The sequence below is a fragment of the Megascapheus bottae genome, chromosome 34 (assembly GCF_031878675.1).
Source record: "Megascapheus bottae isolate mThoBot1 chromosome 34, mThoBot2.hap1, whole genome shotgun sequence".
Taxonomy (NCBI): Eukaryota; Metazoa; Chordata; class Mammalia; order Rodentia; family Geomyidae; genus Megascapheus; species Megascapheus bottae.
Genome location: NC_143542.1, coordinates 2,221,548 through 2,446,818, shown reverse-complemented (window position 1 = coordinate 2,446,818; position 225,271 = coordinate 2,221,548). Strand labels below are relative to the sequence as shown.

The 225,271-nt window shown below is 43.8% G+C and overlaps 1 protein-coding gene across 1 annotated transcript; it reads left to right on the top strand.

Moving 5' to 3' along the window:
* The first annotated feature begins 35,732 nt into the window (after positions 1-35,732).
* Positions 35,733-188,552, top strand: Ror2 (ROR family WNT receptor 2). Its single transcript, XM_090324388.1, has 9 exons — positions 35,733-35,823; positions 153,215-153,292; positions 166,412-166,699; positions 167,935-167,965; positions 178,169-178,296; positions 180,902-181,216; positions 182,422-182,667; positions 184,417-184,619; positions 186,053-188,552. Exons 1-9 carry the CDS (start codon positions 35,736-35,738, stop codon positions 187,502-187,504), a joined length of 2,829 nt encoding a protein of 942 aa, XP_090180514.1. The 5' UTR covers positions 35,733-35,735; the 3' UTR covers positions 187,505-188,552.
* Positions 188,553-225,271: the final 36,719 nt, after the last annotated feature.

Sequence of the window (225,271 nt, the reverse complement as noted above, 5' to 3'; positions counted from 1 at the left end):
GTTGTAAATTTCATTATAATGTATCTGAATCACAGCGTTTTATATGCATTAATAATGGTGTTCTATCCTTCGTAATCAAATCACCTCTACCCAGAGGATACTCACTCCACTGAATATCCTATTCAGTGAGCGCTAATTTGAATCAAACACTATTTTATTTGAATAGAATTGACCTTTGCGTCGATCATGTGTTAATCTGTTTTAGGAAGAGGGCTATGGCACTGATCCCAAAATCTAAATTGTGCTCTTGATATTTTAGGATATCTTGAATCTACTGCTCGTTTTTTGCCTGGGGACAAAGCTTAGCTTTTTCACTAAGCTAAGAATGAGAACTCTTTTTCTTTTTATCTCATGAATCCAGATACCTATGATGGGAAAGCTCTTAAAGTAGTTTGTGACTGTTTATCTTTACTAGGTAAAAGCTGAGGTGTGTTCCACAGGCGGAATATCAATGTAACACCATCACTCTCTCGTACTAAAGAGGAAAAGAGTAATGCCACTTTATAATCTATGTTCATATTAACAAATGGTCTTCAACATCTTTTTAAATGACACATAGTTTTTTACCGTTCAGTTTCTATTTTGCTTGAGGTCTCTCGTACATATGTGCCTTGTGATTGCTGCTGCTTTGAAGTATACAGTACTGTTTGGGGGGTGAGTCTGTTTGATTGGTTTTATTTTTTAATGAAATAAACCTACATTCCTGGTGCTCAGTGTGTTTGTTTATATCATGAAATCAGCAGAATGATCTTGTAAGTTTAAACCTGGCAAACCCAGGGTAATATTCTTTCTGCATGGATGTTTCTGGTTTTGTTTTATTTTGTTTAAGAAAATAACTCTCACTCCTTTTATATCCAAAGAATGTGTATTAGCTCAGATTTTCTAGTTGCCAAGAACTTTGGGCTTTGACTCTGTAGAACTAGAAAAATCTCCAGAGCTATTAATTTTATGAACAGGTAAAGACCAAAGATAGTTTCTTATTTTGGGTTCTGTTTTTTCCTTTTTTCCTTTCTAAGTAAATATAGCAGCTAGATGTTTATTGTTACTTTTTTTTTAACATTCAAATGTTTCTGGGAAAGATGATAGAGTCTGCACACATTACTTAACTTCAGTCTTGGAAACAGAAATATTTCCACAAAAAGAACTAATGGTAGTATCTACATTAGAACTATAGAATGTCTACAGTATAATGGTTCATTCTCCACAAAATAGGCACTTGCTTGAAATAATATTATTTGTGTTAAATTGAGGCAAAATGCTGAGAAAGGAAGCCATCTCAAATATGAAACCAAGATTTGACATTGCTTTACAAAAAGTAAACTCTGAAGTACTATTACTGACCCTTACTTTTAAAGATTTTCCACTCAGCAATTGGCTTAGGAGAGAGGGGGCCCGCATGGCTGTCCCCGTTTTATCATCTGCAGCAAGAGGCCACTCAGGAAAGGGAGCTAGCTGTAAAACAAGTTGGGCCTGAGGAGATACCGGCATTTGATACAGTTCAAGACTCCATTCACTGTAATATGCACTTGTTTTACATTCTAAACAAAGGAAACATCTTTGCTTTCTATAACCTGCCACTCTTTGTAAAATATACTCCCATATCAGATACTGTCATTAGGAAGAAAAAGTGTATTTTTTAAAAATTGTCGGGATAGAGGGGTTGCAGTTACTTTTGTCAGGTAGTAGGTGCATTACTTCTTGCACATTCATACCCCTTCTCATGTTTTTGTCCCCATTTCTCTCCCCCACGCCCTCCCAATCATCCTGTTTCTTCCCCTTCCCTGTTTCACATAAACCAATATACATATATACAATGTATCAGGTAACAAAGTCAGATACAATAACGACATGAGATTAACCATAAGGGCAAAAAAAATAAAGAGAAGAGAAATAACCTAGAACAACAATCACACAAGATAAACCTCTTGTTTCCATTGAAAAGGTGTATTTTTAAGCCACCTAACTTCCTGACATGATGTGAATATCACCATTTTCATAGTGAACATAAAACTTGATCCTAAAAGACTAGAGGCATCCAAGGATAATTATGGCCACATAAATCTGAATATCTCCTTGCATCTGTCCCCTAAAGACTATCTTCATGATGACAGCCAATAAGAAAACCTTCAGCCCACAACTCCAGTGTGGACTAGTCTATGTAGAAAACACAGCAGCCTCACCACCCACTCACAGGCAAAAAGGGGAATGGTCTGGGGACACTTGGGGTGACAATGCAGGTAAGTCATCTCAGCCAAGAAATCAGAAGTGGGCCACTTTCCAGAGCTTCAAAGGAGAAGTAACTGAAATTCATTGCTGTTAAGCAATGCATGTATTTAATTAGATAAAACCTTAATGGAAGACAAGGGTATGTGTACTGATAATATGTAAATGTGATGTACTCTGACAAAATATCAAGAATAATAACAGTGGGAGGAGAGGGAAGGGAAAGCAATGCAAAGTAGATTCACCTGCTAGTGCCACAAAAGGAGCAAAGGGACATCAGTCAAAACCCAGAGAAAACTGGGCCCCGGTAGCTGATGCCTGTAATCATAGCTGCTCAGGAAATTGAGATCTAAGGATGGTGGTTTAAAGCTAGCCCAGGCTGGAAAGTCTGTAAGACTCTTATCTCCAATTAACCACCAGAAAATTGGAAATGGAGCTGTGGCTCAAAGTGGTAGAGTGTTAGCCCTGAATGAAAAAGCTCAGGAACAAGGCCCAGGCCCTGAGTTCAAGCCTCAGGACAAACAAACAAACAAACAAAAACTGAGCATAGTGGTTTACACGTGTAATCCCAGCTACTGGTATGAGACCTATCTGAAAAAGAAACTTAGAACTAGACGCCTGTGGCTCACATCTGTAATCCTAGCTACTCAGGAGGCTTCATGGTTTGAAGTTATTCCAGGCAGGAAAACCCATGAGACTCTTATCTCCAATTTTAAAAACACAGCCAAAAAGCTAGAAGTGGAGCTGTGGCTCGCATGATGGAGCACTAGCCTTGATGGGGAAAAAAAAAAGCTAAGGAACAGCTCTTAGGCCTCATGACTAGTACCAAAAAAGAAAGCAAAAAGCTGAGGCATGGTTCAAGCAATATAACCCTCAACTAGAAAGCATGAGGCAAAATATAAATACTGCAATTATAAAAATTTAAAAAACAGATTTTAACCAGAACAAAAGTGAAAATAACCTAAAAACATAATAGAAAATATAACAAGATATTAGGGAAGTGATGATTATTAATTAGCTTGGTTGAATTTCTAATAACATTTATAAAGATAAAAATATCACATTGCATAGCAAAATGCACAATTTTATCAGTTAAAAAGGTAAACTTGGAAGTAGTGCTATGGTTCGAGGGGTAGGGTGGTAGCATTGAGCTCAAGAGCTCAGGGACAATGCCCAGGTCAAGAGTTTAAGTCCCATGACCGACAATAATAATAATAATAAAATAGTAAAAGTAAACATAAGGGGAATTGAAATAGTAAACTGGAAATACTTAATGCAAAGAAAGTAAAGCTGGAAGAGAAGTACAATAAGAGAAATCAAAAGTCCAACTATATAAAAATTTTCATTAAAATTTGAATGTAATAAACACTAAAATGTGACTAGCTGGATATCGTGGTTCAAGCCTTTAATTCCAGCACTTCAGCAGCTAAGGCAGATCAATCTCAAATTCAAGGCCAGGTTGAGCTATAGAGTGAGATCTTGTCTCAAAAGAAAGAGAAAGAGGGAGTAAAGAAAAGAGAAACGAAGGTAGGAAGGAGGTCAAGTCCAGCCTAGACAAAAAAGCAATATCCTTAGACAAGTCAAGCATTTTGCTACACATCTGAAATCCCAGATATTCAGAAGGTAGAGATAGGAGGACCACAGAAAACAAAAGTGGATGATCCTATCTGAAAAATAATGAAAGCAAAAGGGACTGGAGGTATAGAACAAATAGTAGATCACCTGCCTAGCAAGTACAAGCATGCTGAGTTCAAATCCCATCATTGCTAAGAAAAACAAAACATGGAGTAGTTTTGAGATTGATAGGTTGGATTCAAGAAGAATAAAACGACTATGATGTTATGATACCTTTTAAAAGATACATTGAGACTCAAAGACACAAATCAGAATACATTAAATAAGTAAAAAATGGTAAGCCACACCAGTGGTCTCCATGAGAAAGCTGCAAGGGCCCATACTAAGGTAGGGAAAAAAATGTACTCAAAGATAAATACTGCTACAGATGCATACAAATAGGAATAGATGCCTAAAAAAATTTAAAGCAAAGCTGACATAATTGAAATGAGTAGACGAGGCACTAATATCTTATGCCTGTAATTAAAGCTATGGAGGAAGCTAAGACCTGAAAACTAACCCAAGCAGAAAAGTCCTCATGACTCTGGCCGGCATCTCCTATTAACAAGCAAAATGCCAGACTGGAGAGATGGCTTAAGTAGTAGAGCCCTATCCATGGGCAAGAAAACCAAACAAGAGAACATGAGGCCTGGAATTCACATCCTGATACAGTTCATGCACATGCACGCTCATGCTCATGCATGCACACACAGAGCTAATAATAGCGAGATGTGACTAGCTCATTCTAAATAGTTTCTAGGACAACAAGAAAGAAGATTGTTAGAGATGTAGAAGACTCGAGCAACTCTGTGAACCAGCTTGGACAAACTTGCCTTTATAGAATACCACACAGAGATTCCAGAATAGTCTTTTCAAGTGCATATGAAACAGTTTCCAAGTTAGACTGCATGCTGCCATAAAACAAGTCTCAATAAATCTTAAATGAGTTGAAATCATAAAACATGTTCTCTGGCCACAACACAATAAAATCAGAGATACACAATAGAAAGAAAACTGGAAAAGCCCCAAGTATCTGCTAAATTGCCCATAGATGAAAAGAAAGTGCATACAGGAAGTAGTTTCTAATGTTATGAACTGAATGAGATTAAATAGAGGATGTCAAAATCAACACGAGACAGCTAAAGCAGTGGGTAAGAGCAGATGCCTGGATAAGAAAAGAAGAAAGGTTTCATATCAGTGACTGAAGCTTGCACCTTAAGAAGCTAGAAAAAGAAGAGCAAATTAAACCCATAGCAAGAAGAAAAAATAGTCACAGGGGGTATCAGAAAAATAGAGAAAATTAATGAAACCAAAGTCTTCAAAAAGATTAGCAATTTTAGCTGGGTGCTGGTGGTTCATTCCTATAGCCCTAGCTACTCAAGAAGTAGAAATCTGAGGTCACAGTTCAAAGGCAGCCAAGACAGAAAAGTCAGACAGACTCTATCTCCAGTTAACCAGCAAAAAGCCTTGGTTCAAGTGGGAAAGTGCCAGCTGTGAGGGAAAAAGCTAGACAAGAGCTCAAGGCCCTGAGTTCAAGCCCTAGTACTGGCACAAAATAAGATTAACAACATGGGCAAACACTTTCTTGGCCAAGAAAATAACAGAGAAAACACTTATTAAAATCAAACCCTGAAGAGGCAATTTCACTACCCATTTTATAGAAATTAAAAAATAGAGAATTGGTTTTTGGTGACTTGGATCTGTTATACTAGACAACTCAGAGAGATTGGGCATATTTGTAATTCAAAGACAGCCCAGGTAAAAGTTTGCAAGACGCCATCTCATTCAATAGTTGAGTGAAGTTGAAGGTGGGGAGCATAGATTTATCTACAATACACATTTGTTATCTACCATTCACCCCCAGGGTGATACTGTGACCCTGGACCTGCCCAAGGTTGACCAGATGATGGTTAATGGAACATGCGCCCTGTTTTATGAAATAGGCCTGGTAGGAAGCCAGGTGCTAGTAATTCATGTCTGTCATCCTAGCTACTCAGGAGGCTGAGACCCAGAGGATTATGATTTTAAGCCAGCTCAAGGAGGGAAAATCAGTGAGATTCTATCTTCAAAATAGCAAAATAAACAGGCTGGAAATGTGGCTCGTGTGGTAGAGTACATCTGAGTAAACGAGCAAGCAATCATGAGATGTCCAGGGAGAGTCCCACCAATGATGTCCTTGTTAGACCCCACATCTGCTGGCACTTTGATCACAAATCTCTCCACTTCCTCAACTGTTGTTGGTTTAAGTCTGTTCATTTTGTTAAGGCAGCCCAAACAAACTAAAGCAAAAGAGCCCTCCCCACCCCACCTCCAATGCCCCCAACAGGTAATCAGTCAATGATAATGCCACATTTACCTACAGAACTTCCGAAAAACCTGATATCTATGCAAAAACTGATAGACACATGTTAATAGCAGTATTGCAAAGGCTCAATGCAAACATCTACTAGCTCTGTGGCTGAATAGACGAAATGTGGCAGAGACTTTTAGTGAAATACAACCTAGCAATCAAATTAATGAACTAGTGACAAAATGTTATAACGCGGATGAGTCTAGAAACCATTCTAATTAAAGAAACCAAGTGGAATAGGCCAGATATGTGGCGTGTGCAGAAAAAAACCACAAATAAAACAAGAGCATAGTTAGACTAGAATTTCCTGTGACTGGTAATTATCTGAACACTGGAGACGATGGGGCAGGGAGTGATGGAGATATGCAAAAGCTGGATTTGATGGTGCCTGCACAGCTGTGTGGGTTTGTTGTTGTTTTTTAATTGTATAGATAGTGGCGGTGTCTAACACTGGGACTTGAAATTGGTATCTGATGCTTTTGCTCATTGGCTGGCTCTCTACCATTTGAGCACACACCTCCAACCCCGACACAGCTGTGCTTAAAGCTCCCTGAACATCTGAAAGAGAAAATGGCCCAAATAGCAACACTTTTAGAGTACTAACGTACCACATGTGCAAAATTATGCACTGTATTTTTTTTCTTCCATGCATAAAATTGTTTCAAATATTGTACAAAATTAGCTTCAGGCTATATTATGTGAAACAAATGAATTTCATGTTTAGACATTGTAGACCTTCAAGGTATCTGATTATGCATATGGAAATATTCCAAAATCTGAAATAATCCAGAACTGGAAATGCTTCTTGTCCTAAGCATTTCAGATATGAAATTCTCCAACCTATACCTTAAAAACAAGTGAATCCAAAGGGTGACAGATCAAGATGCATTGTACTCAACCCGATATGTGCAACAGAAATCCTTTGAATACTACTTAAAGATATATATATACATATATATTATTTATTTATTTATTTTTAATTAATTTTTTTTTTGCCAGTCGTGGGCTTGAGCTCAGGGCCTGAGCACTGTCCTTGGACTTTCTCAAGACTAGAGCTCTACTACTTGAGCCTCAGCACCACTTCTGGCTTTTTTCTATGTATGTGGTACCGAGGAATCGAACCCGGGTCTTTGTGCATGCCAGGCAAGCACTCTACCACTAGGCCAAACTCCTGGCCCTGCTTAAAGACAATTTTTAAAATGCAGGTGATTCAAGTACAAATATGAACCTTGGATAACTAATGCACATATTAGTGAACTGACTTCCTGCCGTGATAGCAACATTTTTTTCTCTGTGTTGCCCATGTAAGCACGTGGCGTGAAGCTATGAGCTGGTAGCTCAAGCCTGTAATCCTAGCTACTTAATCTGAGGATTCAAATTTGAAGCCAGTCTTAGAAGAGTTTGTGAGACTCTTATTTCCAAGTGACCACCCAAAAATTGAAAGTGGAGCTGTTGTTCAAGTGGTAGAGGTCCAACCTTGAGCAGAAAATAAAAATCCAAGGGACAGTGCCCAGTGCCCAAAATTGGCACCAATCAAACAACAACAGCAACAAAAACAGTGTAGCAAGAAACCTATGGTTCAGGCAAAGTGACTCAGCTACACCTGAGAAAGATGTCAGGATAGACTAGGAGAAGGAAAACAATGGTCAGTTTTAAAGTAGGAAACTCCAGAGGCCTGAGCCTGGTTCTAGCCAAGAATCACTGGACCAGGCTCTAGGCCTCATTCAGCAAGTCTTATCTGTGAAATGGGGTTGTGGGGGAGAGGAAATCTACCTTATAGAGAATTATCCTGAACCCTCTTCTCAGAGTGTTTTCCCTGGGACAAGATGGAACATTCTAGTTGGCTCCAGTCCAGATATGACCTCAGTCCTGGAGAAATAAACTATTCACACCTTGCTCAAGGAAAAGGGAGAGGCCCTTTTGTTCTTACTTACATGGATCAATGTCCTGTTTGATGAAAATGCGTGAGTCAGAAAGCTTGACACTGGATCGCATTCACCAGGACTCTTGCTCTTTTTCCTTACAGTGTCTCTCCTGTGGTTTAGATGCAGTTCTTGTGTGTCCCTTGAAGGGTCATGTGTTTGGAATCCTGGTTCCCTGTGTGGTGAAGTAAGAGGTGGTAGAACCTTTACCAGGTGAGACCTTCAAAAGGTGGAGGCTTTTAGGTCAATGGAGACCTTTACTTCTGAAGGGCCTGGATTCCTGCTTGGGAATATTACTCCATTTCTCTCACCAGGATGTTTGTATCCAAAGCTATGTAGGAGTCAAGTAATTTTTTTTTTATAAAATTAGCCTGACTCAGGCATTGCTTCTTTTCCAGTCTTTTAAGCTAGAAACTTAGCTTGTTAATGATTATTTTCTCATTTCTCATGTTAAATACTAAAGATTTTCCCCTCAACACACATTAGCTGAAATACACAGATTTATTTTTACCTTTTACTTAAGTTTTGTTGTTTTGCTTAGACAGAGTCCCACTTTGTAGTCCAGGTTAGCCTTAGAAATGAATCCCCCAGATTTGGCAGGGTTTGCACGCATGTGCCATCACTCTCATCTACTAAAGCCCATAGATTCTGACAGGTTGCATGCAGTTTTCCTTTCAATCATATTAAATTTATTCTTATATTTGAATGTTCATTGGCCCTTTCTTTGACTTACAGATGTAGTAGAAAGAAGTTTACTATTTCATTTCCAAGTGTTGGGAAATTTTTCGGTTGACTTTCAGTGATGGATTTCTAATTAGATTGCATTATAGTCAGAGAACATATTCTGTATGGTTTCAATCTGTTTAAATTGTTGACCTGAGCTTGAAGGCCTTATGGTGAATGTTTCATGTGCACTTGAATGGAATGTGTGTTGTGCTGGCTCTAAGTAATCTACATGTCTCAGTGAGACTCCACTGTTTGGTGTGTGTGTGGGGGGGGGGGTTGTTCTTTTGTATTCCTCCCGTGTGTATTCCAGGCATCCTTTCAATGGTTGCAAGTAGGAGTTTCCAAACTATAATTCTAACTTTGTGTTTTACATTTTTTGCCTTATGTATTTTGTGATTCTGTTACATGGTATATAGTATTGTGATTGTTGTATCTTGGGGGAATTGACCTTTTATCATTATTCAATACCCCCTTTTTGTTCTTTGCTTTGAAGTTTGCTTTGATCTAAGATCAGTGTGGTCAGTCCTGTATTTTTTCTAATTCCTGTTTGTGTGATATAGCTCTTTTGTTTTTCATTGCTTTATTTTCTGCCTATATTATCTTTTGAAGTGATCATCTTATAGACTCCATCTAATTAAGTTATGTTACTCTGACAATATCTTTTAATTGGTATATTTATATCATTTAAATTAAAATTAAGAGTTTGTGGATATAGCTCAGTGGTAAAATACTTGCTGAGCTCTGTTGGCTCGCATCTGTAATCCTAGCTACTCAGGATTCTCTGGTGTCCAGTCTGAGTTACAGAAGAAAAAAAAGAAGCTTCAAAAATGCCACCATCCTTGGGCGGGAGGAAAGAGGACAAAAACATGAGGAGGGGTATCAAGGTTTGAGAAATAATGTACCCACTACCTGATGAATGTAACTGCAACCCCTCTACAGATTATCCCGAGAATAAAATACAATTTAAAAAATGCCACCATCTTATTGCTCTTGATGTCAGTCTTGAGATCTTCAACCTGTCTGCTTTCTTTTAAGCATTTAAGCACTAAGATTATTTTTTTAGGAGGGAGTCTAGGAAGGGCTGGGTTTAACTCAGAGAGAGCCTTGTGCTTTGCTAGGCAGGCACTTTATATTATTTGAGCCAAGTCTCCAGCCTTTTTTTTTTTGCTTTGGTTATTTTTTTTTAAAGAGTCTTGCCTTTAAAAAAAAATCAAGATCAGCAATGGTTCATAATCTCCTTATTCACCCTTCCCACCAGAACTATGATAGCAGGCATTCCCAACAACCAGATTTCACTGCTGAGAAAGTGGCTGGTGAACTTTTGGACCGGAAACTACAATCTCCTAATCTTCACCTCCCAAGTAGTAGGGATTGTAGACATAATCACGAGGCCCCCACTTGGTATTTTTTTTTTGAATTCATGTCAGATTATTTCTAGGACGTTTAGTTATTTTTAGGAGGAAGAAAGAAGAAAATGAGCCTAGGCTTTCTTGTTCTGTGGTTAGAAGGGCTGAACAACGTTTTGCAAATAGAAATGAGGAGGAAAATACTTCAATTTCATGAATGCATTGGAGTTGCCATTGGATCTTGGTACTGAGTAAATGCTATATACTATACAGTTTCAGTATTTCAAATGTCTATTTCAGACAAGAATCCGATTCCTTAAATTCTGTAAAATTATGTGCGTGTGTGTGTGTGTGTGTGTGTGTGTGTGTGTGTGTGTTGGTACAGAGGCTTGAACCCAGAGGCTGAGTGCTACTTCTGAGCATTTGTGTTCAAGGCTAGTATGCTAGTACTTGAACCACAGTTCTACTTCCAGCTTTTTGGTGGTTAATTGGAGATCATGTATAAAGGTTTCCTGCCCTGGCTGTCTTCAAACCTTGATCCTCAGATCTCAGCCTCCTGAGCAACTAGAATGAACCACCAGCGCCCAACTCAGGGTTGTAAATTTGCATGAGGAAAAAATGTAAAATGGGAATTTGTATGCCAGAGAAAAATTCTGAAGTGGATGACCTAAAGGTAGGAAATTACCATCTCCTGAATGCTGGCAACGCTACTCTCCATGTGTGTGTCCTCCAACCCATCTGCCCGTGCGCCTGCCTGTCTCAATGTGTCTATGAGATCATCTTGAAGGAAGAACACTTGGTAGCACATACATACTTAGCATAATAGATTACGATTGGAAAACACCTCCTTACCTAGGGTCCCAGGGGAAAATGTCTATGTCTGTATTTAACATATGGAAATGACAAAAGCTGTTAACACTCTCTCTCTTCTTCCTCTTCTTCTTCTTCTTCTTCTTCTTCTTCTTCTTCTTCTTCTTCTTCTTCTTCTTCTTCTTCTTCTTCTCTCTCTCTCTCTCTCTCTCTCTCTCTCTCTCTCTCTCTCTCTCTCTCTCTCTCTCTCTCTCTCTCTCTCTCTCTCTCTCTCTCTCTCTCTCTCTCTCTCTCTCTCTCTCTCTCTCTCTCTCTCTCTCTCTCTCTCTCTCTCTCTCTCTCTCTCTCTCTCTCTCTCTCTCCAGTATTGGGGCTTAAACTCAAGGACTGAGCACTGTCCCTTACCTTTTTCTACCACTTGAGTCACGTTTTCACTTCCAACGATTTCCTCATTAGTCAGAGATAAGAATCTCATAGACTTTCTTCCTACGCTGGCTTTGAACCACTACCCTCAGTTCTCTGGCTCCTGAGTAGCAAGGATTACAGGTGCCACCAATGCCTCGCCACTTTTGCTCTTAACATGACAGAAGTTCAGCATTTTTTAAAGACTTAATTGTCCAGATTTCCATTTGATTTCCTTGTGCCCACATTGCCTTTCCTCCGCTAAGTATTATGACTCTGGGATGGTTTTCCAAGGGAAAACATCTTAATGAAGCAGTAAATAACTTCCCAGTGAAAGACTGACTGCTGAGCTTTCAAAGAAGATCACACCAGCTAGGTTTTGTTTTCTTAAGCCTGAACTTTACTGCCCAACAGATACCCCATTTTTTTGTGTGTTCAAGACATGAAACACATAAGGACTTCATTAAGAAATCAGGCTTGGTGGGACAGCTTTGATTTGACACTTTTGAAATATGATCTTGGTCACAGCCATAAGTGGTGCAGACCTCTTTGGGGGCCACCACATCTGGACTTGATTGATTTAAGTCAGGTTGTGGGGTGCTGGCCTCCTCCTGTCTACGAATCTGATCCCGAAGTAGACCTGGTTGTCCTGAGGTGATTTGGGAAGTTCACATGAGGTCTATATAGTTAGAAATAAATTTCATGCTAATTATTCTTGGAGTTGTGTTTGTGTGTGTGTGTGTGTGTGTGTGTGTGTGTGTGTGTGTGTGTGTGTGCATATGCAGGTTGTGGGGCTTGAACTCACACTCTTGTTTGGATTTCTCCCTCAAGGCTGAAGTTCTACCATTTGAGCCATACTTCTACTTCTGGATTTTTGCTGATTAATTGGAGATAAAGAGTCTCTCAGATTTGTTTGCCTAGGCTAGATTCTAACTGTGATCCTCAGATCTCAGCCTCCCGAGTAGCTAAGTACGGGGGTGAGCCACTAGCTCACTCTGGTTATTTTTGAGATACATCTTGCTTTTTGCCTAAAATATTCCTGGACTTTGATCCTCCTATTGATACTTATCACCTTTTTTTTTCTAAAATGACAGGTTCATGTCATTAAGCCCTCCTTTGTCTATTGAGATGAGGTTTCTCAAACATTTACCTGGGCTGGCCTGGAACCAGCATCTTAGCTACCTGACTAGCTGGGCTAAGTGGTATGAGCTACCATACTCAGCTCCTATGAATTCTTAACTTCATTATTTCATTACCTTATTATTATAGATCTGTGGGAAACCAACTTCTATGTCCTGGTGGTAAAGATAGCCTGCTGGCTACATATTAAACCTCTAGCATTTTTATCAGTATTTACATTTCTTCTTTCACAATCATATGTCATACTAGGTAGATTATCCAATGAATATTTATTCATGAGTGAAAAATAACTTTCCCTGAAACCATACAAATGTATTACGGGTAGCAGGAGGCATTCTGCTTATGTCGTGTTCTGTAGCTTCTCTGCCCTTCATACCTTCCTCCAGGGGCCAGGGGCCTCGTAGAAAACTTCCCCTTTTCTCTGTCCTTAGTTGACATCAAACAAGTGGGAATAAGGATGAGTTTCATTCTAATTTTCCTCAGCTAAAATGCGCTGTGCCCTGAATTAGAAATCTCCCCCCTTTCTCTCTGTCTCTGTCTCTGTATCTGTCTCTGTCTCTGTCCCTGTGTCTGTCTCTGTCTCTGTCCTCTGTGTCTCTCTCTCTCTCTCTCTCTCTCTCTCTCTCTCTCTCTCTCTCTCTCTCTCTCTCTCTCTCTCAGTATCAGAGTCTGCTTTTGAAAAGAGGGGAAAAAAAGAAATAAACGAAAATGGCTTTTCTAAAGAATTGACAGACTGACTGGGTCCCTTCTTTTGTGTCCTTTCAGAAATGAAGGCTCTAGATAATTCATGGAAACACATCCCAAGGGCATTGACGTCTGGAAGATGGTGGGCATCTGGAGATGTCCTCCTGGAGCAGGGATGTTTTGGGGAAGTGATTCTATTCCAAGCAGGAGTATGCACCAGCTAGCTCTGTGGATCTGAAAGGCAGCAGGTTCTCATTTATGCACAGCTTAGAGGAAACAGTTGATTACGTTCTCCTCAACTCTATCACCAAAGATGTATCTTAAAAGTACCCGAGAGCATAGCATGTTTGCATATGTAGTATTGCGTCTCGAAGCCCTCTAATACATTTAATCCACTTCGAGGTGAGAAAACAGACTAGGCGCAGGTCCCACAGCCAGGAGAGAACCCAGGTCTGGATCTGGCTTCCTTCTTGCTCCATCTCCTCAGCCATGCCACAACCCCAAAACGAGCATTTCCTTCCTTCCTTCCTTCCTTCCTTCCTTCCTTCCTTCCTTCCTTCCTTCCTTCCTTCCTTCCTTCCTTCCCTCTTCTCCCTCCCTTCCTTTCTTTTTGTCAGTCATGGGGCTTGAACTCTGGGCCTGGATGTTGTCACTGAGCTTTTCAGCTCAGGGCTACCGCCCTACCCCTTGAGCCTCAGCACCACTTCTGGACTTTTATGGTAATTAATCAGAGATAAGAGTCTCACAGGCTTTCCTGCTTGGGCTGTCTTTGAACTAGGATCCTCAGCCTTCTGAGTAGCTAGGGTTACAGGCATATATATGTCACCTTAACTTTCCTTGGTCAGGATTGTGCCAAGCCACCCCACTTCAATAGGGGTCATGGATAAACACAACTGGCTCGGCTATAATTTCTTCCTTCAGAGGAGCCAGGCTATAGGCTCCAAATCTAGGCTCAGCATTCTCTTACAGGTGGGGGGGTGGGGGAGGGAGGGAGGGAGGGAGAAGATTAAAGGGTAAGAAAGTAAGAAAGAGGAAATGTAAGCGAATCATACAGTTGCTTGTCAAGAATTGCTTGCCACGGCTAAGCAGTATTGTGCCAGCCTAACAAGTGAGAAGTCCTAAGTTCAAATCCTAGTGTCACCAAAAATCCAGGGAAGCCCACAGGGCATCTGCAAGTCTGACCCAGTCCCGGAAGAGACAGAACAATTCAACTTCCCTTTATCTTCTTGTTTTACAGCCTGGACATCAACAGACCAGGTGCCATCTGCCCCACAGTGGGTGAGGCTGTCTGCCATACTTAGTCCATACTTCTGGACTTTTTGCTGTCTAATTGGAGGTAAGAGTCTCACAGACTTTTCTGCCTAGACAGGGTTTGAACCAGGAGCCTCAGATCTCATACTCCTGAGAAGCTAAGATAACAAGAGTGAATCACTGAAGCCCAGTTATCACCACTCTACATCTTCAATTAGGGCTGAGTTGGAGTTCAATGGTAAAACATTGTTCTAGCATCACAAGCTCTGTTTGATTTTCAGAACTACACACACGCGCGCACGCGCACACACACACATGAATGAACAAATGAAAAAACAGACTTCAAATTCTACTCAAAATTTTACAGCCACAAGGGCCGGGAGTTTGGCCTAGTGGTAGAGTGCTTGCCTAGCATGCATGAAGACCCGGGTTCAATTCCTCGGTACCCCACATACATAGCAAAAAGCCGGAAGTGGTGCTGAGGCTCAAGTGGTAGAGGTCTAGCCTTGAGAAAGCCCAAGGACAGTGCTCAAGCCCTGAGCTCAAGACCAGGACTGGCAAAAAAAAAAATTACAGCCATAAGCACCTTTGAACTCTTACAGAGACCCTGAAATGCAGGAACTCTGAGGAGGAGTTTTGCTTTGCAGACAAAGCAGAGTCTCATCTGCGCCACTTTCCCACCATCCCGCCAGTTTTCTAGGCTGAAAGTAAGAAATCAGACTGGAGCTAGGGCAGTAGCTCATGCCTCTGTCCTAGCTACTCAGAGATCTATAGGGCCACCGTTCATAGCCCACAGGGGCACAAAAGTCCACAAGTCTCCATCAAAAAGAAAAAATACAGCAAAAAGCAAGAGTAGGGCTGGGAGTTTGGCCTAGTGGTTGAGTGCTTGCCTAGCATGCACGAACACCGGGTTCAATTCCTCGGTACCACATACATAGAAAAAAGCCAGAAGTGGTGCTGAGGCTCAAGTGGTAGAGCTCTAGCCTTGAGAAAATCCAAGGACAGTGCTCAGGCCCTGAGCTCAAGCCCAGGACTGGCAAAAAAAAAAAAAAAAGCAGGAGTAGAGGCATGATTCAAGTGATAGATAAACAAGACTCTGCATTCAAACCTGAATCCAAGAAGAAAAAGGAGGTGTGGGGAAGGGAGGAAGTGGAAATGGAAGAGGAAGAGGAAGGAGAAAAAGGAGGAGGAGGAGGTGGAAGAAGAAGAAGAAGAAGAAGAAGAAGAAGAAGAAGAAGAAGAAGAAGAAGAAGAAATAATAATAAGGTGCCTCTTGCAGGAGGAAGAGACCAGCCTAGACATTTTAACTAGAATGAGCGTTCTAAACAAACTGATGCTTGGCCCGAGGTGCCCTGAGGAGAGTGAGAACCAGGCCTTGAGCCCTTGTGAGAATCTTCCCATGGCAGCCTCTTCCCCTGCACCCTGGAAGATGCTTTGCCTCAGTCATCCCTTTTGTCTGAAGAACTTCAGGAACAGGAAGCATACCGTCCCTCAGGTCATTTCATCTTAATGAGAATTAAGGCTGTGTGGCTTCATTACCAATGTTTTCTCAAATAACAATGCTTCCAAGGTTTACTTCTGTCCAGAGTTTTCTGAATTAAGTGATTTAAGTTAATGCTCCCTTCAAAGTTTTAATAAAGTATGGCGAACAAATGTGGTTTTAATGTATTGCTAATAGTCCCATAGAGTTACACTTAGGTAAAGAAATGGGACTTGGTTAATCTAATCCAGTCCTTGGCCCACGAGATCTTGAGCGTGTTTGTTTAAGTAATCTTGTTTCTCAAAGCCAAAACATAAGTAAATTAAAATTCTTTACTGTAGTGGGGGAACTTTTAACAGATCACGGTTTCCTGGTGGTACTATTTTCAAAAGGAGAGCTATGAATAAAATTTGTATATTTTACAAGCTAACAAAATAATCTACCTAACACCATTCTCATGTATAAACAAATACATGTGTGTCTAGGGAAAAGGACGGGAAATTTCAGCCGGTGGAATGAGAAAAGTGTTCCACCACTCTCACAAACTGAGGTTCTCCCTGTTCTAAGCAAGGTCTAAGTGTTCCATTTCAAAATATTTTACATGCTCCTTCACTGTGATAAAAGAAATGCAAGTGATTGGAAGTCTGAAAATTCAGCAAAGTGTCATGTACCAAAACCTCACTCTTCAAATGACCTCACAAAGATAACCAAAAATTTGGAAAAAAATAGCTAGTGACAGCTTGGTATGTAGAAAAAGAGTAGTTTACGAAGTTTGAAGAAGTTACGCTTAATACTTGACAACCTTAATAAATACCTAGCTAGACAGATTTAGAGATACACATAGATATTCCTATATTTTAAATATATATTTAAATTCTATGGGATAAGTAATATTCCAATCCCATGAATAAGAATTTTTAAATGGATATCTGATGGTGTCTTTATGTTACTTTATATACAGTTATGTTGCATACCAGTGAGAACAATAATAATTATCAGCACTGACTCAATCACAATTTGGGATGCTCCTGACCCAATAAAAGACATGGGAGGTGTAATACCTGCCATGGGTACCAAACTACTTAGAACTAATGAATATAATCACTAGCTACTTTTTTCCTAGCTGAATTAGAATTCTTCAACCAAAGCCCCATGAAAGCTGAATGCAGTGACTCATTTTTTTAAGGCTGAGTCAGGAAGATCACAAGTTTATGGCTAGCTTGGCTTCAAACCAAGACATTGTCTCAAAAAAAATAAACAAATAAGCAAACAAAAGATCAGAGAATCCATATGGGTATAAATTAAAGTTTGAATAAACAAATGAGGAAGAAGGAATAACTCATCAGTAGGCAACAACCATGATAATGATTGTCATAGGCAGATCTCATGGATGAATGGTAAAAATTGGAGGGAAAATGTTTGAGAAAGGATAAGACATTTCAAAATGACTCCTCTCCCTGAAAATGATAGTGCATAGTGAGAAATGAGCACACATTTATTATGTGCACTGTATACATTTATGCTACCGGTTTGCCTCAGTTTATATTAATCTACCATTAATCTACCTTCTGAGGACAAATAGGGAGCTAAGATCTGAGGGTCACAACTCAAAATAAGGCTCTTATTAATTGGAGAATTAACCAGCAAAAAGCCAGAAATTAGGCGATGTAGCTCAGGTGGTAGAGTGCCAACCTGGAGTGCCTCTGAGCTCAAGCCCCAGTACTGGCACACACAACACACACACACACACACACACACACACACACACACACACACACACACACGACAAGGACGACGACAACGATAAAGATGACAAAGGGATTTTCCCCCCTGTAGTTTCTAATGTTCACTTTTCCTTTTCAGATCCTCTCCCAGCTTAATCTAACAGCTGTGACCCACCACAGCTCCAGAGAAGGGTGGAAGAACACACTGATTGTGTGTTGGGAGATTTGTTACTTTTAAATATGGAGGAGTGGGCCGCTATCACGGGACGTTTCCCTCTCCCCTTACATAGGCTGCGATGCAGGGAGAAATTCCTCATTCTCAGAGGAAATGGGACAGCACATGCCACCCCATCATGAGCCCCTTGGCACAAAGGTGATTTGGAAATGAAGACAACTGGGGGGAGGCAGATATAGGATAGGTGTTTGCTCTCTTCTACTAGCAGAGCAGGGGTGTCCCCTCTCCTCTTACCAGGAAGGGCAGAGGTAACTGTTAAACCTTGAGATTCATTAGCTCCCTATCAGACTGAGAAGCCTATAGAGGGCCCTATACCGCTGACCCCACAAGTAGCCTTTGCTTCCACTTTCCATCTGTCCAACTTCCATGTCTGCTGTCCCTCGGTGCTCTGGCCTTGGTGTCTTTTTTCTCTACAAAGGTACTGTTCTTTGTGAGATGCTGCAAAACGCACGTCCATCAGCCACTCAGCTTTGAGTTTCCCGTGTCTTTGCCCTGTTGTACCTGTTAGTAAACTGTGCCTCTTGGGACTATACATTGAATATACAGACATCCAACCAATCAACATAAGGTGGACAAAGGAAACAAATGTTTCAACCCTTCATGGGCTCAGCTCAGTGCTAAGAGATGAGGGAAAATAATGTCTTGCTATTCCACACCTAAAAATCTAGATTCCTGGCTTAGTGTGTGTGTGTGTGTGTGTGTGTGTGTGTGTGTGTGTGTGTGTGTGTGAAAAAGAACAGCCAGGCATTAATGGCTCACACTTGTAATCCTAGCTACTCAGGAGGCTGAGATCTGAGAATCATTTTTCAAAGCCAGGCCAGGCAGGAAAGTCCATGAGACTCTTATCTCCAAATAACCACCAGAAAACCAGAAGTGGAGCTGTGGCTCAAAGGATAGAGTGCTAGCCTTGAGTAAGAAAAAGCTCAGGGACAACACCCAGGCCCTGAGTTCAAGCCCCATGACTTGGTAAAAAGAAAAAGAAACTAGTTTCAGAATCCTTCCTGTTGATTATTCCATCTCCAAGGCCTTCTGAATAGGGATGGCCCATAAATAGAATCATTCCTACTGGCTTCAGGAGTAAGTCAGTGAGAGAGGCGAGACCAGATTCTAATCATGAGCCAGGAAGAGCTGCTTCCAGGATAATTCATGGAGGCACAGATGGTGGAAAACAGTTCTGAGTCACAGCAATATCTCCTCACACTCTTGTGAAAGAGCAAGGTGGGCAGACTGAGACAGCAGCATCCGTGCTGCAGGTGGCTACATTTTCTGCCCAGGCACCCACCTTTCTTCCCCAGATATAAAAGGGCTCTGAGACTCTTCCAGATGGAACCTGAACCCCTGACCTTCCCACATAAAGACATCCGTGACACCACCGCACCATCTGGGCCTCATAAAACCACATTCTATCTTTTCTTGGCTCTGGGGCTGTTCAAAAGCTTCAGGGCAGTATTTGGGACTGCTCTGGCTTCCTCGTGGACCTTAATTCAGAACACATTTCCCCAAAGAGGAGCTGAACAAAGCACAATAGCACTAAAGTTCAATTTACATTCTCAGTCAGTGAAACAAAATGGAAATAAAAGCCAGTCGTGGCAGAGTCATTTATAACTAAACTACAGCTCTGAAAGTGCCTTTCCTATCATGTCATGGAAGAAAAGACATTTTTAAAGACACCAACAAAAAATCTGAAGAGACCAAAAAAGGAGAGGTGAAGAATTTCTATTTTTTTTAAATGGCTGAAGTGTTGATGAAATTATGTAAATTTGTCTTTCTTTTGATCTGGCAGACACAAGGTTATTTCAGTATTTCCTGATTAGGTCGTCTTCTGATTTAATATTTTATTTCCCTGCTGCCAGTCAATGGGAAGAGAGGGGGAGACCCCTGGGAAGCCCCGCATAAGAAATTCAATTGCCTTTTAATTTGGCCAGACTTCCCAAGGAACTGCAGAACTTCTGTGCCATTCCTGAACCAGGATTTCCAGGTACAAATCTACCGTAGTAAGTTATGTCTGGCTTGTTGTTCTGCTATACATGTACACACACACACACACACACACACACACACACACAAACTACTAGCAGATGTCTGCAACTGGAGCCACTGTGAGCTATGCAGTCAAGAAACAGCTTAGCAAGCACACACCATGCTTACATGGTTAGAAATGTTGTAAGATTGCAATATAAGCACAAGGGCTCCCTGAGTTCAATTTCCAGTTGATCTCACACAATGCATCTGCATCAGGAAGAAGACTTTTCTCCAAGTCTGACATATTTTCTGCACCCACCTCCCCCCAAAATGTGAACATTCTCCTAGGAATGCATGCAGCTCCATCGCCTTGCACATGACTCTGTTGTTTTTATCTCTTCTCTGAGTCATTTTTGAGTTCCCAGGCTAGGCTGCCATTACCTATTGAAAATTCTTTTGGATCTTTCTCTATTTTTTTTTGTACAAGCCTGTTTACTATTGTCCCATAAACTTCCTGAGGTCACGGAACAGCCTTTACTCGTCTTTGTGGACTGGGCTTTTAGCCCAATATTTGGTAAGGCACTGTGAACTTGGTGATTTGCTCAGTATTTAGGGAAGGCTTTGAATGGGCTAACCCACACTAAATTTGGTGATTTTTCAATTAGAAAATTTTCAATTTTTTTTATTTTAGACATTTTAAACATAGCTTTATTCAAGTGTAACATCTACAGAGGAAGTTAATCTATTTTAGGCTATAATTCAATGAGTTTGAGTTATGGTCTGCCCCTGTGGGCATTGCTTTACTAGAAAGTAAACTTGTTAAATGGTAAAACACTTCACTTTGTCTTTCTGCCTCCCTTCTTTTCTTCTGCAGTAGGTCCAGGGATTTGAAATCAAGGTCTTTCGCTTTACTTGCTTTGCTTACTTGGCTTGTCCAGCTGGTGTTCTTAGCCATACCTCCAGCACAGCTTTTTGCTTGTATTGGACATGATGTCTCAGATTTTTCTGCCCAAGCTGGCTTCAAACAATGACCCACTGGATTCACCTAATGTTTTCAGAATTCACCTCCATGATTTCTTTTGTCATGAAAAGGTCCCATGAAATACAGCTCAATGTTGTCTATCATCCTTAATTGGAGATTTGGGTTATTTCTCCTTTATGGTTATTTTATATAAAGCTACAGTAGTGTACCTGTTACCTCAGATGAGGCAAGAAAACTCAGGTCTTGAAGGTAAGCAACAGCCACAGGATAACAACTTCAGCTTTTTTTCTGAGGAGACCCCTCTAGCTGCCATGGGGAAACATTTCCATATCACAAAAGAAGAGGGGGGGATGGGCCCTACAGCAATGCCAATTGCTCTTTAGGTCTTCTACTACTGGATGGCAGTAGGAGAAATAAAAATAGGAATAGACATCATACACAGTGAGACCAAAGGAGAACATTCTTAGGAGAATGCCTTTGTGCCTCTGATCATATAATATTTACCAAAATGAACTATGGGAAATGAAATGTAAACAAGGGGTGGGTTTATTATTATTTTTTGGGCTGTTTTTTGTTGTTGTTGCTTTCTCTTTTTCTTTTCTTGCTTGTTCATCCTAGAGGAGGGTGGAAGAACTGAGGCTAGCATCCAGAAGCCCTTGTTGCTCTAGTTGCCATGGGACTCCATTACAGAGTCTTTGGTTGTGTCCTGACAGTGTGATGGATGTTCCTCAGTTTCACGTCTGTATCTGTAGCCATTAACCCTAGATGTAATGAACTCTGCCACACCCAGTACGGAGGAAAGAAACAGGGAGGCAGGGCGGGCTGTGGAGCAGCTGAACAGATCCTAACAGCTGCTGCTTCCAAACATGTCCTAGAAGAGAATAAACCTTCCTGATGCAAGCCAGTAGCCAGGAAGCTGAAGGCCTGAACACATCCCATTCGTGTATGAAGCAATTGCTCCAGATCCGTGTTGTGGTAGCATGAGAAGAAACAGGGAACTTGACATCAGTCAGAACAAACCAAGACCACATTCTGTAGAAGAGCAGATGGGTGCTGGTGGCTCATGCCTGTAATCAAACTACTCAGGAAGCTAAAATCTGAGGATCACGGTTTTACTCCAGCCTGGGCAGAAAAGTTCATGAGACTCTTATCATCAATTAACCAGCAAAAAACCAGGAACGGAGCTGAGTGCCAGCTTTGAGGGGAAAAGGCTAAGGAGCAGCACACAGGACCTGAGTTCAAGCCCCAGTTTTCAGAATTTCCATGAAAAAAAAAAAACCTGCTTGAAAGTTTTGTCATGTTCGTAGGTTCTGGTATATTTTGTCTTCCCTGATATGGCTAGATACATGTTCTTCTGAACCATTATACAATGGCTTACATTCTGCAAGTCATTTTACCCCTGTGTATGTCATCCTACACTTCCAGAAGCTAAGAAATTGTTGTCCCACGATACCCACAGGGGATTAGTTCCACAATCTCCCTGTAGATAACTTAAATCCACGATACTCCCCAAATTACTGCGGTATGATGGGCATATCACCAACACATCCTCCTCTCCCTATATCTCTAATAATGCCAAATAAAGTGAGATATTACATAGATAATTGATTCACTGCCTTGTTTAGGGAACTGAACTCACCCTCATGCTTTCTAGACAAGAACTCTGCTACTGAACCACTGCTACCACTCCTTTTTGCTTTGGTGATTTTCAGGGAGTGTCTTGCTTGATGCTGGGGTCAGACGCAAGGGATAGAATTCTACTTGTGTTCCTTCTCCTCCCTAGCCTGGCAGGAGTTCACCACTGTGTCCTCCACAGCTAGGATGACAAATGTGTACCTTTATGGTCCAGCCATTGGGTGAGATTGGAATCTTGTGAACTTGGATGGCTTTGAGCTATAATCCCTGCTGTCTGCAGAGGAGTCAAACGCAGGGCTTCATGCATGCTAGTCAAGCACACTACCACTAGGCCATGTTCCTGGTCCCCAACTGATCAGGACAACTGTCATGAAAAACGTCTGACTTTTTGAACTTTTGTTGACTGTTTTCCTTCTGGGTTACCGTTACCTGTAACCTGGGTCTAAAGAATGGGTGAAAGTTGAGTTATTTTGGAGCACAGCAGATGTATCTACAAATACAGTTTTGTTTGTTTGTTTTATTCATCTTCTCATACAGAATTCCTTGGCCATTGGACGTGTGTGTGTGTGTGTGTGTGTGTGTGTGTGTGTGTGTGTGTGTGTGTGCCAGTATTGGAACTTGTGCTCAAGGCCTCATGCTCTTGCTCAACTTTTCCACCCAAGGCTAAACACTTGACCAAATGAGGCACATCTCTACTTCCGATATCGGTTTTTTTTGGTGACTTTTTTTTTTTTGCCAGTCCTGGGGCTTGAGCTCAGCGCCTGAGCATTATCCTTGGGCTTTCTGAAGGCTAGAGCTCTACCACTTGAGCTACAGCATCACTTCTGGTTTTTCCTGTGTATGTGGTACCGAGGAATCGGACCCGGGTCTTTGTGCATGCTGGGAAAGCACTCTACCACCAGGCCAAACTCCCGGCCCTTTGGAGACTTTTTAAATTGGACCTAAGCGTCTCTTAGATTTGATTGCCCAGGCTGGCTTCTAACATTGCTCCTCAGATCTCAGTCTCCTGAGGAGCTAGGATAACAGATGTGAGCCACTGGTGTCTCTGGCTTGGCCATTCATGTGTGCCTCTACTCATTATTCAGCTCTGCTCTGCTTCCCCAGCACAAAACATGTGTGCTTGTCTTGACTTCACTCAGGTCTCACAGACTTTCCTGCCCGGGCTGGCTTTGAGTTGTGACAGTCAGACCTCAGCCTCTTGAACAGCTAGAGTCCCAGGCATGAGTCACTGGCCCTCGAACTACCCTCTTGGTGATTTTGATGAAAAATCTTGCTAATGTGTCAGTACACTAATGTGGCCATCACCTCAGAGTTTTGAGGCTGTCAACTCTCCCGACTTTGAAGCTGTAAAGCCTATCAAGAACCATGTACAGGCTGGGAGTCTGGTCTTGTAGTAGAGTGCTTACCTAGCATGTGCAAAGCTTTGTTTCCTTGGCTACCACATACACAGAAAAAGCCAGAAGTGGTGCTGTGGCTCAAGTGGTTGAGTGCTAGCCCTCAAAAAGTTCAGGGACAGTGCCCAGGCCCTGAGTTCAAGCATCAGGACTGACAAAAAAGTAAAAAAGGACCATGTGTTTGCAATTGTGCCAGCGGCTCACCCCTGTAATACTAGCTGCTCAGGTGGCTGAGATCTGTGGGTTGAAGTTCTAAGCTAGCCTGGAGAAGAAAAGTCCATGAAACCCCATCTCTAATTAACCAGCAGAGAGCTGATAGTGTTGCTGTGGCTTCAGTGATAAAGCACTAGTCTTGAACAAAATAAATGAGGGCACAGTGCCCAGTCCCTGAGTTCAAGACCCAGTACTGGCAAAAACAAAAAGAAAAAGAAGAAAAAGTCACTATGTGCATAAGCATAGAAGTTGATTCTTCTTCCATTGGAACCTTCAGCTAAAACCCCAGCCATGCTGAAACTTTAATTATGCCTCTTGAGAGACCCTGATTACACAGTTAAGATGAGCTTGAATTCTCAGTCCCCAGAAACTGTCGGATGATGTGCGTTTTGGTTTAACCTATGCAGTTTGGAGTGCTCATCTAATGCACTTCTTATCTCCCAGTTCCATGTTTTCAACCACATTGATCTTGAAGGAGCAGACTAAGAAAGTTAGTGCACTTAGTACCCGAAGGCTCTAAGTCTTCCCCGGTGCCAAGCAACGCATTGTATTCTTTCCATCTAGCCTAGACTATTAATGCCATCTCTCCAAGCAGGTCATGTGCTCTCTGCAGCAGGAGCTGCATTTCAGTGTTGTACTGTCTGAATGATGAAACATCATATTTCGTACATGCGAGGTACTCACTGAACATCTGCTACTAGCAAAAGTCATAACTATCACTCAACAACCTGTCATGATGTACTCACTCCAGTCCTCACTTACTCAATGTTAAGAGCTTTATCAATATCTATCATTAAATATGTCTATGATAAGGAGAGATATTTGGCCCCCACCAAAGGAAGCCTTATTATTTGGTATTTCCTTCCTATTCTATTTTCTTTATTTCTTAGGAAAACAATACAAATGAAGTGAGTAAGTAACAATACTTTCCAGATGTTCCCAGATAAGACAATAAAACATACAAACAAGAGACTTGCCTTATTTTATTCCTGAGAAAATTCTACTAATAAGTTCAGCCTTGAACCAACTGGCTTTGCTCCAAACTCATATACTTCCCAAGCTTATTATGGTCAATACAAGACAGACTTGAAGAAATCTATGTAGTACTAAATACACATGAGGGTCCCGTGTAAGAAAGTTTCTGGAGGAGCAGATCATAGGGTGAATGGATTCACACACACACACACACACACACACACACACACACACACACACACACACACTATACTCCCTTCCTTCCATCCTTCCTTCCTTGCTTCCTTCCTTCCCTCCTTCCTTCCTTCCCTCCTTCCTTCCCTCCTTCCTTCCCTCCTTCCTTCCTTCCCTTCTCTCCCTCCCTTTGTTTCTGTCTATGTCTCCGTGTCTTTCTCTCTGTGTCTCTGTATCTGTGTCTCTCTTATATCAAGTCATTTGAATATAGAGTCAGTAAGTCCAGTGACCAGCTGTCTATAAGCTAGCATGGAGTTAGTTAAAGGACTGGATCTAAGAACTGGGAAGGTAATAGCATCCAATCCAAGTCTGGAGGTCTAGAAACCAGAAGAATGGAGAGCACAACATAAATGTTCTAGTTCAGACAGAGCATACAGGCAACCTTCTCACTTTTTTTTTTTGTTCTTTACCTGACAGATGTAACTGTAATCCCTCTGTGCATCACTTTTACAATAACAATAAAAAAGAATAAAAGATTTTCGATCTTCATTGACGTTATTAAAAAATTAAATACTATGGATCCCCACTTCAATATGTAGCTTGGGCAAGATATTTCTCTACCTACAGATTCCCAAGAAATAAGAGAATCTTATTTCTTTTGGCTTGCTAAAAAGCAGCAATAGACTGAGGAGAGAATCAAACATTTGGATTGTTTTCAAAGAAGGTAGCTGCTGAAAAAGAGATATTTCTTTCAAAAGCTAAACTGGTCTCTATTATGTAAACAGAGCATACTTTTGACTTTGTGAGCATTTCCCTCCTGAGACTTAGGAGAGAATAAGCAAACTTGGCTCTAACAGGAAGTTGAGCCAAAGATCCTAAAAAAAAAATAGAGTTGATTTTCTGTGTCGGCCAATTCTCTATCATTGGCTTCATCCAGGTGCCAGTGTCTCACTCCTCCAATGCTAGCTATTCAGGAGGCTGAGACCTGAGGACCCTGGTACAAAACAAACCTGGGCAGGAAAGTCTGTGAGAATCTTACCTCCAAAATCATGGGAGGTGGAGGTATGGCTCAAGTGGTAGAGAACCAGCCTGGAGCAAAAAAGCTCAGGGACAGCATCCAGGTCCTGAGTTTAAGTACCAGTGCTAGCACACAAATGAAAGGAAGGAAAGAAAGAAGGAAAGAGAGAGAAAGAAGAGAGATAAGAAGGGAGGAGAGGAAAGGATAAAAAGAAAATGCTTGTGAGAAGGACTGCATCTGTGCAGAACATGTGCAGATATAGATATTTTCCTTGTAGTTATTCCCCAAAGAGTACAATATAGAAAGTATTTGCATACCATTTTGAATTACTAGATGTTACAAAAAAATCAAGAGATGATTTAAGTTATGGGATATGTGTGTTATATGCCAATATTGTGATGTTTCATATCTAAGACTTGAGCATCCATAGAGGGTCCTGGAAGCAATACCCTTGAAATCCCTAGGGACAGCTCTGTATGAACTTGTGCCTTCAGCTCTCCGGCTCCCCAGTCACACCTTCTGGAAAGAGTATTGCTGAGAAATGTGCAGAGAATAAAACAATAACTCTCCCAGAACCATTTAAGTCCCATTAAATCACATTGAATGTGCAGGAAAGAGAAGGACCAAGATGAACCAGACTTGGAAAAGAAATGAGGTAACAAAGGCAGACTGAGGGTTGGACTGTCTTGTCAGTCCATCCATGGTCCCCACATTGCAAAAGAGCCAGGAACCACAGACCCCAGGAGGATCCAATGGTTGGTTCTGGGACAGTGTCTGCTCTGAAGACACTCGTAAGAGATTAGAAAGACAAAGGAGGAGAGGCATTATTCAGAGGTGACAGGAACACAGGGCCAATGTCAGCTTCCTGCTATCTTCCCAGGCTGTGTGGACCTCCCATGCACATATGCTGAGCAAATGTTTGCAACAATTCATGAGAATTTGTAGCAATTTTCTGGGGATCTTCTAAAAATCACTCACTACAGAACATCCGGCTGAAATTTTCAGTGGGTACATAATTTCACCTAATATTATTCCCTGTCATTCAAGGATTACAGAAATCCATAATTCTTTGTACTAAAATCCTTAATATAAGCAAACAATGGCAAGTGGAAAACAGAAAGTAACTTTTATCTGAAGAGAGAGAGAGAGAGAGAGAGAGAGAGAGAGAGAGAGAGAGAGAGAGAGAGAGAGAGAGAGAGAGAGAGAGGGAGAGAGAGAAAATAACCAAACCTGGCCACTAGGAATCAATAATGATCCTTGGAGAGATTCAAGTGCACACTGCATAAATATAAAAAGGATAAGTTACTGATAAAGAAGAAGCAAAAACAGAAGCAGAAGAAGCAGCAGAAGCAGAAGAGAAGAAGAAGAAGAAGAAGAAGAAGAAGAAGAAGAAGAAGAAGAAGAAGAAGAAGAAGAGGATCTTTCTGTATCTCAAGTACCTTGGATGACAAGCGGGAACCATAATTTTCACTTCTTATGATCAAAGTTGAAATCATTGACTCCTATGTTACTATACTAATTTCTCTGTAAGTATTTCTTCAGCAGCAGTAACACGAACTTTTGCGTGTGATGTTTTCATTTACATTCCATTCAAAGTACTTTATTTTTGTTATTCCTTCTCTTTCTGAAATTCCTTAGCATTTATAGACTTACAGAGTAATGTTACTATAAACTATTTTATGTGGAAAATAAAATGTGTAAGGTAATGCCTTAGTTAATAAGTGCTTCTCCATATGGTATTTACAGCTTAATAAGTCATCATTCCATTCATTGCACAGATATTGATTCATTCGAAGTTACTTCACTATGCAGTAGTACATTCAAAAAGGACAGTGAGAATGGCTGTATGTTAAGTCAGAAGTATCTCATGTGAGAGAATAATCCACTCTGAGGATGGCACAAATCTTGTAATACTACTTTGCTACATTAGCCAGCTCGGAATTCACCAAAGAGAATTTCATTGCTACCCCATGTGAATACTAAATTTTTCTCTCTCCTTCAAAAGAAAAACATCTAGGCTTTACTATTTCAACAAGTTCTCAATCTTATTTTCCACCTAGTCCTCATAAATTTCTGCTGTTTCTCTTCATCTCATTTTTATGACATGGCATCCGACTGTCAAATAAACCCTGCGGGTGCAAGGTTGGAATCCATGGCATAATATATCGTTTGTATAATCTACATCTCCTCAGAGATACGTAAATCATGCATTCCTGTGTAGCAGAACAGAGGAGTTCCCACGTGCTCAGGAGAAGGAACTCGCTGCACATCTGTGGAATGTTAGCACTCTGCTTCAGGAGGAAAAGACCACTTGAGCTGGCCGACCCATGACTGGAAATACAGACACCAAACGAAGGTAATTGCACATTACTCCGAAAGGCCAACTAGTTACAGAGCGTGAACCACCTCACGCTTGTACCCAGTGAAGTTTCTTTCTCTGCACGGACCTGATGACTCTTCAGACAAGGCCTAGCAGAAGAAAAAGAAGGAGGAAAGAGAAATCTGAAAAACTGGGACCTGCACATAGAGGAAGTTGAATAGTAAATAAGGACTCACTGGAAAGAAATGAACTGAAGTCCTATAGAGTTATGCACACTAAGGGAAGACATAGTAGTTGCTGGGGCGTGGCTACTGCTAAAAAATGGGGATAGGGAGGTGGAGAGAAAAGAAAACATAGTAGCCAGGGAGGGGAGCAGGATAAGATTAGGCGAGTTAGGGAAAGGATGCACTGAAGAGCTGAAACAGGCTATGACGATGTCTGTCAGAATGTTCTAGACAGCCGGGACAGTATGCACCCTAGTATGAAGACCAAGGAAGCCATTGTAGAAGAGGTGAGTGAATGAGGGTCAGGCTGGATCACGGGACCTAAAGTCCATGAGGGCAGAGAGGTTGTTGTGATGTTGCCACCCAGACTTTGGGAGGAAAATTTACTTTTTCTATAATGCCTTGGGACTGCTGTGGGGGGGGGGGAGCGGGAGGGAGAGAAGGAGAAGATGTGAACTGCCATGATGAAATTTGATTTTGCACAGGAAGTACAGCAGCAGAGGGAGCATTGTGTTCATTCACGGTGAGGTAATGGAGATCTGGACCAGCGCCAGCATCATAAAATCGATCCAGGAATATACTCTGAAAGGAGAGGCACCATTTTCGATGTGGTGTGTAATGACACAGAGTCTCCAGCCTGGGTGATACTTTCACTGACAGCAGGAAGTTTACTGGAGGAATATGTCCATAGAAAAAGATAGCAGTGATTTTTGTTGTTGTTGTTGTTGTTATAGACATTCACAGTCTGACATGGTTCTCAAAATTCAAGTGGAAAGGTGGAGTGTGTCATTGGATATAGGCTGTTAGTGTTCAGGACAGAGGTCCAAATTCCATAGAGATTGTTAAAATATAGTTAGTATGAGACAACCTACCATCACCAGGTGAATGAAACATTTCCATATTAAAAAAGATGTTGGTGCCAAGAGAAGTGGTATGCACCTGTTATCTTAACACTTGGGAAACTGAGGCAGGAGGATCATAAGTTTAAGGTCAGGCTGGCCTATGGAATGAGACTCTGCCTCTGAAACAAAATATATGTCAGTGGCAAGAGCACCTTGGTAGAGAAGCAGGGGTGAAATCCTGGTTGAAATGAATTCAAGGTCAATGAAAATGATGAAATCATGAGCTCTCCAAACTTCTCTGCAATGGGAAAACTGACAGTTTTGTCAGAGTCAAATTTCTAAGAGCTCTGAAAATTATCCAGAGTAATTCAGGGAGTCAGGATCAGTAATTCAGGATCAGAGTCAACTGCTGGTATTTGAGGTATTTGCCACAAGGCCCAGACTTTTGTTTTCTGAGTTTTGTTTTGGTTTAGATGGAGACTGGCTTTGAAGTCTCAATCCTGTGTCTCCCTCCGAAGTGCGGAGAGAACAAGCATTTGCAACCATGCCCAGCTTTCAGATTTAACAGACCAATTTTATTCATAGGTGTTTATATATAGTTGAACTGAGTGTTTAAAATATAGTAATAATAGGCAGTGGTGGCTCACACCTGCAATCCTAGCTATACAGCAGGTTAAGATCTAAGGATTTTAATTTGAAGCAAACAAATCTAAGAAACTCATCTCTTCAATGAACCAGCAAAAAAGTTTTTTTTTAAAAAAGGAAGTATGACACAAGTAGCAGAGTACTGGTTTTGAGCTCAAGGAGTGTGAGGCCTAGAGTTCAAGCCCCATTACCAAAACAAAAATGTAATATTTATATTACATAAAATTAAATTACAGAGAACCAAGAAGATATTTAGAGCAAATTAAAAAGATGAAAGATAAAGAAAAGGGCACATGCCAAACAAATATTATACAAATAAAGCTGGCATAGCAATAGTGAAACCTATTAGTCACAATTTAAGGAATAGAGTATCAAAATGGACAGTGGAATCACTTTTTTACAAGTTCAACCAGGATTTTATGTGAGTAACAAAATCCTACAATAGTGATTTCGGTAAGAATGTATTTCAATAATATAAACAAATCCAGTGGCTGGTTGGGTTTAGAGCTGCCTTCCTTCACTCTTCTACTCTTGAAAGGATGAAGACAAAGGAAATGCCAAAAAGAAATAGGCTTAAATTCAGGCCTTGTACTCTTTTTTTTTTTTTTTTTGCCAGTCCTGGGCTTGAGCTCAGGGCCTGAGCACTGTCCTTGGACTTTCTCAAGGCTAGAGCTCTACCACTTGAGCCTCAGCACCACTTCCGGCTTTTTTCTATGTATGTGGTACCGAGGACTCGAACCCGGGTCTTCATGCATGCTAGGCAAGCACTTTAACCACTAGGCCAAACTCCCGACCCCTCAGGCCTTGTACTCTTATTTGGCCTTTTCACTCATAGTTGGCACATTAGCATCTTGAGCCATGACTCCATCCAGACTCTTTGGGTGTTCACAGGAGATAAGGGTCTCACAGATTTTTCTATCCAGACTGGTTTTGAACCTTAATTCTCAGAGCTCAGTCTCCTAAGTAGCTAGAATTACAGATATGAGCTACTGGCATTAGGTGAAGGGTTTTATTTTTCTTTCTTTTTCTTTTTTGCCAGTTCTGGGGCTTGAACTTAGGGCCTGAACACTGTCCTTGGACTTTCTCAAGGCTAGAGCTCTACCACTTGAGCCATAGCCCCACTTGCAGTTTTTTCTATGTATGTGTTACTGAGGAGTAGAGCCTGGGTTTTTATGTATGCTAGGCAAGCATTCTACCACTAGGACACACGCCCAGCCCAAAGGATGGTTCTTAGATCAGAAGTTCTGCACATCTGTGTTAGGATGTTTTTGTGGCAGAATACCTGCCTAAAAACCATCACAGTGTCAGAAGTAAACGTCTTTTGAAGATCATATGTGTGAGAGGAAGATGCCAGGGCATGGAGATAAAGAGTGCCAGATGTGAGCAAGAAAGCTGAGAAAAGTGTGAGGCCCTGAGTTCAAGCTCCAAAACAGAATACACACACACACAAAAAACCCCCAAAACCCAGAAGAGCCAGAGTTCTTTGCAAGTTGATATCCAGAACTTACAAAGAACTCTTAAAACCCAAAACCCAGAGAACAGAAAATAAGAAAGAAACCAAAGATTTGTAGAAATATTTCATAAAAAGCCATATAAATAGCCAACGGACATAAGAAATATGTTTCCAGAATAAAGCAAAAAAAAATACAACATTCATTGAGAAAATACAAACTAAACTATACACAGTTACCATCCTGGTCTGGGTGGTTGTGCAAATAGCCCAGGACCCTTCTCTCCTAAAAGCTTTGACTCTGGCTCTTCCCTCTCCTTGGAACGCCTTCCTGAAAAGGAAATCTACTTCCCCCCCCCCCCGGCTCCTTTTCTTGTTCCTTCCTAGGTGCATACGAAGTATGCACATTTTTCTCTCTTTCTTGCTACATGTTGTGAGGGTCCATGTAACTGTCAGCCACTAGCATTTTCTAGCTCCTGGTGTGAATGCTCCAGTCTGATCTCTCCTAGGCTAAAGAAGGCCCATTGTGTAACCAATAAAACGTGGCAGAAGTAATGCTGTGTTTTCAAGGCTCAAATTGTTAAGAGATGTTACAGCTTCTGTCTGGTTCTATTTGGAGTTGGCCAGCTGCCATATTGTAAGGAGGGGATCTACTATCCACGTGGCTGGACACTGATGTTTTCTGTTTTTACTCAGAGCCATTCACCCAGCAAGCGAACCTTCTAGATTACATGCAAGAACTCTCCAGTTTGACAGGTCTTCATGTGACTGTAGCACTGATTGACATCTTACTGGAACCCCCAAGAGACCAGGACTATTACTGCCTAGCTAAGTCTCTTCTGAATTCTTGCCCTACAGAAATTATTTGAAAGGAGAATGTTTTGCTACTTGGATCTATTATGTTTGAGAGACAATTTAGTATGCAGCAATTGGTAAGCAGGACATTATATGGCCACATCCTGCTGCCTACTGAAAAAACTTTCCTAGACTCATTCAGTTTTGCCTGAGTTTATCCTTCAGTTTGAAACCAACAGAAAGGCAAAGGAGAAAGGGAAAAGTGGGAGGAGGCAGGTAGGAGCTGTTGATAGACAAACTCTGGAAAATATGCAAACATTTAAAAAAATGCTTTAATGGTTAGGCACTGGTGGCTCATGCCTGTAATCCTAGCTACGGAGGAAGCTGAGATCTGAAGATTGTAGTTCAAAGCCAGCCAAGGCAGGGAAGTCCATGAGACTCTTACCTCCAAAAATGAACAAAATATCTGGAATTGTGGCTCACATGGCAGAGCACACGCCTTGAAAAAGCTCAGGGATAGCACCCCAGGCCCGGAGTTCAAGCTCCAGGACCAGTGCCAATGATAATAGTAGTAGTAATAATAATAATAGCATCGTCTACATTTCTGACCGCATCTGACAAGCTATTGGCAAAAATGTATATTATTATTTAAAGTCTTAGACCCAATGCTGGGTATGGGTCAATCAGTGGCACAGCATTTGCCTAACATGTACAATGCCCTGGGGTCGCTATAGAGCACCACAAAGAAAGAGAGGGGAGGGAGGGAGGAAGGGAGGGAGAAAGAAAAATGAAAGCTGGGAGCCAGTGGCTCACAACTGCAATCCTGAGAGGAAGATCTGAAGATTGCGGCTGGAAGCCAGCCTAGGCAGGAAAGTTCATTAGACTTTTGAACAGTGTTACTCCCTCCCTCATTTTCTCCCTTGTCCCCTCCCCATGACTCCCCTTCCCCCAAATTGTAAATTTCATTTCCAACATACTGTCTTGTGTATATCACTGTTGCAGTGGACTCTTAATTCCACCACCAAAAGCCAGTCAGAAATGGAGCTGTGGCTCAAATGGTAGAGCACTAGCCCCGAGTGAAAAAAAATTAAGGGATAATGTCCATGTACTTAAGCCCAAATAACACTCCTACTTATTCACACACACACACACACACACACACACACACGTGCAAGCACACACACATATACCCACACACACAGATCCTCCATACTGGGTTTGTAGGGATCCAGTCATATGAAGGTAGCTTGGAGATAAAGGGAAAAGCACTACTGAGTTATTTTCCTGAATTTTTCACTCACAGCTGATATTCTATCATTTGAACCAAGTATCTAGTTCTGGATTTTCACTGGTTTGTCTTCCTAGGATGGCCCCAAACATGATTCTCAGACCTCAGCTTCCTGAGTAGCTAGAATTATAGACTCGAGCCACTGATAACCAGCTTCAAGACCCACTCTTAAACCCTTACTTACTCTAAAAACATCCTTCAGGGATCCCAATGGAAAGAAAGGGGAGCAAAACCTCAAACACTCGATAGACCTTCAATAATGCCCCAGAGAGCAGTCCCCAGGTCAGACATACCAGACTGGCCTGAAGGACAGAGTGACCAGAGCTATGGAGAATGATTTACCACTCTGCTAGGAGGGGCCATGCTGATGTGCCCCTGGCCAGGCATTTCCTTGGCCAGGTACAATGTATGTTCCAATCGGTGTTAGGAATGAATGTGTGAGATATTCCCTGAACAAATTAGGCAGAAGCAGCTCCGGTTTGACTAATTTGAACAGTGGTGGGGCCAGGACGGGTTTAGCCACACAGCAAAACACATCGATGGCTTTGAGGGACATCTTTGGCCAGCTCAGGCGTTTTTTCTAGGTTGGGGCTGTCCCTCAATTAACAGGGAATAGTTCTCTGGCAATAACACTAAACAAACTGCCTGGTAATCCGGTTAAAAGATAAACCTAGCAAAACAAACAACATAGTGGCAAGGAGAATCCAAATCCATTCTCCAAGAGAAGAAAAACAAAGAAAATTCCTCAGCTACAAACAAGAGGATGGGGCCTTCCCAATCCAGACCTTTGCCTGTGCTTAAAGCAAAACCCAAGAATAAGCAAGAAAATATGCTGTTTGAATCGCGTTCAAAATGTCTTTTACAAGTGAAGCAAATTACTTCTGCATGTTCTGAGGCTCTGCAGAGAACAAATAACGTTCTGCCTTTAATGGGTCAAATGACACAATTTGCTTTTAACAGTAAACCTAAAGCCGTGGTGGCTTCAGATAGCATCTCCCGAGGGCGGCCTCTTCTCGGCTCCATCCTCGCCACTTTCTGATCGGTTTGGATGAGCTTGCTTGTCCCCACGGGCCTTGGCAGGAAGCCAGGATCAGCGGTGGCCAGTTTATTTACTCCAACGTTTCCCTTGCCAAAACCACACTTCTCCTCTTCCTCGGACGCGGAGGATTTCTGGGACCCGGTAGGTTTAATTCCCCGGGATAGAGGATGGCTGAGGGACGTGTGAACTTCCATTTCTTTTTTTCCTTTTAAAAAAAAACCAAAAACCATTTGTGGCCCCAGGTCCCCAGATTTCCAGTTCCCAGAAAGTGGGTGATCACTGAGCCAGGCGCCTGTGCGGTGTGGACAGTCTCGGCGAAGTCCCATCGGGCGACCCCCGAGGTGCTAAGGTGGTGACCCAGGGCCTCCCCGCGCAGGCCGGAGGGCGCGCGCCCCCGAAGGTGACTCCCCGGACGCAGGGCGGTCCCCGGGCTCCGCGCTTCCCGCGCGCCCGGCCCGCCGCCCGCGAGTGCCACCGGCAGGGGGCGCCGCCGCCAGCCTCGCTCTGCCCATCGGGGCGGGTGAGCCCGGGACCCTGCCTCCTGCGCGCTCGCCCCGCGGTCCGCCCCTCGCGCTCGTCCCGGCGGCCGGCGGGACGCCCGAGCCCGCGCCCCGGAGTCTCCGCAGCCAGCCTGGGCCGTGGCGGGAACCGGTCGGTGCATCCCAGCAGGGAGAAGGGACGGCGAACCAGGTCCTTCAAGGAGACCCGCTTGTGAAACGGCGACGGGGAGAAAGACAAGAGAGAAGCGGCAGCGAAGGGGTGGAGGCGCCTGGCCCCGCGCCCCAGCCCCAAATCCGAAGGCCGAGCGCTCCGGGCGACCCGGCTTTCCCCCGCCCCCCGCCCCGCCCGCGCCCCGCTCCCCGGCCCGCAGCATGGCCCGGGGCCCCGCGCGGCCGCCGCCGTGCGCCTCGGCCGTCTGGGCGGCCGCCGCGCTCCTGCTCTGGGCGCCGTGGAGCTCAGGTAGGACGGTGCGCGCCCGCTGGGGAGCAGGCTACGGGCTCGCGGCTCATCCTTTCCTCCGCCACTTGGCCCCTGGCCGCCGCGCTGGCGCCCGGGCTCCTGAGCGAGGGGCGCGGGGCTGGGCCATCCACCCCACCTCTCGGCGCCTGTCTGGGCCCTGCGCCCCGGCCCGTGCCCCCGGCCGCCCGGGGCTGGTTCCAATAAGCCGCGCTCTGGGGACCGCTAAGTGTTTCCAGAGGCCGGGGAGGGCGGCGGCGGCGGCGGGAGCCCCTCGCCGGGACTTTCCGAGGGTCGCAGGCGGGCGGGTACGCAGCTCTGAGCGCCCGCAGCCCAGACCTGCGTCTGGGTCCTCTTGGGGTCCCGGGACCCCAACCGCATCCTTGCTCCTCGAGGTTACCGTTCGAGGGCACACGGACTCCAGTCTTGGTCTGCCCCGCCATGCCAGGGTGGGGTCCCCAGGCGGCCGTGGGGGCGCCCGCAGCTTTGCCATCCGGATCGCCTCAATCCTTTTGGTCGAACCGCTTGGCGTTGCTTTTGTGGGCCCTGCTCGTAGTAGAGGCGTTCCCCGCGATGGGGTACGGGACCCTGGGCCATGGTGTGTGTGTGTGGGGGGGGAGCCCAGGGCCTGGGAGGCCTGGCTTTCTGGTGATAGTTCCTCGAGGGTGTCCCCGGCCTCGGGGGGCTGGGGGACCCGCGCGCGCGCGCACGCGTGGTGCGTGGATCGAGGACCCAGGGGATTCCCCCGGGGGTGACGCTGATCCTCGCCGGGTAGATCCCAGTGCATTCCTGGCGTCCTGCCCACGTCGGACCGTGGGGAGGAACCTCGAAGCGCCAGAGACTTGAGAGGCAGATGAGGCTTACGTGCCCAAAAGGCGTGAGTTTCCATTCTGGTAAAGGGTTATCTGTACCCGCTTCCGATTGCGGCAGGCAGGCGAGAATGAGGGAGCCGTCGCCGGGGGTGGGGGGGTGCAGCTGGGTAGGAGGGGTGCTCGTGGCTCCGCGCACTCTAGGTGTCCAGGCCCAGCTGCCTGGGCGAGCCGGATGGGTGAGAGTCAGAAATGCAGAGCAGCCTTCCCTTGGGGGAAGAAGGGGGTGGTTGTATTTAATCAGATGCCGATTAAGTCAAACATTCCTGATTACTTGACCGTTTGCATTTAGATTGGTGTCCACGAAAGCCTTGGCTGCTCCGAGCTCCGAGCGCCGGAGAAGCAGTGGCACTTTCGGAGGTGAAGTGGAGCCTCGCCTCCTCCTGCGCTGGAGTCTTTTCCGGGGCCGGCTGCACAGCCTGTGGCCGGGGGAGGGGCCTCGGGCCGGGGCTTCGCCTTGCGGTTGCGCGCTGCTCTTGCTGGCGGCCACGCGGTGGTTAATTGCCCAGCAAATACAACAAAGTCTTGGCAACTTTGTGGCTTGCGCGAGGGGTGGTGGAGAAGGGTGTGTGTGTGTGTGTTGCTGTGGTGAAGGGTTTGACCAATCCAGAGCTTAAATCCAGTTTGTAATAAGATCGAGGAAGTCGATTGCGTTTTTGGTGTAGTTTAGATAAGTAAATGCAAAGGGAAAAAAAAAAAAGGAGAGAGGGTGTTCTTTCACTTTTGAACCCTCTCTGGAGATAATTTTCCTTTTCTAGTGAAATAATGCTATTGAAAGGGAAAGAGTAGGCATGTACATTTCGCTTCTTGCTGGATTGCCAGGTTCACTGAGACTCTCACGGAGATAATTCCCTTTTTCAAAATAAAGTTATGCATGCAGGAGACATGGGTGTTTGAGATCTTTTCTGCTGCCAACAGATGCCTCTGACATTTGAATGGTTTATACATGAAATAATTTACTATGAAAAATAAAACACCGACAAGTTAATTTAAAAGGAATTGTACGTTTTCATTCCATATTTTTATAGGAAGACTTTATTAAGGACACAGGTTCCTAAGAAGACAGGTTTAATTTCAGACCACCATACTTCTAGGTAAGAAAGGCTGGGAGCAGTCAGAACCTTCTCTCCCATGTGTGTGCCTGTTGCTTTTTCTAGTCTAGGCTTGTGCTCTACCACTTGAGCCACTCTTCCACTTTCTGACCTGTTGCTTGTAAGAGTCTCATGGCTTTTTTTTTTGCCAGGGCTGGCTTCGAACTTGAATCCTCAGTGTCTCTAGGATTACAGTCCAGAGCCACTAATCTCCTGGCTCTTCTCTCCGTTTTGACAGCGTGTCTATACTTCTGGCCCAGGTCCTTTGAGGGATAATCATAATCTGTTGGGCTAGTGACCCATCTAGAAGAAAATAAATGGAAACATCTTGCTCAAAAACACTTGGTGGAAACAGAGAAGTGTTCATGTATATAGTAAGGCAACACATTTTTCTTATTATAGTTGGGTACTGAGCAAAGAAAAACTATACATTTCTAGAATTTAATCACGAGATCCAGTGTAGCCCTGCTAGTCACTTGAGAAGAATGCCACCCAAAGAATCTGCACCCTGTGAACTGTTTTGTACACTTGGTGTCATCTAGTGGGGGGCTCTAGTCAACAGGGCTGCACTTTAAAAAATATTCTTTTTGTGGGGGATTGTACTCATGACTTTTCACATACCACCACAATTATAGCCCTAGCCCCGAGACTACAGTCTGATTACTAAACAACTTGTAGTTATAAAACTGACTTAATATTTTGCATAACCCACCCCCCAAACACTTTAAAAACTTGCAGTTTGTAAGGACAATTTTTGATGACAGCAGTCTGCAGATTTTGCGGCAATATGCAAACGACAGTTCTATTTTTATTGTTAAACATATTCCAACAGTAATTAGTATTTGTGTGTTCCCTCTCTATTACCATGACTTACAATGAAGTCACTTGTTGCTACTTGAAAACATCTAGCCTAGACTTAACCTCAGAGACTTTGTAACCCTAGCAGAGATGACATTTTATGATACCCTTCCCGTCGGAATATTTTATCCTGAGATATGCAGGGGTTAGGAGCTGTGGCCCCCCCCCCCCCCCCAGAACAAGAGGGAAAATGAATGTCTTTTAGAAACATTTCTGTGGCCTAAGAACTGGTACTCTGTTAAAATGCATTCCTGGGGCTGTGGGTATGTGTGTGTGTGTGTGTGGGGGAGACGAGAAGAGTCATCATTATCATTGAAATGAGAGCTGGCTGTGAAGACTGCGAACCCTATTGAGCTGGACTCCTATTGGGCAGGACACTGCTCATCCTCTCTAATGCAGGAAACCATAGGCTCCTTTGGAATTGTTTTAATTCTGTAATCACAGGTTGTATTTCAGGGACAGGAAAGTTTTAGCTCTACCTAAGGATTGTGACCATCCTCTAAGATGACAAAGGCCTTGTGGTGTCTATCTACATCCTGAAAATGAGCTCCCTACGTGGCCACGATCTTGGCTATACCCTGGTGGGTCCACATGGCCGGTCCTTACCAGGGGCTTTTCCAGGGCCGGTTCTTCCTTGTATTGGTCCACTGGCCATGGCCCTTGATCTCTGTAAAGAAAACTATCAATTCAATATTTCTCTCTGTTTCCTTCCTCCCTCCCTCCCTCCCGTCTTTTTATTTCTTTCTCTTGAGTGACTGCCAAATGGATCCCACACATGCTGAGAGATTCAAAGCAATGGTGCCTTGGAACTGGGCATTGGCAGAGGGGACTTTGCTGGTCAGTTCTTTATTTTTATTGGTTGTACCCCAGATGTGTGGCCAATAGCAATTTTGTGACAAGGTAGTTGGCTAAAGGGGCTGGTTTGGAAAGCCTTGCTTCAGTTAATTGGTTTTGTACTGGTCCCCTGCAGCACAGGGTCCAAGTGAGGAGTTGTGTGGATGATGGGAGCTTCTTGAGTTATAGAGTAGAACCTAAGTAAGAAGAGGAGCTGACTCCCATTAATTACAGCTCAAACTGGCTGGGGTTTTGTACCGTCTCCTTTTCCTAACATGTATTTATTTGGTTTTGTTGAGAAGCTTGCCAAGTTGGAAACAAGGGTGGGACTGCCCGGCTTGTATGTGCACTTGTAAAAACTGGGTTGTCATGGTTTGAAATCATCTTAACAGAGTGGCGCAGGAATTGTTGGATAATGTCGGGAATTTTCATAAAACTTCTTGAAAACAGGGAATTTGGGTTGGTGTGGTTTGCATCACTTGTGAGAGTTTTGAGGGTGTGCTCTTTGAAGTTGTAATTCTGAAAACAACAACAACAAATCAAAAGTCAAAGGGAAGGAAATAATTACAGAAAAATGTAGCCTAATTCCCCTAAGTAGCTGTCCTCTAGAAGGTCTAAGTTTCTGTGGGAAGTGGGTGTGTGTGTCTTTAATTGTGTTGGAATGAGCCCCAGTGAGTGCTCTGTCACTTGTGAGATGTTATCAGGAAAATGTGGCTGCAGCCCAGGCCCAGAGTGGGGGAGGGTCTCCTTAAACCCCCGTGGCCCTCCCCCCCCACAATTGTTTCCACACTAAAGGGACACTTTAATCACAGGAACAGTTTGTCCTGTCCTCCTTGTAGAATTGTGCTGTGGAATATTGTTGCTGATAGGTCCCTGCAGCCATTTATGTTAAAATTATTTAAGATAATGACATTGTTCAAGACGCACTGCATTATTTCTAAATTGATATGTTGAATTGAACACTTTTTTTCCTGAATTGCCAGAGCTATTGGCTTTCTTTCCCAAAATTTAAAAAAAAATATCTGTCACCTCCACCCCTCCCCCCACCTGAAAATTTATCACCTCCAATATACTTACAATTAGACTGCTGTAGTGAACCTACTATATGGTTCATATGCTGAAACCAGTTACCCAGTGTGGTGGTATCAAGATCTTCTGGTAAGTCTTAGGACTTCTGACCTGAGTGGAGTTCATACATTTAGGAATGAGATTCAAGGAAATATCCTGGGCCATTTTGCCCTCTGCCTTCTACTGTGGGATGACACAGACCTTGTCTCTTGTGCAGTACACAGCCATAAGTACTACCTACCATCATGAGTGTGCTAGTGCCTTGATTTCAGACATCAGCCTTCAGAACTGTGAGGAGTACATTTCCATTACGTTGAAAATGACCCACTCTGTGGCATTTTGTTATTGTAGTAGAAACAGACTTAAGATAGAACCCCTATATCTTTTTCACCCAGATTCAACAGTGACCGTGTTTTATTGTTTGGTCTGATTTTCCTAGACAAATTAAACAAAAAAAGGCTGAATACATTAGGATGAATTTTGGTTAAAAACATTTTTGTTTGGTATAATCTCACTATCACTGTCACAAGTAATTATTAGCTGGAGTTCTTGGAGCTCTTCCTGTTACCTGATGCTCTAGCCTTCCTCAGATTCTTTCTCCCCTACTCCACCCCCATTGTGGGGCTTGAACTCTGGGCACTGTCCCTGAGCTCTTCAGTTTAAGACTATCACCTTACTTCTTGAGCCACAGGGCCACTTTCAGTTTTCCAGTGGTTGATTGGAGACAAGAGTCTCAGAGACTTTAGTGCCTGGGCTGGCTTTGAACCTCTATCCTCAGATCTCAGCCTCTCGAGTAGCTAGGATTACAGACATGAGCCACCTCACCCAGCTTCCTCAGTTTCTTAAGAGTCTTACAATGGCCATTCATACTGCATTTACACAATAAGGTTTTTCAAGTCCTTGCTTCCTGGTCCTACCCTCATTTAGATTGCCTTATAGCCAAACCTCAGGATTCCAGGGAGCTTGATAGCTCTGAATTCAAGAAGTGCTGCATTTCTGTGTTTGTCTGGAGCTGGGTCCTGCCTGGCCCAGAGGTCAGTGAGACTGTCCTGGAGGACGTGCAGTGGTTGATTCCATACTCCACATCTTAAAGCACGTGGCTACAGGTATGGCTCCCTCCCCCAGGCCAAGCTGAGGTGGAGTCTGCTGAGTGTGTGCCAGTTGTGGGGCTTGACCTCAGAGCCTTATACTTTCCTTAAGCTTTTTTGTTCCAGACTGGCATGCTATCATTTGAGCCACACCTGGCTTTTTTGATGCTCAAGCTGGCATCAAACCTCAGTCCTCAGATCTCATCCTCCTGAGTATTTAGAATTACAGTTATGAGCCACTGGTGTCCCAATGCTGAGCTTTTTTCTCGTCCTGGGGCTTGAACTCAGGGCCTACGTGTGGGCCCTGAGCTTCTTTTGCTCAAGGCTAACCCTCTACCACTCCAGCCACAGCTCTACTTCCAGCTTCTTTGGTAATTTATTGTAGATAAGAGTGTCATGGACTTTTCTGCCTGCTGAGGTTGGCTTTGAACCACAATCCTCAGATCTCAGCCTCCTGCGAAGCAATGGTTACAGGCATACTGTATACTGTATACAGGCATACTACTGGCACCCAGCTTGCTGAACTTTAAATTTTTTTTTTTCTTTTGCTAGTCTTGGGGCTTGAACTCAGGCCTAGGGCATTGTCCCTGAACTTCTTTTGCTTAAGGCTAGCACTCTGTCATCTGAGCCACAGCACTACTTCTGGATTTTTTTGGTGTTTATGTGGTACTGAGAAATTGAACCTAGGACTTCATGCATGTTGGACAAGCGCTCTACCACTAAGCCACATTCTCAGCCTTTGCTGAGCGTTTTTTTTTTTTTTTAAAGACCTGGTTTCCCATCCCTGTTAGCATCTCCCATCCCTTCTCATTCCTTCCAAGCTCCTACTTAGTGGTTCACTTCCTGTGGTAATACCTTGAAGGACACTGGGGAATGGGCCACCATTCTCAGAACCCTGGATTTATTTTTTTAACACTGCTGGAGACAGACCCCAGGGGCTCTCCCATGTTAGCTACTGAGCTACACCACCAGTTTTTCTCTTCTCTCTGTCTCTGTCTTATGCTGGTACTGGGCTTGGACTCAGGGGATGGCCACTATTCCTTAACCTTTTTGCCCAGCGCTAGTGCTCTACCACTTGAACCACAGCTCTGTTTCTGACTTTTTGGTGGTTAGTTGGAGATAAAAGTCTCATAGACTTTCCTGCCCAGTATGGCTTTGAACTGTGATCCTCAACTATCGGACCTCTTAAGTAGCTAAGATTACAGGCTTGAGCCCCAGGTACTTAGTTCTTCTCTTTCTTTTTTGAGCCTTGGGCTTATGAACTTGGTATTAAGGTGGCAGAATGAGGTGAAAGCAGTTTAGCTCTCCGGTGGGTACTGCCCCTCTTTCTTTTCAGTCGCAAAAAAAATGCTCACTTCTCTGTCAGGATGAAGCTTTTGAAAATTCAAGTCAAAAATTCGGAGTGTGGCTAAGAGAGTGTCAGCAGTGAGAAAGAATGAAAGAATGAACATCCTGAACACATTAATGACTCAGATTGGCTGGGAGCATGGCCCAGTGGTAGCACAGTCGAGTACCCAGCAAAGGAGATAGATGCCTGGAGGGTGGGGGAGAGAGGAAGAAAGGGAAATGGAATGAGAAAATTACTCCAGTGGAAAAGGAACAAAGGGTGGCTGGAGGTGTATTTAGCTCAGTGGTAAAAATGGTCACCAGTCTTGTGCCCTGGGATCCATTCTCAGCACAGATAAAAGAAAGGAAAAGAAGAGAAGGAAAAGGGGCCAAGTTATAGCCTGCAGAAGAATAACGTACAAAAAGCTCCACCGGAATAGGAATTTGACTTTGTAATCAAGACAAAGACAAATAGGAAAGCAGTTATCCTCCGTTCTTCTGACCCTCTCAGTTGCCTGAAATTAGAGCAAGTATTCCGTGTGTATCAGCGGTGTGAGTGTGGCACTGTGGAGTGTTACTTCTCACTTTGATTGGTCTTACCTGTCAGTGTTTAAAACGCACAGATCCCCGAGTCTGCTAAACAATAGGCGCACTGTTCACAGAGAGCCATTTAGAGAAGGTTGGAAACATCTGCATGTCTTTTAAGTGAAATCAACAGTTCTTTCTCCACTGTGAGTGATTAGGCAGCAGACAGAATGAACATATGAATAGGAGACCTGTAGATGCTAGTGGGAGAATTTTCAAAGAATCTTTTCTAGGTGGAGAAGTGGGTTGCAGGACAGATGTGTCCTGTATGTGGTACATCTAAAAACTCTCCCTCCCTCCCTTTCAACCCTTCTTCCCCCTTCTCTCTTTTCCTTCCTCCCCTCTACCCATTTCTGCAGCGATGGCCATTTCTAGTGTGAGACCTTTGAACAGAAACCTCCTTTGACTCAGGGATTGCTTGGGGAGATGAGAAATTGGCTCCTGTCTTACCTGTTGCTGTTCATTTACTTCTATATTTAACAAGCAGACACCTTCCAGCGTGCTTTAAAAAACAAACAAACAAACAAACAAACAAACAAACAGATCGGGAGTCTTTGGCACCTGTGCATCTCTTCTGCTAGTTACCTGGTACCTTCCAAGGAATGTGTCCATGGATCAAAATGCAGCGGACCCTCTCATTTGTGGATTCAACCAAGCTCAGATGGAAAACATTGGAAAAAGGGAATTCTAGAACATTTCAAAAGCAAAACTTGGACCTGTCATGCAGAGTGTTATGTAGAATCCATGCAAATGAAGACGTGCACACACACTGGATTAGGTGACATAAGTCATCTAGAGATTATCTCCTATCTACACCCCTCATAGGCACTGAACATTTTATGTGTATATCTATTGGTTTGGGTGTCTCAGGGGTCCCAGAGCCTGGACAATTAAATGACACAAAGAGCCTCTCAACCTATGATCTTCCACCTTGCTTTGTCAAAAGTCTTCAGCTGGTTCTGACTCCAGGGGTGAGGAAGTCCAAGGGAAGTGGGTTGAGGGAGAAGCTCTGGCGGTCCATACGTGGTCAGGTGTGTAGCCCAGCACTTTAGCCACCCTGTGAGGAGTTGGGGGTCTTCAGTGTGGCTGCTGCTCTGAAGTTTCTGACTGCTCATGAGGAGCATCTCCAGGCTTTCCAAAGTATGGGATGCATATTCCCTGTTAGACATAGTTGAAGTTGTTGTGAAACAAGTCTGTTGGCAAGTTGGTAACCACTTGGATCCACCATCAGTCCAAGGGTGTCTCCCAACTGGCTTGTTTTGATGTAGAACAAAGTGGCCATGTCTGCTCAGTTCCAGAATTCTGGAGTTTACACCAAGAACTGTGGAAACTCATTGCCTTGTGTAAATGGTTGCCAGAGCCAGCATCTTGTTGATATTCTGAAACAAGAGCAGAATAACAAAAAATGTAAAGAGATGCAGATGTGGAAATGAGATTATAGCCCTTCTGCTAGCCAACTTTCTAATTTTTATCCCTGTTGAGTGGAGGCTCATTTTGGCTTTTTCATCAAGAGAATAATATATACTGTTACGAGTTGAGTTCTCTCTCCCAAATGAAAGATCAGTTTAAGTCCGAACTGAAAGTTAGGAATTTAGACTATATGCAGAGAAGGGATTTTATAGAAGTGATAAAGTGAGGTCACTGGGGGTGGCTCTTAATCCAATGTAACAATTTTCCTATAAAAAGAGAATTTGAACATAGACTTTCCTCCCCCACAATACGGGAGAGTAAGAAGGAAAGTGTTGAAGATTAAGAGATTAGGGAACAGAAAGATTGTCTGTGTATAAAACAAGTGGTCTGGGGCCCAGAAGAAAGCCTACCCTGTCAAGTCCATGACCTCAGACTTCCAGCCTCCAAAATGGTGACATAGAAAATTCGGGTTGTTTAAGCTGTCCAGTCTTTGGTAGTTTGTTATGCCACCCGTCTTAGTCTGTTATATAGCAAAGTACCCAAGATGTAATAATTTATAAGAAAAGGGCTGAGAGCATAGTTGGGTGGTAGAATATGAATGCCCAATAAAACAACAACAAGAAAAAGAATGAAGACTGCAGCTCATGGTTCTGGAAATTGGAGGCTCAAGAGCTTGCCACTGCTACCTGCTTTAGATGGTGAGGTTCTCACCAATCATAAAGCCACTACAGGCACTCCATCTAATCCTAACTGCTCCCCCAAAGCTGCACCTCCAGACCATCAAAATGTATGTTCCTCGGAGGATTCACGTTCTGTCCAGAACTTCTAGAGGACACACTCCAATGAATACAGGCACATGTAACTTAAGTGGGTGCTCAGCACATACTGATTTTGTCTTTTGAGTTCCTACGTAAGAATTAACTTGACACGAAGAAAGTGAAACTGGATACTGGGCCCAAACTACCAGGATTCTCTTATATGTCAGATGTAGCCACTCGGATCTCTGCACCAGATAAATAGATGATAATTGTGAAGGGCAGGGAAAGGAGATTTTTTAAGTGGTCCACGTTTCCGAGTGTAGACATGAGCTATATGTTCAAATAGATGTGGAGCAGGAGCCAAATTAGAGGTACGTGTAAGGTTAAAGGTGTGTCAGAGGTGCTGGTGAGTGGTTTAGGCAGATTCACTGCCTCAAAATTGACCAGACCCAAGGAAGTAGTCGGTGCTTTTCATACACAGTAGCTGAAAAACACACCTGTTGCAAGCCCACCACTGTGAGTGGGTGCTGAGCTGACCAGCACTGGTCAGCAGGGGAAGACACCATCTCCCCAGGGCCGGCCTGGCCAGAGGTGGGATGTGTCACATCATACAGCATGGGTTGCAGGCAGGTGCCCCCGTGTGCCCTCTACTCAGTCAGGTGAAGCACTTGGCACCAGGGCACCTTTGCCCCTTTGGAGATCCTGTCATCTCTGTGTTCCTACAGCCAGGGCACAGAGGCCACCTCTGTGCAGGCCTGGCCTTGTGTGCAGAGCTTGTCCTCCTCATGGCATTGCTCAACAGCCATCTGTCCCTCTCTCCTCCACAGTCTGTCTGTCTGGATCTAGGAACCTTGATTTGATTTGGAGGCTTGATTTGGGTGATTTCAAAGTGATGGAGCCTTCCAGGTGTCACAATCCAACAGGCAGCTCCAAAGGGATGGAAGACAGCTGCCCATAGCCTCCAGGGTGCTCCCTGCTACAGCTTGGGATTCCCCATCTTCTGCTGTCCTCTGGCCTTTGTTTCTCTCACCAGGGCCTCAGCAAAAGCCCCAACAAAAGCCAACAGAAGCAAACATCTTCCTGCTGCTGAGATGTGGAGCTGTCAGCCAGGGTGATATATGGGGAAGGCCTTTGAAGTGGGAGGCGCCGACTCCTGGGAGGGGAGCCCCGGGAAGGCTCGCAGCCCTGCATGGAGCCAGAGGCCTTGTGAGGAAGGGTTGTTGTTGTTTTTTTCTTCTTCTTCTTTGTGTTGGGACTCCAGTAGGAGTTACTTCTATCTTGTCCTCACAGCCAAGGGAAGAAAGGAGGCTCTTGTGGCCATGCTAGCTCTCTCTCTCTCTCTCTCTCTCTCTCTCTCTCTCTCTGAGTGTGTGTGTGTGTGTGTGTGTGTGCACTTTCAAGACAGGATACAGGGGGTACCGGTGTCCCCAGAAGAGGCAGCAATGCAAGCAAGGGGCATTTAGGGGCTGTAGGTTGGCACTCTAATGGCAGGACAAGGAAGAGCTGTGGCTGCTGGGGATTGAGAATGGAAGGTTGCTTTTTCATTTTCATTTATTTATTTATTATTTATTATTTTTAATATTTGTGGCTCTAGTACTAGAGCTTTTACTGAGGACCTGGGTATAGTCCTTTTGGTTTTCACTCCACTTCCAGCTTTTTGCTGATTAATTGGGAGATGAGCGTTATGGGTTTTTCTTTCTGGGATGGCTTTGAACTTTCATCTTCAGATCTCATAGCCTTCTTGGGTATTAGGATTACAGGTGTGAGCCATCAGACCAGGAGTTTTGGAAGGTATCTTTTATAAGATGGAACCTAGTGACCTGTCCCGTGGAAGGGATTTATCTTCTGATGGTATTAAAACCTAATTATTTGGTATTATATGGTATTAAAACATAATTATTTCTTGAGAGTTAACCAAGTTTTAGGACATATTCCATGTTTCCTTCACTATTAGCAAAATTTAGTGTGTTATCATTTTCATTAGGAAATAAAATATCTTCTCTTTTGGGAGAAGGAAACTCCATTGTTACGCAAGTCAGAAGGCCAGTCTCCATTACCTCTCATTAGCAAAGCATTGCATATGATTTCAGAGTTCAAATAAGGTTCACTTTTAATGTGTTAGTTTTTGCTATTACTCTCAACTTTGAGCTTAGCTATTTTTCTTTCATTTAAGAGGATTATAAGGAAGAATCAGTATAGTCAGATTTCTTCTATTTGCCTGGCCATATATTTCTATGGCTTCTAATAGTTGAAGTTAATTAAAACCAAAACAAAACACAGAAGAAAGACCAAAAGCCAACAGTGGGTTGCCAGCTGCTTAGGATTAAGTTTTTAAAAATGTTCTTTATACGTTATTTTGAGTCCTGCTGTGAATTTGAGGTATGTATTAGAGGCAACAGAGTCCTTGTGAGTGTGATAGAGCTTTGGCTTGGACCAACTGATTATTCTGCTCTTTTTACAATTAATTATAATTAAGTAGTGTGTGTGTGTGTGTGTGTGTGTGTGTTTATGTGTGTGTTAGTATTAGGTATTGAATTCAGAACCTTGAGCTCTTGCTTAACTTTTTCACTCAAGGCTGAATCACTTGAACTAGACCTCCACTTCTGGCCTTTGCTCATTAATTGGAGATAAAGAGTCTTAGATTTATCTGCCTGCACTGGCTTTGAACCAGGATCCTCAAATCTCAGTCTCCTAAGCAGCTAGAATTATAGGAATGAACCACCAATGTCCAGCTGCAACTACGATTTTTTTTTTCCTTAAGCATTGATTAAGAAAACAACAACTCTGTGGAAGCCTCCATAAAATAACAGTTTCTGCATTTTATGGAGACAAGTACTCTAGGCCCCTAGTTGAGGACACGTGTGATCAAAAAGTTTCATTTAGCTTTTCCTTAATTTTATACCAGTATAATGTATTTCTACTTACATGAAAAAAATCAATAAAAATTAAAACAAAGCAAAAAAAAAAAAAAACCTTAGTGCAAATGCCAGGACAATGCAGGATGTATGTAAAATGAAGACCCCCGCTTGCTTTTCCCCTTTCTCATGCCCCTGCCCTCCTCTCTCATGAGATCCTTGTGGTGTTTTCTTCTAGAATGTTCATGGGCTTATCTACCTGCCTGTACACCTCTTTGACTGGTTTGTTATTATCTTTTAAATCGTGGTAAAACTCACATACCTTAAAACTAATTATTTAAAAATAAACAGTCAGTGGTATGTAGTATGTTTAGTTAGGGGCAGCCATAAATACTGTGCAGTTCCAATCTGTGTGTGTGTGTGTGTGTGTGTGTGTGTGTGTGTGTGTATGTGTGTGTGCCAATATAGGAGCTTGAATTCAGGGCCTGGGTGCTGTCCCTTAGCTTTTTTACTCAAGGCTAGCATTCTATCACTTGAGCCACAGCTCTACTTCCAGCTTCTTGGTGGTTAATTGGAGATGAGTCTCATGAACTTTCCTGTGTACCCAGGCTGGCCATCAAGTAGAAGCACCAGATCTCTAGTAGCTTGGATAATAGGCACAAACCATCTGCTCCTGGCTTGAGAATTTTTCTTTTTTGTCAGTCCTGGGCCTTGAACTCTGGGCCTAAGCATTGTTCTTAGACTTTCTCAAGGCCACTTGAGCTGCAGCACAGTTTCTGGCTTTTTTTCTATGTATGTGTTACCGAGAAATCGAACCCGGGTCTTTGTGCATGCTAGGCAAGCAGGCAAGCACTCTACCACTAGGCTTAACTCTCGCCCCCTGTTTTTTTTTTTTAACACTTCTAAAGGAAACCTTCTACCCACTAATGATCACACTCCCATTACCCCCTGTTGGTTCCCAGTCACTCGTGAGCAGTCTGTCTCTGTAAATTTGCCTGTTTTAGAAATTTCATCTGAATGGAATCATGCCCTGTATGTCTGATTGGACCTGGCTTCTTTTACTTAGCATGTTTTCCAGTTTCATGTTTATAGCTTTCTGTGCTTTTATATACAATGAGATCATACCATACATACTGGGCTGAAGTTTATAGCTCATAAATGTTTCCATATTAGTGCATTTCAAGCTACATTGTTCAAAAAGTCATGGCTAATATCTGTCATTTGCATATGCATAATTTAGTTCACTCATCTCCTGTGGACGGCTACTGCGGATTTTTAGGTTATTATATGAGACAGTTCTGCTGTGGGCATCTATAGACTTTTCTTCTTCTGCTTGTCTGGGTAGCTATAGAGCCAGTTTTTACAAATGAAATGTCGTCTTGCAGATTACTGTAAGCTGAGTATTCTTTATCTGAGATACTTGGGATCAGAAGTATTTCAGATTTTTTTTTCAGATTTTGGAGTATTTGCATGTACATACACATAATGAGATGGCTCAGGGATGGAATCCATATTTACCTTGCCTCTCCATAGTGCCTGACTTCACTTAGTGTTTTTGAGCTGTATTTGGAGTCAGTCAGCTAAATCTTGACAGGGTCTGTGTTGTGCTGGGAAGAGTACACAATCTCCTCAAAGGGAAATGCAATTGTGAGTCCTTTTCATCTGAAATTTTGCTTTTTCATGATCTCTGTTACCTAAAATCAGGCCTGGCCCAAAAGAATAAAATGAAAAATTATAGAAGTGATTGATTTGAAGGTTTTTACATTGTGTGCCTTTCTTGGTATTGTGATAAAATCGAAGGCTGTCTCACTCCATCCTGGGATATAGACCATCCCTGCAGATCCACCCTGTGTATTACTCCATTTATTAGTAGCTCTCTTAGTTATTAGCTCAACTGCCTCTTTTGTGTACAAATAACCCTTATTTTACTTAATTATGTCCCCAAAGCACAGGAGCATTACTGATAATTCTATTACAGTATTGTGATTTTTTTTTCTTTTTGCCAGTCCTGGGCTTTGAGCTCAGGGCCTGAGCACTGTCCTTGGACTTTCTCAAGGCCAGAACTCTACCACTTGAGCCTCAGCACCACTTCTGGCTTTTTTCTATGTATGTGGTACTGAGGAATCGAACCCGGGTCTTTGTGTATGCTAGGCAAGCACTCTACCACTAGGCCAAACTCCTGGCCTGTGATTTTTATTTTTTTGCAACTCTTAGGGCTTGAACTCAGGGCCTGGGCACTGTCCTTGAGCTTTCTCAAGGCTAGTGCTCTACCATTTGAACCATAGAACCATTTCCAGCTTTTTCTGTGTATTTAGTACCCAGGAATTGAACCCAGGGTTTCATGTATGCTAGGCAAGCACTCTACCACTAGCTATACTCCTGGCCCCTTGACTTTAATCTAATCCTGACTGATTTATAAATTAAGGTAGGTATGTGTAGGGAAAATGTAGTATCTGTAGGGTTTGGTCCTATCCATGGCTGCAGGCATCCATGTGGAGCCTTGGAATAGATTCACATGTTAAGAGGGATGGGTGTGGCTGATCTTTAAGGAGCATTAGCAGACTTGGAGAAAGAGGACATCTCTGTTACTGCTTCCTGTGCCCTGTCCTGTGCTGCTTGGTGCTGTGTGTGTGTGTGTGTCCCATATGTGGGTTTGATCAGGAAATGGTTGGAAATAGGGCTTTGCCTTAGTTGGTTTGCTTCTGAAAGGCAGTCCCTTGAGTCCTTTGCTGTCACTAGGTTTTGGGAGGGGTGAGTGGGGCTGCCTCTACCAGGTATGGAGGGTGAAGATGCCACGGCATCAGGAATCCAGAACAAAAACCATCATCAGTGCCACTGGCTCTCAAATCTCCACCTCCTGAATAGCTAGAATTACAGGCATGAGCTGGTGTGTGCCCAGTGTATACCATCCATTCTTTCTGACTCTGTATTTCTCTGCTCATGAATGGAGTAATAGTTTGTCAGTTGGGTCCTGGCCTGATTTATTGAGTCCCTAGAGTTTACCTAGGTATCTCATACTTGGTCTTTTATGAAAGGTACACAGGTTTCCGTATTTGGCAATAGTTATTAGAGTCTGAACATTAATATCGCCATTCTTCAAGTGTAATTAGAAGGACAACTGACACGTCTTCCTAAGCATGTGTACACGTCACATGCAGAAGTGGAGATGAGTGCATGGCGGCTAGGTTCCTGTTTCTCACCAAGAGAAACACCTTGTCTCCCAGGCTCTCTGAGTGACTTCTCTGCCAGGAGTTTGTCACTGCTGAATTCCACAGTCCTGTCACATCTCAGGGCTAGCCTCTGAGAGTGCAGTGAACGTCTTTAGAAAGGAAGGGTTCCTGTTTGAGAAGTTCTCCTCACTATGTTAATACTAATTAACAGGTTGATTACTAAGAAAGATTATAATATTGTTCTTTTAGCGTAACAATTACTTCCCCCCTTCCTTTCCTCCCTTCCTTCTTTCCTTCCTTTCCTGGTACCAGTATTTTGATCCACAGCCTCACAGCTTTTTGCTGGCTGGAGTTTTTGACCTTCCTCTAGCGCTAGCTTTGAACTGTGGTCTTCCTGATCTCAACCTCCAGAGTAGCTACTATTATAGATGGGATGTTGGCAGAGTTTTACAGATTTCTTTAGTCTCAGTCTCCAAAACTTTGTTTTGATTGCCATGTATTTATTTACCCAGTTTCCACTTCTCTTGTCACTCATGTTTCTAGATGATAATATCAGGATACCAGGGGCATGGTTATTTTTATAGTCTAATATGGACTCATTAAAAAAATTAAATGAAATAGAGTGTTCCAATTATAACTAGCCAAACTTTGGTGCTCAGTAGCCAAGTGTATTAGGCACTGTGGCTCACAGTCAAGGCCATTATCGCAATGGCTCTGGTAGATAGCTCTGCTTTCTACTATGTGGCCTACATTCCTCAGCCAGTCATAAATGGTTACTGGGCACCTGCTCTAGGCCTAGGGGCTACAACTTTATTGATTTACTCAATTTGATAAGTTAAGCACCTACTGTTGCTGGGGAATCACAGAATTCCTTGGAACTCTTTAGCAGAGTACTTTACTTGCTCTAAGTGTGTGTGTGTGTGTGTGTGTGTGTGTGTGTGTGTGTGTGTGTGTACTTGGATTTGGGGCCTGGGCCATTGTCACTTAGCTTTTCCACTCAAGGCTAGTGCTCTACCACTTGAGCCACTCTTCTACTTCTGGCTTTTTTTTTTTCCTTTTTTTGCCAGTTCATTGAAGTTAAGAGTCTTTCTGCTTCCTGAGTAGTTGGGATTACAGATATGAGCTACTAGTTGCTGGGTAGTAGTAAAAAAAAATGATGAATGAAAAACTATGTGTTGGCAGAGATAGAGCTCGTGCTTACCTGGGGTTACAGGTGTGAGCTACTGGCGCCTGGCAACACAGAGTATTTTTGAGGGCAATCAAAGTGCCCTGTAATGCAGTTAGGGTAGAGAATCAAAAGCTAGAGATAATCCAGACAAAATGTGGACCCTAATGTAAAGTAAGGACTTCAGTTAATACCGAGTTGGATGGGCATCAGTGGTGCACACCTGTAATCCTAGCTACTTAGGAGACTGAGATTTGAGGATTGTAGTTCCGAGCCAGACCAGGAAGGAATGTATTTGAGATTCTTACCTTCAGTTAATCACCAAAAAGCCAGAAGTGGAAATGTGATTCCACTGGTAGAGGGCCAACCTCAAGTGAGCCTTAAATTCAATTCCTAATACTGGCACAAAACAACAACAAACAATAAAAAAAAATCCCAACAAAAACAACCAAATATGTCAACAGTGGCTCATCAGTGTAGTGTAATAAATGTGTCATGCACACTGAATATAGCCACACTATACTTGATGTTCACTTTTTCTGTAAACCCAAAACTGCTCTAGAAAACTGATCTATTAATTAAAAAAATGCTTGAATGAAAGTAATTTTGTATGATTCAACTTTCCTTCTGTTAAGGTCTTTTATTTTAATAACAGTTTTATATGATTCATATACCAGGACATTCACCACTTCAAAGTAAATAACTCTGTGGTTTTTAGGGTACTCACATAGTTGCGCAATAAACGCCACAGTCAAATTTAGAACATTGCCCTTGCCTCAGTAAAGAAACGCAAAATGCACCAAACAGCCACTGGGCTTTCTCTGGCCCTGGCATCTGACAGTCTTCCCTTTGGCTGTGTGGATTTACTTTTCTCTTTTCTCTCTCTCTCTCTCTCTCTCTCTCTCTCTCTCTCTCTCTCTCTCTCTCTCTCTCTCTTTTTCTCTCTCTCTTATTTATTTATTTCCTTCTTTCTTTTTCTTTCTGTGCTGGATCTTGAACTCAAGGGCTGGACACTGTCCCTGAGATTTTTTTTTTTTTTTTGTAGTTCAAGGCTAGCACTCTGTTACTGGAGCCACAGCTCCACTTCTGGCTTTTTCTGTTTATATGGTGCTGAGGAATTGAACCCAGGGTTTCATGCATGCTAGGCAAGCACTCTACCACTAAACCACATTCCTAGTCCTTGGATTATTTTTTTTCTGTGTATTTCCAAACAAAAACATTATAATGTGGGGCCTTTAATAATTGGCATTTTTTCATCTAGCATTCATACCCTGTCAGCACTTTATTCCTCTCTAACATGAATATAAAAGTTTGGCCTTAGGACATTTTAAGATGTACAGAAAGTTGGGAGCAGGTAACTCATGCCTATAATTCTAGGTATTCAGGATGCTGAGATCTGAGGATCAGTTTGAAAATCCAGCTCAGACAGGAACAGTCCGTGAGACTTTGATATCTAATTAATTACCAAGAAGTCAGAAATGGAAGTGTGACTCAAGTACTAGAGCCAGGAACCTGGAGTGAAAAAGCTAAGGGACAAGCACCCAGGCCTTAAGTTCAAATCCCCGCACGGCCACCAAAAATAAAAAAAGGAAAGAAAATGTACTTTTCAGAATCGATGAATCCAGTTTAGCCTCATTGTATCAACTGAAGCTCATAATTTATTTGAGTGCTCTTGTTTTGCCATCCATTTCCCATTTTGAGGTCTCATTCAGTACACAGCAGTCCACTTAGTTGCTCTGACTCTTTAGGACTCTCCTTCCTGTGACAGTGACAAACAAATGACTTGCTTGATGACCTTGGTTCAGGAGTGCCGATCAGGTTTTCACGGAATGTTCCACAGTGTGGGTTTGTCAGATGTGTTTTTCTCTTGGGGCTGTGGCTTTTGGGGGAACCTGTAAAGGTGAAGTAACCCTCTCAATCTGTTCCAGCAACAGTTTCTGTTGGTACTGGGGCTTGAACTTTGGGAACTTGTCTTTTTTGCTCAAGGCTGGCTTTCTACCACTTGAATTGTACCTCTACTTCTCTTTTTGATTGTTAATTGGAGAGTTAAGAGTCCCACAGACTTTCCTGCCTAGGCTGGCTCTGAACCTCCATCCTCAGATCTCAACCTCCTGAGTAGCTAGGGTTATAGATAGGAGCAAGCCACCAGTGCCAGGCTATTGTGTGTCTTTTAAGTGTGTGTGTGTGTGTGTGTGTGTGTGTGTGTGTGTTAGGTGATTCAAGTTTACTCTGTGAAATGACTCCTAATACTTTGTCGGTTCTAGGAGTCCCGAGGCTGCTTCCATGTAGATGGACTCTGCCTTCTTCAAGGAGCCACAGTGAGACTGTGGGGAGTGGTGGCCAGTGCACAGTGACTGGGTCTTGAAGGCAGTCTTGTTGGGGTTTCTATTAACCTGTAACTGTGACCAAAGGCCAAAGGTGCTCTCCTGAAGAGGAAAGCTTTGTTCTGGCTCCTAGCGTCTGAGGTTTCACTCCCTCATCAGTTGGCTTTGTTGTTGTGTTGAGATAGTTTGTCATTGCATGGAACATGTGGTAAAGCAACCGGGTCCCCAAATTGTCTTCAAGGGCATGTACCCCATGACCGGTTTCTTCCCTCCAGACCTCACCTCCTAACAACAGTCAATACTGACACGGACTGGTGACTGGACCTTTAGGGGATGATACACTCCAGATCCAAACTATTTGTGCTGGGCATAGTGGAACACACCTGTAATCCCAGCGCTACATAGGAGGATTGCAGCTTGAGGAGAACCCTGTGCAAAACGTATGAGACTGTCTTTGAAAAATAACAAGCTTTTAGAAAATGACTAGAGGTTTGGCTCATGAGGTAGAGTGCCTGTCTAGCAAGTATAAGACCCTGAGTTCAAACCTCATTATTACAAAGAAACAAACAACACACACACACACACACACACACACACACACACCACGCAAGTCATATCATTACCCACTGATTATCCACAGAACAGAGAACTCTTCTGATGTAGAGAGCTCTCTGGGTACTTCCTGCATAATGTGTCAGGACCCCAGCTTCAGGCTGTGACATTAATTATGCCTCTTCTACATCTTTCTTGGCATTGCTTCTTTGCAAATAACTTTCCCTCCCATCTCTGGGATCTGGATTTTTTTTTTAAACTAAGTTAATTTATTGATGGACTTGGCCAAGGAGTTTAGAAATAAAAACACTCAGAGTAGCCTAAGAAGGAAATGACAGCTAGAGAGACAGAACAGAGATTCCATTTGAAAAGGGAGTTTGAAATCTGTGTCAGTCTCAAAATGGTGGAGCTGCAGAATTGCTCTTAAATTATTTAGGGGAGTGGGAAGAATGCTGAAGGAAAGTAATGACCTTGAAGGAGAGGTAGGTGATGGAAAATAAATATCACATGATTAAACACTGTGGGTTTAATTTTGGAATCATTGTGCAGGAACAAAGCTTGAGAATTAGGAAGGAAAAACACAGGGTCTTCTGATTCAATGCTTCCCATAGGTATGGAAGAAGAGCACATTTTCTCTATCCCAAAGGGAAAGCCTTAGGAAGCCTGAAAAGGGCCTCCCTTACCAGATTTATGGCCAGCATTAATTTCTGTATCATTTGCCTGCTTCTTCAAGAGGCGGTGATAGTTCAGTATCACTTATGAAATAAGACTACACCTCCTAGGACAGAATTAGCGAGTTTCTTTTTAAAATTGATTTAATTTTAAATTTTATTATCTTTAAGTGGCTTATGATCAAAGGGGTTTCAATTCAACGTCTCTGTTTGTAAATATAATGCATCTTGATTTATGACACATCTTACCATCATTTTTCCTTATCTTTTCTAACCCCAAGTTTCTCTTCTCTTTTCTCCTCTGTTCTCCTTTCTCTGTCTCTCCTCTCCTCTGTCTTCATCTCTGTCTTCTCTTCTCTTTTCTTCTCTCTCTCCCTTCCCTTCTTCCCTTCTCCTTTTCCCTCTCCTGCTCTCCCCTTTCCTTTGCTCTCTTTTTTTTTTTGCCAGTCCTGGGCTTGAGCACTGTCCTTAGACTTTCTCAAGGTTAGAGCTCTACCACTTGAGCCTCAGCACCACTTCCGGCTTTTTTTCTATGTATGTGGTACCGAGGAATCGAACCCGGGTCTTCCTGCATGTTAGGCAAGCACTTTAACCACTAGGCAAAACTCCCGGCCCCCTCTGCTCTCTTTTCTAGTACCAATTCTATGTCTTAAACTGAGGTCCTAGCACTGACTGTTGACTTGTTTGATCAAGCCTAATGCTCTACCACTTGAGCCATACATGCATTTCTAGCTTTTTTTTTTTGCTGGCTCACTGGAGCTAAGAGTCTCAGGATGTGCCCAAGCTGGCTTTGAACCATCATAAGCAAGTGGTTCTACTACTGAGCTACCACCCCTGCCTCGATGGTCAGGGTTTTGACTCCTGGAAAGAACATGGAAGAATTCCCAGAATGATTACTAAGGGAAGAACACACATTCCTACAATGAATCAAGTGAGCCTTGGCTGTAGAAAGAAATCATTCCCCCTCCTGTTGTTTACAGTGCTCTCCTGTGTGGGATCAGTTGCAGCTAAGCTGTGACTTTATATCATCCTAGAAGCTGGCTGCTGGGCTTCTCAATGCCTTTTAAAGATGTTTTGAGTTCTCAGAGGCACTGCTCAGAGATGCTGTAATATGATTAAGAAAGTGTTGAGAGTTGTCCAACACTCAGCACTGCATCCTGCCAGAACTGAAGCAGGGGGCCAGCCCTTTGTTTATCTCTTCTCCCTTTCTCCCCAAGGAAAATGGACATACACTGCATTCCTTTGAAGGGTGCCAGGCTAGGAGAGGGGTTCTGGCAAAAAGGGGCCACTCTGGAAGGGCACTGTGTGCACGTGTCTGTTGTTGTCGCAGGTAGTAAGTAGTCACAGTCTTTCGTGGAGTAAAGGTTGTACCTTGGCTTTCTCCTCCTCTGTCATTTGAGGGTGTGATACATTGCTGGATTTTAATTTTTCCATGATGTTAGGGGTGGAGCTTAAGGCCTTAGAACATTTCTGGCCTGTGTCACTCTGTCTGGCTGCTAAGTGTTTGTTGAGATTTCAGGGACTGGAAGCATCAGGGCCAGGGATGGCTTCAAAACCTGGTGTCTCTCTGACCCTGAGCCAGTATTGCTGTTCATAGCACCGTGGTATCTTTGAGTGGCTAGATTTTGGTTCTAGAGGCAGTTATGAAGCTAGATGCTACATGAGAGTTGGAAATACTCTGATATAGATGATGGCCCCGCTGTGGAAACAAAATATGATAAATAGATGTTTATGATGGTGAGTAGACTTGTGATATTTTATTCCTGAAGCTAGCCAAGAAGCTAAGTTTCCTTTGCTTTCCCTAGGCCTGCCCTGCCCGACTTCTTCTGTGCTAGTGTGTTCCAGTAATGTGAAACAGGAGAGGTCCATTGAGGACTCATTGTGATTGACCTACACTTGCTATGGCGTGGCAGTCAGTCTCCTTTGCCAGTGACTGGGCTCGGTGGATATATGTCTCAGCTTTGGCCAATAAGGTGTGAGGGAAGGAAGAACCCTCTTTCCAGGAATCAGAGTCTTTAGAGAAGGCTTTACTTTACTTCTGCCTCGGCTAGTAGCTAGTGTGGTTCTTGGAGCATTGATCTGTGTTCATGAGATGACAAGTATGAGAATGGAAAGCTTCTTGCTAACCATGGTGGGATACGATAACCTTGGGTCCCTGTAATGTCATGGGTTGCCTTCTTGTAGATGTAAGTAAAGACCTTTCTTTGAATGTGTCACCAAAATTTATGTGTTGAAAGTCAATCCTCATTTCCACACAATCGAGTGATGATACCTGTAAGAGATGATTAAATAGATGCTAAGGGAATACATAATTCACACTCAGACAGATGTATGTGTTTTCACTTATATGCAGAATCTAGAACTGAAAAGAAGTAGGAGACCAGAGAAGAGCAGGGGAGCAGGGGATGGGAACAGGACAGGGTAGGATGGGATGGGGGGGGCTGTCACTTCAAACCAGGAAAAAGCTCAGAGACAGGGTCCAGCCCTGAGTTTAAGGCCCGGTACAGGCAAAGACAAAAGAGGAGGAAGAGGAGGAGCTGTTCCTATATCAACTTAAAATTTACAATCAAACTCACAATCTAAGAACTCACATACAAATGAGCCTTATCGCTCACAGGGAGTTGATAACTTTATTTTTCCAGCCAAGTAAAACATGACAAAATTTCAGATATAATTGTAGAGAGTTAAGCCTCCAATAAGCTTCAGTTTTGTTCAATAAGTCAAGGACTAGAGTAAGACTAAATTCTGGAAAGATACTAAGATAGATCCAGCATCCAGAAGTTATTGTTTTCCGGGCTTTGTTCCAACAGGAAACTCCTAAATTATGAGCATTGTCTGTTTGATGCCTGTATTAAAAAATGCCACCAAAAGGGTAGTTCTGAAAGTGATAGTTCTTAAGGCCTGACAGGTCAACCTAGGACCACATAGGGTGACATCACATCCAAACTCATCCTCTCAAGAGTATCCTATCCCCAAGATAATGGCACTAATGTTAGTCTATATGTAACTACCTTGAAAGAAAATAAAAAAGTCAAATAGTATTTTTTTCCTTCTACCCCCCCTTTTTTTGTTGCCAGTGTTGGGGCTTTTTTTATTTTTATTTTTTTGCCAGTCCTGGGGCTTGAACTCAGGGCCTGGGTACTGTCCCTGAGCTTCTTTTGCTCAAGCACACAGTTGAGTAGTATTAAGTGGGTTCACATTGTTGTACAGTCACCATCCATCTCTATAGCTTTTATAGCAAGAAGATTTGTACTTATTAAAGCACCCCCTGTTCTGTTTTTTCCCCCCTCCAGCCCTGAAGACTCCCATTTTGCTTCCCCCTCGGAATTTGACTGCTTCAGGCGCTGATGTACGGTGGATCCATTCAGTATTTGTCTTTTTGTAATGTCTGGTTTCAGTAGCTTAATCTTCAAGGTTCCTCCATGTTGTAGGATATTATGCGATTCCCTTGTATTGAAGTTGAGTAAATATTCCAGTATATGTTCATACCGTGATAGATACGTGTATATACCATGTGCCACATTTTGCTCGTTGCTTTATCAACTGGTGGGCAATGGGATCACTTTCCACCTTTTTTAGCCATAATGAATAATGGTCAGTGAATTTGGATGTGCAGCTACCTCTTAAAGGTGTTTCTTTTGAGTGTTTTGCATATATACCCAGATATAGCATCCCAGGTAATTCAAATAACTTCCATCACGTTTCACAAGCAGCAGGGCTATTCCTTCTACCAATAATAGTAGGAATGAGGTAGCCTCGTATTATATGTTATAGTCTATCCTCCTTCTCCCTCTCCTTCCATTTTCCCCTCTCCCTCTTCTTCCTCCTCTCTTTCCTCCTCCTCTTCCATTTCCCCCTCCCCATGTATGTCTTCTTGTGTTTGTTTATAGTGGCCTTCCAATTGGTGTGAGTTTGTATCTCATTGTAGGTGTTTTTTGTTTTTGTTTTTTTTTTTTTTTAGTTTGCAGTACTGGAGTTAGAACTCAGGCCTCAAACTTGCTTGGGTGGCTTTCTTGCTCATGGCGGGGGGGGGGGGGAAGCACTCTACCACTTTGAGCCACAGATCCGCTTCTGATTTTCTAGTGGTCTCTTAGAGATGAGTCTTAAAAACTTTGCTGTTGGGGCTGGCTTTGAACCACGATCCTCAGATCTGAGCCTCCTGAGTTCTCCAAGGGAGTAAAATCCAACAAATGGGATGGAAGGAAGAGCGGTATTAAAGTTACTCAAGGTGTCTGCAGGGAAGACAATGTTGATCTTCATTCCTGATTTTCCAATCAGTGGGGATAGATCTCCTTTTTTCTAATAAAAAGAGCTCTTTTACTCCTTTTGGTTGTAAAACAGAAATGTGGCCATGTCTAGCCAGCCATGCATGGGTTGCTTGGTGTCAGTGAAAGGCTCTCAGCATTGCGCACTGCTTTTGGTCCCTACCATGGGGGTGCAGTTAGCTTTGCAGAAGGAGTACTTCTGAGGCTCCAGTCTTGGGATGCATGCGTCTGACATGTGTTACCATGGCCACCGGAAGCACACTCAGGCTAAGACAGATCACCTGAGGAGGAGGAAAAGCAATTAGCAAACTATTTTAATGCTCTCATCAGAAAGAAATTCTATAGGTTGTTTTTGGCAACCTAGCACGTTTTGTCAGGCCCTGTGGACTGTGTGCTCTGTAAATTAAAGAGGTTTGTGGTTTCTTGTTAAATTCCTCTTGTTGGTGCTATGCTGACATCAGCCAGATCTTCCGTGGTATAATCGTGTAGGGTGATACGGAAGGAGAAGTTACCCTCCTCATCTATAGACTTTGTAACTGTCCAATGTGTAGGTTTTATGAGTTTGCATAATAAAGTTATAAGGTGTTTACATTTCAGGAATTGGAGTCACTTTTCTTAATTGGTGCCCTCCACTTGAAATCTCAGTGCTGTTTCTTTTGGCTCTATTGGATGTTTTAAAATCTCAGTGGAGCTCATTTTGGGTAATCTCTTAAATGTGTCATTAATTTTATTTGATGTTAATGTCAATTTTGAAGTTTCAGTGGTAAGAAGGTGAATTTATTTTAAACATTTTTTCTGTGGGGGTACTATTGCTTATCTCCTATGGTAGTTTTGTGCTTCTTCCAAACATCCTTCATAAACAGGGGGTGGGAACTGGGATGTACGTCCTGGGTCATTCAGGGTAGCACGTGAATTCATAGTTAGGAAACTCATAGTCTCTGGGGATCAGGCCCATACCTTTCATCCCAGTTACTCAAGAGGCTGAGATCTGAGATCACAATTTAAAGCCAATTTGGGCAGACAAATCCAAGAGACTCTTATTTCCAAGTATCCTCCAAGAAAGCCAGAAGTGGAGCTGTGGCTCAAGTAGTAGAGTACCAGCCTGGAGCAAAACAGCTAAATCAGGCCTTGATTTGCCCAGTCCACACACACATTCATACATACACATGCACACATACATATATACACACGCACACACGCATGCATTCTCACACACACACACACACACACACACACACAGCTTTTAAGAACCAGGGCTCAAGCTTAGCTTGTAGTAAGTGCTGAGTTGGTGTATACTAAAATAACTTTCATGAATCCCACTTGTTCTTCTTACTCAAAAGTCATTAAAATTCTAACAATTTTTTATAGTTTTATTTTATTTTGTGCTGGTATTGGGGCTTGAAGTCAGGACCTTTGTTCTATCTTGGCTTTTCCCCTCTACCACCTGAGCCACACTTGCCACTTCTGGATTTTCATGGTATAGATAGAGTCTCTTGGACTCTTCTGCTCATGCTGACTTTGCAATCCTCAGACCTCTGAGTAGGCAAGATTACAGTTGTGAGCCACCAGCTATCTGAGTTTGCATAGTTAGGAGACTTTTTCTTTTAATGGTGCTGAGAATTGAACCTACGGCCTCGTGCACATTAGGTAAAGCTAGATCTGCTAGGGGATGTTTTGATGGATGGTTTGAATGTCCCCACTAAAGCTTTTGTTGAATTTAACTTCTATTGGGAGACCTTAAGAGGATAGAAAATTAATTTTGGGTTCCATTTTGTTTTATGGAGTTTTTGCACTGTCCTTTATGGATGCCATGATGGTACCTGAGGGCTAAAGGCTATTGACTTGGAGGTGGAAATGTGTGCTGGCTTCTAAGAATGTGGAGAAAGGAGTGTTGGACTTGGAATAAGTGGTTTCCTGTTTAGCACAGTTAAGCAGACCTCTATGGATTTCATATACTTCTGCAATGTAGCTGCTCGCCAGTTTGCCTCCCTTGATGAATAAAAGAATAGATACATTCAGTGGGGAGTTCTCTGGTGGAGACTTTTCCAACTTTCCAACATGAGAAGGGCCCTGCAGGTGAATAGAAGCAGTGATTGCACAGCAGTGTACCAAGGCCACTGAATTGTACACTTCGCAATGAGTGTGACAAGTTTTGAAGCACCAGAACTCTAGCAGGCATGTGGGCAGAGATTCCACCCCACAGTAAGCACAGTAAGCTGCAGCCACAGGAGTCTTCTCACTCTGGTACCCCAAGAAACATTTATTTCACCACAACCCTGCCTCCCCAATTCATTCATGAAGCTTAAGAACACTGCGTGATTGTTGATGCCTTCCTATGACCAATAGTCTGCATTATTAAAGGGATTTCTTTTAAAGTCCTTCCTCCCTCCCTCCCTCCCTCCCTCCTTCCCTCCCTCCCTCCCTCCCTCCCTCCCTCCCCCCTTCCCCCATTTCTCTAGTCCCTGCCTCTGTCTCAGGGTGTTTAAAGGCGAATCTACTAAATGCCTTGCACTGCAAATCACTCAGGAGGCACCAACAGGCCCCCCCCCCCCCGCCCCATGCCAGTGAGAAGTCTACCTAAGGTTAATGCAGCTGTGGCTGCAAACCATTCTTTAAAGGTGCCTCTTCTTCAACAGAACCTACCCCAAATTACTGATGCCACAGGTTCTGTGGGTCATGATGGAACTCTCTTCTCAAGCTGGCAGTTTGTCATTGAGTTTATTCCAGCTTTGTGTCTGGGAGCAGGAGAAGAGCTATGAAAAGGTTCGGTTTTGTGAGGACCTCACAAGCTTCCTTGGCATTCCAGAGAAGTCTTGTCGGCTTGGGGTGCACACTGGTTGTTCTTGCCCCCTTTTTCAGGCAAGGAGTTGAGGTCAGTGGTGAATGCCTCTTGGGGTTTTAGTGAGGTTTAAACCCTCTTGAGTTTAATTTTGTCTTGTCTGCTCAGCAATTATTACTGGTTTCTTTCCTTCCTTCCTTCCTTCCTTCCTTCCTTCCTTCCTTCCTTCCTTCCTTCCTTCTTTCCTTCCTTCCTTCCTTCTTCCCTCCCTCCCTCCCGTTCTTTCTTTCCTCCCTCCCGTCTTTCTTTCTTTCTTTCTTTCCTTCCCCAAAGAATTCTTTACAAATAAATGCTGTTTTACCTCTTCATCAATAGTAATGTCTTAAAACCGGCAATTAAGTGTTGCACATAAGTGTAGTCTGTAATTTTCGACATTTTCTTTAATATGCAATCTTCTGCTTGGATTCTAGAATTTCCTGGGAAAGGCACCATTCTGAGGTCTGAAGAGACCAAAGCAGAGAATGCTGCTTGACTCCCTTTCTTCTGGAATATTCTCCCTGATTTCTCCAAGTTTCCTTTTCTGAAACCTCTGGGGTTGCCCTCTCGTTCTCTGAATTCTTCCACCGTGTAGAGGCCTTAGAAAGAGAAAAGACTTTGGTGCGCTTGTGTGTTCCTTTGATAGGTTTACAGGATGTCTGTGGTGTATTTAGGTGTTTATGTGCTTGTGTGAGAGGCTTATGTGGGTGGGGCATCGGTTCCCACGCCACGTGGACTGGTTACTGGTGGTGTTGCTTGCAATGCCTGACATCACAGTCTTAATATTTCAGCCATGCCCTGATTGGACATGGGACTCTTAACTTTGCTTTTGAGACTGCAGCCATGCTTCTTACCTGCGGGGAAACTGATACAGGCACTCAGTACCATGGGCGCCCTCTACTAAGGCATTTATTTTCTCCAAGCTTGAATAGTAAGCCTGTTCCTTTCATTCCCCTTGGTCTCCAGAGAGATAGAAGTGGTGGCTGTGGATGGTCTGGGGATGCTGAGGAAGGGAAGGCATCACTGGGTACCAGCCCCTGGGCTGGACTTAGGGGGAAAAGAAATCTTGGTTTTATCTATAGAAAATGTATAGGTTGTACGGGGCCGGGAGTTTGGCCTAGTGGTTAAAGTGCTTGCCTAGCATGCATGAAGACCCGGGTTCGATTCCTCGGTACCACATACATAGAAAAAAGCCAGAAGTGGTACTGAGGCTCAAGTGGTAGAGCTCTAGCCTTGAGAAAGTCCAAGGACAGTGCTCAGGCCCTGAGCTCAAGCCCAGGACTGGCAAAAAAAAAAAAAAAAAAGAAAGAAAATGTATAGGTTGGAGGCCGTTTAACTTTAAAATACTCAAGGAACTGGATTTCTTCTGAGAAAAAACAAAAGCTATGAAGTGATGTCTCGGAGGCACATACCACCCTGGCATCTGATTCGTTTATTTTAGGGTTGTAGAAGTGAATGGGCGAGCGTGGCGAAAGGAAACGTAGAACAGCACACTGATGCTGTCATGTCAGCAGAAGCCAGAAAAGGAGCTGGCCAGGCCTTGGAGGTCTGAGATTCTGCTAGACATATCTGCTGAGTTCTTTCTCGCTGGCTGCAGGAAGGGTCTGCCGATGACCTACCCTTTAGATATCGAATTGCATGATTTTTCTGTCTTTTGCCAGGGCTTTCTATGTAGGCCAAGCTGGCCTCAAACTCACAATCCTCCTGCTTCAGCCTCCCAAATGCTGGGATTATGGCATGTGCCACTATGCCCAGCTCTCATTGCTCTTTTGAAGTGGCACTTTTTAATTTTCTGTAGGTTCATACGTTAGGGGAGAATGGGTTGTTGTTATTTTTGAATATGTAGGGGATCTCTCTCTCTCTCTCTCTGTTTAAATGCACATAACATAAAACTACCATTTTAATCACTTTTCAGTATATGTCTCAGAGAAGCCTGATGGGAGGTAGAGTGACCAAAAGGAGGCCCAGAAAGTTCCAGGGAACTCCTACCAGCAGCCTCAACCAGCAAACTGTTCCCCCCCTCTCCCCCCCCCCCCCGCCCTTACTGCTCCTGATGGAGCCTGAATTTAATCAGGGTCAAGGGGAGGACTGGACCTGAGGGCCTGGGATTTGGATTCCCTGTAAGGAAAGAAAGGAAGTTTTCTTCATTTTATGAAACCCCAAAGATGAAAAGCTGAGCATTCTGCTTTGGCTTAAAATGACAAGCCTCCCAAGTAGGAAGAAATTAGGTAAGAAAAAGCAACTTTTTTTTTTTTTTGGTTGGTTGTGGGGCTTGAACTCAGGGCCTGGGCACTGTCTCTGAGCTCCTTTTTGCTCAAGGCTAGTGCTCTACCACTTGAGCCACAGCACCACTTCAAGTTACACTAGAACTTTCTACATAATTGCCTCTCACTCTTTTCTTTCCTGTGTCCTGGAAGTCTGCATTTCTGAATTCTTTGTGGGCTACTTAGGGAGTTGAGTCAACCACTTTGAACTTGCATCCTGGACTCAAGAAGATGGTGGCTGGCTTTGGAGCCTGTCTCAGTGTGACTCATTATACTCTGGGTGTCTGGTGAAGGGGAAACCACCCAGGTCTGCTGGCCTGCTGGCTGTGTGGCGTTCCTGGGTCACTTCCTCTTCCAGCCTCAGTTTCTGCATCTGAAAAATGAGAATTAAAGTGTTGCTGTTGGTTTTTCTTTTTATCTTTCTTTTTCTGTGCCCTTCCTGGAGCTTGTACCTAGGGTTTGGGTGCTGCCCCTAAGCTTTTGTGCTCAAGGCTAGCATTCTAGTACTTGAGCCATACCTCCACTTCTGGCTCTTTTGATGGTTAATTGGAGATAAGAGTCTCATGGGTTTTCTATCCAGGCTGGCTTAGAATTGCAGTCCAAATATCCAGGCTCCTAACTAGCTAGTTTTATAGGAATGCTGGGTGTGTTGGTGTTTCTGGAGTGAATTAAGATAGATATTCTGTACAGATGTTTTTGTTTTTAGGTGTCTTCTATTTGCTTGGCCTATTGCTCTAGAATTTAGGAGGCAGGCCATTCACCCATAAGGACATTATCGGTACAAGGGAAAATAAATAAGATGTCCCAGGTTTCAGGTTTAGAACTTTAGACACACTTGAAGCCACACAGGGCTTTTTCTCTCATTGGAGAATGAAGAGAGGTCGGTTCTAAATTGGGGCAGGGGGGTACAGGGCCATTGTAGATGTGACTTTTTTGGCTAGGAAATCAGCTCTACAGGTGACTGAAACACAGGCAAAATCTATTGACATATGGTTTGCATTTCTGGTGGGCATAGCTTTGTGAACTACAACTTATACAAGAGGTAGGCAAGGATTTCCTAATGGCTGGGAAACATAGCCAGAAAATAAGATTGCATCTGCACTGATGTAATAGACTTTCCTTGTAGTGACAAGTACGGATAATAAATGGGTAGTAACTATTGACATAGCATTTACATTGTAAGTCATCTATAGATGATTTAAAGTCAATGGGAGGGTGTGCATGAGTTCTAGGCAAATACTGTCCATTTTATACAAGCGACTGGAGCCTCCTTGGGTTTTGGTGTTTTGGAATCAATCTTAGGTGGTGCCAAGGTATATACTATACTATATAGTATACTATATACTGTGTCCATTCTATCTGTCATGTATTTTATACCTATTCATAGAAGAGTGTGCATGGCAGATAGGTAGGGTTGGGTGGCCAAGTGGTATAGTTTTACAAGATGCTTTCTGGTTTATATTGAAGGACAGAAAGGAATTCTAGCAACATTGGGGCCATCCCAGATGTTGATTGGAATCAAAGCTCCTTTCCTGGCTCACTTCCACGTGGTCTGGTCAGCAGGCTGGGGCTCTGTGTGCTTCCGTGCTTTCAAGTGGTCCTGTACACATTAAACACCCTTCAGTCTTTACAAAAGAAATGGATCAAGAAGAGAGTATATAATTTCATAACGGATTGCATTTTGTATTTATTTCATTCCAAGAGTTTTGCTTCCTAATTGCTCTCTGTTCAATGGACAACAAATTCCCTTCTTCAAAACAAAAGAAAAAAAATTTTTTTTTTTGGTGCCAATACTGGTGCTTGAACTCAGGGCCTCGTGCTCTTGCTTGGCTGTTTTGCTCATGCCTGGCACTCTACTACATGAGCCACACCTCTACTTCCAGCCTTAGCAGGTATCACCTTCGAGGGGACACTCGTCTGTTGGTCGTATTGCCACTTTTCAGTTTGGTGTTGTGGAGGCCTGATTAGGAGGTGAGGTCAGTCCCAGACCTTGCCCCCCAAACTGAGCTTGAGGTGGGGGTGGGGGAGAGGGCAGAGCTATGTGAGACCTGCACAGTCTACTGCATCTTATCTGAGGCCCACCCAGTTCTGGAATAGACCGTGGGATCTTTTGGTCACTAGGTACTTAGAGATTAATGTTTTACCAAATTATCAAAGTCGCACTCACAGGAGTGGTAATGGGTCTATATTTCTGTAAGTTGAATACTCGTTTTACTAATTTTCTGGTGTGTGTGCATGTGTGTGTGTGTGTGTGTTGTGCATGATTTGTGTATGTATATGCATGAACCTATGTGTGTATGCATGCGTGCATTTGTGATTTCATGGTGTCTGTGTCTCATGACCTGGGTGTCTGGTGCATAATGGCATTTTGGAAGAAGTCAGAGGAATTTGGTCCTTCCTTGCTCTCCCCATAGGATCTGTTATCCCCACTCCCCTCCTGCAGGTCTGGTCTCTGGCTGTCCCAGCAGCTGTGCTCCAGAGCAGACCAGTTTTCTAAGGCCTATCTGACACATACACATGCACTCCAAATGCCTGCAAAAGGGCAGGTAAGCATTCGTCTGCTGGCACGTGGAGGTTATGGTCTTTCCTGACCCCCTTGGCCAGAGAGGAAGGAGCCCCTAAAAGAGACATCCTCCTGGGGTCTCACATGTGGTACACATTTAAGATCCCAGTGTCCGGCTCTTGCTGCTCCTCAAATATTTACAAAGCCTTCCAGCCTGGTTCTCTGCAGCCCATGTGTCCACAACCCCCCTTTGTGAGGCTGTCAGCACCCACAGCCATTTATTTGCTTGATTAATTCCTTTACCTATGCTTTCTTCTGCCTCCCCCTTCCTCCCCGCCCCCCACCTCTGTGTCTCCCTGGCAGGGTTCCCTTCCCACCCCAGACCCCTCTCCAGGTTCTTCCTGCAGGTTCAAGGCCAGGGGCGCAGCCACACAGTGTGGACCTGGCATCACTTTTACCTGTTTGTCCTGAAGCTGTGTATAGAAGAACCTGGGATGCTGATCTCAATGCCCTCTCTGCTCAGAAGCCATCTCAGTTCTTGCTGCATGAGCAGCACAGGTGATGCAGCTGAGTCCAGGAAGGTGTGCTCAGGTCCCTGAGCCTCTCCTAGTTGTCTAGAGAATGGACTTGCCACATTCAGAGCCAGAGGCTTAGTGGGTGATCCTCAAAGATTGTCCACCACCCATGTATTTCTGTGCAGTGTCTCTTCTAGACCAGGGCCCAGAACAGCAGTGTTGTTTGTTCTGGGCTGCTCAGATTAAGCTTTGCAAACTGCCTTATGCTTCTAAAGTTAGTTCTTTGAGACTGGAGAATTTATAGTCTTCTCTGGGTCAGTGTTGTCTTTGCTGGGTAACAGTGACTCTGGCAAACCTTCATGTTGTGCTGGTGACCTGTTGTGTGCTGTCAGATGCTTAGCATGGACTGAATATCTTCTCATACAAATGAAGTTGTGTAAATGGGTGGGGCCTTCCCAGACCTCTTAGGGTTAGCTCTGGGCCCTCCTGTATGTTGTAGGGGCATGCTGAGTCTCCAGCATCTGTTGGTGTGAATGGGGGGCTTTGTGAAGTTGGGGGTGCAGGGTGGGCCAGGCACAGGACCAGCTGCCTGATTACCTCACACTTGGGTGTTCAGCTGGCCACTTTTCCCTTGAGAGGAGTCTGGAATGAACACTGTCTCATATGCAGGGCCCTCCACACCATTTGTAGAGGAGGAGCTGGATACAGGATGACTAATTGGATTGGGCAAAGACATCCTGGGCTTTTGTTTCCAAACTGGGGAAGCCATGGGAGGTTGGTGGCTTGCACAAATCTGTACAAACTCTGTCAGAGCGTTCTGCTAGTGAGGCCCAACCAGTCCTCGGGGCTGCCAGCCTAGCCGTGAGCCAAACCTAGACTGACCTCAACTGCCTGTGGTCTGTCTCTCCCTCTTTAGGCATCTCTAACCCTTCCTTAGCTACAACTCCTAAGGGTAGCAGGGATGCAGGCTGTGGACTCTCTCAGAAGCAGGCCTATCCTAAGGAAGGGAAGGCTCTCCGGGTGTCCTGGCTGTTTCTGCCTTTGAATACCCTTCCTATCCTTTTTGGAGCTTTCAGTGTTTTGTTTGTTTGTTTCTGTACCAGCACAGTCTCACAGAGTTGCCTGCACTAACTTTGAATTGCTATCCTCAGGTCTCAGCTTCCTGAATAGCTAGACTTACTGGTATGGGCCATGGATGCTTGGTAAGTGATTCATTAGGGAAGAATGATGAATTTGTAAGTGGGCTGGGGCCTTCTTGGAAGATATGCCCCAAGGACTGCCCAGCTCCTCCCCATCCCATCTCACGAAGCCTGCCATCTGCCCCTGGGAACTCGGGATCACTCTACATTCTTCATTCACCTGAAACTTCCTCCTACTCTACCTCCCGAATCCCTCTAGGTGGTCAACACCATTCTGTTTTTAGTGCATAAAATTTTCCTCTGGGGATAGAAGTTTGTACTCAATTTATTCCTTGCCCCTCAACTTACTTATATCTTTTATTAGCCTTATAACCCATGGTGGCTCATTAGAGAACATGCTAGAAGACCTCATTTACCTTCCTTCCTCCATATATGTAGGATGAGCTTGTTTGCCTTGATTTCTCATGTAATCATCATCATCATCATCATCATCATCATCATCATCATCACTACCATCATCATCATTTGTGTGTACACCAGTACTAGGGCTTGAACTCAGGACCTGAGTGCTGTCCCTTTCACTCAAAGTTAATTAGAGATAATAGTCTCATGGACTTTCCTGCTGGGGTTGGATTTGAACTCTAATCCTTCCATCTCAACCTCTTGAATAGCTAGGATTACAGGTTTGCACCACTGGCACCTAGCCCATGACATTATTTTGATTTTAAAAAGAGACTATACGAGCCGGGGAAGGGGGAGGAAAATGGGGTCCAAAACATGAGAAAGGGTATCAATGTTTGTGAAGTAATGCACCTTCTATCTGGTGAATATAATGAAACCCTTCTATTAATTACAATAAAAATATACGGAAAAAAAGAGACTATGCACAAATGTAGCTCGATGTTAAACATTTACATATGTCGTAAGTTTAAATGTTATGATTAAGTAGCTATCAAGTTGAATGGCTCGTAAACTATCTACTTAATTTAGATCATGATACCATAGTCGTACGTTGAGTTGCAGGGTCTCCTCCCTCCACCATCCCTTTGGGTCTCTGGCTCTCAGGGCTGCATTTACCCTAATACGGAAGAGTAGCTTTCATGAGGCCCAGAGGCCTTCCTCTCCCCCTGCCCTATACTCGCTCTTTAAATGAGCTGTGTTACCCAGAGGAGAGGCAACCGAGGGCGGTGGAGCCCAACGGTGTTTGCTGGGCCCCAGCCAAGTGGAAAGCCAAGGCCTGTCAGGATTGATTAAAGAGCCCAGTATTGAGAAAAGAACAGGCCTTTGTGTTGGTGGTAAAATGATTAGAAAGTAATAAGAAAAATACAGGTTTGGACAGAACATTGTTTTGTTGAATCAGTTCTGAGCCTAAGAGGAGAAAAAGGAACAAAGAAATGCCCTTATAAATATATTTAAAAAATAGGGATTATGATATACATTTGAACATTTCCTCCATCAAGTTCACAGGTTGAAAGTTTAAGAGGAAGGGACAGATAAGATGCTATTCCGAGTGTTCTGTGAAGCAGTGGCTCTAATGGGAACCAGAAGCAGAGATAGTGAATGAGAGATGTGCTGATCCGAGCAGGCTCTGATCAGGGGGAAGAAAATGTCAGATCATCACTGGCACTTCCTCTCTGGGCCACACAAAAGCAGGACAGGCTCAGCTCTTTCTAGGAGTGTAAGAAGATGGCTGGAATTTAGTTTAAGTTTCACCTTAGAAGGAAAAAATGGCGAGTGGATTAAGGTGGTGTTTCTAAAGGTAAACTGGATGGAGGAAGTCTTGTTGAGGAATCAGTGTTATTTAAAAGATTGAGCTAGAGCCAGAGCAGGGCTATGAATATTCCCAGGGCAACTGTACTAGCGAGAGTTGGAGCGATGGTTTTGAATATGCGATTGCTTACTCATCTGCACCGAAGGACATCAGGCCCATTTCAGTTTCTTTCTTTCTCTCCTTCTTTTCTTTTTTTCTTTCTTTCTTTCCTTCTTTCTTTCTTTCTTTCCTTCTTTCCTTCCTTCTTTCTTTCTTTCTTTCTTTCTTTCTTTCTTTCTTTCTTTCTTTCTTCCTTTCTTTCTTTGGATGGAAGGACATCCTGGCAGCAGGGTTCTATGTATTTATTAATGTATTTATTGGTGCTACTGCCCCTTAGCTTTTGCACTCAAGTCTAGCAACCAACCAGTTGAGACACAGCTTTATGCTTTATGTTAGGGGTGTGTGTGTGTGTGTGTGTATGTGTGTGTGTGTGTGTGTGTGTGTGTAGTTAATTGGAGGTAAGAATCTTGTGGACTTTCCTGCCTGGGTGGGCTTTGAACCATGATCCTCAGAGCTCAGCTTTCTGAGTAGCTAAGATTATAAGTATGAGTCACTAGTCCCTGGTATTAAATTGCTAAGATTGAGATAATTTATGGTACCACTTAGAAAATTACGTAACATAGTTGCCTTCTGGACATCTAAAAACATAGCCCTTATCTTTGGGATTCTGATCTGAGAGGTCAGGTGTGTGTGTGTGTGTGTGTGTGTGTGTGTGTGTGTGTGTATGTTTATGTGGCTCTGGGGCTTGAACTCAGGACCTGGGCTCTCTCCCTTTACCTTTTCACTATAGGCTAGTGTTTGACCATTTGAGCTTTTTGTTGGTCAATTGGAGGTAAAAGTCTCATGGATTTTCCTTCCTGGACTGGCTTTGAACTGTGATTTTTAAATGTCAGATTTTGACAGGCTAGGATTATAGGCTTGAGCCACTGGCACTTTGTTGTTTTTCTCTATTACATTTTCTAGAGCTGTCTGAGTTTGCCATAGTTAGGAGCCCATCCAGATGCCAGGGATTGAAAATCTCCAGATTCTTGATAAGTTTGAATTTCCTATCAATCCTGTAGTAAAGAAATGAGGTTGTCTGTGGGTGACTTCTTTGAGCTTTTTGGGATCTGTATTTATATTTCCAGGACTCCTCCTGGGGGCTTTGAAATGCTTAGTAATGGGTTACTGACTTGTGGGGAGAAGAAAGGTGCCCAGTAGGTAATGTTCTTTCCCTTTCCATCTGCCAGCAAAACCCCGAGCCCTACAATTATACCCTTCTCATCCCCAAGCTGGAAAGCCTGATTTTCTTAAGAAGAAAGAAACTTCACCCCAGGAATGGGATGCTGCAGAGATTGTGTGCTCTCTCTTTCTCTGTCTCTCTGTCTCTCCCTCTCTCTACCCCCCCTACCCCCCCCCATCCCCGCACCATGGTGTGTCTTGGTAGTGGGGTTTAAATTTAGGGCCTGGGAGCTGTCCCTTAGCTTTTGCTTGAGGCAGCCATTCTACCACTTGAGCCATAGTTCCCGTTACAGATAATTGCTAGTTAATTGGAGATAAAAGTTTTACAGACTTTACTGTCTGGGCTGGCTTCAAAGCAGGATCCTCAGATCTCAGTCTCCTGAATAGCAAGATTATAGGCATGAGTCACTCGTGTCCAGGGAATGCGTCTTAAGTCTGCCTGGCACTTCCTAAAAGAGGAAGGTCCCAGGACTTTCTTCCAGCATGAGAGGAAGGCATGTATAAAGCGTGTGCCCCAGTTGTGCTATGGACAAAGTTGGAGGTATTACTCAGTGTGAAGAGTACCAGAGTGGGGGCAGAGGCCTCCGTGTAGACAGATGGTGGTATACACAGACTAGTCTGTGTATAGACACCATTGGAATGTAAAGAGAAATTCCAAGTTTGCTGAATAGACTCATCTATGTGTCCTGTGGTGTGAGCTTCAATCCAGCCAGGTTGGCATGGCGTTGATTGACATCCTTGAAAAAGGGAGTGGTGAGAAAACTTTCATCAGGAACCCAGAAGCAAGCGTGAGGAGATGGACTCTATAGACTCACCCAATCTCCTACAGCAGCTTCCACACTGCCTCCTGCTCCTCTCCAAAGCTTTTCCCAGCCACCTATCATTTTTTCTTTGTGTGTGTATGGGAGAGGGGGGCTCCCTGGGGCTTAAACTCTAGGCATGGGTGCTGTCCCAGAACTTCTTTTACTTAAGGCTTGTACTCTACCACCTGAGCCACAATGCCACTTTTGGCTTTTACTGAGTAGTTTATTGGAGATAAAAGTTTCATGAATGGCAAACCTCAGATATCTGCCTTCTGAAGTAGCTAGCTAGGATTCTCAAGGTTAGAGCCCTACCACTTGAGCCACAGCACCACGTCTGGCTTTTTCTATGCATGTGGTACTGAGGAATTGAGCCCAGGTCTTGGTGCATGCTAGGCAAGCACTCTACCCCTAGGCCACACTCCTGGCCCCAGCTGTCATTTCTTTCATGTATCCAAGAGGAACTCCGTTCCACGAATGTACCCATCCCAGAGTTGGGCACGGAAGGGTACCACTGTTATCCCAGCTACACTGAAAGGTACTGATGGGATGGCTGAGGTTTTAGTTCGAGGCTAGCCTAGGCCAGCCAGGGAAAATTTAGCTTTAGAGGCCCTAGCTGAATAACAAACTTAAAGGGGCTCTAACACACACACATACACACACACACACGGTTTAAAATAATTGCATTTATATGTTTGGGGTTGAGAAAAAAGAAAACCTAGGTAGTTTGATGGGCACTGTGATTCCAATATGTACGAGTGGCAATACAGAGGTGGGGTGGTAGAGCTCTTTACCATGTTGGTTAGGGCTTTCTGTCTGGAAGTACAAAGCCTTCTGGTCTCCTCTCACCCAGGCATTTGGTCCTCTCCTTTGAGTTTTGCTCTCTGTGATCTTTTTCCCCCAGGGCTGTGGCCCAGGCAGCTGGAGGCACTGGCTGTCCCTGGGACCCTTCCTGAGCCTTGCGTCTGGGCCACCTCCAGCCCCAGCCCACAGAGGGCGATGAGGACATGGTGAGAAGGGAGACATTAGTCAAAGTAAGGCCCCAGGGAAAGGATGTCACGGGAGAGTGCCCTGCCCCCTCCTCACTTGACAGAAGAGGTGCTTTCCCTGCTTCCTCCTCACTTCCCTGCCACCCTTTGCCCTTTGTTGACCCCCTCTCCCTTTGTTCTCCTGCCAGCTGCAGCCTCGCTGCCATTTGGAAAGCGGTGTCTTCCTGGGGTTGATTGACAAATGAGGGAGAGGTGACATTCTGTGGCTCAATCCTCACAGGGCTTGGGGGAAAGGTGGGAAGCAGCCTTGCTGGTTGCTGGTCGTGTTATGTTGGCCTAACAAACCAGGACATCTGGGGCTCCTGAGTTCAAAGGTGTGTAATGGCCTTTTTCATCCCTTGTCTTCCTTCATCTTCTTTCTTTTCTTTGTGGTTAGAAGGCTTATGGTACATGGCCTGGCAACTCAGAGAAATTACCCAGTTAAGTCAATAAAATTGTCTCTAGAGACAATTATCTTCTCAACACAAAAAGTTGGTGACTTCATTTAGAAAATAAGATTTTAACAAAAACATGAGAAGGGGTATCATTGTGTATGAAGTAATGCATCTACTGTCTGGTGACTATAACTGTAACCCCTGTATTAAATATAATAAAAATATGTAAAATAAAAAAAGAATAGGATTTTAGAAAATTGGTCCAAAACCTTTTTTCAGACTTAATTTAGTGCATGTTAATATGTATCTAGATTATATTCTGATATCTACTTAAGATGAAAAGGCTCAGCCAGGCTCTCAAGACTTACACCTGTAATGTAGCCAAGAACTGGAGCTGGAAACCAGGGCAGGGCAGTCTGTGAGACTCATATCTCCAGTTAACCAGCAAAAAGCCAGAAGTAGGACTGTGGCTCAAGTGGTAGAGTGCCAGCCTTGAGCAAAAAAAAAAAAACAAGCAAAAACAGAAAACTGTGACTTTAAGCTTCAGCACCAGCACTAAAATAAAAACTCAAAGAAGAAACTATCAAGGAATTGGGGGCAAATTTCAGTAGAGTATTTTCCTAGTGTGCAGATAAAAGCAGAAACATCTTACAAAAGCAGTCATGGAGGAGGGTGAATATAAAATAAGCAGTTTTTTTTTATTTACAAAGTTTACACTTGCTGTTTCTTCTTTTCTCATTCCTGCTCCCACCTGTTGTGTGTGTGTGTGTGTGTGTGTGTGTGTGTGTGTGTGTGTGTGTGTGTGTGTGTGATTAAGGGTAAGTGCTCAGTATGTAATCCTTTTTTGTGGCCCATTTAGGAAAACCATGCTGGAATTGTGTGTGGGAGAGAGAAGGTGGGAAGGTGGAGGGGGAGGGGTGGCATTCGCCAGCACCCAGGGCTCAGAGGCAGAATGGGAAAGGGTGCTGGAAGGGCCTGAACTAATGTGTTCCTGTGGTGTTAATGGGGATTTGTTTCTGCAGAAGTGGCATGGGGTAGGCGAAGACGAGGTGGGTTTAATTAGCTGGTGCTGAGTGAGGAAGTAGAGGGCTGAAGGACTGATATGTCGCACCGTGAGCTAAGAGAAAAGGAAAGGATTATTTGTGTCTCAGGCGTCCTGGCTCCCACCAGATTCTTGGCACCCTCTTGTAAAGGAGCCTGGTGGTGAGCCACGAAAGCATGTATCTTGGCAAGAGCCATATTGGTATGCCATCCTGAGATTCTTGGACCTAGGCTATTACAGGCATTTAGCTCCCTATCACCAGGAAAGGGGGCCCATGAAGAACTGTGAAATGAACACTGGGTTTACCTATTGCTTAGCTGAAAGTTACCAAGCTTTGGCTGGCCATTGGTGGCTCATGCCTGTAATGGTAACTACTCAGGAAGCCGAGACCTGCGGATCCTAGATTAAAGGTAAATAGCCTGGACAGACAAATCTGAGGCTCTTATCCCCAATTAACAAACAAAAAAACAGCAGAAAAAGAAAAAAGAAAAGCTAAGTCATAACTCATGTGATATGAGAGTGGAAGAATACATTTTTCCCATTCTTTTGTGATTTTTGAGCTTTGTTTCCTGTGTGTGCGCGCATGCATGTGCACTCACATGCATGCATGTTTATTCCCTGTTTAGAAAATAAAACTTAACTTTGAGATAAGGAAGTACAGAAGAAAAGGGGGATCGTTGTTTTTTCTTGTTGCGTGTCCTTTATTCTCAAAATCTTATAGGATACAGTTATCCCACTTTGATTCCCCACGCTGGGTTCTTAAGCTCCTGTGTGGAGGAGTGGCCAGAGTGCTCTCTGTCTTTGAAGCTCAGCCCAAGGTCCTATCCTGTTTGTTCATTTTGTCACTTGGCTTAGTGCTTCTTTCCCTGGGGGTCAGTTTCTATGGCAGTTGGAAGCAGCTTCCTCTTGAGTTTAAGGAAAAGTGCTGTCTTCTTGGGAATGCATTCTTTACTGGAAGATTTTTAAGTATGATTAGCATTTCACGCAGGTCTCTAGAGAGTTAGACCCCTTCCTGGAGAAGGATGGACCCAGCTTGGCTTGTGCTGAATAGCTCTTGAATTCAGCAGAGTGCTGGCTGTCTGGTAGACCTTCAGAATCCCTGGCAATGAATAATAAACCCAGAGGCTATCCTCAGGGCCACTGTTTTATAGTGAGAGCCAAACAAATGAGCACTGTTCTTTTGGGAAGGATGGGAGAAGTGGTTTGTGTGAAGCACTGGGAGGAGCTCATGAAAAACATCTGTTCTGCCTGGCAGGCCAGGAGGCCTTCCAGAAGAAGACACAGCCTCACAAGCCCTTACAGTGCCTGTCTTGCAGTGGGTAAGGAGGAGGTGTAGCCTAGGGGAAGGGAAAGTAGGCCTGGGACCCTGAAGCTTAGGAGGGGAATGAAGGGAGCTATTATGGTGTGTTCACATTCATAAATATCCTTTCCTCCATTTCCCCTGCCCACACACCTGAATTTAGGAAGTGAATGACATTCAATGCTACTCCAGTCTTGTCTTATCCCTCCCTCCCTCCCTCCCTCCCTCCCTCCCTTCCTTCCTTCCTTCCTTCCTTCCTTCCTTCCTTCCTTCCTTCCTTCCTTCCTTCCTTCCTTCTTCCCTCCCTCCTAATAGGATATATTAAGGAGTGTGAATTCCCCATTTGTTGGAGAATGGTGGAGGTGTCAGTGGGTCCACATGAATTCTTAACACTCTGAAAGTCTTGTTGAAGCCAGAGGCTTAAGGAAATTACAGGGTTCTGTCCTCAGTGCTTGTCTTTGTTAGCCTCCTTTTGATGAGAAAATAATTGATTATCTTTGGGGATAATAATACCTGAAGTTATTTATAGTCTTTCCCTCTGGAAGCTCTGGACCTGTCAGCAAATGCTCTTTAATTATAACCTTGACAACCTCCCAGCAGGTAGGGGCAGCTATTATTACCCTGTGGCTCTTCCTCCCGTTTCAGCATAAATCTAAACCCCAGAGGTAAAGGTGAATTGTTTGGATATAATGTAGTTTGTGAACAGACCTCAGAAGATGTACAGGTCTAGGCATACTTTGGAGATACTGACCATCTCATTAAAGTGCCTATTCCAATAAAGAGGGTGTAGCGAGTCTTATCGGTTTTCCAGCACAATACAAAAGGTATGTTTATACTGTACTGGAATCTATTAAGTGCCTAATAGTATTGTATCTAGAAAAATGAATGTAATTAAAGACTTCATTGCTAAAAACAATAAGGACCATCTGAGCCTTCCATTGGCAGAGGCTCTGGCTTGGATGTCAATACTGGCTGGCTCATTGGTGAGGATGACTGGAGGCTGGCTGGCTGTGGCAGTTTTTGAAAATAAATCAGGTGGCAGTTTACTTCATTGGTTGACACCTTGTTTCAGGAAACATTTCTCTGTAGCATGTTTCTCTACCATGCTGTTTGAGAGTCTTTTGCTCACCATAGAATTGCTTTCCAAATTGGAGCCAGTCCTCAACTCCTGCTTCTCCTTTATTCACTAAATTTATGTAATGCTAAATTCTTTGTTGTCATTTAAACATTATCACTGCAGGAGTAGATTCCATCTCAAGGAACCATTTTTCCTTGGCCATCTGTAGGAATGAACTCCTGTTTTATTGTGTGATTACAGTTCAATCACATATTCTGGCCTAACTTTGAATTTTACTTCTCTTGCTGTTTCCCCAATATGTGCAGTTAACCATCCTAAAATCTTGAACTCTTCAGAGTTATCTATATGGTGTGTGTGTGTGTGTGTGTGTGTGTGTGTGTGTGTGTGTGTGTGTGTGTGTGTGTTGTGTCATAGGGCTTGAACTCAGCCTGGGCACTGTCCCTGAGCTCTTCAGCTCAAGGCTACCCCCCTACCCTTGAGCCAAGTCCCACTTCCCATTTTTCTAGAGGTTAATTGGAGATAAGAGTTCTTTTGTGTCTAGGCTGGCTTTGAACCTTGATCCTCAGATCTCAGCCTCCTGAGTAGCTAGTATTACAGGCATGAGCCACCACGCCCAGTTACAGGTGTTCTTAATGGCATCTAGAATAGAGGATCATTTCCAGAAAATTTTCAATTAGCTTGATCCTTTAAAGTAATAGCCAATCCACAACAGGTATGAGCATATTGTGTGTGTGTACAACACACACACACACACACACACACACACACACACACACACACAGATAAAGAACTTGTAAAGCAGGCTGAAATGAAAGGTCATAGCTATCATATCTGGTTATTTCTTGGTATTTGCTGAGAACTAGTTTAGGGCCCCATGAAGATACTGAAAATCTTGAATGCTCACATCTTTCATGTGAAATGGTGAATATTTGCATAGAACTTACCTACAACTTCCTGTATATTTTAATTCAGCTCCAGATCACATATCACTTTTTTTTTTTTTTTTGCCAGTACTGGAATTTGAACTTGGACCTTGTATTTTTTTCAGCCTACTTGCTCTGTTGTCTTCCTATCATTCGAGCTATGTTACCAACATGGGTTTTTTGCAAATTACTTTGGAGATAGAGTCTCATAGACTTTTCTTCCTGGGTTAGCTTGGAACCATGATGCTCTGGATCTCAGCCTCTTGAGTAACTAGGATTCATGTGTGAACCACTGGAATCCAACATATATTATTTTTAATATAATTGCAGACACATCTGTAATCACAGCACTGGGGAGGCAGAGCAGGATGATCTGGAGCTCAAAGCTAGCCTAGACTATGTGATGAGACCTTATTTCAAGAAAACAAAGAATCATTTTTTTCCTTGTAAAATGCAAATGCTGTGTGAATAGTTGCAATGTTGTTTAAGAAGAATGACAAGAAAAATATGTTTATGTTCAGTACAGATGAAATTTGTATTAATGTATAATTTTAGAAAGGTAATCGTTGTGATATTCAAATACATGCGTATAATGTGCTTTGAGCAAAAGCACTGCTTTTCTGCTTTTTTTCTTTTGGCCAGTCCTACAGCTTGAACTCAGTGCCTGGGCACTGTCCCTGAGCTTCTTATGCTACCACTTGAGTCATAGTGCCACTTCTGGCTTTTTCTGTTTATTTGTTATTGAAGAATTGAACCCAGGGCTTCATGCATGCTAGGCAAGCACTCTACCACCAAGCCATGTTCCTAGCTTTTTCTGCTTTCTCGTTCATAGTTTTATACAATTTCTATTTTTACTTATATGTATAAGACAAAATAGTTTTGTTTGGTATAGATAAATAGCATATATTACAAATTATAAATGCATATAATATATAATAGGCTTATATATGTTACACATTATACAATGTTCATATATGTAATTTAGACTTATAATTTATATATGTAATATATGTATTTGACGTATAGGTGTAACACTTTTTTAAAGGTTTTTAGGGTTTGAACTGGAGGCCTTGTGATTGCTAAGTAGGATTTCTACCGCCTTTCTCATCCTGGATCATGACCCCCCCCATATCTACACCTTGCACACAGCTGGGATGGCAGTGCATGCCAGCCTGCCCAGCCGTGGGTTGAGATGAATGCTCGTGAACTTGTTGTCTGGGTTGGTTTTGAATTGAGATCCTCCTCCTCTGTGCCTTTCAAATGGCTGAGATTGAACGTGTGAGCCACCATCCCAGCTCTAAACATGTTTTCATCTCCATATTCAAAGCAATTTTGTTGCCTAGAAGCTGGCCACAGCCTGGATTTGGATTTGAAATGTTCTACAGAAGGAAGTAGGGAAGGCGTGTTCACAAGTCTGGGTCAATATTGGGAGGTGGTGGGAATTTGAAGTGGGATCTATTGTAGTCCTTGAGTCACTGAGGGTGTAGCCTTGAAGGGAATCTGAAGACTTTGCCTCAGATCCTTGCTTCTGGCTGCTACAAGGTAGGCAGCACGGTCTCACCTGAGTGAAGCCATAGGCCCAGAGGAACAGGGCCAAGTGACCGTGGACTGAAAATCTGAAACCGTAAGCCAAAATAAATCTTTCGTCTTTATAGATTATTTTCCTCTGGTATTTTGTCATAGCAATGAAGAACTGACCAACACACTGGCTGAATCCTTTGACCGGGATCCTGCTGTAAATCAGATGGTGTTTCATCACCTAAGATTGGACATGAAGAGTTTTGTTTAGGACCTGGCTGCTGGGTTGACTTCTTCCGTGCTTTCTCTGGGCTAGAGACTTTGCTAGCTCCCTTCCAGGTGGCAGTTATCACTTCTCATGCCCAGACTTGATTTTATATAGGCGGAGACTGAATTATAGGTTGTTAAGTCTTCATCAACTCAAAGAAACTCAACTTGTCCACCTGACTGGACGGGATCACCGCTGGAAGTCCTTTCATGTAGTCTCTTCCATGCCTCCATTTCCAGATTTATCTCTGAAGAGAAGTGAAAGTTAATTTGTCAAAGGTAATTTACATCCTGGGTTTCCAGGGAGAGGCACTGCTCTTGATGGAAGAATCTGGAGGTGGGGCCGGCTGTTCACTCTGGGGTGTGGTTGCTACAGGCTGGGTAAATTCCATGCTGTCAGGGCCGCCTGTGTATACTTCTGGGCTGGACACAGTGTGCTTTTGTAGAGCGGTATGTACCTCTGCTTTGGGTCATGCGACCATCATGCACCTCTGGAATTGTACTTGACAGGTCATATTACGGTCTGTGCTATTGTCTATTGCTTTTATTTTTGGTGCCGTTAGTGGGGCTTGAACGCAGTCCTTCGTTGTTCTTGCGTGGCTTTTTCTGCTAAAAGCTGGCATTCTTCCACTTGAACCACAGCTCTACTTTCTTCTTTTTGCTAGTTAAGTGGAGATAAGAGTCTCTCAGACTTACCTTGAACTGCAGTTTTCAGATCTCAGCTTTCTAGTCCTTCGATTACAAGTATGAGCGATCAAGCAGTTCCTGGCTTTGTTGCTATATAGGGGATATAGACCAAATATAATAAGTTGGTATGTATTTTGTCCAAATGCAAAATGATGGAAGTAAGGAAATGAAAACCCCAACCTAAAAGCTGTTTTAGTCAGAAAAATGAAGGCGTTGGTGGGACAAGCCTACCACTTCACAGTTGAAGGAGAATAGGCACATGATGATAACGATAATGATGATATTGAATAACCAAGTCTTCACGAACATGAAGCATTTTAGTATGATTGTTTTGCAGTCAAAAATTTGTCATGCCATGACCAAGGGGAGGCTTGGATGTGGCCTTTTGTAGCCCAACTTGCTTAGTTTTTTGCAAACCACACTAAGTTGCCATTATTATTATTATTATTATTATTATTATTATTATTATTTTTCTCAGTGTATAAGGTACAACCATGTCCAGGTCTCTCTCCCTAGTCCCCTTTTTCTCCTCATCTTGTCTCTACCTGGTTCTCCCTCTTCTTTTCCTGTTCTCTTCTTATGTTTTGCACATGTACTGGGGCCTGAACTTAGGGACTTGTACCCTTCATTGGTTTTTCTCTGCAAGATTGGTGCTCTACCATTTGGTTAACACCTGCACTCTGGCATTTTTGTTGGTTGAGATAAGGTTCTCACAGTTTTCTACCAGGGTTGGTTTTAACCATGATCCTCAGATCGCAGCCCCTTAACGGGCTAAGATTACAGGCCTGAGCCACCACTGCCTCCCTTAGGTCTCTTCTTTTGTTACTTTCCATTATATATTGTTACTTTCCTGTGAGACTTGCCTTCTCTACTTATACTGAATATCTGCTAAGGGGAGTTACTGTTTTTGGTGCTTCTGTATTTCCTCTGTAGCTTTGGAGGAACCTAATAAAATGCATGCTTGTGCATGCCTCCTGAGTGGTCTGCAGGGTAAGACATTTAGTAGATTGGCCTTTAAACACTCTGAGCCCGAGGCAGGGACTAGAGAATGCTGAGCTGAAGGCTGATTTACCAGTGACCTTACAGAAGGCCACAGTGATGCTCAGACTGATTGTGAGTGTGTTGCAGACACCTTGTTTCCTTAAGGTGTCCTTAGGATATTTGACACTAGAGGTGTTGGAAATCTTGGAAAGTGTGCTGGACTCTGTCTGGAAGAACATTGTTAAAATGACAAAGGGACTAAGGTAACTCAGTATTGTAACTAAGAGAATCCATAGCTAGTCATAGCCAGCAAGCTTCCCATGTGCTATAGATAAGGAATCTCCCCACGACCCCCACCTCCTTCTCTTTCTTTTATACCAATACTGAAGCTTGGGCTCAGGGTCCCTTGATGTCATTTTATTTCTTTGCTCAAGGCAGGTACTGTCACTTGAACCGTACCTTCACTTCTGGCTTTGTGTTGCTTAATTGAAGCCTCATGTAGTTTTCTGCTGTTATCCTTAAATCTCAGCCTCCTGAGTAGGTAGGATAACAAGAGTGAGCCTATGGCACTCTGCCAGTGCCTGGAGATTTTTAAGAAAATTTATTTGCCAGTCCTGGGGCTTGAACTCAGGGAGGGCCTGGGCACTGTCCTTGAGCTTTCTCAAGGCTAGCACTCTACTACTTGAGCTACAGCACTTCTAGCCTTTTCTGTGTATATGGTACTAAAGAATCATGGGTCTTCATGCATGCTAGGCAAGCACTCTACCAGTAGGCCATATTCCAGGTCCCAGTGCCAGGAGATTATAAAGATTAAAATTGAATATAAAAATCCCTTTAAGGAGTCGTGCATAATTTTGTATAACTTTGTGTTATTGTGTTGGTACAGGAATATGTATTAACACTTTTTTTTTCTGGTCCTAGGACATGGATGCAGAGCCTTGGACACTTTAACTGAGCCTTTTTTGGGTCGAGATTAGCTCTTTACCACTTAAGCCACAGCCTTACTTCTGGCCTTTTGCTGGTTCATAGACTTTCTAGCCTGAGCTGGCTTCAAACTCAGCCTCCTGAGTAGCTAGCATTACAGGGCATTTGAGTTGATTTGTTCAGTCAGCTTTTGTGTAGTGAGTGCTGTCTGATGTCTATGGATAATAAATGGTAAGATAGGAAAGATGGATCGAAAGCGAGCAAGACAGATAATAGTACAGATGGAGAAACACACAGGGTAATATGTACAATGAGCAGCTGCTCTGCACATGGAAGAGAGCAACGGCAAACAGAAAAGTAGAACCAGCCAGAAGAGAGAGAAAGAGCTGGACAGAGCTGTGTATAAAGAGGTGTTAGAGACAAGACAGGACAGCCTACTCTAAGATGTCTTTCCTTAGCCTTCAGAGTGGGAGGTCTCGTTAAAAGAGCTAAGAGCTCTTTAGCTGGAGATGTCCTTCAGTGTGGATGTTTACAGCCTCTGGAAGGTGCATGCTGCATTAGTGAATGTATTGAAGAATCTACTGCAGAACAATACTGCTTCTGGTATTGATATTAACAGTTGGATTTTGACTCAATGTGAAATGGTAGGCTTTTGATGTTGCTAAATAATCTTCCAGATACTAAAGGGTGATCTCTTGTCTGCTGTTTTCCTCACTTGGGGAGTATCATTAGAATAAATATTTTCCCCAGGTGTAATACACACACACACACACACACACACACACACACACACACACACACACACACACTAGCTCAGGCTTTCCCTCAAAATCAGGGCCCCCAAATGTAACTCTGGTCTGGTGGCAAGCTTCATGGAATAATGCTGTCCAGATTTGTTGAATATGAGGGTTCCCTCCCCCCACCCCTCGCCCGCTGCCCCTTCTTCTTGGTTTTTGCCATTTTGCTTTTAGCACTTAGTGTTTTACTCAGTATTAAAAAATTAACTTTTCTTTTCTTTTCTTTTCTTTTTTTTGTCGGTTGTGGGACTCTGGGCCTGGGCGTTGTCCCTGAGCTCTTCAGCCACAGCACCATTTCTGGTTTTCTGGTGAGTAATTGGAGATGAGTCTCACGGACTTTTTAGTGCCCTGGCTGGTTTTGAACTGCGATCCTCAGATGTCAGCCTCCTGAGTAGCTAGGACTGCAGGCATGAGCCACCACACTCGGCTTAAAAAAATTACCTTTTGATCTTGAGTTGCTTTCAGCATTATAGAAATATTTCTCTCTTGTGAAAGTGGTGTGGGTTGTCATGCTCAGGAATCAAAAGACTAATAATGTCTGTAACTAGGAAGAGCCATTACAATAAGTGAGAGGTATAAGTATGCATCCATTTTCCTTTGTTAAATGGATAGGAGTTGAAGCCTTGGCCTTTGGGAAGCTGCACGAGGGGTTGTTACAGAGGCCAGGCCTGGCTGTGTCTGTCTTCATCTGATTGTTGACTCCTGGCAGCCTGGATCCTCTGCCTTTCTGTTCTGTGCTGAACAAATATCCTTGGTTATAAAACGGGCTCAAGGGCAGACTAAAGTGTTCTACTATTAGGTCAGTTGGTATTGATCAAGAACCCCCTCCCCCCAACATTTCCATATTTAATGATTACACTATTCAAGTAATGACTGCAGTCAGGCTTGGTAAACCTTTACCTTGAAGGACCAGGGTATCCTTCATGGCAGGCCATGCAGGCTGTGTTGCCAGTATCTGTCACACCTGGTGGTGTGAAAGCACCACCATTGAATCATTGAACCATTGAAAATTGGGGTAGTGAGTGATTCTTGGGTTTCAAGAGCAGGCCAGGAGCCACACTTAGCTCCAGGCCCTAGGTGTGTGACTGCCTCCTGCTGTCTTTTACAGGAATGACACAAATCAATGCCTTAGAGTTTAGGAATGCTCAGTAATTCTTCCTACGTGTTTTTTCCTTTTTGAAAGTTTCTAAAAGTCCAGGCACTGCTGGCTCATGCCTATTAATCTTAGCTGTCCAGGAGGCTGAGATCTGAGGATCCAGGTTCAGAGTCAGCCTGTGCAAAATATTTAACTCATCTCCAATTAACTGGGCGGGGGGGGACGGGGAATCCAGAAATGGGGGTGTGGCTTAAATGGTAGAGTGCCAAGCTTTAGTGAAAAGGTCCCCAGTATTAGCTGTACTCATACACATACTTGGTTTTAAACAAATAGAGTGAAACTGAGCTTTTATATATGAATTTTAACACAAATATAGATTAATTTGTACAGTTACCATAAGCCTAAAGTATGTTACAGAAGCAGAGAGATGGTCTAATACACTTAAATTTTTTTACATTAGTTATAGCAGGGAATATTTCATTGTTATATTTCCACACATGTTTATGATATATTCAGAACTTACCCCTTCTTTGCCTCTCCTTTCTCTTCTTCTCCCATTCCCAAACTACTGAAGTGGGTATCATTCTTCTACTTTTTTTTTTTTTTGCCACTCCTGGGCTTGGGCTCAGGGCTTGAGCACTGTCCTTGGACTTTCTCAAGGCCAGAGCTCTACCACTTGAGCCTCAGCACCACTTCCGGCTTTTTTTATGTATGTGGTACCAAGGAATCGAACCCGGGTCTTCATGCATGCTAGGCAAGTACTTTAACCACTAGGCCAAACTCCTGGCCCCTTATTCTTCTACTTTTATAGATGCAAACAGTCTACATTCACCATATCCATCTTCTTTTACCCTTCCTTCTAGGACCCAACCCTGGTTAGAGCCTGTTTATCTTACCGGCCTCTCAACTCCTTAATATGTATCTTTACAAGAAAATTAAGTCTTTGAAAGTGTAAGCTAATTAATTAGGTTTTTTTGTTACCCTAGCATCAAGGGGTTCCCTAACTGTAGAAGACAAGGGCATTTCTGTTAATTTATTTAGCCAGACCACTACCTCCTACCTTTGCTGGTTAGACATGAGAGTCTCATGGACTGTTCTGCGGTGACGTTAGCTTTGAATTGGAATCCTTAGATCCCAGCCTCCTGAGTGGCTAGGATTATAAGTGTGAGTCACTAGCGCCTGGCTAAGGAAAAGTCCTCCTTAAAGAAAGCATCTGGCTTGGGTTTCAGTACTGGAGAGAACACTCTCTGCCTGTCCCCTTTCTAGTTCATTGTGAAGCATTTTCACCTAGCTATTGTAACTCGATCCCAGCTTGGAATGTTGTGATATAGATAATCCAGGGTCCTTTTTCAATATATGTTGCTAAATTTGGATGTCATCCCATGTGTAGCAGTTAGAAGTGGAATAGTTTCAGCCATCTTCCAGGCATCCAATGGTGAACCCCACACACTATGTCATTATTGGTTCAAGTGCTCTTACGTCATGGCCCATACTTTAGAAGTGAAATGTTATCTCTGCCCTGGTCTAGTTTTAAATAGTAATGAAGGATTACTCCACAGACAGCTATTTCTTTCTTGCTTAGATTATATTTACCTAACTGCTTTTGGTTACATGGTGTGCTTTTAAAAATGAAGTTATTAGTCAATCATGATAGTGCTTACCTATAATCCAGCACTCAGGAAACTGAGGCCAGGGAGAGAAAGTAGATAGTTCAAGGCTGGGTTGGGCTACTTTGTGAGGGCCTATTTCTAGAAAGATAATCTAAAATAATTACCAAAAAAATGAAGCAACTCCTCTTTTATGTTTGACTCCTACAAATACAATGCTCCTCATTTCCTTATTTGCAAATAATAATTGTATAATTTATAGAGTACAAGTTAATGCTTTTATCTCTATCTCTTGCAAAGGAGAAGGCTCAAGTGGCTGGTTAGCTGATTTTGAAATCTATATTACTATTAATTGGGAGTCACCATGCAGTCTAGGATCACATTAAATTGCGTTTCTCCAGACTGAGACTTGTGTCAACATCTTTTCTTTCCTTATTCCTATCCAGACCCCCAGCCTCAGGCAGCCACTACTATTTATTTGAGTTTGTATCGTAATTTTCAAAGAGGAAGATAGTAAATGCTATCAAAGCCTGTTAGCCAGATGTCCATTATTGTAACACAATACTGAAGATAGTCAACTTAAAGAGAGAAGGCTTGCTTTGACGTAGGACTTCAGAGGTTTTAGCCTGGCATCTCTCTTGGACAGCAGAAAAAGCAAATACTGCTTTTTTTGAGTCATTTGAATCTCCCAGTCCCTAGTCTGGGGGCTGTTGTGAGATGTCACCTGCTGGTTGCAGGTGTAGAAATCGCAGATCGGTGTGTTTAAGAACAGCCATATTCATCATGTGGTATATACTCTTTGGTTCTGTGAAAGAACTCATGCAATTTTATAAACGATTAGAATGAAGAATGACTGTATTTGAAAATCCTATTGAAAAAATGTTTTAGCCTTACATGTCAGAAATAAATTACAGAGAACTCTGGGACTATGACAGCTGTTGAGGAAAAAGTTTTGTAAGATGCCTTAAATTTCCCACTTAAGAAACCTTTGGAGCTGGGCTACTCAGGAGGCTGAGATCTGAGGACAGTGATTAAAAACCAGCGCAAGCAGGAAAGTATGAGACTTTTATCTCCAGTTAAACAGCAAAAAGCTGGTGGTAGAAGTGGCTCAGATGGAAGAGTACCAGCCTTGAGCAAAAGAAATCCCTCCAAACAGAAGACTATGTGACAGTCGGGCCCCCTTGGCTTATCTGTGAGACTCACATTTCTGTTAAACTACCAAAAAAAGCTGGCAGTGGAGCTGTGTCTCAAGTGGTAGAGCACCAGCCTTTAGCAAAACAAGCTCGGGATCAGCACCCAAGTCTTGAAATCAAGCACCCAAAAAAAGAAGGTTTAGGTTAAAATGTTCTTAAAGAATTTTGTCTTTAGGACCTTTCCTTCCCTTTTCCCTTTTAGTGCAGACAGAATAAAGATATAACAGTGATGTAAATAAAGCATAGAATCCATTTGAATTTACCCAGATGTGATTCATCTGCTCTTTTCTTTAGGTGCTCAGGTTATTTTTAAAGAGAGTGGTCTCACATGAGCCTGGCCTGAAACCCTGCCACCCTCCTCAGGTCCTTGGCAAGCCCAGAGAGCTAGCTGAAGCAGTAGAGTCTCAGGACCCCTGCTTGGAAAGGAACTGTGAGCAAGACCACCCTGGAAAGGTGGTCAGCTCACCGCACACGCCGCAGACATCTTGATTCATGTGATTTTCCCAAATCCAAAGCCTGTCTTACACTTTGATCTATGACTGTGTTTCTCAGCAGACTTTGGCGGGAAGAATGATAGCATGTCTAAGTCATAATTAAGACTGTAGCTCTTAATTTCACCCTGTTTCTTGACAGTGGTCCTATTTGCCATCTATCAGGAGGCCTGATGTCCATAGCCTGTGTTCACAGCTTCGTAGGGGATGAGCGGGCCTAGGGTCCCTAGGGGACCCGTTCATTATAAGAACCAGGCCTGAACTGGCTAAAATCCAGTCAGAAACACAACAAGACATTTCCCAGGGCAGCGTTCTGTAACCTGGACAATCTAACCATGAGTTCTGCGGTTTTTCAGGTTGAATTAGACAATTAGGGAACACAGATGTGTGTAAAAGGAAAGACATTAGTGTGCATGTGTGGAGAGAGGTGGGATCCTGGAGTTTTTAAGGGGGTCTGAGGGTTTGTCACACTCATGCTTGCCACCGTAGTTTGGATACGGAATGTCTCTCGTAAGTCCATGTCTTTGGTCCCTGTCTGTGTTGCTGTTGGGGGGTGACAGAGGCCATTAAGAGGTGAAGCCTAAGTTGGGTGCTGCTGGCTCATGCCTGTAACGTTAGCTACGCAGGAAGCCGAGATCTAAAGGTCACCGTTCAAAGCTAACCTGAGCAGAAAAGTCTATGAGACTCTTGTCTCCAATTAGCCATCACAAAGTTGTACCTTAGGAATAACTCAGATGGTAGAGCCCCAGTCTTGAGTACAAAAGCTAAGGGACCAGCACCCTTGAGTTCAATCTCCAATACTAGTGTGCCAGCGTGCACATACAATTCACACCATTCACACACGCACACATACACACACACACACACAGACACATGCACACTCACACACAATGAGGTGGTGCCTAGTGAAAGGATATTAGATTATTATTATTATTGTTATATATGTATATATTTAAGAGTCTTATGGACTTTCTTGCCTAGGCTGGCTTAGAACTGTGATCTTGAGTAATTAGGATTAAAGGTGGGAGCCACTGGCCCCTGGCTCTAAATTAATTAAAAAAAAAACACACTTTTTTTTTTGAGACAGAACAATGCTGTGTAACTCATTCTATGTAACTCATGTCAAACACATGATCCTTCTGCTTCCATCTACCGAATTCTTAGATTATGTGTACCACGCTGCCCTGTTCTAGTTATTGTTACACTTTGAAATATTCTACCTAGAGTGCAATTCACCATTAACGTATACAACTGTCAATCTTTTTTATTTTTCCTTCCTTGTGGTACCAGGTCTTGAACTCAGGGATTCTCCCCTCTCCCTTCAGTCTTTTCTGTTAATGCCTAGTCCTCTAACACTTGAGTCATGCGTCCAGTCCAACCGAGATAAATTATTAGAACATTTCCATCACTCCGAAAAGAATACTCAGTGTTCATCATTCCTTTTTTCTCACCTCGATCCAGCTCTCACCATTCACTAATGTCCCATTTATCTCTGTGATTTTGCTTGTTCTACACATTTCACAGAAATGGGATCATACAGCATGTGGTTTTCTGTGATTGGGCTGCTTCATTGTTTATCAGTTTTGAGATAAATAGCATAACCCAGTCTGACAGGAAACATCATACATAATGCAGGCTGGTCTTGAACTTATGATCCTTCTGCTTCAGTCTTTTGAGTGCTGGGATTACAGACATGAGCCACTATCCCTGGCTTTGTGACTGACCTCCTGTCCTCATGTTTCCTGCTTTATCCATGTGGTAAGGTGTTCCTTTTAATTCTCTTTCTGGATGAAGCCTATTTCACTTGTGTGGTCATAGCACATTTTGTTTATTTATCAGTAAGTCGATACTTGGTTTTCTACTTTTTGGCAGTTAGAATACTGTGTCTGTTAACATTTCAGTACATGTTACAAAGCTACCTAGGAATAGGAATATTGGGCATGTGTTAACTCCTTGTTGTAATGGTCAGAAGGGTTCTGCACCAAGTGTGTGAGGATGTCAGTTTCTCTACATATTATCTATCTTTTCAGATTTTGTATTTTTTAAAAATTAGAACTCTGGGCTGGCGGTATGCTCAAGTGGTAGACTGCCTGCCCGAGTTCAGTCCCCACTGTCCCCACCCATCCCCCCATCTCTCTTACTCTCTCCTTTCACACACATACACACACACACACACACACACACGATTTGATTAGAACCATCCTAGAAGATAGGAAATCATTGTTTTGATTTGCATCTCATGAATGGCTAATTAGGCTGAACACTTTTTCATGTGTCTATTTTCCATTTGTGCATTTTTTTTGGTGGGGGAGGAGAAATTTCTGTGTAGATCCTTGGAATCATATTTTGCCTGAGTAATTTATCTGTTATTATCTGGTTGTGAGTGGTTGTATTAGATTGGGCTGGCATAACCAATCAAACATAGTAGATGGGATGGCTTAGCAACAAAAATCTATTTCTCATCAATATGGAGGCTGGAAGGTCAAGATTAAAGTGCTAACGAGGGGAGGGCTGCCTTCCTTGTGTCTTTGAATGGTGTATCTGGTTTCTTTTTATAAAGTGTATTATTCCCTTTATTCCCACCTGATTTTTCCACCTAATCACTTTCTAAAGACCACACTCCCAATGCTATCACTTAGTGAGCTAGAGATTCAATATGGAAATTGAGAAGAGATGCAGGCACAGCCCACTGCATTGTTTTTATAACACATCTTGAAGTCTCTTGTCAAACATACATTGGAAAATATATGCTCTCATCTTGTGAGCATATTTCCTCCCTCTCTCCCTTCCTCCTTCTCCCCTTTCCTTCTTTCCTTCCTCTCTCCCTCTTTCTTTTCTTTCATTCCTTCCTCTTTTTGTTGGTGCCCATACTAAGGCTTGAACTCAAGGCCCGGACTGTTTCTTAGCTGTTTTGCCCAAGGCTGGTTTCTACCACTTGAGCTACATACACCTTCGCTTCTAGCTTCTAATTAGAGATCAGAGTTTCATGCTTTTTTTTTCTGTCTGGGCTGCCTTCAGATCTCTGCCTCCTGAGTAAAGTACGGTTATAAGCATGACCCACCAGCGCTCAGCTGTAACTTACTCTTTTGATACTATTGCAAATGTTGTTTTCTTGCTGTCACACTGCTCATGCTGCTCACTGCTGAATTATAGCAGTACAGTGCATTTTTGCATGTTTATTCTGTTTATACATGTTGGGGGTTGATTATCTTTTGCTCCCAGATAGCTAGATTGTTCCATTCCCCAGCTAGCTCTTCTCTACTCCTCAGTATCTGAGAGGGTCCCTCTATTTTGTGCAGTGAGCAGGAGATAGCCCTGGTTGTCTTCAGTTTCTTTCACAATCAAGGAGCAGCTGAGTGCAGCAGAAGGCCCCTGTGACAAGGCTGTCCCATTCCTAGCCCATGAAGAGGGAACTCTATGGCACCCATCTCCTGGGAAGAAGGCAAATGTACCTCTTTGCACCCTGCCTTTCTCTTTCCCAGAGAGTGAAGGTCTGCTAACGTTTGTCAGTGGTTCACTTTTTCACCAGGACTAGAACTTGAGCCCTGCTTCAGAAGTATCCTCTTTCTTCCTCACACCATCTCAATGGAGTCTCTCTACATGTCTCCAGAAACAGGAAAAGCTCTGTGCTCTTCATTGTTTCCAGATAAGCCACACACCCTCCTGCCTCAGAGTGGGGTTTTCTCTGTGATGGTTGTACACTTGGAAATGCATACTTCTGTGTAGCTCTGACACCACTTTGTTATGAAAGGGAGGTACAACTCTCAGCTTCCTCTGAGACTTCCAAATGTTCCTTCTAGTGAGGGCTAACAATTTAGGGTCTTTATTCTGTGCTTTCTGAAAGGGCTTCAAAGTTCTCCTGGATATTAGCCCAGGTCTGCCTTGATCCAAAACTCTGATCTTTCACAGAAATCATTGTCTGGAAGGGAAACTGTCCTGCTTACCTGAAATGAGTCCTGTCTTAGTACCTGGCACTGTGTGTTGGTGAGATGGATAGATGTAAAGCCAGATGCCAGCTTGGACTCCAGGACCTGCCTGTGGTAGGTTTGGGGCCTGAGCCCTTTTATGCTTCAGTTTTCTCATCTGGAAGCTTGAGACACTCAAAGGGTCCTTATGGAGGCCAAATGCAGTGGTTTGCATTAGTACTTAGGATTCCTGTGGCCTGTTGAGGCCCTGAGAGCTAAGAGCTCTTTATAGTAAGCACATGAAACGACTCCTTCAATGAAAAGGTGTAATTGTGGTCTTACCTTTTAAGTCAATACTCTGCTTCTATGAATGGAAGACATATACTCTTAAGTAACAGCCGTTTCTAAACTTGAGCTTGGATGGCTTTTTGGGGGAGGAGGTGGGAGAGATGGCTTTCTTAAGTACAGATTTCCTAGTTTAGCCCTCCCCCACTCTTTATTACCCAAAGCACTGATACTGTAGTTCTGTGAGTGTGTGTGTGTGTGTGTGTGTGTGTGTTGCTGGTGTAGGGACTCGAACTCAGGGCCAGTAAATTGTCTTTTAGCTTTATTGCTCAAGCTGGTGCTCTACCTTGTGAGCCACAACTCCATTTCCAACTTTTTGTTGGCTAATTGGAGCTAGGAATCTCACAGCCTTGTTCTTTCCCAGGCTGGCTTTGAACCTCAACCTCTAAATCTCAGCCTCCTGTGTAGGTAAGATTACAGGCCTGAGCCACCTGTACCCAGCTGGTATTCTGCATTTCAAGGGCCCTCCTGGAAGCTACTGCTCCTTTGGCTTTAGGCCCTCAGAGATGTTGAGAGCCTCCGTTGTGTGCTGCTCAAAGCCTGCGTGCACATGTGTGTGAGCATGACCTCTGTCCCCTGCCCTGGTCAGTTCTGATTGTGGGACAGAGTTGTGCAGGCGGGGTCTGCAGGAGCCTGAGTCCTGCCTGTGGGGACAGCTTGGTGAACTGTGTCTTTGTTCCCAGGCACCTTAATCAAACAGGTTGTGCCTGATCTTTGTTTCTTCTTCCTGTAACAGGCTTCTACACTAGATTCTGGGTGGGAACCAGCCTTCGTTTTTAATGGCTGGGTTGGCAGCTCGTACAGGCTCTCTCCTAAATCCACAAGACCTGTGGGCCACGTTTCCACCCTCCCCCTTCTCCACGTTAACCCCCTTATTTTCTCCTGTTCATTTCAACAGGATTTATGCTTGATTAAGTTACTCTCTTTTATCATAATTAAAGAAAAATGTGGTGGGAGAGCACTGAAAACTCCATTCAATGAAAACCAGATTGTGGAACCTGCAGGGAACAAGGGCAGCCCTGTTGTTCCTGGCCCCTCCCAAGGAGCCTGGTCTGCTGGGCACCGTGGAGGAGGGGCGTCAGCTCCCAAGGAGAAAGTGGCCTGCCCTGTCTGCCAGCCCAGAACATGACAGGAAGCGGTGGCATCTCCTCTGTCTGTATCCAGCAAGAGAGCCTGTCTTGTCACCTCCTCCTCCTGAGAGCACTCAGGGAATGACTCACCCAGCCAACAGGTTTGCCACACTTAATTGCAGCAATAGATGCTGCCTCCCTGAATCCAGGCTTTGTCCTGTGTCAAAATCATGTCACCTCTTTGACTTCATGGGTCATGTTGTCTATTCACAGCCTGCTCAGTTTTTCTAATAATTCTTTGGTTACACCTCCAATCTCTCCTGTTCTCCGGCCAGCTGGCGAGGTAGCCTAGAAAGAGGCCTGCTGGTTGTGACCTCTGGGCTTGGTCTGGATATTCTGTGCCTCAGGGTCAGGGCTCCCACTGGGTCTCTTGCTCTGGGGAATTAATTTGGCTGTGAATGCAGTTAGTACTTCATTTGTGTTCATGTGAAGTTTCGAATTGAGAGAGATTGAGAAAGGGAATGAGGATTCCGACAAGTGTTAGGGTATGTTCGCCCTGTGTAGCAGTTAAGCCGGGACACTACTGGGTGTGGCTGAGGACCTGGTCGATTAGTGGTGATTAGTGATAAGGTGACAAAGTCCTCCCTTTGCTCTTCCCTTTAGAAGGGAAATCCTACAGTATTCTGGCCCACGTCTGTTCCCATATTCCAGTCTTCTCTCTTCCTGGAGGAAAGTGGGTTTTTATGTTATTGTTTTGGGGTGCCAGTACTACGTATGCCATGAACTCAGAGTTTGGGTACTATCCATTACTTGATTGTTGGGCTCAGTATGGGTGCTCTACCACTTGAACCACAGCAACACTTCTGGCTTGTTTAGGTGTGGGTAGTGCTAATTGGAATAAGCTTTAGACTTTCCTGTCCAGGCTGCTTTTGAACTGAGATTCTTAGACTCTAGCCTCCGGAGTAACTAGGATTACAGGTGTGAATCATCAATACCTGGAGTTTTGGTTTTAAAGGACAGTTTCCCAACCTATTTTGTGTACCCAACTTTGACTTACATCTTGTAATTATTTCATTATGTGTAATGAGAGACCCTTTCTACAGAATTCTTCATTTGTGTTTGTATGGCTTTAAATTTCTTGAAGTGGGGGAAATATAAAATTAGGGCCCACCACACCTTTTTTTGGGAAATTCTCGTGCATTGTATTTCTTCCACAACCTCCTTCTCCTTCACACACACACACACACACACACACACACACACACACACACACACACGAATGAACTCTGGGCCTCACACATGCTAGGCAAGCACTGAGTCATCCCCAGCTTTCTTCCTCTTGTCAGAATTACATTTGGAACGAGTCCCCTAGTGTCACATAAGATGGAGTGATTAATTTAAGCACTCACAGCTTGTACTTGGAGATGAGAGAGGAGCATCAAAAACACCAGCAGGTTATAGAGGGTCAATAAACAGCCAAGTGAACTGGACTTGTGGTAGGTAGAGCATCAGTCCTGTGTGGCAAGCAAGAATGTGACTTCTTGAGTTTAAGCCCTAACACGAGCACAAAAATGGCCCAAGTGAGTTATTTGATAGGCAAAATGTTTCCAAGGGGAAGGTAAATAAAGCAAATTATATATATATATATATATATGTATGTATGTATGGAACAGATCGAATGTTTGGAAAGAAAATGGCTATGGTTAGAAATCTACATATAAATTTAATACAGCTTTCATTTATAGCCTAATAGATTGTTACTTTATAGAAATTCACTACTGTTTCTAAAATCTGTAGCTATGAAAGCGAGCAAGAAAACCCAAGATAATTTGGGAAAGAAAATACTCATCCAGTATCAAAATGTGTTGCAGTAATTAGACAAATACATACAAAGAACAGAGTGGATGGAATATAAGCACATTCCAGTAGTAATGGGAATTTACCTAGTAATGAAGGTGATTTTCAGTGAATGGGGCTATCTGAACTTGATTTTTAGCATCCCTCCATTGTGTTTTATGACAAGATCCTATTAGCCACATGCGTTGTATCAGTCCCTCCTGGAGAAATAGAGAATCTCATTGAGAGGTTGGGTGTGTTGGTGACTTTTCCGATGTTGTGAACAAAATACTTGAGCAAAACAACTGGCAGGGAGGAAGGATTCGTTTTGGGTTGTATTTTCAGATGTGAGAGTCTGTCACAGGGAAGAGCAGAGTCGAGCAGTTTACTTGGCAGACAGGAAGCAGAGGAAAGGGTATTAGTGTCCCTGTTATCCCAGTGACTTGGGAAGCATACATAGGAGAATTGAGGTCCTGGCCACTCTGGATATCAATGGGAGGCTGTATTTGAGTGTCTGCCTGGATAGGTGATAGTGATCAATATACATTATATATATATGTATATATATATTTTTTTTTGGCTAGTCCTGAGCCTTGAATTCAGAGCCTGAGCACAGTCCTTGGGCTTGGCCAGGCTAGAGCTCTACCACTTGAGCCACAGCACCACTTCTGGCTTTTTTCTATATATGTGGTACTGAGGAATGGAATCTGGATCTTCCTGCATGCTAGGCAAGCACCTTACCACTAGGCCAAACTCCCGGCCCCAAGATACATTGTATTTATAAACTAACATGGTAAAATGAAACCCCTTTGTATAACTACTGAAAGATAATAACATTTTGTGTGTGTATATGTGTGTGTGTGTATACAAGTGCCCAAGCTGGTCCTGGGGTTTGAACTCAGGATCGGGTCACCATCTCCGAACTTTTTACTTAAGACTAGTGCTCTATCCCTGTGTAGAATTATGGTTCTACATTTGGCTTTTTTGATGCTTAATTGGAGGTAAGAGTCTCACAGACTTTCCTGCTCAGGTGGCTTCAAAATGGGATCCTTGTATCTCAGACTCCAGAGTAGCTAGGATTACAGGTGTGAGCCACCTGCACTTAGCATAAATAAACTTTTTTTTTTAAAGTATTGTATTTTATTGTCCAGCTAATGTATAGAGGGATTACAGTTTTTTCTGGAACATTGATACCCCTTCTCATGTTTTTGTCCCCCTTTCCCTCCCCCCACTCATAAATAAACTTTTAATGGAAAAAAGCTAAAGAAGAAATTCCCTCTCAAGGCTAGGAAGTGGTCTAGCATAATCTTATCCACCATAGCCTTGCATCCAATTGATGCTTAAAAAAAAATTGCAGTTGGTTGCTCATGCTTGTAATTTTAGCCACTCAGGAGGCTGAGATTTGAGAATCTTGGGTTGAAGCCAGCAGAAAAGTTTGTGACTCTTTTTCTCCAATTAACCAGCCCCCCCCCCCCAAAAAAAAGGAGGTGGAGCTGTGGCTCAGGTGGTATAGTGCCAGACTTGTGTGAAAAAGCTATGGAGAACAGCGCCGTGAGTTCAAGGCCCAGTTCTGGCATAAATAAATAAATAAATATAAAAATGTTACAGCTTTGGCCAGAGTGATTGCTCATAAGCTGAATGGTACTGACTTAAGGTCCGTTGAACTTACTGTCTCTTCAAAGTGATCGGTCTAATAATGACCTCCTCCTTGCTTTAATGCATTGTACGCTTATCTCTTAACCTTGGCCTTGCAAGGCTCTCAGGAAGAGAGTTCTTTGCTGCCTCACTGAACAGCTTTTCTTCTTTGGTGGATTAGAACTGGCACACATACATTAATAGAAAGAGAAATGTAGCAATATCATCGAAACCGACACATTTTCTTGTCATTATTTTCCATAAAACACATCCATCCCTTTGCTGTAAGAAGAGACTCAAGTATCATGCGTCTTATGCCCCAGGTGATAAACCTTCTCAAGGCTCTGCTTGCTCTGAAAGATTCCATAATATAAATAACTTCTTCTTCTCTCTTTTTTTCTTTTTGGCGAACAGGCCCATCTGTTTTCCATTCTGAGTCGGTTTCTACCGCTGGGGTGGGAATGCACACCGCCCTCGCAGCTCTGCAAAGTGGCCTCCTGCACCCTTCCATCCTGGACAGTGAGTCTAGCGAGTGTTTCTTTCAAGATCAAAGACAGACTTGAGCCTAGTCAAGTGAACTTGAGCTGTGGGGAGTGTCATGTTTGGTGACAGTGAGGACGTGAAGGATGTCTTCCTGTTTGCCAGCACCTCCAGGGAGGGGGAAGAGCAAGGCTGGCCCTGTCCTGGGTGGGCTTTCTTAGCTGGGCCCCCCCCACTCTCCCCCTCCCTCTCCCCCATCCCGTGCTTCTTCAGGAAATGAGAAAAGCAGCCCCTGGAGGAGAACAGAGAGCGGCAGATGGGGCCTTTTTCTGTTCAACCTGACTTGGGGGAGACAAGATTGTTGGAGTGGAAGCTGACCTCAGCGCTGTCTCCTCCAGCATCCTGGAGTCCCTCTGGGAAGTGGGAGTATTGGTGTGTGTATGTGCTCACCCTTTCCAGGGACGTACTGTGGGATCTGCAATTTTTCTCCTGTTTTTTTTCTTGGTTCATAATATATTTAAGGACTCTGTACTTTATAGTGATAGATCTCGTCAAAGGGCTGTCATTATATGTCAGAGGGATGATGCCAAGCCTGCAGTCAGCCTAGGTGTGAGAACAAAGTACCCTCTAGGTCTAATAAGATCCAGGATGAAGGGAATGGATCCAGTGCCCTGTGTGCATGGGACTGGCTCCTCAGTGCGTGTCTCTGCTTGCACGTGTTGGCATAGCTGGTTCATGCTGACACCAGAAACCTCATTCCTCCATTGAATTATGGTTTGGGAAACATGGGGGCCATACACACTCCAAGCTCAGTTTCTGCCCTTTGGATTTTCCCTCCCTCTTCCTGTTCCCATACCTTCCCCCTGCCAGCTCCATGCTGTTTGTACCTCCGGATCTTGGCACACAGTATTACCTCATCTTTCAATGCCCTCTGCTCTGTCTCAAGGTGCCTTCATCTTGTGCCCTGTGGGTATCTTGGTACCAAAAGAGCACCTTGTCTTTTTCATGTCTTTCTGCACTCGGACAGCTGAGGTCTAGAGGCACATCCCTGTTTCTGAAGATGTGGGTAATTTGGGTCTCTTTCTTTTAAGGAGAAGGCATTGGAGCAGTAAAGATCCTTCAGCCCAGTGGCTTTCCTAGGGTCTTCTCCCAAGCTCTGAATTCAAAAGAGGACTGGGGACCATAGTAGAGGGCAAACATGGGGGATTCTGAGGGGACAGGCAATACTCAAAATCAGAAACTTCTGGGCAATGTATTAAGTCAGTACTGGATGGTGAGTTTTCCCATGGAACCATTTGGTTCACTGCAGAAATCTTAGTCATCAAGGCAGCCACAACAAAGGAGCAAAGATTGTGCAGTTTGAGTAACAGACATCTACGACTCCTAGCTCTGGATGCTTCAAGTTCAAGTTCAAGGTTTGGGTAGATTTCTTTTCTTTTGGGGACTCTCCTCCTGGCTTTGGAAGATTGTAGCTTTCTTGATGTAGTCTCATGTGGAAGAAGGAGAAGGCTTCCTATCTTTCTCCCTTTTCCATAAAGCCTCCAGCACTCTGGAGATTAGAACTCTATCCCATAGTCTTACTTAGCCTATATGAATAACTCTGCTATACCTTATTAATACCTTCAGCTATACTCATAACATTTTTAGATACTAGTTAACTCTAAAATCTATTGTACAACATCCTTATGGTTTTTTCCCCCCCTGCCACTGGGAATCACAGGACTTCACAGATGCTAGGCAAAGCACTGCAGTCCTCTACTACTGAGCTACAGCCCAGAGAATATGATGCTTTTGTTGTTGTTATTGTTATTGTTAAGGGGCTTGAATCAGGGCCTGGGTGCTGGCCCTGTTCTCTTTTGCCACTCAGGAGGCTCTTAACTTTTAAGATGCAATCACTAGACTTAAATTCTCAAGGTCATTCAGGTGGAGGACAAGAAGCCACAACTGGGCCCCATCTTCACATCACACTGGTGGGCTGTTACAGCCCTCCTTCCTCAGAGGGAAGTGCTCCTTCTCTGACAGATGCCTGTACTTCAGCCTCCTCTGAGCATGGCAGGTCTTTGTGATCTCTTCTTCTGCTCAGTGCTTCTCAGAGGATTGTGATTGTGGTTGTGTTGGTATCTGCATGTGTCGGAGTTTATGATAATGCACCCCTAAGGTGGGTGTACTATATTATGCATGAATTATACCCCAATAGGGTTGATTCAAACCTATAATGAGCCTGGTGACATGAGACGGACGGCTCTGTGCACAAAGCATATCTACTGGGGGAGCCCCTGGACCTGCTCAGCTTGATTTTTGTGTTAGTCCAGTTCTAAGGAAGAGTTGCATGGTGATGATTTGCTGGGTCACATGTCTCACCAATCTATTTATGTAGGAATGTCTGATTTAGGCGATGGTATAGGTTTGTACCCTGGCTAGCTCTAAGTGATACATACTGAGGAAGGCTCCCCAGAATGTGCTCTGACCTTTGCTATCCCATCCTGGTAGCGGTGGGGGTATTGCTGGAGGAGGATTCCAGAGGCTCCCCCTGGGTTTCTGTGTCACTGGGTGAAGGATTCTTCTTGAGATAACATCTGTATTCTGCCTTCAGTGTCTCAGTGTGGGGAGGACAGCTTCCAGGCCTGGAGAAAGGGCAGAGTCTTAAGGGACTATGCTGACTCTAGCAGATCCCTCAACCGTCCCTGTTTTTGCTTCTGTCGGTTATTTTCCATCGTGTTGTACATTTTGCTTGTATAACAACTTTTTCTTTTGATGTCAGTACTGGGGCTTGAACTTGGGTCTGGGTGTTATCCTTTAGCCTTTTGCTCAAGACTAGTGTTCTACCACCTGAGCCACAGTTCTCCTTCTGGCCTTTTGTTGGTTAATTAGAGATAAGAATCTCAAGGACTTCCGAACCTTTATCCTCATATCTCAGCCCTGCGATATCTTACCACTGGTGCCCAGCTATATTAGCAACATTTTGCGGATAATGGAATGGTTGCTTTAAATAAAGGCATATGGGTAAAAATATAGGAATGATCCTCTCCCTTCCCTTTCCGTTTTCTTTAGAAACATTCAAGGACCCAGGACAGGCCTCCTTTATTTTGTATATTCCTAAGATTATGTAAAATAATTACAAAAATACTGCCCTAAAGGCCCAGCGACTTCACCTGTGTTCTTCTGGGCTTTATTTTCAACCTTTTCAACCACACAAGAGAAATTTCTGCAGAGCAAAAATTAACATGTCGCAGGGTGGTAGATGGGAAATAAGGCCCAGTAGGGCCTGTGGTTCTCTGTGTGGGCAGCTGTGACTGTCCTGTCCAACTGAAAATGCGTCTTGCTAAGGGCCGAGTTATGTGTTTTCTAAATGCGTGTGCTTTCTGTAGATGTGGAGAGATCCTGATATTCTGCAGACAGTTTGACCATTTCGAGCATGGCAACTTATGTGACCGCAGTTGGCAGGAAGCAGCGGTGTCTTTGGGGCTGGCAGCTTCTCTGGGCAAGGAACAAGCTCTGGTTTATGGAGGGGCAGGCGTTCACAGCCCACCTCAGTGTTGCCTGGAGGAGCCCCTGGGAGCTAGCAAACAGAGTTTCTTTGTACTTCCCAGCTTCTAGGACAAACGAACTAAAGCTAGTAGCCAGCAGTCTTGCCACCAGGCAGTGGTTTAAATCAAAATAATCACTTTAAGAAACGGTAGGGAACCTAACTGGAGAACCATTTCCTTTGGCCTGAAACACTAAAACACTCTGATTTATGCCTTTGGCTCTGCAGCTTGCAGAAACGTGTGGAGCCGTTACGGCCCTCCCCTTTAGCCGCTTGCTGCAGGAATGAAAAAGGGCTTAAGAGGGGGAGTTTCTGGAAGGCCTTCAGTGCCAGAGAGTGGCTGTTGAAAGGCCTGGTCTGCAGGGAAGAGACCATCAGGAGGGAGATGTGCAGACAGCCCGGCCTGGCGGCCTGGCCCAGAAGCAGCCAGGGACATCACTGGGTCGGTTGGGTTGGAACTGAGATTTGATCAACAAAACAAAACAAAAAAAAACCCCGAAACTGCAACGTTCCTCTAACTGACAAAGTCTACTTGGATACATTTCGGAAGATTGATATTTTTTAATGAGAGAGAACTATTGGGCTGGACATGCAGGGTGCTACCAGGCTTAGGGCCTGCGAATAATGTTTCTGGCTTCTACCTTCTGCCAGAAACTCTCTCCACAGCCTGCTTAGTTGTTGTCTTTGTGTGTATGTAGGTGCATACTGGGGCTTGAACTGAGGGTCTCATTGGCACTCTACCATTTGAGCCTTCATATCTGGCTTTTTTTGTGGTTAACTGGAGGTAAGAGTCTCATGGATTTTCCTGCCTTGGCTAGCTTCAAACTTCATTCCTCAGATCTCAGCCTCCCTTAGAAGCAGGGGTTACAGGCATAAGTCACTGGTGCCAGCTTAAGACAGCCATTTCCATTGTGAGCGAGCCGGTGGGAAGGAGATATCCCCTTTTAGGGGATATCTATTTGTCTCCCAATGAAAGGAGATTGAGATCAGCAATCACCTATCCCACCCTGCCTCTGATCTAGACACGTGTGTATATTAGGCTGGATGTAAAAGCATTTCAGAGAAAGTAAGTGCAGAATAAAGTCAACTGAAAGCAGTTGCAAGCTGGTGAATCTGGCCTATTCCAGAAGGGGGCGTTGACATTTATCCTTGTTGACCTTGACCCTCATAGACTGCACCTGTGTGAACTTGGAGATGACTGCTTAGAGTTGCTGGGACCCTCATGAGATCTTCCCTGCAGGCTTGCATGGCCTTCTGGACTGTCTGTACCCTGGCTGTTCCATCCACTCCCGCTGCTCCACATGCATTCCCATTTTCCACGCTGACCTCTTTTTTAATCCACCTCCCTCTGTCACATGAATGTGGGCATAAATAGAAACGTCAAAGCCACTCTTGGTGATTCTGAGGGGCACCATGAACAGGGGCATTCAGGTATCTGTCATTGGGGGTGACACAGGCTTTCCTCTTGGGTCAGAGAAGTGAGTACCCACTTTCAGATCGCTGCCTCTTGTACAGAGAGAACAAGGTGGTATCTGTGACTTTTCTCTCTAGATGGTGCAGCGCAGTGGAGGGAAGTCCTTCATACAAACTGTACCCAAGACTGTGTCTGAAAGAGGCGTTAGATGGCAGGAATACTGACATGTCCTGCTGATTTCCCCCCTGCCCCTGGGGTTGCTGAGGTCCTGTCTCTTGGATTACGGTAGACGCTTGTCCATTCCATTGCCATGGACCATGGGTCAAATCCTCACCCAGCTGAATTAAGATAATGCATGCTCAATTTAATCCTAGATACTCAAAAGGCTGAGGTCTGAGGACTGTGGTTCAAAGCCAGCCCAGACAGAAAAAGGCCACGAGAGTCTTCTCTCCTATTAGCCAGCAAGAAGCCAGAAGTGGAGCTGTGGCTCAAGTGGTAAGGCATCAACCTTGAACAAAAAGCTGAAAGAGAGAATGAAGCCCCAGTACTAGAATAGCAAAAACCACAAAAAAGATAATGAGTGCTTTGGACTGACAGATTGGCAAGTTGTCTGCCTGGGGGGTTCAGGGAAGTTGTAGGCAGTTAGAGATGGGACTTGACCTCTGGTATGTCCCTGACATGTCAGTGGGTACAGATGGCCAGCCCAGCTGGAGTTAGATCTGCCTCCTCTGGCCTGAGAAACTAGTGAACAAGGCGAGTTGTCACTACCCGGGGTCCACTGTGCAATGCTCACATCTGGGCTGTTGGCTTGCTTTAGTTTTCTCAGCTGTTTATGGGGTCGCAATGCTGTCATTTGGGGGTAAAAGGAGATCATGTGGATACAGAGACTGTCACGTATACACTGGCTATTTGTAATTTACAGTCCAGTATAAATGTGACAATAATCAGGAATATGTTTATGACTGGGCGTGCAGGCCCATACCTGTAATCCCAGCCATTTGAGAGACAGAAATTGGGATAATTTTGTGATTTGTGGCCAGCTAGGGCATCCGGTTAGTGAGATTCCCATCTTAACTAAAGTTGAGCATGTTGGTTTATATCTGTGATTTCAGCTCTGTGGGAGGTAGAGGAAGGAGGATCAAGGCCTTAAGCTGGCCTGGGGAAAAATCTTGAGATCCCCAAACAAAAAAATACCCTGGATGGGTGACTAAAGTGGTAAAGTGTCTGTTTAGTAGGAAGAGTGAGTGAGTTCAAGCAAACAAACTGAGGGAGGGAGGGAAGGAAGGTAGAAGATAGTGTGTGTGGGAGGGGGGTCAGAGAGAAAGGGAGAAGGAAAGGAAGGGAGGAAGAGAGAGGGAGAGGGAGGGGGGAGAGATTGAGAAAGAGAGAGAATGAGAATATAAATGTTTTGATAATGCCTACTACTGCTTTTTGTGGTTTCAGTTGTTCCAGTCAACCACAGCCTAAAAAAATTCAATGGAAAATTACAAAGGCAAATAATTTGTGTTAAGTAGCTGCCATTATACAACAATGTTATAATGGTTCTATTTATTGCGGGCTACTAATTATCTCATACTAAACCTAACACAAATGAAGCCTGATTCTGGTTATCTGTGTACAGGAAAACACAGCCCACATAGAGTTCAGTACTGTATGTACTGTATGTGGGTTCAGGCACTTCAGGGGTCTCGGAAGATATCCCTCATGGATAAGATGGGAGGGAGATTATGTCTGCCTTGTCACCGCCATGCTCTTGCCACCTCCTGTCTTTATCTTTTCTCTGTCCTTCCTCTTTTATGCAGTATAGGCATTACCGATAGAGGCATTACAGATAGTAACAGCTTGGCTACTTGAGTTCCAGAGCAGGTAGTGGGCCAGAGGGGTGGTCCATCAGAAGTCTCCGTCCTCCCTGACCCTCGCTGTCTGGGGAAGGCCTCATGTTTACCCACGCGCTCCTCAGGGTGGCTGTTAGGGCCACACACAGAATGTGCAGAAAATGCTCAGGCATGTGAAGCATCATGAATGGAAGAGGAAATCCTGTGGGGATAAAGGAGCCCACAAGGCTGGTGTCCAAAAGTGTGAGCTGTCTATGATCTGAGAGTACACAGAACAATGCAAAAGAGCTCAGGGTCCATGGTTAGGATTGCATTTATAAGCCTCAGGATTGCCAGAGGAGGAGGGAGACAGTCGAGGCACCCTTGACAGTGTCTCTAAGCACTATCCCTCCATGAAAATATACACTTGAAGGGCTAATCCATGGAGCTGGCATTTGTTAAAGCACCTCCTCTTTAGATGGTTATTGTCATCACTTTGAACAAACCACTGGAGAGTGGAATTAATTTTGCAATAATAACTTTTTTAAAAAAAAGCAATTTTATTAAAAAAAGTAAAATTTAGTGCTTTTTAAAATTAAATTTTTGCGGTGCTAGGAATCAAACCCAGGGTCTTGTCCATCTAGGCAAGGAGTCTATCACTGAGCACTCCACCCCCTCACCCCATATTAACCTCTTGACTAGCTTCATGCTTGTGCCAGTCTGTGGCAAGGACTTGAGTTTTGTCAGAGAATGTAGGTTCTGTTGCGTGGGCATTTGGCTGAAGTGACATTCGGAGGTCTAGAGATTTTATTAACATTTGCTTTGTGGCAGAGCTTTTAAAGTGTGACTATGGCCCCAAAAGAAATATGTAGCTTATTTTTTTTTTAAAGTTTAAGTTTTTGGTCATATTCCAGGAAATGTGCCTTTGGACCTAGAAAGGAGAGACTAAATATGTGTTCCTGAGCCGTTGTTCTTAGAGTCAAATCCCAGGTCATATGTGGAGACTACATTCTGTGGTGTCTTCTAGAGAGGTTAAAGGGAGCGTATGTGAGCTGGGAAGCCTTCAGCCAATGGGCAAACAGTTGGGGATAGGTGATCAGATGCAGGGGAGACTGCCTGCTTAGGCTTTGTTCTCTGCCTGTGGGTGAACATCCTTTGCCATGTTGTCTTTAAGCTTATCAGTAGTACATGAAATACAATAAAATGGACAATCTGGTGACTCTTAAATTGAGCATATCAGCTTGGGTTTAGGAACGCCAGGCTTCTGAGCACTTACCTACATGGGCCGATAGAGCTACAGGAGAGGCATGCTAGCTAGTAACCTCTTCAACAGTTCTTATTATAGCTATGTTTACCATTTTTGTTCCCTGTTTGTGGCAGATGCTGACTGTGAAGGGTATGGAGGAGGTGGGAGTCAGTAGGTCATGCGTGTGACCGTAGCTACTCAGGAGACTAAGAGAGGAGGATCTCAGTTCAAAGCCAGCTCGGGCAGGAAAGTCTATGAAACACTTACCTTCAATCAACCACTAAAAAAGCTGGAAGTAGAAGTGTGGCTCAAAGGTAGAGCATCAGTATTGAGTGGAAGAAGCCAAGGGATAACACAGAGGCCTTGAGTTTAGGTCCCAGTAGGGGCACAAAACAACAAGAGTATAGGGCAAGGGCTGTGATGTCAATGGAATAGATTGACTGCTTGTTGGGCCCATCCCAGTTCAGATTGGTTCCCTTTTTGGACCCAGCCTTTTATGGGAACCCAGCTCTGAAAAACAGGGACAGGTTGTCATGGAATCTGGAGGGAGAATGGCATTGATGAGGGTTTTTTAAAAAAAAAAATTTGGGGGGAAAATGATTCCTGGAGGCAATTTATGTAGTGGATGAATGTGGGGTGTGCAGAAGTATCAGTTTTGTTCAGGGCCTGCCATATGGAAGGCACGGGCTGAATTTCAGTGAGCTGCAGAGCCCTGGTTTCCCTCATTCATAAAAGGAGAAAACTAGAAAAAGGAGGAGGAATGTGATCATGTTACCCTGGGCTGTTGTGTTGTTTTAATGAGAGCACACAAGTGCAGCCCTGTGCAGCCAGTGGGTTTAACAGAAGCCACCATGCAAGTACCATTATTTATTACCCTCAGACCTGCCACCTCATCTTCAGTATGCCCAGGCACACTCAGGAAAGTTCATGGAAAAGCCTGGCATCTTGGTGGACAGTTGGTGTTTTAAGTATGCCAGGCTTGCTGTCAGGGGGGAAAGGCTGGCTGTCATTGTGGCAGGTACCAGAAGGCCCCTCCGCCTCCAGTGTGTGTGTGTGTGTACGTGACCATATCACCAAAGCCCTTTGGGGGAGCATTTGAAAAAAAGCATTTATAAATAAAGGGGAATACATGTTTAGTATTGTGTCCAAAATAAAAAGAAGTTAAGAAAGATGTCTCATTAAACACATCATGACATCCAGTAGTCTGTGGGGTCCCCTGAGAACACTGGTCCTGGCTTCTGCTGGGGTCCACACACTCACCCCACAGGTGCATTCACACCATCTACCATACACACCACACACGTATCACACGTGCACTCCCCATCAAACATCCCGTGTACGTTGATCATATATACTACATATTCTAAACACCACACCACGCTGATACTCCCCTACAACCATATCATACATCCATCTGGCAACACCAGGAATTGGTTATGTGATGTCACAGGAAATGACGTGTGCCGGTCCTAGAGCTTGAACTCAGGACCTGGGCGCTGTCCCTTTGTTTTTTTGCTCAAGGCCAGCACTCTATCACTTGAGCCACATTTGCAACTTTTAGGGAGTTTGTTGGAGACAAGAGACTCACAGATTTTCCTGCTTGGGTTGGCTTCAAACCATAATCCTCCAAGCTCAGCCTCCTGAGATGACATCAGAGGAGGAGATGTTTGGATAAGGAAAATAAACCCAATATGACTCACTCCATCTCCCATGCCTTCCATCTTGTCTTCCCAGGACAACCACTCCTATTGGAGAATTTAAGATATACTAATAGAGAGGGACTAATGGCTCATTCCTATAATTATGCCTATCGGGAGTCTGAGAGCTGGATGAGTGTGATTTGAGGCCAGTCCAGAGTGACAAAGTTCAGGAGACTCCCATTTCAGCCAACATCTGGGAGCCTGTTGTCCCAGCTAAGTGGGAGGCTGAGATTGGGGAAGATTGCAGTTTCAGGACATCCCAGGCAGAAAAGTTCTCACCACAAAACTGGATGTGGTGGCGTGCCCCTATCTTCCTGGCTACAGAAGGAAGCAGAAATAGGAGGATCACGATCCAGGCTTCCCTTGCAGAAAAGCAAGATTCTCATCTAAAAAAAAAATAACAAAATCAAAAAGAGTTAGAAGTGTGGCTCAGGAAGCAGCAGGGGATCTACCCAGCAAGCATGATGCCCTAAGGTCTAACTCTAGTGACACAAAACACAGACCAGCATATCACCATCAGTATTTCTAGATTGTTGTCACACAACTGCAACCCTGTCCTGCCCAGCTTTGAGTCCTGTGTCCTGATGAGGGATTTAGTTGCTAAGGCATCTTATTCCATACTCAGATGACCAGCAGGCAAACAGGTCAGCAGCGGGAGGGTCTTGCACTTTGTGTGCAGTGCACATCCTGCCCTTTAAATAAAGTCATTTTTGCCTCTTTTCCAAGGTTTCAGTTATTAGAGGTTTCTGTCTACCCACAAAATAAAATTTATCCAGTTTCTTTTTAGAGTTCATAAAGCAACCTTCACTGCAGTTTCTTCGGAAACATTCATCTGCTCCATACTGCGAAATACTTCTCTTGTTCTTTGTATTTAAGACTAATTCTGAGCAGTCCTGGCTTTTATGAATGCTGAGTTTCACAGAACGCCTAATGTCTGTGAGGACTAAATGCTTTGACACACATTGCCTGCTTTGCTCATTCCAAAGGCACTGACAGGAGAGACAGTATTTTTAGGCTGGAGTGGAGTCTTCTTGTATGTTCTGGGTTCCCTCTTCCCAGGTGTGTGGTCCTTCCCTTGTGGAGAGAACTGAAGCCTGCTGATGGTGGGGGTGTTTGTGTGTGTGGCAGGTGGAAATTCTGTTCTGACCTGCCCTGCTTTGGGGCACCAAAGAGGGCTATAGCTGTGGCTTAGGGCCAAGGCACCTCCAGCATGCCTGAGGCCCCCCCCCCCCCCCCCCCCCCGTCCTTCTTTTGCTGTCCTGGGGCAAAACTCAGAGCCTGGGAATTGTCCCTTGGGCTTTTCCAAGGCTAGTGCTTTACTACTTAAGTGACAGCACTACTTTCAGCTTTAAAAATTCTGTGTATGTGGTACCAAGGAATCGAACCCAAGGCTTCATGTACGCTAGACAAGCACTCTACCACTAGGCCACACTCCTGCCTCTAAGACTTTCTGTTTTGATCTTAGTGTTTCTGTGTCTCTCTTGTGCTTGTCTGAGAGGCGTAGAGGGGTGAGATGGGCTGGGAGCAGAGGACTGCTTGTAGCTCAGTTCTCCATATCCCAGATAAGGATGGCCTTGCAGGACTGCAGCTTGAGAGTGGCAGGTCAGAACTGGTGAGGGCCTTCAGGATAACTCAGTATCAAACAAACCTGGTGGATTTGATGTCTTACTGGGTTTTGTTTTGTTTTGTGGCAGTTCTGGAGCTCGAACTTGGGGGCAGGAGCCAATCCCTTAGTTTTTTTTCCACTCATAGGTTGATGCTTTATCACGTGAGCCATAGCTCTACTTTAGGCTTTCTTTTTTTGGTGGTTCATCGAAATAAGAATCCTACAGACTTTATTGCATACATTTCCTCTCTACTATCACAAAACTGGTTTGGGAGCCCAGCTCTGCCATGTCATTTTTGATTTTGCGTGTATGTGTGCCTGCACGTGCGTGTGTGTTTCTGTAAGTTGTAATAAATACATCCTATAGGATCCAAAGCAGGAAACTGTCCCATAGGTATGCCAAGTTAAGGAATATGGCCATGATTTTAACTGCCTAATAAACTATAAATCCCCAAATAGACTCCTGGAACAGGCAGTAAAAGTTAGACATCAGCATGCAAAAATGAAACCAGTTTTGTGAGGGTAGAGGGAAAGTGTGTGTAATTTTTCTTTTTTACCTAAAAATATGTATTTAAAGTGGCAGTTTGACAAGGAAAACTACAATTTTAGAATTTTTTCTTTTATATGTTCCAGTTAGAACGTGTGGGCACGTGGCATGTTCATTGATATCTCTTAGTCTTTTACTTTTCCCTTGGAATTGAAACACAAGGTCTAGGGAAAATTAAGAGAAACTACCTTAGTGATTAAAATATACTTTCTTCTTACCTAGTAAATGTGTGCGAATTGATTTAAGGACCTCCTCCCCCCATGCCTTAAAACATAGTTTTTGGTGTACAACTGGAATTTTTCTTCTTTTTGTAAAACACTTTAAATATCTTGAAAATGAGACAACTGGGAAATGGAAAATTTATGAGATGTGGTTTTGAGAATAAAGGCCAACTATGTAATTGACTGGGCCCTCACCAACTCTGTAAGATCTCTTACTGTGAAGCAAAGAGATGGGGTTGTTTTTATATAGGGAGCTTTGCTTTTTTGTGTGTCTGTACCGAACTCAGGACCTTGTGCTCTTGCTTGACTTTTTAGTTTTTTTTGCTCATGGCTGACACTTTACCAATGAGTCATACCTCCATTTTTTTTGCTAGTTAACTGGAGATGAACTCTCTTATTTGTCTGCCCCGGGGATTTGAACCTTGATTCTCAGGTCTCAGTCTCCAGAAGAGCTAGGATTACAAGCGTGAGTCACTAGCATCCAGCTTAGTGGATATGAACTTGGAGCTTTGCTGTATAGCTCCTTGACTGCTTGAGCTCTTTCTGCCCTTGTTATTTTTGAGTTAGGGTCTTACTATTCCTCCTAGGCTGGCCTGGCTCACAGTCCTTTCATAGATACATTCAGACATAGTGTGATGCACTTCACCACGCCCAGCCACTAGTTGAGATTGGGTCCCCAACTTTGAACCTTGATCTTCCTGACCTCTGACTCCCATGTAACTAAGATGATATATGTGGTACACTAACACCTAGCCAGATCAGAAATCCTTAAGGCAAGATTTAGTCATGTGTATATAAGGAAAAGAAATCCAAGTTTGGTTCAACATGCATAAATCAGTAAATGTAATACACCAGTGGCAAGAATCACACACCATCATCTTCACAGATGTAGAAAAAGCCTTTGACAAAATCCAGCATCCATTTATGATAAAAGCTCTGGAGAAGGTAGGAATAGAAGGAATATACCTCAACATAATCAAGGCTGTCTATGACAGATATACAGCCAATATCATACTAAATGGTGAACAACTAAAAACATTTCCTCTAAAATTACAAACAGGACAAGGATGTCCACTCTCTCCACTTCTCTTCAGTATCACAATGGAACTTGTAACCAGAGCAGTAAAATAAGAGAAAGACATAAAAGGGATCCAAATAGGCAAAAAAGAAGTCAAACTATCCTTCTTTGTAGGTTATGTGATTCTATACCTGAAGGACCCTAGAAACTCCACCTCTAAGCTTCCAGAGCTGATTAATAAGTGGCAAAATAGTAGGACACAAAATTAACCCACAAAAATTAGTAGCTTTTCTGTTTACCAGCAATGAGCAGAGAGGAGATCAGGAAAGCAATTTCATCTACAGAGCCTCAAAAAACCCCCCACAACCCCCCCCCCAAGAAAACATGTGGGATCCATCCACTGGTGACTTAGCCTATAATCCTCTCAGGAGGCTGCGATCTGAAAATTGCACTTCGAAGCTAGCCTGTGCAGGAAAATCCTTGACATGCTTATCTCCAATTAACCACCAGAAAACCTGACGTGGCACTATAGCAAAGTGGTAGAGTATTAGCCTTGAGCAAAAGAGCTCAGGGATAGCACCCAGGCCATGAGTTCAAGCCCCATAATGGGCCCCCACCAAAAAAAAAAGTAGGAACAAACCTGACCAAGGAAGTGTGAAGGATCTTATAAAGAAAAGTGTAAAACTTTGAAGAAAGAAATTGAAGAAGACACTAGGGAATACAAAGACCTTAGAGGTTCATGGGCTGGCAGAATTAATATAATGACAATGGCCGTATTGCCACAAATCCAGTGCAATATCCATGAAAATCCCAATGTCATCTTTCATCAAGATAGGTAAAATAATCCAAAAATTCATGTGGAACCATAAAAGACCTTGAATAGTCAAAGCAAATTATGGGTTAAAAAAGCAGTGCAGGAGGTATCATAATTCCAGACCACAAACTTTACTACAGAATTATAATAACAAAACCAACTTGGTACTGTATAAAAATAGGTCCACAAACCAATGGAAATAGATGGGAAGACCCAGAAATAAACCTATATATTTACAATCATTTGATAAGGGAGCTAAAAATAGAGGTTGGGAAAATGACAGCCTCTTCAGAAAATGGTTTTGGGAATCTGAACATCCATGTGTAGAAATTGGATCCCTGTCTGTCACATTGCACTAATATCAACTCAGAATGGATCAAAGACCTCAGCATCAGACCTGAAACTTTGAAACCACTACAGGAAGGAGTAGGACAAACATTACAACTTACTGGCACAAGCAAGAACTTCCTGAGTAGACTTCCAGAGTTTCAGCAAGTAAGAGAGACTGAAGAAATACGATTGCATCTAACTGAAACCTTTTTTTGCACAGCAGAAGATATAGTTACTAAACTAAAAATAAGACACTGCAGATTGAGAGATCTTTAGACATCTGACAGGGGCCTACTAACCAGAATGTACAAAGAACTTAAGAAGCTAACCACCCTCACTCTAAAAAAGTAATAAAACCGTAAGTGGGAAAACAAGAGAAATGAAGACTTTTCACAAGCAAGAATGATTGTTAATAAACACACGAGGAAATACTTTACTTCTCTAGCCATAAAGGAAATGTAAATCAAAACAACATGGAGATCCCATCTTACCCCAGTAAGATTAGCCATTATTGAGAATGCAAGCAATATCAAATGCTGGCAGGGGTATGGAGGGGGCAGGTAAGAACCCCATGGTGCTGTTGGTATGAATGTAAACTAGTGTAACCATTCTGGAAGATAGTCTGGAGATTCCTCAAAAAAAAAAATAGACGTACAACTATCCTATGGTCCAGCAGTATCACTCTTAGACATTTATCCAGAGTATTACAAGTTGAGATGCGATGAAGACATCTATGTTCTTGATTTCACTATCCACAACAGACAAAGTATGGAAATAGCCCAGATGCCCTAACATGGGTGAGTAGTAGATCAAGCAAATGTGGTACATATAAACAATGGAATCTTACTCATCCACAGAAAGAAAAATATTATGTCATTTTTAGAGAAATAAACAGACCTAGAACAAATTATGTTAAGTGAAGTAAGTCAGACTCAGAAAGACAAATGGCACGTGTTTTCTTTCATATGTAGAAGCTAGATCTAAAGTACATACATGCACATAACACCATATACAGGATTTTACACATACAAACAAACTGACTAAAGGGAGTCGGTTAGGAGAGAAGCACCATGGTGGAATTCATTTTGTTAAACAGACCAAAATAAATGCCATGAAGCGAGACATGTTTAGGCGTGAGGGCAAAGCGGTGAGGGATAGCACAGGAACTGAAGGAGAAAAGGTGGGAAAATGTAGTTATTATACATCATGTAAAAATTGTACTACATTACTGGTGGGTAAGGATGAGGGAGACTTGAGAGAGAACAATGAAAGGAGCAATATTCATCAAGATGCATTATACTCATAACCTGACTTACAGAATTGAAACCTCTTTGTTTAACTCCTTAGTAATAAAAAAAAAAAAGAAGAATGTAGGAAGCTCCTTCTGCAGCCAGCAGTCTTCACACAGCATGGTCCGAATTGGATGAGGTAGAGGTGACACTGAGCAACATTGTCCCCTTAGCACTGCTGGCTCTTCCTAAACATCAACTTCAGTCTTGATCAGAAAATGAGGTTTCTTTCTATAACAATCCAAACAAATATGTTTCAGTTCCAAGTGGTATTGTGGGCCAGGCCCTCTACCAGGAAAGGGGGGCTATACAAAGGCTTGCTAGAATTCTTCCTTCTTCCTTCTTTTTGCTTTCCTCCTCCTCCTCTTCTTCTTAGTGTCAATTCTGGGGCTTGAACTTGGAACCTGGGTGCTGTTCCTGGACTTTTTTTTTGCTCAAGGATAGCCCAAGTCTAGCTTTTTGATGGTTAATTGAAGATAAGAATCTCGGGAACTTTCCTGCCTCAGTAGACTTTGAATCTCAATCCTCAAATCTCAGCCACCTGAGTAACTAGGTTACAGGCATGAGCCACGGTGCTAAACTCTATCTATCTATCTATCTATCTATCTATCTATCTATCTATCATCTATCTATCTATCTATCTGTCTGTCTGTCTGTCTGTCTGTCTGTCTGTCTGTCTGTCTGTCTTTCTATTGTGCCTGTTCTGGGGCCTGAATTCAAGGTCTAGGTGCTATCTTTGAGCTTTTTTGCTACTACTTGAGCCACAGCTTCACTCATGGTAGGTATCTTGCTAGTGAGTTGAAAATAAGAGTTACATGGATTTTTCTGCTCAGGTTAGCTTTGGACTGCAACCCTCAGTTCTCAATCTCCAGAGTAATTCGGGTGACAAACATGAGCTACTGATACCCAGCAGTTTTGTGGGAACGGAACTCTACTGCTCAGAGTGCCTGATAGGATGTAAAAAAGAGGGGATGATCAGAAATGCAACTTTTGGTGTTGACAAGCTAATTACCCTTATGATTCTTTAGGCTCCTGAGTGCATCTTATACAGAGGCCATGTTCCTGATAAAGGAGGAATCAGAGATAACTGTGTTCCAAGATGTAGCTGGAAGCATAGTGGGGCAGCCCCCCCCCTTCCTGGGGCTCTGAATGTGTAGGTCTGGAGCCCGGGAGAGCGATGGAGCTCATCAGTCAGTGCTCCCATCCTGGGGAAATTCCAGGTTGTCTTAAAGAAGCCACTGACATGGAATGCTTTAAGACAAATGGAGGAGGAATGTCTTGGGGGACACTGAGGAGCATCTTTTCACTAACCAGCAGTTCTGCTGGGGACTGATGGGAACCTGGACCTTGGTTGGTTTCTTGGGGAGCAAGACTTCCATTTTTGTTTCTTTCCATGAGACTCCAGGGTCGGTGTGATTGCAGGGTCCTCTTTTGGTCATCCTCAGTTCCTTCACTGTGGTGGTGGCGTGTTATGGTGTGGGATGCAAGACCACTGGCCCTTTCTTCCCTGCCCCCCATCTTGGTACCCAGAGACATAGGCAGAATATATTCCTAAGCCAGACTGGGAAAGCAATCATTTCTTGGAAAAGAGCTCAATCCAGTTGTAAAGTGTTCTCCCTTGAACAGAGCCCATACTATCGAGTTTTATTGGTGCTCTGTTTATCTGGAGCCCTTGGGAGTCTGCAGCTAGCTTGCTCTCACATGGGGCTTTTCAAGTGCTCTGTGTATATACATGGACCGCACCTTTCCTGCTTTCAAGATCTATGGAAGTTTCGCTCGACTTTAAAATTACAAGTGCACCAGGTGGCAGTTCATTCTTGGAAATCCTAGCTACTCAGAGGCTGAGATGTGAGGATCAGTATTCGAAGCAAGAGATGAAAAGTCCATGAGAGTCATCTCCAATTAATCAGCAAAAAGCCAGAAGTAGAGCTGTGGCTCAAGTGGTAGAGGGACAACCGTGAGTGTAAAGGTTAAGGGACAGCAGCCAGACCCTAAGTTCAAGCCCTAGTACTGGTACCAAATAAACAAATCATGAAATAAAATTGCAAATGCTTTTCTTGAGGTCCCAGGCTCAAATTTCATGTGCTTTCCTTGAGGCCCCACATCCTCAGAAATCGATCCCATGGGGAGGCTTTTCCTGGGGGATGATGGTATGTGATTGCAAGGGTGGAGTTCTGTTTGGGTTGATGGAGATGGTGGGACGGAGCATGTGACCCTGCTGTCCACTCTCAGGTTCAGACTGTGTGTTTCCTGTCTCAGATGGAGTTTGCGAGAGTTCAGATGGACTGTGACATTTGCTCTGTGTGTAGTTGGAGAAAAGAGGGCACAGAACACAATAGTGAGCCAGGTGGCAGTGGTTCACATCTGTAATCCTAGCTACTCAGGAATCTAAGATCTAAGGACGAATGGTTCAAAGTAGGTTCCTACCTGGGCAGGAAAGTCTATGAAACTGTTATCTCCAAATAACAACTGAAAACTAGAAGTGGCACGGTTACTCAAAGAAGCAGAACACTAGCTTTTAGCAAAACAACTTAAGGGACAGTATCCAGGCCCTTGGTCTAGCTTTGAAACTTGATCCTCAGATCTCAGCCTCCTGAGTAGCTAGGATTACAACAGTGAGCCACCAAGCACCTACCTACACCTACTTTTGTGGTTCAGATTGGGAGTTCCTGGTGCCTGAAATGCAGTGCCTCCTTTTGATGTCTTCTTTTCTCCTTGACTGTGGTTTGGGACTCTCAGAGACTCTTGATTTCCCACGAGGTGGACATTGCATTTCTGTTGCTTACACTGGGGTGATTTAAACAGGGTATTAATTAGGTTTCAACTAGAGAAACAGAGCCAGTAGGAGGTAATATAGAAAGATCAGTCCCAAGAAATGAACTCATATGATTATAGGATCAAATGAGATGTCTTACTCCATTTCTGTTGTAATAGAACCCATTAGACTTGGGAACCTGAAAAGAGGTTTAGGGCAGACATGCAATTGTACCTGTAATCCCTGTTGCTTGAGAGGTGGAGGCAGGAGTTTTGAAATTAGCTTGAGAAAAGTTAGTGAGGCTTTAATTCAAAAATAAAATAATGCCAGATACCAGTGGTTCAATGCCTAGCTATTTAAGAGGCTGAGATGTCAGAACTGCTGTTTGAAGTGGCACTGGGCAGGAAAGACCTTGAGATTCTCATCTCTATTAACTACCAAAGTGGAGGTGTGGCTTAAGTGGTAGAACACCAGCCTTGGGGGAATAAACTGAGGGACCATGGTTAGGCCCTCTATTCAAGCCCAGTAAACACACACACACACACACACCCCAAAATTTAAAAAAAAAATGGACAAACCCAAGAGCTGGAGGATAAGATTGCATCGTTCATGTTTCAAGGTTCTGGGTTTGATACTCAATATTGGAGTAGGCGGACAAAATGGTTCATAGTTCTGGTGACAGGGAAATCTATGACAGGTGACCACATCTGGCAAAGGGTTTCCATACTGCTTCAACAATGGCACGAAGCCTAAGGGCAAGTAGACACCTGCACTCCAGGCTGCCTGTGGGACAACTGCTCTTGAGGTAAATAAGCTGCTCTCAGGAGAGCCTGAACTCACAGAAAAAGGCATTCATCCATTCACCAGCACTGTGCCTCCATGATCCAGGCATTTTCCACAGTCCATCCCCCAAACACTGGGACCAAGACTAACTGAATTTGGGGCAGGCTACAGCCCTAGCAAGTCCCATCATGTAGGTGGTGGGGAATTTTGTGCTGGAAATCTGGCTTGTGCCTTAAGGCAAATGGCCCAGTAGGGATTCTTTACCTCTGGAAATTCTATGCTATTCCTCTGAGGTCTTTCTTCTGAACAAGTCACTAGGTTCTCATGGGTAGTCTTTCCCACTAAAATGTCCTCAGAGAATGTCGCTCAGTTATATCACAGTGTGTGCCAAAGAGATACTGGATCGCTTTGACTGGGCTGGGGACCATCAGAGAGGGAGTCTAGCCATCCTTTCTGACGGATTCTACAAATGGACACTAGTACCACACAAATGATAAATAAAATAAAACAACAATCTGTGTCGGGCAATAGTAGCTCACACTTGCAATCCTAGCTTCTCTGGAGGCTTAGATGTAGAGTCACAGTTTGAGGCTAGCCTGGCCAGAAAAGTCTATGAGATTCTTATCTCTAGTTAACTAGGGAAATGCCAGAAAATGGGAGGTGTAGTTTAAAATCCAGTGCAAATGTGAGGCCCTTAGTTCAAACTCCAGTACTAATATGCGCATGTGTGTGTGTCTGTGTGTGTGTGCATACACACATCTGTTTTCTTCTCTAGCAAATGTTACATTATATTTACATTTTCCTCCCTCTTCCTCTTCTCCTTCCTTCTACCTCTTCCTTCATCACTCTTCCTACCCCCACTGTGGAGAGACAGTGAGTGAGTGAGTTTCTGGACTCCTGACTGACCTGGGCTGGGAGAAATTCACTTAGATTATTTTTGTTTTTAGCCTGAGTTCTACAAGGTCAGCATTGTGAAGGCTTTGTAGAGGCAAGGTCAGCATACATGTTTAAACAGGACGGAACATCTTTGGCCTAGCTTTAATGAAAGTCCTTGAGGTATCTTTGTCTTTCTTGGGCCAGAGACAGTATGGTTTGCACTTACCTTTTACAGGGATGGCAGAGGGTTCTGTCTCTTGTAGGGTAGGCCTGTGTCTGCAGTCCTTACACCTCCTTTTTAAATAAAATGGGAAAAGATAGGCATTTAGCTACCTGCCACTGTTAAAACAGATTCTGTGGAATTAAGAATGAGACCTGATGGAAAGCCATCGGGATTTGGTATTCAGATTCGGAGGTATCTTTTAAATCAGAGCAGCACAAAGCTGTTGGTTGGCTCCTTCCACATTCCACTGATTCTCTTCAGAAAATCATTAGGTTCTTCTCCCCCCCAAAACATAACTTCCTGCTTGCATTATGTTCCTTAGAAATGGCAACAAGCTTACATTGTGAAAGTAATAAAACAGTCTTTTCTTGTTCTGGTAGTGGAGCTTGAACTCAGGACCTCATGTTCTCACTTGCTTTTTGCTCAGAATTAGTGTTCTAGTACTTGAGCCACGCCTCCACTGCTGGCTTTTTTCTAGTTAACGGGAGGTAAGAATCTCACAAGCCTTTTCTGTCTGGGCTGACTTCAGATCTCAGCCTCCCGAGTTGCTAGGAATACGGGCACGAGCCACCAGTGCTCAGTTTAATTTTATTTTTACAATTATTTTAGACAATTTAAACCATAGGATTAATATCATTAAATTGTCAATTCCTTCCACTGCTTGAGGACCAAATATAGTAACATTTTGATGTCTTTTTCTAAGCTACTTCTTTATGCTAACCTTAAAAATAATTCTTTTTTTTTGATGGTACAGTAGTTTGTTTGAATTTAGAGCCTTCTACCACTTGGATTGCTTGCCGTGTGTGTGTGTGTGTGTGTGTGTGTGTGTGTGTGTGTGTGTGTGTGTGTGTGTGTGATTATTTTGGAGTGAATCTTTACTTCTTAAAAAAATGCTTCTTAAAGATATTTCACCATAGTCATGGCAAGCTGATCAGCAATTAAGAAAATGAAAAGTAAGTTATATTCTTAGCAATGAATACAAAAGCTACCTTACTACCTGTGTAACCCAGGTCATTCACGTTTAGGAATCTTTCCTGAGGAAAGAGAAATATTTACATATAGAGCTGTTACTTGTGGCTTTATTTGATGCATAGCTAAAACTAATCCAAGGCCTGAATAACGTTAGTACATTTGGTATGTTATACAGACATTTCCTATTCATAAAGCAGCTGCTAGACCAGCAGCCAGGGGTCAGAGCCAGTGAACTCTCCTGAGCCCTGCCCCGTTAGGACTGTGGTGGAAGTAGTGCTGGATTAAGGCTAATTTAAATTAGCAATAAAGCTTTATATTGGTTTATTTGCTCCTGGAAGAACCATCTCTTTCTTGTCCTTGTGACAATTAGTGAGTTTGTTTGAATCAGCAGTTTGGGAAGACAAAAAAGGGCTGAGGGCTCCCTCTGTGGCTTATTAAATTGAGGCTTCTCCTTCATCGTCTTTCTCTCCTCTTATTTTCCAGCTAAATGAGTGGTCCCCTGTCCCATTTCTCAGTTTAAGACTCATCCCTTTCTTTTTGGTAAAACTAGTGCAGAAAAAATAAGTCCCATGAACTTAGCATTAGCTGATGCCTCTGTTCTCTTGATGGGTACTCAGTACTGGTGGCAGTTCTCCCTAGCCCCTTTCTCCTCCTATGACAGGTCTCAGGCCAGGTTTTCCTAGAAAAAAATAAACAAAAACCAACCAACCAAACAAACAAAAAAATTGTAAACTCCTGTGGGCTGTGCAACCACCCAGATCCTGAAGATGTCAAGGTGGGTTCACGAATTCATTGTCTGGTGTGTGTGGTTTTCTTTATTCTGAGAAGCTAGAAGATGGGTCACCCAGCAAGTTTGATATCCATATGACTCCAGTGCCCTGGGTATCTAAGTGGAGACTGGCCACAGCTTGCCCTTGCTTCTGGAAGTGGTTTCTCCTTACATGGCATGCCTGGCACCTGGCACATCACATCAGCTCTTGACTGGGGAAAGGGCCCCTGTGTGAGTTTACTTTATTACTAATCACTTGCCCTTGAGAGGCTCTGGTTACTTTAGGTTTCCTTGTGTGTTAGGGGAGGACAGCCTTGTTTTCAGGGCTTCTGTGTATTATACACTTATTGCCAGTGGTGGAAACAGACACACGTGTGTGTGTGTGTGTGTGTGTGTGTGTGTGTTTTCTTATTGCCCCTCCTCCTCCAAGTCTTAAAGACACATGTTATCTATCACTCACTTCCTTGAGGCCACAAAGAAAACTCTGTGGGTCTTAGCCATGCGGCCTGACTCAGCGAACATGATTGAGGCTCAGAGCTCTCTTTTTCCTCCATTTCCTTGAAGCCAGAGCTGGGCTGCCCTGTGGGCAGTGCTGGTCACTGAATGAGGAGAAGCCTTATTTAGGCAGAGAAGAAATTACTCCTGGCAAGAGGCCTTACAGCTCCCTTCTGCTTGCCAGAGCTGGCTGACTCTTAATTACAAACACATGGGCCATTTCTTGTCCTGTGGATGAGAGCTGTGTGCGCTCCACCCCCGATGCCCTGTTTCTCATCAAGGAAACTAGGGTGACATAGAGCAGCCCAGAGGATAGCTGTCTCAGGTGGGCAACCCCTGGCTCCTCCCAAATGTGCGTGCTGGAAATGTTTCCAAGGTTAAGTTGAAACCTTTGGATTTGGTTATAGTTCATCCACCTCTGCTTCCTACTGTGCTCAATAGACTTCTCCTTTGCCTTTCTCTTATTTTTGGCCTGCACATCTGCCCATGTGTGCACACGTAAATGTTGCATGCTCCAACACTGTAGGTTGAACTTAGGGCATGGGTACGGTTATCCCTTAGCATTTTCAACTCAAGGCTGGTGCTGTACCATTTGAACCAGATCCCTACTTCAGATACTTTGGCAGATAATCGGAGATAAGAGTCTCATGGACTTTTCTGCCTGGGCTGGCTGAGACCCTAAGATTAGAGGCATGAGCTACTCACTCCTGCCACAGGCCTGCACGATGAAGGACCCAGACTGAATTCCCAGCTCTGTCATTTTCCTTATGGCTCTGAGCATTTGTTTACCTGCCACTGTGCTGTCTTCTGTCTGCAAATGCCAATCCCAAGGTCTCTCTGGCAAGGGAGTCAGGCAGAATTACTTGGGAAATGTGCCAAGTACAGGTATGAAAACATTAATGCCGATGCACAGTCTTGAGGCTACAGTCTTGGAGAAGGCTTCGGGGAGTTGCTGATGCCATGCTTTTTTCTTTTTCTTTCTTTCTTTTTTTTTTTTTGCCAGTCCTGGGCTTGAGCTCAGAGCCTGAGCACTGTCCTTGGACTTTCTCAAGGCTAGAACTCTACCACTTGAGCCTCAGCACCACTTCTGGCTTTTTTTATATATGTGGTACCAAGGAATCGAACCCGGGTCTTCGTGCATGCTAGGCAAGCACTTTAACCACTAGGCCAAACTCCCAGCCCTGCCATGCTTTTTTCTTTCCAGCCTCTAGAACCCTGGGCCAAAGTAAGTTTTATTCATTGTAAATCACCCAGTCTTGGGTATTTTGTTACAACCCATTTTCTGAGCTTAGCTTGGGAAGGTAGAGTTAGGCTGAAAATGACTGAATCCAGGTGAGGATGAATGGCAACAGGTTCTGAGGTTCTCGGGGGGATCCTCTGTTAAGTCCCGTTTGGCTTCCATATTTAGAGAGGTGAAGAGAGTGAAGAGAGTTCTGTGAGTGCCTGCTTCCAGGCCCAGACTTAAGTAAATGAAATCCTAGCATTCCTTCTTATTCTGGGAATGTGGGTCCCTGGCTTTTTATCTTTTGATGGAGATAAGTTTCAAACATGTAAAAAGTTGGTAGATAGATCAGCAAACACAATATACACCCCAACTAAACTCTTATTGATATTAGATCCCAACCTATACATTAGTATCTTCCTTCCTTTTCCCTCCTTCCTTTCCCCTCCCTCCTTTCCTTCTTTCCTTTCTCTTTCCTTCCTTCCTTCCTTCCTTCCTTCCTTCCCTTCCCTTCCCTTCCCTTCCCTTCCCTTCCCTTCTCCTTCCTTCCTTCCTTCCTTCCTTCCTTCCTTCCTTCCTTCCTTCCTTCCTTCCTTCCTTCGTTCTTTCCTTCCTTCCTTTGTGTTGGTACTGGGGCTTGAACTTAGGGTCTTATGTTCTGACTTGCCATATTCCCTCAAGGTGGGTGCTCTCTCAGTTGAGTCATACTTAGTGTTCTGGTTGGTTGTGGTGGTTTTCTTTTTGGATGCTGGACCTGGCTGCTGTCCCTGAGGTTTTTATGCTCAAAGCTGGCACTTGAACCACAGTTCTACTTGGCTTTTTGATGGCTAATTGGAGATAAAAGTCTCATAAACTTTCCTGCTCAGGCTGGCTTTGAGGCCCAATGCTCAGATCTCAGCCTCTTGAGTGGCTTGGAGTAAAGGCATAAGTCGTCAGCACCAGATTTACAAAAGTATTTTGTTGAACACTTTGAAAATAACCCTCTTCAAGCTGCCTCACCAAAAATTGTTGTTTATCCGGCTTCTAAGATGGATGATGACTTTGTCCTTCCTTTGTCATTCCTATATGGAACATTAATAGTCATTCCATGGGTTATTTGATACGTACCTTCCTGTAGTCTCAGAATATGTTTTATGCTCTCCTCTAAAGACCAGGGTTCACCTAGGCATCCACTTGAGCAAGTGATGGCTCTAAGAGAGCCATGCCTTGTGTTCTTAGCAGCACCCCGTTGTCTATTTGGGAGCACAGGCAGGTTTCTTGAAGGTGTCTTATGAGTTCATTCCACTGCCCCCTGCAGTGACTTTTGCTGGCATCCTTGTTCTTGAATTTATTCTCTTGTAATTGAATGTCTGTGGTCGGAGCTCTTTGTTGTGTGAGACTACATTTTCAAAGTCAGCTTCCCGTTGTGGCCCTCCCACAAGGTCCATTTTGAAGATGAGCCTTAGCCCAGGAAAGTACGTTCGTCTTCCCAGACACTGGGTTCGTTTGTACTTCATAGTTGGTGGGTAATGGGTTTTAAGCACACCAGAACAAACATAAAGAAAGAATGTAACAGGCAAAAAAAATTTTTTTAGTGAAAATGAGGCACACTACAAAACAACTCCTATGTTTAGATCTGCATTGCCTCAACATCCCTTGATCTAGCTGGTCCTTCCTTTTTCACAACCACAGATGTACACACACAGAAACACATTCACATAGATGTCAATATGTACGTACGGATACATGCTCACAGCTTTCTGCTTTGCCTGGGCACCTTTTGGGAAGAAATTTGAGAATTAAGGGCAGCTATGATTAGGAGCAGATCTGTATAGACTCAGGGTCATAGAATCTGGGGCCCAGGATGAGTGCTGGAGCTGTGGTGGAAATGTTTTGTTCAAAAGCTGCACAGATGACTGCTCTGTAGGTACCTCCTTTTACTCCCATCTCCCTGTTACTGTGGCTACATCATCCTTGTCTTGGGGTAGGAGATGATTGGGGCCAGCCCTGGCCACATTCCCCTAAGTCAGATCTACTAGGCTGCAGACTGATATGGAATAGAGATTTCAGATTGACCCTGTGATTATGTGATCTTCCTGGAGCAGAAAACAGGACCATTCCTCATTTATTTTTTATTTTTTGTGTGTGCTGCAGATAGGAACTCAGGGCCTTGTACATGCTAGGCAGGCACTCTACCACTGAATCACATTCCCCAGCCTAGAGGGTCTACTCTTTACCCATATTGACCTCAAGGAAGAACTGATGGGCAGGATTAGAGGATCCTGAAGGGTAGGGAAGCCAGGGCTTTGCAGAGCTGTTCACAGACAGAAGTGAGCCAGGGGCTCTGCAGAAGGAAGACATCTCTGTAGTGAGAGTTGAGTTGATTAGCTGAGAGATCAGAGGTGATGTTCCTGGGCTCTTGCTATTGGGTCAGAGCTAGGGCTCCCCGAGCCTACTTGGTTCTTTCTGGTTTTTTGTTTGATTGATTTCTGGTCCCTTCACAGAGAACCACAAAAGCTTTTTTTTTTTTTTTTTTTTGTAGCAAATGCTTCACTCAACCATCACAGAAGACTATGTGAGGAATGATTTGGTTATCGTAATCATTGTCATTGGGCCTGAAAGATCCAGCTAGGACCTGGATGTGCCGGTGGCTCATGCCTTCAGCCCTGCTTACTTAGGAGACTGAGATATCCAGACCATGGTTCAAAAGCCACCCCAGGCAGAAAAGTATGTGAGGCTCTAATCTTCAACTGTCTAGCAAAAAGCTAGGAGTGGAGCACTGGCTTAAGTGCAAGAGCAAAAAAAGCTAAAGGACAATGCCCAGGCCCTAGGTCCTGCATGTGCATACACACACACACACACACACACACACACACACACACACACACACACACACACACACACACACAGCTTCCAGCCATCACCTAAGGTTCAGAAAATAGGAAGGGCTTTGTGAGAGGGGCTTGGTTATTCCAGAGAGGGGCTAATGGTTGTGAGTAGAAGTCAGGAAGATGTGTGTGTGTGCGTGTGTGTGTGTGTGTGTGTGTGTGTGTGTGTGATTTTGTTGTAGCTAAAGGTGACAAGAGCTATTCATACATGAAACCTGATGCTACAAGGAAAGGTTAGTGTTGCTGCCCTATTTGAATAAAAGAAAGAACTTTAGCCAAGCGTATCACCTAATAGAAATCTGTCATCTTCTAAGATGTAATTTGCCATTCTGTGACACAGATTTGAGTAATTAGAGGATTTGATCACCAGGCATGTGAAACTTATATAAATGTTGCTCGATGTCCTTGGAAGGGAGTCAAAGACGGAGACTGTTTGCGCAAGTCATGATTCTTTAAAGTTGCCACAAGCTGAATTGATTTAGTTTGGCAGCAACTACAAAAACAAACATGGAGTTTAGGAAAGCAAAAGCTCATGTGATTGCCGATCTGGTCCCATAGAAGAGGAAATGCTTTACCAATTGCGTTGAGGACCAGAGTGTGTTGAGGTTGACTCTCCCCCACCTGATAATTTTAAGATCTTCTGGAACAGCTATAAACAAAAGCTGGAGACTCTTGAACAGCCCATGGCCCTTCCCCCCTTCCCATTTACAACTAGCTAGCCCTTTGTGTTCTTTCTGCTTTCATTCCCTAAGTAAATCTTAATCAGGATCATTAAACCCAGCCTTGACTTTATTTCTGTTGCCATGGATACCAGATGGGGCCTCTTTTCCCTGAGATGGCCTTGGGAACTGCAGATCCAGAAGGACCTCCTTGACCTTAGTTGCTGGTGACCATGGCAAAATGAATTGTCCTGAGCACCAGTGCTTGGACTAGTATGGCCCACAAGAGGCCCCTGTGCGGGAGTGAGCCCCTCACAGGTGTCAGGCTGGAGCCCTACAGGAGTAATGACTAGAAATGGGGAACTTCAGCCATCAGCATTTGACCCAGGAAGCAGAACTCCTCTGGCTCCTTGCAGTAGACAGTCTCTCTTCCAGTCCCTTTGGATGCTAACTCATCCAGAAGCTACAGATGTGAACTCAGGGCCTTCAGCTCTAGCTTAGCTTTTTCACACAAGGCTGGCAACTCTACTACCTGAGTCACGCCTCCATGTTCACTTTCTTGTGGTAGTTACCTGGAAATAAGTCTCACCAGCTTTTCTGGGTAGGTTGGTTTTGAACCTGGATCCTCCAATCGCAACCTCCTTCGTAGCTAGGATTATGGATGTGAGCCACATACACATGGCTTGTCCTGACTTTTGATGGGCTAATTTATGTCATTCTGCAATGCCTGAGTAATCGCCCCAGTGGGCTGGGGTGACACCACAGAATAGGTGGGAGTGAGGTCAGTTCTGCTCCTCAGAGGTAGATCCCACCTTCGTTCTCATAAACTCTATTTCAGATGGGCAGATATAATGTACTTCTTCCACTGTTTTGTCATATATTTAGGTGACAAGATAGTGTCAAAGTAGTATATTTTGCTTAGTCATAATGTTTCCTCCAGTGCTGTCTGTAAGTATTGGGGTTTTTTTTTGAAGTGAGGCTCAAAACTAGTAATAAGCTACTAGATACTGATTGCTTACTCTTGTAATCCTAGCTACTCAGGAGCCTGAGTTCTGAGGGTCACAGTTCAAAGTCATCTTGGGCAGATAAGACCAAGAGATTCATCTCCAGTTAAACCAATGAAAAACTTTCAAGTGGGGGTGTGGCTCAAGTGGTACAGTTCCAGCCTTGAGTGGAAAAGCAAAAACTAGAGTCCCTAAGTTCAAGCCCCAGTTATTGTCCCCTTCTCCATCCTCCCTTTCTTCTTTTGATCTCTCTCTCTCTCTCTCTCTCTCTCTCTCTCTCTCTCTCTCTCTCTCTCTCTCTCTCTCTCTCTCTCTCTTTCACACCCACACACCCACACATACAGTAATAAATATCCAGTGATGGTCTTTGCTATGTTTTACAGTCCTGTGCTTCTTTATCTCTTTCCTAAATCCTTTGTGGTTTGAGTGCTAGTCTATTTTCTTGTTCCTGTAACAGAAAACCTGAGACTGGATGATTTATAAGGAAAAGAAGTTTGCTTTGGCTCATGGCTCTGGCTTCCTAGTAAGTCCAAGACCATAGTGCATGTATTTGCTTGGCTTGTGATGGCATTGTGTTATCTCAACTGAGAGCAAAAAAGTAGGAGAGCAAATTATGTACAGAAGAGGAAAAACACCAAGTCACAGACTAGCTTTATAAAAATCTGCTCTAAAGATAATGACTCTTTGAGTCCCTAAAGATAGGTATTATCCTTCTTTTAAAGGCCATCTGCCTTTAGCCATGTTGCATGCTGTCAAACCTCAATATGAGCTTTGAAAGGAACAAATCACATCAAAACTATAGGTGACTGTCATATCATTCCTTTGGAAGTGGCAGGAGTCAGATAATCAGTGGGGATGGACAGTAAAAGTGTAATACATGTGAGCCAGGTATTGGTTGATTTTACTTGTGTCTTAACTACTCAGGAGACTGAGATCTGAGGATTTTATTCAAAGCAAGGCTGAGAAGGAAAATCCATCAGAATCTTTACCTTCAGTTAACCAGTAAAAAGCTGTGGCTCAAGTAGTCAGTAGCGTGCCAGTCTTGAGTGAAAATGCCAAGGAGCAGTGCCCAGGGATGCTCTAGTACTGACACATGCGCGCACACACACACACACACACACACACACACACACACACACACACACACACTAGCGTATACATAAAGGGATTTCAGCTGGTAGCAAGACTGTCATGGAAAGAGGTGTATTGGAGTATGGCGGGTGAAGTGGCACTCTGTAGGGAAACTGACCTAGAGATGAAGCCCCAGGAAACCACAGAATGGACACGTGCACATTTCAGGGCAAGAAAGAACTTGGATGGGCCAAGGCTAGCAGTGGAGTTAGGATAGCTGTCTGGAAAGGGATGAGGCCTCCTTCAGAGGAGTGGCCAGGCACTTTTAGTGGTGGGGAGGATTTAGAACACTTGTTTGGAATGCTTGGGAAGTGGTCTAAAAGGTTTTAAGTAAAGGAGCGACATGGTTTGGTTTTTCTCTTGTAGTGTCTCCTCTTTTCCTCTGACTTCATGCAAACAAATGGGCTCTATACATAGAGGAGGGGCCTGGAGGAAGATCAGAGGTGATTCTGAGTAGTGAGCAGAGGTGACTGATTTATTGACCATGAAGAATTAGGGCAAGAGGGAGCTAGGCTGTTCTAGCCTTTTGAGCAACTGGGTAGAAAATGATAATGTTTACCATTTATGGAGAAGAATGTGGTACCGTAGGCAATGGGTAGACTTTGAGAATACCGATTATGTGTATATTTGGTAGTGGCTTATGTCTGTAATCTTTGCTACTCAGGGGGCTGAGATCTGAGGATCACAGTTCAAAGCAAGCCTGTGCAGGCAAGCCCATGAGATTTGTATCTCCAGTTAATTACAGAAGAACTGGAAGTATATCTTTGGCTCAAGTGGTAGATATTAGTCTTGAGTGGAAAAAACTAAAGGACACTGAATGCCCAGTCCTTAGTTTAAGCCCCAATACCAGCGCCAATCAAATTATGTCATATGTTCGACACTGTAAAGCAAATTCCTGGCTTGCCTGTGGGTAGTGGTTGTGTATTGTTAGGGTTTAGAAACCTACATCAAATACCTAGGTGTTACCATGGCATTTGATGATGTCCTACTCAGTCACCTTTGGTTTTTCTTTTGATTTGCAGTCCCATGACATAGTTTCAGTTTGTGGGGAATTTACCTAGAGGCCTATCAAAGGCTGACAGTTGACATGCTATCAATTCTTCATTAAGAATACCCCTTTATAGCCAGCAGGCAATTTTTGAAGTAAGAACAGTATTTACACTGTTTATGTGAGGATTAGTGAAAATCCTGTAATTTACTATGAGCCCATCAAAAGGATGGAGGTCGAAGTCTTTGCTAGCTGCACCCATTCTACCTATAAATATCTAATAATCTTTTTAGCTTGTGACCCATGTATTCTAATTGCCTTTAAAGTTTTTTTTTCTTCCAGCAACTATGTGATAACGTGTATTATGAATGAAAATGCCTGTGGTTTCTAACTATTGAGGGGAAATTGTAATGACTACTCATCGGAGGAAAATCATTTTATACAAACCATGGGTCTGCATAGTGAAAGCCATAGAACACTTAAAAATGTAACGTAGATGATTTATTATGGTAAAGGGTAGTTGACATTATTGGATTTACTTCTTGAAACATAATCTATAGAACCATGGACTTTTTGGGGGGGGTAAATGCATCTGTGTAAGTAGACCATCACAATTTACTAGAAGAATTAAATTGCTTGTATTCACCAACTCTGCTTTGGACCTGCTATCATTTTTCTGTGCCCTGTTTCCTGATCTGGCAGCCAGAGGGTACCTTCTTGAATCATTGTTCAGTGCTCTCCAAGCTTGTCATGAAAGTATTAGCCATATCTCTAGTGAGAAAAGGAATTCCCAGGCAGTTTAGCTAAGCCAGTGGATACAAGCAGCGTCTGGGGCTTCAACCTAGTTTTTCTGTTTTAAAGTATATAGATCATGGTTTTAGTTTACAGCCACGGTGTGGGTGTCTCCAAAGAGGCATGTTCCTGAATCCTACCTCATAAATCCGTAGATGTTTAAGAACCTTATATAAAACTGTTAAGTATTTCTGAATAACCTATATACATTTTCCTGTATTCTTTAAGCTAGTTCTAACTATCTTCAAAAAAGAAAATTACAATAAATCTATTTTTGTGAAAAAAAACCCCAACTTTTTGGAGGTGCTAGAGATTCAGCCTGGGATTCTGTGCATATGAGGCCAGCACTCTACCACTGAGCTAATACCTCCCTCCATTTTCCAAATCTTAGCAAGTTTCATTTCCATTCTAGAATCGGGCATCAGCCTAGACTAAAAATAGGTCAGAATGTCACTTGTAGCCACAGAAAAGGAAGTATTATACAGAAACTGAACATGGGACAACCCAACTGGGCTGCACTGTGCCTGCATTTTTTGAATACGGACTAGTGGGTGACTTCTGATTGGCTACAACTCTGCTCCTTATTAAAACTGGTTTTAGTCTGTTTATATATAAATTTACACTTCAAAGCAACAACCTTCATCCTGGCACGTGTGCAGGTTAAGAACAGAGACTGGCATCCTCTGGGGGAGATGATATATCCAAATTGTTCTCAAGAAGTGGAAGGAATGGCCTAGTGGTAGTGTGCTTGCCTAGCATGCAGGAAGCCCTAGGTTACATTCCCTAGAACCACATACACAGAAAAAGCCAGAAATGATGCTGTGGCTCAAAGTGGCAGAGTGCTAGTCTTGAGCAGTGTCCAATGATAATGCCCAGTCCCTGAGTTCAAGCCCCAGGACTGGCCAAAAGAAAAAAAAAAGTGGAAAGTTAGCATTATGTCAATGTTTTCCACCCAATCTAATCTCAGTCTTTCTCATTACTCCCTTCTCCTCTCTTCCCCCTCCCCCATACCAGTACTGACGCTTGAATTTACAGTTGGGTGCCATTCTGTAACTTTTTCACTTAAGGCTATGTGTTACCGCTTGAGTCACAGGTTCACTTCCAGCTTTTTTACTTTGCTGGTTAATTGGCAATAAGATTCTAAGTGTGTTGGCTTTGAACTGTGGCCCTCAGACCTTAGCCACTTAAGTAGCTAATGTTACTGGCATGAACCATTTTTTTTTTCTTCCTCTTGATAAAATGTCTTACTTTGTAATTTCTTCTCCTGGACACAATTCAGCACTCTCTTGTAGTTTCCCATCTCATCTCTCTGCCTTTTAGCTTCCTCTGTGCCCTCTGCCTCATGGCAGAGGCTCTTTTCTGCTCTTGCTGGGGGAAAGCTCCACTTGCCTGGGTTGAAAATAGTCTCCCAAGCATTGCATAGGTGAAGGGAGTGTCAGAAATGGCTCTCAGAGAATGCTCTGGATTCCAACCAAGTGGTGCAGAGGCTGGGGCACCATAGAATCTTCTAGAAGACGACTGAGCTCCAGGGTCAGAGCAGTTGGGTTTCTGAAGGTGGGTTATTCTTTGACATCTCATTACTGTGTGGTTCCTCAAGGGTCCAGAAAACCAGCCTCACAATCTGGGCCTGTTTACATTTCACAAAGACCTTTTCTCATGTCTCTATTTTCTTTTCACCAGTTCTTTGGTTCCTTTCACCCTGTGGGTTCTAGAGAGTGCTTCACAGACAGCAAAGCCGTCCTGACCCAGACACTACAGCCCCAAACAATCTGGTTACTGTTTAAACAACCGGTGTCCATAATGAGCCCTCCCTGACCGAGAATATAAATACATTTAGACAAGTAGGAGTTCTGTAGAGTGAAAGTTTAGGTTATATGAAAACATCAACAGCTGTAATTTGTAGGCCCTTCTAGTGGGAGGGGTGTGAGTGATGTAAACTGTAGAAAGCCGACATTTTGTTGATGTATATTTTGACATCATGCCAGGAGGCCAAGTGTGTTCTATTTCCTTTACTGGGAATTAGTTTCTCTAGGAGGTACCATATGCCGGAAGATGTTTATTGTTTATTTATTTTTTTTTAATTTTTTGCTCAAAGTGAAGGTGTGGTGGCTAAAGTGCTTAGCTGAGCTGGGATTTCATGCCTATAATCCTGGCCATGCAGCAGCCTGAGATCTCAGAACTGAGGTTCAAACCCAGGCAAAAGGACCAAGAGACTCTTCAATCAGCTATCAAAAAAGTCACAAGTGGAGCTATGGTTCAAGTGGTAGAGTGTTAGCCTTGAACAGCAAAGCTTAAGAACAGTGCCCAAGCCCCAGAATGGACACACACACACACACACACACACACACACACACACACACACACACACACTAAAAAGAATAAAGCACAAAGGCCTATGATGATGGTGAATTCAGTGCTGTATAGGCAGGGGGACACTCAAGACAGAACTACACACTGCCTGAACACATAGAGCCCAGTGTCGCCCAGTTTTCAGAGCTCAAGTAGCTGAGCTTTGTAGGTGAGCTCAGCCTGCAGCTGCATTTCCATGGCAAAAGGGTAATGTGAAGGCCGTCTTTTTACTTTTTGCCTGAGGCAGGAATTGTCTGAAGACTTATAAAATTAAGTTCTTTTTTTTTTTTTTCCTTTACAAGGAGAAAAGGAGGGGGCAAGGCAGAGAGTCACAGGGATATGAAGGATTATTGAGTCTCTCTTGACCAATGCCATAGTTCATACATACTGGGCTCCATTCCAAATCTAGCTTGAGAGCTCCCAGTGTGTAAAATGGCCCACACGTGTGTGCATAGGCCAGGCTGCACACACGTACGTGCCTCCCCTCCAGGGGTGCCAATCCTGTCTTAGGTGTGGAAATAACATTGGTTCTTGGTTTTCACAGTCACTTTGAATCCATGGATTAGTTTCTAAGGCCTCTTTGACCTCCCCCCTTAAAAACAGGAGCCTGAGGCTGTTTTATTTTACGATTACTTAAGATGATTGGGAGGGTGTGGGGGGAGGGAAATGGGGACAAAAACATGAGAAGGGGTATCAATGTATGAGAAGTAATGCACCTACTACCCGACGAATGTAACTGTAACCCCTCTATATATTATCCCGACAATTAAAAAAATCCCCCCCCCCCAAAAAAATATAAGATTACTTGGGAGAAATGTGAGTACTATGTGATATCAACTACTCATTTTCTTGTACATGTTTTACTTCCAGGGGACTCAATCTGCAAATTTCACACAAACATCTGTACACAGGGCTGAAGGGATTGTGTAGACTTGAGCAGAAATGAAGTGACCTGAACACTAAGATATGGCAACCTACTGTAAGAGAGAACCCTGTAGCCAGTTTCCCCAACAGTGGGGACCTGCTTTAAAATAGGATTTGTGTGTGTGTGTGTGTGTGTGTGTGTGTGTGTGTGTGTGGATACTTAGATACCTAGACTTAAATGAAGTCTCCTTTAGCTTTTTCCTTCAAGGCTGGCACTCTACTACTTGAGCCAAGCTACACTTCTGGCTTTTTGGTGGTTTACAGAAGAGGAGATTGTCTTCACGAGGCTGGTTTTGAACCTTGATCCTCAGATCTCAGCCTCCTGAGTAGCTTGCCTCTCTTGCTATTCCATCATCTACACTTCTCAGTGGGCCCTGAACAAGGTAGGGACCACCTTCTCCCTATGCCAGGCAGAAGAAGTAAGGGGTTATTTCTTGGTGTGTGCCAGCTTGATCTTGATCTATGGCACCTGAAAGGGCCATGTCTGCTCCTCTTCACGGTGCAGTTTGGAGACCGCTCAGGCTTTTCAGCAGAGACACAGTTCTATGTCACCTGGATAGTAGTACCGGTTAGGGATTTTTTGTCCAGTGTGGACTTTGTGGGGGTTATTGAGCCTCTCTGAATATCAAAGAGGTAGGAGTAAAGGTCACAGGCCATATCTGTGAATTCAGACTAGGCTCCTGGTACTGTACCCAGAATCCACATGGCAGCTTTTATTCTTAAGCGCCCTGATTGTTTGAAATAAGCAGACAGGTGTTCTGTGTGACTCCATTATTTGACCTTGAATTTCAAAGCCATCTGCTGCTGCACACTAGATCACTGGATAAGTCATACCACAGCTAATACTGAAAGTCACAGTGATATGGGATCACCATATGGGTACCTATTCCAGCCGGTTGAAGCACAGAGCCAGAGGGAGCCAACTTGGTTGGTGCATTCTGGCTCCTGTATGTAGAGCGAAATGATTGTGTATTACATGGAGGTCATGCCTTGGGAAACATCTGCTTGAGCAGAAGGCAAAACCACACCTGTCAATCTGCAGGCGCTTCAGGCTTGAAACACTCCTTTAAGAAGGTGTTTGCTGACGGCTGTTCATGTTTGCCTTCTAAATCCTCTCTCAGAATCGCTCTGGGCTGTGCTTAGTTTTCGCCATGAAATAGATAGCATAGCTGTGAAAAGTCTTCTCAGAGCTGCCAGAAATGGTGCCAACAATCTCACAAACGTCAGGAAAGTAAATCCTGTTCTGGATTCTTTTGCTATCATAGCCTTGGGTATGGCAGAAAATGTCTTAGTCCTGAGTCACTGATGCTGTTTTGGGGGATGGGGTGGGGGAAAAGGGCAGGAGATTTCCTTAGTGGGCTGGGCTTTTGTGAAAAGTAGACCTACTAAATTTCTAGTGACTGTAATAACATGCTCTGCTGGCTGGGTATCCTGTTCTGTGTGTGTGTAACAGGCCAGGTTTACCATGGATTAGGTGTCTGAGAGCGATGTGCTTTTTCCTGAGCTGTTAGTGGGTAGGCCTATGCCAGTATCTGGCCTTTTGCAGTGAAATCACACAGGAGCTCTTATATACCTGCAAGTGAAGATCGATGTCCCTATTGAGCCTTCTCTGTTGGTACTGAGGATCAAACTCAGGATCTCCTGCTTGCTAAGCAGGCATTCTACCACTTAAGTCATGGCCCCGGTCCTTTTTGCATTGGTTATCTTGTAGGATCTTGTTGCCCTTACTTGTGTCACTGGGGATATGGGGTACGTACAATAATACCCAACCATTGTGCTTCCCTCATAGTGGGTTTAACAGGCATGCAGCACTGCTGCTGTGCCGTACGTTGAGGTGACTTTTGTTTTCCCAAGCTGGACTCCCTATCTTCATCTCCCAAATAGCTAGAATTATAGGCTTGAGTCACCAAGTCTAGCAGGTACAGGTTGCTTTGTTTTTGCTCTTTTAAAAAAAAAGCCATTCCAGCAACAAAGCAGTTAGTAGAAAAAGGACTTTAAAAGAGATCTAGAAAAGTCAGACTACTACTAAAATATTACTGTGGTTTAATGTGCAGACCCTGTATCCCCTATGGGCAATTTCAGGCCATCTAAATATTTTTGGTTAGGAATCTGTGGTATATCCATGTGGTGTGGTTATACCTAGCCCTGAAGCCCCACGGCCATGCCACATGCCAGCCTGGGTGTGTGTATTACCAGCTGTTGATGAAATGGACCCAACGAAACCTCTGCTTAGCCTCTGGGGTTCAGTAGACTTGGTTAAGTGGTTTATGTACTCTGGCCCAGTTTATTCCCTGCAGCATCAATATATATAGTGAATACTTCTTGAGCTCACTGGGAAAAAACATAAATGAAAACTCTTAGAACAATCCCGACGAATGCCAATATTCAGCGTTGCTTTGATGGCTGTTGATGGAATTGAGGATGCCTTGATGTCTAGCTGGCACAATGGGTTGAAAAAGTACATGCCAGTGGGCATTGGTGAACAAGTTTTAGGCTTTACATCTTTTGCTTCCACTTACAATGTATATTAATTTATGATTTAATTAACTCATTAATTATTTTTGTGTCGGTACTGGGCCTTGAACTCTGGCCTTGCATGTTCTTGTTTAGTTGCCATCCCAAGCGGATTTGAAATTGTGATCCTCAAATCTCAGCCTCCTGAGTAGCTAGGATTATAGGTGTGAGCCACCAGCACTCAGTGATTGATGGATATTTATTAGTGGAGAAGTTGAGCATCTTTCTGATATGCCCTACTCCCAAAGTGCACATTCTGTGATTTCCCAGGCTTCTCTTTCTTTGAAATGCAGCAAAAATGACCCAGGCACTAGCACAATGTACGATTGGGGTAGATATTTTTCCTCTCCTAACTCCCTGCTGGTATTTTGTGATATTATATGCACAAATAGCTAATGTTCTAAAAGCAAATTCATTTTCTTTTGCCTATTAATGTTTCCAGCTTAGTTTTTTTTTCATAGAAATATCTTTCTTATGAGCCCTGATGGGATGTCACAGTGATGCTATGTAACTATGGCAATAAATACAACTTGCATAGTTAGATTTGGATGGCAGATGGCCTTTAGAATGGCCTGGAGTTGATCACCATGCTATTAAATTTACTATCATCTCTGGTTTTTCCTAACAGACCCCCAGTGGAATTTGTTGCTTTCCTATCTCTAAACCATGGTGGTAATCTGCTATGGGTGGAAAGTGTGTGTCTTCCCAGTATTTACATGGTAAAAATGTGATGGTAGTAGGACATGAATAGGTCATGAAGATGGAGGCTCAGGAATGGGCTTGGTTCTTTTATAAAAGAGATGCCAAAAAGAGAGAGTTCTCCTCCTACCACTATGCCAGGATACAGTGAGATTCTGGGCAGGGGGGGTGTCTGTGAACCAAGAAGTGGACCCTTGGCAGAAGTGAATGCGACATCGGGCCATAGTAAGTTAAAAACGAAGTCTCAGTTGTTTTCATCCAAAGAGATCACCCCCAGAAAACATGTGAGTGTGGCCTTGAAGTCAGCTCCCATGAGCTGGGGTATTGTGTCATGGAGGTGCACATACACAGGACTCTGATGTCCCCTGTGAAACAAGACTTGGCGTGTGATAAAAGTAATTCCTGAAATGATGGAAGCTCTCTGGAAGGTACAGACCTGACAGCTCAGTAGGCAGGGATTTGTGGGTAAAGCACTATACATATGTAACAGCCAGGGGAGACAGGTGAATGCTCCTATGCTTGAAAACTTAACTCCTGCCTCATCTCTTATGAAGTTTTCATCTAGCTTGCCTTTTGTTGTTGGTGGTGTTATTGTTGTGTGTGTGTGTGTGTGTGTGTGTGTGTGTGTGTGTGTGTTTAAAATGTTTGTGCCAGGTACTAGACTTTGATCTCAAGGCCTCACTTGTTTAGATTTTTTTTTTTTGCTCCAAGCTGGCACACCTTACCCCTTCACTTCCTGCTTTTGATTGGTTGATTGGAGGCAATGATCTCATAGATTTGTCTATTCAGGCTGGCTTTGAACCGTGATCTGAGGATCCACAGCCTTCTGAATAGCTAGGATTACAAGCCTGAGCCATCAGCTCCCAGATGCCTCTTTGCTTTAATTGTTAAATAACGAATGCAGTTTAATATCTGAACCATTTCTTAAGTCGATGGTTCAGTGGTAAAGTCCATTCATATGGCTGTGCGTAGTTTCAGATCTCTTTTCCTCTTGCAAAGCTGAAATTTTGGACCCGTAAAACAATAACTCCTGTTTTCTTCCTCTTAGTCCCTGGGAACCACCATCATTTCCTGTTTCTACTAATTCTACTACCTGAGATACTTCTAAGTGGATTCACACAGTATTTGTTATATTGCAACTGGCTTATTTCACTTAGCACAGTGTTCCTACCAGTTACACATATTTCAGCACTTATCAAAACTTTCCTTCTGTTTTAGGCTGTGTCTTTGTGTTGTGCTGCTACATATACACAGACATCATGCACTGAGTAGTATTGAATGAACTCACAGGGCTGAAGGCTGGGGATTTCAAGGTCAGAGTACTAGCACTTGGGAAGGCTTTCTTCCATACAGTCGATGAGAAGGGATCAGGAGAGAGGTATAAAAGAAAGGAGGGATATAGGTGGAGAGGAAAGAGGAGGAAAGGTAATACGCCTTCTTTTTCTAAAAAAAAAAAAAACAACAACAATAAACTTATTCCCTTGATAACTGTGTTAATCAATTCATGAGGAAGGATTCTTCATGAATAATTGCTTCTGAAAGGCCTACCTCCCTGTTGTAGCACATTGCCAATTAAATTTCAATATGGGGCACTAAGCCCTGGGTTCGTTGCCTCGATACCACATACACAGGAAAAGCCAGAAGTGGCGCTGTGGCTCAAGTGGCAGAGCGCTTGCCTTGAGCAAAACATGTCTTGAGGACAGTGCTCAGGCCCTGAGTTCAAGCCCAAGGACTGGCCCCCTCCCCCCAAAAAAGAAAAGAAATTTCAACGTGACTTTTTGACATTCACAGCCATGGTAAGCTGAATAATATCCCATTATCTATATAGATTATATTTTGCATATTCATTCATTTATGGACACCTGTTATTTCCATCTTTTTACCTATACTTTTTATCTTTTGAAGAACTAACACTATTTTCCATGGCAAGGCTGCCAGTTTCTTTACACCCTGTCTAGGCTTGCTATTGTCTGTCTTTAGAGTCCTCTGAATGGCTGAAAGATGATACTGGACTGTGGTTTGGGGTTTGCATTGCCCTAATGACTGATGATGTTGAATGCATTTTTCACGTGTGTGTTGGTCATCTGTGGGATCATCTCTGGAGAAATATTTGTTGAAGTCCTCTACTTGGTTTTGGTCAGGTTCTTTAGCTCTTCATCAGACCGTATAGCTCTCAGATGCTTCCATCTTCCTGCAGTCATAGTGCAGTGACTCCATCACTTTCTTGGTAGACAGAAGACCAAGAATATACTCCTTTTTTTTTTTTACTGGCTTGGCTTTCTGCTTCAGGCTAGATTGAACCCCCTTCCAGTGGGCAAAAGAAAAACATTGCTGCTGCTGTTTGAGTTGTTGGCTCTTAAGCCTCTTCTTCTAGCCTTTCTCTCTTTTCCTTCTCGTTTTGAGTTCTGCCATTGAAGTTGCCTAATTAGTGTAGTTCCAGTTTCAGAGGTTGGGAAGCTTAAGATCAGGGTGTTGGCATTTGGGGATGCTACTTTCTTATTCCAAGTTCACTAGGTAGAAAGTTTGAGTTCAAGAAAGTGAAAGGTAGAGGAAGTGTGCCCTTAACTCCTTGGTGTATACACTGTGATGTCCCTGGAAATAGTTCTTGTGTCTGTAGCTGAGACTTGGCAGAGCTCTCTCTCTCTCTCTCAAATGCCTATAGGACTCTCCGATGGGTAATATAAATGGGCAAGTTAGGCTAAGTATGCCAAGTCGTGCAGGTTCCATTAAAAAAGTAGCAATAAAAAAAGCTTTATTTGATGGCCTTCCACAGCCAATCGATGGGCCTGGCTCCCAGCCTCTGTCTCTGTTCACCCAGACCTGAAAGAACACACTGGCTCATGGATCCACTTGGGCACAGTCTGAGACCCTCCCCATGCACCAAGGTCCACAATGGACTATAGATTAGCCTGTGGGTATCAATAGGCCCTGAGGGGAAGGAAGGAACCACAACCCCCCTTTCCCACTTTCAGAGTCAGAATCTAACTGAAGAAGATCTGGTGGGGGGGAAGTGTTTGTAATGTATGTGTTTGGGGGCACATTATGGAGCCATTAAAGTGCATGTAAAGGTGAAAGGGAATCAGGCACCAGTGACTCATGCCTGTAATCCTAGCTACTCCAGAGCTAAGATCTGAGGATCCCTGTTCGAAGCCAACCTGGAAAGGGAAGTCTATAAGATTGTTATCTCCATTTAACCAGTTAAGAGTTGGAAGTGATTCAAGTAGCAGAGTGCTAACCAATAGAATGCTAAGGGACAGTGCGAACACCCCGAGTTTAAGCCTTCACTCTCCAGCAGTAAAGTGAGAGAGAGCTGAATGGATCAGCCTGGAGAGAATGCTGCTGCCTGGAGATGGGCCTCATGTCCACACAAAGACCTGCACAAAACGTTCGTGCAAAGCAAGGCCTGCACACGACCTCCACCAAAAGATCCTCACACAGTGTTTTTAAGAGTTTTATTGCTAATCGTGTCAATCTGGTAATAGCCAGATGTCCTGATGTGGAGGAACAGAGAAAACATCCATTTCATTCTATGGGATAGTTCTGCAAGTGAGAGGAATGCCTTACTTCTGCAGGCACTAAGTTGGATGGTTTTCAAAGCCTTTATTTATATTAACTGAAGGGAACCACTTTCAAAATATCACCCATGGTGTGCTTTTTTTTTTTTTTTTTAAATCACAAAGACAGAACTACAGTGCTGGAGCAAAAATCAGGATGTGAACCCTGTGAGCTTGCCTTGTAGGACACATTATCAGAAGTGGAATTGTGGGTATTCAGTGTATATGTTGATTTGAGTCTGAGAGGTGCCCACCATCTTTTGCTCCCACACTGTATTTGAATGAATGTGTCCTCACCTTCCCCTCAGCCAGCTCTGTCCTATGACCTGCGCCAGTGATGTCTGCCTGTACCCTTAGCTTTTTCACTCCAGGCTAGTGCTTTATCATTTAGACCATAGCTTCAATTACAGCTTTTTGGTAGTTGCTTGGAGATCAGAGTCTCACAAACTTTCCAGCCTGGACCTGGCTTTAAACCTCAGTCCTTAGATCTTGGCCACACGAGTAGCTAGGATTGCAGATGTGAACCACAAACACCTGGCTCAGACACCATTCCTCTCCCATCAACCCTGTGTGTGTGTGTGTGTGTTGATCCTAGGGCTTGATCTTAGGGACTGAGTGCCATCCCTGAGCTTTTTTTGCTTAAAGCTGGTATTTTGAGCCAAAGCTTCATTTCTGGCTTTTTGCATAGTTAATTGGAGATAAGAGTCTCCTGGACTTTTCTGCCTCAGCTGGCTTTAAACTGCAGTCCTCAGATCTCAGCCTCCTGTGTAGCTAGGATCACAGTCACCAGCACCTGGTTTAGTCACCATTTTTAATGTCAGGTAATATCTGGTTGGAGGTGGGCTTGCAAACCAGAGGCACATAGGGTCATCGTCTTTTAATGTGGATTTCCATAGCAAAAGCAAACTGGGTACAGCCTCAATTCCATAGAGATGCCAACTTCCTTGTGGCACTGATGGTTGTCAGAGATAGTTCTCTTTCTTAAGGAAAGAGATATGTCCGTGGGCAAGTCCCCAGTTGGTCCCTCTCCTCACAATCCTGCTGTGATCCACCCTTGTAAACCAGATATCTAGCTGATTTGTGCTGAAAATGTCTAGTCAAGGAACCTATTCCAGAGAAGGCAAATCTTGCAACTGCTTTGTTCTAGAATTAAACTGACATAAGACAGATGCAAAGAGAAAGACATATGTTTTACTTAATTCATTTTATGTGGCTGTGGAAGCCTTCACAATAAAACAGTTAAAGAAGAAGAGCAAAATGCTTGTACACCAGATTGGATGAAGCATGTGTAGCAAACTGGGAAAATCCTCAAGATTCAAAGGTCTGAGTCAGAGCAAGAAATTATATAGAGAAGTGACTAATTAAACTCTTCCAGGCTGATTGGGGATATAACACAGTAGTAAAGAGCTTACATAAACCTAAGTTTAGTTCTCAGCACCAACACACACACACACACACACACACACACACACACACACACACACCCCCTATAGTAGAGGAAAAATGAAAGATGAGAATGGAGGAAGAGCTATCTTCTTTTATGGGAATGATCCAGGCACAAAGAGGGTTCTGGGAACCCCCAACATTTCTACAGTTTACCCTCCAGGATGAAAGCGTTCCAGCTCTTCTCCTCATCGACTTTTACATGGTGCTAGACTTGGCATCTGTATTGGTAAATATTTTAAACAGGCTGTGGCCCATTTAGGGCTCCTTGCACTCTTCCAGCAAGCACACATGGAGAAGCAGTGTGTTTGCATAAATAATGAATCTCTTAGGAAACACGGCTGTGAACTTTACTATGGCGCAGTAACTAACTGTTAAACCAGCTGGGAAGAGCTTGAAGGCAGAGAAGCCAAGCTTTTGGTCCAGGATCCCTTGCTGTGAGTCCCAGGTCCTGGTATCTCTGTTTCTGGATTCTTTCCTGGTCCACATGCTGTTTCTTTCTGGTTAACCTTGTTCTATGCTTGCATTTTTATTGGTGTTGAGCTAAGCAACTCCCACAGAGAAGTTGGTCCCTTCCTGATTGTGGGGGCCAACTGATGCCTTCTATAGTCAACATTTCTGGGCATCTGGAAGCATTTTCCAGCCAGTGGCTGTAAACACTTTCCAAGTACAGATGTTCCTCAATCCACCAAGGACTGTGTCCTGATAACCCCATCCGAAGCTGAAAATAGATGCTGAAATTGCTTTACTGTTGTCCTGTTGGTTGTTTTTCCTTCATATTAGGCTGGTAGGGTATGGTGGGGTCTGCTGCTGCATCCCAGCATCATACAAGTGGATAGTACTGCCTGATGCTAACCAGAAAAAGATTCAAATTCTGCATTCAAAGTACAGCTTTTGTTTTGTTGTTTGGTTTTGTATGGTACTGGACCTTGAACTAGGGGCCTGGGTACTCTCCTTTAGCTTTCTTCTTCAAGGCTGGTGCTCTTATCATTTGAGCTCTGGGTCTACTTCTGGCCTTTTGCTGGTTAATTGGAGTCTCCCAAACTTTCCTGTTGGTGCTGGCTTTGAACTGTAATCTTCAGATCTCAGCCTCCCAAATAGCTAGGGTTAATGGTTTGAGTAACTGGTGCTCAGCCAAATTCAGGTTGCTTTGGCACCATTGTAAAGTGAGATATTGTAAGCTGACTGATCTACAAGTTAGGGACACTGTGTACACTGAGAGCCATGGTGTCTGCCATGTTATTGTTCTCAATGCAGACAATGTTGTATGAAGAAATGAACCAAAGGCTGGGGTGGTAGCTCTGTTGTAAAACACTTGTTCAGAGTACACAAGGCTTTGAGTTTTACAGGAATCTCTGACTACTTTTCTTGGTGCATTGTATCCCTTCAGTCCTAACAATAAGCAGGCCCTTGGTGTTTAATGATTCTAGTTTACATCCCCTGGCCAAGTGACATGAATGGCTAGTAATTCTGTCCCCTGCTAAGGTCACTGGTGCTGGACCCAAGACCCAGTTGTCATGGTGGTATTTCAGATGAGTCGTTAGAGGAGGAATAACTCAGCAAAGAGGACAAGTGAAGGGAAAAAAATGCTCATGTATTATCTATAGACTTGTGAGAAACTTAAGGCACAAGTGGCCAAGTTTTTGTTAGTGGTTCGTTGGTTTGTTTACATACTTATTTGCCACAGCTACCCAAGTGCTGAGATTTCCTCACCCTCATTTGCATTTTAGGAGACAGTTCCCAAGGAGCTCTGGATCAGAGAAGCAGGAGCTGGAACTATTGGATTAGATCATACCTAAATTTTATTTTGACTTGTAGGCTTTGGAGAAACCCAGTGTAGACTGGAGCAGGACAGATTTCAGAGCCTTGAATTCGCCATGATGAAGTCTTTTCTGTGCAGAGGGCGTTTGGAATATCTCTTGCCACCACTCAGGGGAACCAAAGGCCCTTTTCCAGTTTGGTGGTCTAAAATGCCTGAGAGCATTGCCACATGTGCTCTGGAGACAGAAACACTGGAGTGAAGGAAAAGCAATCTGGAGGATAGGATGAGACCGAAAGCAAGAAGCCAAACAGGAATTCATGCCTGGAGCAAGAAAAGCAAAAAGTAAAGCTTGAGAGATACAGACAGACTAGGAGAGAGAGATGAGAAGGGAGATTGAACAGATGCGAGAGAAAAAGGGAGAGATGAGATGAATCTCTTAGGAAATCCCTCCACCCAGGCCTTCAAGAGGCTGTTTTGTCCATGTGAGATCATCTGCAGGTAATTTTTCTACGTCACAGCCTCTTTCCTTCCTGCTGCTTGGATCCCAAAGTCTACTAGCCTTACAGATGCAGAATCTTGTTAGGGTTTCTTGCTGGTACTTCCTGGCAGAGAGCTTGATTGACCTCCCACTGCAATGTCATAGACAGTGAAACAGCCATTACAGACAGTGAGGGCCATCGGGCCCTCATCGTGTGCTAATATGTCTGTCCAGTCCGTGGATCTACTAAGTCTCACAAAGTCATTTTACCACTCATAGGTACTCCTGAGACTAGGTATGAAGGGACAGAAAAAGTCAAAAAGGTAAAAAGGATATATATATATATATTATATTAAAGGTAAAAGATAGAAGGATAAGTTTTAGAAAAATGCCAGGCCATCTGTTGGGAGAGTGTGCCAGTATACGTGAGTCTGTGTGGAAGCCCTGGTCCTTGTGCCTGGGGTTTGATCTCAGCGATCAGGCATCTCTCTGGAGGAAGCTGTCAGCATTTCTCCTCCCCTCCCACACCCACACTGTTTTTGTGCCAGTGTTGGGGCTTGAACTCAGGGCCTGGACACTATCTCTTAGCTTTAAGGCCAGCTTTCTACCACTTAACCCATAGCTCCATTTATGAGTTTTTGTTAGTGAATTAGAGGGAAAAAGTCTCAGACTTTCCTGCCCAGGCTGGCTTCAATCTATGAACTTCAGATCTCAGCCTCCTTTGTAGCTAGGATTACAGTTGTGAGCCACCAGTGTCTAGCCTTTTGTTCTTTTTTAAAAAAATTAGGTCTCCCCCCCCCCAAAACCCAACTGCTAAGGTAGCAGCAAACCAGCAGAGCTGCCCTATATGTGCAGGTATGCACAAGTGTTTTTGCATTAATAGCAGATTCCTGGGTGCCATTTGGTTGTAAAGGCAAGGGTTTCACATGCAGAAAGGGAAGCCCACCTGCAGTGCAGGGGGACACACACAGGAACATTTACTCTGCAGCCATAACACAGTGCCAGGATTGATTTGTTTAGGGCTTCTAGCTGTGAAAATTGAAAAGCTTCAAAGAAAAGCCTAGAAATGATCCTGATTTGTGACTTTACAAGTCTCAATTAAGTAAAACAATGCATAGAAAAATGTTTCTCTCTCTCTTTTTTTACAGTGGCCTGGGAACTAAGTAGTGTCTGTTGATATGATTGTTAACATAATTCTTTCAGTAAATTCTTTTCCTTTAAAAGGAGAAATTCCAAAGTGCCACAGACAGTAATGGAGAGAAAAGGATTCATAGCTGGTAATTACATGCATTTTTATGATAACCACTCACCAGCAGTGGTTGAAATTGTTTTAATATTTTCAGCTGTAGTGCTACAATTGTATCACTGTAAAATACAGACGTTTATGATGCCACTGAGAAATCCTTGCTCTTCAAATTGCAGAATTCAGACATCATCTAATGGTGCCTGGTATGTGGACCTGGATGGGCAGAGGATATTCAGGACTAGAATGCAAATGTTTTCCTTAAGTGTTGGCAATTGCATGGGGTGTGGCTAGCAGTTTAAATATATCTGGTTTTGTGCAATAGACTGTGTATATATATATATATGTGCCAATACTGGGGCTTGAACTCTGGTTCACACCACCCTTCATTGGCTTTGTCATTGAAGGAGAGCGCTGTAACATTTGAGCCACAGATCTGCTTCCACCTGGTTAATGCAGGCTTTTAACTTTTAATTCTCAATTGTTAGCCTCCTGAGTAGTTAGGATTGAGGGTGTGAAGTAGCTACCAGACTAAAATGGTTGTGTTTTGTTTTTGTCGGTTGTGGGGTTTAAACTCAGGGCCTGGGCCCTGTCTCTGACTTATTTTATTCAAATCTAGTGCTCTACTACTTTGAGCCACAGTGCCACTTCTGGTTTTCTGGTGGTTCATTGGAGATAAGAGTGTCATGGACTTTGCTGCTCACGCTGGCTTTGAATCATGTTCCTCAGAGCTCAGCCTCCTGGCTGCAGTAGGTGTTTTTAAGTGATATAATGCATTCATATTTCCAAACTCAAAAGATAAAGATTAAACACTTGGGTTTCCTTTCTGTTTAAGCAATTAATGTAGCTTTTTTTTTAACTTGCAGAGGAAATGCCTAACTGTGTAAATGAGTCCAACAGAAGCTCCCCGAGTTGTGCAGCTTTGGTGGCTTAAGGCTCAATCTCTGCATGCGTGAGAGTGGCCTGGAGCTTGCCACAGCCAGTTGGTTTTTGTCTGGCTTTGCCTGCTTGTGATCTGACCATTACCCTCTGTCTCCTGCACAGACTTTTTTTTTTTCAAATTACAAGCCAGTGAGGGATGGCAGAGTGCTTCCAGAGTTCAATGAGAGGAACTTGACAGCTTCACCGGGAGGGTTAAACGAGAGAATGATGAGAAGCAGCCCCACCGGTGCGCCTAGTGTGGGTGAAATGTTCAAAACTTGAGATGATTGCTGTCAGACACTGCAGTCCATTTGTCACATCTGTTGTTACTTATTTACCATTTAACTGCTGTGTGCCTGCACTATAATTTATTAACGCATTAGGGCTTGATGAGCATTTGGGTGTTCTGCTGTTTGCTGTTTTCACCAAGGCAGGAACAAGCGTTTCAAAGGGCCTTCAACCCCTTTGTTTGTTTATAATATATATATATATATGTATGTACATATATATATATATCTATATATATATATATATATATTGAGATAGGGTCTTGCTAGCTTTGCCCAGGTTGGCATCAAACTCAATTCATGATCTCCAGTAACTAGGATTCAGGCATGCACCTGGCTTACTGCTTGTCTTTCTATATTGGTTGTTGGTTTTTTTTTTTTTGAGAAAGGGTTTTATATTGTTATCCAGGTTGCTCTCCCTTCCTTGACTCTGTTTTTATGTTTTGTGTCTTTTCTATTCCTTTTCTGTCTTAGTTGTGTGTAAAGTGTAAAGTATACCTAGTTATAAAAATATTCCTAGTTATACTTTTAAATTTTCTTTGTTCATGTGTGTGTATAATTATATTTTGTGATTGCATCTTGATTTCTAATACCGTGTGTGTGTGTGTGTGTGTGTGTGTGAGAGAGAGAGAGAGAGAGAGAGAGAGAGAGAGAGAGAGAGAGAGAGAGAGAGAGAGAGAGAGAGAGAGAGTATCAGGGCTTGAATTCTAGGCTTGGTGCTGTCCCTTAGCTTTATTACTCAAGATTGGCACTCTACCATTTGAACCACAGCTCCATGCTCAGATTTTTGGTGAGTAATTGGAGATAAGAGTCTTATGTTCTTGGGGCTAGCTTTGAATGAATTGGGATCCTCAAGGCTCAGCATCCCGAGTACCTAGTATTATAGACATCAACCACTGGTACCCGGAAATCTTGATGTCATTTATTTAAGTAGGTCCTCCAGAGATCAAGCCTGGAAAGAGAAGGAGATGTTTTTGTATAATGGACTAGAAAAGAGGAGAATCTCTCCAGGCAGCCTGTGACAAAAGAAGATCCAGGTGTGGACATGCAAGTGAGGAAATCATGAGGATGATGTGCCTAAGCTGGAACATAGGAACCAAGTAAATGTCTAATAAGACCATCACCAAATATGGTCAGGAAGGATGTGCAAGGCCAGGGCCCCCAAATGCCCTTGGAGCTGATACTGCTCCTGAGTCGTGGAGTGTTGGCATAAACATAATAACAGAAAAGAATGTCAGCCAGCAAGAGAGGAACTGAGGTACCCACCCCCACCCCAAACTGCTGGGATCCCCTGAGGGATGGAGCTTGGAGAATGGCCATTTCTCAACTGATGCCTGCTGAGGGCTAGAGTCTTGGGGGTCTGGCATTGGCTGAAAGTAAGAAATAGGCATCAAGAAGAAAGTGTTGGAAGGTGCTGGTGACACAAGCAGGTATTGTCAGTTTCCTGGCATGCGCAGTCGAGTCCATGGAGTCTTAAGCAGCTACCAACAACCCGCTCGTTCTTTCTCAGGGTGGTGCTCTGTTGGTCTGAGCCTGATTGCCCTAAAAGTTGCTTTCAAGTCAACATTAATGCTATGGAAACCTTTCTGAATTTGGGGACCATCCAAAAAGGGATACAAAGATCAGCTGCTAAAACAGAAGCCTCGTAAGGATTATATCCACTTTATTTTTTCACAGCAAATCCAAACAAGGACATAAATGGGAACCTAGGACTTATGTGCAGCCTTGGAATTAAAAACTGACAACCCCACTCACACAGATGCAGGCCAGGGTCAGCATCTGAGAGCCTGCCTGACCAATGAGCTGCTTAGTTAAGCTGACCAATGAGCTGCTTACAGCTGGGCCCAGATACCGACTAATTAGAACCCTAAATTGGAATCCCATATTTGTATAAGATAACCTGGATAAGAACTGTTGGCCCGAATTTCTCCTATATAAGGTATCCTTTGTATTCTGAGAGTCATGGTCCTGGCTTGCTCTTGGTTAGAGTCACATTTCCCATTTAGCTCAAGTAGATAACCTAATAAAGTCTTGTTACATACTTCTGAGTCTGGTCTCATTTCTACTGGTTCTGGCCCTAGGAACCCAGCTCCAATAACATTTTGAAGACAACACTAGTGTAACTAGTTGAATTGGGTCCACCTCAAATAGATATGTCAGAGTCCTAACCTTCAGGGATTCAGAATGAGACCTTAGTTGGAGATAAACTATTTACACAGGTATCAAGCTAAATGGTCGTCATTGGTGTAGGCCTGTAATCCTACCTACTCAGGAGGCTGAGCTCTGAGGATCACCATTCAAAGCCAGCCTGGTCAAGAGAAATTTTTATCACTAATTATCCACCAAAAAGTCCATAGTGGAGCTGTGGTTCAAGTGGTAGACCCCTAGCCTTGAATCACAAAGCTAAGGGCCAGCACTCAGACCCTGAGTTCAAGCCTCCGTAGTAGCTCGTGTATGCCCACAGGTGTGCATGTGCACGCACACCTACACACGTAGAAAATCTGAGCACAGAAACAGATGTAAGTAGAAGAATGACCAGGTGATAAAACAAAAAGGGAAGGCATCCCTCTGTACGCTAAGGAGAGAAGCCTGGAACAAAGGACCTGATCCTGCCACACTTTGATCTTGGACTTGGAGGACTGTAGGAAAATCAGTCACCAAGGCCTGGTACTTTGAAATGATTCCCCAGGAAACTCATTCAGAAGGTACTTTCAAAAAGCGTACTGCTGCTACCTTCCATACCAGACGTTTATATTTCTGATTGTTTGCTGGACTGCCCTTGAACCTGGCAACTGGTCAACCTCTCTGCAGAAGAGAGTAACAACTAGTTATAAGGGCTGCACACTCCACTTCAAACCTGCATACCTCACTCCTACTGGATTTCCTCCATTTCACCCAGCCCTGGGGCTCCAGTCTAAAGGGGGATCCTCTTATCAATTGAGGTCTTAAGATTCTTTTTCAAGCCAAGTGCTATTGGTGGCTCATGCCTGTAATTTTAGCTACTCAGGAGGCTGAGATTTATGGATCATAAAGCTGGAATTGGAGATGTGGCACAGGTAAAAGAATCTTCCTTGAAAACCAAGGAAAGGATGAAGCAAACTCAGAATAGTTCCCAAGCATTGCTCATTACTTTTTTTTTTTTTGCTGCAGAAACAAACAAGCATATTAGAGAAAACCTGCCCCAGACCCTGCTGTCTTAGTGAGAGGGCTCACCTCAGCTCCATCTTGGGGAGGGACCTGGCTAGACCTACCACAGCTAGCTCTCAGGGTGACAGACATTAGAAAGGCAGTGTCCATGAAAGGCCTTAATTCAGCTGCCCCAGGGGCCTTTCTCCTTCAGCAAAATATTCCTATGGCCTCTTGACAGTAGGCTTTTGTTGGGCACTGGTGGCTGGTCAGAGGAGAAGGTAGGAAAGTAATAGGAAAGTAGTCATGCAGGGAATTGAGCCAGTACATGGACTAGTTGTGGGGTTTAATAGGTTTGCTGAAGAAATGGGATCAAAGCCAAGGTCATATTGGCAAGAGACTTTTTCAGATTATTGAACTTTATTTTATATTTCCAAAGCTGAGTTAAACTGGCCCATTAAGGAATACAAAACCAAATATATTTACTCAGCTCAAAGACAAAAATAAAAATTTAAAAATTACACACTGTTAAGACGATTCGTCAACAAGAAACTGGCAGTTCCCTTCCAATGCTCTCTGGATCTAGCTGGCAATTAATTTTTTGTGTGCCAGTACTGGGGCTTGAATTCAGTGCCTGGGCACTGTCCTTTCATCTTTTTAATCAAGTCTTGCTGGCATTTAAGGCACAGTATAAGGCTTTGATGAGAGCATCCAGAACCTTGGATCACTTCAGGATAGACAGCCTTTACCTGGCTCAGCTCCTAGGCTACCAGTCTCACCTTTTCAGGACTGTATACACTGCTCATTCCAACTATGAATTTCCCTCCACAGTTGCATTTCCAGGGATATTTTTGCTTTGCTGCATTGCTGAGTTCCTGGAACATGTGACAAGCATTTCCAGTTACCTATGGACAGGAGAAAGTGCTATGGGAACTTTTATGCAGGCAACTTACGGTCAGGTTTATATACGTCCTCTCCAAGAGAACACTGAGCTGCAGCCAGATCCTTCTCTCAGGCTGCAGTCTCTCTCTGCACCCTGAATCCATTCTCATATCCTAGGAATTATACCTTTTCTTAAGGCTCAAATCCAAGAATTCCAGCTTGGGGTAAATAGAATTCCTTCCTCATTAATTAAAAGTGAGATGGCTTTGAAGTTTTCTGAATGTTGCTCTGAAGACTGCCTCTAATTACATCACAGTGTGCATCCTGATTCAGATGGACAGGTGAAGGGTTTAATGGATGCGAATTCTGAACAACAAAACATGTTTTAAAAGAAACACAAGTGAAAAACCAGAATAGCGCCATAGACTCAAGTTCAAGGGCATAGGTTTGAACTTCATTAGTAAATTCTTGCCTAATGGTGTCTTTGCTGTTAATGAGAGAGGGAGATTTGCATTCTTTAAGAGCGAGCCTGGGAAGAAGGGCACATCCTCACACCACTTTGCAGATACAAACTTCTCTTATTGACTTACTTTTCAAGATGTTACTTGAAAGATCTATGTTGAACAGTTTGCAAAAGGCTTTTCTTCAGCAGTGTCTGTTATTCCAAATTGACACTCATTTGAGTGGGGCCTGTGCCTCTTACATGCAAGGCTGTGAAAGTGACTGCCATTAAGCACTGTTAGTGTAACAATGAGTCTTGTCCCTTGTCATTCAATAGACACTTAGAGATCCAACCCTGAATATACAGAGCCTCAGGATATGCCTAAGAACTGATATCGATGGGTCAGTGACAGTCAATGTGGGATTCAGCTAAAAACCTCCATTCTCCAGAGAGTTTGGTATCTTAAGTATTTGCTGGCATAATGTCATTGAATGACATTCAAACCAATGAATCCAGGTCATATTCTGGATTCTTGGTCAGTGCTGATGCTTGGCTTTGGAGCCTTTTCCTGTGATAAAATCATTAAAAGGTCTAACAGGGGCATGTGTCAGTGGCTCGCACCTCCTAGCTACTCAGAGGCAGACACCTGGAAGACTGAGGTTTGAAGCCAGTTTGGGCAGAAAAGTACTAGAGACTCCATTGCCACTTCCAATTAACCAGCAAAATACCAGACTGGAAGTATGGCTCACGTAGTACAATGCCAGCTCTGAGCAAGCAAATTGAGTTAAGCCCTGAGTTTAAGCCTCAGTACTTGAGAGAAAGAGAGAGACAGACAGAGAGGGACAGAATATGAACGGTGTTTTATTCAGCTCTTCATCAGCCTCTATGAGAATGGAGCAACCTATTGGAATATCCCTAATACAAAGCCATGTGATTTGTCAGGAGTAGTGTGATTCTTTTCGGATGAGAAAGTGCTAGATTTGAAATAGATTTGAAATAAGTATGCTTTCATAATTTCCTTTTTGATAGTACAGAAGTCTTCACAGCCTTTCCACAGCCCTTCCCGCTAGGTAGGTACAGGCTTTGCTAAAGCCTAGGTTGGTTTCAAACCATAATCCTCAGATCTCAGCCTCCTGAGTAGGTAGGGTTGCCAGTGTGAGCCACCAGTGCCGGCAGTCCCAGACTCATTATGTAGCTATTTGTTCCATATGCAGACATGTACCTGCGATAAAGTTCAAGGCATACATTTGGCCCAGTAAGTGATTAATAGAATGAACAAAACAGACAATTTTAACAGTCTATTGAAATAGAAGTTATGTGACTATCATCTTTTTTTTTTTCAAAATATTTTATTATGCTGTACTCACCCTGAGTACATCTTAAGATGGTGTGCACTGATAGAACTCTTGCATGGGGAGATGAGTAAGACAAATGGCAAAAGCACTGCAATGTAGCATTAGACTACTGCTTAAGAGCTTCTTGAACCCAAGGAACATGTATAGTCAGTCTGACAATGAAGCCCATTGCTGTGTGACTAACGGTCAGGCAGAACATGTAGTGTGGATATCCTGGACAAAGCAGTGGTTTGCATCTGGCTCATGATCTCCATAAGGAGCTTGTGTTCTTCAGGATGAGCGCAGAGGAGATATTACTGGGTGCAACAGCAGTGATTGACAAGTCGCTGGTTGGGTTGTGACTAATAGAAAGCTGGAGTGGGAACAGTGACTCTGGGACAGAGTAGGTCATGGATGGTACTCCACTAGACAAGTCTTTCTGTTTCCTCCCTGTCCCTGCCTTACACCTGAGCTCCTGGGTGCTCTGGGGAATAGCTCTCACTTTCCATGCTGTTCCACAAATGTCCTGTTCCATGTGTGGATCCCATGTGGGCTGTGTTCTGATAGCACAGACCAAGCAAGCCGTTTTGTGTCTTGATAGTCACATTTCCATGTAGCCTTCTATTCTTGCTAGTACAGGATATACATTTAGGAAAATCTAGTCATATGGTTGACATTCCTGCATCCAAGCTCCAAAATAGGCATGGAAAACAAAGACAAGAACAAAAAAAAACCCACGTTAGATCCTAATTGAACTATAATTTTTGCAGCAGGAATTTGTTGACTGCTTTGTGTTGACTGTACAACATCTTGGTTGAACCCTTTCTTCTAAACACAGCACCTATTATCCTCAATCTGTTGTGGTATAATTCAAGCAACTATTTGTCCAAGGGAAGGTGGTATAGTTGGCCAAGAAAGGTATGAGAGAGATTCCAAGAATAAAGATTTTACTACTCAGAAGGCTAAGATCTGAGGATTGTGGTTCAAAGCCAGTCCAGGGTAGGAAAGTCCATGAGAGTCCTTATCTCCAAATAACCAACAAAAAGCCACAGTGGAGAGGTGGCTCAAGTGTAGCCAATCTTGAGTGAAAGAGCTAAGGGACAGTGCTCATATCTGGAAAGAAGAAAGGAAGGGAAGGAGGGAGGGAAAGAAAGAGAGAGAAAAAGAGAGAAAAGAGGGAGGAAGAAATGTCTTAAAAAAAAGAAAAAAAGAATGCCTGAGTGTGAGATACTCCACATTTGTGTTTGTCTTACTTTATCCTTTTTATAATAAAATAAATCCTTATTAAACTATGAGGTGTTCCATATTGTGAAACTCCTTGGGTTGCTTTTCACAAATGGATCTCAAAGACCTGTGATTATTTGTGGAAACTAGGAAGCTAAGGGGAACCTTCATTTTTCATTTAGTTGCACACTTAGGTTCTGTTAGATTCATGAATTCTTTTTTCTCTCTTTGCTAAGGAATTAATCTTAGATGACTGTCACAGTGCAGTAAGTGTGTTTCCAACAGCGTGGCCACAATTAAATCAGTCACTGGTTATACTGCTATGATTTTAAAGCCATAGAAACTTTTCAGTTCCAATGTTCAGTGGTAAAGAACTTGAATTACATACCCAAAGTCCTGGGTTCCATCCCTAGGGAAAAATTAAAAGGAAGGAAGAAAGAAGTCCTTGTAAAGTTGTCATAATACTTAGTCTCTCCTTGTTTATTGCAAACAACAGGCAGTTTTTGGGCAAATATCTTTTGTCTTTCCCTGAGAAACAAATATACAGGTTCCTGAAGTGAGGACTTGGTCTGATGGATGCATGTGCTCTTTTCCCAGGTGAAGTGGAGGTTCCAGACCCAAATGACCCCTTAGGACAACCTGATGGACAGGATGGCCCCGTCCCCACTCTGAAAGGTAAGAAGGGAAGGTCTCTTCTTGTATGTCCAGACTTGTCATGTTACATAATTTGCCCCATAGGGCTGGGCCTTCGTGAATTCATGCAGGTGGGATGGATGGTGCAGCCTTCTGCCTCTAGACAGGTCTAGAACCCCCTCCCTCCCTAGTTTCCCTTGACTCTTGACTGGGGGCCAGAGTGTTGGGGGTGATTGGAGCTTGTCAGAAAACAGCAAATTGCAGGGTGGTTGATACATGGTAGCCAGACAAGGATAAAGGCTTGAGTGGAGCCTCTTTTCTTGGCCACTAAGTAGTAATTGCTAAGCATCAACCATATTTATGTTTCTCAGTGACATAATCCAGAGGGGGGATACATGTAAGGTGGCCAGGTGCCAGTCCACTCTTGGACTATACTCTTTCTCTCATGCCACACTCAGCTAGTGACTCCCTAAGCATACCTTGTAGGCAGAGTTGATAGAGCAAGCTAAGCCAAGCCAACCTGAGCAGACTGGACCAGCTACATGAGGAAGTGCCACCTGTCCTAGTTGGTGTAGGGACATTGTATATTTCTAAAGTTGTCTCCATCAGCATGGGCTGCCATGATGAAATCCCATATGCTGGGTGACTAAAATAAGGAGCATTTATATTTTCATAGTTCTAAAGGCCAGAAGCCCCCTGAAGGGGGCCCCTGTTCACACTGCAGGGAATACCATCTCACTGTATCCTCACATGGGGGACTAACACGAAGCCCCTTCAAACCTCACCTGAGCCCAGTTATTTCCTCCTTAGAGATGATGGAGGATTACAGTACACTTTCTGGCAGAGCCGTCCATTTGTTCTGTTCTCTCCATAGCACTTAGCCCGTCTCTTCTCTCCCTCTCCCCCTCCTTCCCCCTCTCCCTCTCCCTCTCCCATCTCTTTTGTGCTACTTTGCTTTTTCAGTCACTGCTGATACTCTGCCACTTAGGACATGCCTCTAGTCAAACTTTTCTGCTGGTTTGTTGAAGCTAAAGAAAGCTTGGTGAACTTTTCTGCTTTGTCTGAGATCCTAGGATCTCAGCCTTATAAGCAGCTAGGGTTACAAGTGGGACCATCAGCACTGGACTTCACAGTGGTTTTTAAGCCCATGGAACCTTAGGAACTTGCAGGCTTTGTCTCCTGGGAGTTAGAGCAATGATGACTGACATTGGTCTAGTAAAACTTCAGGTGTCACTTTATGTCCTGATAAGGTTTCATGGCACGGTGCTCCTTATGTCTTTGCCTACTTTTTCTTCCTGCCACAGAGTAGGTGATTTATAATGAGTTCAGTTTCCAAACCGTGAAATTTGAATGACATACTCAAACCATAGCACCACAGCCAGTGCTTGCTGTCTGCGCAAGGCCAATGACGCTGTTTTGGTTTCGTGTTAGCTTGAATTCAGGGCCTCAGACTCTCACTGGACTTTTTCCACTCAAGGCTGGAGCTCTCTCATTTTTACCACAACTCCATTTCTGGCTTTGTGCCCCTTAATTGAAAAAAAAAAGTCTCTCATATTTCCCAAGGCTGGCTTTGAACTAGGATTCTCAGATGTCAGCTTCCCGAGTAGCTAGGATCGTAGGTGTCGGCACTCATTGGCTGGCTTGTTCGGTTTTGCATTGTGGTACTGAGGTGGCACCCAGAGACTCTGCTCTACCACTGAGCTGAAGTCTCATCCAAGCCAGGCAGGCTGCGTGCTTCTTAGAGGCCTTTTATCCTCTGTAAGCCATTCAAGAACACATGGTACCCCCTCTTAAGCCCACTTACACTGTCTTGCTCTTCACAGATCTGCTATGCCTCTACTTACCTTAGTGAAGAAAAAAAATAAAAAGAAATTTAAAGAAATTTTTAGTCTCATCCAGCTGCAAGCTCCTGACCTTTTTTTTTTTTTATAAGACCTTCCTTTTTAGAGCTTCTTTGATTATCTGGGATTTTTTTTCCCCACTCCTGGAAACCTACAAATGATCAGGTTAAAAAGCATATGTGTACATTGATCTTTTGGTAGGGCTGGGAGAAGTTTTTAATCAGCATTTGGAAGCTTGCCTTGGGGCCTCCCTAGGGCACACTGATCACGTGTGAACATGTAAGCCTGTGTATCCTGCCCATGCATCCTTGCAATGGCAGTATAGCCAAATGGTCAGCTTGCAGGAGAACAGGAAGGTGGTACAGTCATCATACCCTAGGCTATGTCTCTAGGGGAGATATTTTTCTGGTCCAGACTCCAGATAGGAGTGATAAAAGGCCTTGTTTCTTAGCTCACAAGCCAGTACCCTAAGGTAATGGCTAATGCTGGTGCCATTGTGATTGTTAGAATCATGATTATTGGTGGATCCTTAAGTTTCCCAGTCTTGAGACTTCAGTACCAGAAAGTGGGGTGGGGAGACCCTGTGGCTCTTAGATTCTAGCCCTTCCCTCCATCTGAGAGTCTGATTCTGTAGTATGATTTTTTTTTTTTGTCCTAAGTGATGGTTCTTGTGCAAAAGGCAACTCATTCCACTCTTCCTTTCTCCTTTCTCCCCAACCTCAAACTATAAACTATCAGGGAATGGAGGACTTAGCTGGCCAACTCCACACTCAGTACTCCTCCATTTTTCTCTCAACTTCTTGGACTGCAGGTCTTGGCCGCATGTAGTTCAAAGTAGATATATAAGTGAATAGGTGAATGAATTGATTAGCATTATCTTTAGTCATTATTTCTGATGTGCAGGCATCTCTAAACTACAGGCAGGCGAAATTAACCTTTGGATCAGTCTGTCCATTGTGACCAAGGCAGTTTTATCTTGCTCGGAAGAAAGTAGAATCTGACAATTATGTATGCAATGGTTTTGTTCAGATATACTGTGACAGTATCTTTTTTTACATTTTAGTTTGAGCTTGTTAGTGTATACAGCTGAATCAATTACAACATGTGGTTTAACAGATGATCGGGGAACTTTTTTTTGTTTGTTTGCTTGTTTTGTTTGCCAGCCCTGGGACTTGAACTCAGGGCCTGAGCACTATCCTTGGACACTTTTTGGTCAAGGTTAGCACTCTGCCACTTGAGCCATAGCACCCCTTGAGCACACAGACCAGCTTTGTCTGTGTATGTGGTTCTGGGGAATCAAACCCAGAGCTTCATGCTTGCTAGGCGAGCACTCTACCACTAGGCCATGCTCCCAGACCAAGGGGAACTTTTTTTAAAAAAGATTTTTGTTAACATGTTTGTTTTGTTTTTAAATTTTTATTGTTGGGGTAATGTATAGTCAGGTAGAGGGTGCGTTATTTCTTGCACATTGATACCCCTTCTTATGTTTTTGTCTCTGTTTCTCACTGCCATCCCCTCCCAATCATCTTATTTTCCCCCTTTCCTTTCCCATTTCAAATAAACAAATAAACATATAGACAATATACCAGGTAACAGAGTCAGATACAGTAACCACATGAAATTAAGCATAAGGAGAAAAAAAGAGAAAAGAAACAACATAGTACATCAAGAACAACAATCCCAAAGACAGACCTTTTCTTTCCATATCCTAGAGTTCATTTCATTTAGTCTCATCCTGTATGACCATTTGTTCATAGATTTTGAGTTATTTTGATTCTCAGAGAGTCCTAGATGTGTTTTTGTTTGTTTTTAGTGCCAGGGCCTTGCACTCTTTCTTGCCTTTTTTGCTTCATGGTTGTGGTCTACCACTTCTGGCTTTTTGGTAGTTAATTGAAAGTGAAAGTCTCATGGATTTCTCTGCCTAGGCTTTGAACCATGGTCCTCAGATCTAAGCCTCCTGAGTACCTGGGATACAGCGTCTGTACTATACTCCTATGCCAGTATTTAGTGCATAGCATGGGCCACTGGCTTTCTATATTTGTGGGCTCCAAGTACATATTGAAAATGTTTTTTTTTACTTGTGTCAGTACTGACACATTACTGACACACAAATATAAACTCTCCCTAAACTTGACATTCCCTAAGCAATACAGCATAGCAAGGACAGCAGCATATTGCACTGTGCGAGGTGTTTTGAGTTACTGATAGTATACTTCCAGAGGCTGTTTTTGCATTAGGTACGATGACATTTGATGAAAGGAACTTGTGTTGAGCATCTGTGGGAGGCCCTCGAATCAAGCTGCAGATTCAAGGGATGCTTCTCTGAAGGGTGAGGAGCAGAGGAACACAGGTGGAGGAGAGATGGTTTCAGAGCACAAGGCCTATGTAGAGGAAGAAATGACCACCAAGGATGCTGGTTTGCAGATGAAATGTTTGCTGGGAATGTCCACATGGTCATCAAGACTGAAACAGCCTGAGGGCTCCAGTTAGAGTACAGTTAATACATGAATGAGTGTCCCCTGTTAGATCACACATCAATATATACATGCATGCCTATATTCCATGTATTACTATTACATTATTTACAAAGCCTTCCTTTTACCTAGAGACCATTTGCTCTGTTGTGGTAAGGCTGTATTGTCAATGTGTGTGTAACGCAGCTCGTGTTCTATAAGATCAGGTCTTTGGAATGTTTGTGGGAAGTGGGTAATTTCTGGACGCTAGGACGGAGTAGATCTGGTCTCGCCCATCTGGTGGCCTTCTGTGTTCTTTGCTCAGCCAGAACAGTCAGTAGGCATGAGCTGTGGGAGTGCAGTTTACATTCAGGCTGAGGCCAGAAGAAGTAGTCCTAATGTTCTCCTAAGCGAGTGAAATCTAAATCACCACGCTGAGTAAGGGATGCTTTACTTGCCCCGTGCTTACCTGGCTGCTGCCATTGTTTGTGATGAGTTGTTTCGCAGTGCTGACCTGGAGACAATGCCCATTGCTCTCTGTTTGCTAAGTATAGGTTTCTTGACTCACATAGGTCATGTGGACCAATGAGCAAATAAATACGTTTGGGGTGTTTCTGGTTCTTGCTGAAGTCTTGGAATGTGTGGATGTGTGTGTGTGTGTGCACTCACACGTGTGCACATGCATGTACACACGCATGTGCTTATGATGGTTTCTAAGATTTACTATAGTCACAGAGGAAAATCCTCATGGCAAGTGGTGAGTGTGATGTCCGTCCCCTGTGTAGCTAACTTAGACTTAGCCTCTGCTTCGAGGTTTGAGGCTCCCACCCACACACATACACACTGAGCTGAGCCTTCTCTGGTCAGTTGCCTAGACTCTTCAAGCCCCAGTTTTTTCATCTATAACACACGCATGATGCACGTGAGCCCCTAAGATTTTTGTTGTGGGCTGGCTGCTGTCTCCTTAGAATAGTGCATTTCCCAGAAAGCCAAAGCTTTCTGAAAGTCTGAGGTACGTACCAAGGACTGGGGTTTGACCCAGGGTTAGCTGCCCTGAGGAATGTTCCCCTTCTCCTGCCAGATGGAAGTAACTGTCCCCAAATTCTTTTGGCTTTGGTAGCAAAAAGCATAAAAAGGAGCTAAGTGCTGGTGGCTCATGCCTGTCATTTTAGCTCCTCAGGTGTCTGTGATCTAGAGAATTATGGGTCAAAGCGTAGAAAAGTATGATTCTGTCTCCAAAATACTCAGCAAGAAAGTCAGCTGGAGGCGTCACTCAAATGGTCTAGCGCTCTCTGAGCAAGCAAGCTAAGTGAGTTTGAGGCCCTGTGTTCAAATCTAGGTTCTAAGGAGAAAAACACACACAGGCGGTAATGAGTTTATCAGTTTCAGGAGGAGCATGAATGTAAACAGAGTCAGGCAGGGTAGAAAAGCGACAGTGGAGCCTTGGTGCTGGTGTTCCTTGCAGCAGACTGACCTGCAAAGAAATGAGTTTGAGTTCCTGACCTCCGGAGATCAGAAATAAGACGCATAAAATTGCTTGGGGAGGACTGCACTGTAGAAATTAGTAGGGAATGGGCGGCCCTGTATATGGAGGCCCCTATGGGCCTGGGAAGCTTTTGGGGAGAACAGTCCCTGAACTGAGTCTTGGCTTATTCAGCAGGTATTCACTGGAGCCCACCAAATGCTAGGCACAGGGGTGGAGATGGCTTTCTCCACTTGGATAGGTTTTATTACTGGATCATCAATGAAACCAACAAAAGGCAGGTTAGTTGGAGAAAAAGAATACAGATGTATTATTTTCCTACGAAAGCCTCATACATATTCTAGGACCAGCAGGATCTAGCCCATTTGCCTCTCCCACTTGAGCCCCAGCACCACTTCTGAGTTTTTTTCTACGTATGTGGTACTGAGGAATCAGACCCAGGACTTCATGCATGCTAGGCAAGCACTCTACCACTAGGCCAAACTCCCGGCCGCTCTCCATCACTTTTTAACAATTATTATTTTGAAGTAGCTATACAATGACATGTCAGTTCAACATATCAGACTGTGAGTACGATGCATCTTTAAAAAAAAACCCATTATATACCCAATGCTATGGACATGGTACTGGAAATATAAACACAACTACATAGACATAAAAAACGTATGACTCCATAGACATAAGGTTTTATTACATAGATTATTTTGTATCTATAACGTAGAAACCCTCAGCCTAATTTTGATTGCGTTCGAAAATCTAAGTGCTAGTGATTGTACACAGAGATTCCCTTCTTGAATACTTGTTTGTTAAACATGTCATTTGAAATATGATGTGAAAATCAATGTTAATAAATTCTTTAATAAAAATAATAAGAGGAGCAAATGTCAAAAAATTATATATTTATTATCTTTAAGCAGTAATACAGAGGAGTTTATAAGTACAATGCATCTTGATCAGTACACCTTGTTCATAATTTTCTTCATCTTGTTCTATTTTCACATATCCGTGCATACAGTATTCACCTACCGTTCCTCTCTCCATTCATCTGTCTTTCCTTCTCCTCTTGACCTAACCCTATTCCCGAATAACACATGTTCCAGCTTTCTGGTGTTCATTTTGTTAAATGGTAAGTTAGTTGTTCAGAGGGGTTATATCATTAGAACCCTCTCCTGCATAATGTACCATACTTGAATTAATATGCTTATGTGTATATGAATATCACCTGTACATGACCATATATGTACATATATATATATATAATATATTTCTCTCCATTGCTTTTGTCCCTTTACTTTTTATTTTCCTCAATTTCCTAACTTCCTTTGATCTGCCATCCTGTCTGTCCCCTTGTTCTCCGGACAGACCATTGGACAGCTCAGTGGGAGAGTCTGAAGTGAAGCCTGAGCTTTCTGTCTCTGACTGATTTATTGACCTGTAAATATTTTCTCCTGGGAAGAGCAGTTCTTGAGTTCTCCTTTTCACTTGCTTTTCCAGGAAATTCATCTGTTTTATTTCCCACCAGTCAAAGCCCTGAGACCTTGTGACCCCTACACATAAGGCTTTCTTTATCTCCTTCCTAGACCAGTCAGCCTGGTCTGGTAAATAAGCAGATCTTCAAACACCTAAGTAATTTGACCACATGAGTGACTACTTGGGCAATCAGTTGGGATATAAAAGTCATTAATCATTGATCTAACCTTGATTGTGCAGAAGGGTAGCGTTCTTGGTGATGGAATTACCTTTGCCTCTGGGGTGTTTTAATGTTGGGACTCAGCTGTGTTGTCTTGAGCTTAGGGCTACACAGAGCTGGCCAGGGCACTAGAGGCTGTTGGTATCAGCTGCTAAAGCTGCGATGCTTTGTAAAAGGGAAACTCAGTTGAATGAATTAAAAGACTTTTGCTTCTAATAAATGGAGACCTAAGTGGTTCGTGTTAGTGAAACTCTACATCAGCCATGCGTGACTTCTTGCAGCCTGTTAGTTGTCTGAAGAGGTTTGGGACAGCTTTAATGGAATTTTTTTGGTAAGCTAAAAAGGGAATTTAGAAACTGATTAGTATAAATCCCATATTTTACACATAAGGGAAATGAAGCCAAGAGAAGTGAAATGACTGGCTGTAAATTAAACAAAGGGAGAGAAGAATATTATATTCCATTTCCAGAGAGCATTCTTGTTGGGTCTCCAGAGAATTAATGAAGGCAGCGACTGAGGGTGGACCAAATTAATTTGGCAGCCCTTTCATAGCATTTATGTACACACACATGCTCAATAAAACATTATCAAAAGATGTATATGCTTTTGTGAACTTGAGAGCGATGGAGAAGTGCCCAGAAGACAGGGGGAGAGAATGGAAACAGATTTTTTATTTTTGGCCAGTCCTGAGCTTCAGCTCAGGGCCTGAGCACTGTCCTTGGACTTTCTCAAGGCTAGAGCTCTACCACTTGAGCCTCAGCACCACTTCTGGCTTTTTTCTACGTATGTGGTACCGAAGAATCGAACCCAGGTCTTCGTGCATGCTAGGCAAGCACTCTACCACTAGGCCAAACTCCCAGCCCCTGGAAACAGATTTTTGAGTAGAAGCTCTGAGCTGGTAGGCAGAGAACATTTGAAAGGAAGCCCACGGTGCGTATGGCCCAGAGAACAGCTTAATTTCCTGGGGTCCTCGGGGAAAAAAATTATGGAAATCACAGAGTTAGATTTTGTAGGTGTCATGCAGTAAGCTTTGCCCATGTGAAGAGTCGGGTGGGGACACAACAGGAAGATGTAGATACACTATGCACCACAAAAGGGCACCTTGAAACAGGAAATCCTCGGAAGCTTTGGCATTGGATTACGCTCAACACATAAGTACCATGTTAAAGAGTCTACTCAGAAGTGGGTAAGTCTGTCAGGTTCCAGTCCTTAAGCCTATAATCCTAACTACTCAGGATGCTGAGAGCTGAGGATCAAGATTTGAAGCCAGTTTGGGCAGGAAAGTCTGTGACACTCTTATCTCCAATTGACTACCACAAAGCTGCAAGTGGAGCTGTGTCTCAAGTGAGAGAGAGGGAGAGAGAGAGAGCGCGCGCGCCTTAGGCAAAAAGCTTAGCAACAGCTCTCAGCTGAGATCGGGGTAAAAGGGAATCTTGATGGAGAATAAGTACCTTATAGTTATTGATTGTACTTAGTTTTGGATATAGTAAGTTTTTTTCTCAAGAGGAAATAAAGCTTAGGATAAAAGTTGCTTATTTTTGGAGATAAAGGAATTTACATTTTGTACCTTATTGGAAGACTCTGCTATCTCTTTGCTGCTGCAGAAACTATTATGTTGGCTAATTCAGAGTCTTAGTCTTTGACCCTGAGCCAGAGGGGGAATGCATGGATTCCACAGAGCTGCAGTCTATGGACAAGACTATACAAAGCTAGGAGATGGCAGATTTGAAGCTTGAGAACATTTGCCTTGTTTGTCCAGGAAGGTGAGAAGAGAGCTTTCCTTGAACCTGACTCTGGATGGGAAGTGCCTCTGGAAAGCAGAGTTCAGTTGCTAGAAATCCAAAGCCAGAGAGTTAAAATAAACCTTGGCATTGCTTGCCAGAGGAACCCAGTTTTCAAGGGATTTCCCCCAGGAAAACCAGCTCTAGAATGAAAAATTACAAAGCACTCGCAGAGAGCCACAGGATGATTGGCAAGCAGTAAACAATAAAGCCAGAGGGCTAGATAAAAAGAAAGCAATGAAACCACACACAGATGATGGCAGCCGGTGGCTCATGCCTGTAATCCTAACTACTCTGGGGACTGAGGTTCAAAGCCAGTCCCGGAAAGAAAAGTTCATAAGACTCATGCCTTCAGTTAACCACCAAAAAGCCAAAAGTGTAGCTGGAGTGACAGAGTGTCAACATGAAGTGAAAAAGCTAATTGGATTGAGGGAGGGGGTGGAGGGGGAGGGGGAGAGAGAGAGGGAGGGAGGGAGGGATGGAGGGAGGGAGGGAGGAAGAAAAAGAAGGAAGAAAGAAAGAGAGAGGAAGGTGGCAGGCAGGCAGGCAGGCAAGCAAACAAAAGGGACAGCCACCCCTAAGAAATAAAGCAAGGAGAATCAAACAGACCTTCTAGAAAAATAACATTATGGTGCAAGAATATAGAAACTTACAGAACATCTGGCAAACAGCTAAAGATACAAAGGGACTGGATATAAAAAGTGGTTGGATAGTATAAGGAATCAGACCAAGACTATTACCACCTATCTAAAGGAAGAGTTTACAGAAGAAATAATGGAAAAGTGAGAAAGATCTTTTGCGGATCTGATAGAGTGCTCTCAATGTAAAGGAGGGCACTGATTTCTAGGGAGGCTAAAATAAAATTATCCATCCTTATTAATAGAGGCATCAGAGTGGCAATGATAAAGAGGATGCATTAAGAGTAGTCTGGGCTAGACACCATTGGCTCATGCCTGTAATCCTAGCTATTCAGGAGGCCAAGATCTGAGGATGGCAGTTGAAAGTCAGTGCGGCAGGAAAGTCTGTGATAATCTTATCTCCAATTAATCACAGAAAAAGCTGGAAGTGGCACTGTGGCTCAAATGGTAGAATGCTAGCTTTGAGCAAAAAGGAGGTCAAGGACAGCTGGGAGTTTGAGCTCAGCAAGGGAGGGGGGTGAGGAGGAAGAGGAGCCTACAAAGAGAAGTTTAGACAATTTGCAATCATGGGCATGATTTTCAAGAGTCACGAGATAAGAATTGTTTGGGATTCTATACCCAGCTAAGTTATTCTTCAAGGTGGAAGTAATAGTTAGCTTAGATTCAGCTGAAGAGTGTGTACAGGCTCAGTCCATTATCCAAGGGACAAATGAGTTCAGGTTAACCTAGGAGAAAGGAGGAAGGTGCAGGAAGGTGCATTGGTGAAGAAATAATTGATAAAAAGTTGGAAGATTTCAAGGATCCCTAGAAGTAAAAGTCAACAAAAGGCCAAGGGGCTGGTGGCTCAGGAGGCTGAGGTCTGAAAAAAATCATGATTTGAAGCCAGCCGGGCAGGAAAGTCCATGAGACATTTTATCTCAAATAAACTGCCCAAAGGGCAGAAGTGATACTGTGGCTCAAGGACAGCACCTAGACCTTGCATCCAAGTCTCAGGACCAGCAAAAAGAAGTCAACAGTATTAGTTATCATTGATGACTTAAAAGCAGAGCATATCTAACAACGGAGAAGCAGTCATTGAAGAGCTAGTTTGTCGCACGCATGCATGCACCCATGTGCGCGTGTGTGCGTGCGTGTGTGTGTGTGTGTGTGTGTGTGTGTGTGTGTATGAGAGAGAGAGAGAGAGAGAGAGAGAGAGAGAGAGAGAGAGAGAGAGAGAGAGAGAAAGAGAGAGAGAGCCATAAGAGTCCTATGAAAAGGGCTTGAGCTACCTTCTGAACTATAGGTTAAATAAGGGGAGAGGCTGCTTCTCAACCTATAGCTAGCCTCAGTGGCATGTGCCTGCCATCCTAAGTTATGTGAGAGGTTGAGATTGAGAGGATTGTGTTTCTAACTTATCCTGGGCAGAAATGTCCATTAGATTTCATCTCAGGGGAAGATGCTAGACATGGTGTAACAACGATTTAGCATATACCTTATTTTGAGTGTTACAAAAAATGGCTTGAGGTATATAGAAAAATATTCATAGGTTAGATGCAGACACCGGGCCATTTTATATAAAAGGCTTGAGCAGCTGTGGATTTTGGTATCCCAGCGGGTCCTGGCACCCATCCCCCAAATAATAGCAGTGATTTAATCTTAAATTCATTTTCAGAGGGTGCTGTTACAATTAGTTTTGCTGACACAAATTCTTCTACTCACAGTCCTTTCCTGACGTTAGTATGCCCCATGAGAAAAGGGATTTTAGTTTGCATGTTTATCTTGAGAGAGTACCCTGTTGGCCTCACCATATACAGATATGTGTGTGTCCCTTCGAATACACAGACACATGCACGTGCATGTCCAACCACATATCCACAAGCACACGTACATGTCCCTGCATGCCCATGAGCTTGTGTACAAGTCTGTGCACACATCCATGTGTGTCCACGTATCACTCTTCCTTATGTGCCCCCAGACTTTCTTACTCTCTCTGGCTCCATGGTGCCATCCCAGAGATCCCGATGGCTTTCCTGGAGCCTCTGTGTACTAGAACAGCATTTCCAGCTCCCTCTCCCCCTGCCCCCCATAGGAACCAGCTAGGGGAATTTTAAGACCTTATCTTCCCTTGAATAAGGGAAGCCTTTGCTGTCCCTGACATGGGTGGCAGCACACAGCACCTGCATCCTTTCTGCCCTCCTTTCTGTTCCTTTTGCAGGACAATTGACAACCTTCTTTGGGACAACTTACGTTTTGCCATACATTTTACTTATTGTGGCGTTCTGCTACAATCAAGTATGACACTGACCTCATATTGGCTAGCTTGGTTAGAGGTAGTATTTGGAAAAGGAAGTACAGTTGAACTTTGTTGTTTCCAGATGGCTTATATGCAAATTTACCTAGTCATTAATTGGTCTCTGTGATCCTCAAAGCGTGATTGATGCGGTCACAGTCTTGCAGGGATAACCCTGTGTGTACTGCAACTGAGCCTGACCCAGATGGCCTTCTGCTTGTGGGTTATTGTGAACATATGTCCTTCTGTACCTAGTGTCCTATCCTTCGCAGTGTTGTGGGGTTTTGTTGTTGCTGTTACTGTTTTGATATTGGCACTGGAGATTGGAATCATGGCTCATGCTCTCACTTGTCTTTTTCTCTTAAGGCTGGCACTTGAGCCAGTTCCATTTCCAGCTTTTTGCTGGTTAATCAGAATAAGAGTTTCCTGGTCTTCCCTGCCTGGGCTGGTTTCAAACTGGGATCTTGAAGGTTCAGTCTCCTGAGTAGCTAGGATTACAGGCATGAGCTATCACTGCCTGGCTAGATTTGGGCTTTTGGTTAGTGTACTCCTTGCTTCCAAGAGCCCAAGGCATCCCTTATGTGTGGACAGGCAGAAGGCTGCAATGGGCCTTCCAGAGACAATGCTAGTAGAGAAAAGCCACAGTCAGGCTTGACTTCCATGGCTGGAAACTTGATGTCACAGAATCAACAAAATATACTAAATTTGTGCAAAACAGAAACATACAGAAAGCAGTTAGGCATTAGCTAGTTGCCAAAAAATGTTATGACCAGAGACTTCAGAGCCTGATCCATGCTACCCCCAAGAGGAGGAACTCAGAGTCTGCAGGAACTTCTAGAATGGGGTACCCCTAGTGCCTGCCTCTAGAATTGGTAACAGGTGTGGGCATAGTGGGTTCCTTCCTTCCTTCCTCCCTCCCTCCCTCCCTCCCTCCTTCCCTCCTTCCCTCCTTCCCTTCCCCCCTCTCCATTTACATTTCTTCATTCTAGACCCTTGTCCTTGGCAGGTTACTTTCTGAATTTTCTGGAGCCTGTAAACAACATCACTATTGTCCAGGGCCAGACCGCAATTCTGCACTGTAAGGTGGCAGGAAACCCACCCCCCAGTGTGCGGTGGCTAAAGAATGATGCCCCCGTTGTGCAGGAGCCCAGGCGTATCATCATTCGGAAAACAGAATATGGCTCTCGACTGAGGATCCAAGACCTGGACACCACAGATACCGGCTACTACCAATGTGTGGCCACCAATGGGGTAAAGACCATCACTGCCACCGGAGTCCTCTATGTTCGGCTGGGTGAGTGGACACCGTCAAAACAAGTTAATAAGCCAAGGAATGTTCATAGGTAATGAGAGACAGATTCATTTGCTGCTTAAAACTGAATACACACAGGAGAGATCGATAAAACCATTCCCCAAGGCCTTACCCATTGTGTGCCAGATCACATTAGATCTGTTCACTATGTAATTACTAAGAAAGGAAAATAGGTTCAGATGGAATGGTCTGTGAATTCATAGCATATAAACAATTCCCCGACAGCTGTTGGTAACTCACTTCTGTAATTCTAGTTGGTCAGGGGGCTGAGATCTGAGGACTGCAGTTCAGAGCCAACTCAGGCAGGCAGGAAAGTCTGTGAGATTCGTAAAAAGCCAAACGTGGAGCTGTGACTCATATGGTAGATCACCAGCCTTGAGAGAAACAGCTAAAGGACAGTGACCTGGCACTGAGTTCAGGGCCCAGTACACACACACACACACACACACACACACACACACACACACACACACACACATACACACACACACACAAATCCCAGACACGCAGGTGGCAAGATGGGAAGGTTGGTGGGAGGGCCTCCGTTCTAAGCTTAAGTCTGGGAGTAGTCTTGAGAGCTCATAGGGAGACTTTTCCAGTCTATGCCTTGGTTCTAGAAAGCTAATATAACTTCTGCCCAGCTAAGCCTGATCCAGCTGGGCAGGAGCGCAGAGCAGAGGCAAAATTTGGATTTTTGCTTTACTGTCAGTCCCAAGGCTTGAACTCCAGGCTTGGCCACTGTCTCTGTTTGTTTGTTTGCTTGAGGCTATCACTCTACCACTTTGAGCCACAATTCCAAATCCAGTTTTCTGGAATTTCACAATTCTTGTCCAGCTTGGCTTCCAGCCAAAATCCTCAGATCTCAGCCTCCTGAGCAGCTAAGATTACATGCACGAAGATACAACTTCTGCTATTTACTCTATGTCACAAGCATGAAGATTCCAAAGTTTGGAGAATGTCTGGTAATGAACCCCTCCCCCAGGCAACAGCAAAACTTCTGAAAGTATCTCCAGAAAAATATCCTCATAAACTTGAGCATACCCTTCTCTGTTCCTGGCTTCCAGGGCCTCAGGCTTGTCTTCCTCACCAAGACAGGGGACAGCCAGCAAAGATGACGCTCTGCTCCCACCCCATGCTCACCATTCTCCTCACTTGAGCAAATATGTGTTTTACATATTGGAATGTTAGTAACTTGTCCTATTGCTTTCTCTCTTTAGGTCCGACTCACAGCCCAAATCATAACTTCCAGTAAGTATCTACTTTCCTCAAACCTTTCTCTCAACGCTCCAAAGAGTTCTGTTATGTCCAAATCCTAGTTTTAACACCTAAAAATTGGTTTGTGCTGGATTTGCTGTAAGCAAGGCTGGGATTCACTTGAAACAAAGGTGACAATGCTTGTTTGGTGTTGGGAAACTGACATAGTTAATGGTTAGTGTAAATTGAAAGGAAAAAGAAAACCAGCATAAAACCAAGAGTTGATAGCTGAGTGCTGGTAGCTCACCCCTGTAATCCTATCTACTCAGGGAGGCTGAGATCTCTGGGGATAAGTCAGTCCTGGCAGGAAAGTATGCTTATCTCCAGTTAGCTGGCAAAATGCTGGACAGAGCCATGGTTTAAATAGTAGAGTGCTCGTCATAAATGAACAAGCTGAACAAGACAGGGATTTAAAAAAAGAAAGAAAGCAGGTAGAAATGGGAAAATCCCTTGTCTCCTGGGCTGGCTTTGAATCTGTAGCCTCTTATCTCAGCCTCCAGAGTAGTTAGGATAACAAGAGTAATAACAAGTAGTTAGGATAACAAGGTGGCTAACCTGTTTGCTAATTTTTAATAATGTAGCTATGGCCTTAAATGTCTCTGGGTTAGATGCTGGATATCTTTTTGATTGTTGTGTGACTTGTTCGATGGTAGTTCCTTTTAATGCTTTTTGCCTTGAACTCAGCCTTTTCTTTTTTCTTTTTTTTTTTCCTCCTAATTTTATGAACTTTGAAAGGTTGTTCAAGGGAGTTACAATTTAACATGTCCATTTAAGTGTCTAGTGCGTCTTGATCAAAGCCATCCCTTTTGAACTCAATCTTAACTAAATAGTTGCACCTGCTTTCTTTTTATTTCCATTTGCCAGAACCTTCTTTTACTATCTTGTTCTCTCACACACATCCCTCCCCCATTATAAACCTTTTTGTGTTCTCTTTTATGTAGGTGTCTTGTAAGTCACATTTAACTAGATTCCCCCCCCCTCCGGAGATCAGGGAGGGAGGCTTTCCAGCCTAAAAGCACTCACCCCTTAGAACTGTGAGTGCTGTTTTAATCCTGCTGAATGAAAGTGCTTATCCAGGAATATGGCATCTCCAGGGAGATCTCTGTGTCCTGCAGAATTGCAGATGTGCTCTCCCTGGTCCACCAGGTATGGCCAAATTGCCCTCCTCCTGAGCTAAGGGACACTTGGTCCCAGGCAGTACCCAGCTTCTCATTGCCCCCATTTTTGGGTGTGAGGTACTATCACAACTCACCAGTGTCTTGGGTGTGAAGTAGTAACCAGAGGTAATGTTATGTGGAGTTTCACTGATTAATGTGAGATGAACACGGTTCTGTTTGTGTAGTGGCCTTTGAATTGCCCACTTACACAGCCTTTCCTTATGATTTTTAGATACTATATTTGCAAGTTCACTTGGCTTTGTTTCATTTAAGTCTAATGCTACACCACTTGAGTCATCCTTGCACTTCTGGTTTGAAAAAAAATTATTATTAAGTAGTTGTAACAGAGAGATTATAGCTTCACAGTTCTCTAAGTCAGGTTATTAGCATACTGCTTCTTAATTAATGTCACCACTTATCCTCTCCCAGTTCCCCTAGCCTATCCCTACCTTTAAGTTGCGTACTTTAATTTTATGTAATGTACATTGAATATAATGGCTGGATTTGCTCACGTTTCCTCTCTTCATTTGGCTCACCCGTCCCTCTCTCCCTCTCTCCCTCTCTCCCTCCCCCCCTCCCCCCTCCCTCTTTCCCTCCCTCCCTTCCTCCCTTCCTCCCTTCCTTCCTTCCTTCCTTCCTTCCTTCCTTCCTTCCTTCCTTCCTTCCTTCCTTCTTTCCTTCCTTCCTCTTTATCTCTCTTTCATTTCTCTCTCTCATTAGTTTTTCTCTCTCTTTCTTTCTCTTCAAACTATGATCCTCAGATCTCAGCTTCCCAAGTAGCTAGGATGTGAGTCACCAGGGCCCAACTTCTAATCATTAAATTTCATATCATCTCTCTCCTGTGAAATTTCTACACATCGTGCTCTGCCTTGAGATTTTCTGTTTTGTTCCCATAGCCTGTGATCCTAGAACATCCTAACAGCGAAGCTTTAAATATTCATTGCCATATGTAAGATAAGATACCCCCCCCCACACACACACATGCTTACTGCTATGGGTTAGATTCTCTCCCTGTCCAAACCGCCACCCCAAATTCTTACACTGAAGTCCTAACCCTGAGTTGGGAGATGGGACCTTTAAGGAAATCATTAAGGTTAAATGGGTCCATAAAAGTTGGACCTGGGATTCAATAGAAATATCTTAATCAACAAAACAGAAGTGGAGGGAGTATCAGGGGAAGAGCATAGACGAGTGATGAGAGGAAGTGTGAAGAATATAGTCATAATTTTAATGCATATCCTGTGAAATGAAGAAAAGGGGAGGGGTAGGGTTGGAGGGAAGATGCATTGTTGGGGGGTGGAGGCCTGGCTCAGTTGGTAGAGCAAGTGCACAAGAGTTTCTGATCTTCCCTCCTCGGTCCAGGTCAGACGTTGTGTCCTCTCGGTGGAAATGGAGAAGTGGACACTCACTCACTGTGGAGCCCCGGTTTCTCTCTGTGCAGAGTGTGACAGCTCCGGGCTGTGGGTTCTCACACAGCCTGAGTGGTTGACACAGACTCTCTCCCCACCCCACAGTCTGCTCAGGTCCACACATGTGGGCCCTGGAAGCCGATCAGACTCCATCTGCATGTTGGAGAAAGTGGGATGGGTCTTGTGGGAGGTGAAGGGATTTACTGCCATCAAAACATTTTACTCATCTATGTTCAGTAGGTAGTACAGGCAGTGTAAAACAAAAGGCTTTGAGAAAGGGCAGTCTCTCCATGATAGAACCTCAAAGACCAGCGTTTATTGTCATGTTACTCAGGTACCAGGTTGCGCAGTGCCTGGGGCATTCACACGAGGTGTGGATCTAACCTTGTATAGGTAGGCTTTGTTTTGCTTTTTGCATGAATAGTGGCCAATCTTCACGATTCCAGATCCATCTACACATGCAGATTGCAGGGTAGGGGTGCTCTTTGAAGACTTAGCATCGCACAGAACTCCCTTGAGCCACTCCAACACTTCTGGCTTTTTTTTTTGGGGGGGGTGTGGGGAGATGCTTAATTCGAGTTAAAGGTCTAGCCCACTTTCATGCCCAGATTGGCTTCTAACCTTGATCCTTAAATCTAGCTAGGATTATAGGTGTGAGCCACCACAGCCTGGCTGGCCATGTTGTTCTTTTGAACGATTAAAATTGCACTGATTCCTGGAGGAAATCACTTTCCCTGGGGCCCACATCTTAGGTCCTCTTATTTTCGGACTTAATCTCCATGTACATGCTTCCCACTCTGGCATCTCCATTTCCACTTATCTCCTCATCTCCAGACTTTATGGGTCTCCCTCACCACAGAAAGCACGTCTCCACGTGTCTGACTCAAGGTCTGGGCACCCAGAGCACCTCATGCAGAGCCTGGCTGGCTTCCACCTCTGCCTCCTTCCCTTGCTGTTTTTAGGGAATTTTAAGTCCAATTTCTTTCTTTATCCTAATTATAGGAAAATAGCACTGGAAGAAAAAAAAAAATTGAAACTGCCAACTGGCAAGCTAGTAACTATACAATGACTCCAGCGGAAACCAAACGTGCTTCATAAACATATTGAAATAAAAGAATGCTAGACCATTAGATGTCAAATCTATGGACCACCAGCCTTCTCAGGCGCAGCCCAAATCCAAAAGAACAACAGGGAGCTGGAATGCAAGGAGTTGGTGCCACTTTGTTGTCAGAGGTCTTGCTTCTTTGGCAAATGTAACTCTTTTTGTTTTGTTTTGTTGTTTTTGTTCCAGTACTGGGGTCTGAACTCAGGGTCCAGGAGCAGCCCTTTAGCCTTTTCACGTGAGTTAGTCCTCTAGCTAACTAAGGAGCTAACTGATGGCTAATTGGAGATAAGTCTCACAGACTTCCCTGACCCAGGCTGGAATTCTGACGCGCACATCTCAATTTTCTAAGTATATATAGCCGGGAATAAGCCACCAGTACCTGCCATGAATACAGTTTTATTTCTTCCTATCATTTATCTATCCCCCTGTCCTCCTCCTCCCCTCCCCACCTTCTCCCTTCATTTTTTTTTTCTTATGGCTTCCTTCTGTGATGTTAGTATCTCAGTAGAAATGTCAGACAGACATAGTAGGAACAAATGCCTGTATCTCATCTGCATTGTTAGAGGAAATGTGATTTTAATTTCACCATCGAGGATCTCCATTGAGAGCTTTGAACTGGCACCCTTTTTATAGATTAAGTTCTTTAATTGCCTTCTTGAGAGTTTTCGTAATGAATGAATGAAAGTTTACTTTTTGTCAGTGCTGGTTTTCTACTAACCAAGGTAATGATATGAGTTCTCTGTCTTTTTTTTGTGATTATCGTGAATCAATATGAGGTTGAGGTAACCTTGTTCTGTATTGACCTCATTTGGTCCATTCTGTACTTGTTATGTTGTCTGTAGATATTTTACTAGTTTGCTGCTTATGAGGAAGGTAATTCTCAATGAGTGTGGAATATAATGAATGACCTGCTGTTTGTTTGTTTGTTTATTGGCAGTTCTGAGGCTTGAACTCAAGACCTAGGCCCTGTTATTTAGCATTTAAGTGCCGCTAGCACCCAGTAATAATGTTGTTCTGATGTTCTTGCTAGAGATTTGGATCAGAAGTGCTAGTGTCATCATATGAATTAGAAAGTGTTTTTTCCCCCCTGTATTTTCTCTTAAGAGTTTGGGCAAAACTTCAATGTTTGGCAGAAGTTTTTGGTTTGGCTTATGAAGTTGGGGAAGGATTTGTTATTCTTTTTGTTGTTGTTGTTGTTATTATGACTTCGAGTTTCTTAAGCTGGTTTACGTCTAGTCTGTGATTTTTCTTTTTTTCTTTCTTTCTCTCCTCCTCTTCTTCCTCCTCCTCTTCCTCCTCCTTCTTTTCCTCCTCCTCCTCTTCCTCCTTTTTCTTCTTCTTTGGGCTTGAACTCAAAGCCTGGGCACTATTCCTTATTTTTTTTTTTTATTCAGTGCTAGTACTCTGCCATTTGAGCCACAGCTCTACTTCTGGCTGTTTCCTTTTTTGGGGTGTGATTAATTGGGGTCTTATGGACTTTTCTGTCCAAGGTAGCTTCACACCACAATTCTCAAGTCTCAGCCTCCTGAGTAGTTAAAAGTACAGGCATGATCACTAGTGCCCAGCAGATATCCTATTTGCATTAATTTGGGGGTGTTTTATGTTTCTTAGGAAATTTGCCATTTGGTATAAAGTCCTTGGATCTCTCTCCACTTACTGTGATTTAGCATCTATGGAGTCTGGTCATATCCCTGTTCTGTGCTGTCTTCACATTGCTAATGTGTGTTTTGCCATTCTTACTCCTCCCAAGCCTTCTAAGCCTTAATTCTCTAAAGAACTGATATTTGACTTTCTAGATTTTCTGTTTTTATTGTCCACTCTTATTTGTTAGTGTTTTCTTCTGTTTTATTTTGCTCCTGTTCTACAACTTTCTTACAGTGCCAAAAGCTATAATTTCCCTTTTTAATTGCAGCTTGTAGGTGCTTTCCAAACATTTTTCATACCCCTTAGTTTTCATCTTTTCTGTCTTATATTTTTGTGGTCAGATATGGTTTTTTTCTTTCCATTTTCTTCTTGGACCCATAGGTTGCCAAATGTTTGGAAAGTTTCTCAATATCATTTTGTCATAGCTTTCTGATTTAATACTGTGTACTCGCAGATTTATGGGTTGGCTTCTCATAAATGTATTGTGAATGTTTTATGGCCAGGCACATGATCTGTTGGGGCGAGTTTCTGTGCACATGAAAGGTCTGTGAATGCTCTGGCTAGACATTCTGGGTCAGGGAGAGTGCTTACCATTGCCTTGCTGATTGTTTTGCTCTGCTGATCTACCATTTCCTACTTTAGTTGTTGTGTATTTTTCTTTCACTGTGACTTGGGTTTAAAAAAACCTTCCTGTGATGGGCTCTGAGTTTTGTAGTGATAGTGTGCTAAATTTCTGTCAGATCATCTTAACTCAAAGGAATTAAGTTCTCAACTGTGTTAATGTAGGTGGTCCTTTCTTTTTCTTTTTCTTTTTTTTTGATCAGTCCTGGGACTGGAATTCAAGGCCTGGCCACTGTCCTTGAGTACTTTTTGCTTAAGGCTAGCCATCTGCCACTTGAGCCACAGCACCATTTCCAGCTTTTTCTGTGTATGTGGCACAGAGGAATAGAACCAGGGCTTTGTGCTTTCTAGGCGAGCACTCTACCACGAGGCTATGTTCCCTACCCCTAAAGAAAGTAGCTGGTTCATTTTTTTGTCTTTTTGATTTGCTTCATACTAAGTCAAAGGTTTAACATCCTCTGCTTGGCGTAGGCACTGGGACTTGAACTCAGAGCCTGTGCTTTTGGCTTTTTCATTCAAGACTGGAGCTATGCCACTTGAGCCATAGCTCCTGTTCTGGATCTTTGCTGGTTAATTGAAAATAAGAGCCTCACACTTTTCTGCTCAGACTGGCTTCAAACTTTTGAAGGGAAAATCCTTGAACTTCATTCCTTACTTGTGTCTTGAAATTACCTAATCCTTTCTTCACAATGGGTTTTACCTTTAGCATTTACTTGGGTCCATTCCTAAGTCTTCTCAATCCTCCCTCCTCTCCCTCTCTCTCTCCCATTCTCTTTCCTTGAGAGCACTTTTTTTCCCCCTTCAGTATGGTAGTTCCTTTGTCCCTAAGGCTTCTACTGCTGCAGCCTCCTCCTTCCCCTCCTCCCCTTCCTCCACTCCTCCTTCTCCCCCTTCTCCCCCTCACTCTACTCTCGCCCCTCCTCTACATGAATCTTCTTCCCCAAAGCCACTTACTTGTCGGCCTTTCTTGTCCATGGTGTCATTAGATCTGGGGTCACGCCTGGCACCATTTAAAGGACAAGGGGTTTGCAGACTGAGTTTGCATCATGTTGGTGTCATAGCATCCTTATCACTTAGATTGCTGGGGAAACTTCAGATGTCAGATTCTGTTTCCTTAGTCACCATGTGACAGCTTTGCTTGAGCCCCTAAGCTATGCAGCCTAACAACAAAACAATATTTTTTGAAAGAAGAAGGGAGTGACTCCTTTTATACTCAAAATTCAAAAACCTGAATAATGCCATTAGTTTTGCTTTGTTTTCAAGTTGTTGTTGTTGTTTTTACCAGTACTGGGGCCTTGAACTCAAGGCCCTCAGACTTCCACTTGACTTTTCTTGCTCACATCTGGCACTCTACCACTTTGAGCCATGCCTCCTATGTGTCATTTCGTTGGTTAATGGGAGATGGAGTTTTGTGGACTTCTGCTTAGGCTGGCTTTGAACCACAGTTCTTCAGGGATCAGCCTCTTGCTAGGATTACAGGTAGGAGTCACTGATACCCAGCTTCTATTGAGATCTTTAAAGTTCAGATTAGAAGTCCAGGATGCCGAGTGGGCATTGGAAGACATGTTGGGTTGAGATCCTCCTTACAGCTTCCTGTCATCTGACCCCACTGCCCTTTCCACACGGTTGGCCACCTGGCAGCCGGCCTCTGAGGAGAGGCATGCAGTGATTCCTCAATCTTCTCCTTGGATCTTCTAGGAGGATAAATTGTGCCCCCTTGTGGGGGTTCACAACAGACAGAACAGAACCTTGCGCTCTGCTCCTAAGTTGATGTTAGACCAATCATGTGTGTTTTCCTATGTGGGAGGCGTGTCTGGAGCAGAGGCGGCTTTCATTCATGTGAGTTTCTGGCTCAGCATTTAACTCCAGCTCAAAGAGGAAAAGAAGTTCCCGCTGAGCTCACATTCTAACCACACCTGCTATTAGCACACATGTTTTGGGTTCCTATGTTGAGGGCCCCAAAGATACATGGTCAGTGAGATTTCTAGAAGGGTTCCCACCCATGATACCCCCCCTTTTATGCCCCCCCATCTCCTGCCTGCCTTCAAGTGTAGATTGTTGACATGTCTAGATTTTCTCCCTTGAGAAACATTTTCCTTCTGAGGCCTGAGAAGACAAAAGGAGGAAGAGTGCAGAAAGAGAGGATGCCATGCAGCCTTTTGTCCCAGGCATTCAGCCCTGGCCTTTCTGAGAGCTCACACGGGGCTCGGATGGGAGCAGGGAGAGTAGATATACTTGTGTAAACTGATCACACACAGATTTCATTTGGGGAATGGTCCTTAGCCCTCCACGATGGAAAGATAAATGCTCTCAGGCTCATGGGATTGGCTCCAAATTTGCTCAAACAAGATACTGAATTGTCGGGATAGGGGTTCATAAGAGGCTTATCCCGGGAACCCCAGGCTAACCCTCTGCTTTGCCTCCCTCCTCCCACCCAAATGGTAGCCCTGAAGGACCTGCTGCATGTAGCCCACCGTCTTACCTCCTTTGACAACATCAAGGGTGCATCTGGGTATTAAACCAGGGTAGGTTGTATTGGTGAAGCCAAAATGGCAGCAGGTTGTGAGAAAGGAATTTATCAGACCATCGTCCCTAGGGTTGGGAAGTGGCTGTGTCCCTTCCCCTTGGCAGATGGTCCCTATGCGACAAAGTAAAGCAGACTGCTGCCATGAGTGCCCCCCCACCCAGATGCTCCTGCACGTGTTAGGCTTTGTTTATGCCGTCTGCACAGCCGCCACCAGCCCACGTACACATGCAGCCCATCTTGTGGATTCTGGGTGGGCCAGACTTCCTGGAATCTTCTCCCACTGCCTAGAAATATAACAGAAGAGATATTTGTGTGCTGCTTTTCCCCTTTCCGGAGATTTCTGTCCTGTGGTTGAAAATAGAACGTCACAGATTAGCATTGTTTTCTCAAAATTCCCGGTTCATTTTCAGAGGCCTGTGGTAACACCTCTGGTGTGGAGGAAGGGTAAAGAGGGGCATGCCTGGTGTTTCCTTCTCCGCATGTTCAAGAACATAACCACAAGCTGTCCTCAGTGGACGCAGCACTTGACAACTTGCCTTACACTTCATACTTTCTTAAAGATACAAGTGTGCAGACATACATGACTTAGGCTTATACTCTCATTTACACGGGAGGCTGAAATCTGATGATCTTGGTTCAAAACCACCACAGGCAGAAAAGTCCATGTGATTTTTATCTCCAGTTAGTCACCCAAAAGCCAGAAATGAAGGTGTGGACTCAAGTTGTAGAATGCCAACCTCAAGTGACAAGAACGTAAGGCCCTGAGTTTAAGCCCAATACTGGCACACTCACGAAGAGAGGGGAGGGGAAGGGAAAGGGAAATGAAGAGACAAGTTTTCAAACAAAATTAAGTCTTCCCTATTGTTTTCAAATACGAGGATATTGATGAATCAGTATTCAGAGTGTCATGAGCTCAAGTGGGTTTCACTTGCCACTTTGCCGCTTGCCACTGTAAGACCTACCAGCTATTCACAATGATTCCCTGTCCTCATAACTCCCTGTGCCTTGTGTTCAGCCTCTGCCCCACTCACCACCTGTCACTCCTGTGTGTGTGTGTGTGTGTGTGTGTGTCTGTGTGTTGCATGTATGCATGTGTGCTCTCGTACTGAGGCTTGACCTCCAGTACTTGCTCTCACTTGGCTGTTTTTTTTGAAACCTCAAGGCTAGTGCTGTACCACTTGTGCCATACCACATCTTCCTTCCTGGATTTTTCCCGGTTAATTGGAGATAAAGAATCTCACAGGCTTCCATCTGGGATCCTCAGATCTCTACATCCTGAGTAGCATCGATTATGGATGTGAGTCATTGATACCTAGCCAACCTTGGATTCTTCTATGGTCTCCATAGTTTTGTCTTTCCCAGAGTGCTGCAGAGCTGGAGTGCTGCAGGATGGAAATTTCAGGTTCACTCAATTCAGAACTCACATGCCCATCATTTAAACCCCCTCCTGGTGTTTCCATGACTTGGTAGATCATTTCTCATTCACGGTGAACAACATCCCCCTGTCTGATCTCTCCGTCTATCCTCTATCTGCATGCTCAAGGACATCTTACTTGCTTCTGAGATTTGGCAATGATGAAAAAGCTCTGCCACAAAGATGTGGGTCTGTGATATGGTGTGGACATGCTCGAGGCAGTTGGATAAACACCAAGTAATGAAGTAGTTGGATTTAAAAGGGAGCCCGGGGCGGTCACGGTTCTGTCCCAATGTGCTCAAGGCGTCTGTGCTCTGCAGGGAAGACTATCAGGAAGATGGGTTCTGTCAGCCGTACCGGGGCATCGCCTGTGCACGCTTCATCGGAAACCGCACCATCTACGTGGACTCTCTCCAGATGCAGGGGGAGATAGAAAACCGGATCACAGGTGGGAGCACAGCCTTTCCTCACTTGTTAGCTAATGGCACACATCCACAGCCCCTTCTCCCTCTCCTCCCTCCCCGGCAGTCAGAAATCAGCCATCAGCAGTGACAGTTGCTACACTGATTTGCTCCCAAATCGCCTCGACGAGTATGTTTAGATTAGTGCATTAGTCCATTTTCAGTAGCCGTAATACATGTCTGAAGCTGGGTGTTTTATAAAGAGGATGTGTTTATTTGGCTCATGGTCTTGGAGATTGGAAACCCAACAGCATTGGCGCAGGTTCTGGGAAGGCCCCCCTGGCTTCACTGCAGCGTGACTGCTAGTGTCTTTGCAGGAGAATGTGCAGGAAGAAATCATTGGCAAGGAAGGAGCAGCTGGGGAGGGCAGGGGAGTGAGGGTAGGCTCTCTGTGTGTGTGTGTACTGTGCTTGAACTCTGGACCTAAGTACTGCCCCTCTATTTTATTTTTATTTTTAAAAATAAGGCTGATACTCACCACTTGAGCCACCACTCTGCTTCTAGCTTTTTGCTGATTAATTGCAGACGAGAGTCTCCACAGGCTTTTCTGCCTGGGCTGGCTTCCATCCTCCACCCTCAGATCCAGCTTAGATTACAAGTGTGTGCTGGTGGAACTTGCCCAGGCTTATTACTTTGTTATAACCCCCTCTTGAAACTAACCCCATCACCTCTTTAGCTGCGGCTAGGAAGCTCTAAGGACCTGCCCTTAGGCCCCGCCCCCTTGTACCACTATCATGCTGGGGACCAGACTCCAGGCCTTGGACCTTGGGGGGGACAGACCACATCCCACCATTTGAAAGAGCGCCTGGCATAGAATACATTTGGCCACCCTTGGCTTTCTGAGATACGGTTTCCTACGTAGGCCAGGCTTGTTATGTATAGTCATAGTCATCGTTAGCTTGGCCAAACCATGTGGGCTCAAATATGGTTCTCATTGTCTCGGCTGTCTCCAGTCAGAGGCTAGCCATACTTACTCTGCTCAGTCCCTCCCTTGTTCTGCATTTCCTGAAGCTCTCCATGAGCCATATTTGGTTCAAAGGTCCATGGGGCCTGCCTTCAGCTGTTTGGGAGCGACAGTTGCCTTCTTAACCTCTCTGTTCCTCAGGCAGAAGGACTAGCATGATGGCTCTAGTGCCCACAGAGGGCGGGGCAGGGCAGCTACTCCCTGGATCTTTAGTAAACCATGCCAGTCAGCTCCTGGGTCTACTCAGTGCCATGCCTATTTTATAGACTGTGTGCACATACCTTCCCTATGTGGAGGGAATGGTATCACGTTATTGTGTACAAGACAAAGTTAGAAAGGATCTAGTGTGAGCCACAGTGAAATGGTAAGAGAGGGCTCCCTCTCCCAGGCCCTGCTGCTTCTGCAGATGCCTCAGGGGCCCTGGAAATAAATGGCACCATTGCCACCTGCTGGCTGAACTTAGTACGTCACACAAAAAATCCCTGGAGGAGCACTAAATTTCCACATCTGGGTTTTCTTGCTGTGTCAGAGGACACAGTCTCCACAAAATGGGTAGACTAAGCTTCTCCAGATCAGTGGTATAAGCAGTACAAGGGGCAGGGGTTAGGGTGGGGGGGAAGGGGGCATCCCTCTCTTTCCCTCTGCTCCTGTCACATGGTACCTCCTAGGACACTTCAAATCTCTGACACCCAGAGCTTCAATTCCTCTTGCTACTGCTTCTTTCTTCCCCCCCTCCCCACACACAGATCTTACCTAGATATGCATCCTGATGCCCTCCCGGCCTCAGTGCCCATCAGCACACCCGCTTTCCCTTCTCCTGCCCCTCACTCCCCTCAGCCATGAAACACAGGGCTCCAGTCCCTCTTTGTGGATACCTTTATGTGCCCTATGGTTTCTGGACCTGAGCAAGCCTGGAATACTGGGAGGATAGGGCTCAAGGACTATCTGGACTGTCTTCTGGAAGTCTTCATCCTTTTAGGCTCTGTACCCCTGTGTCTGCAGAACCCCTAATCAGGTCCTTAGAAGATGGCTGCTGTGCCCAAGAGCTAACTCTTCCCATTATGAAAGAGGCGTCCCTGAAGAGCTTTGGGGCCTGCCTTTTCTTCTTTGTTTCCAAGTTTATAAGAGAATTCCTCATACCAGTCTCTGCCTCTAATCAGAGAGGTCAGATAGGTGTCCCCGGCCTGCCTCTGGGAACCCCTCTAGGATTGCCTCCCCAAGAAGAGTGACTGGAGATTCATGCTGAGTGGGAGTCGGGCAGGGTGTCCAGGGCTGGTGGAGTTGGGAGAGTGGGTGGGGTGGGCTGTACTGGGCTCAAGGTTGAGGGAAGGGTTGAGCAGGTATGGGAGGGTGTGCAGGGGAGTGTGGGGAGAGGGGTTGAAGGGCAGGGCTCAACGCCATTGTGAGTCTAAGAGCAGGTGCGCTCTGGCAGAGGCCAATGGACTGAGTCGGAATGGGTCTGGAGGTCTGAGGTTGGCATCTGGGAAGGAGGCAGGGTGGCGCGTGTAGAGTCCCAGGCAGAGGCCTGGAGGGAAGGGGCTTGAGATCAGAGTCCTGGGGTAGGCGTTCCAGATGGGAGGAGCTGCAGGTCTAGCCTGCCTCTCATGGAAGTCTCTCCCCCTCCATAGCGGCCTTCACCATGATCGGCACCTCCACGCACCTGTCGGACCAGTGCTCCCAGTTTGCCATCCCGTCCTTCTGCCACTTCGTGTTCCCGCTGTGCGACGCGCGCTCCAGGGCGCCGAAACCCCGCGAGCTGTGCCGGGATGAGTGCGAGGTGCTGGAGAGCGAGCTGTGCCGGCAGGAGTACACCATCGCGCGCTCCAACCCGCTCATCCTCATGCGCCTGCAGCTGCCCAAGTGCGAGGCGCTGCCCATGCCCGAGAGCCCCGCCGCTGCCAACTGCATGCGCATCGGCATCCCCGCCGAGAGGCTGGGCCGCTGTGAGTGCCAGGGCCCGAGGCCAGACCCTGGGGTCCCAGGCTCCCCCCACTGGAGCCTCCAGGGAAGCCCCGCTTCTTCCTGGAGCCTGGGATCTCCCATCTCCAAAGCCCAAGTGGCTTGGCACCTGCCTGGAGTTTGAGGAGAAGGGCCAGTTTGGGCCCCATGGTCCCCCAAGCATGTCGAAGCAGGGGTAGAATTCTTCAGAGCCCCAGGCCTCTGTGCAACCCGCTTGGGGGTCTGCAGGGGATGCTCTTGCCCATTTACCTCCCTGGCAGAGTTTGGCTCAGTGCTCTTGAGCTTGAGGAAGCGGGGTGGGGGCGCCCAGGGGTGTGGAAGGCCCAGCAGAGTGAGGAAAACTCACTTGGTCAGTGAATGCTTCAGGGTTACTGCCATCCGTGGGGCATACCATCCAGCCCTGAAGTCACTTTATCCAAGGCTGTATCCAGCTTTTGTAGCCAGTGCGGGGCATCCAGGAACATTCAGGCTCTGTGCAGCCAAGGCCTGGTCTTCAGACTCAGTCTGCAAGACTTCCCCTGTGCAAGTGGCCGAGGCTCCTGCTTTCTCCACACTCTCCAGGGTGGTGAGGTGGCTCCCTGCCTCCTGGAGGTGGGGTGGAGGTCGTGACAAAAATTAGGCACCTCTACAACAGTGCATTGGATAAAATAGTATACAGGCCTTGAGCAGAGGCATGTGGCTCTGAGCACTTCTGTGGAGGGGGAATTGGTGTTTTGTTCTCACAGGTAGCTGAGCCAGGATCCTCCAGGGCAGTCGTCACCCAGATCTCAGGGCCAGGCTTAGATCTACCCTTGCCATTTGCTCACGTGGATTTGGTTTCTAGGACACGTGATCCTGACCTTGGGTCGATGTCTTTATTCTGACCCTGGAGGTAGAGTGTGGGTACCAGGATGCTCCCCAAGGCGGTTTCAGGGCCTCAGAACAGCTAGTGACTAGCCAACTTCTTCCTTCTTCCTCAATGGCACCCTCCATGTCATTTGTGAGCCCAGGACTTGATGAAGACATGTCTCAACTGCTTTCCTTGATCTGGGTGTTAAATCCTTGGGTCTAAAATCGTTTACTCTACAATTCTTTGGTTTTGGCATATGTGGGAAGGTAGTTTGTCATGGCTCTGTGCAGCCTTTGGGGGAGGTGAGCTCTGCGCCCGAGAGGGCTGTTTCCCATCTAACACTCTGCCTCTCTCTCTCAGATCACCAGTGCTACAACGGCTCTGGCTCAGATTACAGGGGAATGGCAAGCACCACCAAGTCAGGGCACCAATGTCAGCCGTGGGCCCTCCAGCACCCTCACAGCCACCACCTGTCTAGCACAGACTTCCCTGAACTTGGAGGGGGACATGCCTACTGTCGGAACCCTGGAGGCCAGATGGAAGGCCCCTGGTGTTTTACGCAGAATAAAAACGTACGCATGGAACTGTGTGACGTACCCTCGTGTAGTATGTATTCTCTCTCTCTTTTTTAATAAATGTTGACTGTTGAGTTGGCCTGTGATGAGAGCTTTAGGTCTTGCCATGAAAAACTGAGGACCTGTCGTCCCATTGTGTTGCTATAATCATTTGTTTTATGTAAAGCTGTTGTTGATTATGAAAGTAGTGTGGGCTCATTAGAGGGTATCTTGAAATCTAGAAAATTCTGAAAGATTCTGTGCAAGCCATCCCTACTTTCTTAGGCCTTCCCTCAACCCCTTTTCTGTATATGGTACTAGTATGACATAGAAAAAATAGAATTTGCATCTGAGTACAGGGGCTCCATACCTGTAATCCTAGCTATTCAGAAGTCAGATCTGAAGGTCATGTTTGAAGCCAGCCTGGACAGAAAAGTCTAAGGGACTTTTTTGTTTTTCCCCCATAGGTCTTGAACTCAGGGCGTGGGTATGGTCCCTGGGCTTTTTCACTCAAGCAGTAGCACTCTACCATTTCGAGCCACAGTGCCACTTTTGGTTTTCTGGTGGTGAATTGGAGATAAAGTCTCACGGACTTTCCTACCCAGACTGGTTCTGAACCATGGTCCTCAGATCTGTCTCCTCAGTAGCTAGGACTACAGGCGTGAGCCACTGGCACCAAGGTCTCTACGAGCCTCTCATCTCCAAGTAACCAACAAAACTCAAGAAGTGGTAGAACATCACCCTTGAGAAAGAAAAAGCTAAGGTACAATGCCCAGACTCTTAGTTCAAACCCCAGTATTAGCACAAAAAAGAAAGCAAGAGTGACAGGAGGGGAGCCTTATCCTTGCAAATAATCCCCACTCCCCTACACCCCCCTCCTCAATCCCAAAATCTTTGCAGTTTTTCCTAGATCCTTTAGAGGGAGACAAAGATTGATTAAAAACCACTGTAGGGCCAACTGCTGGCTGTTTCACTTTGCTTTTAAAGCTTCTTTGTCGCCTGCTTGGAGCTGGTGGCTCATGCCTCTAATCCTAGCTACTTAGGGGGCTGAGACCTTAGGATCATGGTTCAAAGCCAGCCTGGGCAGGAGAATCAGTGAGACTGTTATCTCCACTGTACCACCAAAAAGCCCAAAATGGAGGTGTGAGTCAAATGGTAAAGCACCAGCCTTGAACAAAAAAGCTAAGGGACAGTGCATAGGCCTTGAGTATTCAAGCCTCAGCGTGGGTGTAAACACACACACACACACACACACACACACACACACACACAATTTCTTTGTCCCTAGTATATGTTGCATGGGACAAAAGTATTGAATACTTTTGTACTTTTCCGTTAAATTTATTCTTAAGTTATTATTTTATATGAAAATACATACAAAAATCCAAACATTAATATGTGAAGCGAAGGACATCTCAATTCCTCAGGATGGAGTTGTGCTCGCCAAGGACGTGGGCATCTGAAATAGTCTCTGTATGTCATTCATGGGTCAGCAGTTGGAACACAGTTCTAACAGTGGAACACAAACATCAGGAAGGGAAAGTGGGTGTGGGTACTGCTGGCACTGAGACTCTAGTTGGCATGGTTGGTACTGAGCCCTACCGAGTTTGATTGCATTTGATGCTATAGAAGGTCTGAGTTGTACCCAGCAGGATGTTTGTTGTTAGACAAATTTTGCTTCTGTATATAATTCATCTAATATGAAATGTTTCCACCAGATGTGAGCAGTGGGCCCCTGGTGGAGAGCCCAGAGCTGACAAGATGTCCTCTGACAGCCCTGAAAGCTTCCTGTCATCCACAGGTCCCCGAGACAGCAGTAAGATGGGAATTCTATACATCCTGGTTCCAAGCATTGCCATCCCCTTGGTCATCGCCTGCCTTTTCTTCCTGGTGTGCATGTGCCGGAATAAGCAGAAGGCATCAGCCTCTACACCACAGCGGCGTCAGCTGATGGCTTCCCCAAGCCAGGACATGGAGATGCCCCTCATCAACCAGCACAAACAGGTCCCTGATTATCCTCTCACCCAACTCCTCCACCGCCCCCACTCCCAGCGGAGATCAAATTTCCCAATTGCCTCCACGCAGCACAAGATTCTTCTCTTTCTCTTCTTTTGGTGCCAGTACTGGGGCTTGATCTCAGGGCCCTGAGTTCTTGCATCATTTTCCCTTCACTTTTAGCTTTTTGCTGGGTCATTGAATTTGTCTGCCCAGGCTGGCTTTGAATCATGTTCCTCAGACCTCAGCCTCCTGAATAGAAAGGATTACAGGCATGAGCTGCCAGTACTGGGCTTAACATTGACATTTTTGAGGGGCCTGTTTGGGGCTGAGTTTTAAGGAAGGACAGAATACTAGTCTCTAACAGACATCGAAGGGACAATCCTTTTCTGAATGGTTGCGCCATTCTGAGGGTTTGCAAATGATGGAGGATGGGGGTGAGGGATGAGAACAGGTTCCATGCCCACCTCGGGCATAAGGGCTATTAGTTTACCACAGGCCTGAGGAAGTGCCATTCCCAGTTTTTCACGGTCTCTCAGAGGCTGTTGGGCAGAGTTGGTTCATTTGGCTCTTCAGCCAGGGATTTGTGAGTATTTCCCATGGCAGATAACACAGGGCCCCCTGGCTGCGCTGGCATGCTGCTCCCTTCTCAGCCTCTGAGAAAGAGAAGGGCCAGTCGTTCAGAAGAGGATATCTTGTGGAGACTGGGATAAGGTTCAAAGGATCCATACCACCTGGACAATATTTCTACCAAAAGCACATTGAACTGAGAATCTAGTCAGAGGCAGGCTGATGGTGGAGGTGGTGGGTGAGGAGGAGGCAAGAATTGGGCTGGGCTCTAAAATGACCAAATCCCACTACAGGGTCATTAAGGAAAAGAGGATCATGCTGTGTTATGTGTGTGTGGTGCTTGAGGGGAAATGGGGAGCAGTGCTGGAAAGTAGGGCGGGGGGAGCTGGCACTGAGGCTCAACTGCGAGGCAAGGGTGGGTGGAAGCAGACAGGTGCTGGCCTGCCCTGGGGGTGGGGGTGGAGTCTGCAATGGCATATTGCACTTGTTTCAGAGGAACCTCATTGGTTTCCAGGTTGGACCATGGGGTGAGAGGGATTGAGATGGAAGCATGAGCATAAAAGCTTAGGGGCGGTGTCTAGGCCCTGAGTTCAAGCCTTGGTACCTGCACATGTACACCCCCGTTGGGAGAAATGTGAGAGAACGATGAAAGTGCTAACAGTGATTTGTACTAATTGATGTGCTGGATTGAAACTCCTTTGCACAAGTCTTAAAGGATAATTAATAATAACAGAGGGATCAAGGGCCTGGAGCGGTGGTGCCATAGGCTGGTGGCATCGCAATTACGCCTCTCCGGATGCCCTGTTTTCTCTCTTCCAGCATCTTGGCAGGTGCCAGCTTTTCACTGGGTGTTTTATGTTTCCCCTTGGCAGGCTAAACTGAAAGAGATCAGCCTGTCCACGGTGAGGTTCACGGAGGAGCTGGGGGAAGACCGGTTTGGAAAAGTCTACAAAGGACACCTGTTTGGGCCCACGCCCGGGGAGCAGACGCAGGCGGTGGCTGTGAAGACGCTGAAGGACAAAGCGGAGGGGGCCCTGCGGGAGGAGTTCCGGCACGAGGCCCTGCTGCGGGCGCGGCTGCAGCACCCCAACCTGGTGTGCATGCTGGGCGTGGTGACCAAGGACCAGCCCCTCAGCATGGTCTTCAGCTACTGCGCGCACGGCGACCTCCACGAGTTCCTGGTCCTGCGCTCGCCGCACTCGGACGTGGGCAGCACGGACGACGACCGCACGGTGAAGTCGGCCCTGGAGCCCCCGGACTTCGTGCACGTGGTGGCGCAGATCGCCGCCGGCATGGAGTACCTGGCCAGCCACCACGTGGTGCACAAGGACCTGGCGACCCGCAACGTGCTGGTGTACGACAAGATGGCTGTAAAGATCTCCGACCTGGGCCTCTTCCGTGAGGTCTACGCCGCCGACTACCACAAGCTGGCGGGTGGCGCGCCGCTGCCCATCCGCTGGATGTCCCCCGAGGCCATCGTGTGCGGCAAGTTCTCGGTGGACTCGGACATCTGGTCGTACGGCGTAGTCCTCTGGGAGGTCTTCAGCTACGGCCTGCAGCCCTACTGCGGGTACTCGAACCAGGACGTGGTGGAGATGATCCGCAACCGCCAGGTGCTGCCCTGCCCGGACGACTGCCCGGCCTGGGTGTACGCGCTCATGCTCGAGTGCTGGAACGAGTTCCCCAGCCGCCGCCCTCGCTTCAAGGACCTCCACGGCCGCCTGCGCGCCTGGGGCAACCTGTCCGGCTACACCAGCTCGGCGCAGACATCTGGGGCCAGCAACACCACGCAGACCAGCTCCCTGAGCACCAGCCCGGTGAGCAACGTGAGCAACGCGCGCTACCTGGCGCCCAAGCCCAAGGCGCAGGCCTTCCCGCAGCCGCCCTTCCTCCCCATGAAGGGCCAGATCAGACCCATGGTGCCTCCGCCCCAGCTCTACATCCCCGTCAACGGTTACCAGCCCGTGCCGGCCTACGGGGCCTACCTGCCCAACTTCTACCCCGTCCAGATCCCCATCCCCATGGCGCCGCAGCAGGTGCCGGCGCAGGTGGTGCCCAAGCCCAGCTCGCACCACAGCGGCAGCGGCTCCACCAGCACCGGCTATGTCACCACCGCTCCCTCCAATGCCTCAGTGGCCGACCGGGCCGCCGCTGCGCTCTCCGAGGGTGGCACCGACGATGCCCAGAACGCCCCGGACGACGTCGCCCACAGCCCCGTGCAGGAGGCCGAGGAGGAAGGGGACGGTTCCGTCCCCGAGACCGAGCTCCTGGGAGACAATGACGCGCAGCAGGGGGACGAAGCCCAGGTCCAGATGGAAGCCTGAGCGGCCTGCAGGGCCCACCCCCGGCGTCGGGGGTTGGGTAGGGGGAGCCCGGGGCCTGGGGGGGGCGCGGGGAAGCCGGGGCTGCACGCGCTGCTTCTCCAGGCCGGGTCTCGCCTGTGGACTCGGATGGATCGGGCGAGCAGGACGCAAGGACGCCCCGCACTGTCTGTTTATCCTGGTGGTGGATCTAAAGGGAGCTGAGGAAGGAAGGAAGGAAGGAAGGAAGGAAGGAAGGAAGGAAGGAAGGAAGGAAGGAAGGAAGGAAGGAAGGAAGGAAGGAAGGAAGGAAGGAAGGAGTGGAGGGAGGGGCGTCATCTGTGCTCCATGTTGTATATGGATATTTCCAGACTTGGAGGAATCAGGGCTGCAGGAGGTGGTGCAAAGGCACCTGGAGTTTGGAGGTTCTTCGCAGCCAGCCTGCTGGCTGGGGGTGCAGGCTGCTCCTTCCCTCAGCTGCCATCTTTCCTGACTCCTATAAGCGGAGACAGGACACTGCCACCTTCCCAGGGACCCAGGAGAAAGGCTTCCGAAAGTGGAGTCCCCTTGAGTTTAAAAAGGACAAAGGACAACATGTGCCTTAACACAAACCGACACAGCCTTGTAATTTTGTGAAATGATCTTAATTATATTTGCCTTTATGTGTTGAACCCCCATTTCGGGAAGTCAAGGGAAAGTATTTCTTGGCTTTCAGATGTTCAAGAGGAAGCAATATTGTACAGTAAACAGTATTGTTAATTTTTTTTAAAAAGAAAACAATCATGTACAGACCTTAAATGTAATTTATATGGGTTTTTTCCTTCTTTTTGGTATATACCATTTTCATGGAAGTATTTTGATCTTGAATAATGACTTGGTAATTTAACTGTTTACATTACCCATTCTGGTTTCGATGGGCTGAATTTGTGTGCCACATGTAAGCCAGGTCCCTTCATTTCAGAGTCCCCGGCACACAAAGGCTCACAGGCAAGCTGTCTGTACTCTGAATAACTTGTCAGTTCTGTTTGTAAAGCTCATGGCTGGTGTATCCAATAAAGTGAAGCAGACCATTTGGCTGGCTCCCTCCAGGCTGGGAGGGTGTTGGGCTATGCTAACGCTGATGTTTGAGATGGAGCCTTTTCTATAGCTTTCAGAGACTCGCTAGGGCTGCTGGTCCATGGTAAAGTGGATATGGCAGTAATAATTATGAGAGATGAGAAAAAAGGCAGTTCCACGGCTTCTGTTTGTTTTTATGTTTGTTTGTTCTGGTACTAGCACTTGAACCCAGGGCCTCTTCAACCAAGTGATGGTTCTTCACTCAAGAAGAACCAAACACTCCATTACTTGAGCCATAGCTCTGCTTCTGGCTTTTTGTTCATTGGAGGTAAACTTCTCAAAGACTGTTTGGGAGTTTGGTCTAGTGGTAGAATGCCTGCCTAGCATGCAAGAAGACCCAGGTTCATTTCCTTGGTACTACATACAAAGAAAAAGCCAGAAATGGTGCTGTGACTCAAGGTGCTAGAGCTCTAGCCTTGAGAAAGCCCAAGGACAGCACTCAAGCCCTGAGTTCAAGCCCCAAGACTGGCAAAAAAAAAATAGTCTCAAGGACTTCCCTGCCTGGTCTGGCTTTGAACTGTGATCCTCAGATCTCAGCTTCCAGAGCAGCTAGGATTACAAGCATGAACCACCAACACCCAACTTGCCCCTTGATCTTTAATAGAAAATTTTTGTTAAGTATATATTAATGGGACATAGGAATAGGATTCAGCACGGTGGATGTACTGATCAAATCCGGGCCCTTTTGTCCACTCCTACTGCAGCTTTACCATATTTAATCACTATTTTGCACTCAGGTTGATTCTTTTCCAAATGTTTTCTGTTGGGATCTCTAGTATAAATTGATTACCAAAGACATAAAAATGATTTTTGGAGTTTTTTGTTTTATTCAGGCCTGGGCACTGTTCCTGAGTCCTATTCTTATAGCTCCACTTCTGGCTTTTTGGTGGCTAATTGCAGATAAGAGTCTCATAGATTTTCCTACCTGGGCTGTCTTCAGACCTCAATTCTCAGATCTCTTAATGGCTAGAATTACAGATGTGAGCCACCAGTGCCTATTAGACTGTCTATTAGAATTTTTATAAAGCGTCTTTTTTTTTTGCCTATCTTCTCATTGTAGTGATGTTTTGGGGGCAGGGGAACTTGAACTCAGGGCCTGGTGTCCTTGCTTGGTGCCTTTTCTTTTCTTTTTTTTAACTAACGGCTGACATTCTACCACTGGATCTGCACCTTCGCTTCTCTTTTTTCCCCCTTCTCTGGCTATTTGGCAATGAGAATTTCATGGATTTGTATGGACAGCTGGCTTCAAAAGGTGAGCCTTCTGAGTGGCTAGGAGTCTAGGCTTGAGCCACTAGTGCAGGCTATGGACGGATACCACACTAGCACTACCTCTCTGAGATGTAGAAGCAAGAATTTTCTTAAGGAAAGTCATCATTAATTTCAGATACACAAAGCAATTCAAGTTAGGCTACCAAAACCAGGTGACTATATATATATTGTCTAGAAGAACTATTGGCCCTCATTTCTGTCCTTTCCTGTTAGACAAGGAAAGTTTTACCCATAAATATGAGCAGACTTCAGCCAAGGCACTAAATTAACTTGTATCAGAGGGGAAATAGGTATTCTGCCCTAAAAAGATTATATATATTTAAATATGTATATTTAAATATATATAAAAGATATATTTATATATAATCTATGATTATATATATATGGGGTGTGTGTGTGTGTGTGTGTGTGTGTGTGTGTGTGTGTGTGTGTGTGTAATTTGTATTTATTTTGCCAGTACCAGGGTCTGAACTAGGGCCTTTCTTTCATTTTACATGCTCACCTGGTACTCTGCCATTTAAATCATGCCTTCACACTTGGCTTTTTGTTAGCATTTTGTTGATTTTTGGAGCCTGCTCAGACTGGCTTTGAACTACAGTCCGCTGGATCTCAGGCTCTTGAGCAGCTAGGATTACAGGTGTGAGCCACTGGTAGCTAGCAAGGAATCACTAATTTTGTAACAGTTTTACTGTGCTGTCATTATTTCCACAAGTTTAGCCTACTCTAGAGGCACAGTGTATTGATTTTTAGCAACTTTTCCAAGTATAAAGCCTTTACCCCAACCTAAATTTAGAATGTTTCCGTCATCTCACAAATACTGTGTATGTCTGTGAGCCCCAGGCAGTCTGCTCTGTTCGGGGCTCAGAATTTGACTTTTCTGGACATTGGGTATCAAAGAAATTAGAGGATATGAGGAATTTTGCTTCTGGCTTCTTTCCCTTAGCAAAATGTTTTTGAGGTTATCTCTGCTGTACGTGGATCACAAGTTCATTCCATTACTGAATGATATATATGCTGGATGCCATACTTTTATCTCTGCTCATCCATCAGTAAACTGGACTTTTTTCCTATTTTGACCAAAATAAGAAATTCTGCTGTGACTATTTGCCTATATTTATTTTTTAGGCTTGAGTCCTCATTTTTCAAAGACAAAATTGCTGGGTGCTAGTGCTCACATCTGTAACCCTAGCTACTCAGGAGGCTGATCTGATGAGCTCAGTTTGAAGCCATCTGGGGCAGAGAAGTCCAAAGCCAGAAATGAAAAGGCCAAGAGAGGGTGTGAGGCCCTGAGTTCAAACCCCAGTACCAGTGTGTGTGTGTGTGTGCGCGCGCATGCGCGCGCGCGCACGCATATGCACTCATCTGAATAAAACATTAGTTAGATAAAAGGGCAAGTAAGACTAACGCGCAAGTTCTAGGAATTGTGACTTGATTACTAAATGCCCTACATCTGTTCATTCATCCAGCCCTTCTCTTGGACATACTGTATGGGCTGGATTCAGCTTCACTCAGTGAACCAGCTAAGAAACACAATTCTTTAACCAGGAATGTTGTACTCATAGCAAAAGGTCTTTCTAAGAAAGCAGTACTGGCTATGTGACCCCTTGGCCCAGGCTCAAGTCTGACAACTGATCAGATTCTATGATCCGTGCAAGGATGCTCACATTCTCCTGACTCTGCCTCTCCCCTCCCCCTACTCCCTCTCTAGTACTAGGGCTTGAGCTTAAAGGCTTTTTCCTCTTTTCCTTTTGCATTGTTCAAGAATGATACTCCATCACTCACTTGAGCCACACCTCCAGTCCAGCTTTTTGCTAGCTAACTGGAGATGGAATCTTGTGAACTTTGCTTCCTGGGCTGGTTTCAAACTGCCATCCTCTGGTGAGTTGCTAGCCTCACAGACTTGAATCACTGGCACCCATTGTACCCATATTCTTTTAGGGCTGTGCCTGATGTGTATTTCATTGAAAGTACAGAGGTGAAAAAGCAGGTGACGCTGTTCCTGCTCTTCTAAGAGTCCTGGTTGGCATCCTTCGAATTAAAGACAGATTAACCAGAGAAAGCAATGCCCATGTATCCAGTCATAGTTTTATGTGACTGATCATTTTCAGATTGGAGACCAAAGCCAAAGGCCAGCTCTCTGTGTGCAACTTCTCTCCTTACAGATGTGGGGCCATTAAACACAGAAAGGTAGGTGCAAGTTTAGAGTAATATATTTGGGTTTGATCTCTAGTGGTAGAGGGGAAGGAGGCTCTGGTTTCTATGACCTACCAAGAGGGAGAATGAGCAGAGCCAGAGGTTAAAGAAAAAAATGGCTCCTGTGCCTAGTTCTGAGACCTTGGTTCTGAGATATCAGAACCTGTGGCTGGCCTCATCCTCTCTGTCCCCTTCCACCCTTATACCTGGCACCTTGCCCCCCTGCAACTGGCTGGTCAACCTCGATAGCCACCCCTTCCCTCAGCCTGGCTCCTCCTACCTGCATCTGGCTCCTCACCTCCACCCACCCCTCCCCTCATCCTCCCTCTCCCCCACCTGCATCTGGCTCCTTCCTTACCTGCATCCATCGCCCTCAACCTTCATCCTAACTGACCCCCTACCAATGAATCTTGGCTCTTCTGTACTTGCACCATGGCTCTTTTCCCTTTCCAGTTTCATTCCGGTGAGGTGGAAGAGTGGGGTGCCAGGGAGAGGTGAGAAAACACCCGTTGACCTACACATCTGCAAAGTCCATGCCAGAAACTGGGTACTGTGCAGAAGCGGGAGTAGTTCTTTCTGGCTGAATGGGAGACAAATGTCACTTCCCTGCAGCCCTCACTGTGAGGGGTCGTCTGCTGTGGTGCCCTCGGGGTCCCCCTGTCATGGACAGATGTGAACGGCTCTTCTCTGCCGCACTTGGCCCTCATGGCTCCATGGGCCAGAGTGAGCAATATTTTTTTCTTTTCCCTTTTTTGGCAAATATTCTTCACGTTTTAATTATCATCCAATCAAGGGAAACTTCTACTTGCTTAACACCATTTCCCATATGGATTTTGTTAGTATACTGTAAACATGAGATTTTTTTCCCTGCAGCAGACAGTTGAGCTATTTGTTTTGTGTTCTGAAGAGTTCAATTTAGCCTGGCGCTGGTGGTTTCATCCAAGCGACTTAGGAAGCTGAGATCTGAAAACCATGATTTGAAGCCAGCCTGGGTAAGAACATCCATGACAGTCTCATCTCCAAAACCAGCAAAAAGCCAAAAATGAAGCTGTGGCTCAAGTGGTAGAGCCTTAAGCAGAGGGGAGAATCTTAATTTATTCTGTCGGTCTGCCAATTTGCATATTCATGATGTGGGTGGGGTTTTCGATCAACATCAAACATACAAAGCTAGGATACAAAATCAAGATATGCAATCCTAGAAAGGAACAGATAAGAAAACAGAACTAAGAAAAGAATGCTGGAGGGGGAACAGATCCGGTCTGGTATGAACTGCTTTGTTATGTGACACCTCCTTTGTACACAAATACTTGAAGATGTGACACAAATACACAAGTATTTGTACACAAATACTTGAAGATGATTTAAAAAGTCAATCTTTTTAAGAAGTAAAATAACATGTATAGTTGTTTGTTTTTTTTTTAAACCAAACCCTCCTGGGCATTTTTCCCACTTTCCCCTCCCCCAGATTCCTCACCACGCAGCTTGCTTTGTCTTCCTTCTTGCACATCTGCCTTTGGTTTGCCTGCACAATGACAAGGGGCTGTGGCACTGTGGACACACATGCTGTATACACACACACACACACACACAAGCACAATTTCACGTTACACACGTCCCCAGCCACACACAATAGACATAGCCTCCATAGCATACACACAGTCAGTGGACTCATTATTCAGGCTGCAAAGGGAATCTTGGCTGGGTTTTGTTTTTGTTTTTCGTTTGCTATCTTTTGGGGAGTGGTTGGGGGGTTTGCACTTGGGACCTTATCCTTGCTGGGCTGTCATGATACTGCTGAACCATGCCTCCAGCCCTGCTTTTTTCCCCAGTTTATTTGTAGGACGATGTGTCCATTCCTGCCCAGTGCCTCTAAGCCTAAACCTGACCACTTTTAGGCTTCCCCCTCATCTCTGAAATGTCAGGCAAATTCTGCCATGTCCAGCTTTCCTCCATGGCGATGGAGTCACGCAGATACTTCTACCAAACTACATCTCAGTCTTTGCGTGACTGGTGCCCAGCGATGAGTTGGGAAAGGGATCTTGGGAACTTTTCGATTCCAGTTGGCCTCACACTTAAATCCTCCTATTCTCAGCCTCTCAATTAACTAGGATTACAGATAGGAGCAGCTGACATCAGACTAAATCTTGGCATTCTGAGGAGCCTATGTGATAGTAAGCCAAGCCTAGAAGATAAATGTCACATGAGCTCACATCTTGAAAAGTTGAACTCATAGAAGGGTGGCAGGGAAGAACACTGGCCAGCAGGCATAAACTTGCATTTGTGAAATGAGAAAGTGCTGGAGATTTCGTGATTTTTAGCATGGTGGGTGCGTGGCTAGGTGTGCCATATGATATACTAGACAGCTGCTGAGAATATGCATTCAGTACTGGAGCCAGTTGGGTATGTATTCAGAGGTGTGACAGGTTGGATATGCTAATTTGCTTCATTGGGGAAATCACTTCCCAATGCATCTGCTTACTAGCCCATCCTGTTGTACTTTGCTATGGTTTGAAGATGGCTTGTAACTCTCCCTTCTCCAAAAATAAACTACCTGTTGGAATCAAGATATGAAGAGGGGGAATGTAATGCAACTGGGGTGTTTAGAGATGGGACCTTGGCAGGGGGTGATTAAGATTAGATAAAACCATCCTGGTGGGAATCCCCACAGTGGAATCTCCAATGGCATTACAAGAGGGAGACAGACTTGCAGACCCAGGGAGGTACACACTCAATTCTTGTCTCTGTCATGATCCAGGGAGCTTTCCAATCAAGTGATGAAAGAGCTCAACCTGGGGCCATGATGACACTGCCTCTGAGACCCTTAACAACAGACCCCACTGAGCGGTGCCCAAAAATCTGACCTAGAGAATCTGAAGAAAAGAAATGGGCTTTCTGCTGCAGAGTCTGTGGTGTTGGTCACATTAGAAAGCCAACACAGAGACTTACAAATGATTTCTGAAAAGTCATTTTTCTGACTAATGCATATGTTGTTGGAATGTTCTAGCCAATCCTGCTGAGTTTGTATTTATCTAGATAAGAAATCTGAGAATATTTACATTACCTCTTTCCCAGGGCCCACAGCATTAACTGAAGCAGAAAGCTTTCAAATAGTTCCATATCATCCACGATTCCTTCTTTTCTGCCATTATTTTGTTTACTAAGTCTGGCCCTGAGCTTTGGTGCTGAGAAGAAAGGGATGTCTTTGTGGACTGCTGATATATCTCTGGCCTCCAACAAGGGCTTGGGACACAGTGGCTCATTTTTTATGTTGCTTGTGGAGGATACTGGAATTTAAACTCAGGGTCTCATGCTTCCTAGACAAGGGCTTTACCACCTGAGCAGATCTGTTTCTGTATTTTTTTTCGAAGACAGGATTGTACCACCATCTCTGCCCAGGTTGGCCTGGAACTAGAAATCTTGACTTTGCCTCCAGAGTTACTGGGATTACAGGCAGACACTATGTTGCCTGTCAGGAAGAGAAGTCTATGAGATTCTTATTTCCAACCAACTAACAAAAATACAAATGTGGGTTGTAGCTCAAGTGGTAGAGTACCAGCCTTGAGCAACCAAAGCCAAGTGACAGTGCCCACGTCCTGTGTTTAAGCCCTAGACTGACACCAGCAAAACAAAACACCCACAAACACATACTTGTGTCATGTAATTATGTATATGAACTATATTTTAACTAAAATTCTATTTTTATTTGCTAAAATGTATACATGTGCCCATCTGTATTTATGTTTATTTGTGAGAGGAAAAATAATGACCAATTTTGTATTCTACTGATCTACCTTCCAAAGGCATGTCAGGTTATTTTATTTTATTATTTTTATATATATTTTATTGTAATTAATAGAAGGGTTACATGATATTTGCCAGATAGATGGTGCATTAATTCCCATACAATGATACCCTTTCACATGCCTTGGTCCCCATTTCCCTCCCCCCCCACATGTCAGGTTATTTTAATTTTGACTTTTTTTCCCTTGATATTAGAGGCTGAATTTAGGGCCCTATGCTTGCCGAGCTTGTTTGCTGGGTGGCACTCTACCACTTGAACCACAACTCTAGTTTCAGCTGACAGATTTTGCAGTTCCCTGAGAAGGAATGGCGCTCTCTGCTTCTCTTGTCCCTTGCAAGTACTTTTATGGGCTGTAGGTGGCGGTAGAGTCCTTGCCACTGTGTGATTTCTGAGGCTCCTTGGATGTATCTGGCTTGACTCCCTTCGGCCTTGGCTGTTGGGAGAGCATATTTTCTCATGATTAATACATACTTTACGTCTAGTAGCGATTTAGAAAGCTGTGTGCTAACCTCTGGGAGGAAGATGGGCAAAGCAGAAGGATTCTTCAGGAATCTGCAGTTTGCTGGGTGCTGGATGCACCTAGGACAGACATGAGAGTGGCATGGGCCTGTCACTTCCCCCCAACAGCTTTACACGACTACCTCACCCCAACAGCCCCATACCATCCTCATGGCGGAAGTCCAACAAAGAGGAGAGACCAATTCCACAGACTAGAACTTTCTAAACAAAGGTTAGGAGTGGAGCAGCTCAGAATCTGGCACCCGAGGCTGCTTCTGCCAGGGTCTCAAGCTAGCCCCATCCTCCATATGAAGCCCTAAAAGGACAGAGAGAACAAAGATCTTCTTGTAATTCTTTTGTTACTGCTTGACTTTGTTTATAATGCACGGGCCAATGAACAAAGCAACAGCCTCTGTTTTGTGACAGGTGCTTCCTTCCCCTCTCTAGAATTGAGCATCAGCAGATTGTTAGTCTTGTCCAACATTCAGGGATAGCACCTAGGTGCTGAGTTCAAGCCCCAGAACCAGCAGGATAGACAGACAGACAGACAGACAGACAGACAGACAGATGATAGATAGAGGGATGGATAGATAGATAGAAGGATAGATAGACTGATAGATAGGACCACTTGGAAAATGTTCAATAAAATGCTGTTTCGATTTGGACCTTAGATGTCTTGCAAAGCCCATGCGTTGAAGGCTTGATTTCCAATGTCACAGTGTGCAGGCTTGGGGCTTTCAGCAGATGCCTGGCTTAGAAATGCTCTGACTTCATGAATGGATCGATCCATTGAAGGATTCATAGCTTATGAGTGAGTGGGAGATGGTAGAAAGCTTAAAAGGTGGTCATTGGGGATGTGGCCTAAGATGAGGTATTTTGCTCCCAGTCCCTTTCCTTGCCTTTCCTCCCTCTCCCTTTACTTCCTGGCCACCATGCTGTGAACAGGTATGTGATACTACAACTCCATCATGGTTTCTGTTTCTCCAGAGGCTCTGAAGTGACTGGGCCAACAGTGAACTGAAACTATAATTCCAAATAGGCCTACCTTCATTTATGCTGATTTATCTCAGGTATTTTGTCACAGCAATGGAAAAACTAACACAATAGCGCTCAAATTAAAGATGATTATCCGCCAGATATTGGTGGCTAGTGCCTGGAATTCTAGCTATTTGAAGACTGAGCTTGGAATGTCATGGTTTGAAGCCCACAAAGGCATAAAAGTCTATGAGCTGCTTAACTCACAGAAGAGAATCTGTGGCTCAAGTGGTGGAGTACCAGCCTTGAGCAAAAGAGCTAAGAAATAGTGCCTAGGCTCTGAGTTTAAGACCTAGCGCTAGTATAAGAAAAGATGACATATCAATAAGATTTAAAATAGGAGTTATATTTCACAGCAAGGCCAGCATGAATGGATTTAAACTCTGATTTCTGTGGGGTTGGTGGAGGATAGACCCAAGACAGATGGCTTTTCTAAAGAAGGCAGAGCAGACTGCCGTAATCTTCCCATCCAGTAAATGTGGGCTTCCAGGAAGACCAACTGCTGACTCGCCCTCTTGCTGATATTCCATAACCTACATTAGTCAGTTCTAGTAAATTTAGAACTTTACCAGGAGATGAAGTCTCTTTTTCATTACATCCATATGCTCACCAAATGCAAACAGGTCATAACAAAAATACTGAATGAGATAAACAAATTAAATTACAAATTACAAATGAAATTACACTGGTTGTAGTTATAACAAAACCACAAGTTGTCGTGTACATGACGGAGAAGTAAGTATGAAGGAGAAACTTTATAACTGACTGTTAGGTATGAAGATAATAGCTTCTGATCATGAAGGTTTTGTCAAGTGTCTGGGGGTGGTAGACTGCCTGAAGATTCATAATCATTCAGGCGCTGATGGCTCATGCTTGTGATCCTAACTACCAGGAAGCCGACATCTAAGGATTGCAATTTAAAGCCAGCACATGCAGCACTAGAAAAAGAATTGTAATCACTCTCTTATGAGATCATAAGAGATTTTTGATAAATGACCGTATAGTCTAAACAGTATTATTGCTGTAATTAAGCACTTTGCTGAATGACTTACCTAGGAGAGACTGTCACTGACAGACTTCTACCCATGACTTTCAGAATCAATTCCTGACACTTTTTTCTCAAAAACACCACAGAGAATTGGGCACCAGTGGCTCTTGTCTGTATTCCTAGCTACACAGGAGGCTGAGATGTGAGGATCAAGATTCAAAGCCAGCCAGTGCAGGAAAGTCCATGTGATTTTTATCTCCAATTCCATGTGATTTTTATCTCCAGTTAACAACCAGAAAGTTGGAAGCAGAGCTCTAGATCAAGTGGTAGAGTGCTATCTTTTAGCAAAACCCCCCAAGGACAGTACCCAGGCCTTGAGTTCAAGCCCCAGGACTAGCATACATACTTTTTTTTTAAATCTCACAGATGTTTTCTTTTAACCCCAATAACACACGATGCTAGATTAACACCCAATCCCTCTCAGCTAGTAATAAATTCATATTTAGGAAGTGCTAAAAAATGATGGACTAAAATTTGAAATAAGTTGACTAATGTAGCCTGAAAAATACAGAGACTTCATCTCATTCTACTTCATCTCATTCTACATCTTTCCTGTAAGTTTATTAAAGAATGGGAGACAATGAATTACTCATTAAAGTTAGAAGTGGGATAGTACAAGTATAGAAATGTTTATAACTTTTTATTCCTTTGCAGGTTTGGAGGCACAAAGGCTTCTATAGGCTATCATTTTATTATTCTTCAGGTACTTTGTAGGTATACATTTAATAGTGAGCCACACAGTTGTTCCAGGTGTAGAAATGACAGTAATCAAACACATAGACTTGATTGCTATAGCTCACAGCCTTGCAGGGTCACAGTCAATCAAACACTAACAACATGGAAAAAAGGTAGTGGCGGAGGATACCTTCTCTGGTCTAAAAAACAAAAAACAAAAAACAAACAAACAAACAACAACAACAACAACAACAAAAAAAACAGCAAGAGGTAGACCAGAAGTCTAAGACCAGAACCAGGCTCCCTAGAAAGAAATCAGTAGTCATAGAAGACTGTTTTCTCTGGTCTAAGACCAGCAAGAGGTAGACCAGAAGTCTAAGACCAGAACCAGGCTCCTTAGAAAGAAGTCAGTAGTCATAGAAGACTGTTTTCTCAGAAGTCTAAAACCAGAGCCAGGCTCCCTAGGAAGAAGCCTGAAGTAGTCATGGAAGACGGTGAAAGCCTTCCATGGGTATGTTACCTACTCACATCACACCTGCCCCAGGCTGACCTCCCTGGAAAGCTCTGGCCTCAGCTCTGTCTCATCTTAGGTGTCCCCATAGACTTGTAGTTTGTTCCTTGTCTATAACTTAAATTCATTAAAAACACTCTTGCTGCTGAATCATTGTCATCTATGTGTGTCTATTTTCTGTACCTACTGTGACAAAGTACCCCAGCTAGACAGCTGAAAGGACAGGCATTTACTCTTTCCAGGCCCCCAGTTGCTTAAATCTGAGACTGTGATATCAGTAGGGTTTTCTTTTATTTTGAAGTCTTTCTTATTGGCCGGCAGACATTATCAACTCCTAGTTCTTCATATTGTTTAACCCTTTGTAGAGATCTGTGTCTTCATTTTTTTCTTCTCACTACATCAGTAACTTGGGACTATGGGCCACGTAAGTCCATTTTAATTTAATTGCCACTGTCAAAGATACCTAGCCTGGTAATTCAGTCACCTTCTGAGGTATCGAGATTAGACATCAACAAATGAATTTGAAGGTGGGATGGAGGATTGGGGAAGCCACAGTTCAACCCATAATAGTCCACTTAAGTAAAATGCTTTCCCCAAACTCTAGCTACAAAAGAATGTTGGAGCGAAACAGTAAACAAATGTTCTCTTGAAACTTTGGGTGCATTATCAGTCTAATTCAATTCAAGTCATTTGTCAGTAAGTAAGTGCCTCTGTACACAATGTACTCACTAGAGAACAGACTCTTGTCGATAGATCTGTGTAATTGGAGCATAAAAGATGCCTCCCCTCCCCCATCAACTCCTTTCATGTGTTTCCAGTAAGGGGAGAAAAAAAGAACTCTTCTGAACATGCTTGCATTTGATCTTTAAAGGGAAAGGAATGCAATCAGACATTGTAAATCTAGGCCATGTGAGGTGTCAACATGAGACAATGTGTAGAACGGGCCAAGTGTGGTAAGTAAGGTCTCAGTGTGTCATTGTGCCCAAAGTTCAATATGGTGTCAAGGGAAGGGCTAACTCCATTAATAGTATTCCTATGTTTGTGACTGGAATGATGTGGTTCTTTCAAAAGCCTCTGGTGCTTTTTTAGTTTAAGTTGAATGTTACCTTAAAGATTTCTCCTTTTCTGATTTCCTTGTGACTTATGTTTTCATACACGAAAGGACTCTCTAGACCAGAAATTCTTCATTCTGACATCTGTCCAAAAGAAAATCTCTCTGTGATTTGCAGCCATCATGCCTTGTTTTACTGCCACCACCTCTTTCCTGCTGTCACATGCTTGCAGAGAATGGAAATGAGAAGGACACGTATCACCAAGGAGGACAGGGGATGCAGAATAATTCTCTGCCAATCCAGTGATTTGTGGTGTTTATGCGATTGGTAGAAAGTACAGACATCCACTACAATCAGGAAGCTCCAGCTTCTCCTTCCCATGGAAACCCCGAAGGAAGAGAGTCAGCTAGAGTCTGCGCACAGGTTCCTTATCATCAGCCATATCCTATGCAAAGATGGGCCTCAAGTTGCCCCTACTGCAGGCAATCCAAGGAGATAGGCTGGCCCAGTGCCCTTGCTTCTAGGCATATAGAACCTGATACTTGGAAACAGAATTGATTACTAGCCTGTAGTATGGTACAGCCACAAAACAAAACAATATAAAACATGGATAAAGAGTGATGTACTGTACTGGGCACTGGTGGCTATGTAATCATAGCTACTCAGGACACTGAGATCGAAAGATTATGGTTCAGAATCACTCTGGGAAGGTAAGTCTATGAGTCTCTCATCTCCAATTAACCACCAAAAAGCTGGAGGTGGAGCTGTGGCTCAAGTGATAGAGCACCAGCCTTGAGTGCTAAGGATAGTGTCCAGGCTCTCAGCTCAAGCTCCTGTACCTGCACAAAAAGAAGAAAGAAGAAAAGAAGGAAAGAAGGAAAGAAGGAAAGAAAGAAAGAAAGAAAGAAAGAAAGAAAGAAAGAAAGAAAGAAAGAAAGAAAGGAGACCTAGTTCAGCAGAACTGTGTGACTAGTGGGTTAGGAACTGAGCAGAAGAGCCTCTGATCTTGACCTCTTCATCACATATCCAGGACTGTACTTTTCCCTTAGATTGTTCGTTTTCCTGAATCAAGGATGCTTTGTAACACAGTCACTGAATATTCAAAAGAAGTGGGTCACAGACTAACCTTATATTGATTGTATCTCCAGAGAAAAGCTGGGAGAGGTAGACACTTGTATTTCAAACCTTCTCCAAAATGGCACAAAACAAAAGAAGTGACAATTTCTTTCCTTTACTACTATAGAGACGTAGGCTTTTGAAGAAATATAGTAGATGCTTACTTTCCTATTCTTTTTAATATGTGTAACTCAAAACCCTAGGTAGTATATAGTAAACCAACGTCAGAATACTCTGAACCAGTCGTGGTTAGGAGAATGTCTGTAATCCCAGCAGTCCTGGAGATTGCAAGGCAATCTTCAGGGCAACCTGGGCTATACAATGAAATCTTGCCTCACAAAAACAGAGAGGAGAGGAGAAGAGAAAAAAAGGAGATGGAGAAGGGGATGAGGAAGGAAAAAGAGAGGCAGGAAGAGAAGGCAGATTATCTAAAGACCCTGGAACTCAAGAATCACTTGGAAGTAAATTCTCTGGATTCTTCTGCCTCAAAACTCTAACACTGGATGTGGAAGAAGCCAATCATTTGTCAACACCTTTGTGCACTGGACAGACTAGTTCTAAACAATACTTTCCTTCTAGGAAAAGTAAGGAATCCAGAGGTCCAGTGACAGCAGGGCCTGGGCATATGAAGGCCATTTGAAGGTCAGGCAGGTGCAATCTGTGGGAGAGTTGTCTCTTCAGTGGATCTAATAAATGGAAGTAACAACCACTTCTTTCTTGGATAGGACAGAGAAAGAAGGAAAAGAGGGAGTCATCCAAAAATTGTCCCCGGGACTACTATTGCCTTGTCAGAACCTTCACTGTGTTTTCTCTGTCCTTCAGAAGTGCCATGCCTAACACTGGCACTCAGAATGTTTCATCTCTAAAGCAACATGGCAGGCCCAGGGTCTGGGCAGTATCAGTGTCAAGCTGTACGTGGCAAACTATGCAAAGAATTTGAAATGTGTTCATTCTCAATAGACCCCAGTCCCTGAATTCCAGAATTCCTGCCTCATAAAACTCTTCATCTTCTTTTCCAATGGTTCTGGGAACTGCCAAGCCTATGATTCCTCTTAGTATTTTATGTCTTTCTTTTACATTAACAAGCAGCAATGTTTCTCTTTGTGGAATTAAACTTCACAAAAATATCTTTGCCAGCAGATTTGTGTCTCGATAACAATCTGTTGATTAATTTGGTTTCAGAATGCTGATGGAGTGCGTGAATCTCTGGGAATGTTGCCAACAGATACACATCAGTGTAATTAAATCCTTCCAGTCTTTTACAACTGTCAGGGTGATGTTTTACTATTCTGACACCCAGTCTGGCTTTGACTTGAAGGGTGTGTGTGTGTGTGTGTGTGTGTTACAGTAATTTATGTGCCATGTTCACACTTCCCCCAAACCAAGGTTCCCCTAAATATACAGAAAGTTTATATATTAGGTGCTCTAATATAGATAATTGTCCCCAAATGCTTCTGGGATGAAGCCTGGCCCCCGCGTGTGGTGTCATTGGGAGATGTTGGGCACTTTGAGATCAGGCCTAGTGGGATGAAGTCAGGTCACCGGTAGTAGTATGTCCTTGAAAGGGATATGGCCCCACTCCCTTTGTCTCTCTTTGGTTCCCAGCTACTAGAGGGTGACAGGCTCCCCTTGTTACCTGCCATAATGCACTGTGCCATTACAGGCCCAAAGCAACAGTGCCAAGTGGCCATGTATTAAGATCTCTGAAACCATAAGGCAGAATTAAATAGTTCTTTATAGCAGATATCTGCTACAGTAACAGGAAGTTGTCCAACACAGGAGGCTTCAGGATTAATCTGTTCATCTATCTTCTTTTTCTGAAGAAGATATTATAACAAGCATCAAAGGCAGTGCAACAAGTGGGAAAGAGTAGAGTTTTTAGAATTAAACAGAGCCACATTTAAATCTGAGTGCTGCTATCTACAACTTATTTGATGGAATCCCAAATCTCTTCTTGTGTCAGATGGAGTAGTTTGAATTCAGGACTGGTGTGCTGTTCCTTTAGTTGTTTTTGTTCAAGGCCGGTGCGACTCACCAGATGAGCCTCAGTTCTACTTGTTTTTGGTGGTTAATTGGATATAAGAATCTCATGAACTTTCCTGCCTTGGCTGGCTTCGAACCTCCATCTTCAGATCTCGGCCTCCTGAGTAGCTATAATTACAGGTGGGAGCCATCAGCACCTGAACTTTTTAATTTTAAAAGGGCTTTCTCCTTCCTTCCTTCCTTCCTTCCTTCCTTCCTTCCTTCCTTCTTTTCTTCCTCCCTCCCTCCCTCCTTCTCTCCTTTCTCTCACATACCCAGGCACACACACACACACACACACACATACACACACACATACTTCCAAACTTGTACTGTAAGAGTGGATGCTAAAGCCTATGACAGTTCACTAGGAAGTCCAGCCAGGTGGTAAGGACTGCAGCCCTGTAGGAGAATTTACCAAAAGGTCACAAGCCTCGGATGAACAGTCCACATGGGAGATCTCAGAGGGATAAGAAATCTTTGGATCTTCCTTCATATGAATGCAAATCAGAATCAAAGCCAGCCTGGGCACAACAGTCTCCAATACTCTTCTCTCCAATTAACCACCAGAAAACCAGAAGTGGCACTTTGGTTTTTTGTGGTAGAGGGGTAGCCTTAAGCTGAAGAGCTCAGGGACAGCGCCCAGGCCCAGAGTTCAAGCCCCATAACTGAACAAAATGTAGAGATGTTTAGTGTATATAATCATTTTTATAATATGCAGGATATAATAAAGTATTATACCTAGTGAGCCACATGCCAGGAATTGGCAAGTGATGAGCCATCAAGTCACATCTGGTTTTGTAAATAGGGTTTCACTGTAACACAGACACACTCATTCATTTACATATTCCCCATGGCTCTTCTTGCTACAACAGCAGATTTGAGTAGTTGCAACATAGGCTGTACATTGTGCCAGTTCAAAATAGTTCCTTTTCTCCCTTAAAGATGAAGTTTGTCCCTGGGCACTCGTGGCTCATGCCTCAACTCCTAGCTACTGAGATCTGAGGACTGCAGTCTGAAGCCAGCTCAGACAGCACCAGAAAAAAAAGTATAATCACTCTCCTATGAGATGATAGATTATTGATAAAGCACCACATGGTGCAAACAGCATACTGATGTTATTAAGATCATGGTTCAAAGCTAGCCCAGGCAGAAAAGTCTGTGAGACTCTTTTCTCTAATTAACCAGCAAAATGCCACAAGTGGTGTAAGTGATCAAGTACCAGCCTGGAGTGAAAAATGCCAAGCAAGCCCCAGTGCTGGATACCAACACTAAAAGAAAAAGCGTGCCCAATTCTGTGATATAAAATCTCAACACATGACATGGTTATAGGTAGCGAATCATAATCTACACATTTATAAATTGTAATAATGTACTACATTGTCTCCAGCATGCTTTATATGATAACCTATATGTAATCCTTATACTTGTCTAGAGTGCAGACAGGAGATATTTGGCACGTGTATACAATGGAAACATCAGAGCAATTCCTGAAAATTGTCCTATGGGTTTGGTTCAAATATATAGAGACTGACAAAAATAGTAATTGATATAGCAACTAACAAACACAATTATGGTTGAATTGTGTCCTGTCTTCCCCACAAATCATTAACAGATGGAGTCGCTTTGAAGGCTGGTCCACATAAAGCACTGTGGCTCAAGCCGGGTGGAATGATTGATTCTCTGAGCCATTCAGAGAACACAATATTGGCACACCATCAGTAGATTTGAATTTTGTAGCCCAGACGAAGAAACAGCTTTGGGGTCTAGAGTGTTCAAAAGCTGACTGGGGGGATGGGGGCAGAAAGGATATTTTTTTTAAAAAAATCCCAATGTGTGGAACAGATGTACAATGATTTTTCACTGTGTGCATTTCTTGGACCATTTGATTTTCTCTGCTTTACTCTTTGGCCAAGTCTTTACCACAAAGTACCCAGTTCAAACCATTCTGTGACTTTCTACAGGTATTACTCCACAAGAGGGCAGAAGAAATCACTTATTGTGTGTACCCAAGCCTTTGCTTTCTGCCCTCTGCCCGTAATTGCCAGGTCCACACTGATTGTTTGCTGTTTTGCTCAAACCTACACAGCTGAAGGAGGGCTTTGGTTAAAAGGCCTTCATGAAGAGTACATAAACTCTTGGCAGAATCACAGCGCTTCTTTCTGTTTGTTGACAAAGACATTGCATAGTCTCCACTGGAGCCAAACAATTCTCATCTAGTGCCTATGAATATTCATCGCATGCACAGGAATGAAATTACAAAGGCATCTGTTACACCACGAGGGGGGAACGTGCTGCTAGGCTGGCCACTTCCTCCTTTTTGGAATGTCAACAGAGAATGTGTCATCAGAATAAGAAGCTAAACTTCTGAGTTTCACTGGGAAACTCAGAGGGCAGCAGGGGCATTTTCTGTGGCCTGGTCACCTCTTACCCACTCGTTGACTTTCCTCTCTGCTTCCTTCTCCTTCCCTTTTCTATCCTCTCTTCCTTCATAGTCACAGAATGGCAGTGTTAGAAAGTATTACTGGGGATGCTTCTCTCTGAACACCTCAGCTTTTCCTCGTGGGATGGCTCCTGTAGAGAACCCCTGTATCTGCTTCATCTTGGGGTGACTCAGAGTTTTATAAAGACTTCTCCAAGGAATCTGTAGGCACCACAGGATGGGTTTGTGATAGTCTGGAACACTTCAGGCTCATTCTAGATGGGGCTAGGGAATCTCATAAGTATAAGGAGCCTGTTAACATAGCCACCTTGACACCTGCAGACGAGTGGTGCTAGCCTTTCCTCACCCCACTTCCACAGATGCTTAATTCCCTGTGCAAAATGGTGCCATGTTTGCCCTGAACTTATGCATATCCCTCCACTTTCTGAAGGTCACCTCTAAAAGGCTTACAAAATCTAATACAACACTTGGCAAAAGAATGGGTATCCAGTATTGCTTAGGGAAAGAAGGACAAAAAGGAAATCTGTACAGATGCCTTTTTCCCCCTAATGTGTTCAATCCATAATTGACTGACCACACCAATGAGAAACCCATAAATACAGAAAGATAATCGTATTTTTTTCATGTCCTCATTTCCTACCACTGGCCACAGGATTATGTTTTTGGGGATCACTGCCAATGGATACCAGTGGTCCCTGGATCCTTATGAGCCCATCTGAGGATGACAAGAAGAGACCCATGTCTCCTGGATGTAGGTGAGGGGGGTCACAGAGGATGTGACCAACAAATAGAGGAGGAGGAGCATTGTCTAATGACCTGTGGACTTCTCTCTCTATTATGGATGAATTCTCATCTGGATACAGCAGCTTCCTCTTCTTGGGGAGAGATAAGGACCTGCATTCACTAAGCATGCACCTTCACACGGCTGGCACAGCCTGACAAAGCTGGCATGGCGCCAGGCATCCATGCTGCACATGGATTTTGGCTCCACCTGTGTGTCTTGTGAGGCATGTAAAGCCAGTGACGCTGGGAAACGCTCTTCAGCTCTCTTGCACTGCTGTCATTCAGTCATGCCCGAGGGGACTGTGTCATCTGCTAATTATCCCTTACTGCTCGTTAGCTCGTGCTCCTCACACAATGTCTGCTGTCATCTCCTCTGTCCACTGCATCAGTTCACCTGGCTTTCACACCCAATGTGCTGCGTGTTTAGCAACTGGGGGAATGTGGAAATGACTTTTCTTTCCAACGGTGTTGGGAGTCCTAGCTGTGGAGCTCAGAGTGTTCTCTGAGCAGAGTCCTTGATCTCCTGAACCATGATTGGGTTTGGCCAAGATGAAAGAAATGAATCAGTGCTGTAGCTCATGTCTGGAATTCTGCCTAGCTACTCAGAAGGCTGAGGTCTGAAAATCCATTTGATGCCAGCCCCAGAACACAGTTCACAAGGCTTTTGTCTCCAATTTACCTGCAAAAGTCCCGGAAGTAGAGCTTCTGGGTTGAACACAAGACCGTGCAAAGAAGGAAAGCAAGCAAGAAGAATGGCCCTGTACACAATCAAGTCTGTTTCAGGAAGGGAGGAAGAAAGGAAGAAAGAAAGAAGAGAGAGGAGAGGAGCAGAGAGAAGAAACAGAGAGGGGGGGAGGGAGAGAGGAAGGAAGAAGGAAGGAAGGAAGGAAGGAAGGAAGGAAGGAAGGAAGGAAGGAAGGAAGGAAGGAAGGTGTTAGGTAGAATTTGGTATTAGAAAAGGTAAATGATACTGGAAAGGACAAATTGGGGAATTTGGCGTTGGGAAAGGGTGGCTGACAACTGGGAATCGAGGGCTTCTGTGTCTTTCTTTACTCAGGATGTATTGGTCTACAGTTTTTCTCTTTTCTTGCCTGGTTTTTTGTTGATATTATAAAAGTGAATCGGAAATGTTTCCCTCTCTTTAGTTTTCTGAAGGGATTATGTAGAATTGATGTTATTTTTTTTGGAAGAATTGTTAACTATTTGCAAGAATTCAGTGAACATTTCGGGCCTGAGAATTTCTTTCTTCCTTCTCTATCCTGCCCGCTGCCTTTTATCTCTCTCTCTCCTTCCCTCTCTCCCTCCCTCCCTTCCTTTTTTCCTTGCTTTCTGTATTGGTGGGCTTTTAAAATGTTAGCACTAGTAAAGTATTAGTGTTAAAGAACTATGGGACAATTCAGACTAATCTAAGTCTGGTGGTATGCTTGGGTTTTGAGTGGTTGATCCATTTCATCTGAGACACTTAATTGGAAATATTGGTGTGGAGATGTTCAGAACATTACCTTGTCATTCTTTTTAATGTCTGGGAAACCTAAAGGGAATGTATCAACATTGAGGCTTTTAAAGAAGCAGATTTGGGGTTTATGTTTTCATTGATTGTAGTTTCAGTTTTATTTCTACTCTTTATTATTTTCTTCCTTTTACTTGTTTGCTCTTTTTCAGGCATCTTTTTTTCTTCATGTACCCTTTTTACTTTTCCATCGTTGTATCTTTGTTTTTCCAGTGATGAGGATGGAATCCAGACCCTTGCTCATTCTAGACAAGCACTCTGTAACTGAGCCGCTTTTCCTGGTCTCTGGAGGTGAAGATTTAAATGGCTAACTTGTGCTATCTTCTTCTCTAAGATGAGCCTCTAGGGTTATAAATTTCCTTCCATGCACTGCCTTAATGATATCTTAGATGATGTCATGTTGTAACTTTATTTTTATTCAGTTCCACGTATGTTCCATTTCTTTGCCACTTTCTCTGAACCCTGCATTCTTTTTTTTCATATATTTTTATTGTAATTAATAGAAGGGTTACATTATATTCACCAGGTAGAAGGTGCATTACTTCACAAACATTGATACCCTTTCTCATGTCTTGGTCCCCATTTCCCTTCCCCCACCCCCACCCCTCATCTTGTTTTTCCCCCTTCCCTATCCTATTTCAAATAACGAGAAAAACATACATACAATATATCAGAGAACAAGATAAAATACTGTAACTATATAAGATAACCAAGGGACAGCAAAAGAATTGAGAGATAACATAAGGACAACAATCACTCATTTTATGGCTTTTTGAACTCTGCATTCTTTAGAAGTATGTCATTAATTCTAAGTATTTGGGGGGTGACTCTCCTGTTCTCTTACTTTTATTCATTTGTAGCCTAATTTCTGTGAGGTTAGAGAACATACTTTGTATAATTTAGAGGATTTTAAATGGGCAAAATTTTGTTTTAGAGACTGGGATAGCGTCTCATGAATGAATGCTCTCTATGTGCTTGAAGAGAATGTGGTCTTGTTGATGAAGGAATATGGATGGTCTGTGGTTATTCTGAACTTGTATAAGCTTGGTAATTTTCTGTCTATGTACTGCATCTCTTGCTGAGAGAAAAGTATTGATATCCCTAGTCACCAATAGTGCGTGCATTTGGTTTTTTTTTTTTTTTTTGCCAGTCCTGGGCTTGAGCTCAGGGCCTGAGCACTGTCCTTGGACTTTCTCAAGGCTAGAGCTCTACCACTTGAGCCTCAGCACCACTTCTGGCTTTTTTCTATGTATGTGGTACTGAGGAATCGAACCCGGGTCTTCATGCATGCTAGGCAAGCACTTTAACCACTAGGCCAAACTCCCGGCCCTACTGCGTGCATTTGTTTACTTCCCTTTTCAAGTTCATCATTTGTTCCACATAATTAAAAAACATGGTGTTTGGTACAAGCACATTTAGGATTGTCAGGCTTTATTGATGAATAATCTTCTGGTTATTATGCAATGCCTTTATTTTGGATACTCATAAAACTCTGGGCCTGATCACAGTCCCTGAGCTCTTCAGCTCAAGGCTAGCACTCTACCACTTGAGCCATAGCACTACCTCCAGCTTTTTCTGTGTCTGTGGTACCGAGGAATCAAACCCAGGGCTTCATGTTTGCTAGGCAAGTACTCTACCACTAGGCCAAACTCCTGGCCCTCAGATTTACTTTTTAAATATATTTTTATAATTTTAGATCATTTATATTTAATATAAAGACTAATAGATTAGAGCATGGATCAGCCATTTAAGTATTTGCTTTCTGTTTACAGTTTTGCTCTTTTTCTTCTTGCTGTTTCTCCTATTATGCCTTCTTTGAGTCATTTGAACATTGTTTGCTATTTCATTTTAATTTCTCCAAGACTTTTGAGTATCTTTGCTCGGTGTATATGCTTGTTCTAAAGTTAAAATATTCATCCTTGATCTATCACAGTCCCATAGTGTCAATATTTTATCACTTTCAGTAAAAGTAGACCATTTAAATCCAAGTTTCCTTTAGTACAAGTTGTAAGCAAATTGGTTGGCTACAGATGTGCCTGGCTTCCTTTCTTCTCAGACTATCTTTATTTTAGCATCATTTCTCAAAAACATTTTCTCTGGGTACAGCACTGGACTGACTTTTCTTTCAACCCTTAAAAATACATTGTGCCACTTTTTTTTCTATTTTCAATGATTTATTTCACCATTCCAAATTCATTGGGGTTAAAGAGTAATTTTTCTTTTTTAAATTGCTCTGAAAGAACATGTTCTATATTTTACTGATAAATATTTGATAAAGATTGTCGATACCTAAGACGAACATTGGAAGATTTGATATACTTTATATGCTGAAACTAAACACCTCAAAATAACCTTAAATTGTTATTTCCTTTTGGTGGTGAAAACACTTTAGATCTATAATCCCAAAAAATTTCAAGTATCAAGTATGATGATTACATTAATAATAGATATTATTAATGAGAGTACTTAATTTTAATTGATATTATAAGTTCTGTGACCAGAGCTTACTTTTCTCACAAAAGTGAAACTTGATATTCTTTGACTTACTTCTATGCCCTCCTTCCTCAAATCTCTAGTGGCTGCTAGAGTCTCTGTGAGTTCTTGTACTTTAGATTCCAGAAATAAATGATGTCATACAATATTTGTTCTTTAGCGTTGGCTTTTCTTTTGCTTAGCACAAAGTCCTTTAGGACTACCCATGTTGTGGTAAATGGCATAATTCTTTTTTTCTTTCTGTTCTTTTTTTTGCCAGTCCTAGGCTTGAGCTCAGGGCCTGAGCACTGTCCTTGGACTTTCTCAAGGCTCTACCACTTGAGCCTTAGCACCACTTGCGGCTTTTTTCTATGTACGTGGTACTGAGGAATTGAACCCGGGCCTTCGTGCATGCTAGGCAAGCACTCTACTACTAGGCCAAACTCCTGCTGGCTCTTTACACTGCCCCTGTGGCATCAGGTATATGTGAGAGATATTATGTCCGGGCTGCCATGCTCTTAGAGAAGGGTGGGTCAACACGAGTGTCTTTGCACCTCTCTGTAGGCTGAAATATTTCTCTCCAGATGGATAAATTGGCCATGTTTGTTTGTACCAGTCCTGGGGTTCATACTCGGGTCCTGGGTACTGTCCCTTAGCTTTTTCACTCAGGCTTGTACTCTACCACTTGAGCCATACTTTTCTTTCCAGTATTGTTTTGTTGTTGTTGTCTGGCTGGTGAATTGTAGTCTTGCTGGTTCTCCTGCCCAGGATGGCTTTGACCCTTGCTTCTCAGGCTCAGCCTCCTGAGTAGCTAGGATTACAGAGTGTGTCATGAGCGACTAGATAATGTGGTCTTTAAGGTTTGGAATTCCAGAATGGCTCATTGCAATTTATGTCCCCTGCAGTAGTAATTTTTTTTTAACCTGGATAGAATAATATAACATTATTTGGGCTGGATATGTGGCTCAAGTGGCAGAGTGCTTTCTAGCAATTGAGTTCAAAGCAAAAATAGTAATTTCTCATGGAATTCCTTAATAATGCACACATTTGCACACATACATACTCAAGGGTACACAATGTACACACCTGTGCATGCACATATGCATGCATGCCCATACAAACACACTCAAAATATGCATGCATATACTACCAAAACTAAAAGCAACACTTCCTGCAGCTGTTCCAATTGTCTTACTTTGCAATCAGCTCACATGTATGGTACAGTTGACAAGGAGCCAGGGCTCTACACAGCTCCATCCCTCTGCAAGGGTGCAATGTGTGTGTGTGTGTGTGTGGCTTATTTATAACCACGGAGGGAATTTCTGATTTGTTATTTGTAGGCATGTACGATTCTAGTAGCAACACTGAAGTGATGCAATTTTCCCTGCCTAATTTCCCCAGTGTGCTTGTAATTATTGATTTACCAAATGAAAGAATTCTCATTTCGGCAGGCAGTTATTACTTCAGCTAATCCTGTCTTGGCTCTGTACCTCAGTGCAGGAACTGGATGAGTTTCACGCTGTCAAATGTGTCTCCCAAGCCTGTGGAGCTGCTCAGGCCCTATCCTTCCTCCTGGAACCACCCCCCAAAGAACACCAGTGTTTGTTAATGGCTAAATGGACCTATGATTGAATGGATAGCACAAGGTGGATTTGTTTGCATATTTTCTGCAGTTTTTAAAATGAAACTCCAATCTCTTCTTAAGGTCGCACACTATTTTAAGCAGTATATCCCTGTGTTTTAAATAAGATGATAAGATCCCCATGTACAAAACACCTCTTATCACACGGAGGCTGGGGTGGTCCGGACACATCTCCTCCAGCCATTCTCAGCATGGGGTGAATGGTGCAAGGTTATTTTGTCTTGTCTGGGAAACTTTGCATGTGCAGATTGTTGGGTTCAATCCAGACCTAATGGACTCAGTGCTTGGACAGCTGGCCAGGCATTCTTCCCACTGACAGGGCTTTGGTCCTCAGCCTGAGGAGCTCTGTGTCTCTGCAGAGCTCTGGCCTTGTGAACATCTTCCTCTCAGCTGGTGATGCCCCCTCCAGGTACTCCAGGAAGCTTACCTCACCACCCACATGTGGACGTGCAAGTTCTCCAGTCTATGACTAGTCAGTCCACTAGACAGGAATGCCAAAGTCTGAATGGCTGATTTTCTAACTTCTCAGCCACTCTTGTGTGAACTTGGAAATCAGAATGCCATTTCTGAGGCAAGGAGAATGACCTACAGCTGGCTTTGTTGTCAGACCTTCTATGCCCACAGAGTCAGGTCCACTGAAAGGATGGGGTGAGTGTTATCTCTTTATCTTCCAGCTTAGGTCTTGCCCAGACTGGATCTGGAAGTGGATACACAGCCTACAGCCAATCAGGGAGCTCTGGAGGGGCTCCCTGGAATGGACTCTACTTCATTTCATAACTCCCCTCCCTCCTTCCTTCCCTCCCTCCCTCCCTTTCCCCCTCCTCTCTTTTGTGATGGTACTGGGGCTTAAATTCGGGCCCTGGGAGCTGTCCCTTAGTTTTTCTGCTCAAGGCTGGAGTCACAGTTCTACTTTCTGGCTTTTTGCTGTTTAATTGAGGATAAGTGACTCATGGACTTTTCTGCCTGGCCTGGCTTTCAACCATGATCCTTAGATCTCAGCCCCTGAGTAGCCAGGATTATAAGTGCGAGCCATTGGTACCAGTTCTCTCTCTCTCTCTCTCTCTCTCTCTCTCTCTCTCTCTCTCTCTCTCTCTCTCTCTCTCTTCTCCAATGCTATCATAAGCCCTAAAGAAATGTTTTATTACCATACATTAATTGTACAAAGTATGAGGTTTCATTATGATATTTCCATACATGCATTTAATAAATGTATTTGGTCATATTAACCTCAATATTTATATTATCTTCTGTTTTCCCCCTTTCATATTGGTAATAGTCCCCTTTCATTTGCATGCCATTCTCACCCTCTCCCCCAAATTACACATTTGAAATACATGCTTCTGTTTCGTGAGCCTGGCCTCACGTGTGTGGACTTCCAGTTCCATCTATTTTCCTACAAAAGACTTAAGTAACATTCTCTTTATGACTCAATATATACCTTTGTGTATATAGACCATATTTCTTTTTTTCCTTCATTTTTTTTGCCAGTCCTGGGCTTGAGCTCAGGGCCTGAGCACTGTCCTTGGACTTTCTCAAGGCTAGAGCTCTACCACTTGAGCCTCAGCACCACTTCCGGCTTTTTTCTATATATGTGGTACCGAGGAATCGAACCCGGGTCTTCGTGCATGCTAGGCAAGCACTTTAAACACTAGGCCAAACTCCCGGCCCTAGACCATATTTCTTTATGCACTCATCCATTGATGGGTGCCTGAGCTGATTGCATAACTTGGCTATTTTGAACACTGCAGCAATAAATAAAATAAATGCAATTATCTCTATAATAAGTTGACTTGATTTTTTTTTCTGTATCTAACCAGGAGTGGTACAGATGGATGATATGAAACTATTATTTTCAATATTCTTGAGGCTTCTGGATGTTGATTTGCATAGTGTCTACACTGATCTACATTCTACACATAGTGTAGAATTTCCTTCCCCAATTGCACACTGGCATTGTTGCATATCACTTTCTGACTGGAATAAAACAAAATCTTAATGTAGTATAAAAATCTGCATTTCCCTGATAGCTAAAGATACTAGGTCTTCTATGCAGTTATTGAACATTTAAACTTCATTTGGAAAAGACTTGTTCAATTTATTTGGCCAACAAGTGTGCTTTTCAAAGGCTACACAATAGCGTATATCCTGGGTGTACCATAACCAGACATAGATAATTAACGTTCCCGGTGCTTGTTTCCTTACTCCACCTCCTCATCCATGGCTGGAGCCAATACTGATTTTGCCTTGTAAGGCAGGGCTTCATGGATTAAATAAGATGCCGAATATAAAGCTGTTAGTAGAATACCTGCACAAAAGAGAGTGCGCCATAAAGAGTTTAAAAATCATTATTTAACTTATATTGCTCTAGCTCACATAGGTAGTCTGTTCTGTAGTTAATCTTCTTTCCATTTTTTGTCCATATGAATTTTCTAATTGTGTTTCTTCCCGTATTAATTTTAATTTTTTGATGCCATCTTGATGTGTAATCCAGGCAAGCCTGAAACTCTTGCTCTTTCTGCCTCTGCCTATTGAATACTTATTTTGTGCGTGTGCGTGTGTGTGTGTGTGTGTGTGTGTGTTTAAACTTACTTTTGACTTTTTTCTTTCCTTTTATCTGTGCCAAATAAACATTTCCTTTCAAGTTTTCTTCAGTGACTTACAAATTAATTTATATCTAATATACCATTCCTTATCAAGTAAGATAGCAAAGGCGACTTTTTTAAAATTTTAAATAGTGTTTCCTATGTTAGTGGCAAGAATAAAATTGGATAGAGTGCCAGTTCCCAGCAAATAGTGGGGGGGGGTCTCAGTTAACAAATGCTTCTAAAATAGCTCAGAAGTATTCTAGACTAGAAGTCTAGGTGCTGTGTCTGTCCCCTTGGGCAGCCTACAGCCTCCATGCTGGTTTCTTTTCTGCCTACTCAAAGCAGAGCCAGCTGGTCTCTGCCCAGTGGAACCCCACTCTTCCCAGAGACCCCAGCAACAGGTCCTTCCCCTGGTGAGCCAGGAACAGAGCAGGCTAATGTGGACAGCAATAGAGGACGCCATGTTGGCTCATGGTCTCCCAACCTCACTAGAAAGAGTAACCAAAACCCTCCCCTGCCTGCCTTTCTGGGGAAAACATAACATCCAAGGTACACGAAGAGATACAACTAAAAGAAGCAATAGGAACATGTAGTGAAAGAAAAAGGGAATCTAAAGTAAGTATGTAAAAATCTCATTAACTGGCAAATTTAAAGAGAATTAGGGCAGGTGGCTCACTCCTGTAATTCTAGCTACTTAGGAAGGTGTGGTCTGAGAATCTTAGTTTGAAGCAAAACACAGTGAGACTCTTACCTCCAATGAGCCAGCAAGAAGCTGGAAGCAGAAGTGTGGCTCAAGTAGTAGAGTAAAAACATTACGTGACAAAGCTAAGAAACAGTACCAGCCCTAGTATTAGTAAAATGTAGCCCTGGTACTTTCAAAATGAAAAAATAAAAAGAATTAGAAAATATTGTAACTAAAACGAAGTCAATATGTTTCAAAGAGATGATAAAAGTGACTTTTAATGATTTAATACTACTTTCTGAAAATTTTCACTGGAAAACCTGGAGAGTCCAGAACTATGCAAAAAGGACATATTAGAAAACCCAAAGAGATATGGAAGATCAATTCAATAGGACTTTCAGGAGGAAAAAACTTTGGAATAAAATTTTACTTAAAAAAGTAATGGGGTAGCTGGGTGCTGGTGGCTCATACCTATGATCCCAGCTACTCAGGAGGCTGAGATATGAGGATCAGGGTTCAGAGCCAACCTGGGGAAAAAGTCCCTGTGAGACTCTTATCGCCAATTAACCAATCAAAAGCTGGAGGTGGTACTGTGGCTCAAAGTGGTAGAGTGCTAAGCCTTGAGCAAAAGAGCCCAGGGACAGCTCCCAGGCCCTGAGTTCAAGCCCCATGACCAACAACACAACAATAAAAGTGAAGGGAATTCCAACATTCGGAAGAGATATGACTTCAAACTGAAAGTGTGTGTTTCCTCTGGAGTTGAATGAATGAGAAATGACCCTTTCTTTACTGCCTCTTCTCTGTACAATCTGCAACAAACTTCTGAGCACCTAGGAAAAAGAGAAGCTTCAAGAAGCCTTCAGGCAGACATTTAAAAAAATTTTTTTTTAAAAAGCTCTTCTTCAAAGAGATAAATTTCAGATAATATCAGACTTCTTCAAATGGAGGATCACCCTTAATAATCTAACACAAAAACCATGTATCAACCATTTTCCAATCACGATTTGGCCAAGTGTGCGGAGAACCTTCGGGTCATTTGTGGATAGCAAGGAATCAGAAACTCCACCTAGTTCTAGAAAAGCACTGTAACGAAAACAACATTACTACCTAAGAAGCAGGACTGTTACCAGCCAGAGGAGCAGACTCAAGAAGGAAGAGAAGCGAAGTTGCTTCGGGCACCCAACCTCTCATGGTGAGCCTGTCTGGTGCCAGATCGGAACCTGATGTCTCAGAGACATCGGTGTCTCAGGACAACCATCCCATAAGTCTGTATTTTAGTTTCCTACACTGTATAAAGGATTACCACAAATTCAGTATCCGAAAACAGCTCACCACTGTTGTCTCAAAGTCCACGTGCGTCTGAGATCTGGACACTTGCTCAGCAGGCCTCTGTGGTGAGATCTCCAGCAGGCTGGGCAGGGAGTTTCTTGTCAGGGGATCCAGTGAGGAGCAAAGCATGGAATCTGGAGGGTGAAATTTTTAGTATTTGTGTGAACCCTTCAAGTTCACTGAGCAACTATGAAGTGGAGGGAGAAAAAAGAGAAATAAATAATTCAGATATGGATTTTTCTTGCATGTTATAAACAAAGATTGGCAGAAGACGTTAGGGAAATCCAACTTTTCTCATCTCTCAGTTGTCTTTAGAAAGGAAATTTTCTGAAAGCCTTTGTGAAATGTCACATTGCACTTCCCGGAATATATCTTGTAGGCACCATCTTGTTCTGAAAATGTATTATGAGTTTTAAAAGGCTATAACGATTGGATGTAGTTTTGCCTATATCTTCTTATGTCTTTCATAAAATCATTTATAAAAGAAGAGCCTCGCATTTACTTTTGTAGCCTATTGTCTATAAGCAAACCTCCCCTTCCCTTTTTCCCTTCCCCTTTCTTTCCCTTTCCTTCCTTCTCCTTATTTTCTCCCCTCTCTTTTTCTTTATTTCTTCCTTCTTTTCCCTCCCTCCCTTTTTCCCTTCCTAAATCATTTCCCCACATTTATTAGCATTTTTGTTGCTCAAACCCAGGTATTTATTTTCACTGAGCAGAGAGCTGTCAAATATTTCACAAATGCCCTCTGCAAGTAGTTACCAAACCATGAGCTAACACAGGACAGTGTCATTTTCCTGCATGCTTTATTATTCTGTTGCCCAGAGCTTCCATTTGGATAATTATTTTCAATAAGAATCTTAAATAAGATTCTTAGTCACCTCTTTCCAGTTTGACAGCGTGTGGTAAATTTTGCCTTTATGTTTGTAGACTACACCTGAATGTTCAAGAATTTAAAATTGGGAATGCAATAGAAAAAAGTATCAATGGCCTCTCTGGTTGCTGGGCTCTATCTCTGGTTTCTTTATGAAAATCATAATGTAGGTCATACTAAGTGCTATGACTCTTGCTACCTGTGTGTCATTACCCTTTCAAACAGTATTTTATTTTATTTTATTTTTTAAAAAACAGAGTTTGTTATTAGATGATATAATAATGATGGTGATACTCAGGTAGACTCAGATGATGTTCTAGCAGAATCAAAATCAAATGAATCGTATCATGATAGGAAACAAAATATCAAACAGTATTTTAAAAGATAAAACTTTAGAATAACACTGGCGAATACTCCCTAAAATTAAACTTACATGTTAAACCCATTCTTTCAATGTTATATGAGAGAAATTAAGAAATCCTTGAGTGAATCCAGACTGTATCTTCCATAAACCAATCCTCAGGGTCATTCATAGAATAAGTAGAAACATAAACCTTGCTTCCTTTGTCATTCCTTCAGTCCACTATTTCTTTCCTTCCTTTCACAATCACTACTCCAGGAAGAGTTAACCTGCAGTAAATTGTGGACAATTTGGTAACATGAAAACCATCTAGAGCCCCAATCAATATAATAGAGAGAACATCACCACCAACACTGGAAAATTCTCCTGCCTCCTTTAGGACATAGAAGGATTTCAAGTCATTTTTTTGCTTACGTGGTTTGCCCCAGAAATGAAACAATAGGGCATATGTACTTTTTCTCTCACTGGATGATCAATAGACCGACTGAATATATTTTTTTTCCCAAGACTGAGTCTAGTTGTATACTCTTGGTGGCCTAGGACTTGAAACTCTTCTGCCTCAGCTTTCCTATGCTTTGGAATTGCCGTGACTGGCTTATCATTTAGTCTGTGAATTGTTTGTCTCATTCACTTCTCCAAACCAGAGCTGGGTTGGTAAAATGGCAAGGGCCCAAAATATAAAAAGTCTACATCATCTGAAAGTATAGGTCTGAAGAGTCAGACAAAACCTAGTGCCTGTTGATAAATTCAATGTGTTATTTAATCTCTGTGACCATCCATGTTCACATGTTGTAAAACGGGAATAGTCAACCCCTTGTAGGCTGGATGTGAGAGTCGGTGATATGTTAATGAAATGTGTGTGTATCTGTGGGTGAGATTTGTGTTGATGCGGTGATAGCTGTTACTCTACTGGAGCTTGGAATCCCGGGCAGGGAAGGTACACCATAGAATTTGAAGAAGACAAATTATGGAAAATCATTAGCTAACCCAAAGTCATTGGTTCCCACTTCTTAAAGATTCTTTTTCCTTTAAAAACATAGAAGAGGTGAGAAAAAAAAAACAACAACCACTTCACTCTTTAGGTGGGCAGATAACAAAGCAATCCAGGAATCGCACGTGGTTGATACGTGCGTCAGCACTCCACATTATTGCCTCAGTTAGAAATGGTCCAAAAGGCTCTTGATCCTACAGCAGTGGCTTCCTTCATGATAAGGGGGTCACTTATTGTGAGGACACTGGAGAAAGTTAGTGTTATTGAGAAACAAGTAGGAGAGTGACGGAGGTGAAAGGACCTTTTCAATGGCAATGAGACGCTAAACATTATTAGAGGCCATCGTGAAGGTCAAGCTCTATGTCAGGCATTTGGCCTTTGTCTACAGCCTCTGAATCCAACGCTGCTATCTAGTGCCACCAATGGAAAGTTCTGGCGTTCACAACTCAATTGATTTCTAGGCTACGATCTTGTTTCTGTCCTCATGTCCCTATCATTTTGGAAACCTTTATCATGACTGGAAATATCTTCTCCAAGTTATGTTTCCCAGTTTGGTGATTATATTTAGGTAAAGTTAACCTACAATAGAATAGGTACTTGGTTAAGTTTCGGCATATGTTTGCATTCTTTAAATCATCACCACAACCAATGTAGTCAAGGATGGAGAAAGACAAGGATGTTCTCAAGGACCTGATGAAGATTGCTGTGGAGAACAACCAGACAGCTGCGCTGTACATGTTCAAGATTCAGGCCAATCTGTGAGCTCACTATTTCTCAGTAAGGAAAGAGGCAGAGAAGAAGCTTTCCAGGTCAACACACACACACCAGTGACCTCAGAGCTTATTTCTCCAAAGGAACGGGAACTTGATTGGATGGATGACTTGGTAGAGCAACCCTGGGCTATAGGGAATGCTGCTCAGAGACAAGTTAGCTGGAAGTAATGGAGCTTAATGGCCGGGTGTGGTCAGACACAGGGAAGATTGGAGTCCTGCATAAGGCTCCACAGAAGGCGTTCCTTGAATGTGTAATGCTTAGAGATAGAGGTGGTAGCACAGAGCTCATTAAAATAATACAGTCTCTAAACAAATAAACAAAGTAAACATAATAAACCTGGAGGAAGCACCATACTCAGAGTTCCTATCACAGATCGTATTTAAATTTCTGTTGGTAATAAAAGATCAAAGGCATACAAACACTGGAATGTGTGATTCATGCACTCACACAAAAGCAGACAACAGGAATTACTTGTGAGAGTGACCCTGAAGTTACATGCGTCAGAAAAATACTTTGATGCAGGCACTATAAATAAGTTTATGGCACTAAGTGAAAATATGATTAAGAGGAAAAGGGAAGCACGATGACAGTTCTTTGTCCCGTGGAGAATAGCAATGAAGGCAGATGCTTGACAAAAAGAACCAAATAGATATTTAAGAGTTGAAAAATAGAAGGATTGAAATAAAAGCACTGGAAAGCTCCACCAGCATATATAAGTTGGCCTGAGGAGAGCCAAGCAAGCTTGATAATAAACAGGCATTGAGCAAATCAAAGGCTAGGGATATGTCAGGGGCTAAGCACACAAAACCTTGGGTTTGTTCCCCAGTGTGGGTAGGTGTGCACACACACACACACACACACACACACACACACACACACACACACAAAAGAAATACAAGCTAAAAGGACAAATAGGGCAAAAAGCAACAGAGAGCCTAAGAGAGATATTGGTCACTGATTAATGTACCAACGTTTGTGTGCTAGGATTGCCAAAGACAAAGGAAAAATATATTTGAGGAATAGGAAATGAAAGGGGGAAAACAAGATGATTGGGAGGGGGTGAGGGGAGGGAAATGGGCACAAAAAACATGAGAAGAGGTATCAATGTGTGAGAAGTAATGCACCTACTACCTGACAAATGTAACTGTAACCCTTCTATACATTATCCTGACAATAAAATATATATGTACATATATGTAATTGAGGAAACAATCCTTGCATTTCTATATATCACTGGAAATAGGCTAGTAAACATTTAAAGCAAATTTGTGATTTAAAGCAGTTAAGTGAATGTAGATTTGATAATTCTTATAGCCACTAAAACATCCTAAAATATAGCGAACACCATTAAAAAATTAAAATACAACATTAGAAAATAATAACTTTAAATTTTAAGGATCCAATAAAAAAATTGATGAAGAAAAATGTTGCAACATGAAAAGCAAAAGTAAAACAGGAGCTGGTGGCTCACATCTGTGATCCTAGCTTCTCAGGTTCAAAGCTAGCCCAGGCAGAAAAATCAATGAGACTCTTATCTCCAGTTAATGACCAAAAAGCCAAAAGTGGAGGTGTAGCTCAAGTGGTAGAGTGCCAGCCTTGAGTTAAACAGCCAAGTGAGAGTGTGAGGCCATTAGTTCAAGCCCCAATACTATAACATACTAACACGCACACAATTTTTTAACTGTAGCCCATATTTTATGCATATGAGCTCAATGTGAAATTAAGTTAAGGTATGATCAACATAAATTGAATATTTGTAAACACAATGCATATGAGCTCAATGTGAAATTAATTTAAGATATGGTCATCATAAATTGAATATTTGGAAACACAATCTATCTTAAGTGATAGAATGCTGCCAATAACTTTTAAGCTATTAGGTTGAACGGTGAAAATGCCTTTTTTAAAACCCCAATAAACAATGTTTGTGCCAGGCTCTGGTGGCTCACTCCTGTAATCTCAGATACTCAGGAGGCTGAGATCTAAGAATCATGGATCAAAGCCAGTCCAGGCAGGAAAGTTCAGTTAACCAGCAACACATTGAAAATGGAGATGAGGCTGAAGTGGTAGAGAACCAGATTTGGGAAAAAGAGTCTAAGAGATAATGCCTGGACCTTGGGTTCAAGCCCCAGAACTGGCATGCGCGCGCGCGTGCACGCACACACACACACACACACACACAGTTTGAACATAGGCGATTTCATTTGGTCGCTTTAATATTTGAGTTTCTCCTCAATTTCGTTTTTCTGCCTTCCTTCCCCAAACTCTCAAACTGTTTAAAAGTACTAAAATTAAAATGAGAACTGGGGTGTAGCTCAATAGTAGAACACATGATTAGTACGTACAAGGCCCTGGGTTCCATACCAGTATACTTCCTCCTACCAAAGAGAGAGGGGGGAGGGAGGGAGAAAGAGAGAGAGAGAGAGAAAGAGAGAGAGAGACAGAGAGAGAGAGACAGAGACAGAGACAGTCAGAGAAAGAGAGAGACAGAGAGAGACAGAGAGACAGAGACAGAGACAGAGACAGAGAGGGAGGGAGGGAGGGAGAGAGAGAGAGAGACAGAGAGAGAGAGGAGATAGCTGATTTCAGGTTGCTTCTTTGTTTTATAGTTCATAATGCTTTCTGGTTTGGTTTCTGTGGACATTCCCTAGTTCTGGCTTGCTTCTCTGGATATAGGTGATTATAGATTGAGTGTTTATGTTCAATTGCACATAATTTAAGAAAATCAGGGTTACAATAAATACCTTTGAAGTACAGTATAGTCTTTTTTGTTCTGCTTCGGGATCTCCATGGCCCCTTTGGAAACTTAAGTTCCGATCCCAGCCCTGCAGCAAAGCCCAAAGTTTGTCCAGTGCTGTTCTCAGATTTGCCTACTGGGATGTGTGTTCAGATTGCACCTTACTGTCTATGCTCCTTCCCTCTGGGGTTCACCTTTGCTTTCTTGGTCTTATAAACTCTATTGAGGGAACCCTTCAGACTGCCGAGGATGCTATGATGTCTGAAGCCTGATACCTCTCAGCTGCATCCACCAATGATATACATACATGTGGCTTCATAACAGCTAAAGAAACCTTTTAAGAACTAAATATGCATTTTCCCAATGACCCAGCCATACCACTCCTGGGTATCTGCGATGTGTATAGCTACACTATTCACAATAGCCAAGCGAGGGAAACAGTGCAGGTGCCCTACACTTAGATGAGTGGATCAAAAAAAGTGTGGTACTTATACATGATGGAATATCTCATGGCCTTTAGAAAGGGAAATAGTATGTGATTTGCAGAGAAATGGATGGACAAGTTGTGCCAAGTGAAGTAAGCTAAGTGCAGAGACAAACAGTACAGATTTCCCCTCATATTCAGAAGCTAGAGCTAAAATACACCAGGACACACAACTTACATAGGACTCTAGGCATTCACACTGAGATCAAAGGAAGATATTCATAGGGCAATGCCTATATGTTTCTAATCATATCAAATAATATTTGGCTGGGCTCAGTGGCTCACGCCTGTAATCCTAGCTACTCAGGAGGCTGAGATCTGAGGATCAAGGTTCAGAGCCAGCCCAGACACAAAAGGACCTGAGACCCTTTATCTCCAGTTAATCACTAGGAAATGGGAAGTGGGGGCTTGGCTCAAGGGTAAGGTGATAGACTTGCGCTGAAGAGCTCAGGGGCAGCACCCAGACCGAGTTCAAGTCCCATAACCCACAAAAAATAATAAATAAATAAATAAAAATATTATTTGTCCAAATGAACCCCAGGAAACAGAAACAAGAGTTTTTATTCTTGGCATTGTTTTCTTCTTATCTTGTTTGTTCATTTCTCTGTCTTTAGAAGTTAAGGGGAGGGCACAGAAATGGAGGGACAGAGGGTATACAAAATGCATAGTGTCACCAGACACTATGTTGAAAACAAATTATACAACTTGTTGGGGGAGGAAAAAACTAGAGAGAGTGAAGGGAGGGTGACCTGTCCAAAAGGAAATGTACTCACTGCCCGACTTATGTCACCCTAATCCCTTTGTACATAACCTTTATAATAACAATTAAAAATGTTAAAAAAATTACACTTTTTAAAAGAGTCCTTCCTGGCTGCAATTCTCAGATATGCCTCCTAGCATACCAAGAACAAAATCCAGTCTCTAAACTTGGCATCTCAGGCCTGTACAGTTTGGTTGTTTCCTGGGTTTTTTTTTGTTTTTAGATGGATTCTTATCCTTATCCCGTGTGTCTGGTCCACAGGTAATTCTTTCTACCTTCCACAGACCGTGCTCGCCCCCCTCACAGTGTTACAGCTGTGTCTTCTCTGTGTGAAGTGCTCTCTGCCCTCAAGCCTCTCCTCCAACTGCCCAGGTTGTTTGCCCAGTCTTTGCTGCCTCCCTGACCGGTTTTTTCAATAGACTCCAGCAGCACTGGTGCCACATCAGCCTGATTCCCAATACCATCCGGTTTCATCCTGCTTACCCTCCTGCTGCAGGCGCTCCAAATAATATTTTACTCAATATCATTTATCAGTGTTTGAAATTATTGCATTTTTATCTCTCCTCTGTTCATTTTTGCCTCTTTCCCACAGCAGAATTTAAAAAAAAAATAAAAAGGATAATGCTGAATCCTAGTATAAACAAGTTCTGGGGCATAATTATGAGGGGAAGGTAGGGAGACAGAAAATGTCAGCTCTAATATAGTCTAGGGTGACATTGCAAAAATATCCATCTTGTTAAATTGGGCTCTGCTGGCTCTGGGTCCCAAATGCATACAACCTTCATGGTCATGTCCACATCCAAGTGAGAGTTCCCCCAGACGCCATCCAATCAAGACCTCTTTCTAGACTCATGCATGGACATGGGGAATGCAATCCTAGGGTGGTTTCCATGCTTGTGTGCCAGAGTAGGAGGACCAAGCACCGAGACTTAGCACAGCACATGTCCACCTCTCAACCAATCAGACTGAGTGTATGTCCTCAGGGGGGCGGGAACAGGGGACCTTGTATCTAGTGGGTGATGGGAAGACCAGG

Coding starts and splice junctions, on each gene's coding strand:
- Ror2 (XM_090324388.1), top strand. CDS start 35,736: ATGGCCCGGGGCCCCGCGCGGCCGCCGCCGTGCGCCTCGGCCGTCTGG. Junction 35,824..153,214: donor CTGGGCGCCGTGGAGCTCAG/GTAGGACGGTGC, acceptor CTCTTTTCCCAG/GTGAAGTGGAGGTTCCAGAC. Junction 167,966..178,168: donor AGCCCAAATCATAACTTCCA/GTAAGTATCTAC, acceptor TGTGCTCTGCAG/GGAAGACTATCAGGAAGATG.